At 36.6% G+C, this 241,579-nt stretch overlaps 34 protein-coding genes, 1 long non-coding RNA gene and 4 pseudogenes across 54 annotated transcripts; 10 read left to right on the top strand and 29 right to left on the bottom strand.

Moving 5' to 3' along the window:
- Positions 1–1,542: 1,542 nt before the first annotated feature.
- On the bottom strand, positions 1,543–4,155 carry LOC119987734 (putative disease resistance protein RGA3). Its single transcript, XM_038832655.1, has one exon. The coding sequence runs from the start codon at positions 4,153–4,155 to the stop codon at positions 1,543–1,545; it is 2,613 nt and encodes an 870-aa protein (XP_038688583.1).
- A 1,756-nt stretch (positions 4,156–5,911) lies between these two features.
- On the top strand, positions 5,912–18,138 carry LOC119987868. Of its 4 annotated transcripts, none has more exons than XM_038832771.1 (5): positions 5,912–5,987; positions 6,147–6,239; positions 6,364–6,410; positions 17,257–17,376; positions 17,510–18,138. In XM_038832771.1, exons 1-5 carry the CDS (start codon positions 5,977–5,979, stop codon positions 17,548–17,550), a joined length of 312 nt encoding a protein of 103 aa, XP_038688699.1. In that variant the 5' UTR covers positions 5,912–5,976; the 3' UTR covers positions 17,551–18,138. The 4 variants fall into 4 exon arrangements, 3 of the variants coding, with proteins under 3 accessions (XP_038688699.1, XP_038688698.1, XP_038688697.1); XM_038832770.1 differs by having other exon boundaries at positions 17,257–17,438; XM_038832769.1 differs by having other exon boundaries at positions 5,924–5,987; positions 17,257–18,138.
- LOC119987867 (replication protein A 70 kDa DNA-binding subunit-like) lies at positions 7,465–16,626 on the bottom strand. Its single transcript, XM_038832768.1, has 11 exons — positions 16,387–16,626; positions 11,498–11,658; positions 10,290–10,563; positions 10,108–10,204; positions 9,890–10,020; positions 9,738–9,819; positions 9,502–9,631; positions 9,256–9,413; positions 8,773–9,168; positions 8,632–8,700; positions 7,465–7,843 (listed from the first exon to the last, which is right to left on the bottom strand). Exons 2-11 carry the CDS (start codon positions 11,642–11,644, stop codon positions 7,750–7,752), a joined length of 1,578 nt encoding a protein of 525 aa, XP_038688696.1. The 5' UTR covers positions 11,645–11,658; positions 16,387–16,626; the 3' UTR covers positions 7,465–7,749.
- A 4,697-nt stretch (positions 18,139–22,835) lies between the features above and the next one.
- On the bottom strand, positions 22,836–26,061 carry LOC119987733 (disease resistance protein RGA2-like). Its single transcript, XM_038832654.1, has 4 exons — positions 23,484–26,061; positions 23,350–23,442; positions 23,087–23,157; positions 22,836–22,943 (listed from the first exon to the last, which is right to left on the bottom strand). The coding sequence occupies exons 1-4, from the start codon at positions 26,059–26,061 to the stop codon at positions 22,836–22,838; spliced, it is 2,850 nt and encodes a 949-aa protein (XP_038688582.1).
- Positions 26,062–27,052: 991 nt separating this feature from the next.
- On the top strand, positions 27,053–28,450 carry LOC119990031. Its single transcript, XR_005465933.1, has 3 exons — positions 27,053–27,193; positions 27,319–27,380; positions 27,777–28,450. It is a non-coding gene; the product is annotated as an uncharacterized LOC119990031 (long non-coding RNA).
- Positions 28,451–28,809: 359 nt separating this feature from the next.
- Positions 28,810–33,061, top strand: LOC119989169 (disease resistance protein RGA2-like). The gene is made up of 3 exons (XM_038834527.1): positions 28,810–32,223; positions 32,364–32,499; positions 32,626–33,061. Exons 1-2 carry the CDS (start codon positions 30,909–30,911, stop codon positions 32,408–32,410), a joined length of 1,362 nt encoding a protein of 453 aa, XP_038690455.1. The 5' UTR covers positions 28,810–30,908; the 3' UTR covers positions 32,411–32,499; positions 32,626–33,061.
- A 657-nt stretch (positions 33,062–33,718) lies between these two features.
- Positions 33,719–36,595, bottom strand: LOC119989170 (E3 ubiquitin-protein ligase RMA3-like). Its single transcript, XM_038834529.1, has 2 exons — positions 36,407–36,595; positions 33,719–34,802 (listed from the first exon to the last, which is right to left on the bottom strand). Exon 2 carries the CDS (start codon positions 34,795–34,797, stop codon positions 34,066–34,068), a length of 732 nt encoding a protein of 243 aa, XP_038690457.1. The 5' UTR covers positions 34,798–34,802; positions 36,407–36,595; the 3' UTR covers positions 33,719–34,065.
- A 4,155-nt stretch (positions 36,596–40,750) lies between these two features.
- On the bottom strand, positions 40,751–44,846 carry LOC119988345 (thioredoxin 1-like). Its single transcript, XM_038833346.1, has 2 exons — positions 44,490–44,846; positions 40,751–41,308 (listed from the first exon to the last, which is right to left on the bottom strand). Exons 1-2 carry the CDS (start codon positions 44,746–44,748, stop codon positions 40,995–40,997), a joined length of 573 nt encoding a protein of 190 aa, XP_038689274.1. The 5' UTR covers positions 44,749–44,846; the 3' UTR covers positions 40,751–40,994.
- Positions 44,847–45,774: 928 nt separating this feature from the next.
- LOC119989239 (3-deoxy-manno-octulosonate cytidylyltransferase, mitochondrial) lies at positions 45,775–49,784 on the bottom strand. The gene is made up of 8 exons (XM_038834639.1): positions 49,386–49,784; positions 48,268–48,313; positions 47,541–47,627; positions 47,325–47,449; positions 46,987–47,126; positions 46,831–46,882; positions 46,588–46,698; positions 45,775–46,219 (listed from the first exon to the last, which is right to left on the bottom strand). The coding sequence occupies exons 1-8, from the start codon at positions 49,626–49,628 to the stop codon at positions 46,127–46,129; spliced, it is 897 nt and encodes a 298-aa protein (XP_038690567.1). The 5' UTR covers positions 49,629–49,784; the 3' UTR covers positions 45,775–46,126.
- A 139-nt stretch (positions 49,785–49,923) lies between these two features.
- LOC119989238 (terminal nucleotidyltransferase 4B-like) lies at positions 49,924–57,961 on the bottom strand. The gene is made up of 13 exons (XM_038834637.1): positions 57,526–57,961; positions 55,866–55,978; positions 55,726–55,782; positions 54,814–54,909; positions 54,670–54,740; positions 54,443–54,485; positions 53,477–53,557; positions 53,305–53,364; positions 52,730–52,780; positions 51,510–51,607; positions 51,369–51,417; positions 50,918–50,962; positions 49,924–50,571 (listed from the first exon to the last, which is right to left on the bottom strand). The coding sequence occupies exons 1-13, from the start codon at positions 57,893–57,895 to the stop codon at positions 50,086–50,088; spliced, it is 1,620 nt and encodes a 539-aa protein (XP_038690565.1). The 5' UTR covers positions 57,896–57,961; the 3' UTR covers positions 49,924–50,085.
- Positions 57,962–58,964: 1,003 nt separating this feature from the next.
- On the bottom strand, positions 58,965–64,679 carry LOC119989587 (probable ubiquitin-conjugating enzyme E2 26). The gene is made up of 8 exons (XM_038835206.1): positions 64,524–64,679; positions 64,357–64,438; positions 62,650–62,787; positions 61,480–62,478; positions 61,324–61,387; positions 60,795–60,934; positions 60,397–60,708; positions 58,965–59,493 (listed from the first exon to the last, which is right to left on the bottom strand). Coding segments are annotated over exons 1-8 (2,007 nt in total). The 5' UTR covers positions 64,526–64,679; the 3' UTR covers positions 58,965–59,223.
- Positions 64,680–65,196: 517 nt separating this feature from the next.
- On the bottom strand, positions 65,197–71,130 carry LOC119990058 (probable ubiquitin-conjugating enzyme E2 26). The gene is made up of 9 exons (XM_038835876.1): positions 70,950–71,130; positions 70,774–70,870; positions 69,072–69,209; positions 68,310–68,901; positions 67,881–68,014; positions 67,729–67,792; positions 67,131–67,270; positions 66,730–67,041; positions 65,197–65,724 (listed from the first exon to the last, which is right to left on the bottom strand). The coding sequence occupies exons 1-9, from the start codon at positions 70,982–70,984 to the stop codon at positions 65,422–65,424; spliced, it is 1,815 nt and encodes a 604-aa protein (XP_038691804.1). The 5' UTR covers positions 70,985–71,130; the 3' UTR covers positions 65,197–65,421.
- A 685-nt stretch (positions 71,131–71,815) lies between these two features.
- Positions 71,816–83,334, bottom strand: LOC119988601 (protein ROS1A-like). Of its 5 annotated transcripts, none has more exons than XM_038833692.1 (21): positions 83,051–83,333; positions 81,280–81,544; positions 80,255–80,881; positions 79,692–80,072; positions 79,223–79,313; positions 78,796–79,133; positions 78,131–78,714; positions 77,973–78,052; positions 77,734–77,818; positions 77,557–77,648; positions 77,409–77,477; positions 77,255–77,291; positions 77,048–77,130; positions 76,211–76,675; positions 75,620–75,656; positions 75,480–75,537; positions 75,094–75,227; positions 74,926–74,991; positions 74,705–74,819; positions 74,586–74,624; positions 71,816–71,940 (listed from the first exon to the last, which is right to left on the bottom strand). In XM_038833692.1, exons 2-21 carry the CDS (start codon positions 81,521–81,523, stop codon positions 71,822–71,824), a joined length of 3,744 nt encoding a protein of 1,247 aa, XP_038689620.1. In that variant the 5' UTR covers positions 81,524–81,544; positions 83,051–83,333; the 3' UTR covers positions 71,816–71,821. The 5 variants fall into 5 exon arrangements, with proteins under 5 accessions (XP_038689620.1, XP_038689623.1, XP_038689621.1 ...); XM_038833694.1 differs by lacking the exon at positions 71,816–71,940 and adding an exon at positions 72,830–73,699 and having other exon boundaries at positions 83,051–83,334; XM_038833696.1 differs by lacking the exon at positions 71,816–71,940 and adding an exon at positions 74,162–74,184.
- A 1,011-nt stretch (positions 83,335–84,345) lies between these two features.
- Positions 84,346–85,074, top strand: LOC119989577 (metallothionein-like protein type 3). The gene is made up of 3 exons (XM_038835191.1): positions 84,346–84,503; positions 84,621–84,668; positions 84,778–85,074. Exons 1-3 carry the CDS (start codon positions 84,454–84,456, stop codon positions 84,878–84,880), a joined length of 201 nt encoding a protein of 66 aa, XP_038691119.1. The 5' UTR covers positions 84,346–84,453; the 3' UTR covers positions 84,881–85,074.
- A 2,218-nt stretch (positions 85,075–87,292) lies between these two features.
- On the bottom strand, positions 87,293–88,585 carry LOC119989576. The gene has a single exon (XM_038835190.1). The coding sequence runs from the start codon at positions 87,902–87,904 to the stop codon at positions 87,470–87,472; it is 435 nt and encodes a 144-aa protein (XP_038691118.1). The 5' UTR covers positions 87,905–88,585; the 3' UTR covers positions 87,293–87,469.
- Positions 88,586–89,512: 927 nt separating this feature from the next.
- On the bottom strand, positions 89,513–97,459 carry LOC119988308. 2 transcript variants are annotated; one of them, XM_038833296.1, is made up of 10 exons: positions 97,341–97,459; positions 96,804–97,085; positions 96,444–96,683; positions 95,777–95,990; positions 95,455–95,564; positions 95,172–95,371; positions 92,392–92,495; positions 91,585–91,772; positions 90,487–90,686; positions 89,513–89,952 (listed from the first exon to the last, which is right to left on the bottom strand). In XM_038833296.1, exons 2-10 carry the CDS (start codon positions 97,039–97,041, stop codon positions 89,749–89,751), a joined length of 1,698 nt encoding a protein of 565 aa, XP_038689224.1. In that variant the 5' UTR covers positions 97,042–97,085; positions 97,341–97,459; the 3' UTR covers positions 89,513–89,748. The 2 variants fall into 2 exon arrangements, with proteins under 2 accessions (XP_038689224.1, XP_038689223.1); XM_038833295.1 differs by having other exon boundaries at positions 96,804–97,451.
- Positions 97,460–100,241: 2,782 nt separating this feature from the next.
- On the top strand, positions 100,242–111,856 carry LOC119989201 (probable serine/threonine-protein kinase At1g54610). 2 transcript variants are annotated; one of them, XM_038834573.1, is made up of 9 exons: positions 100,242–100,768; positions 101,174–101,630; positions 103,668–103,952; positions 104,214–104,531; positions 105,650–105,877; positions 106,164–106,264; positions 107,296–107,407; positions 109,178–109,651; positions 111,285–111,856. In XM_038834573.1, exons 2-9 carry the CDS (start codon positions 101,211–101,213, stop codon positions 111,486–111,488), a joined length of 2,142 nt encoding a protein of 713 aa, XP_038690501.1. In that variant the 5' UTR covers positions 100,242–100,768; positions 101,174–101,210; the 3' UTR covers positions 111,489–111,856. The 2 variants fall into 2 exon arrangements, with proteins under 2 accessions (XP_038690501.1, XP_038690500.1); XM_038834572.1 differs by having other exon boundaries at positions 101,110–101,630.
- A 1,796-nt stretch (positions 111,857–113,652) lies between these two features.
- Positions 113,653–122,846, top strand: LOC119988620 (protein SPA1-RELATED 3). Of its 5 annotated transcripts, XR_005465652.1 has the most exons (9): positions 113,654–113,920; positions 114,206–115,212; positions 115,362–115,519; positions 117,738–118,710; positions 118,790–118,936; positions 119,067–119,378; positions 120,896–121,015; positions 121,348–121,407; positions 122,488–122,554. XR_005465652.1 is itself a non-coding variant. In XM_038833722.1 (8 exons), exons 2-8 carry the CDS (start codon positions 114,358–114,360, stop codon positions 122,674–122,676), a joined length of 2,694 nt encoding a protein of 897 aa, XP_038689650.1. In that variant the 5' UTR covers positions 113,657–113,914; positions 114,206–114,357; the 3' UTR covers positions 122,677–122,846. The 5 variants fall into 5 exon arrangements, 3 of the variants coding, with proteins under 3 accessions (XP_038689650.1, XP_038689649.1, XP_038689651.1); XR_005465653.1 differs by lacking the exon at positions 120,896–121,015 and having other exon boundaries at positions 113,653–113,920; positions 118,790–118,982; positions 122,488–122,846; XM_038833722.1 differs by lacking the exon at positions 120,896–121,015 and having other exon boundaries at positions 113,657–113,914; positions 122,488–122,846.
- A 487-nt stretch (positions 122,847–123,333) lies between these two features.
- LOC119988622 (beta-glucuronosyltransferase GlcAT14B) lies at positions 123,334–127,119 on the bottom strand. Its single transcript, XM_038833724.1, has 5 exons — positions 126,660–127,119; positions 125,286–125,985; positions 125,092–125,167; positions 124,888–125,003; positions 123,334–124,338 (listed from the first exon to the last, which is right to left on the bottom strand). The coding sequence occupies exons 2-5, from the start codon at positions 125,851–125,853 to the stop codon at positions 123,839–123,841; spliced, it is 1,260 nt and encodes a 419-aa protein (XP_038689652.1). The 5' UTR covers positions 125,854–125,985; positions 126,660–127,119; the 3' UTR covers positions 123,334–123,838.
- A 1,614-nt stretch (positions 127,120–128,733) lies between these two features.
- Positions 128,734–133,658, top strand: LOC119988623 (putative RNA-binding protein YlmH). Of its 6 annotated transcripts, XM_038833731.1 has the most exons (11): positions 128,868–129,006; positions 129,508–129,611; positions 129,721–129,830; positions 130,073–130,204; positions 130,289–130,362; positions 130,492–130,597; positions 131,167–131,235; positions 131,643–131,707; positions 131,812–131,910; positions 133,183–133,282; positions 133,389–133,658. In XM_038833731.1, the coding sequence occupies exons 2-11, from the start codon at positions 129,554–129,556 to the stop codon at positions 133,449–133,451; spliced, it is 876 nt and encodes a 291-aa protein (XP_038689659.1). In that variant the 5' UTR covers positions 128,868–129,006; positions 129,508–129,553; the 3' UTR covers positions 133,452–133,658. The 6 variants fall into 6 exon arrangements, with proteins under 6 accessions (XP_038689658.1, XP_038689655.1, XP_038689657.1 ...); XM_038833730.1 differs by lacking the exon at positions 129,508–129,611 and having other exon boundaries at positions 128,734–129,006; positions 133,187–133,282; positions 133,393–133,658; XM_038833727.1 differs by lacking the exon at positions 129,508–129,611 and having other exon boundaries at positions 128,737–129,006; positions 133,187–133,282.
- A 551-nt stretch (positions 133,659–134,209) lies between these two features.
- Positions 134,210–136,923, top strand: LOC119988143 (60S ribosomal protein L15-1-like). The gene is made up of 4 exons (XM_038833082.1): positions 134,210–134,369; positions 134,511–134,677; positions 136,160–136,357; positions 136,478–136,923. Exons 1-4 carry the CDS (start codon positions 134,366–134,368, stop codon positions 136,721–136,723), a joined length of 615 nt encoding a protein of 204 aa, XP_038689010.1. The 5' UTR covers positions 134,210–134,365; the 3' UTR covers positions 136,724–136,923.
- A 357-nt stretch (positions 136,924–137,280) lies between these two features.
- Positions 137,281–137,853, bottom strand: LOC119988109 (protein GRIM REAPER). The gene has a single exon (XM_038833031.1). It carries the CDS (start codon positions 137,851–137,853, stop codon positions 137,392–137,394), a length of 462 nt encoding a protein of 153 aa, XP_038688959.1. The 3' UTR covers positions 137,281–137,391.
- Positions 137,854–140,035: 2,182 nt separating this feature from the next.
- Positions 140,036–145,710, top strand: LOC119988507 (dynamin-related protein 5A). The gene is made up of 8 exons (XM_038833569.1): positions 140,036–140,505; positions 140,979–141,170; positions 141,276–141,482; positions 141,995–142,423; positions 142,745–142,972; positions 143,069–143,264; positions 143,750–144,443; positions 145,205–145,710. Exons 1-8 carry the CDS (start codon positions 140,161–140,163, stop codon positions 145,389–145,391), a joined length of 2,478 nt encoding a protein of 825 aa, XP_038689497.1. The 5' UTR covers positions 140,036–140,160; the 3' UTR covers positions 145,392–145,710.
- Positions 145,711–151,596: 5,886 nt separating this feature from the next.
- On the top strand, positions 151,597–152,891 carry LOC119987890 (VQ motif-containing protein 4-like). The gene has a single exon (XM_038832798.1). The coding sequence runs from the start codon at positions 151,939–151,941 to the stop codon at positions 152,638–152,640; it is 702 nt and encodes a 233-aa protein (XP_038688726.1). The 5' UTR covers positions 151,597–151,938; the 3' UTR covers positions 152,641–152,891.
- Positions 152,892–158,160: 5,269 nt separating this feature from the next.
- Positions 158,161–159,663, bottom strand: LOC119990237 (early nodulin-like protein 2). 2 transcript variants are annotated; one of them, XM_038836133.1, is made up of 3 exons: positions 159,371–159,662; positions 158,831–159,242; positions 158,161–158,680 (listed from the first exon to the last, which is right to left on the bottom strand). In XM_038836133.1, exons 1-3 carry the CDS (start codon positions 159,543–159,545, stop codon positions 158,347–158,349), a joined length of 921 nt encoding a protein of 306 aa, XP_038692061.1. In that variant the 5' UTR covers positions 159,546–159,662; the 3' UTR covers positions 158,161–158,346. The 2 variants fall into 2 exon arrangements, with proteins under 2 accessions (XP_038692061.1, XP_038692060.1); XM_038836132.1 differs by having other exon boundaries at positions 158,161–159,242; positions 159,371–159,663.
- Positions 159,664–160,621: 958 nt separating this feature from the next.
- Positions 160,622–161,973, bottom strand: LOC119989734 (early nodulin-like protein 2). The gene is made up of 2 exons (XM_038835412.1): positions 161,789–161,973; positions 160,622–161,648 (listed from the first exon to the last, which is right to left on the bottom strand). The coding sequence occupies exons 1-2, from the start codon at positions 161,967–161,969 to the stop codon at positions 160,711–160,713; spliced, it is 1,119 nt and encodes a 372-aa protein (XP_038691340.1). The 5' UTR covers positions 161,970–161,973; the 3' UTR covers positions 160,622–160,710.
- Positions 161,974–164,896: 2,923 nt separating this feature from the next.
- Positions 164,897–166,830, bottom strand: LOC119988705 (annotated as a pseudogene).
- Positions 166,831–169,891: 3,061 nt separating this feature from the next.
- On the bottom strand, positions 169,892–170,502 carry LOC119988202 (annotated as a pseudogene).
- A 17-nt stretch (positions 170,503–170,519) lies between these two features.
- On the bottom strand, positions 170,520–172,983 carry LOC119987728 (cytochrome P450 71D11-like). The gene is made up of 3 exons (XM_038832648.1): positions 172,639–172,983; positions 170,675–171,241; positions 170,520–170,627 (listed from the first exon to the last, which is right to left on the bottom strand). Exons 1-3 carry the CDS (start codon positions 172,981–172,983, stop codon positions 170,520–170,522), a joined length of 1,020 nt encoding a protein of 339 aa, XP_038688576.1.
- Positions 172,984–173,694: 711 nt separating this feature from the next.
- On the bottom strand, positions 173,695–175,360 carry LOC119987727 (cytochrome P450 71D10-like). Its single transcript, XM_038832647.1, has 2 exons — positions 174,450–175,360; positions 173,695–174,318 (listed from the first exon to the last, which is right to left on the bottom strand). The coding sequence occupies exons 1-2, from the start codon at positions 175,347–175,349 to the stop codon at positions 173,695–173,697; spliced, it is 1,524 nt and encodes a 507-aa protein (XP_038688575.1). The 5' UTR covers positions 175,350–175,360.
- A 2,260-nt stretch (positions 175,361–177,620) lies between these two features.
- LOC119988709 (cytochrome P450 71D9-like) lies at positions 177,621–179,701 on the bottom strand. The gene is made up of 2 exons (XM_038833859.1): positions 178,509–179,701; positions 177,621–178,293 (listed from the first exon to the last, which is right to left on the bottom strand). Exons 1-2 carry the CDS (start codon positions 179,424–179,426, stop codon positions 177,673–177,675), a joined length of 1,539 nt encoding a protein of 512 aa, XP_038689787.1. The 5' UTR covers positions 179,427–179,701; the 3' UTR covers positions 177,621–177,672.
- Positions 179,702–181,475: 1,774 nt separating this feature from the next.
- On the bottom strand, positions 181,476–183,237 carry LOC119988460 (annotated as a pseudogene).
- Positions 183,238–185,001: 1,764 nt separating this feature from the next.
- LOC119988459 (cytochrome P450 71D9-like) lies at positions 185,002–186,960 on the bottom strand. Its single transcript, XM_038833505.1, has 2 exons — positions 185,988–186,960; positions 185,002–185,789 (listed from the first exon to the last, which is right to left on the bottom strand). The coding sequence occupies exons 1-2, from the start codon at positions 186,891–186,893 to the stop codon at positions 185,169–185,171; spliced, it is 1,527 nt and encodes a 508-aa protein (XP_038689433.1). The 5' UTR covers positions 186,894–186,960; the 3' UTR covers positions 185,002–185,168.
- Positions 186,961–191,400: 4,440 nt separating this feature from the next.
- LOC119988437 (premnaspirodiene oxygenase-like) lies at positions 191,401–193,318 on the bottom strand. Its single transcript, XM_038833476.1, has 2 exons — positions 192,296–193,318; positions 191,401–192,204 (listed from the first exon to the last, which is right to left on the bottom strand). Exons 1-2 carry the CDS (start codon positions 193,199–193,201, stop codon positions 191,581–191,583), a joined length of 1,530 nt encoding a protein of 509 aa, XP_038689404.1. The 5' UTR covers positions 193,202–193,318; the 3' UTR covers positions 191,401–191,580.
- Positions 193,319–194,844: 1,526 nt separating this feature from the next.
- Positions 194,845–196,883, bottom strand: LOC119988375 (cytochrome P450 71D9-like). The gene is made up of 2 exons (XM_038833391.1): positions 195,849–196,883; positions 194,845–195,633 (listed from the first exon to the last, which is right to left on the bottom strand). Exons 1-2 carry the CDS (start codon positions 196,752–196,754, stop codon positions 195,013–195,015), a joined length of 1,527 nt encoding a protein of 508 aa, XP_038689319.1. The 5' UTR covers positions 196,755–196,883; the 3' UTR covers positions 194,845–195,012.
- Positions 196,884–200,811: 3,928 nt separating this feature from the next.
- Positions 200,812–203,513, bottom strand: LOC119987997 (S-adenosyl-L-methionine:benzoic acid/salicylic acid carboxyl methyltransferase 3-like). Its single transcript, XM_038832910.1, has 4 exons — positions 203,424–203,513; positions 201,686–202,090; positions 201,334–201,606; positions 200,812–201,242 (listed from the first exon to the last, which is right to left on the bottom strand). The coding sequence occupies exons 1-4, from the start codon at positions 203,511–203,513 to the stop codon at positions 200,895–200,897; spliced, it is 1,116 nt and encodes a 371-aa protein (XP_038688838.1). The 3' UTR covers positions 200,812–200,894.
- A 2,069-nt stretch (positions 203,514–205,582) lies between these two features.
- On the bottom strand, positions 205,583–206,847 carry LOC119987726 (annotated as a pseudogene).
- Positions 206,848–216,629: 9,782 nt separating this feature from the next.
- Positions 216,630–228,259, bottom strand: LOC119987725 (cytochrome P450 71D9-like). Its single transcript, XM_038832646.1, has 3 exons — positions 227,467–228,259; positions 217,546–217,589; positions 216,630–217,421 (listed from the first exon to the last, which is right to left on the bottom strand). The coding sequence occupies exons 1-3, from the start codon at positions 228,257–228,259 to the stop codon at positions 216,792–216,794; spliced, it is 1,467 nt and encodes a 488-aa protein (XP_038688574.1). The 3' UTR covers positions 216,630–216,791.
- Positions 228,260–238,708: 10,449 nt separating this feature from the next.
- On the bottom strand, positions 238,709–241,175 carry LOC119987724 (probable terpene synthase 6). Its single transcript, XM_038832645.1, has 6 exons — positions 241,089–241,175; positions 240,731–241,004; positions 240,258–240,630; positions 239,833–240,190; positions 239,265–239,513; positions 238,709–239,190 (listed from the first exon to the last, which is right to left on the bottom strand). Exons 1-6 carry the CDS (start codon positions 241,173–241,175, stop codon positions 238,873–238,875), a joined length of 1,659 nt encoding a protein of 552 aa, XP_038688573.1. The 3' UTR covers positions 238,709–238,872.
- Positions 241,176–241,579: the final 404 nt, after the last annotated feature.

Here is a 241,579-nt window from a genome sequence, read left to right as displayed (position 1 = left end):
GTATGTAGATTTTTGTTCCAATCCATTGATTTTTTCTCTTGATTTTTAGTAATATAGTCCCTTTCTATCTGTTATGTGGTGGTTACTACATGTCCCTTCTATCTGTTCCTCTGATGTTGCTGCAGTATCAACAACCCAATTTAAGTGTTTTCTTAGCCAACTTCTATACATAAATATTAGTAATTTATTCCATGAAAATTTTGATTAGTATCCTTATTAAGGAAACGGTAATGAAAAGTTGTGGAGGTGAATTTTGGATGGAAATTGAACTGGCTGTGATTGTTGGAAGCATACGAACTTTTGTCATATCATCGATCATTACCTGTCTTAACAACAACATTATCCCGCTACAATGTGCGGGTTGTCAGCTAGTAATACTTCAAAATAATAATGCATAAACAAAGACTACTGACCAAGAAAAGTCTTCAATATATATTACAGCTTGCTTTCAAAATTAAAGCACTAACATCAATAGTTGAGAAACTAGGGAACAAAGACTGGCTAAAGTCTTAGTCGATAAGTCATTGCTTTGGATCGTTAATTAGAACTAGCTAAAATTCTTAATATCATTGATTCTATTAAAAGAGGGTTTGATTGGTTCGACTACATGTTCTTAAACTGTCGAAGGCCAAAGTATTTTGTTATGGTTGATCAAGATCATGTTTTGAGTCATCTAAAAAGGTGCAGGATTTGGTCATGCCATATTAACTAAATATACTGAAAAAACATGTTCTCGGGTTTGAGAAAATATTGCTTAAATCCAAAAACAAAAAAAAGAAAAGAAAGAAAGAAAGAAAAGTCAATGAGTCAATGACCAAGTCCTTACTCCATCAAAAAGATATTCATTATTGTTTGGAGAAAACAGCATTTCTGTAATGCGTATTGAAGACTACGAAAGGTCTTAGCCCTTCCTCTAGTTGAAAAAGACCAAGACTAAAAATTAATGTGATCCATTCCTCGATCCCATTTGACCACCCTATAAGGAAGGCTCGGCAAATACGTAGTAAATCCATGCACTCTGGTACTTGAATCGGTCAATTCTCTTCAACTATAATTAGGCAAATCGGAATGTGTCAAACTACTCGACATATTTGCCACTCACTTGATAAACTTAACAAACAAGCTTGAACAAGATTTTTGAGTTGTTTTAATAAATGGCTCGAGATCAATAATTTTTTTCAACAAAGAAACCAGCTTGAACATGGTAAAGCTCGCTCTGCTAAATTCGTTGGCACCCTTAAGTTCAGGGTCTAGAGTTTAGGCTCAAGAGATGGAAGAATCCTACATGTTTTATTTTGAAGAAAGCACATTGTCACAATATCGGGCGTCCTTTGCTTGAGATATAATCAAAAGAACGCACTTAAAACTACAGAACTAGAAGAAGACATTTTTAGAGGAGATCGATCGGTAGAACACCATCAAAGCTAGCTTCTCTATTATACCAAACATCTTTGGCAGCGACGTGCCGACCTTTCTTGTCAGACTGCAAGAGTACGATCCTTGATCCTACGTGATGCTGCCTGAGCAACTGATCAACTAACCCTAACGAAGAAGATAAAAGTTAGTAGGGTTCTTACCAATATCTGGGTCTATATAGATGTGTGGGACATGGGCAATCTTTGGCCACTCCTGACCTATTTCTGGCTGGAATCTTTCACTTAGTTGTGGAGAATTTAGAATCTTCAATTCCTTAAGGTTTGTGAGACAACCAAAGGAGTCTGGTAGAGACAATAAGCTAGGACAGTCTGCGACTGCAATCGTTTTGAGTGATTTGAAGTTGTGCAGCCACTCAGGCAAGGATGAAAAATTGGGAGAAGATCCAACACACAAGTATTCCAAAGTCTCCGAAGACCCTTGAAGCCATCTTGGCAAGAAAGTCAATTGTGGCAAACCAGCTAGCACTAGCAACTGAAGTTTCAAATTTTGACCACCGTCTTCCACCTCATCCATTAAATCCATGTGCATACATTGCCGAATAATCAATGTATCTAATGCAGTTAGGTTCCTCAGAATGTGTGACAAAGACACCAAGTTAGGACAAGATTCGATGTACAATGTTCTCAAAGCAGGGAGGTGTACTGTTGGTTCAAAGACGGATTCAAGATTGGTGCATCTGAACAGGACCAGAGTTCTGAGAGATTTTAGGCACCCAATTCCATTCACTGTGAAACTCTTCTGTTTCGTGGTGATATTCAGATTTCTCAGGCTGATCATGTTCCGAATATCTTTTGGCAGATCCTTAAGTTCTATGCATCCATCTACGTCTAGAGTTTGTAGATTGTGGAGCTTGCAGATTGAGTTGGACATTTTCTTTAATCTACGATTGAAGCACAAGAGAAGAGATCTCAGATGTTTCAGGTCACCAATAGAGCTGGGCAACAACTCAAATGATGAATAACTTAGATCCAACGACCTTAGAAACCTGAACTTAGAGATGCATGCATCAATGGAGGATTCACTTGTAACTGTTGGTTCTCCAAATGGGAAAAGAATACTCCTCACATTTCTTGGATTTTGTGGAAGACATGGAACCCCTTCACCAAATAAAGCTTCTGCATCGGAGAATGAAAGATGGCGCACACCTTCAGGTATACTCTTGGTTTGAAAATTGACAGTTGAGCACACATTTTGAGCAACCAAGAGTGCAAGATCGTGTACCAAATCATGCATTGTAAACACGTAAAAATAACCATAATCCTCAAAATCCTGAAAGAATGATCTTGAGTATAACTCCTTAACATATTGTAAGCCAAGATATTCAGGTTCCTGGTTTCCATCTGGAGATTGAAGTAGACCCTGTGCCATCCAAAACTGAACCAATATAAAACTGTTGAACACATAACCTTTTGGAAAGACAGAACAAACAGCGAAACATTGCTTCAATTGAGATGGCATTTGATCATAAGTTAGTCTTAGTGCAGGTAAAATATCCCCTTCATCCTGTTTTAGTTTCCATATCTGATCATTTCTTATGGATTTCCAGTACCGTTCTTCATTTCTAGAGTAGAGCAGGGTCCCTAAGGTCCTCACTGCCAAAGGAAGCCCTCCACATTTCTTCACGATATCCTCTCCGATTTCCAGGAGGTACGGGTAGCGCTCCTCTTCTCCTTCTTTGAACGCCCATTTTTTCAATAAACACAAACAATCCTCTTGTGGAAGACCTTTCAACTTGTATCCTTCAATCGTACCCAGCATTTCAGACACTCTATCGTCACGTGTTGTTACAATCACTTTACTTCCAATGGCAGCTATTTCCAACAATTCTCTCAGCTCAACCCATTTACTGCGATTACGTTCAACCATCGACACATCGTCCAAGACAAGTAAAAATTTCTTTCCGTTGAGTTGATCTCGAATGCGAGCTTGCAACTGGTCAGTATCCAAGTTACTAAGATCTTGATAAGTTAAGGACTTGAGCATTTTTATTAGTATCTTCTTCTTCTCAAATTCATCCTCAGGGACACACGCCCACATTTTCAATTGAAAATGTGCATCTACTCTCTTATCATTGTATAACATCTTAGCTAGAGTAGTCTTTCCCAACCCTCCTATTCCAACAGTAGGGATAACAGAGATTATACCTGCAGCTTGATCATCTGATTTCAATAGAAACTCCATGAGTTTTTCCTTATCAGCATCTCTTCCAATAATATTTGATACTCGCACAAAGGAATCAGTCATCTCCCTTTCTCTGTGCCCCCCCATGCCATAAGTAACTAGCTCCGTGAGATGGAATTTAGACTTCTGAGCTGCTATATCATCTAGTCTCCCCTTAAGCTTCTTAATCTTATGACCTATTTTGAAACGGAATGCAAGTGGATTTGAGCTTGAAAAGAATAATCTGTGTACCTTGGTTTGTATGGTTCCATACTCTTTCACCACTTGCTTGCGAAGCCCTTGATAATTAAGCTCATCTATCACGTCTTCGGCATCATAGAGGAAATCCTTAAGCCTCCCAAGCCAGATACGCAGCTCGTGGTTATGTGCCTTCTTCTCCTCGGCATCCAGGAGAACAGCTTTGATGGATAATAAGTTCTCAACAAGCTTTTTCATATTGCTCTCTACACCCCGTGCCAAACATATTTCTTCATGGGCAAGAGAGCCTATCTTTCCCAAAACATTTTCTGCAATACAGAATAGAAATATTTCTGCCATGTGTTTTGATAAAAATGGAAGACACAAACTGGTTGGTTTAAGGAAGATTTGTTGAGCACGAAGAAATAAAATAAGTAAGATGAGAGGTAATTTTTTAGTTTTGCATCTCTATCGATTGTTTGTTGCTGGAGGCTGGAGTCCTACGACTTGGACCTTGATCATGGAAAATATATAAAAAAAAAGTTGATTCTGATCTTCCAGGAAATCACTCTGATGGAACATTAATGGAAGCATTCACATTGGTATCTGTAGAGCATCTGAAAATTTCTGATCATCTGGTCATAATGTCATGTGTAATAGAAGACAAAAATGGGTGGACTTGAAGGATCCGGGGAGATGTCAAAAAAACATTGGACACCTCCATTGTTAAACCAAGTGGTCACATTACATTGGACCCCTCTAGTGTTTAACCCAAACCGTCATGTAACTCTTATCCATGCACATCATCACTGTTTTTACAATCTTGAAAAGTTTGGAGTGATGATTCTACGAAGTCAAATAGGAGGATTTTTGGGGAGTAGTTGTTACATTTAAATCATAGACTCACTTGTACGTGTTCTTTTATTCAACTAATTTGGGCCCTACATATCATATGCTTTAAGGAAATTTGGTACGAAGACATAAATGAAGACTAAGACTAAAAATTATGTGAGATAGCCCAATCAAGAAATGCTTTTTAATTAGTTAATGAATGTAAATTGGAATGGTTCGCTCCTCCGCAATAGTAACATTTTGTTCGCTTTGGAACAATCTATATTGACCTGCACAGCTTTGTCTATCTAGGTCTAACACCAGTCTATAATAATTTGAGCCTAAGAAAAGCGTTTGATAATATTTAACAAATTTGACTTATTATATTCAACACTTCATATCTTAATGTGGGACAGGAAACTTAGCCCATTGTCACTTGGTAGCTCATCTAACACTGTCACACTCTACCCACTTGAGTTGGGTGTTACGGAAATAGTCATGTTTGTCTGTCCCATCTTACTCCGCTTTTTACATCTTGTAATTCTTCAATGTACGAATTCGATTATTCTGTTACATCAGAGGGAATACATAACAACATAAACTATGAGAAGGCAACACAGAGGAAGCTACTACTTCTACTGGTTTGTTGATTTTCAGAGATTTTGTAAGAGTTTGTAGTTTGTTTGTTTTTTTTTCAATTATGCATGGCATATGCAGCAAACCCTTGTAACCACCAAATTGTGCATGGCATATGACCACCAAATTCATTGCATTTTCAAGAAAAGCCTTTGTCATGAAAATTGGCCTCTACCTGTGAAACTATAGCCGAGGTTTTTTATAACCCAAAATCTTTTACCTACGGTTTAGCAAAACCGCAAGTAATTAACTTGAAATTGCCTGTCAAATTATACCTACGTTTACTAAAACCGCATGTGATTAACCTAAAATAACTTGTCAAACTATACATGCGATTTTTTATAGGCCAAAGTCTTTTACTTGCAGTTTACTAAAACGCAGGTGATTAACCTAAAATAGCCTTTTTATTGGCCACAGGGATAATAAGACTGGCAAATTTGTTTAAAAACTAAACGGCGTCGTTTCCCTTTAAGTGTGATCAAAAGTCAAACCAAAATGATATATGTTTATAATTTTGGTATCCATAATCTACTGCGGCAAATAAGACTAGCAAATTTGTTTAAAAACTAAACGGCGTCGTTTCCCTTCAAGTGTGATCAAAAGTCAAACATGTGGAGAAGTGTGGTAACCATTTATTTGCGCGTACATGCACAGATTCACTGCGCTCTCCTCCGCCGACTGTGGTTTCTCTGCTCTTAGCTGCATCTTCTATCCATGCTATCAACGTAAGGACCAACAGGTTCTCTGTTCTTCATTGATTTTTCTTTATGATTTTATTCAATTGATTATTGGAATGTCGAGTTAGATTGAATTTGTTTGGAAGAATCTGATATAGTAGTGAAACCGAGTTTGAATTTGTTGTACGAGTTCGCGAATTCTTACAGAAGATGCGAGGGCTTTGGTCGCAGAGTTTGTTCTTGGCGGAAGGAACGTACTCTCTTTCTGGTCACTGCGTTCCCTGTCTTTACATTGAGAAGGTTCTTAATTTCTTCCTCTTCTTGTTACAGTTGCTTGTGTTTTTTTTTTCTTCTTCGAATTCCTATTTATTTATGGAGTTTTTCTGGTCTTCTTTACTGTTCAAATTTGTGCTTATACTGCCAGAACTGCTTCCCAAAGAGAGTTGACTCCAGTCATAGATGTGGCACCAGGTATCATGTCTCACTGTATATGATTGGGTCCAATAAACTTAGTATCAGTTCGTCTTTCCCTTCCTATGCTGTTCTAAATGCGGCTATGGTTTACACAATTTCTATTAATTCGGTGACCATTAGCTAATTTTAAACCCCAGTTACTGCTGTTCCCAGTACCACACTAAAAGCAAAAAATTTATTGCTGTAAGAAATTTGTCTTTTGATCTGCATTTAGTTTTTTCATGAGATCATCATCACCATGGAGTCGCCTAGATCCTAAACAACCACTGTCATGTCTCTTACTAGTGTATTTCAATTTTTTGTTTCTTTTTGCAATGCACTTGTCTTCTGTAATCAGGGTAGTCTTCTTTTGGGGGTAAATAGAAATAACTCAATCGATTGTTACAATGATAGAATGCTATGGCTTAAGCATGGAGAGACTGTTTTCAGCCAAGAGTGCTATCAATTATAACATATATACTAGTTACGGTGCCCGCGCGTTGCAGCGGGTGCTTCCTTATTCCCGTATGTATTTGATGATGTAATCATATTGGGCATTATAGAGTGATGGTAGAGGGAGCCAGAGAAATGTAACGTATAGAGGGCTGCAGTAATATGATATGCTGCATGAGATTGTTAATATCATCTTTCATTGGGTGCCTGCAGTCATGAAAGTTGTCATCAGTGATATGAAAGGTGAATTTGACAACGAATAGGTGATTGTTCTACACCATTGTAGTTTGGAGTGAAATACGTACGTTGATGTTAAACGTTGGTGTGGCTGGTTAGGGGTACCTTTTGTTGTGGTCTTGGAAAAATAGTAAGTCCTAAGAGATAAGAAAGAATCACTAAACATTTGTGCCACACTATCATCTTTCTGAAACTCACAAAGAATCTAAAATTGAAGCCTTTAGATGTTGAAATTTGTGTCAATTATTGGAATAACTGCTAAGAAATAGCAAAGAAGTAGTAAACATTTGTGGCACACTATTATCTTCGTTCAACTCACAAAGAATCTAAATTTTAAGTCTTCAGATGTTGAAACCTGTGTGAATTATTGGAATAAAAAGCATTTACTCCTTTTTGATACACTATTTATATAAGCGGAAATTTTCATACAATATTTTAGTATGTTCCTAAGAAAAGGATCAATATCATCGATTGTTATGATCCATGCCCTCAAAATATGATATTTTACAAAGTGTTTTTCAGAGCATTGTTAGTGACAGGAGTTCTAAAGTCTTCCTTGAAGAACATAGAAGATTCTCATAGGTAGTTTCCTGTACATTTATGTACACAAAATATGGACATATTAAGGACAAAAGTTTGGTGCGGCACACGAATTGTTTGGAGTTTATCAAATCTTTGTCTTGCCCTTTGAAATTGCAGGTTTCTTGCGTAGATGTTTGTCCTTCGATTCTGATTCTTTGTCTTTTGTTGCCATTAACTCCCTGTGTAGTAGAAAATGTTGCAGGAAAAAATGAGAGACAGAAATAAATTGACAAAAACATTCTATCCACATGAGGTAATAAATGTTACATTATTTGAGAAGTAGTTGCTAACTCAGGAATATTAAACAATGAGGGTATAATTTTGTAGTTAGATATAAAAAAAATGACATGGACAAATGTTGAAGTCATTGACTCGTAATTGGGTTTGTAGAATATAAGGTTTTAAGTGAAAGGGAGATATGGATTTAAGGTTTCAATTGCTCCTCCAGGCAAGTCCCCCTATCAATTGAAGATCGAAATCCTCAAAGTAAGAGCTTAAATGTAAAAGATAAACTGAGACATTGAACAGGGAAAGCCTAAAATGTCAAAGGAAATGATAATTCAATTATGTGAGAGAAACCGATACGGACTTGATTCAATGAGAAGCTGCTGAGTTTGATGTTGCACCACAAAAGAAACAGCGAACAGAAAATGAAATCAAGGGTTCATGAGCATCAATATAGACCAATTGCTGTGTAATTTTATTTGTTGGGATCCTATCATAAATGAGCACATGTCCTGACCTATAAGTGCTACAATCCATCACCAGTATCAAGTGGCAGAAAATAAATAGGGAAAAATCACCCAGTTTAGTATTTTTAAAATTAACAACTTGAAAGGGAGATATGCATTATAATATTTTTTTTCAAAAGACGTAGGATAGTTTGTTGAGAGGAGCTGATAAGTAGGTAGGTAGCATGTATGTACATTGCAAAAGATTGGCTATGAAGAAAGATAAGTGCTTGTACCCTTGAGAATTGTTAGTGCTATTTTCTTCAACTCCTCCCTCTTTTTTCATGAGAAGAGTAGGTATATCCCTGCATAGGTAATTTTGATAAGTAGTGGCATTTAGTTTTGCTATAAGTTAGATAGTTTTTCCTTACTCTAACCTTTTTCTTTTGCCGTGTAAACTGCTGATGAGAATATCGTCTTCTGTAGCGTCAGGCTTTTTGTTTTTGTCAGCTGGTATAGTTGTATTCCCAGTGTTGATCTGTGCGGGCTGAGGCTGCATATTGTAATCCAGTAATTTTGGTTCCTCAGCCATATAAGATACATTAAAGGTTAGCACATGAGGATTGTTATCCCTGTCATTGATTGAGACAATGAATGTATATTTTTTGCCACATAAGAGCTGCTCAATGATTGGAGGTAGCACTGTTCTAGTTGAGCCTGGAAGATCACAGAGTTGGTCAGCAGAAATTTTTAGCAGTCGTTCAATGTGTTTTCCAAACACAAGGAACTTTGCCTCTGCTGTCCCATCAGCAACAGTCATATTAAGTTTGTACCTGTGTAGATATGTAAAGGCTTTAGATACCATTGAGATATGTGATTGACATTTTCGTGTGTGTTTTTTGTATAAAGTGTGTTGTTACCATGGTATTGGGATGTTGTGAATTGGTCCACATTTTCTGCATGAGAGTGTTCCTTCAGTTGTAGTCACACCGGCCTTGCACTTTGGGCACGCATTGTACCACCATCCTGTCGCAGCATCTATTCCTTCAATGGTTGCAACAGTTGTATATTTTTTGCCCTGCACAAATTGGTTAATCTCATTAATGTTCACCAATTCTGCTTTTGCAGAATCGTTTTTCTCGTATTTCATTGAGATACATCTTTACCATGTCAGTCAGACGATCTAAGTGCAATAGCTCCATAATGGTTTTACTCTTATTCTCCAACTGTTCATTTGCATTGTCAGTTGTTGATGTTGCTTGGGTTAAGGAAATAACTCCATGTGGGTACAGCAAGCTTCAGATATATGAGTGAGACAAAGAGAAAAATGATTAGTATGATGGACAGATGAATATGTTCTGCAATATATAATTTGGGATAAGTTTAATGTTGTTTCTCTGACCTGTTGCGAAAGCTTATGGTTTCTTCATTTTCCTGATTAACATATACCTTTGTTGCTGATGTACTTGATAGTGTTGGTTCCCCTGCAAGCTATGAACATTAGTAAATGCTATTTTATAGTGGTTTGTTCATTATCCTTGTTCAGTAGATTACCTTTGAATGATCTGACAGTCATGCTTGTTAGTATTGCTATGATAGATTCTGTATCGCCAATGGACAACACATTTTCTTCATTGAATGCCTCAGCAATTGATCCCCACAATGTGACAGGAAGTCTTGTGTACCTGCAGTTCAATATAATGTATCAATTAGGTTTCGAATGTATGTTTTTTTAAGTATATTTTCTATCAGGTGTAACGGTCAATATTTACCCGAAGGAGTGAAGAACCATGTTCTTCTTGCTGACATTTCTACCAATTGCGTAAGTGGTACTCAGTCTCTCTACTGATGTTATGTGGCCAATGACATCTGTACTTGGAAAGCACAGCATTTAGAGCACTTTTTTTTGTTCAAAGCTTCAAAGTCGCACAATAGATAGTAATAAGATACTTACCAGTTAAGATGGTGTCATTGTACAACCTTGCTTCAATGTCTTTGATCTGAGGTAGATGAAATGAGTTCATTGGTATTGTTGATTCGATATCCGGTTCCTCCTTTATGATTGTCCATGGGCCTATTTGTATCATTGTTTCATGCTGACAGACTCGATAGGTTTTCTTTGCCGCTGCAACAATGAAGTTTGCAAAAACATATATCTTGCTTTCCGTGAGTAAGTTCTTCAATTGAGGTGCGTCTTGTTTTCTGATGGACCCTTGAATTGTGGACCCCTGGATGCTAAGGAATCAATAGTTTTGAATCCTTAATTTATGAAAGATGCATTATCTATTTTAATACATACTAAATAATAGTGCAGTTGCTGGTACTTTATCAATATGATTTACATACATATATAAATAAACACTCTAAAATATTCTTTTGTCAAAGCAGTTGTCTACACAACCCAAAGGTTTGTTCGTTAATGTCTTTGAACAGAAATATTTTAAGGGACAGTAGAGAATTAATGCATCCAATCTATAGGTAGCTAATACAAACGCTGAGAAATAGCAATGTGTGGGAATATTAAGTGTGTTAAGGACATGTTGTGTTGCGATTTTCAGAGAGAATTAGCCAAAAAAGGAAAATATTTTCTGAAAATATATGTACTCCCTTTGCATTAGAACCCAATTAGCTAGCATTCCTGAAGTCGATCTATATAAGGTACGTAGGCTAAGTAATATCGCTTTTTATTGCATGTGTACATGAACATGTCAGCAGCAATATATATATATATATATATATATATATGTTAGTCTAGTTTTCCACATAACAGGCATTGATTGATAAGTTTCGAAAGACGTACCATTCCTTGCGAAAAAGGGGTATGTATATGTATATACCTTGTGTCTATTTACCTTGTCTTGCTCTATATGGGGTTAATATAATTACGGTCTTAAGCTGTTATATATCTATGGTTTGTTTTAAGCAGAACGTTTGATGCTATCGTATCTACCATAGCTTACCACTGCTGTTACTTTTGTTTTGAGAACCAAACCACCAATTAAAGCAGTAGAAGCATCAAGTTTGATATTGTTATCTGTTATAGCTTACCACTGGAGTTAGAGGTATAAAGGTAGGAAAAAAATAACAAAAGGAATAAGCAGAAAGTTATTTAGAATATGAGCTATATTGTTCAAATGTGGAAATAGTGCATATGTTGTGTACCTCATTGTCAATCAGAAGGAAATCAACACTCATTAATTCATCTTTCATTTTAGGATTTGTTGAATCCCACAACCTTGCAAGACGGCATTTAATTTTGCATCCTCTTTGGCCAAGTTGGAGCTCTTTCAATGGTGTGAAGTCCATCATTTATATGTCTTCTCCTGCAATTCAGCAGATGGAAAGAAATGAATACCATGCTATAGAATTTAATTCTTTGAAATTCTGAGTAACACAGAAAAAGAAAGGTGAGTAACACAGAAAAAGAAAGATGCAGCAGACCTTTTGGAAGATCGTCAAATATTTCATGATATACTATATTCTTCGTATACACTGTCTCTTGTTCATTATTTCTAGAGATGAGTATTCTAAGCCCTTGATGGTTATTTACGCGTGATGCAGCTACATAGAATTGGCCATGAGAGAACACAGGGTGGGGAAGGTATAAGCCAACTTTCTTCAATGTTTGTCCTTGGCTTTTATTTATAGTCATTGCATATGACAATCTCAGAGGAAATTGCCTACGTTTTAGAACAAATGGCCATTTTTTTTCTGAAGCTGACATTATTATTCGTGGTATATACACCTTCTGACCAACATGATTCCCTGTAATGATAATACCCTCTACAACTCGTTCACCTAATCTTGTCACCAATAACCTGGTGCCATTACATAATCCACTACTTTGGTTCAGATTCCGTAACAACATTACAGGTACATTAGTCTTCAGATGAAGCTCATGATCTGGCACACCATTAAATGTTAACGCATTTAGGAATTCAGTGGGGTATAATAGATCATCATCAGGTGACGCATCAACAGATTTAGTAATACAGTCAAAACTAAGATATTTTTTGACATCTGAAGGAATGAGGGACAACACATGTGCATTAACAATATCAACAGTTTCATTGGTTGCCGTTATTATCGCCCTTTCCTTCAAATACTCTGGATCTGTGTACATCAACATGAAATTCTCATAAATTTCAGAAGTAATGTCTTCTATGTCACCATTTTTTGAAGGCACCTGGAGATTAGGAGGTATTTTTATCCAAGTGGGAGTTTCCTCATCAGTGGTCAAAGTAATAGCCTCAGCTTTACCTTCTCCAATATCTAATAACCATTTAGCAAATGATTTCAATTCTGTCCTTTCCTCATCAGTTAGGCCTTCAGCACATAATCTCATATTTTCCCTCAAGATGAAAACCTTTGCAAACCTCCATAGGTATGATCTTGTGATACAGGCATCTATAGTATCATGTCTTGTACCCTTTACAATAACAGGTAAGATTTGTCGAAAATCACCACCCAGTAACATTGTTTTACCCCCAAAAGGTATGTATGGGGCTGGTTCATCATCAGGGGAAACAACATCATTTAATGATCGATCCAGTGCCTCAAAACAATTGCGATGTGTCATTGGTGCCTCGTCCCATACTATTAAACTTGTACTTTTAAGTAGATCGGCTAGCTGGGTGCCCTTCTTAATATGACATGTTGACTCATCATGGATATCAATTGGTATCTTAAATCGTGAATGAGCAGTTCGTCCCCCTGGGAGAAGTAATGATGCAATACCGGAGGAAGCCACAGCAAGTACTATTTTTCCTTCTGATCGCAGTTGATTAATAAGTGCTTGATATAGAAAAGTTTTGCCTGTGCCCCCATAACCATACACAAAGAATAGGGCCCCTTCATGTTGCTCAACAGCAGTTGAAACGGCATTGTAAATCTTCCTCTGGTCTTCATTGAGTTGATTGAATAGATATGGGGCACAAATCTGCAGGTCAAGAGTGTTGTACATCAATTCTTCTCTTAACATTGTGTTAGAAATGTCATAGGACTGGCCCAATGTTGGTGTGGGGAGGTTGTGTTCACTGAGTGACGTCCCATTTCTCTCAAAAAGTGTTTGCAATTCAATCAACACTTGGTTCTTCACATCTGTCTCAGAAAGTGATTCAGCTAGCATTCCAAATTTATTCATGAGTTTGTAGATAATATCATCTTTGAAATCAGCTACATGCTCTTCAAACAATCTTTTTGCATCAGCTACTTCTGAGTACAATATTATGGTAACAAATAAACAACGTAGCTGATATGATGTTCCCCAAAAAGAAGCTTCAGTGAGGGCATCATGCCATTCACGATCATTGCCTATCAAACCCATGGCATTGCATGCTTCTTTATAGGTATCGTAAACAACTCCATCAACTGTTCGTATTTCAGTAAAGTTTTTTGGCCCTCTAACATGACCAAGTAATATTCGCAAGTAGTAAAGATCTCCAGCTGAAGGATGCACGTATGATATCCGGCCAATGCAACATCCTCTTTGTCTTCGAAACCAAAATTTATTTGCATTATCCCACCTCCAACATCTAGGAAATTCTGCGTAAGTAAGTTCGCAAGCATCTTCATAAATATTGTTTGTCCATAACCACTCTGTCAACATTGTTTTTTCAGCTCCAGGTCGTTGTAATACTGCAGGGATGCTCTCGTCAGGTGTAAAAATTATATTGTTCATCAGCGGCATGTGGATCGTCAAATTTAGGACTGCTGGGGACTTACAATGTATATCAAACTCAAATATCCTCCATGCTGATTCATATGCAGTTAAGTATCTACAATCTATGTAAATTTTAACTTCGTCAACAACATTTGTAAATCCTACTGAAGAAGAAACGTTGCTGGACACATTTTCTTGCAATATTGCCCTTGTTTTGTCAACTCCTTTATTGATGTATTTGAACAAATACTTGATCGATCTTGTGCGATTGCACCATTCTACATTAATATGTGCTTGGTATTTCAATAAAAGTCCTCTATTATATGGAACAACATTTCGATTATCAAGCTGGATACCGACTTTATTTACAACCCTACCATCATTGCGTCTCCGATAGAGGGCGTAACCATCCTCTCCTATGACAGTTTCTGGTTGCTCTTTCTTTGGAAAATGTTTTGTACATTTCCCATGCTTCATACAGGGGGCTTTTGGATTTGCGTGGCCACAAGGCCCATGCATCATGAACTTTGACACAATATCATACAGAACAGGTTCACTTTTTTCGTCTGGAATTTCAGCAGAAATTATGCGATCTATATCACAAGGTCTACGTAACTTATCTTGTTCATTGAGCCACACAATAATATGCACGTGGGGAAGCCCTCTTTTTTGGAATTCTACAGTGTAGATAGAGCCAACAGCTTGCCCAAAATAGCCTGATTGCTTGATGTCCTTCACTAATTCTGTAAGTTTCATGTGAAAGACTCGACACACAATATCAGGCCTATCTTGTATTTTTTGACCAGGTATGAGGCTGAGTGCATTGCGAATTTCATTCCACTGCACATTACATGTGAATGTAATGAATAGATCAGGATTGCCCAATGATCGACATATAGCCATTGCATCATGGTAGTGTTGAATCATATAGCGTGGGCCACCAGTAAAACTTGCAGGTAGAATCACGCGTTTACCAATTGAATTTCCAGCTACATCGCCACGCAAAAACGCATCTTGCACGCCTTTATATATCTCAGATCTGAAATGTTCTTGCTGGTGTTGGAAACGTATGAAACGAAGCCTTTCGTCTTCAATACATGTGAATGCATCAACAATGTATTGCTGCCATAATTTTCCTCCCCTAATCAGCAAGCTGCCGTCATTGTTTCTTTGGTGTAGCATGTAGGCATAATATTCCCTCATTGTGACACATTTACGCTTCAGCTTTCCTGTTTGAGCAGAATTTTGATAAGGAATGTTCAGCCTATAGCCATCATCACCATATGGAAATAGAATAGGGTATTGCATAGCCATAAATGCTGGATGCAAATCGCTAATGCGTTTCAAAGTCTTGTTTTGGCATTCAACCACTATGTCGCGGCATTGATCTGCAACACCCAAGTCCCCAACTATTAAGCCAGCCATCTCAGAGCATGCAGGTTCATTGTATTGCAAACTGTCACCAGGTTTTCTCCCAGATAAAGTCAATGTCAATGAATGTGTTTCACCACTTCTAAAACGGTCCCTCGCCATACGGAAAGTTCTCACAAGCACGTTCACTCTATCAAACATGCCTATTAATTCTGCAACAACTGTTTCGTCTACTTGTGCATTACCAGCAGAGGCTTGGACGGCACCAATTCTGTTTGCAATTTCATTTTCGGTATCATAAATGTAAAGTTGGGCAAATTTTGGCTTCTCACCATCACATGGGAGTAGGGACCCGATCATATGATGGTTTTGGCCATTAATTTTGAACACATATGGTCCTTGGCCGTTGTTTATTTCCCTATCAATTTTCGCACCAATTGAGGTCAAAGCAAACATCGCATTATAAACCCTGATATTCTCATGAAATAGCTTCGCAACTTGCCCTCCATTGTAATCCAAGAGTGTATTCAGTGGTTCTGGAGGTGCTCTTTGCCGTGGAAGTTTTATACGACCTTGTCTACAACATAACGAATAGACTGGAAACTGAGAATTGAGGTTCTTCACTCGCTCAGCGTACCAAAAAATTGCCCCACAAAATTGGCAGCTGTATTCTGGAGAACCAAAATCCAAAGCAGCACGATGCTCTGAAGATGTATCTCTTTGATCTCTCATCATTTTCTTCCATTTGCATCTATTACTTTTGCTTGACTCGCCCCTTTCCATCCTATACACACACCCATCATGCAATTACCAAAATTTGGTAACTTACATATTATCAAAACGAACAAACAACAGAAATAAATGGGAAATGACACAGATAAATAATATGGAAACAAAATCATGGTTGATTTGCAGAGAGAAGTGCCAATTCGACAATTATATGAACAACACAAAGTGCGCATTCAAATATATCTGATGAGAAAAAGAGTAGAAAAAAAAATCTTGAAAGATGACCAACCTATGAATGGGCAGCGATTTCTGAAAAGGAAGTCTCGGACCAACAACAATGAGAGCTTGAGAGGTGATGTGAATAAACCGTAGTCGCAATCCCAGACAGCGCCGATTCTCCTCCAACAAACCTGTTTGAAATCGAGAAGAGGAAGGGCAGAGGAAATTGTGATCCGAATAAGACGAAAGCAAGTTCTCTAAAACAGCTGACGACAAATCACAAACAGTACACCAACATTTGGTTCATGAACTGAAGTAGTTTATCTCCTTTTATTATCGTACACTTATTTCAAGGCCTCTACAGCTGTTGCTGTGGTTGACTCACACGTATCACATATGAAAGACGCAACTGACCCCAAACCACTTATCAAAAGCCACCTCAAATACCACATAAAAACCACACACTTGAACAAAGACAAAAAACACACGCCATCAGAAAATGACAAAAAACACCACAACAACGGAAAACCACTCACACACGCAGCAGTAGAGAATTCTAATAGCTACTCGCCACCAAATCACGTCTACACTTACAATTTTAAAGAAAGTAATAGATACTTGCTAATTTCCTTTCCACGATTGTGTTTAGAGTTCGGTAGATTGAAATTCTGCTTTTTGGGAACCTTAGCTGGTAGAACATACTTTGGGCATCTTGCAAATGTGATGCTTTGTATTTTTTCTTCTTTTGTCCAGAGTCTTCTGTTTTCTCTTGCTGATGTTGTAACTAAAAGATAACTAGCTTGTTCAATCAAAACAACCCTAAACTCAATACTTTCAAAAAAACACAAAACCTGACATTGTTTCTTGGAATGCTAATTGCTGGTTGTGGTCATCAAGAGCGATATGAGTCGGCTCTAAAATTTTTTTGGCGAATGAATAGGTAAGGATTATGTATCAAGTACTCTTAAAGCTTGTGCTGGAATGGGTCTCAAGAAATTGGGTAGACAGTTGCAGGCTATCAGTGTTTGTCTGCAAGTTCATGCACTTGCTCAGAAATCAGGTTTTGAATTTCACAGCTATGTGGTAAATAGCCTCATCGATGCATATGGGAAATGTGGCCATGTAAGATGCATCAAAGATATTTATAGAAAGCCCAATCGTCGATTTTGTAACTCTCACATCTATGATTACAGGTTATGTTCAAGACAGGCAAAAGACAATATTCAAAACCTGATTTATTACGCCGAAAATGTGGTCAACTGCATTAAATCGCGAGTGAAATCAATTCCCCACAACTTCAGTTTCGAATTCACCGCGGTGTGATGATACCATAACGCATCGCTCAACCAAATAATTTTTTACTTCAACACGGCGTGTTTAAGTCAAAAGCGGTGCGTTTGGTAGGTGTAAACAAAAAACCAAACGCTCCCAATGCCTCTCGACATACTTTCTCCGAATCAAGTGTTCCAAATCCTGAACCCAACTTTTCGCGGCTCCTTCCATCCCAACGAAACCCATTTGCCAAGCAAAGCTGTGGGCGCAGAACATGAGCTATTCGGACATACCACAAGCTGCTCGGACATCAGTTGCAGATTTCAGGATTTTTTATTAATATAAAATATTTGTTTTGAGAGGGTTCTTTCTAGGGTTTTAAAGAGAGACGGAAAACATAGTGAGGAGAGTTTTGTGAGATCATTATTGAGTGAACAATGGTGTGATTTCTTGTGAGATTCTCAAGGGTTGTGATCAAGGCTTGTTATCATGCAACTATTCTTACAAGGGCTTGCGCTCTGTTGATTTATGTTATTTTGTTCCTAATGTTATGTGGGCATTTTCATTTTGCTTTGATGTTACTCCTGTCTTCAAACTATTTGGGGCACACTCTGCTATGTATTTTTTTTTCTCCCCACGCAGTTTTTATCTGCTCTCACAGTGATCTGTCGTTGGTGTTTCCGACTCAGAGGAGTGTGCTGGAGGTTTGTGGTATTTTTTCTTCATTATTGTCCCCTTTCTCGCTATGTAGATGTGTCTCTGACTTCTCATGCCATGCATCTATTTTTTATTCTGGACGATTTTGGTGAGGTTCCTCCACATAATTTGCTTAGATATTTTGGATGAGAATGATTATTGAATTTTAAAGTCTCTAGCGTCCATTTCATATGTTTCTCTGCTCTGTTTTTGATTTCTTACAATTCTTTGGATCTTCTCCAGTTGTTGTATTTGTTTGATTCGAACTCCGGTGATTATGCATGTTCATTGCATTTAACTTTGAAAAACTTTGAATTAAATCTTTGGTTTCCTGCAATTTTTCTGTCTCTTTTCTCTCCCTTTGAGTTGCTTATCTAGGTTATCACTTAATTCCGGGTCATCTATCTTTTCAGTGTGCTTTAGTTTTTATGGGTTTGCTCTTGACTATGTAAGTTGTGTCTCATATTCTTCATACGTGTCTAGCCAGGTTTTAATTGTGTTTTTTTAGGTTTTTTTTTACTCAAATCAGTGTTGTTTCCCTTCATACTTACATTGCTTTCATGATTTTTGATCATTTCGTATGTCCATTTTGATGGGGTGTTTTCTTTGACGGGCCATTGCCGTATGTAGATTTTTGTTGGTGATATTAAAGAAATCCAGAGGAGATTCCGTGTGTTCAGACCGGTGCTGAGTTTGTTGCCGGTTGAAATCGAGCTTTCACCAATAAAGAAAAATCTGCTGCCCATTTGAAGCTTCCAGTCCATTGATTTTTTTCCCTTGATTTTTAGTAATATAGTCCCTTCTATCTGTTATGTGATGGTTACTACGTGTCCCTTCTATCTGTTTCTTTGATGTTGCTGCAGTATATCAACAACCCAATTTAAGTGCTCTCTTAGCCAACTTCTATACATGAATATTAGTAATTTATTCCATGAAATTTTTGATTAGTATCCTTATTAAGGAAACTATAATGAAAAGTTGTGGAGGTGAATTTTGGATGGAAATTGAACTGGCTGTGATTTTTGAAAGCATACGAACTTTTGTCATATCATCGATCATTACCTGCCTTCACAACAACATGATCCCACTGCAATGCGTGGGCTGTCAACTAGTAATACTTCAAAATAATAAATGCATAAACAAAGACTATTGATCAGGAAAAGTCTTCAATATGTATTACAGTTTGCTTTCAAAATTAGCGTACTAACATCAATAATTGAGGAACTAGGGAACAAAGACCGGCTAAAGTCTTAGTCGATAAGTCATTGCTTTGGATCGTTAATTAGAACTAGCTACAATTCTTAATATCATTGATTCTATTAAAAGAGAGTTTGATTGGTTCAACTACATGTTCTTAAACTGTCGAAAACCAAAGTATTTTGTTATGGTTGATCTGATGGATCGTACTTAACACAAGAGGGGGGGTGAATTGTGTCCCCAAATTCCGATAGGAATCTCTTTTTATAATTTAAAAGGAAATCAATGTCAATTAACAATTAGCACACAAATTTGGACTCTAATGATTATCTTAATCAATATTCATTTCAATGCAAGATGTGATACAATATGGTGAATGATCAATTATCAAATAATCAAGGAATTGCAAAAACAGATTTTTTAAACAACACACTGCGCACAGATTTTACAACTCAAATTTCACCTAGCAAATCAAGTCAGAATTCAATGAAATTTGGTATGCAGTATCAAAACACCCTAATGAATACTATATCAAAAATTCAGATTAAAATTCAAAGTTTAGCTATGTGAACAGTGCACGGACAGACTAGTGGTTCAGAAAATTCTGCAATCAAAACACTTAATCAATCAACAAGCAAGCAATGCAATCAAGAAAGTCCACACAACAATTTATAGTAGTTCGGAGACTCTTCTCCTACATCTACTACCTAGGTTCACCAACCTAGGATTTTCCAACCTCCACTAAGGATGTGGTTTTCTCAAGAGCTCCACAAAACTCACAAGGGTTTTTAGGTCACCCTTAAAACTGAAGATTTCAAGATAATCTTCAAACTTTACAACCAAGGGTTTCAAGCACTCCCTTAAACTCAACCTCAACAAGGTTTTTGCCCAATGAAGGGACTTTTACAAGTGTTCGGTATAAATGGTTCACTCAAGGTTTGCACTAAGCAAATGGGGTTGAGGAACACTCAAGAATCACAATATCACCTCACGGGTTGGATAGAAAATGAAGAATAATGAGGATTTTCGAATCTGAAAATAAGAAGCCAAATGAGAAGCACTCCCTCTTTGCAAAAGCAAAATAGTGAGGAAGCCTTTAGAGTGACTTGGGTAGAAGCTTGGATTCAATGGCACAAACTAGCTTGGAAGCTTTGAGAACAAGAATTTCTTCAATGTAATTTTGGCTTCTCCAAGTTGGAATGAGGAAGAACCCCTCTTTATAATTTACCAAGCTCTTGTGATTTCCACCATTGGATCTTTTTCTATCTTCAAATCTCGACCTTCAATTACATGTGCAAATCTTGGCCATTGAATGAATAGATCATTAAATCTTGACCTTACAATATGTAGCCGTTGCACTTGCATTATTTTCCAAGTCTAGCTTTCCAAGATTTGAGTTGTCATGTGCACTTGCAGCCATCTTTGACAATTTGATCAAACTTGCACCAAATCTTGACCTTGGTATCTCCAACAATTTTGTCATCTTTGACCATTTGATCAAACTTACACCAAATCTTGGCCTTGGTATCTCCAATGATTTCCTACAAAATGTGTAGCAACTTGCAACAATCTTTGACTCCAAAAATCAAGTAAGATCTTCTTTTAAGTCAAAAATTGCAAGCAAGAATATGGTCTTATGCACAACCATTGGATTCACCTTTTAAATGGTCATCTTAACCCTTCAAGTCTTGTTGTAATCTGATCCATTCATAATTCAAAACAATTCAATCTCAGCCATAGATTAGTGTACCGTTGGAGCTTGTAGTCTTCAAGAATATCTTCATAATCTAAGTCTTGTCTAGTTGCAAAATATACTTTCTCATCTCTTACAAATTTCAACCATTGCATTTGTCCTTTAGCTTCATCAATTGTCTTCTCACAAAAATATGATCATTGACCTCAATAAAGGAAGCATGTGCAAGATCTTGTTTGATGAAGACAAGAGATCCTTCAAGTGACCAAACATGTCCCTCCAATCTTGACTTCAAACTCTGAATTTGGCAGCACCAATATATCCATATTATACAACCCTAAGGCTAGTTCCAATCATCAATCAAAATGTCTTAGTGGAAGGTTGATGAACATAGGTTTTTCTTGGTTTTCTAGAGATCCAAGCTCATACTTGAAAACCGGACTTCAATTCACTTGAGCAAACTGAATTCTGAGTGATATAACATCCTCATGATGATTAACCTACAAAGAAATAGGAGGTAGAACTCCCCAATTGCATGTAAGCTCAAAGAGCTTCATATAGAGCGCATAGGTTAATTACATTAGAAAAACAACCCAGAAAATTCATATTACTGCATGATAAATCATTTTATATATATTAAAATGTCCATATAAAATTTCATAACAATCGGAAATCGTTTGGTCACTCAACCAAGCAAATAAGTCACTAATAGTGAAACCGATAAATTCTAAGTGTAAATTCAATGTTATTTTGCAAACTCAGTGTAAATGACCTTTTCTCTTGAACTTTACTAAGTCAAATATGTTCATAGTGATGAAACTAAGATGCACACGAAATTTCATTTAAATCGGAGTTCATTTGGTTCACCACGTTCACAAAGAACACATATGCACAAAATTAGGTAAAAGCTAGTTTTGGCGGAATTTAAGCATATGACCAAATATATATGTGATGCACTTAATTTATCATGATTATAGTCCTAGAACATATATTAGACCTTTATGTGCATGTGGTTCAAGTTTCAAGTCATTTGGACCTAAGTTGGTTAAGATAAATTATGATCATTAGAAGATTAATGCCCTAACTTAGTCCATGTATGTTTGTTTTCAAAACTGAATTTCCAGCACTATCTCAAAAATATATAGATATCAAATTCACATAGAGATATGCATAAGCTTTCATTTAAGTGTATATGCACAATTAAGATATTAAACAATTAATCAAATAACCATTTAAGCATGTTTTCTAGCATTTTAGGATATGTTCAAATCAAGCATGCTCACACACATTTTAGTATACAATCATACACAATCATCAAAAACACAATGTTGATTCGACACTAAGTCTTGGTCCAACATGATCAAGATCATGTTTTGAGTCATCTAAAAAGGTTCAGGATTTGGTCATGCCATATTGACTAAATATCCTAAAAAACATGTTCTCGGGTTTGAGAAAATATTGCTTAAATCCAAAAACAAAAACAAAAAAAAAAGAAAGAAAAGTCAATGAGTCAATGACCAAGTCCTTACTCCATCAAAAAGATATTCATTGTTTGGAGAAAATAGCATTTCTATCCTGCGTATTGAAGACTACTACGAAAGGTCTTAGTCCTTGCTCTAGTTTGGTATAAAGACAAATGAAAAAGACCAAAGACTCAAAAATTAAGGTGATCCATTCCTCGATCCCATTTGACCACCGTATAAGGAAGACTTGACAAATACATAGTAAAACCATGCACTCTGGTACTTGATTCGGCCAATTCTCTTCAACTATAACTAGGCAAATCGGAATGTGTCAAACTACTCGACATATTTGCCACTCACTTGATAAGCTTAACAAACAAGCTCGAACAAGATTCTTGAGTTGTTTTAATAAATGGCTCGAGCTCAATAGTTTTTTTCAACAAACAAACCAGCTTGAACATGGTAAAGCTCGCTCCGCTAAACTCGTTTGCACCCTTAAGTTCACCCTTAAGTTCAGGGTCTAGAGTTTAGGCTCAAGAGATGGAAGAATCCAACATGTTTTATTTTGAAGAAAGCACGTTGTCACAATATAGGGCTTCCTTTGCTTGAGATATAATCAAAAGAAAGCACTTAAAACTACAGAACTAGAAGAAGACATTTTTAGAGGAGATCGATCGGTAGAACACCATCAAAGCTAGCTTCTCTATTATACCAAACATCTTAGGCAGCGACGTGCAGACCTTCTTGTGAGACTGCAAGACTACGATCCTTGATCCTACGTGATGCTGCCTGAGCAACTGATCAACTAACCGTAACGAAGAAGATAAAAGTCAGTAGGGTTCTTACCAATATCTGGGTCTATATAGATGTGTGGGACATGGGCAATCTTTGGCCACTCCTCACCTATTTCTGGCTGGAATCTTTCACTTAGTTGTGGAGAATTTAGAATCTTCAATTCCTTAAGGTTTGTGAGACAACCAAAGGAGTCTGGTAGAGACAATAAGCTAGGACAGTCTGCGACTGCAATCTTTTTGAGTGATTTGAAGTTGTGCAGCCACTCAGGCAAGGATGAAAAATTGGGAGAAGATCCAACACACAAGTATTCCAAAGTCTCCGAAGACCCTTGAAGCCATCTTGGCAAGATAATCAATTGTGGCAAACCAGCTAGCACTAGCAACCGAAGTTTCAACTTTTGACCACCGTCTTCCACCTCATCCATTAAATCCATGTGCATACATTTCCGAATTATCAATGTATCTAATGCAGTTAGGTTCCTCAGAATGTGTGACAAAGACACCAAGTTAGGACAAGAGTCGATGTACAATGCTCTCAAAGCAGGGAGGTGTACTGTTGGTTCAATGAGGGATTCAAGATTGGTGCATCTGCACAGAACCAGAGTTCTGAGAGATTTTAGGCATCCAATTCCATTCGCTGTTAAACTCTTCTGTTTCGTGGTGATATCCAGAGTTCTCAGGCTGATCATGTTCCGAATATCTCTTGGCAGATCCTCAAGTTCTACGCATCCATATACGTTTAGATTTTGTAGATTGTGGAGTTTGCAGATTGAGTTGGATATTTTATTTAATCTACGATTGAAGCACAAGAGAAGAGATCTCAGATGTTTCAGGTCACCAATAGAGCTGGGCAACAACTCAAATGATGAATACCTTAGATCCAACGACCTTAGAAACCTGAACTTAGAGATGCATGCATCAATGGAGGATTCACTTGTAACTGTTGGTTCTCCAAATGGGAAAAGAATACTCCTCACATTTCTTGGATTTTGTGGAAGACATGGAACCTCTTCACCAAATAAAGCTTCTGCATCGGAGATTGAAAGATGGCGCACACCTTCAGGTATACTCTTGGTTTGAAAATTGACAGTTGAGCACTCATTTTGAGCAACCAAGAGTGCAAGATCGTGTACCAAATCATGCATTGTAAACACGTAAAAATAACCATATTCCTCAAAATCCTGAAAGAATGATCTTGAGTATAACTCCTTAACATATTGGAAGCCAAGATATTCAGGTTCCTGGTTTCCATCTGGAGATTGAAGTAGACCGTGTGCCATCCAAAACTGAGCCAACATAGAACTGTTGAACAAATAATCTTTTGGAAAGACAGAACAAATAGCGAAACATTGCTTCAATTGAGATGGCATTTGATCATAAGTTAGTCTTAGTGCAGGTAAAATATCCCCTTCATCCTGCTTTAGTTTCCATATCTCATCATTTCTTATGGACTTCCAGTACCGTTCTTCATTTCTCGAGTAGAGCAGTGTCCCTAAGGTCCTCACCGCCAAAGGAAGCCCTCCACATTTCTTCACAATGTCCTCCCCAATTTCAAGGAGGTACGGGTAGCGCTCCTCTTCTCCTTCTTTGAACGCCCATTTTTTCAATAAACACAAACAATCCTCTTGTGGAAGACCTTTTAACTTGTATCCTTCAGTAGTACCCAGCATTTCGGACACTCTATGATTACGTGTTGTTACAATGACTTGACTTCCACTGGCAGCTACTTCCAACAATTCTTTCAGCTCAACCCATTTACTGCGAATACGTTCGACTATCGACACATCGTCCAAGACAAGTAAAAATTTCTTTCCGTTTAGTTGATCTCGAATGCGAGCTTGTAACTGGTCAGTATCCAAGTTATTAACATCTTGATCAGTTAAGGACTTGAGCATTTTTACTAGTATCTTCTTCTTGTCAAATTCATCCTCAGGGACACACGCCCACATTTTCAGTTGAAAATGTGCATCTACTCTCTTATCATTGTATAACATCTTAGCTAGAGTAGTCTTTCCCAACCCTCCTATTCCAACAATAGCGATAACAGAGATTATACCTGCAGCTTGATCATCTGATTTCAATAGAAACTCCATGAGTTTTTCCTTATCAGCATCTCTTCCAATAATATTTGATGCTCGCAAAAAGGAATCAGTCATCTCCCTTTCTCTGTGCCCCCCCATGCCATAAGTAACTAGCTCCGTAAGATGGAATTTAGACTTCTGAGCTGCTATATCATCTAGTCTCCCCTTAAGCTTCTTAATCTTATGACCTATTTTGAAACGGAATGCAAGTGGATTTGAGCTTGGAAAGAATAATCTGCGTACCTTGGTTTGTATGGTTCCATACTCTTTCACCACTTGCTTGCGAAGCCCTTGATAATTAAACTCATCCATCACGTCTTCGGCATCATAGAGGAAATCCTTAAGCCTCCCAAGCCAGATACGCAGCTCGTGGTTATGTGCCTTCTTCTCCTCGGCATCCAGGAGAACAGCTTTGATGGATAATAAGTTCTCAACAAGCTTTTTCATATTGCTCTCTACACCCCATGCCAAACATATTTCTTCATGGGCAAGAGAACCTATCTTTCCCAAAACATTTTCTGCAATACTGAATAGAAATGTTTCTGCCATGTGTTTTGATACAAATGAAAGACACAAACTGGTTGGTTTAAGATTTGTTGAGCACGAAGAAATAAAATAAGTAAGATGAGACGTAATTTTTTAGTTTTGCATCTCTATCTGTAGAGCATCTGAAAATTTCTGATCATCTGTTCATATGCAATAGAAGACAAAAATGGGTGGACATAAAGGATCCGGGGAGATCCACTGTCAACAAACATTGGACACCTCCATTGTTAAACCCAAGTGGTCACATTACATTGGATCTGTTGAAATGAGTCAAGTATAGAAACAGTTTTTTACTGTACTATGTTGACTAGTTTGGTTTGATTAGTTTAGTAAAATACTTTTCTAGTTGTGTCATGTGATGTAATCCTTGAAAGGCTGTGATATAGCCACATGTATGGCTTGATTATTGTATCTAGAAGTGTCTAGGTGTCTCAGTTCTCATTTTAAAAAACTATACTTGTACTGTCGTGTAAGACCTCTCTAGAAAAGAAAAAGAAGACCTTTTGTTGAGTTTCTCTGGTCTTGCAACAGAGAGTCTGCAAGTTTGAGTCCTTTACAGATTCTTATTCTACTTGATTGCTGGTTTGGAAGTTATTACAGTAGTGGAAGCTGTTACAGCAGGTTAGCTTGTAGTTTGTTCAACATTGGTAGTGTTTCTGGTCAGTAAACTCAAGTGCAGACCTTGCTATTTGTTGATCTCAGTTCTACTACTTGTCTTCATATTACAACAGGATCCCTTTAGTGTTAAACCCAAGCCGTCATGTAACTCTTATCCGTGCACATCATCACTGTTTTTGCAATCTTGAAAAGTTTGGAGTGATGATTCTACGAAGTCAAATAGGAGGATTTTTGGGGAGTAGTTGTTACATTTAAATCATAGACTTACTTGTACGTGTTCTTTTATTCAACTAATTTAGACCCTACATATCATATGCTTTAAGGACATTTGGTACGAGGACATAAATGAAGACTAGGACTAAAAATTAAGCGCGATAGTGAAACCGAGTTTGAACTTATTGTACGAGTTCGCGAATTCTTACAGAAGATGTGAGGGCTTTGGTCGCAGAGTTTGTTCTTGGAGGAAGGAGCGTACTCTCTTTCTGGTCACTGCGTTCCCTGTCTTTACATTGAGAAGGTTCTTAATTTCTTCCTCTTCTTGTTACAGTTGCTTGTGTTTTTTTTCTTCTTCTTCGAATTCCTATTTATTTATGGAATTCTTCTGGTCTTCTTTACTGTTCAAATGTGTGCTTATACTGCCAGAACTACTTCCCAAAGAGAGTTCACTCCAGTCATAGATGTGGCAGGGTTCCTCTGATGACCAGGTATCATGTCTCACTGTATATGATTGGGTCCAATGAACTCAGTATCATTTCGTCTTTCCCTTCTTATGCTGTTCTAAATGCGGCTATGGTTTACACAATTTCTATCCATTCGGTGGCCATTAGCTAATTTTAAACCCCAGTTATTGCTGTTCCCAGTACCACACTAAAAGCAAAAATTTTATTGTTGTAAGAAATTTGTCTTTTGATCTGCATTTAGTTTTGTCATGAGATCATCATCACCATGGAGTCTCCTAGATCCTAAACAACCACTGTCATGTCTCTTACTAGTGTATTTCAATTTTTTGTTTCTTTTTGCAATGCACTTGTCTTCTGTAATCAGGGTAGTCTTCTTTTGGGGGTAAATAGAAATAACTCAATCGATTGTTACAATGATAGAATGCTATGGCGTAAGCATGGAGAGACTGGTTTCAAATCCTGTGCAGCATGGGAAAACCAAGCACATTAAAGTCAAGTACCATGCTATTAGGGAAGCTGAACGTGATGGTGAGATTGAACCAATGCACTGCAGCTCAGATGATCAGATTGCTGATATTCTAACTAAAGCTCTTCCAAAGAAAAGATTTGAAGCTCTGAAAGTTAAACTGGAGGTGACCAAACTTAACCTCAAGGAGGAGTGTTAGTAGGGTGAGGTTAGTTGAGTCATTTGTGTCTTTGTTTTGTGTATTAAGTCAAATGTTGTTTACAGAGTTTGAAAAATCATCTTTCATCTTGTGTTTGTAGTGTGACAAGTGGATGGCTATGATGCTTCTTTTCTAGAAGCTTGTATTATACCTGTGTTTTGCTTTTAAGAAGTCTTGTAACTCGTTTTGTAAGAACTGTGAAATTACTAATGAAGTGTGTGTTTCCTGTGTACTGAAAACTTTGTAAGACTTGATCTCTGTGTGTCATCTAAGAGTGTTGCTGCTGTGAAGGAACTTGGTTGCAGGTTGTCAAGACTACAGTTTCTCATCAGCTCCTGAAATTACTTTTCAATTGAAAAGCCAACACGTTTGGCAGATATCATGTATTTAGTTTATGTCATATATCACAAGACCTTGATGAGGAGACTTGAACCATATTTTATAATGAACTCTTAATAGATCAGGGTCTCGAGTCAATATTTTTATAAACCATATTTTATAATGAACTCTTAATAGATCAGGGTCTCGAGTCAATATTTTTATAATTTTCGGGATCATCCCGATAACCCGGTTAACAAAATATAGTTAACAAAAGAATATATGTTTATTTGTGGGTTGATGTGTGCTTTAATGCTTTTATAGTTTGTTTGCTTGTGTTTCTCTCCAAGTTTTTATGATGTGGGATATGTGCAACATTAGCAAACATATATATTGAGCTCAATTTTCAAGTTTATATTAACAAAGAAAAAAGAAGTCATTAATACTTGAATCTTGAAGTTTTTTTTTTTTAATAATTAGAGGATGAGTTTTTGACATATAATGAATCAATCTAAGAGACTTATTCTTTCTGTGAAAGCAATCTGTTTGCTTTTTTGACTCTGTTTCTTTCAACTGGAGTGGAGGAGATGAGGTTGGTGACGTGGGTGGTAGTTGGCGTGAAAACTCCAGAGCAGCTAAAACAATCCTTCAAGTAAAATCCATGTTTGGATTTCAACAACCAATTCGAAACCTTTTGATAGTTTTAAGATATAATGTAAAATGGATAAGAAGATATGTTTGGAATGCATATCCTTATTGAGCTTTCGTTGTAGTTTCCATCCAAGAACTCAGTTCGGAAAACCCACTGACCCGAGACGCGAGACCCGGTACCCCTTAATAGGGTTATCAGGAGGGTCAACCCCTGTCAAAAATAACCGGGTTGAGTCAAACTCGGTCCAATAATCCGGCTTGGTGTACACCAAACTTAGGCAAGGGATATTCTTGGCTAAAAATACAGCAGAATATATTTGCTTTTCAAAATTAAGCCCATGCAAGAAAGGGAGAAACAATTTTTGGCATCAAAGTTTCAGATTATTCTTGGCTTAAAAGTACAGCAAAGCGGATTTGTTTATTAATGTTCCATCATTGTGATTTCCTAGAAGATCAGAATCAACTTTTTCATCTGCAACTTTTTATATATATTTTCCATGATCATGGTCCAAATTGTATGACTCCAGCAACAAACAATCAATAGAAATGCAAAACTAAAAAATTACCTCTCGACTCACTTATTTTATTTCTTCCTGCTCAACAAATCTTCCTTAAACCAACCAATTTGTGCCTTTCATTTGTATCAAAGAACATGGCAGATTTTCTATTCAGTATTGCAGAAAATGTTTTGGGAAAGATAGGCTCTCTTGCCCACGAAGAAATATGTTTGGCACTGGGTGTAGCGAGCAATATGAAAAAGCTTGATGAGAACTTATCAGACATCAAAGCTGTTCCTGTGATGCTGAGGAGAAGAAGGCAGGGAACCACGAGCTGCATATCTGAATTGGGAGGCTTAAGGATTTCCTCTATGATGCCGAAGACGTGTTGGATGAGTTTAATTATCAAGGGCTTCGCAATCAAGTGGTGAAAGAGTTTGGAAGCATAAAAACCAAGGTACGCAGATTCTTTTCAAGCTCAAATCCACCTGCATTCCGTTTCAAAATAGGTCATTAGATTGAGGAGCTTAAGGAGAGACTAGATGATATAGCAGCTCAGAAGTCTAAGTTCCATCTCACGGACACAGAGCTAGTTACTTATGGCATGGGGGGCACAGAGAAAGGGAGATGACTGACTCATTTGTGCATGCATCAAATATTACTGGAAGAGATGCCGATAAGGAAAAACTCATGGAGTTTCTGTTGAAATCAGATGATCTAGCTGCAGGTATAATCTCTGTTATCCCTATTGTCGGAATCGGGGGGTTGGGAAAGACTACTCTGGCTAAGATGTTATATAATGATAAAGAGTGTAGATGCACATTTTCAATTGAAAATGTGGGCGTTTGTCCCTGAGGATGAATTTGACAAGAAGAAGATAATAGTAAAAATGATGAAGTCCTTAACTGACCAAAATAGTAATCTGAGTGATTTGGATACTGGGCAATTACAAGCTCGCATTCGAGATCAATTAAATGGAAAGAAATTTTTACTCGTCTTGGATGATGTGTGGATGGTTGAACGTATTCGCATTATATGGTTTGTGTTGAAAAAATTGTTGGAGGTAGCTGCCATTGGAAGTAAAGTCATTGTAACAACACGTAATGATAAGAGTGTCCGAAATGCTGGGCACTATTGAAGGATACAAGTTAAAAGGTCTTCCACAAGAGGATTGTTTATCTTTATTGAAAAAATAGGCGTTCAGAGAAGGAGAAGAGGAGCGCTACCCGAACCTCCTGGCAATCGGAGAGGACATAGTGAAGAAATGTGGAGGGCTTCCTTTGGCGGTGAGGACATTAGGGAACCTTCTCTACTCGAGAAACGAAGAACCGCACTGGAAATCCTTAAGAAATGATGAGATATGGAAATTAAAACAGGAGGAAGGGGACATTTTACCTGCAATAAGACTAACTTATGATCAAATGCAATCTCCATTGAAGCAATGTTTCGCCATTTGTTCTGTCTTTCAAAAAGGTTATGTGTTCAGCAGCTTTATATTGTGTCAGTTTTGGATGGCACACGGTCTACTTCAATCCCCAGATGGAAACCAGGAACCTGAAAATCTTGGCTTACAATATATGAAGGAGCTATACTCAAGATCATTCTTTCAGGATTTCGAGGATTATGGTTATTTTTTCATGTTTAAAATGCATGATTTGGTACGCGATCTTGCACTCTTGGTTGCTCAAAATGAGTGCTCATCTGTCAATTTTCAAACCAAGAGTATACCTGAAGATGTGCGCCATCTTTCATTCTCCGATGCAGAAGCTTTATTTGGTGAGGAGGTTTCATGTCTTCCACAAAATTCAAGAAATGTGAGGACTATACTTTTCCCATTTGGACGACCAACACTTACAAGTGAATCCTCCCTTGATGCATGCGTCTCTAAGTTCAGGTTTCTAAGGGTGTTGGATCTAAGCAATTCGTCATTTGAGTTGTTGCCCAGCTCTATTGGTGACCTGAAACATCTGAGGTTTCTTTGCTTATACGGCAATCGTAGATTAAAGAAAATGTCCAATTCAATCTGCAAGCTCCACAATCTACAAACTCTACTCGAAGATGGATGCGTAGAACTTGAGGATCAGCCGAGAGATATTCGGAACATGATCAGCCTGAGATATCTGAATATCACCACGAAACAGAAGAGTTTAACAGTGAATGGAATTGGGTGCCTAAAATATCTCAGAACTCTGTTCTTGTTCAGATGCACCAATCTTGAGTCCCTCTTTGGACCAACAGTACACCTCCCTGCTTTGAGAACATTGCACATCGACTCTTGTCCTAAGTTGGTGTCTTTGTCACACATTCCGAGGAACCTAACTGCATTAGAGACATTGATGATTCGGCAATGTATGCAAATGGATTTAATGGATGAGGTGGAAGACGGTCAAAATTTGAAACTTCAGTTGCTAATGCTAGGTGGCTTGCCACAATTGACTATCTTGCCAAGATGGCTTCAAGGGTCTTCGGAGACTTTGGAATGCTTGTGTGTTGGATGTTCTCCCAATTTTTCATCCTTGCCTGAGTGGCTGCAGAACTTCAAATCACTCAAAAAGATTGCATTTGAAGACTGTCCTAGGTTATTGTCACTACCAGATTCCTTTGGTTGTCTCACAAACCTTAAGGAATTGAAGATTGTAAAATGTCCACAACTAAGTGAAAGATGCCAGCCAGAAATAGGTCAGGAGTGGCCAAAGATTGTCCATGTCCCACACATCAATCTAGACGAAGATATTGGTAAGACCCTTATTAACCTTTATCTTCTTTGGGTATTTCTACGTACAGAGCGAAACACACACAAGCCCACTCATGCTTATTCAGTGTTCTGTAAAGTACACTACTAAATTTCGAAAAAACTTCTGTGTCTTGAATGTCAGGCCTGCTGGCTGCTTATCTTGCAGTGTATGATATAGATAGACCCTAAAGCAGACGGTGAATTGACGTAAGGTTGCTTCACTCCAGCCTACAGCTCAAGGGTTCATGTCCTTGACACAGTCTCTCAAAATTGCAGGGGTAAGACACATACATCTTATCCTTCCCTAACCCCTGTCTCTACCACATGAGCCTTCTGCAGTGGAGTTGTTTTACCGTACTTGTCGTTATATTTGTGTGATATTATTTGCCTTTCAACTTTTGCAGCTCTAGTAGCAGTTCTTCATATTAGGACACAGCTGGTCAGATTGGTTCATATCTCAAGTAGCAGCTCATCATATATGGAAAAGGTTGATAAGAGGATAATGTCCCTTTTCATTCTGCATAATGATTTTCCTGCGGAAACTGTAGTAAACGAAGGGGTTAGACTTGCTTCTGCATTGGTTATTGTTAGGGCTTGTAAGGCCCTTCCAGTATTATGGTTTCTGGTTTCATTGATACTGAAATGCGACAGTTCTTTTTGTACTAAGTTATGTTTTATGTTTGTCTTGATCCAAGTTCATTATATTATGTATGGCTATAATTTAGTCGTGGACTCTTCTAAAAGGCTTAAAAGCCTATGATGGTATTTGTGATGGAGAACGTATGGTGTAATACAGAAGATTGAATGGTGAATCTCTTAAACGTCTTCTTCATAGCATCACTTCTACAGTGTGTTCAAGTGCTTTCTCTTGCTTCAACATCAAGTAAGAGAAGCCCTATTATTTGACAGTTGCTTACCCAATTAGTACATGTTCTGGTGTGGTGATCAATTTAGTTCCTGAACTATTTACATAAAATGGAGAAATGGTTGAAGGGTGGCTGATTCCGTGATCAATCTTCTTATTACCTCTTTCAGGACCCTCGATTTATATTTTGCAACAATGTGTCACTACACGAAGGCCAACGCGTCGCTACAAGAGATGTTTTTGTTTTTTAATTTGAGGTCCAAATATTTGAGTGTCTTTTGCTGGTGATCTCCTCAAGTCTTTGTTAGTTTGAAATATTCTCAACCTGTGTAAGACCCAAAATTGCAAAGATCATTGGAAAGGGCTTGCTTCATTGGATTCAAAACCTTGGTGGTTTGCTTCAAAAGAAGAGATGTTGGATTCTTCTCTCTCATAGCCTAAATTCTAGACCCTAAAGTTAGGAGTGTAGAACTTAGTGTGTGTGTGTGGATTCTTATCCTGGCACCAACATACCTATATAAATTTCCTACATTGGCGCAGTGCATATATCATTCTCACATCTCCCGATACACAACATGGCATGGAAGAGGCAATCATGATCTTGCTCAGATGAAATATACTAACAAGAATCCTTGCCAAAAGAAGATTTATGTATATTCTGAAATTTCAGAGATTGAAAGATCCCCAACAATGATCACTCACAAAAAATTTCTCACAATATGTTTGCAATCTACCTTTGTTTAGATTTAAGAGCTCCGCAATTCTCCAAAGTACAATTCCCATCAGCTACGCAATTCTCAAAAGTACAATTCACATCCGCGCCAAATGCAAGAGATGCTCAAAGTTCAACTCTCACGTCCAAGAACGTCCAGCAAATTTCTTTAGAACCACCCCGTCAGCCAAAGATCCAATAATTGCCTTGAATCGTGAATTCTTTTCTTTACAACTATAAATTGTAGACCTATAAGATATACTATGATCAAAACGAGAGGAGACATATGATAAGGCAACAAAAGAAGAAGATTGATACTCTGCTGAGAGACTTGTCAAGCTGCATTTCCTGCCTTCTCATCCTACGGTTTGTGTAAGAATTCGGATACGGAAACAACCTCATATCTGACATTCCAAACACCCTTTCAAACACCAGCTCTCCCAACATCACAATAGTTGGATTCAATAGACTTGTCATCGTTGAACCTCCATAAGGGTTGGGAAAATATTGATGGCCGTATAATGTCTGTGACTGGAAAAAGTGCGGATTCAATTGTTGACTTCTAAGGGAAGCAGGTGACGCTGAGGTAATCAAGGCATTCAAGGCAGGAGGAGGTGGGCGGGGTACATCAAGATCCAGTTGAGGCTTCTTGGTTTCAGACTCAGAAGGGGATGCACCACGGCCATAGAGAGGCACCAACGTATTGAGAGCGATATTAGACTTGCAGATCGGGCAGTCCTGTTTCTGATGGTTGGCATCAGGCGATGAACCTTGGACTCGGAGCCACTTGTAAATGCAAGGCCAGCAGTACAAATGGCCACAGAGTGTGATAACAGGGTTGTGTGCCGTTTCTAGGCATATGTTGCAATCAAAGCAGCCACCAATGTTACCTGAGACTTCCTTCGAGCTGTCGATGGCATCCCACTTCTGCTTGAATGAAACATCTCCATCATATTCAAATTGAGCTTCTGGTTGAAAGAAACCTTGTTCCACAGCCATGTGTTCTGTTTCAGACATTGAGTTCTATTAGTACATGCACTTATGTAACCTCAATATTCCCTATGAGAAAAAGATGTACATACACAATAACCATTCGCCACTAATCATGCCAATTTCAAAGTTCACAGGGACAGAACAATGCAAGTATATAAATACAACAATCAAGACTAATCATGCCATTTTCAACATTCAAGGAGCAAAGCATCTATAAAGCACAAATGAACAAGGACTAACGAATCAAAGCATTACACATATAAAGCTTTTTAAAACAATCACATAAGAAAAAAAAAAAATAAAGGAAGGTAGGTCTGCTTTACTGGTCTATCTAAATTAAAAAAAAAAAATTCCAACAAAAAAAGATTCATCAACCACCAATAGTAAAGAAGAAATATGATCATTTTATATGAATAGCATAACTTTAAATTCAGAATCCAAGGCTCTCCTCTTTCTGTGACAAGTCCAAGACAGGATTGTAAAAAACTTCAAGAGGCCATATACGTTTCAATATAGAAACATAGAATCTAATCCATTCCTTCAACATGTATGAAAAGTAAAATAATTCCATCAAAGTGCATCAATTTATTGGGTTTGTAACTACTTTATCTTTATTTGATATTATGAAATGGGTTACACTTTTCTTTTTGTATATGATTCAGATTTCCAATACTACTCAATCTCGTCCCACATTTCTTGTAGTCGATTTACAAGGAAAACCATTTAGAAGAAGAATACAATGAAAACGAATCAGGCTCACATTTGAGACGAACTTGTGGTGGATCTTGAAAGTTTAAACAGAAATTAACTTGAAAAATCCACCAAAACAATGAGAAACAAAATAAAATGAAACTATGACCCATATAGGGGGAAGAATTCAGGCAACAAAAAGGTACAATCCTAGAACCACACATATTTCCTATGAGAGATTTTAGATTTAGGAAGCAGTAATTTAAAAGATCAAGCCAGGACCCAAATGCCAAAAGGAAGAAAAAGATAAATATACATATGAGGGGACAAAAACAAAAGGAAAGAACAAGGTCGCTTCCTTGTGATGATGAGAATTACGAGATAAAGCCTTGAAACGAAATTCCATTAACCAACAGCGTGACTGATATAGAGGGCAAAACGCTGTAAACACAAAATATATTCTCACCCAAAAACCCACAAATTAAACCCATTTAAAACATTGACACCACAAGAAAACGCATCAAATTTGATCCCAAAAACAAGAACAGAGCAACCAGAAAAACCCATACAAAAATGAATCCCCAAAATCTTCAAATCCATAACAAGAACAGAGGAAACTGGAAGACTCCTAGGTTGAATCCCTGAATCCTTCGAAACCATAAACAGAACAGAGCAACCTTAAAGACTTCTAAATTGAATTTCTGAATCCTTTGAAACCATGAACAGAACAGAGAACCCTTGAAGACTCATAAACTAAACCTATTAATCCATTAAAGCCAGAACAAGAACAGAGCAACCTCAAAACGCCCCATAAAATTAAACCCATCAATCGATCAAAACATGAACAAAAACAAAACAACCAAACAAACTTTAATTTCCTTTTTGCAAACAATAATAAAACACAAACAGTACAAAGAAAACGTACCTAATCGTTAAGCAGCAACCAGAACAGATCGACACAAATGGAGTAATTGCTTTTTCTCAAAGCCTTCAATGGACAGAATCTGATCAAAAAAACACCGAAACTACTAGAGACAGACAGAGATAACGAGATGGGAAAACGTAATCTTCAATCTTTGATAGAAATGGTTGAGAGGGAACGATGCGAGTATGAATAATCAATATACACATATATAGAGACAGAGTCGATGCCCTGCTCCCACGGCCAGCTGTGGAACATCTAATCTGTGGGCCTTTTCGTAAATAGCCAAAAAGGAACAAAAATTCGGTGGGCGTGCGTTTAACGGCTTGATAAACTATCCGCCTCAAAGTCATCAACATCAACGGTTTTGGACCGGACCTTTTGGTTTTAGGAGTTTCCAATTCTTATACCAACAACATATCAAAGCTTGTTAGACTTTTTTTTTTTTCCTCATGAGAACCTGTACTTATTTCTCTAGTGCACTAAATAAAGTCCCGAGTCTCGAGTTTGTGTACTAACCCACAAACTACGTGTGTTAAATAAGTATAAAAAAATTCTATGTATATGGTTGTAAAAATCGAAAACATGATTGCACTCAATCCGTATAGTAATCCTAGAAATTATGAGAGTCAGACAAACACATGAAAATTTTACGTATGAGTGTTGCAAGAATCGAGCCCACGGCTTTTAAACAATGAAGATTATTAGGGACTAATTTATAATTTTCTTGATTCTTCAATAATTATTTTATTTTCTTGAATTTTTTTACCATAAAATTATGAGTATTAAGATATTTGAATAGGGTCATCTCTCAAAGTACTTTTGTAATTGGTAAGGTATTAGTGTAAAAAATTAAAATTAAACTGTTTATTTATCCTACCATTCTAAAAGATTTATTAGAAAAGGTGAAAATGTTCTTGCGAATCTTTTGAGATATCAAGATCAGAGTACGTCCTATAGAAAATGATGTGATATGATAAACGCATAGTAATGGCCAACAGAAATAAAGGATTCCTTGTACGTTTGATAAACAGTTTAGGATTAAATTATGACCACATATTTGGATAGGATAACCAATTTAGTTATAACATTAATAACAATTGTATAGTTTTTTACTCTTTTTTTTCCTATCACATTCAGTTTTGGTCAACTTTTTTTTTTAATATAAAAATTAAAAACTACACTATACAACCCTATCCTTTAGACATTTGTTATGATTCTAAACTCGAGCCTTCAGAACTTCATTTACAAAAATTTCATAGTTGACGACAGAATAAATTGGACAACATCGCAGTGCGTGACCACAAAGATATTGTTAAATATTATTTTTAACGAAAATCGAACTCAAAATCTTCCGAATTCATACGATTTAACTCCAAAAAGATTCATCAATTGAACTATCATTCGAGTGATTTTGGGTGGACTGCTCTCTAAATCTTAAAACCTTACAATACAATCTTAAAATAGTGTAACATGAAAAAATCAACATGAATATATATATATATATATGTTAGACCTTGACTGGGTGACCCATCCAGAAGATGGTCATGGTCCGTGGTATATGTATAAATCCACGAAGAATATCTGATATGATGGAGTCATCTTAACCCTTGACTAATCATCTCAAGACCGTTTCATATTAATCTAAGATCTATGATGACACCTACTGTGGCGACCACCTATCTTGCCATACAAGAAATTTATGATACCCCAATAGCAGATGACACGTGGCATAAACATATTGGAGGGACCTTTTCTAGCTTTATTAGAAGTTTCTGGACCATTCTAGAGTAATGATGTGGGTGTGTGAATTCATGGGGTTGACTCTGTATTACATGTCATGCCCCCAAAAAGAAAATTGAAGAAATCACAACATGAACAACTTGTAGAGTGACAGAGGCTGCTGCCAAAAAATATATATATATATATATATATTTGTATTTTGATCGCGTTCATCAATTCAACAATGTATTTTTTCAACATGAAAAAAGAAAAAAAAACAACACACTCTGAAAATTTTCCATGTCTAACTTATCCGGTTATCCTATTACTTTATGATAAGATCATAGATGGTTACTCTTCATAAAATAAAAAGTGAAGAAAGGATAAGACCAACCTATCACATTTCTCGAGGTTGTGGCTATCCTCAAAAGCTTACGTGTCTTTTGTACCATACTTATCCACTATGATACGGATGGACAAGTTTTTAGTACAACAATATGGCCTGGGATGGATAGAAACCCTCATACTTATCCACTCAGACATGGCTGGACAAGTTTCAGTACAGACTTTGGATAGAACCCTTTTTTGTTTACTCTTCATCCTCGTCAGTCATCATCTGCTCCCACACAATTTCAAGATAAACACTTTATCCATGTCTAAACAATCATCTGCTAAAGGAAATGAACACTTGATCCATTCTCCTGCATTCCACAATTTGTCAACAACAGCTACCACACAAGTACAAGATAATTCAAATCAAATAATAAGGAAATCCATAGTCACAATTAGCGGGCACTGTATTACAAGTATCACGCATTGATGGCATTAATCTGCTTTATATCTCCTGTTCAATATTGATTGCTGTATGCAATAAATGAATGCTAAACCAAAAGCAACCAAGTAATTATTATCTATTATCTAATCATGGCAACAGAACTTTCTGTGGTTACCATTCATCAAAGAGCATATAAAGAAGACAACAGAAATGGGGTTAAAGTGATGTACAATTGTCTCCCAAGTGCGAAAAGGATGTTTATCCTTGAAATAGAACCAAAAGAAACCCAAGAAGAATATCACTCCTTTTCTCTAGACTAAAATAAAGCAGTGGTCCTAACCACTTCTGCCTGGTCAACATCAATTATCCAGAGGGCAACAAAAAACATCCATGGATAATGTGTACAATTACACTTTTCACCAGAACAAATTTGGGAGTGGCATTTAGCTCACGACGTTTTTTTATTCGACAGTAAGACTCACACTTTCTAATAAGCTTCGACCATCAAAAAATCTGATGCAAGGAGAAAAAGCAAAACAAATGCTCCATTAATATGCCTTCTGCGCATAGGCAGCAAAAGTGAAAATTTGAGGTTTGCACAAGTTTTTTTTACTTGAGTGGAGGAGGGCTGAGAAATTCAAGTCAAGCAATAAGGAAGTTTGTTTTCATTTGAATAATATCCCACTTATCAATCTCTTCAGTATGCCCTCCCTTCATGGACCTTTGTTGAGGTGAATTTTCATTCATGAGCTCAACATGGAGGGAGGCCTCCGTGGCTCTCTGCCCACCTACATAGGGCATCTTTTTTAGTTGAGGTGTGTATTTATGTGCGCGACATTACCCAACCTAGGAGGCTGACCTCCGTGGCTCTGCACTCCAACCTATGTAGGTGGGTGATAAGAATCGAACCCTTAATCTCGTAGGAATAAGAGAGAGTCACAACCATTACACCAATGGTGTAATGGTAGAGGTTGAGGTGCGCGTTTAAGTGCGCGACATTTACCCTTACCTCGTGGGAGTGGGAGAGAGCCACTGTTGAGGTGAATTTTCATTCATAACCCCAACATGGAGGGAGGCCTCCGTGGCTCTCTGCCCACCTACTTAGATGGGTGATGATAATCAAACCCTTGACCTCGTAGGAGTGAGAGAGTCACTACCATTACACCATTAGTGTAATGATAGTGGCTATTGAGGTGAATTTTCATTCATGACCCCAACATAGAGGGAGGCCTCCGTGGCTCTCTGCCCACCTACGTAGGTGGGTGATGAGAATCGAACCCTTGACCTCGTAAGAGTGGGAGAGAGCTACTACCATTACACCAAAATTCACCTCAACATCCTTCTACAATCGCATAGTACAATATGCATTCCCCGTCCTAATCTTACCCTCATAGGCAAAAGTCAGTTCTCCAATCTGAGCAACCACTTCCCCTTTCCAAAGAAAAGCAAAAGAAATGAGATTACCCGAAAGACATTATGAAGAAACCTCTAAGTCAAATGTATGCCTTTATTACTAGCACGGAAACTCTAGAAACAAAATGCACTTTAATTATTGCACAAACTAAGTCCAATATTATCACATTGCTTAACCCCACAAACAGACTTTAACCCCATAGCATCAACCCCACAATGATAGAAGGGATAACGGTACTGTTTTTAACGGGCCAAATTCATATTTCGTCAAGACAACCAAATCCAAACCGAACACTAATCGGAATACCATCAAAGCTACAAGCACAACTGCACAAATATTACTCAACCAAGATCTTCCGACTTTCACACGTTATCTTGCATGTCTTCTCAACAAATAATTTGGTAAATTAAATATTCCGATTAAGCAAGATAGCCAATAATTTGCGAATTTGTCAACATATTCATTATAGAAACATCAAAAGCGATGTCTTATAAATAAGAAACATGTTGGCAACTAATATGTCTAAGGAGGCAGAAAATATGGCAGCTTTTTGAAGCTATACAGTAGCATTTAAGGGCTCATTGATGGTAGAGCATCTGACTTGGGCATTCAAAGACAAAGATTCAAACAACAGATACAGAAACAAGAACTTAGCCCAACAAAGGAATTCCTTACCATCACTAAAGAAATTTCTCAATACTAGCAGCTAGAGTGGTTTTCGGAACAGCGCCGATAATGGTATCTTTCTTTTCTCCATTCCTGAAGATTAAGACAGTAGGAATGCTTCTAATCCCGTAATCAGATGCGACTGATGGGCATTCATCAGTATTAATTTTGTAGACTCTGATCTTCTCAGCATATTGCTTTGCCAGTTCATCAATAATAGGGAGGAGCATACGGCAGGGCCCACACCATGGAGCCCAAAATTCAACAACAACAGGGGATTCAGATTCAAGAACATTTGATTTCCAAGTTTCAGCAGTAACAGATGGCACTGCAATTCCAAGGAAGAAGAAATGGTGTGTTATGGCATTTGAAGAACTTTTCTCAAATAGAAGTTACATTGTATCTTTGGAGGAAAAAACCTTGAAAAAACATGTAGGCCCATAATTATTATTGTGAAGAAACGAAGAAAAAAAATGATGATTCGGGTATTAAGCATCCTTAACCACCACACACTATCAACTCCTCAACAATAAAAAAAGGTAAACAAACTCCCGTGCAAAAGGCTCCCATAGTAGACGGGGTCGGGGACAAGGAAGATATATGCAGCCCTTACCCCCACATAGTATGTGAGGAGGCTGTTTTCAAGAATTAAACTTGTGACCTATAAGTAGCACCCGTGCACTCAACCATTGAGCCACATGTTCGCCTGTTAAATGGTAAACAACACACATGCATAAGATTCCCGTGGTGGGCGAGGTCAAGGATAAGCAAGATATACACAAACCTTACCCCTATATAATGTGGAGAGACTGTTTACAAGAATTGAACATGTGACATCTAAGTTGCACCTGCAACTCTATCACTAGGCCACATGTTCAGCAGCAACTTCTCAACAATAAATAAAATATTTACTGAAATTTAGATAATTCAAACAATTGGTTCCCAGAACATCATTACCTTTCTATACATTTTTTAGGAGCATTAAACCGTAGGGTGCAACTAGATATTTAAAGCTCCTACATACTGCATACATATGTTGTGTGTATATATACGTATCCATGCTGACCTAAGGGCAGCGGTTCAATACCCCATTCCCATTTAGCAAATAAAAGATAAAGGGAAAAAAATGTTCTGTATGTATATATGTATATCAATATGTAAATTCATGTATACATATTATATCAAGTTTTCTTGAATGGAACCAAGGGGTTTCCCTTTCCCACCATCTACAGGAAGTGACTAATAACTTAGATCAACATGAAAGCATCTAAATTCAATAGATCTAGTTTGACCACTGTATTAGAAAAAGAAAAAAGGAAGAAAGATGATATTACAAACATCTCAAAATTTGGACTTTTGTTTTGACTTTTGAGTAGTAAAAAAGCTGGATTGACAGAGGCAAGAGGTGTTGAAATCCAAATGCAGTCCAACTAAGTCGTCTACAATTCAACATTCCTACAAGAAATTGATCCTAATACATCAATAGAACAGATTTTAATCCACCTTGCAGCAATCATTAAAATAGGCACAAAAGTAGTAAAATCATGCACATTTGATGAGGTAAAAAAGGTTCTTCCTCTTAATGCTCTTCTACTCCTTTCCATCCATACAATCAAGAAAATGGCTAGTGGTATATAACAAGTCATCAAAAACTCCACTTCATCCATGCCTCAAAGCTTGTGTGCTCATGTACAACAAAGCCTAATATGTCTCACTTTGGAGGTCATCAATCATCAAAATTTTCTCCTAAATTGCCAAAGAGATAAGAAAGGTGAACTGCATGGAGAAGAGAGTACGATTGTATATGTTGGTAAGTTCCCACTGCCTAGCTCATTTTGCCTTCCAAGAAGGATTTTGCTGAAACCTCATGAATTGCTTCTAAAAATTTGTTTCTTTTAAAACTCACCAAATTAGAAGTTAAAACATAAATATTCCTCTCCTTGAAAGGCCCTCTTTTTTCTTTCCCTACCCACAGTCCAACGAATGGCAAAAGGGGTTCAAGCCTTGTGCCCATTCAATTCTCACTTGGCGTAGTTACAATCCCCTAGCTTCGCTTTATCTTCCCACAATACAAGTCATTGCCCAAGAAATACCCAAAACATGAAGTTTCCTACAGGAGCTTCTTTTCAAACTACAGTTCCATTCCTAAAAAAAGGAAGTGAAGAAGATATTTTCAGACTCTTTTCTTGCAAAGAAGCACCTAATTGCCAACTCCATTCATCCTTTTCATAAATTGTCCAGCATAAGTATTAATTCTCAGATAGCCTCCAACAAAAATTAAATATCAAAACTGGTGTCACTAGGGACTCTTGGTTTCCAAATTGCTCTCCATGGAAAATTCTTCCTTTTATTTTCCCCTCTTTTCATTGGAAAGAATTCTACTGGGCCTCCCTAACTTTAGATATCGCATGCAACCCTTCAAAATCAATTGATCTTCCATTCAATGGTTTGAGAAGATTTATCATCATTCCTTATCTTAAAAATTGATCAATAACTCCATTTCCCAATCCATGTTCTTCTTATAAAACCAAGTTTAATACCCCTTAAGAACGAACAAATTTACCCCGATGATGCCTTCTTATTCCTAAAAAGAAGATGGAAAATTCGACTTCAAAATTTCAGTTCCACCCAAGTATCATTCCAGAAGTTTATTGTATTATCATTTCACACCACATAAGTAGATAAAAGTTTGACATTCTCCCTACTCTTTCCATCACCTCTTCCATTCACCAAACCATGTGACTTAGCAGAAATGATCCTTCGCCACATGCACACTTTTTTTTCTGGTAAAATATAGTCACTCACCAAGGACTTGATTAAATGCATAAATAATTTGATCCCTGAACCTCCCATCTTGGTCGTTGAACAATATTCGACACATGAAACTTCCTTCCCTCATTAGAACATTCCCATGAACATCTTCTTCGAATTCATTCCATTTTTTATGACTGATATGCTAACTTTATGCTCATCTGATAAAGATAAAAATATGCAAAAGGCATCTGCTACTGGAAACATGTCAAAGATACACATTACACATGGTGTTTGGTCACGAAATAATCCTAAAGAACAAAATTTTACTACAATTTCACACTCTAAACCCAAGTAATAAAATGTGACAAGCATCAACAGGAAACCCAGATTCATCTGTTAAAATGCCGACATTTATCAATAACAAAAAAGCTAACTTGAAGCTCAATTATCTCCAGTCTACTCTGCTTTGGCGGGTCATCATTCATCTCCCCCCCTCACTATTCATTGTATAATGCATTTCTCACACTTCCTAGAGATTTCATGCTATTTATCATTAAACCGAAAGCTCCAATGGTCATATTTCAGTACTTTCTTCACTAAGCATGAATGTAAATTTGTCAGTTGCACTCACTTCAACAAAAGAAAAGTACGACAGTTTTCAATCTAACAAAACTTAGTTCCATTTATCCGTCATTCTTAACAGGAAAAAAAAAATTGAAGGACTGAATAATAGTGGTGAAAGGAGGATGCCTAACCATCAACGGCAACATCCTGAGCCTCGCACACAATTCGTCCGTTGCGACCTTGTCTTGAGCTCTGATTCCGACTCGCAGATCCAAAAGAGCGAGTTTCGGGCGTCAATTTCATCCTGAGGCCCTTGAACTCCGGTACCGCCCTCGATCTCCTGCGAGCAGAGACCGAAGATAAACACGATGAGGCAGTAACCGGCGAAACAGCCGGTCTAGAAAAGCCCGAGGCGCGAGGAACAGCTATCGATTCGAGCACAGTAGCCATTGAAGCAGTGGATGGCAGGTCTCCAATCCAGAAGAAGCTAAAGAGAGATTTGTGAGTCGAGACGAGAGAGATGTTTGGTTCAACTTGGTTTGGATTTTAGTTCTTACCATGGAATGGATACGAATGGTGGGGCCATCTGTTCTTAGGTGGATCATGGTGCTGCCGTTTATTCAGAATAGGAGTGCCTGCAATTCTTAGTTATTGTTGTAGCTCCAATTAGGGTTAGTTATATTTGTAACTACAATCATCCTTAGGATTTGTGGCTTAGGTTTTAGTGCGTAAGATTTAAAATTTATTTGTAGCTAAGATCCTCTTTTATAAGATTTAGGATTTAGGTTTTAATCAAAATTTACTATATTCTAACATTAACTTCTTTTTTTTCTAAGGTTTAGTTCATTAAAAAAAGGAATGCAATTGAGGTTGAGGTATGGTGTGGGACTAAAGAAAAGCAATAGATCCATAAGAAATCGATGCTCATATTCTTAGGGAGGAGGGTTTGCGGAGGAGGGTTTGCGGAGGACTACACTATACAAGTTTGTTCTTTGAACATCCGATATAGACCTAAACCTAGGGCTGTCAAGCTCGAGCACACTAAAGTTTTCCGACATAATGATAGGATAAATTGCGCCAAAGTAACATTTGCCACAAGGGTATTGCACCCAGCGAGACCCTCCTCCCTTCTAACCACTGCAAACCCTCCCCCAAGCATAGCCTTAATCCATAAGTGACCATAACCAATAGATGTTGCCTATATGAATCAATGGCTCCTGCAAAAATTGACTATCAAAAAATGTAGTAATTTTAAAGTGTTTGGCAATCTAAGGAGCAATAACTTGAACCTCGTGCAAGGTTTGATTCCCACCTCCCTCTAAAACTAATAGCAGGCAATTAGAATACCAAAGTTCAAATTCCAGAAGAACAATGAGGCAACCATCATCCATCAGCAGTAAATGAGCATCCAGTTGTTTTGGATCGCTTCAAATCAAAAGAAACTTAAAGCAACTTGCAAGATAACGCAAGGGAGGATGAAAGAAATTACACAACAGTTGATAATTGATTAAAAAATCCAATTTTCCGTCTTATTAAACTGATACAAGCAAAACAAGATACATAGATTATAAGAAAAACAAACCAACCAGACAACAAATTAGGATATAGCTATAAAAATTCTGTGTGTACTCTGTGTCACCTGTATGACTTTTTAACTATACTTGAAAAGAAAATGGACTCGTGAATCCTTACCCAGACACCATAACTTGATTTTTTTTTTTGGCTAGGAAAGTGCATATCGGACAGCATACCTCCAAATCCCACATAAGATCGGATAATGAGCAAAGGTAATTGCAGTAAAAATCCTTTTCTCAAGGTCTAAACTTCACTAGGTCAAGTTTCTCTCACGCATCAAAGCTTCAATCTTCTCCACATCTTCAGGAGTATCAACACCATGAGCCTCGTGGTCAACTTTTATCACCTATAATAATACAGTTTATAAACTTTTGGGTGATCAGATATTGACTAGCAAATATGTAACATTGTAAATTTTTTAACATTTTTAAACAAAATCGAAGCGTTTGAAATCCTTTAGATTGGCAACAAAGAAAAAATTGTAAAATCTCCAAAATCATTTTACGCATGTGGTTGTGTGTGTTAAGTATAAATTCTAGACCACAAAACGATGTAGATTGAATAGCCGATAGGAGGATGTTGGGTATCCTAAAAAACGTGATTTGCCCCATTTGCTTTTGATTTACAGAGTAATTTAGCCAATACAATAATAAAAAAAGTTGTATTCAAGGCAGCTAAACAAGAATTCCCAAAGATAAAGGAATTTAGCAAGACCTTCATCTTATAACCATTCTCCAGGACTTTAAGTTGCTCCAGATCCTCCTCTAGCTGTAGCGGTGTAGGTTGGAGATCAGGATATATTCGAAGAAACTTTGAATCATAGCTCTGACCAAATATAAATATGAAGCCATTAGTAAGAAGCCCCGAATGAGAAACAAGTTGGATACCATAAGCAAAAAATCATAAAATCCTGCTGAAAAGGCTAATCAAAGAATAATAACATTTTCATCTTGATACCTGAATCCCAAGATGAAGCAGATAAGGAAAATCTGGATTGACCTGTGCTGACCTGCGTAGGATAAACAAATTCATCAACCAGAACAAATCATTGAAGGATAAAAGGAGTGAGAGAGAAGAGAGGAGATATGGGTTCAAGTCCTTATACAAACTCACTTATTGTATGGAATCAATCCGCGTGAAAAATAAATAGCATAGCCACGATTGTCCACCACACATTTAACTCGATTTGGATCAAAGGCATCCTCAGGTTTCAAAGAAGTGACTGCCGTGCTAAACACTGCATCTGGAGCTGCCTGTGGGCCACAGCGTGTTCACAATAACAAACTGAATAATTGATATACAGGACACAATACATCAAATTGCAAGAACATGAAGATTAGAGATTAAATAGTGCCTCATGTTGCACATGAATTTATCTTAAGAAATGATAGAAACTTAAGAGGAACCAAGAACAACAAGATCATATTTCTTTAAAATAGTAGAAGAATCACCTGCAGCGCTTTAACCACCCCATCTATAATCTCAGGATCAATAAGAGGCTCATCCCCTTGAATATTAACAACAATATCATATTTCTTTTCTAATTTCTGGAGTGCTTCATTGCATCGTTCCGTGCCTAATGGTGATCAACATGTCATATAATGCAAAATATGAAGGAAAAAGTATTGACATCAAAGTATCTACTATAAGATAAACAAACAGGCCACCATTTCGGCAAGATTCTGATGTCATTATCACATCCGCGCCAAATCCTATGCAGCATTCCGCAATCTCTTCATCATCAGTTGCCACAACTGGATCAGAAAAAATGTCAGAAGAAATTAAAACCATGCACATAGAAAGGTATACAAGAGGATTCCTAAACATCAGGAACTTATGCTTTTCGCAGCTGCAACCCCAATAAAAGTCGAGAGTTATCTGACATCGAAATCATATGTGCCAGCATTGCACACAATCAACAGAGACGTAATTCTTTCTGAAACCTAAACAATTTTTTTGTATGGATAATTAAATAGCAAGGGAGATAAGATCAATTACCTCCACATTGGTGTAAAGTAATAGTTTTCATCAAACAAGACATTCACTAGGCCAATTACAAGAGGTAAATCATTTATCACTTAAAATCCAGGTGACATTTTCTCATCCTCACGTCACTCCTTTGAAACTACCCAAAACATGGTCAATGCTATGAAAACAATTCTCCCTTTTCCCTGCATCTTCCTCCCCATGTGTTTTTTTTTTTTCCAGTTACAAGAACAAAGCTCTTTCTCAATACATCAGATGACCAACCAATGCATGCCCAATATTTGTAAAGCTAGTTCCTAAATCTAGTCACCTACTTGGGATCAAGAGTGAAGTGTTTTGATTATTTTTTCCCCTGAGAGTGCCAAGTCACTGAAAAATAGTTTGTGGAGCTTAAATAAATAGACGTACCAACATGATCCAATGTAGTTGCCAATTTGCTCCTTTCCCAAGTTCTCTGAAGGAGACAAACTACAAAATCAGCAATATGGTCGTGTTTGAGAAAATACTATCACATATCATTTTAAATGGAAAAATGCTACCAAATACTACTCCAAAACGATGAAGAAAAAATGAAAAAATAAATAAAACAAAGAGAAATCACAAAACAGTTGGTGCGATTATCATATATTTCATTCCTGTCCTAAATTGTAAAAGACAAATACTGCATGTGTCCTGGTTCACAATCTCTTTTCAAAGCCACCTTAAGAAATCAATGACATTTCAGTAGTCATCAGCTAGCTCCACGCCTATGAAATTGAATCACTACCTATGATTTATAGAAATGTATGAAAACCTGCAAATGATGTAAAACAGACATATACAGAAGATTTTGGGAAAACCGACAAATCATGAACACACATATGCCAAATATTCAGCCCATCAACCCCAACTTCTTCAATGTGAAGTTTCCTAATTATTGCATTTCTAGTCTTTCTTACACATTTGAAAACCCCAAGATTTCAGATGCTAATGTCACTACCCCCATAGGCCTAGCTATTGTTATTGGGATCAGCTAAGCAATATTAAGTCAGAGAATAAAAGTTAAAGGATAGCTCTCACGTGAACATCTTTGAAAAAGGGGAGAAAAAAAAAAAAAAAAAAGGTGCAGTTCACGTGCTACCTTTGCAGAAGCTGGTTCTCAATGATGGCCCAAGAATCACCTAAATTTTGCAAAAACTTTCACTTGAACCAATTACAGTGGAGCTAAAAATTTCCACTTTTTTATTACTTCCTTCCCCAGAATTCTACTTCATTTCCTAAGTAATATAGCAGCATGCATGAATCCAAACCAACATATTGAAATTCAAGTTCTTGCAATTTGATCATAAGGTAAGCCACTAGATCTCCTTCCATGATTTTTTACTACGTGTCTTATTTATTTACTGTTGACAACAAATTAGGATATGTAGAAACATGAAGCGTGAAGATCTGGAAGATCCATAAGTTATTATTGAATTAACAAATATTGACACTGAAAAGCATAAGTAGATTCAAATTAGATGAAGTGGAATGAGTCAAATGAGTACCTGGATCATGGGTTTGCCAAGGATTTCGACTAGGGGCTTCCCCTGGAACCGAGAAGAGGCAAAACGGGCTGGTATGATTCCCACAACCCTGCTCCTAAACTTCCTAAATCGACCCAGATACGCTCCGGTACCGATGGCCACTGCTATGGCTGCTCCGGCAACAAGGCCATGAACGATCCAAGTCTTGCTCGATGAAGAAGACCCAGATGATGATGATGAAGAGCAGACTGAAGTAAGACTCATCTTCTTCACTTGGGTCTGGTATTTCGAGTGTCACTGATTAGCTTGCTATTAAAGTTTAAACCTTCTGCTGAATTTTCAATGAACTGCATGTCCAATCCAACTCCCCTTGATTTTGGTGACTACACTTGGGCCAGTGGGCCGTTTAAGTCAAATAAGTTGGGTCTGGCCCAATGGGCTATTAGATATGTGAGACTTCACCTTCTTTTTTTGAGACTCCACCTTCTTTTTTTGAGACTTCACCTTCTTGACAGAATATTGAAAAAGGATAGTTGATTTGTTAGCAAATAAGAATGAATTTGTTTGTGACAGGGATTTCCTTCCATTTCATCTGCAATTTGAACGAATGAAGCTTACTCTTTCAAAATTTTCGAGATAAATACAACCCAAAACTCATGGTGATCAAGCACCAAGCACGGTTGAGCGCGGTCATCAACCACCATTGAGCAGACCTGTATTTTCACCAACTTTGCGGAGATCGAGCATAATGACTACTACGATGATCAACACCATCTTTGTTATGCCTCCAATGTTTCTTCTTTGTACCCTTCTCTCTTCTTGAACTGCTGCTTTCTTCATGTCCGGCTTTCTGTTTTATCTTTTTCTTTCCAGACTTGTCTCGAGAGGAAGACTTCCTTTTCTTCTCTGAGGAAGGAGCACTAAAGTCTCCAACGATACTGTCTCCACGTGGAAGTGGTTCTTCTTCATCCTCATACTGCCAGTTGCAAAGAATTTCCTGCTTATCTTCATTGTGTAACTGTAATGGCTCCCCGGCTCCAGGCAGCAAGCTATCAAAAGTCATTTCTCCCATGGATCCTCCTCTGCGCTCCACCAAAACTGGGTCTGGTCTAATTATGGTACCAAGAATGCTTCTGTAAGGGCCTAGACTTAATATGGTCTTCGGATTTGTCAAGGTTGAAAATGCCATAGCAAAAGCTGATCGTATCTGAGCAACAAACAGACCAAAAGATTAAGCACTCTGCACTTAATGTACTTTTACTCATTTAATGTCGCAAGAAAAATAGTACTCAGTACGTGAAGCCTGGAATATCAAACACTGCCCTAACTAGGTCTCTGTGGCAAATAACACCTTTTCACTGAACCTTTCTAAAATAGAGGAACGCAGCATTTACGTATTTAATATGAAATCAAGCTCCATATGATCCAAAGAGAAAAAAAAAATAAAATAAAAATTCCTAGACTCTGTGCAGTAAAAGAAACTTGATGCAGAAACAGAAAATGCTTCAATAAAACAGACATGATGGGGAAAAACGATAAACTATTGAACAAACCTGGAAATAGTTAAAAGAGTTCTTCCCAATGTCATTCTCTGGTGCCTAGTTCATCATGTGAAGGGAAATCGTCAATAAACAAACAGTTGAAAAAACAGCAATGTCACCTAAGGTGAATAGGTTTTTATCAAATTGTTAATTTAGATGCGAAGCAAGGACAAATGGTGACAGGCTGCAGAAAAGCTGGCCTGTTATATTCTTAAAGCAGATCAAAGATGTGAAAAGTGTAAAATGATATTAATTAAGACAAAGGTCGGGGCAGCATTTCGTTTGGCCTGCTTGAGAAATAGTATCAGACTATCAGTGATAGAACTGCCCAGCCAACTGAACATACCAGTAAAAACTCAAATACCAAAAGACAAAAGACCATGTGAATTCTTGCTAAAACATTCTGTCATTTCCTAAGCAGACGCTACCAGAATCAAAAGAAATATCAAATATGTATGTCAACCTGTGGGTCCTCAATGGAGATCAGAGAGGGCCGCCCTTTATTCATAAACCTAAAAAGGAAGAAAGAAATATAGCAAATCAATAAAATTAGAACGTAGAAAGAAAATTGTCCCGTAATAAAGTTCAAGTCCATTCTTTTTACCCTCTGCTGCTCTTTGGAAAGAAGATTCCTGCTCCATTGCAAGATATGCCAACATCCGCCGTGTTCAATTGGCGTCCATAGAAATAAAAAAAGTGCACCTATGCATCAAAAGCAACATATTTATAAGAAATGATCAAATCTGTAACGTCATATTTTTCAATTCCTTCAATGGTCTAGATATCTCATCTAAAACTAAAAAAGAAATGCTTAAACAATTTAAAAAATTCATTTGATTTCTGCTTTAAAATGTAGTTCTATCCACTTGCTGTTTCTTTTTTATTGTAAAAGAATTTGTGGCGTTCAATTGATTGCAAGAAGTAACCATAAGAATGTTAGTTGAGCCCATGGTTGTCTAAAGCTAAAAGCGCACCGAAGCGAAAAGGTCTCCTATCACTTCAAAGTGCATGCGCATTTGAAGCAATCACTTGAACAAATCAAAGCGCAAAGATAAAGCAAATCCATGATAACTTATAGTAAGAACATCAAGATTCGAAGTTTCCAACCAAAATAAGAAAATTAACAAATAACAACTCACAAATCACAAGTACAGTATCACACAAAGAAACTTAACAAAGACAAAGTCAAGACTTAAGAACATAAAATGATGTTCACATCACAAAGTCAAGACTTAGTAACAAGGCTGTTCCGGCACTCCGGCTCCGCAACCAGATTTGAGGAGTGGAGCAAAAGGAGGCCGCAAATATGGTCTCAACATGATAGTTATAGCCAATGAGAGGAAATAGGCGATCAGCACCGGTGACCCATTACTCCTCTTCGGCAACTCAGATTGTGAAGTCATCCCTCATAACGGAGATAGCACTGCTGAATATGATCTTCACTTGTTTTGTTTTAGGGTTTTATTTTTTCATGGGCTTTTGGGTTTGGGCTAGGTTTTTTGTAGTTTTTTTTTCAGGCTTTTTTAGTTAACTCTCCATTGGGCTAGACTTTTTTAAACTTTTAAGTGAGGCCCATTTTTTGTTGTAATATTTAGGCCCAATTACACCACAAAAATTGCAAAAATTAAAAGGGCTCGTGCTTTGCGCTTTCGCGCGTACTTAAGCAGGGCTTCAGCAAAGCAGCTGCGCCTCAAGGCTGGCAAAGCCTTGGCCCTGTGCTTTGCCTGGCTTTCCAGTCAACTTGAGAATTCATGCCACGGATACAGAGTGAAGGACAAAAGGAGAACAATACCCAAAAAAAAAAAACATCTCATAGGGACATACCAGAAGAACTCCCAAGTTGTGTTCTGGAACAGGATGGGATTCACGGAGACACTGAACCATGAAACATGAATGGTTATTAGAACAAAATTAGTAGCACTAAAAGAAAAGGCAGGATTTATGGTTATGTAGCAGATAAATCTTCTAAGAGATGCTAAACTCAGAAATTTGCTCACAAGACAGGTACTAGATAGAGCAGAAATCCACAAAACTATAAGACACAAGTCTCTTTCATAACATATTCTAACACATCATTAAAACATATTAACAAAAAGGGCTTTGTTTTTAATCCTACAGACATATAATCAATTCAACATTTCAACTCTCAAAATACTGGGTAAATAATTTAAAATGATTAAAGTTACTAAATGTACTCTTCTTCATTATTTATATTTCTGTGGGCCATTGTTGGTTACCACTGCCAATAAGCCAGTAATAAAGTAAAACAAGCCATCAATAGAATCACATGCAATGGCTAAAGAGAGAACAAATCCACGAATCACTATATAGGATTTTGAGGAAAATAAAGGGTTTTTTTTTATATTCTTGATAAACAAGGAAAACAAAAAGTTTCTTACCTGCAACATTGCTATCAGCATGGCAAGAAGGGCATAAGATCCTATCCCACCAGAATATACCTGCATATTTAAAACCCGATTTTTGAGTCAGAAAGAACCGGAGGGAATAACATTTTAATTAAAGAGGAAAATAGTAGTATCTGAACCCTCATCTAACTATACGAACTCATACCTCATTAAGTTCTCTCTGCTGCAAGAATACTTTCAAAATCAAACACAGTGGTCGTAATGGAGGCCACTTGGATACTGCATCCTGGAAACTTACAAGCAACATACCATAACTTTGTGATTGTTTCTTCCCATAGTGTGTGCATGGTTACATGGCAAGAAATTTAGTTTGCAGCATCAGAAAAAACATAGATATAATGCCCTCAAACAAAAACATAGTTACAAAAGCATAAATCATCTTATGCTTGCTGATGTGGCAAGAGCACGAAGTTACAAAAAGTTCTAATTTGACATTTTGACTTAATCGCACAATCTTACAACATTGGGATGCCAATAAGCAGCTAGCAAGTATGACAGAACAAAAAGAGACTCATCTTAACCAGTTCTAATAGTTGATAGTTCACTTTTTTACTGTACACTTTTATATATACTGTATATTTTCAATGTGATTTGTGTGGTGCAATCAAATTGTCTTTTCCATTCGAAATAAAATAATAGTTAAAGGTGTTTCAATCTAACACATAAGGTAGGGGGTACTGAAAATATTTCACATCCCAATTTAGCAAAAATAAGTGCTGAAGACTTTTTGTGGAGTTGGCACACAAATGATAGTGCTCAAGGTGTACTACTAAGTAGTAACACACAAATTTAACCTACACAGCCATTTCTCAATAGAATGCTGGGTCCAAGTCTAAGTTCAACGAATGAAAACATTGTGCACCCTCCAAACGCAGTTAGTTCATAGATGTTAAGCCAATAATATATCCACCTAATAAACGCACTATCCTGCTAATAAAACTTAAACTGAGACAATATATTTTCCAGACAATTACGAGCATGAAGAATATTGATTTTAGACAGCAATATACTTTATCTGATCTAATCTATCAAAAAGTCGCCTCCAAATCTCCTCATAAAAAATTTTTAAAAAAAAAGAATGTAAGCAGTTTGGAGACATTAGTCAACAAACCTTGATAAAATCAGCAGCTACGGGTCCATTTTGCACATCAAAACTGTTCATTTGAGGAACAAGAGAGTTAAATCAGACGGTGATTCAAATATTAAATAAAAACTAAAAGCTAAAAACAAATTTCCCTTCAGTGTTATCTGTATTAACTTAGACCTCATAGATAACAAGGGGGAATGCCTTTAGCAATTAGTATGATCTACTCCAACACAGAGGGGATGGAAAACGACCTTACATCAAATGCAACACCACTCTTCTTTTCTACAAATTTGACGATGGGCACACGAGCCCTTGCAATCACCTAAGAAGTTAAAAGACAACAAAACCAGATTATGAGCGGAATAATAATGATATCTTAGTTGATTGGAACGCACCTGTATCTTTTTTGCAATTTCCCTTTGTGACAAAGCCCTAGAGAGAGCCTGCAAACCAGGTTGTGGGTTTCTGATACCTGACCCCAGAATCACAACCTACAATTAATAGCATAAGCCAAATTGCCCAATTTACTTCACTAATTATCATATTTTCTATCCATCATACAACATCTCACTATAGCAAGAACTCCAAAGATAATGATTAGTCTCCCAACAAAAATTAGTTTTAACAAACTTATAGGTATGAAGAACAACTAAACAGCATATATAAGCCTCTTTCCATAACAGAATGTCAATAAATCATGCTACAAGCATAAAATCAAGCTCGATGTGTTATGGAATGCTGAGCAGCAGGCATCTGCAAGAGGAGTTAGTGTTAGGCTATTAGCGGAACTTCTAAGTCCTAGGAATGCAATTCTTCATGCTTGACTGAGTGCATTCGGCAGGAGCCTCACTCAAGGACCATTCAAAGAAAGGAGAAGTATTCAACTACATCAAGGTGGAGACAAGATACCTTAACACTTTGATTGGTATTGCTTATCAAGAATATTGAATTTATAATTCAATTTAGAATTAGAATCCATAAGTCCATTCTTTTTCTTTGGAATGATAATTTGTAATGATAAATATTGATTTTTACCTTATCCAAATAAAGTTTAGATTCTAATATCCAGGTTATCCGGAGTCCCGGACCTTTAGGAATTGGCACCAAACATTCAGCTTGTAAGCAGGCAGGGACAGGGAAATTATTATGTATGCAAAGATTATTTTACAAATAAAGCAAAGATCAAGAGATTAAGTAAAGGTACAGATATCGTGAAGAAGCATGTAAACCTCGAAAACATGGAGAGAAGTTTAATAAGAGTGCACAATAATTAAAATAGTACAAGTAACAAAAAGCAGCACACTTACATCAATATCACTAGTAGGAAGATACAGGCCAGTTTTGAATGACCCAAAAACTTCCACCTGTAAAGCAACAGCAGTAACACAACTTCATCGCCTTTAGGCTTTCTAAAATTTAAATGAAAGGAGTAACGAAGATACAGTACCCTGCAGTTGGGCCAGATATATTTAATAACATCATAGACACATTCTACTGCCATGCTGCGGGAAGCTTGTTCTTCAGGAGTTGGAGACAGAAAATCACAAAAATCCACTATTTCTGCAGCACAGGCAAAAGAGGACAGGTCACATAACCATTTGATGCATAGACATGATAATTCTTCTGATTCACGACACTTCTCGGGAAGATAAGGCATTCATTCTGTTCATGAAAGATGGGTTGAATTTCAATTAAGTCCGCCAGTGTTACTTGCTTCAATTAATTCACTAACATCTTCAAGTTGAAATAATTAAGTGCTTCCATTTTTACTGGTGTCAACAAGCAATGACTGGTTGTACATTTGGCTGTTATTTATCTATGTGTAAGTCATTAATGTCATGTAGAGATGGCAATTCTTTTACTGACCCCTCGGATCCGCAAGTCACCTCACCACCACTAGCACGCCCCTCTTTCTCTCTCAAAAAATCACCAGGTATCCTCAGTGATGATGAAATTGTGGATGGCAGGCAATCCAATTCATGGAAGCCCTCATAAACTCCTCCAATCTTGTCACAACCCCACAAGCGCAACCCTCACCCACATTAACCACCATTGATGCCACCCCTCTTCCTTGCAAACTTCAAAATTTTAATCCCTAGCATACTCTAGTCCTCCATCGTCATGCCATTCCACCAACAAAACTTCAAGCAACACCTCCAGGTCCTCCATCAAATGGGCCAAATGGTTTTCGTAAGCCTCCTGTTACCAGATAGGTCCTCGTCCACTCTGGTCTGATGAGTGATGATAGTCTCTGTGAAGCTCGTACTTAGTTTAGATTCTTGGATTGCATTCTCTCTTCTTATGTCAAAAAAAAAAAAAGCAAAGAAAATGCTTTCTGAAGTACTTTCATAGACGAGATATTTATATAACCAAATAACTCGATTTGTGATCATTATTTAGGTAACTGATTGCAAAAAACATGAGTAGCTAAAATGGCCTTTTTCTTAACAAGATGCCCATAATTGTGAATGGGATCTATTTTGTAGGGATGAAATAATTCTCATAACTAAAATGGCCTGCCTTAATGTGTTACATGTTAGAACTACTGGAATGCATAAAAAATTTGATACATCTGCACTTTTGTTCGCAGCTCAGTAATGGCAGTTAACATTTGGACTTCATTGTTTTAAATTCAAAACTTCAGCGACTTAGTTGAAGCCGATCCCATATAATTGAATCTTTGATGAATGTAAGGTTAGTTCACCCTATTTTCAAAGCATGGTTGTTTCCAAGTCAAAAAGTCACAACCCAATATTTCACGTCTACCCAAAAAACTAGGCGGACACTGAACGATTGCTCATACGTCTACGACCTACCAGCGAAAGCATAATTTGCATGTGGATGGAGAAAGCCAACTACCTAATTAGCTATAAATTAGTATAATAAAATTCAAATTAAAAGACACAACACCACTGATGCCCAATTTCAACACAGAAGAGAACAGGGAAACAACAAAATTCAATTCCCTTTTAGAGCAATGAAGCCAACATATTATACTATGCATTAAATCACTTCAATTTCTCAGCCTTGCAATTCCCCTGACATAATAAAGCGAACAAGTGCACAAAATGAACAAGAATTCCTTGCTTAGCTTTTAAAGTTGATACCTTTATGTAGCTGAAGCATAGGGCTCTTAAACCTGCTATTCCCTCCAAACCACCATGAACTCTCGAGTCTAGGCTCAATTCCTCTAACAGGCGTTACCGGCTCAGCTGGTGCACTAGCCGGCGTCACCGGCTCAGGCTCTGGCTCTCCAACATTGAGAGAGAAGAAATCAGGCGCCGATGGATCCACGTCCACAGCACTGTCGAGCGTATACAGTGATATCTCATTGCGGAATACGCTGTAGGGCTCCAAGGCATCATCAGACACCGGGGATTGAACATTGGGAGTGGTGGGTTCTGTTCCGAGAGAGAGAGGAGTTAGGGTTTCGTATAGGTAGACTGGGGTTTGCGTTTCTGGTTCCCCGCCGTCCATCGGAGGTTTTGTGAGCGAAAAGCCTTGCAAACGGAGCTTTTGAATTGGGATTTAAATCGGGTTTTTTTTTTTTTTTTTGTGAACAAGATTTATATAGGTTAGGTTTTGTGTCAGGGTGGAAAAAAAAACGATCGTAGGTTGTACAATAGTTCTTTTTAGGAATGTTCGTACTTTTTGGATGTATTTAATTTAATTGATCAAACTTATATTAATTTAAATCTGAACAAGTAAATCGAAGAATAATATAATTCAGATTAAGCTCTGGACAAGTAAATAGAACAAAATTTATGTCTTTCGACTAGGAACCGATTTTAAATTGAATAAAAACGGATGTATTTAATTATCCAAATCCAAATTGGTTTAAATCCGAACAAATAAATTGGACAATAATGTAATCAAGATTAAGCTCCAGACAAGTAAATCAAACAAACTTTGTGTTTGGACCCATAACTGATTTTAAATTGAATAAAATTTTTGTGTTTGAATCCAAATTTCAGACAAATAATTTATATACAAACTTGATTTAATCTGAATTAGACAAATTAGATCATTCTAACATAATAAAGTTTTGTCACCCCATTTTATCCATTTTGTGTGTCATAAAATTTAAAAAGGTTTAGGGTCTTCACTGATTAAAAAAAGGGGTGTATTTTTTGAGTTTTTTTACCATAATGACATTATTTAAAAAATTAATCCCACTTTGCTTTGGTGGCCACAATCACTTCGAACAACTCACTCCAACAATGACTCATCTTACTTTGTGAAACCAGGCCTTCTGGGCTTCCTTGAGACGATAATTTTCCTTAGAAAAGGCAACAAAACTAGTGAGATGTGTGAAATGACATGCTGTCAAGTACTGGCATCAATATCCTGCGTTAAACCAGTCCAAACTCAGCAACTCCCCAATCATCCATGTTCACTAATTGAAGAATAATGCTATAGACCCAAAAAAATGACCTCGTTTTACCCCCAATCTATATTCATGATAAACACATATGTATGACACACTTAATAGTGAAATGAGAGTCATATTTTGAGGGTCTCAAGCATTATCTTTGTTGGAATCGGATAGTGTTAAAAGATCTTGTTACGCTCAAAATCACGTTCGTTATAACTCTAACCTATCTGCATACACACCCATTTACAGTATCCAAAACCCAAAATTATTTACTAAAGCAGAAATGTATTATTGACATTTAAACTCTATAAGCTTTTAAATCGGGATTAAAAAAACTAAGTTGCAAGCCTCTAGTAGAAGGCTTTAAGTCTCAAAACTGGGACCTAACTTGGGGGGAAAAAATCATTCGACAGTCGGAGATAGTACTCACTCAACTCTTCCTTCTTTCTTTTTCTGCTGGGGTTTGGAACTTATCCAAGTTCTTGGCTCCAGTTTTCTTGAACTCGCCCACGAGCATCTCTATAAAGCCAGGGAGAGAGCCCTTGAACTTATCTGAGCAGCTTTTATCTCCCTCATCAACATCTTGAACTCCACCTTTAACCAGACATCCAACTTGAGCACCATCCATGTATGCTTTACATGCAACTAGAATATCGTGAGCACACTTGTAGAAGTGGCCCCGGACAAAATCCTCAAAATGCTGCAACAGAAAAGAACTACCTCATATGATGGTATCCAAAAATATGTAACCGGGTACAAATAAATCGGATAAGAAAATCGATAAGCTATCACAACACATTTCCCTCGTAAATAAGGGCATGCTTTGGTGGCAAAACCAGAGGGAAGTATAATTATTATATGAGTAAAGCAATTCTTGATCCTAAATCATTGAAGATACTATTACTTTATGAATTATCTTCCACTAATAAAATAAGCCCATTCAATTCATGGTTTTGTTATGATCAGTGATAAGCTGCAAAACCCTGACCCAAAACTGTTTGGGCCAAAGGCATTGATGATGATAATGATGGTATGCCCTAAAGTCTGAAAAAACACCATATCCTTTCATCCCTCTTCTCTCAAAAGAAAAGCAATTGTAGTTCTGTAAACCTATTATGCTGCTAGAATACCAGAACATATACAGTAAAACTCTAATCAGAACATTAAGGGCCAGCTTAGGAAGGACTATGGGTAGTAAAACACTTCAAACAAGGGAAAGCCTGACAAACTGCATCCTTCTAGGCATCCATGTAATTTACTTGTCACTTTTTAGCAAGAAAAAAATTGGTGTAAAGAAAAACTTAAATTACAAGCTTTTTAAACAAGATAATTTCTTGGTTTCCCATCAGTCTTCCACATAACATTTGTGCTTGTACTTGTAATGCATTAAATCTGTGATATTGAAGAGGAATTCCCACAAATACTCACTAAGAGTTAACTATTACCATTTGCAAGTATAGGAAAGAAAGCGCAAAGAATACAGTACAGTACTTGGTAGAATGCATTACAAGTAACAAAGGGGAGAAAAACAAGTTCGTTGATACAACATTGGAAGAACTAAACAAAAAAAAAATAACGATGACAAAGAACTCGAGAAATTCACCTTGGGTGGCCTCCTCATTGTGTAAATCATTGTCCTCAGCGATAAGATGAATGTATCTTCATTGTATTGTTGAGACCTCATCTCGCCATTTTCTGAACCACTCAAAGGGGCCCATCCAGGCTCATTGAAAAAGGGCTTCTGATTCAATATTAGTGCCTGTATTGAGACGAGCACTTGTAGTATTGTTGACACGTTAGGGATCCACTTCTCATTTTCACCTCCAGCCCATGTGTTAAGAAGACTGAGACATACTTTCCCGGAATTATATAAATTTGGGTTGAGACGAAGGCCACCAGAGTGGTAGTAGACACGCTAACACATAGTTCCAAAGTTATGAGAATAAAGAAAACAAAAGATGAAAACATAATCCCACACACCCACAATACCCAAACACATACCGGCGGTACTCTAGGATAGCCACTAGGGAAGAAAATATCAAAGAAAAAAAGGCCATCATGGTAGGGAGTACCCTGTGCTCCTATGATTACAGCCCTCATGATATCCATTCGTGTCTCGTAAACCCTAACAAATATCATATCTGTTGAAGTGGAAAAAAGGGGGAAAACATTGACAAACAAAGAGTGAGTAATCATATAATGCAATCAATTGAACTTATGGAAGCAATGACTTACAGTTCAGTGCTTGGAAAATATATATTCTATAACTTAAGAGTTTAAAAACTCAATATCATAACAGAAATTTTATTTTCACTAGTGATCTATTTTTAGTAGTAATTGGTTACCCAAACTGGAAAAGAAGAAACCTATAATATCTGCCTGATCATGTCTTTATCTATTGTACACTGGAAAATAATACTTGGTGCCAAATTTCATTGGGTATTAGATCCTCAAACTAACTTGGGAAGGTGTGGCAAAAAAATGATGACTTTAAGATCATGTGCGAAATTTATACACTGATATAACTCACCAGGCAAATCCTTTTCCAGGATTCTCCATTCTTCTTGTATTCTCTTTGCCCAATTCTTAGGTGGCTGGTGGAAAGAGGATAAATGAAAACAAAATCCATAAGAATAAAATTTTCAAAAAATATCGAGGAGGACATATTACTACAAACAATAGCTACCTGCTTCACAGAAGAACCTTCTGCATTATAATGATGATCAGAATAATCTTCAACAGTATCAAATCGCTTAAAATGCTCGAATTTTCCTAGAATATCATTTCCATCAAGAACACTATGATTTTTGTCTACACCTTCTTCAGGAGGGATGTTTGCAGCATCAAAGGGATCATTAAAACTTGGAATACTTGTATAACTACTAAACGAATTCATTTGGGGTTTGAAACCCCCCGGCCACATGGTCATGGATGGATCAAGAGTGGGAGGATAGATTGAAGCATAAGTTTGTGTTGGATTTGCAGGAAAATTGGGATAATATAGACTACTGGGAACTCCATGATGCTTTACACTAGCAAAAGCATGTGTTCCCAAATAAGGCTTATTTCCAGCAGGATGCATCACTCTGTTCATTGTGTTAACAGAAGTGGAAATGGTTGAACTACTAGAAGCACCTGAATCAATGTCAAGAGGGAGTTTCAGAGAACTCCCACTATGTCTGGAAGAAGTTAGTTTTCCCTTTCTTTGGTTGGTCTGGGGTTGCAACATAGGTGAAAAGAAATCCACTCCGGAAGGGTGGCTCACAGAATCTATTGGGGTTGACAAACTTGACATATTGACTGGAGTCTCCATATTTAGTTGGGCAGGCTTGAATGAGTAAGAAGAGTGAGATGGCTCAATCCCTTTAAAAGGATTATATAAATTAGTTCCACTAGCTCTGTTGTTTTTCTCATATGCAGAGAACCAAGGAACAGATGCCTCCACTCCAGGAGGAACATCCATAAAATCAAAATAACCTTGCAAACTTGCATACTCGTCAATATCCATAAAATCATCCGACAAAAGACTAAGATAATCATCCTCAAATAATTTATCAACTGATAAATTAGAACTAAGATCATCTAGGTTGATTGCTTCATCCAAGCCTTGGATGGTACTTTTATTAACCTGATTGACCAATTCAACTGCTTCCACATCAGGACAGGGAACGAAATTGGCATTTTTCTGGAAAATGGAATATAAGATAGGTAAGAAATAATAAAAGACTATGCAGGTTCAAGGTATAATTCAGATAAGAGAATAAGAAGAAAAGGCAGATTTACAGTAACAAAATGTTATGCATCAGGGAGGATTAAAATAACACAGAAAGTAGCAAGTACAACAGAATTAAATTACCTTATTTTGATCATTAGCAGAAGCCCCAGTATCATTTTTCATGACTTTTCCTTTACTTTTCCTGTCGGCATCATCTTCAATGAAAATGATATCAACATCTTCATCTCTTTCAACATCAATTACGTCATGAAAAATAATCTACATTGAAAAAAGAATAAAATCGTTCTTAAAGTTACAAGTATCTGGATCACTGGATGAATAGAGACATTTTCATATTTTAAAAAATGAGGAGAGTGAAATAGAGGTTGAGACATCTAGCCGAATTTAAAAAGTAACCAGAATAGTAAGAATGCGAACAACAACAAAAATAACATCAATTACAATGGCAATAATGGAAAGAACCAAGGCGAACAAAAAAAGAGGAATCTAAAAGTATAAAAAAACTTAAAATCTAGTAAGTTTGGGTGTAACAATAAAAAAAAATTATCCCTACCCAAGCATGTTGCTGTTGACATCAACTTATCTTTTGATTATGCTTTAGTGACTAAAATATGAACTGCCCAACTCCTTCACAAGAATCATCCATTCATCCCCTTTAACCATTTGAATATCATTACTTTTTGAGCATTACTCCTGAAAATGAATGTATGTACTAAATCTAAAGCATAAACACCCAATAGCTTCACCCAAGCTCTCATAAAAATAAATTACTTCAATATCATTAAAGCTTCTGAGCATTACTCCTGAAACCAAACCCTATGTGCTAAACCATAAACCACAAACACACACTAGCTTCACCCAGGCTCTGGAAATTGCTTCCTGCTCCTAATCTCATGCCACGAAAAGACACGCAATTTAGCCGCCTCATCCTTAACTCAATTAGCATTTCTCTAGCATGATTAAAAAATCGTCCTATGAATAAAAAATTCATCATGGTACTGTGATTAGTGTAGCAGCTCCTCCTTTTAAAGGGAAGTATTGACAATGAAGCAAACCCAATTGTCTATAATTATAAATTTGATGTTGGAGATCAACTTCAAAGCTTTCCGGAAACCCAAAAGTGCAACTTGTTGCTAACTTAGGGATATCTGGCTTTTCCATTCTCTACTCTTACCTCCTATGAGGCCTTCGTTGGTCAAGTATGCATTCTCATTGTATGATTCTATGACCAAAAGCATTGCACAAATGGAAACACGTCTCATCCAACCCACCTAAGAATGAAATTTGGCTCAATTCTATTTTACTGTGAGAAATATGCAACTCTGATGTATCTAGTAGAAACTAAAATGACTAGCCTTATAAAGAATACTATATAATAATTCACTTGGTATTAAGTCACTACTATTACACTACCCTAACTTACCATTTCCATTGAATAATCCAATTTACAAACATCAATCATACAGAAATTAAACCATCATTAATAAAAATAATAATAATTTCCAAAAAAAATTCCAACAATTCTACAATAAGAACTTAAATTCCCAAGAATACCAAGCAACCAAAATCTTGTTCAAGTAACTCAAAAACCATTAGCAGTAAAAACAAACAAACAAACAACATGATTAGAAGTCTCAAAGAACACTACTCAAGCCAAACACTCAAACGATCATGTAGCTAGAAATTGATTAAATCGCAATAAATAGTATAAAATCACTTTCAGCCAAAAAAAAAAGTCGCAAACTTTACACGAATTCAAAACCAAAGAGACTCGAATCAATCAAAATGAATGACATGCAATCTGTCAGTGAAGCAATTAAACGAGACCTCTTTCGTCTTAGGCTGTTTCGGAGTCCGAGAAACTGGAGGCGGAATCTCAATTATTTCCGGCTCCATGACCGATCGCTTCCTGTTTGGACAGTGAGAAAGTCAAAAAGATGATGAGAGCAATACGACGAGAAAAATACCAAATTCAAAAAGATACTGGAAGAGACATGGAATTCTGCGGAAGAGGCGTGGCCGCACAAATGTGAAATTGTGTTTAGAGAAAGCTGCGCAGGTTTTCCCGGCTTCGCTCCTATTGACAGTGATCAGCTTCGGATACAGAGGACTTTTCTTAATACATACGTTTGCAGATATATTAGATAGGAGAGAGAGGGGGTTTGTCGCTATATATAGAGGTTTGACACCGTGTATCAGTAAATAAAATTATTTTTTTAGATTTTCTTTGTTGTACAATATTTAATGAGGATAAAAATAAATAAAAGTGAAATGTTTGACCAATTTTTTCGGTTCCAAAAAACTATTGACAGTGTCTCTCATTGGAGGTAACTATCGTGTTATTTTGAGAGATAAAATATTTTTGAGGTTCGGATCATCAGAGCATGATATAGCATAATAAAACACATTCGGTATAAATATGGGAAGGGTAAAATTATATTTAATTTTTATTTTAAGTAAGTTTGTACTTAATTAGATTGATAATTGATTTTAAATAAAATTATTTATTTTGTTAATACCAATAATAGTCCACATTCCTCTTTTTATACCAATTAATATTAATTGTGTAATATAGCAATAATATACCACTTTCAGTGATTTTATTGGACAGCAAAATGAGTCTTTGATTTGTCAAACTTGATTTAAAAGATTTCTACTCATTTCACATATGGATAATTTGAATGTCCTTAATCAGTAAATCAGACAATTATATATATCACTTCAACATATGGGAGAAACCACACCAAGAGTTAAAAACTTCTCTACAGCGGTTAAAACGACTCTGCTTTTCATTGAGGGATTGAGGATTAGAAACTATGTTGCAGGCATATGGATGTAAAAGATCGTTCAATCTCAAAAATTAGGACCTAAAGGCGAAAAAAATCGCTCGTGCTACGGCCCCAGGCATACTGGCTTAGAACTACTGCTATTCTTCTTTCTTTCTTTTGCTCCTAGCTTTTGGAACTTCTCCAAGTTCTTGACTCCGATTTTCTCGAAATCTCCCAGAAGCATATTGACATAGCTAGGAAGAGACTCCTTGAACATCTGCGAGCAGCTTTTATCACCCTCCTCAATATCTTGAACTCCACCTTTCACCAGACATCCAACTTGAGCGCCATCCATGTATGCCTCACAAGCAACCAGAATGTCGTGAGCACGTTTGTAGAAGTGGCCCCGAACAAAATCCTCAAAATGCTGCAGCAGAAAACAGTAGCTCAGATGGCAGACTCCAAAACTTGTGTACATGATAAATTGGATAAGAAAACTGATAAGCAAGCAATCACAATACGTTTCTCCTAGTCAATAAGGGCACGCTTTGCTGGCGAAGCCAGAGGGCCGTCTAATAATTAATTAATTATATGAGCACCTGCTAATAAAAGCAACCCTAGATGCTATATCATTGAAGATATTATACTTTATGAACCAAATCCTTCCATTAACAAGTAAAAAAGTGATGAAACACAAGTTCACCGATGAATCAATTGAAGAACTAAACCATAATTACAAAAACTCCATGCGCTCTATGGTTTCATAACATGGTTTTAGGTAGAACTGAACAATACAGGTAAAGATGATGGTAATGATACATAAATCCCTTTCAATACACATCTTAATCTGTTACATGGGAGACAAAAACACGCTCTATACTAACTCTGTATTACATGTTATATAATAAAATGTAAAAGAAGAACACATGCATAATGATATCTGGTATGTTAAGAGCCTTTGAGCTATATGTATCTGATAAATTGTTTTACCCATTAAGAAAACTGATACTGTTTTTTGTTCTACACAGTGTTCTCTTGATTATATCATGATTTTTACCAAAGAATTTACCTAATTTTTCTTTTAGAATGTGGGCTACATTGAACCAACCCCTTAAGAATAAACCCAACTAGCAGTCCACCAAAAAATACAGGTAAAATTTTAGTACAATATCATTATTCACCAGTTAAGACTTGAACCTAAGACCTTTAAGTTTATAGCTGGTCCCAAAGATTCATTCCCTTTCTCAGAAGCTATCTTGTTCAAGAAAAAACTAGACCTTGCCACTACTTAGTTTCCAGTCTTTCATTACTAGATGACTGAATATGAACCATAATACATATTATCCCACGTTAAAATCGAGGAAAAATATAAAAAAGTGAGAAAAAGAAGATTAAATAAAGGATATCTTAAAGACAACGAAAATTAATTTACCTTAGGTGGCCGCCTCATTATGTAAGTCATTGTCCTCAGCGACAAGATGAATGTATCTTCATTGTACTGTTGCGACTTCAACTCGCCATTTTCTGATCCACTCATGTGTGCATATCCCGGCTCATTAAAGAACGGCTTTTGATTTAATATTAGCGCCTGTATTGAGAACAATACTTGTAACATGGTTGACTTCTTAGGGATCCACTTCTCATTTTTGTTTCCAGACCATGTATTAAGAAGACTGAGGCATACTTTCCCACACTGATATAAATTTGGGTTGAGACGAAGGCCACCAGAGTGGTAGTAGACATGCTAACAAACATAGTTCCAAAGTTATGAGAATAAAAGAAAACAGTAGATGCAAAAATAATCCAACGCACCCAAAAAGTCCAAACACATACCGGTGGTACTTTAGGATAGCCACTTGGGAAGAAAACATCAAAGAAGAAAAGACCATCATGGTAGGGAGTACCCTGTGCTCCTATGATTACAGCCCTCATAAGATCCATTCGTGTTTCATAAACCCTAACAAATATCATATCTGTTGAAGTGGGAAATCAGGAAAAAGAAAGGACAAACAAAGAGTGAGTACTTATATAATGCAATGCATGGCACTTATGAAAGCAAGTATGCATAGTTTGGTGATCAGAAAACATGTTATTTCAAAACTTCAGAGTTTTACAACTCTACATCCTCGCAATATTATTTATTGTAGGTTGAAACCTCCTTTTGGAAAATAATAACTTGCTGAAATTGGAAAACAAAACTACAATTTCTGCCTGATTACATATGTAACGTCGTCCATTGGTCACTAGAAAATAATACGTGACGCCCAAATTTCTTGGGGTATTAGATGCTCAAACTAACTGTCAACTTTAATAGCTTATTGAGTTTATAGGTATCAACATACTCCCCCGAGGGCAGGGGGTGTTGTGTGAGAGAAGGATGACCCAGTAGTCATGTGTGGAATCTATTCACTGTAAAATGCATACAACTCACCGGTCAAATCCTTCTCCAGGATTCTCCAATCTTCTTGTATCCTCTTCGCCCATTCCTTAGGAGGCTGATGGAAAGTAGATAAATGAAAATAAAATCCATACGAACTAACGTTTTCAAAAAAATCAAGACATGTTTCCACCAACAATAGCTACCTGCTTCACAGAAGAACCTTCAGATTTATAGTGATGGTCAGAATAATCTTCAACAGTATCGAACCTCTTAAAATGCTCGAATTTTCTCAGAATATCATTTCCCTCAACACCACCATGGCTTCTAGCCACACCACCTTCCAGGAGGGATATTTGCAGCATCAAAAGGATCAATAAAAGTTGGAATACAAGTATGATTACTATAAGAATTCATTTTGGGATTGAAGACCCCAGCCACAAGGGCATGGATGGTTTTAGGTTTGATGCATAAGTTTGAGCAGGAAAATTGGAAAAATATAGACTACTTGGAGTTGCATGATCCTTTACACTGGTAGGATCATATTTCTCGAAACCAGGGTTTAACTCCAGCAGGGAGCACCACAGTGTCCAATGTATTTACAGAACTAGAAATGCTTGAACTACTGGAGGTACCTGATTTCTTTCCACATGGCAACGAGAGTGAAAGGGAAGTTTCTGGCTCAACTTCAAGAGGGAGATTCAGAGTGCTCTGCCTGGAAGCAGTTAATTTCGCCTGCCTTAGACTGATTTGTGGATGCAACGCAGGTGCAAAGAAATCCACATTAGAAGGGTGACTTGGCGCATCCATTGGGGTCAACAAACTTGAACTATTGACTCGAGTAGGCTTCATGTTGAGCTCGGCAGGTTTCAATGAGAAAGAAGCGAGAGATGGCTCCATCCCTTGAAGGGGATTAAATAAATTGGTTCCACTAGCACTTTTCTTTTTTTCATAAGCAGAGAACCAAGGATCGGACGCCTCCATTCCAGGAGGAACATTCACACAATCAAAATGGGTTTGCAAGATTGCATACTCATTAAAGTCAGCAAAATTACTAGATAAAAAACTATTATAACCATCATCAAATAATTTATCAACTAACAAATTAGAACTAACACCATCTAGGATGATTTCGTTATCCAAGCCTTGGATGGAACTTTTACCAACCCCATTGACAGATTTGCGCACTTCCACTTCAGGAGGACAAAGAAAGATATTGGCATCTTTCTGGAAAAAAAAAGAACATAGTAAGATAAGAAAAAAAACTAAATTTTGTGCAGGTTTGAAGTACAATACAGATAAGAGAATAAGAAGCAAAAGCGGATTTACAGTAAAAAAGATGTTATGCATCAGAAATACCTAAAAGAATACAGAATTAGCAAGACAGAATAAATTACCTTTATTTGATCATTGCCAGAAGTATCAGTGTAATTTTTTATGACTTTCCCTTTATTTTTCCCGCTGGCATTATCTTCAACAAAAATTACGTCATGATTGTCATCGCCATCAACATCAATTATTTCATGCAAAATAATCTACATTAAAAATAGAATGAAATAAATGTTAACATTAAGAATATCTATTGGATGAAAATATACATTTTCATATTTTAAAAAATGGTGGAAAGAAATAGAGGTTGAGACATTTAGCCAAATTTAAGTAGTAATAAGTGTAATAAAAATGAAAACAGCAAAAAAAACATCAACTACAATGGCAATAATAGTAAGGAACTCAGAAGGGGAACAAAATTGAGGAATCTATGAGTACATTAAGACTTAAAATTTAATAACTGTGGCAGAGGCAATAAACAAATCCTCCAGTCATTTAGCGAGTGAGAAATGCAATGCCATCAAACTTTATGACATCAATTCACAGCACATAAATGTCAAGCATCCAGATCATAGAACAGTATCTCTTATCACATAATGTTTATAGACATAGATGCTTTATTTACTATAATGAAAGAATACCTTTAACTTTCTACAATTTCCAGAGTAGGGTCCCTTTCTAGAGCAGATAGCGTGGTTAAACTAATGCAAAAAAGAATATCAGTTTTGCTGTTTTTATTTGCAGGACAATTGGGAAATATTTTTTAGGAATTTCATTTTTTTCCAAGTGTTCTTTGAGGAAATTTCAAACTCCATTTTCTTTCCCTGAGAATAAAGAAAAACAAAAGAACGTAAATCTCAGAGTTCATGGGATTTTTTTTTCCAAAAGTATATCTTAACAACCAAAATCCAATCACTAGTCATAAAATAGAAAAAATAGCTTAGATAGAATTCAACAAAAAAGAATCTACATTATGGACACAAAATAATTTTTTCAAAGGATTCATGTATTGGACCCCAGATATTTGAATGAAGGCCCTCATGATGAAAATGATGACAATCATGATGTAGATAATCCAAACACAACATTTTCCGTACATACTACATTTGTACATATGTAGATAGGTTTGTACATGTGTGTGCATGAATAACATTTTGGTGATGCCGTGATGGGTCACATTGGAAAGTAAACGAAAGGAAAAGTTGAATGGTTGGAAAAAAGTGTTTGGTAGGAGGGAAAAAAATGGAAATCTGGTTCCTCAAAACTTAGCATTCTACTCTTACTATTTTGGAAGGTACCACTTCCCTACAGAATGAGTAAGAAAGAGAATCATGAAACAAAAATGGTACAGCAATTTAGTCGTCATGAATAATAATACTAACAACAACAATAATTAATTAGATGATATTCAAAACTTCTACAAAATGCAATAATGAGAACTTAAAATCCTGAGAGGACAGCTCAACCAAATCTCCACAATTCAATTACCACAGATTCCCTTTGGGAAATAAAAGTAACTCAAAAACCATTAGCATCAAAATTAAGTGAACAAAAAACTTATCAGAGTACTTAAAGCACAGAAATTGATTAGAGCATTTCCAAGCCAAACACTCAAACAATCATATAGCTAGATATTTATTTAAACTGCAATAAATCATGCAAAACCCCTCCAACTAAAAAGCACGTACTTTTCATGAGTCCAAAATCCAAGACACACAAATCAGTAAAAACTCATGAATGTCACTAATCAATCGATACCAATCACAAGACCTGTTTCTGTTTCTGTTTCCGCCGAGGCCGTTTCGGGGTCCGAAAAACCGGAGGCGGAATCTCAATTAATTCCGGCTCAATGACCGTACTTCGCTTCCTGTTTGGACAGCAAAAAAAGTAAACGATGAGAGAAATAAGACAAGAAAATCATAATCCAAAAAGCGACCATAAGAGACCTGGAATTCTGCGTAAGAGGCGTGGCATGCGTCATCGATCGGCTCTGCGGGAACTGCGCAGAGAGGCTCGACGAGCAGAGACGGTGGCTCTAAGCCTCCCACTCAAAAAGAAGAAGAAGCGAATTCGGGTCTTTTACGGCTTCGCGCCTAGTGAAAGTGATCAACTTCACAGACTGCAATCCACAACACTCCGAATTTATTAATACACCCCTCTATAAGTAGAGAGAGGTTTGTATGGCGAATACGACATCGTAGTGATATAATTATTTTTAAATATTTCATATTTAGAAATAAATTTATTAACCATTATAATGCATTTTGTAATTTAAAAAAAAAAAAAAATTTCTAACCAGAAATAGTTAAATTATAATCTATAAAAATATAGAAAACTCATTAATATAGACTTATCACCCCTTAATTGATAAAATTTTTTTTGGTAACTGTCCTTCGAATATCCGATATGGGCCTAACTTCAAGTAGTCAAACCCGCGCACATAAACCTGACAACAATATAAATTAAACCAAAATCCAACGTGTGACCACAAAGATATTGCTTTCAATGAAAATCGAATTCAAAATCCCCCGATTTCATACAATTTGGCCTGAGAGATTAACAAACTAGTTGAGTTCCTTGTTAACTATTAAGCATTCCTATAACACTAACATGCTAAATTTCATTAAATTTAAACTACTTTGAGGATTATGCATGGCCTAAAGAAAATATAATTAACTTGCATTTTTTTCCATAATATTCAAAAACCATTCTTTACATGTTAACTTATATGTATTTTTCCCATAAGAGTCAAAAACCAGTTTTCCACGTATATATACAACATGGGAATATATATATATATATATATATATATCATCTTTCAGTTGTCCCTTTTCTTCTTCCTTTTTTCCCCCAAGTTTGGAGGTGAAAGATGAAATCTCTTTGTAAGAGGTCTAGGAGCCCTTGTTTGCCGTTCAATTGCTCTTATACATATAAATCCTGCAAAACAGCAAAACACAAACTAATTAATAGTTTTACACTTCATTAGTGTCATCTTAGTACATACCAAGTCTCTTATATTAAGGATTATTCTATGTTTTGAGCTTCAAGATGCAAATCCTACGCTTGAGTTGATGGTGTAGCGACAAAAATAGTGTATATTCTCCCGATAACCAGAGTTTGAATCTCATTCCCTTTGCCTTTTAACAATAAAGAACAAACTAATTGCACATTTTAAAGGCCTTTTTCATATTTCCTTTATTTTATTGAGAAAGTAAAAAAAAAAATGTATTTACAACATTATACTAGAAACAGATCCAATAGAGTATTGTCATCTAAAATGTAGATGACATTACTCATGCACAAAAGTACTGTCAATGGTCTTTTCCCTGTCCAGTTTCAATACCTTCAAATGCTCTCTTCTAATTGAGACGAATTTCCCGTCGGAAGATTTTTACCTATTCTAGCAACTTAATACTTTTGGTGAAAGGTGTTTCATATGGTATCGGAGACTCAACCTCAACCTCAGGTCATGACAATTACCGTAAACAAAAAAAAATAAAAAAGTTTCAAGTGTTGTACCTGTCTTGGAAAAGAATTTTATTCGTAAGGCACCAAGCAGGTGCACCGAAGTTACAAGGAGGCAATACATAGAGCCTCAAGAAGAAGATTGTTACAAGAGCGAGCGCCAAAGCTTTAAATTAGAACAAAAACAGAACATACTATATTGTCCAAGGTTCTCTTGTTAACTTAAGCACCAAAGAATAGCCACACGAACCCGCTGCAAATTCTTCTTTAGTAAGTTGCCAGTACATTTTGTCTGCTATTAGCTCTAAAGTTGTAAATCAAGTCCCATAAGTTTATCATCGCCTCTACTTCCCCAACTATAACCAGAGTCAGATAAGAGTATAAGATGATCGACTCCCTGAGGGTTGCTTCCTTGTTGGTTGCCAAGATGTAAATATCAGGGAAGAACAATTTTAAGGAAAAGTTGGCTATCCATCGATTCTCCCAGAAGCTAATAGAATCCCCATTTCTGGCAGGTGAGAGCAAACCAGTCAGACCAAACCTTCATTCCAAAGCCCAATGACATGAGAGCCTCTTGGCATATTAGTGATCCAACCCTTACTAGAGAGGTACTAAACCCTAGCTCACAAGTGAAGTGTTAGAATAATGTATAACTATTAAAATAGTCAACTTCCTAGTTTCCGTCAGCATAAGCTTTTGTACCACTCTCCGTACAGAAGCAAATGGCGGGTTTTTCCTCCTTTTCCTTGCAAAAGATAGCACCTATTCGCGGACCTCCATCCCATATGAAGGAAAGCAGATGAGGGCGAGCTTCCAGTTTCCCAAGTATGATTACATATTAAACATCCTTTGAAATCTCCGAAGCCATCTTTCAAGCAACACTAATAGGGTAAAGAATCCGGTGGTACTTCCTTTCCCTCTTGGAAATCACCCTGAAAAAATTGGTTTTAGATGTTCTTCAATCTAGTTGCAATCACCCTAGGAATAGGGAGGAGAGAAAAGCAATACGTCTACTTTGCTTTTTTTTAGTGATAGAGATTTTATTGAAGGGATGCACCAAGAAGGTGCAATCCACGAGAAAATGCTAAAGAGGAGCTAATGCTCTCATGAAAATTAGTACACATATCACATCCATTGACAAAAGCCAATTATCCATGATGCAATCTCAAAGCCCTCCAAAAAATTCCTTCCTTGATTCTCGCTGCTAGCATCTTACTCAAAGACATCCGTGCTATGATAAACAAGGTCCCCTTGGCAGGTACTGATATGACAAGGCTTCAAATTTCAAAAATCAGCATTAATCATCATGGTGATTGGAGGCTGATCTTGCAAAATATCTGATTGGAAATGATTAATGAGGTAGTTCATTTTAAGACTCGAACGAATCTAGAAAACACTTACAATGTCAAAAAAACTTGGCAAGGGGATGTAGCACGTCGAGTGAGGAATTTTGTCAGGGATGGATGATAATGCATTGAGAATAAACTTTGGCTTTTACTTTTTAGCAAGCAATTAGGAAGATGGGTGATGAAAATATTTATCTTGAAAGATTAAGAGGGAAACTGGACAAGATAGAAGGATACAAAGTACAGAACAACAAGAGAATATAGAAGGTTACAAAAACTCAAAAACAGTAGGAAACATCAAAGCGGAACACTGGAAAATACTATCTTAACCAACGTTAAATATAACTATACGAGAAACTTTAAAAGGTAACTGTCATGTCCAAACTTTCATAAATAAATGACAACCCTAACAGCTTAAATACAATATAAAATATTTTTAAACAGTGCAACTATCCTACCATCAGCCCTTAAGAGTGTAAAGAGAAATAATTCCAAGTTAAAAGAAACACAGCTGATATGATCGTAAATAAATGTAAGTGAAATGTAGTAGCATTATCTTAAAGGTATCAACAACCTTGGTGCCTTAGGTTCTCCACTATTTAGATTATTAGCTGTAATGTGATGATTATGTGCTTTGAGGACGTATGCTCTTTTTCATTCAATATGGGCAGATTCGTGAACTTTTAAAACGTATTGCTGTAATTATAAAGCAATTGATTCATGATCAACTAACAACTAATTTGACCAGCATTTTTAATATGATTCTCATACCTTTCCAAAAGCTGTACTGAATTTCTGATGATGATAAGCCTGTTTTACATGCAGTGTCTCATGAGCCAATTATTTAAAATTTGCATGACTCCATAATAAATCTGTAAAACTGAATTTACCTCTGGTCACTGATGATATTGAGGTTCCGAAGTACACAGTCCGCTTTTCTAAGTTCCAAATCCATTTCCTTGGAATAGTGATCGGGTTTAGACTTGTTTCATGGTCAGCAAATACCTGTATATGGATGGCTGTCACAGCCTAGACATAAAACTAAATGCTACAGGTTCTAAAGATTGAGCATGTTAATATGAAAGTAAACCAATTGATTAGAGTAATTCACCTCATTAACTTGAAAGTATGTTCCATTAAGTGGGAAACTTGCTCTCATTTCTGTACGACAAGGTATCTGTCAATGCATAGGTAGACGAGTCAATTTTAACAATCTAATGTATATATATAGTTTTAGCTCAGAAGGACAAGAGAATAACTCAATCATTTATTTGCCCACCAAAATTGTTCCACGAATGGTATTAGAGTTTTGTTCTCGTCTACAGCAACAAGAAAAACATGTATGATCATTGCAAAACCCTGACTTTTTCCTGCATCTTTTCTGTGGTGGTTCAACTGAATCTGCTGTTTCACCTGAAAGTGAATATAATATCGAAAAAATAAAGTAATTAGCAATCTTACAGATTTTCCTTAAGTCAAATGTCCCATTTAAAATGCTCAGATGAGAATGTAAGGTATAACAATGTGGGTCTTTCAATTAAGATGCTAGACATAAGTCACACAATCTTTTCTTTAGGAAGTTCAAATATCACGTGTTGTGCATGCTGCATTACTAAGGGTTAAGATAACCTCACTTACGAAATACTGGTTTCGATTATAATGTACCTGGTCTCCAGATAGCAAGAAGATATGGGCTTGGATCCTCGGGATCTCTCCTCTCTAGCTGAATGAGTACCGTAAGATATCAGTACACATGGACATATGCTATCACAAGTCATTGTATATCAAGTTGTCAGCCAACTTACCCCTTCTAGAAGAGGGTGCTCATCTGGAAGTTGGTAGCTTCATGAGAATAAGACATAGTTAGTACACAATGTAGGCCTACATCTGCTGATATCATACAGCAATAAATTTTGCAATATAAAAAGGTAAACACCACATGTCGCAAGGCTTCCGCAGTGGGCAGAGTCCTGGACATGCAAGATGACATAGGTTGCACCCCTGCAACCCTACCACAAGCAACATGCCGCACCCTGCCAACTGCGAGAGTCTTGTGCGCAAGAGTTGTTTATCAATTTTTCAATGTAACATATTATAATAACGAGTCTCGTACTCCAATTTTTACATATTTTCTCCCAAAACTTTGCAAACTGATTCATTGTCACTTACAATGTAGAAGAATGTAGTAATTTTTGCTAATTTTGTATACTGAGTAGTTTGTATACCCTCATCAATTTTCTGTCAGTCTGTCACATTGTATTGATTCTAGTAATATGTTAGTGTGATAAAAATTCTAGTGCATATATCTTGGATTTTCATAATACTAAATGAAATTTCACCAAGTTTTCCAACAATGATATGTTCATACTCATAAGAAGAAGGCATTCTCCACTTACACTTGATGCTCTGTTCTTAAGCGACTGACATTCTTTAGTTTGCGCACAGGAATGGAAGCTACTTCTGGACTTAGAGCAACTAAAGCTGTTGATGTATCACTGTCTCGAACAATTGTCTGGTGTTCATCGATGGAATATCTTAAATTTGTCACAGGCTCTTCAAAGTTGAGTTTGATAGAAGGAATTTCGTTATAGTCATCCTTGAAGAAATCTTCAATATCGCATTCCATTGATTTTGCACAAACAGATTCTGCTGTTGCAGGTGATTCATCACATCTTGGTTCTAATGGCTCTTGCACGATAGGTGAACAATTATAACATTGGTGTTCAAATTTTGGAATGTGCACAGCTTCTAGAAGGGATATCGGCGCCGGCTTGACAATAATAGCAGGGTTTTGAACAGCTACAACCATTGTTGAAGTCTCTATCCTTTTGTCTGATGGCTCTGGTAGGGCAAGCCTTGCGCTGCACTTCCAAGTTAAATGTAATTAGCATACATGGAATTCAGGTGTTCATGTACAGAAAAAAAAAGTAGGGAAAAAAAGGAAAAAAAAAATCATGAACATTTAGAATTTGAAGCTTTTTGATGGAAGTCCAAATAATGGTAACATATGGTAATCCCACATCGAGATTTCTTGTCCAGTTATGCAAGAAAAAATTGTTCTCTTCGAACTTGCAATAATACTTTCATCCTCAAATATAAACATCCTATTGTATCTCTGAGTTTTCTCATTGAACTACAATATATATGTTAACGTTCTTAGTTTTGGCCATCCACTTATCAATAACATCAATAACTGTACATTAAATAAAATTGTGCAGCAACATTATGCAAACCTTGCAAATGCACTGGCAAAGTGTTTACACTCTCCTCTCATTGGGCAAGAATTGCAATTTGGTTTTTTCTTAGTGCAAAATACCTGCCAGATAGAGAAGAACAGGGCAATCATTAAAGATTTTGTGTGTAGCAGAGCATAAATGAAGAAGACAAGAGATTTTAGCGAAAGCTCTAGTAGCATATCTAAATGAGTTTGTTAAACACACCTTTCCAAAGGTGATCATTTGATAATGAAGTTCATACCTGTATTTACACGAAAATATTGTTCAGCTAAAATATTTTTTGTGATGTGGTAAAATACTACCATCTTCTTAACAGTTTATTGAAGATAAATGATTTCCAGGATTCTTTCGAGTTTACAATGTTTGATGGTCAAGGTTGCATAGGCGTGGCCATAGGTACTTTTGCACAGAATTCATTGCAGGGTACCTGTTGAAAACCCATATAAGGTTTTCTTTTTGACGAAAAAAGTGGAGACTTTTGCTAATGAGATATAAGTAATGCTTACTGTTCTAGAAGATGTATAAGCAGTTCTTCTGGCAGTGGTTGTAACGGGACCCATCCTAACCGCACAGCAATCCTAGCGATATTTGTATCAACCTAGTAGAAGAAACATATTGATCTTTGATGGAATTGAGAAATGTCATGAGCAGATAAGTGGTTAATGTATTCAACCATATCATACCGGGAAAGCAATATGGTGAAGTGTCAAGAGCCTCACACACTCTACACTTTTCAATCCCAATCCATATATTTCCAACAGGTATCTCCTGTAATATAGATATCTCATCAGGATTCTGTCACACTAGTATACCATGTGTTATGCATATTAAAACATCTAGAGATAGGAATAGTCTAAGATTTTGTGGAGACTTTCTTTGAAGTTCTTATAGAATGTGTTTACAAATCTACTCTTGATCTTACTTTGCATCATCAGGTGGAACATTTCGCAACCATTCAAGGTCAATGCTTCCATGTAGTGCAACAACTCGGTCCAAGAAGTCCTGAAAACATGAGCAATATTCACTACAATGTTTCTTACATAAGAATTAGCTTTACCTTGAAAAAAAATTCTTTCTAACCTTAATTCGTTTTGCAATAACAGTTTGTTGGCCACGGCTTTTAATGGCTTCTGCCACCTCACTGAGTGCAGCACACCTTACTGCCTCCCAGTCAACAGAATCTGCTTGATCACTGCCTCTTGGTCTTCCAGTGTCATACATTCTCCTTAAACTATCCCAGTCGAATGGTTCAGCGTGTTTCTTTTTAACCTTTTTTTGGTTCCTTCTTGAATAAGTCTTGATTTTACCACATGCCATGTCAGAAAAATATTTCTGTCCCTTGGTTTTCACCTTTCTTGCTCCACATCTTTGCTTCTTCGTGTTGGCCACATCATAAGCTAGGTCCTTAGTCAGCATATTTTGAGAGTGGAAATTTATTGTTTTTCCTCCTTTTTCCCTGTTATAGGTCTGACAATTCTTTCCCATCACATCATCTGCTTGTGAGCTGTTCTCAGGGTTCAAACAGCATTTGCCTATCACCATCATTTCCTGCTCATCTTTTGGTGGCAATTCCTTTTCATTTGTAATAGCACTGTTAATACTATCAACAAGGAACGTTATCCTTTCATGGTCTACACGCTCTGACTTTGGCATCTTTGAGACCTCTGAGAAATCCAAAGGGGAAGAATACTTGAAGCTTATAAAGCGGTCATGAAAATCATGTAAAGCAAGGGATTTTTATGTACCTTTCAAGCTGTCAATCATGTTCAAGATTGATGCTTGATTTGAACCTTCCTTCTGTAAGACTGCTACGCAACAATGTTCTTTGCTTTCATCAGTTTTCCCTTCTGTCTTGAAAAGAGACACTGTTATGTTCTCCAAATGCCCGTTCACGTCTAATTTGGTCTCATCAGGTTCGCTGACAAAATATCGGTTGCCCTCTGAATCATATGTTGGTTCAGCTGAAGTGATTGTACTTCCAATTGAACATTGCCTCTCAGTGGTCCCAAAATTTTGGTAGCCTTTCTCATGGTCCACTTCTGACAGGACAGGAAACTTTGCACCAAGTGACATATAGGCAGAGCTGAGAAGGATAGAAATCATAATGTTTTCTAACTAAGTTATTTCAGATTAAATTTTGTATTTAGCATCACATGGAAATGTCTTAATTACCTCGATCTGTGGTCAAACACATTCTGGGTAAGGAAAACTCCAACAACTGAGTCCACAACTGAACCTTTCCATGGTTTGAAGCGCCGATCCCCTGTGAAGCTCATAAAATTTAGTGTTAGTATATTTACTAGTAATCACACATTTCTCATTAGACTCACTTCTTTATAATTTAAACATAAAACAATGGGTACAGATTTTAATGTAATATATGAATAGAACAATTGTTAGAAACAAGATCTGTTTCCTTCCCAAATGTCATCTCTTTTTGTATACTAAGTATTCAGATGCAAATGTTAATATAATACTGGCCAAAGGACATACTTCCTGTACAAGCGGTAGGGCAATTTTTTTTTATCTCATGAAATGACACCGAAAACAGTATCGAGGTCCATAAATCACCCATGCAAATTGTCAAGCGTGCATCGCATAGTTACTTACTTACTTGTAATGGAATTAAGTGAGAATGTACCTAGGATTTCATAAATCTGGCTTGTAAATGCCAATGCCCGTCCGCAGAAAACCTCCCTTTCTTCTTTCCACCAATTCTTCTTTTCTTCATCTGTTTTATCTTCACAAGCACTATTATCTTTTGTTATAAGTAGCTTCCAGGTTCTCAAAGTCTCGCTGTCGAGATCCACTTTTGGCTGGTTATGGTTTTTAGCGGTAGCTACTGACCCTGGGTAGAGAATGAGAGTCCCAGCTTTGCAGTGACGGCCATGTACATCACCATCGCTCTCTATGTCTTGGTTGACTGCATCATGGCTATCTAAATACGTAAGTTGCTTAACATTGTCATTGTTCTCTGTCCCAAAAGAATCCATCTCCTCTTCATTTAAGACAACCTTTGTACCTGCATCAAATACATAACAGAAGCTCTGTCAGATCGAGGTTCCATGGTTGTAACTGATTACATGCACCTCATAATAAACAAATAAAATGCAAATTGGCCATATTTCAACTTCATGTTCTGGTATAATCTCAACTCCTTGCATCTCAACGGCCAATGTTGAGGACCCATATGCAAATCCTTACATGATTTTGTTTTCCCAATTTCATGATTGCTGCAAGCTTCAAGCCGTTGGACATCGATCCTAGGTAAATCTTTGCGACCTTTAATGTCATGGTGATTTTCGATGGCTTGAGTTTCATTGAGCTGTGAAGCTTTAACTTGATGAGTATCCACTGTAGCCTGTTCATTACCCAGGTGATCTTCAATGTCAACTTCCAAAACCTGCATACTTGGCTTCTCAGCACTCTCACTCATTTCTGCAGTGGCTGATGCTTTTTGGCTACTTTTTCTAACATATTTTCTTTTCTTCCTTTGATCTGACTCAGGTTTTCGACTCCTTTTCCTTCCACACTTACTTTTCTCTATTTCCTCACACAAGTTTTTCTTCAAAGAAGCATGCTTGGGAGTTACAGGCTTTGGTGTCTTAGGTTCTGGAATTTGTATGGGTGTGCCTTCAACAACCACTTTGGGTCTATGTTTCCTCTTTCTAGGCTTCTTCTGTGCTCTTTCATTGAAGTCCATCACATCATTTTGACGCTTGTTCATATGGTTCTTCTGTGCCCTTTCAACATGATGCAGCAGGCAACTGTCATTCACCATATGAGAGATTGTTGGCTCCTGAACATCTTTTTCTTGATTTCTTTGATCATCTGCAGTCAAATTTACAATCTTAGTATATGTTTCCCTTCATCATTAAATCTAGTGTTACTAGTAAGAAGCGGAAGGAAGATAATGCCAACGGAAATCGGAAGAATTGTTAACATTGGAATTGAATTTATTTCCACACCAAATATCACAGCAGTAGAGATTCAGCTATTAGAACTCTCGTTCAGTTCCATCTACTGTAACCAAATTTTACAAAAGGATTTGTTTGTATTAATACAGTACCAAATTTCTCAAACAACAACAGAGCCGTCAATTGAAAATTGAAACTGAAATATTCGTGTTATATTGCTTTGCATGAGCTTAATTAAGCAAGTCTTCCACACGCAAATGCATTACTCAACTTCTCCACTTTCATGTCTGTTACAAGGTTTGGATAACGAACCTTTCTTTTCATACGAGGGAACCGTGGAGACCTTGAAATGAAAGTTTCCCTGCAAAACTCTTGACAGAAAACTCTCACTAGGATAGTTTCTTGACTGCCTTCTAATATAGACTTGTTGTGGCCTCAAAGGACTGGGCTTTGTGGGGGTCTCTGGAACCCAAGAATATTGTCTTAGAGACTCATGCCTTGCAATGTCTATTTTGATGCCTTCCGCTCTCCACTGACAATCCTTGTTTGATGGCATTCTTCTGCTAGACCTAAAATCCTATAAAATGTATGAGCCATCTCAGAATTAGCAATCAGAAGAAGCAACCAAATAAAAGAACAATCAGCCTGGCTGAATAATCAGTTTCTGTGGTTATAAGCAATCAAAAGAACTAAGCGTATAAGCAGAGATGCAATTTGCAACTTCATTCAGAGAATTGGGAAACAGAGCAATAAAATTACCGTAAAGGAAGCAAGGTTTTGCAGTAGAATCATTCATTCTACTACCCAGCAGAGAGATACGGGCTTTTATACACATAAATGTATTCATATAATGTCCAATGAGTAGAAAAATCTCTAACCAAGACAAAGTGACCAGACGACAACTAGTTAATTCATTCAAAATACAATAACCTTCATTTAACAATGAACAGTTAGTGCAATAGTACATTATTCTCTGTCTGTGCTTCTCTAAGCTGGTCGCTTGGTAAAAATATCACTCGCTGCTCTTAAGACCAGAAAAATCCCGAATGTACTCCACCCTCTTTGATTGCTTCACTCTAATGAAGTAACGCTTGGTCTTAACACTATGTCTACTAGACAATGACTTACAAGGTTCTTTGACATGGCAGTAGTTGATTCGTTATCACAATACAACAATGAGCTTTCTCACAAGTGTATTTCAAAGTCATACTTAGCAAAATTACTTGACACAACTCTCATATACTCATGCTCAACAAAAGATTAAGCAACGGTTAATTGCTTCTGGAGAGACAGCAAAACATTACAGAACAAGAGAAAAATAGTAACCTAAAGCCCACTTCACATAATTTTCAAGTCCATCAAAATCATTCACTCCATAATAATCAATAAACTACACCTCAGAACTCTCCCACCCTTACTGTCGAAATTTTAAGTGCCTGCAAGCAACAACATACCTTACCATTGCACAAGTTTGGTAGTAAAAAAAGGCTTTTCTGATTATTATACCTTTCTCGGAAGAATTAACTATAACAAAACCTACATTCCCCTTGTAAGAATAATATATATAAAAGGTGTGAAACGCCCCAAACTAACCAGTTAACTTATTGAGTTAACTTATTGGGTTGATGGTAAAGTAAATAATCTTAACACCCTTCACTTCCCTCAACACAATCAAACTTACAAGAACTAGTCTTAAGAGCATGGTGGAGGCTGGAAACAACTGGGGTTTCTTCAATTTCTCAATGAATTCAAAAACCCAAAAAAGTGCATCAAATTTTACAGTGATTTCCAAAAAACAAAACAGCATCAGAATTTTACATTTCAACTGCAACAAGTTCCCCTTATTAAATTCAAGTAATTATAAACCCATTAGCAATGCAGCAAAATAAAGTAAACAAAACCCTAATGTCAATCCAAACAAGAAATTCAGGCCAACTTTCGATCAATCAAATAAGCAGAATACAGAATACTACAATGCATGCAACGAATTATATGCTTTCACCATCAACAAAAAAGTACCCAGAAAAAAAAAAACACACAACCATTAGAAAGAAAAACAAAGAGAGAAACTTTTTAAGGAAACCTGTCTCTCGGCTTCAGCAGCTCTGATTTAGCAAAATGTTACTATATTTCTGTTTAGGAGGGAAGAAAAGATAGATTATAGTTAAGGTGAGAGAACCTAAAATTTCATAGAGACCCATGTGTCTTGTTTTTAGTAATTGATTCGCCACCTGGTTCATGCATTCAGGAGGTGTTGAGAATCGAGGTAATAATGTAAATTCACGCATCTTCCTCTTAATTTCAGCTGATATTTTTATCACATCAAGTAAAATTTCTCATTTATACAATAACACTTCATTGTACAATATGAATTTCTGTATGTTTCTGATAAATATGCTTTTGATAAAATCAATCAAATAAATAAAATAACGATAATATATATTAGACTAATCCTACACAAAACATTATTTTGAAAATTTTTTTGGGTGTCCATCCATTTTTGGGTAGAAAATTCAAAATTCGACCCATCATTTTAACAGCATAGGATGTGCATGATAAACCATTCCAAATCTGGGATTAAAACGAAATTAAGAAAAAAATACAATTATCTTGTTATAATAACAATGAAATAAACCATCGAATATTTTTATCAACTTGTTCGTCATTTTTCAACAATATTTATATACCTTTTTGGTAAAAATATATATAAATGTTTCAATCTTGAAGAAAGTTTTGAATGGAATATATTCAATCACTGATCATCAAAAACTGAGAAGAAAAAAGTTAGTAAATATTGTGAATTTGAAACCATACAATATATGTTTTATGGAATGTGATTCTATTTTTGTACTTCAAGAAAAAGACCGATTGAGATTAAAGATTCGGAGACAGAGAATCCCAAAACTTGCACCAATCCTCAACCCAACCCATCAATAATTTTTTTTGAGTGATCGAGAAATCACCTAACCCAAAGTCATATTGACGACAGATAAGACTAGAATAAAGCCTATTCGTAAGAAATAAGGCTTTTAACCCCTCTCCGAAAGTGAACAAACTCACAGAACCAAAAAAACCCAGAGAAATACTTCCACCTAGTTCAAATTCCCGACTTTAGCATCATCCACCGTAAACTCACATATAGTCAACTGAGCTATTGCAACTTCAATTCAAACTTGAAAAGTTTTCACAAGAGAAATATACATATAGATATCTTTAAAGTACATTTCCACAAAAAGAAGTGAGGTGACATGCGAGGAGGATAGCAGTCCTAGCCCCACCATTATCAAGATTCCATTGAAAAGTGTGTTTCTTCACACGTGCTTGGGTGGTCCACAAGTATGGCCCCAATTCAACCAGACAACCATTGCATTGCACATCTCCTCCTATAAATAGAGCCAATATGCAGGCTATGGAGATATAGCAAGCAAGTGATCATACCAGTAAACACAGAAGCCTTTCCATCTTACTCTTAATCTCAGATCAACCATGTCTTCCACCTGCGGAAACTGCGACTGCGCTGACCAGAGCCAGTGCACGTAAGTCTTTCCTGCATAAGCTATACAAGTAGTTAATGTTACTTTCTTCAGTCACAATAAGGTTGAGAATCTGATATCATGAAGTAGTTCATCAAGCTCTACTGTTTTTTTTTGCAGAAAGAAAGGAAGCAGCTATGCTCTCGACATTGTAGAGACTGAGAAGAGGTATAATATCTGCAATCAAGAAATATCTCTCATCTTCAATATTGAAAGATGGGATAACTAAACTTGCCTAATCGGCTAACATAATGGGTGATCTCTGTGTTCTTTGCAGCCGCTTTGACGACATTTTCATGGAGGTTCTGGTAGCCGAGAATGATGGCAAGTGCAAGTGTGGCACCAACTGCACTTGCACTAACTGCACTTGTGGGCATTAAGCAGAATACAAGGAAACATGATGCGCAAGCTATTTACAAATAACTAATGTAATGGTGTTGAATAATTCGTGTCCTCCATCATACTACCTGTGAGTGTGTGTGTGTGTGTCATGTTTGTGTTTCCTTCAGAGCTCTGTAATGGCCAAGACTTTGGCCTTGTGCGGTCAAATGAAGTGCTATTAATTTAGTATAAACTCTACAGTCTCCAACACTTGTTTTGACAACTAAAATGGTGTACAATAATACAAGATCCATACTACTAGTAACCTACTATGATGAACAATTAAATAAGGCACTACCTGAAATCCTAAAGTCTATAAACCCTAAACATCACACATGCAAAGTCCAGTAAGAAATCTTTTAGAGGTTTTCAATTGCAAATTAGAGTTTCAAAAAAAATATGGTAATAACCAACTTTTCATCACTGCGAGTGCTAAGTGGATAACGATTGTTCCTAACCCACTCCGTCCAGAAAGAAATTATAGAGCAACTTCATGATGACAAAAGAATTTAAGAGGTTAATCACAATCTCTTATCCTCAAAAGTATGTAGATTCACAGGATATAATAATACATAAAAACCGAAAGTTGAGAAAGAAGCCTGTAGACAACAGCAGAAAACTACTAAAACCCTGCTATAATAATCCCTCAAGTTCCAAAAAAGCATAGGAAATGACCGAAAGTTGGACCAGCTAAAATTTGGGATGTAGAAAAAATCTGCAATAGTATGCTTACGAGAGTTTCATATCAACCAACAGATAGTTCAACAATGTTCCACAACTTATTAAGTTGAAGATCATGAGTATTCCCAAATATGAATTAAGCGTAGGGATTATTAGACCTGTGTATTGAATATGGATGCAATCTCATTCTAACACATGTAGAACGATAACTTGCATCAAATTACAAGAAAAGGAGTTAATAATTTCAAGGGTTGAAAAAATATAAGCAACTAAATGAATACATTGTAATCAAACTCATTCTATCAACTAAACTGTTCTAGGACCTTATACGTTAAAACCCTCAGCACGAAGGCACTTACGATGAGCCTCAATCCACTTTTCACAAGCAGTTTCTCCATGCTCAACAATGCAATCATCTCTAAGCTTTTTAGTGTCAGGGCAAGCACAGCAAATCTTCTTCTTTGGCTTCGAATCTGAGCCAGGAGGAGACGTCACTGACGATTGGGTTTGAGGTGTCCCTGCCAACACTATGGGAGGAGTAGTTTGCAAAGGAAGTCCAGCCATCTCAAGGATCCTTGAGGAAAAAGGTACTAAAGTGATGATAGTCCTGTTACAGGGAGAGAAAAAAAGGAATAAAGAAATTAATTTAGAATGAACTTTTCATGTCACAATTGCAAGTGGTGAATTAATCATGATGCCAAGTCTCAAAATGAAAGTTTTTATTTCTTGTTCCCCCTTCAAACATAAGCAACATAGCAATAAAAAGTTTCAACTGCTAAGTGTACTCAGTACAAAAGATTGAACAGATATACAAAACTCAAAAAGATTACTGATTGAACCTTGTAAGTTAAGGAGATACAGGAGAAATTAGATTGGCTTGATGGTTACAAAATCAATCAATAACCATGTAATAAACTTACAAGAACATGACATAAGGACAATTTAAGCAAAGTGAGCCATTCAGTTCCACCATCAACTAGTTATGCATCAAGCCATTACCGTTTAAGCAATTAATAGATTCTTAATAGTCACTTTCCATTAACTTTAAGGTAAAAAGAGACTATATACAATTCAATATCATATTAAAACATAAAACCTTCAATGTTTTTTTCATAAAACATTTTGCGTGCGAAACTCAATTCTTCATACGACTTACACGAAAATCTATCAAACCCTAAATACCGCTGGCATAATCAGACAGATAAGAATGGAAACGAAAAACAATCAAAAGAAAATTCCAAAGCAAAACCGATTAAACCGTAACAATACACACCCAAAACTATCAACACAAAACAAGGTAGCCCGAAAGAAAGAAACCATAGAAAATAGAAAGAGAGGGAACGCACCAAAAGAGAATTGGGACTCAGCCGCCGCGTCCAAGTAACGCTGAATAGGGGTTTGGTAGCAGAGCATAGACAGAATAAGAAAAACCAGTCGCAGAAAGTTTTATACAGGGTCATATTTAATATGCTTTTAGACGGTGATTCTAATGGGCCGGGCTTTTGGTAGTAACATGAGCCATGTATAAGCTTAATGGGCCTGCAAAAGAGAACACAAACCATTGAACCAAACATACAAGAGTCGGACTAATGCACAACTTGGGCCGGGCTGGTGTCTGTTAGAAGCTTCTGTTATTAAAACTACATGACGTAAGCCTCATATTATCCTTAAACATAATTATTTCCCAATTAAATAAATAAATGGACAATAATGACGTCACAGCCGACACAACATAGCTTAGGATTCAAGCATCTTCAAGATTCAAGACCAGAGTTTTAAGCAAAGTAACCCAGAATCTGATCATGCTTGGTCTCCAATCCACTTGACAAGTTCATAGAAACCCAACTAGGAAGCCTGGGATTTCACAGTGATTGCAATCCACTGAACAGCAACTGCAATGATCTGAACTAATCATACTTCTCCCTCCATGAGTAGACAATAACGAATACCCAAGAAGCTGCCATTGCAATGTCCCCAACAACCTTCCTGGGCCAATCACTAGCAAGATCTCCAAGCCTTCTCTCAAAGTAAACCCTCCACAATGCCATTAAAACATGAAGGAAAACACACCCTTTTGCAAAGAAGCTCTGAAACTCTCTTTCCCTAACAAAAGCCATCATCAACAAGAGGAATCCAATGGCAAACAAAAGCAACCCAGAAAAGGAATCCGAGGTCTGGATCAAGAGTTGATCATGGGGTGTCGACCCTCTAAGCTTACTGGCAATCTCAGTTCCATGACCAAATGTAGAGATTTCATAGGTGTAAAAGATCATCATAACTCCACAGTATAAAGCTATTGTAGAGTGGAGGATACATATCAAGAAGAACCCAGGTGAACCCATTCGATCAAAAGCTTCAGTGGAATCTTTCTCTCCTTTTTGTAACTCAATTCAGCTTTAAATTGCAGCATACAAAAAACAAGCATATGAACCCAATTTTATCAAAAACACCCTGATTTCCAATTGATCAGGAACGAAGACTGATTCCCACTTCACTAATAGATAAACAGGGAACAAAAGAAAACCCACCAAACAAAACCTCAATTGATCTCCTCCACCAACACAAACACAAGATTCAAGCAATAATCAGAGCGTAAAGAACCTAATACTATCAACTAATGAACATTGCAATACAGAAAAAGTGAGAACAGCTGTCACAATCCTTCAAAGCCCTAAGATCTTAACAGGCAGAGAGAGAGAGAGAGACCCAATAAAGCGCTGGATCCAAAAGCTTTCACCTTACAGCCTAGCATATACGGAAGGACAAGACTGAAAGAAGATACTATTTAAAGGAGTTTCTTCAATTTGCAGCGATGGAATTACTACATCAATACTTAATAAGCTTTGTGGGAATAACTTTATTGAGGATAGACGGATTAGGAGACAAGTATATAATCGAGGAAAATGGGTTTCAGAATTTGGTTTTTTCACAAGCTTTGTCAATGGCAGAAGGATACTACCCTCCATACTCACCATAAAGAGAAGTAGAGAGCCATGATTTTGCTGCCTATTTTCTTGACTCTGCCAAGCAATTCAACATTAGTGGGTCCTGGGTTCATAAATATACATTATCTTCTTCTGTTTTGAGCTAATAAGATAAAAATTTTGAAACTTAGTTGAATCATGTAGGGCCAATTACTTCAGGAAAAGACATCAAAGTAATGAAGATGGTTGCTCAGAAGAAAAAATAAATAAAATAAAGATGGTGGTTCAATGTATTTTATTTCTATAATAATTTTTTACCATAAAGTTTTTTCATGTCTTGACTCTTGATTGTGGATAAAGAAAGTTCAGAAACTCATTAGTCACCAAACAAGAGTGACTCGATTGGCAATCGACTAAGTTAGGCATTCATTAGTCATTAGTCACAGCTAACTACACAATTAAAGAGACTCAGTGAGTCTATATGGTTTATACGAATGTCTATGGTATGGTAGAGTCTTCCTTTTATTTTCTTTATTAAGCTTATGACTCGTTGAACAGTTTTTTTATAATCGAGAATGATACCATACAAATTTATTCTATGAACACCCGATATGGGCAACCCTAGTCATCAAGCCCACGCGTACAGAAATTTTTCACTTGATGACAAGGTAAATTAGGTCAAAACTCAACATGTGATCATAAAGATATTGTTTCTAGTATGAATCGAACTCAGGATCTTCCGAGATTCACCACTAAGTTATTTTATCAATCCAAGTGGTTCATTCATCAAAATATAATCAAACAGGATTGCAACTTGCGATAAGTACAGGGACTCAGTCGCTCATTGTTTTTACAAAAATGTCATGGTATGATAGTCCCCTTTCATTTGATTTATCAAGCTTGATTTAACAAAAAGATAAGCAAACAGGCTTGCAACTTGCAATACAAAAATGTATAATGGTTAAAATTTGCTAGATCCAAGGTTGCTTATTGAGATCAGTGAGGAGCTTGGCAGTTCTAGGGTTCTTGAAAATATAAGAAACTTATTTTGATGCAAAAGGTATTTACAAGAATCAATGAATATACATTAACAATTCCCAAACAAAATTTTGAGCCAGATTTCTCTCGCATTCATCCTTTTAATGCTTCTAACAATTGTCCTACCCTGTGATATGTAAAAGAAAAAAGAAAAGAAAAGGAAAACAAGAAGAAGAAGAAGAAGAAGAAGAACAGGAGTTCCAGTTTCTTCCTTCCAGGAAGATTTAGAATGAACTACTGTCTCTATTACCAGCAGAAGCCTTACGGTGACGTCTAGAACCAGATCTCTTAACTTTTGTACGTCTAGCAGGATTCTTCCCGGAACTCCTTCCAGCTGAACTACTAGCAAGCGGAGGGGTATTGCGTAGACTGTGAACCTTTGGTGGTGGTGGTGGTGACATTTGCTCCAATAAATCTCTATGGTATGTCTGTGTCCAGTTCAGGTGCAGAGAATTAGTAAAGAACTAGAACAAATAGAGATAAAAAAACTTCCTCTTTGATTATGCAGTTCTTTTTGTCGAATATGCCGCACTGGTACTAATTAAAATTTCATGACATTTCAAAGAATCAGAATTCTTTAAACACATATTATGTGTTGACAAATGTTAATAACTTCTTACATTCACAATAAAGTTTTAGTTTCCTTGCAATTCTCTTAGCATTACCAGTGGCGGGGCCAATGGATCTCAGAAAGGGACATGACTCATGCAATGATTTTAGCTTCAAATTGCATTAAAATGAGATTTTTATTGACCAAAATGAAGCGATGAATGCAAAAGATGCTGATTGTGATGTTAGGGAGGAATGCAGAATTGTATGCAGGAACTTTGTGTTCTACACATTCATCGAAGAAAGATTGAATCTACAGTTCTACACATTGCTGTCGTAGAGACAGGAAGTCCATCCCTAATTGACCTTTCACATGCATGTTTTTGAAACTTGATGCTGCAATGAAAATATACCTGTATCACAAAATTCCGTCTTTCACAGTCCGCAAACATATAGACGCTCCAATTAGTCTTTGCCATTATTTTGTCCCTCACTGTGGAAAAGCTTAACTGATCCCTCGAAGTGAAGCGATCAACTTCATTAAACCATTGGCAGCTAAACAAGTTTGTAATTGGGGTGTGTTCCCTAATGAGAGTGCAACCTTCGGGAACATCTGCAAAAAATCAACATCGGTTACTTAGAGTGTGTTTGGATTGAGGTATTCGGAGAGAAGGGAAAGGAAGGGAAATCAAGTTTTCTTCCAATTCCCTTGTTTGGATAGTTTATTAAAAATTAAGGGGAGGGATTTGAGGAGATTTGGGAGGAAGATTTCATTAAATTTTTGTTAAAATTATTTCTCTCCAAAATGGAGTCATTTGGAGGGAAGGGATTACTAATTAAGTCATTTGTCAGTTAAATATCTATTTTACCCTTGTACATAATATTTTAACATAAAAATAAGGATAAATTAGTAAATTAAACAAATTTTCTTTCTTTCTTTTTTTTATCTATCCAAACATGGGAGAGGGAAAAATAATCTTCCTTCCCCTCCCTCCCTTCTCTCCCCCTCCCCTCCCTTCTCTTCCCTTCCCCCCAAATCCCTCCATCCAAATTGAGGGATTTAGAGGGAAGGGAAGAGAAGGGAAAGAGAGTTTCCTTCCAATTCTCTTGTTTGGATAGTTCATAAAAAATTGAGGGGAGGGATTTGGGAGGAAGATTTCATTAAATTTTTGTCAAAATTCTTTCCTCTCAAAACGGAGTCATTTGGAGAGAAGAGATTACTAATTAAGTTACTTAGAAGTTTAAAACCTATTTTACCCTTGAACATAACACTTAAACATAAAAAATAAGGATAAACTAGTAAATTAAACTAACTTTTTTTCCTTTCTTTTTTTTATCTATCCAAATATGAGAGAGGGAAATGTATTTTCCCTTTCATTCCCTTCCCTTCACTTCCTTCCCTTTCCCTTCTCTTCCCCCCAAATCCCTCAATCCAAACACACTCTTAATGTCAAAGCAGACAAAGGATTAAAAATGCAGATACTAATAAAATTTAATAATCATGCACCTACCACTAAGTATGGGACGCTTTGCTTCAGAATATGGTGTCAAACCCTCCTTCTTATAGAAATCAATCTGGTAATCAATGGAGGAATTCTCATATTTTCCTGCAGCTTTATTAGCCTCAGCCTCTTCAAACACATCATGGCGTATATAGTGATTAGATATGGCAAAGGTAGCATGTTGGCGCCATAAGAACCTGACGAGAAGGGGAGAAGGACATTCAAGGCATGATTGGAAAGTATATAGATGGAACATTGGAATATAAAGCAAATCCTTCAATGTCCCAACCTCTGGATATCTAGTTTATGCATAACCATCAATGTGGGATACTCTTAGAACAAAAGATCATTTCCCTCATGCTGTTATACAAAAATCAGGTGTTGCCAACAAGTGCTGTCAAACAATTAGACAAGACTCGAACTAACATCCAACTAACAAAACTAAAGATAATTCCAGCAAAATTTAATAGAAAAGTACTGCTAACCCAATAAGACAGATAAAAGAAAAAGAAAACAACTACAGCTGTAGATCAAATAAAACACCAATTAATTCTGGACTAAAACATCTTCTTAGAAAGAAAATATTGAAATAAAATAGCAATTAACTTCTGTAATTTGAATGTCCAAATATTAGTTGGAGCCAAACTTAAAACTCTTTATTTAGGCTTCCATAAAGGATGTTTATTGTCTAACCAACGAATATATATGGCCAGGCCCCATTTCTTGTTCACCTCATGAAAGTAATACTTTTCAGTAAAGCACATTGAACTTCATAATGCTAAAAGACACTAAGCAGAAACAGAAATCGATGTATACCTCTCAAGAACTTGATATGGATCAACAGCAAGCTGCAGCTTTCCATCAATCCATATAGAAAACCGAACATTAGGGAAGATCCTGTGCAGTAGAAGTTTTGGGACCTGCACACGCACAATCCAGTTCAATAACATTAAATTCCAAGAACAAGGAAATTTCTTCAACTAACAATAAGATCTGAACTCCAGTAAAAGTACATATTACACTGATGGGGTTGCGTCTAATTAATACAACATTACACCTGGTATTGTAAGAACCACTCAATATCTTTTTTTTCCTCACAAGAACCACTCAATACAATATTTGAAATCTGCAGCAACTAAACAAGCTGATTTTTTATATAAAAAAAATTATTGTAACCCCTGAAAAGCATTTGGATGCCTCTGAAGTTTAGATTCTCTTGTGCTATGACAAAAACAAAGAAAAAATGAGAAATGCAGACATTTTACAACAATTTATCAACCCTAGCAGCACAAAATCCCTCAAAGCATAATCAGTTCAGTAAAAATAAAATTATTGAAAGATGGCACCGAGAGCGTACATGTAATGCACAAACAGCATTAATTACATCATAAATATCATCTGGCCAGCATCAAACGCTCTTAATCCATCAATGTTTTATAACACCCAAAAGCATTTCTTCCACACTAAAGGCCCTCTTACTCCTAGCTTTCCATAAAACCAACTGACCAAGACAATGGTCGATGTAATGAAGCAGATTAGTCTATTGCCTCGAGCAGTGCTTCAACAGAAGCTCGAGGCCCTAAGTTCTTCGTCCACCAAATTAGCAACAACCCAACTAATCACCATGATGCTAAGAGCCGTTTCCCTAATTTGCAGTGGAGAATTAAGTGCCTTGCTGTTTCAAGGTTGGTTACAGAGAGGATCTGTTAATTAAAATGATCCCTCGCTCTTGAAGTTTGTAAGTTTGTCAATCATAAGATTTATTTCTGTCGCTTCCCAAGAGAAAAGGTCACTTTGCTTGGAACCTTGCATTTTAAATTAGCTTCCAAGGGAAGTCATTCTTACCTCTATCAGCGGATGGATGAGGGTGTAGTCTAAAATACTTCACCTGAAAGTTGCCCCCACCCCATTTCATTAAATCCTTCAAATGCAAAGAAGGTTGTACCCTATAGACTGTCAAAAAAGGAATTTAATAGATCCAACTCTCAATCCTCCTAATTTTGTGAGATATTAATAAAATTCCCAAAGATTCAGGAGGCTTATGCATTACTACACTACAATCTTCCAATAAAGCACTTATTGGGAAGTGGATCTGGAAATTTTGTGTTCGCAACCAGCAGTTTTGGAGGAAACTCCCATGGCAAAATATGCGGTGGATGAAAATAAGTTGATGTCAATCCAAAGAAAGGAAGTATATGGTACGGGATTATGGATGACCAATATCAGGAAAGAGTGGGATAATTGGAAGCACTTAAATAAGTTTAGAAAGCTGCTTCACAAGCAAGGATTATAAATGAGGAAGACAAGATATGCTGGAAAGTCTCCGAAAGGCAGAAATTGTTGTGAGAACATATTACAATGGGTAGCTTGAAAGCAAGTATCATCTATGAAATTGTTCCTTCCATCGGCAGATAATCCGGAAAGCTAAAGTCCCTGCAAAGGTGTCTAAGTCTTTTTTCCTATGGAAAGATCTGTGGAATAAAATCCTTACCATAGATAACTTGCAGAAGAGAAGTTTATAACTTACTAATAAGTGTCTACTTCGTCAAGAGAATGTTGAACCAGTCAATCATATTTTCCTCCGGCGGAGAGACCTGGGGCACTATTTGGAACTTGATTGAGCTTAAATGAGTGATGAGCAGGAACATGTCATAAGTAATTTTAGCCAGGAAGATTCTCTGGAAAGGAAGAGAAAACAGGAAGATCATTCAGAGCATCCCCACCATCACTCGCTGGCTCATCTGGTCAGAAACGAATAACAGCACTTTTGCAGATTAAGACACCAATTTAACTTGTTCTTAGATTAATATTATTGGCTTAGAACCACTAGATTCTGGTTTTCCGAGCTCAGTGGTAGCTTACTGGATGCCATAAGCCTTTTAGTAAAGTTTTTTGCCTTTTGGTTCCTTTTCTATTTGTTAGATACATCTACCCTTTGGTCTTCTTCTTTTGGCTGAGCACCTGCATGGTGCCTGTCCTTAATTAAAAATTTCTGCTTTCATGTATATAGTTCATAACAAGATGTTCAGACTCCTAAAGGTTATTTTCCTTCCACGCCATAGTCTTAAAGCACAAACTTCCAAGAAAACATGTGCAGGAAGAAGATGATTGATAAAAATGAAGCAACCTGTGTATGATCCTCTCAGCTATGTGTTGCATGATTGCATCAGTAAACGGCAAACCAAACACAAATGTTTTTTTTTTCCCGAATGGAAAATGCAAACCAGAGAATAATGTTGACAGTATAACTACAGCCTTCGTCGTGATATTGATGGTGGCAGAAGATTAGTTTTGTCCATGGTACGAATAGTACACAAATGATCATATGCATATAAACATGAAAGCTAATTACCTGCATTCTATACTGTGCCTAGCATTTAGATGATTTAGTCAATCCAACCAAAATTTCATTCTCGACATCTCCAATTCTTATTAAAATGTGATGCTCTTTATAACATTGACAACAGAAAGATACATAACAAGAAAATTTTTCGAAAACTTGAAAAAATAACCCCCAATTATGGAAAATAACCAGTAACATCTTATGCTATGAAGTAAAATAAAGAAGGAAATCAAGCAAACCAAACCAAACTAACCTTTCCATTGCGTCTTGCATCCGCGTAAGGAAGGTTACGAACAACAATGATTCTCCATAACCCAACCCTCATACTGTTATCCAGGGCACTAGAATTCTTCATATCTGCTTCTGTCTCTTCGTCAATAAACATATAAAAAGGAATATTTTTCCTTACTGCCTTGCTAATGTTCTTGGGTTGTTGGATTATGTCATAATTACCTGGAACAATTAATAAATAATTGAGGAGCAAACCAAATGCTTAAATCAATGAGGATATCCAATATTGTTATACTCAACAATACCAAATATGGCTGATGCAACAATGACCTCATGAAACTGTTCCAGCTCTACAAGTTTAGCTTCATCAATATCAAATCCAGTTTTATGACCAGGTTTGCTTCCTTTGACAAATCTGGTAAAAGGAATATGCCAGTTGAGAAAGGACAACAAGCAAAATTAGACATATTTATCAAGAACAAACAACTTTAAAAATTTGTTACTGGCAACCAAAACAAATGGATAATAAAGATGATACAAAAAATAGTTGAGGAAACTAATTTCCGAAAATGTAAAAAATGATATAAGTTAAAAAAGAAAAGGTCTGATAAGTAGATTAATACTCACCCACAGTGCAAGGTCATAGACTCTTTTATATCAAAAGAATCATTCCTCTGCTTTAAGGAAGGATATCCACCGAAATTAGAGCCTCCATGTGATTCAGGTTTGAGTGGCTTCTCATCAACAATATAAGTCAAATTGCGAAGCACTGGAGACACAGATGGAGAGCTTGGCTTACTAGCTATGGCCTGCTCCACAGGGAGGTAACAAACCTCACATGCTGAAGAAAAGTTGACAAGGATGATGTTACTTTTGCAACAATAAGAATCAGATTTGAAGATTTTTTTCATCAAAGGAAATGAAGAACTATGCTTGACAATGTGTTGAGCAGTTACACAAAAAGCAACTGCAAGACAGAAATTTTCTGTGCAAAGAACAAAACAACACATCGCCATTACGTACATTGATAATTTAGTAAGCGAATTATTTCCATGACCAAAAGCGTACATAGATTTTGGCGTAGTCATATATATTTCTTCTGTCATCGAAACACATTTAGGCCAGCTTTCTTGTGGCCCCAATCAATAAAAATAATAAAATTCACATTCATGGTGGCTATTAACAGTGAAATCAAACAAAAGAGTTAGAAAATTGACACGCACACATACATCCATATAGATCAATTAGCGTATGTAGATAGATAGATGGATGCAAGCTATAGCTCAAAACTTACGGCGTGGACCAGGCCGTCTTGCACCATTTGGAGGGGGTGGAGGCTTTGCAAAATTATCACAGTAATGACTCAAGGAAGGAGCAACAATTGCAGTACTAGGAGTAGCATGGAAACTGTTTTCAACGCGCTTGTGCCGCTGTATGGAAGGCTTTATCTCCGCGCCGTGGCTTATTAAAGATGAAGGGTTACTCAATGGTACCTTGTCACCAAAAGTTAAACCTCCAATACTCTGGCTGCTTTCTAGTGTAACATTGACATACATAACACAAACCAAAATGCACATATTAAATTTTCCAATCAAATCAAAATTATAAACTATTATTTACTTTATCAAAGCATATATAACAAATAGAGACAAACCTTTACTGACTGTATAGGAACCAAAAACGAATAACAAGAGAGCAAGGGAAACCAAAAGCAGCATTGCAACCCTCTTATGGCATAAATACCGAAACATACGAGGAAGAGATCGTTCCTTCTCTCTAGTACCCGAAAGAGATGTCTTGGAATAAGACTTTCGCACAAGACTGGCGGATTTTTTAAACTGTGACAGTGATCCATAGCTTCCTGTGCGTGAACCGAATGACCCTCCATTCATTGTATCTCTAAGCCTAGCACTTCAATTCTCATTGCATTATAGGCCTACAATTTCTCTGTTAGTTCCCAATCAAAAAACGTAAGCACTATCTGCTGCTACACAGAAATTCTGTCTCTCATCAGAAATTCAGTACCCACCAAAAATAGATCGAATTACATGACAGAAATCGATTCTACTTCAATCTTCATACCCAAAAAAAAAAAAAAAATCCAACAGACGCAGAGCGAAAACGATCAATCTCAGAAACAAAACCAGACAACAGTTGTTTTGGCATCAAACAATGTGCTTCGAATTCAAACCTGATTCGAACTCAACTGGATTTTGGATTTCGATCCCGTTTTGCACGCTCCAGGGTCTCTCTATGACTCTCACCTCTCTCCCTATCGGCGTGGAAGTTATATTATAATGTATTTCAAACTCTTTTTCCTTTTCTTTTTTATTTCGTTTTTCATAGAACTGTAAATAGAAATATGAAAATTATTTTTTTTTTTTTGTTTTTGAATGAAGTCATATAATTTTTTATGAAGGTTTGGCTCATATAAACTTCCGGTATTCTAATTGTTCTACTCTCCTAATATTTCAACTAATCTTGCAAAGCCCCTCCCTACAAGTAAGATTTTTTTTTTTTTAGTTTGTCTATATTAGCTTGCACAACTTTGTCTTCTTAAGCTTAGCTTCAATCCATACTAGTTTATCGACGAGGAGACAGAAACATCTATGAAGAATTCTAGTGCCCTGGATAGCAGTATGAGGGTTGGTTTGTGGAGAATCATTGTTCTTCGTAACATTCGTAGCCAAAAATCCTGGTGATATTGAGTTTCACAATCCACATTGGTGGGTTACTTATGACTCTGACCCATCAGATTTAACTATCACTCTCTAAACATTGTGGGTTTGATTTCTACCCCGAGATGATACATAGAATTTTCATGTGTTTGCATGACAAACATGATGATTGGCCGATTATTTGTGCGAGTTCATGAATTTATCAATATTCGTTGAAGGTGTTTATTAATTAGTGGAGTGACATGCCTCTTGAAATTCTCAGTTCAGATACATTAAAGATATTGTTCGCTTCCAATCACGAGTTTGCACAAATTTATTCTTCATAGTCCGTCAAAATTGGTTATCAAACCCATGAAAGATGTGAAACGAGTTGTAATTTACTTATAATTATTTATAAACCATTCGGTGGGTTATAACTTTGATTTCTTAATTTGTAAAATATTAAAGTAGGTAATGAAAATATAGTAGTAAGACCATGGGCATGAAAAATTGAAAAGCCTTTCTTTTTTCACCAATTGTGTCAATGTCCATTATTAGTGACCAAATCCTCCTCTCTCTATATATAATAACTTGATTTCTCTACATTGTAAATTAAAGTTCCCAACTAAAATATTAAAGTTGAAGACAAAAAGTGGAAAACCAAAAGATCATATGTGTGTATATACATACAAACATATATATATATATATATATATATATATATATATCCATATAGAGTCATTACTTTAATCTAAAGTGTTGAAAACTTACATAAGGAGAATGACCTATGGGGTGTCATTATCCATATAGAGTCACTACTTTAATCTTGAAGTGTTGGAAACTTACATAAGGGCATCTCCAACAAGAGTTATAAAAATGGGTATGCATGATTGTTCTATGCATACTTGAATAGTGCTATACATACCCATATGCATATTTTGATTGTATTTCACTCCAACAATGAGTATGCAAAATGAATTTCCATTTCATGATGAAACAACAAGCTTAAGCCCATGTAAACAAGGCCCTTAAATAAAATGAGATAATAAAACCATAAGCCCAAATTAATGAGCCCAAAACTGATGTGATCAAGAGCCTAGTTCTTGCATTGGGGTATTCTCAAAATCTTCTAGCATTTGCACAAGCTTGACGGATGAAACGAGGAAATGAGCAACTCGACGTAGAAGCTTCAGAGGAGCTTCTATGATGTAATTTGACGAAGAACGGAACCAATAAAGTTGTACAATCTCAATTACACAAGCACAGAAGTAGACAGAGATCCACCGAGGTAGAGGAGGATGATTGCGCCTGGAATGGTAGTTGAAAACCTACGTCGGACCCAGGCGAACCCAGTTGGTGAGCAAGCTCTCTGGTTGTTTTGCTACTCCTATCTTTCCTTGTGCATAACCGTTGATCAACGGTTTGTCTCTCCTCTCTTGGTTCGTAAATTTGGGAACCAAGAACGAGGTCGCAAATTTGCGACCCCCTTTGCAGCCTCTGTTGGCTTCACGAAATCATGGAAATGGGTATGCATATCAACGGTTGTGATTTTGCATACCCATTTCCATGCTATGTTGGAGATGCCCAAAGGAGAATGACCAAAAAAAGGGACAAAGTCAGTTGTTTCATTGTCTTAGAGACAGTAGACAATGCCATGAATTTCAAATGTGAATTAATTGTCATATGCTTCAACTGCTCATATTATTAAATGAGAGGGTATGGACAGCTCTTGTTGTTTTCTAATGGTCATCATATGTATGCACAATTTTTTTTTTTTTTTTTAATTTCCTAGGGGGGCTTTATGCAAAAAATCATAATTTAGGGGTGTATTTGCAGGTTTTTTTTTCTTTTGAAACTGCAATCATTTATATCAGAAATTAATGCAAGTATGCAACAATCCAAAGAGTCCGGGCCCAGCAGGACAATTCTAGTGTGTGTGAAAACTTATACGGACGCCCCTTATAGGCACGTGATCGGCACGCCCAACTTTAGCTCTCATGAAATTCTTAATTTGTTTCTTATTTTATTTGCAAAAAAAAGTGAAATAAAAACAATAATGAATTGGAAAAATAAGGGAATTTTTTTAAATAAATAATTTCTTTCTTTTCAATGAGCATATAGTGATTGCAAATGACAAATTTCAAATTCAAAGATATAGAGTAGGATGACAATCAAGAGGGTTCAAATAGAATATCCACTCATCTTTCATGGATAATATGTTCTATTGACCCTAAACCACACCCTCTTACTCTCTAACTATGATGGTAGTTGTCATCAATAAATTACATGATTAATAGAAGTTTTTTTAGTTTTATCATTAATTGACTTGTAATTTACATTATTATTGTTTAAAGAAATAATTGTAAGGCAATGGTGGCCAAGGTTCCTTTCTTCCTAGCTAGAGACACCACGTCACAAACGTTCCCCTGAAGGGCGCTTGGGATAGAAAGAATGTTTTTTCAGAGTTTCCTCTCTGTCTCTGCTCTCTCGCTGAACTCAAAAAGCTGCTTATGGTGTATGTCACCACGCGCCGTGACTATTTTAACAACCAGACAATAAATATTTGTTTCTTTTCCTTGCCAAGAAAACCCAAATAATTTTTCCTTCCTTTCTATCAAGCAATACTTACTGCAGTTATGCTCTCTCACTCGGACAATAACAAATCTCCATGTCCCAGATCCACACCCTCTCTCTCCCTCTCTCGTGGATTTTAGGGATTTCGTGTTAGCACCATTCTTCTTTGCTGTTCCATTTCACCACAGGACCACAATGAACAAGCAGTTTCAGTGTGTTTTCTGTCAAGTACTGTGAGTTTTTGTATTTAGGTGATGTTGGTGCTTCTGGGTTCTTTCGGGATTATGGTTTAGTGCTATGAAAATTGTGGGTTCTTTCTGAAGTTTTTTGAATTGATGGGATTGAAGAAGTGCAGAGGCTTCACTGAACAAGAACAGGAACTTTGAAGGTACACCCTTTCTTCCCTTTTTTGGGTATTCTGGGTTTTACGGTGAAGTTTTTTTGTGGGTTTCAGTTTGGGGTTGTTATGGGGAAATCTTTTTAGTTTTGTGCTTTGCGAATCACTTTTAAAGAAGAGCCATATTAAGGCATTGTCACAAACTTAAGAGATTTTGGTAATTAGGGTTACATGATTTCAAGTTTATGCCTTTTTAAGTTGGAGAAAGAAGAGTGGGTTGGTCATTCTTTATTTGGTGATCGATGGTTCAGAAACTGGGCAGTTGAATCTTGAAGTTATAGTTGGACTTGTTATTAATTTTGGGAATTTTGGGGTGGATTATGATGAAGCAGGAATGCAAAAAAAGGATAATTTTGTGGAAAGCTGAAAAATGCTAAATTTACTTGGTAAACATAGATTCTGAAGGAAGATCGTGTTGGGGTTGGCTTTGGTTATGGGTTGCGTTTGTTGTAAACCCTCTGCCATTGAAGATAGTAAGGAAAGTCCCAGAGAAAGGCTATCGACCAAGGTTTCTTCGGACCTGCGGGTATCAAGGGCAACTTCTTCAAGAAGGGAGGAGATACATAGGGTGAAAGACCGCTATGACAGCAATGATGGAAGAGCCATGCTAATTGATAAGCAGGCAAATGGCTCCGTCTCCGTCGCCGTCGGGTTGCATGTGCCAAATTTTGATGGGAAGAGGGAGAGAATGGAGTATGTTGCTCCACAACATCCAGGAATGGGTACCATTCCAAAAGCTACTGAGGGAGAGCAGGTTGCAGCAGGGTGGCCTTCATGGCTAGCTGCTGTGGCTGGAGAAGCCATAAGAGGTTGGTTACCCCGGCGTGCGGATTCTTTTGAGAAACTCGATAAAGTATGCTCCTCTATTCTTCATATTGGAAGTACATTTAATTGTTCGTCAATCTAATAATTTATCGTGCAAATGATTTCTTTTATACTTATCCTTTAATGATTAGTTTATATCCATTCATCGACTGATTATTCAATTGAGAGAAACTCTTTCATTGATGTATTTATGAGTTCAGGGTATTTATTGATTCACTGTTCAGTTTGTGCAGGATAGTTTTGTTTAAATAGGATTCCCTTATTACTTCATTCCTTGGTTGTGGCAGTGTGTTATTTGAATTTTTATGGTTGGATGTATTCAAATTTTATGTATCTTGCTTAACTGCGATGCCCGTTGAATTGTTGGAACATTTATCTCCATATAACATGATTCGCTTTTTCTATTTTCCCCATAAAGCCACACATGTATATGGAATGCTGCAAAACTCACTTATCTTCCATATATTTTTCTTGTCAAAACCTTTTAATCTGTTGCTTCATTGTACACATTCATAACTGCAATTTTGAAGACCCATCCGGCCTTGTGCCTTCTGGGCAGCGGAAAATAGCATGGGGGCAGGTTTAAGTTATATCTATTATAGAACATTCTTCACTGAAGAGGCAGACACACTATGTAGTAAAGGAGGGAAAGATGGCTGTTGATTTTGATAGTCATTACATAACTCTGAATGATTTGGTTTAGTTAAAGCAGGTCTTGGGAGCAAGTTAAAGCCATAGGATATGCATATGATGCATGAGGTAGTGTGAGAACATTCGGTTTATCATTTTTTTTCAATTCAACATAAAAGACTTGTGGAAATCTCAATCTCGAAAGGTTAGGATATACTCATAGTGGATAATGTGGCTTGTCCTCTTATAATTTGATAATACAAAGGCCTAACTTATAGTCTTTTACCTAAACAAAGAAGGATATTTGTAAAAAGAAGTCACATGCATGCTATAAGTCTACTTATTCTTTTGCTTATCGTTGTATTTCTAATTAATGTGGAGTTATTTCCTGCTTTAAAGTTGTGGGTTTTATTAACATACCTCCAAAATTATTTATTGAATGAAACTGATAATCAAAATTTGGAAATGATGGGAAATGAAAAAGGAAAAATAATAAAAAAAATTAAGAAGGATTCCTTGGGAATGGCATTATGCTATGATGCAAAATGGATCTTGTTCTATCGTTGATCAGAGATTTCTTTAATTCAAGGAGTATCTAATAGATGTTAATTTTTATTGATACATGATAAATGTGCAACATGTTGTGCTACTCTTGCTACTTATTAGATTCCTATCAAAGGGATCAGTTTTTGCCACGTCGATGGAACCAGGGGCTTTAACACACGTTATGGACAAAAAATTTAAACGAACTTATATGGGCACTCAAAGAATCCAAATTTAACAACTAATTAACGACAAATATTGAATGTTAAGAAACTTACTTATGTTCCGATAGTTTCCTTGTTATTATATATTTCCCATTTTGTACTCCAATAATGAAAATTTGTCAAGAGGATTACATAGCTTGAGATATTTGGTTTACGCATTCAATAGTTACAACTTACAACTTCTACATCTCACCTGAACTCCTGCAGACTATTGTAAGCGTGAAAATATTAAATTTGGTGGACACTATATTTAGCTGCATCTACCATAGAGCATTCTTCCTGTGAGAGGTAGAGACTATGTAGCCTAGGAAGGAAAACCACTTAACTCCTTTGATTTTTAAGATTTTTTCATAATCTTAAGTTATTGTGTAACTTGATGGTAGTTCGTATAGAAGTATAAATAGTGGTGTAATTTCTCACCCACTTGTATATCATGTGGTCCCGGGCTTAAGTTACTGTTACCATTTTCTTGTTTCAGTGCTTTGGACTTCTCCATGTTTAAGATATCCTGATGTAGAATTTTTAAGTAAATTGCAGGAGATAGTTTTACTCTCATTTAAGAACTTTCGACTGTGCTTTATAGCTCTTGCAAATGGTTACCATGATACCTCTAGTTCTAATCTACTGCCAATTACCTCTCTTACTTGATTTACTGTGTGCTCATGCAGATTGGCCAGGGAACCTATAGCAATGTTTATAGAGCTCGCGATCTTGATCAAAAGAAAATTGTTGCGTTGAAGAAAGTAAGGTTTGATAACCTGGAGCCTCAAAGTGTTCGCTTTATGGCAAGGGAGATTAATATTTTGCGTAGGCTTGATCATCAGAATGTAATAAAACTGGAAGGTCTAGTTACTTCAAGGATGTCCTGCAGCTTGTATCTTGTCTTTGAGTATATGGAGCATGACTTGGCAGGGCTCGCATCACATCCTGGTCTGAAGTTTACAGAATCTCAGGTACTAGTGAAGCTTTTGAACCTTTCACCATAACTGCAATTTGATCATTTCTTCTTGAAATTTAGTTTTGGATTCTCTCTCACATACCACACACAAATTACTCTCATGTCTCTGCTCCACTCCTACAGATTTGCATCATGATATCATGTGGTGGTTTTAGATTTGGTTTAATATCTAGTGTGGCATGTACAACCTGCCTTCAACAGAATCAGATGCTACTAGTTTAAAAGGATAAGGTATAATATTATTGTTTGTTTGCAGGTAAAGTGTTACATGCAACAGCTTTTGCGAGGACTGGATCATTGTCATACCCGAGGTGTTTTGCATCGCGATATAAAGGGGTCTAACCTTTTAATAGACAATAACGGTGTTCTGAAAATTGCTGACTTTGGTCTTGCAAGTTTTTATGATCCCAATCAAAATCAGCCACTGACAAGCCGTGTTGTAACTCTGTGGTATCGTCCGCCGGAGCTTCTATTGGGTGCCACATATTATGGAACTGCAGTGGATCTATGGAGTACCGGTTGCATACTTGCTGAATTATATGCTGGCAAACCTATCATGCCAGGAAGAACTGAGGTACGTGTGTTCCTTTCATGGAAAAATTGTTTGTGCGCAAATTAAGTGAAGCTATGATTTTCATTTCCTAGACTTCCAAAACAAACGTTTCACCCCATTAGTTAGTAATAGTTTGTGATTTTGCCAAGATATTGGGAAAGCAGTATTACACAAGTTCCTAATTAAAGTTTACACAAATCTCTCTTGGCTCATCCGGGATTAAAACGATGCTACTGGTGTTGACTACTAGTATCCAGTCTGCTGGGGTGGCTGCAAGGTGGCCCAACCTGGGAGAGGTTCCACATTCTCAAAGAAAACAGGATTTGATAGAAAAATCCTTGAACTATTTCTGCTTTGGATGCCACAACTCAATGTGGTTGGAGGCATTTCAGCTAAATTCGGTGAAAAACTTGGATTTAGTTGTGCTTCTAAATATTATTTTCCTGATGTCAGGAAAGGTATGCAATGGGGCTTCTTTGATGTTTGAGTGGCACATTGTTGGTATTTTTGTGCTTTTCCCTATATTCTTGTGTAAAGGAATCTTTCATTTAGTCATTGTTTGATGCGTATAAGATCTTTGGATTTATTTTTTGTTTACTGGTGGTATTGTTTTTCTTACTGTTCCCTGCCACTAAAGAAAAAGTTTGAAGGGGAAAGATTCTTGTTAGTGCTATAGTTCCCACTTCTTGATATCCTTGTGAAGTATGTCATATGCATCTTCCGTTAAATATCGGATTCCTTATAGATGAAGTTAGAATGGGAGACAAGACAAGCTCGCAATTTGGGATATGTAGGACTGTGTCGCGTGATTTTACTTTTTGATATGCTTCCTGAAGTGTGTCTATAATTTTCTGATTTTCTCTCTCGCTTCATGGACTACATTTTCAGGTTCCTAGATCATGCTTTTAGTAAATAGGAATGTGTTAATTACTTACAAGTTGTCAAGATACTAAATTAAATAAGCAAGCTTTTCTCATATATGTTGTGGATTGTGAGATTGAAAGTGTACATTTTTCATGTGCCAGCTTCTTTTGTTTCTCTAAGAATGTGTATATATACATTTTTTTTTCTCTTTCTAGCTTATGTATATCCTCTGCCTTATTTTTTTTTGAAAAATGTTGCACTGTTCTACTTAATAGGTGGAGCAATTACATAAAATCTTCAAGCTTTGTGGCTCACCTTCTGAGGAATATTGGAAAAAGTCAAAGTTGCCTCATGCAACTATCTTTAAGCCTCAACATCCTTATAGACGCTGTGTTGCTGACACTTTTAAGGATTTTCCTGCGCCTGCTTTAAGCCTTATGGAGACCTTACTTTCCATTGATCCTGCAGACCGTGGAGCTGCAGCCTCTGCCATTGAGAGTGAGGTATAATTCTTTCGACAAATTAATCTGTGTTTGGGATACCTTCCCTGCGGGTGGTTCCGAAGTTCGGTAATTAAGCTCCATTGTTGTAATTATTGCTTGTAGATTATTTTAAATGCATAGATGATGTTTCCTTCCTTCAAACCCCGCTTTTCTTTTCTTCTTTTTTTCCCTGCAGATGTTTTTATCATAGTCTACTTGGTTACTCCTTGTGGGACTTTTATTATAGTTCTGATTTATCTTCCCTTTCATTGTCTTAACCTTGACATAGTTTTTGCCTATGTTTTAGTTCTTCACAACCAAACCACTTCCTTGTGATCCTTCAAGCTTGCCAAAGTATCCTCCCAGCAAAGAGTTTGATGCAAAAATGCGAGACGAAGAAGCTAGAAGGTGTGTGATGCAAAATAATTATAATTGTAGTACATGTTTTAAATCTTTATATTCTTGGTATTTTACTTTTCATATTATACCATTGTTAAAGTTTTGAAGTTGCTGTTCTTAGCGTGGGAAGTTCAGGTTTTTTTCATTTTTAAATGGGAAAGGGAGGTTTCGTTACTATATTGATGGCATTAGATGAAGTGCAAGAGGTTACTTGCTGTTATTTTTTCAGTAAACTATGTGAAAATTAATTTGATCAAGTCATGTCAGCCCGTCATATTAGCTCAGTTGTCTCTAGTTGAAAATGATGATTTCCGTCACTTACTCATACCACATGTATGTTATTTCTTGTCTGTATGAGTGCTGCTTGTGTGGGGAGAACTTGTGGGTGCTTGATTGGGACTACCCGCATAGAGTTTTCAGTTTAAGAGAAGCTGACCCAATATAACCATATGACTTTAACGGAATCAATTTCGAGAATTTAATGATGAAATTGAAACCAATCTCCTTTCAAAAAAAGAAATTGAAACCAATCTCCTTTCAAAAAAAGAAATTGAAACCAATCTAATATTTCAGTGATCGATTCGTAAAAAGATTATTGTTTTAAGTGACCGAATTGAAGTTAACCTAATCTTTTTGTGATCAAATTAAAAAATTTGTTTGTTCAATTTCCAAATTGAAACTAACCTGATCTTTCAGTGACCAAAAGTGTAGTTTGCCCTTATTTTTTCTTATTGCACCCAACTGTAGGCTGTGATGAACAACTTAATAGCCTGTTGATATGTGTTGCGGAAGTCATTTCAGACAGTTCTGTTTACATCTTCAATTCAAAAGAAATGTGTTTCAGTTTAATTCAGTTGAATTTACATGAATGACGTGACTGCTTATTGGTTTAGCTATCCAATTATGTTGATTCTATTGTTAAATTGGGCAATTGTTGTTTTCTTTCACGATTAATGTGTTCTTTTGTCTTTCTACCACTGGTAAACTTGTTCTCTGTTAAGTTGTGTTGGCACTAATGGCCCCTTTTCTATAATTATTAGACAAGGAGTGGCAGGAAGCAAGGGCATGAGGGATCTTGAAAGGAACAGAACGAGAGAGTCTCGAGCCATCCCAGCTCCTGATGCCAATGCTGAATTACTAGTATCAATGCAGGTAAGTTTCTGTTGCGTCAAATGTAATCCTCACGCGTATTCTTCCATCTCTCTCTTTCATCCTTTTGCTCTCATCTATGTGACTGTCTACTTGCTAATCAACGTCTTGTTTCCCTCGAGCTTTGCTTATTGCATACTGAAATTTGATGGGTTATTAACATTATTGATATTGAGTGTAGTTATCTTTATTATTATTTTTATTTTTATAAAATGGGAATGGTGAAAATATTATTTATATTTTGGTTAAAGAGATGGAACTGAGGAATATTTTATGGTGGGAAGAAAAAGCTGAATTGTGAGCGGTATTTTCTTCCTCCAATATTGTAGAGGGTGTGGGCAATGGGAGGGAAAAGAGCACCTACCATTACACTCTTGCTTTTCAGGAGATCAAGGGGTAAAAGCATAAAAAGTTAAAACAACACGAGTTGAAGTGGTCAAGCTCTTGACATGCCTGCCTAAGTGCACAGTTCAAGTCCTCATCACATTTTAACCTTTTTGCGACTTATATGACTTATTTTCTGTAATTGTCTCACCCACTGGGAATATTGGTTGTGGTGGGTCAGGGAGCAAGCTTCCTCTCCTTTTTTTTACTTTAATCAATGGGTGAAGGCACTTTCCAGTCTCCTCAGTTATTCATATCTTATTTTTCCCTTCTTATTCTTCACTCTTAGCAACTACAAGGTTTCTCAATTTTGAGACACCTGATTGAGTAGCTAAAATAGGGCATCCAATGGTAAAAAAAAAGGAGCTTTTGGCCTAGCGGTAGTCAACTCCTTACATTTGCTCAATGTGCAAGGTTAGATTTCCCTATCCCTCAAAAAATAAAGAACATAAGTGGTTATGGAACTCTTATCACATATATCCAGCCGATAAATTTACTGTAATGCTCCTAATATCACTCGAAAATATAAGAAAAAACTTTAGTTCTCTCAACCTTCTTACATGCCCTAGTGGTGACTGAAAGCATCTAAAATTTGAGTCATTGTAACAATCCAGAAGGTGAATTTGTTTTCATTTATATTATGGGAGTTTAACCGTTCCCTTCTTTACTGGAAAACCTTTTTTTGCAGTGGGAGATAAAAATTTCTTAACTTGGCTTTTCATGTTGACTGGCTTTTCATTGCTTATTGTCAAACCCTTTTTCCTTGCAGAGTTCATGCATTCCTTATTCTTCATTTACAACTTGCGCAGATCACAAACCCAACCTTATGATCCATCCATTAATCTTCTCTTTTCCTAGAAAATCTTAGAATGGTCGGTATTCTTTTTTTTTTGGCCGGTATTCACTTGGTTGATTGTGTGTATAGACATCTAAGAATAATAAAAATAGTACAAGTAACCATTTGTCCGAATGCCCCACTTTAACTTTTCTCACTCTGTAATACCCACATCATACCCAATGGTATGTCAGAACTCTGAACTGATCAATTTGTCCTCCATTTATGATTCCGCTATCTGGTGATGGCCATTTTGAGTGTTGGATGGGAACGTCTATCCTCTACACTGTAATTAGACACATACTTTCGCACGGAATGAAAAATGTTATTGTTTTGAGAGTTTAGTTTTGGATTATCCTGCTGCTTTAGATTGTGGTGTTGTTCTATGTGCTACTGCAATCAATAATGTTTTTGCTTGGTCTTGGTTACTCTTTTTCTTCAATTGAATTTTTTTTAAAACCTTGTTTGAGTCATATTTGACTAATACATTTCTTATACCCTATTTCCCTATCACTATGCTTTTTTCCCCTAATATGCCGGCTTTTCTGATACAGAAAAGACAAGGGCAATCCAATTCTAAGAGCCGGAGTGAGAAGTTTAATCCTCATCCGGAGGAAGTTGCTGCTGGCTTCCCTATGGAACCGCCTAGACCATCACAAGCTGTAGAGTCAAAAGCAGATTCCCAGGGGCATCAGCATAAGAGAGCCCATTCAGGGCCATTGTCTCAGCGGGCTGCATGGGCAAAAGCTGGGAAAAATCCAGATGATGCACCAAAGATTTCAAGTGGAACGGACTTGTCAGCCATGTCAGGTTTCGTGGCAGCAAGGAGGAGTTTATTGTCTGAAGATCGCAAAGAAAGGTCTGGCCCATCTCAGCCAGAGGTTCCAAAACTAATGGCAAGGTTTCCAGGATCCTTTAAGGAGGCTTCTGAATCCTTCATCCAACAGGATCAAAAACATCACGTACCGAGTGTTTCAGGTACTCATCAAAAAGAAGATGGAAGAATTAGCAACAAAGATCCAATCCTTGTAAGTAATCACCCTTATGTCATTTTTTTCCTTTTAGCAATGAATTGCCTTCATCCAACCATTAAGGGCCATTGTGTAGTTTGTGATTGGTCCATTATGCACTTGTTGAAGTCTTGGACATGTGGCCACGAGATTGCATACTCAATTCCTATGACTATGAGTAGTCATTTAGTGCAAAATGCTGTGGATATAAAACAGGATTGGGCCACCGGTTCAATTATTGATTGAAGAACCAGTTGCTCTTTGTTCTGGCTAAAAACTGATTGAACTAGGAAAATTCCAACTCCATAAGACTCTGGTTAAGCTGGTTTTAATTTATATTTTTTTTAAATTTCACACCTGTGTATATTTTATTTTTAGGTAGTTTTTTTTTTCCTTTTATTAAGTTGCACTAAGAAACTGCAACCCAAGAAGTCAAGGAAGAGTACAGGTCTAAGCTAAAACCAAATAACAACCGAGAACAGATAGAAAAGACAAAAAAAAAAAAAAAAAAAAAATGACAGCGTGTAAGACAAAAAAGAATTTATATAAATCTAGATTGAAGACGTCTCTACCCTTGTTAAAATGCATAGACAGCCAAAACTCAGGTAGAAAACCAAGGTCTATGTTCATTCCTTTCTCAGAAAATATTCTGGTATGCCTTTCCAGCCCTATTATTATTATTATTAACCAACAAGTGATCTTAGGGATAATCTGCAAGGTTTTCCTCTTTGTTAGTTTGTTTTGTTCTTGCGTAACCAGCCCCAAGCATTTAATTCTATGATCAAACTTCCGTTCATGACCCAACTGATATCCATTGTATTCCAGATGTTCAATGTATAGTTGCATAAAAAGTATGGCAACTTCGTCATCCCTCTTACACAAGTAGTATCTATTTGGAACAGAGATGTAGGGGTCTCATCTGTAAGTTTTCAAGTCCAAGCATCTTCTCCCAAGGAGCTTCCCACATGAAAAAAAGAGACCTCTGGTGGTTCCTCGTCTTTCTAGAAGTTATGCCAGGGAAAATTGGGATTACCCTAGTGATATTTATGCTTCACCAGTGTACTATGATAAATGTAGATTGTAGCTGTTATACTGACCACTGAATCTTATCTCCTCGGTTGGCGTCTATAGTCTGCTCACAAATTAGTCGCCAAAAGCTAGTGAACGAATTTACTTCCCAGTCTTGAGCATGCCTTGAGAAGCTGATATTCGAGGAAAGAGCAGAGTTGGAGATGTTTGAGTGGTCACTGATTAGGCATTTTTGTGAAGTGCCAAGTTGTATAGGAATGAAAATTGCAGTTTCAATGAGTTGTGTCTTAAGTCCTAGCCAGACATCATGCCACAACCCGAAACCTTGAAAATAATTTAAGTCTGCCAAGTCTCCCAGACTCTTCTAATCTGCTTCCATAATGGTCTGCCTTGAGCTTCTTGTCTTTGGTTTGTAATCCAGGCCATCCCATCTATATTTTATGTTTGTTTTTTTTGGTTTAATTCTGTTGAAATGGTTACAGAGAGAGAGAAAAATGCATGAAAGATTTCAATTGACTTATAATTTCATCGTCTGAAGATGCATCTTTTAAACAGTTGGATCACTTGCTTTCTTTCTTTCTTCTTTTTAGGAGCATCACTCATTATTGTTATTTGATTTCAGCTTGGTTATGGGTCAAAGGGCCCCAAGATTCACTACTCTGGCCCGTTGATGGTTCCATCCTCGAACATGGATCAGCTACTAAAGGATCATGATCGTCAGATCCAAGAAGCTGTTAGACGAGCACGACATGACAAGGCAAGGGGTAGAAAAGTTCAGGTTGAAGCAAACCTGTCAACCAATTCATTATTTGTTTCTGGTCGATAAGCTAGATCAAGTATAAACCAAAATGAGGGGAAAGCATTGCCGGTTGGGCTTAAATAAATGGGATGCCGACTTTCTCATGAAACATGAGTTAAACTATTAGATGGGGCATTTTGTACAGGCATTGTTGCCAGAAAGTTGTCTGGTGGCTATTCTTAGCAAGTTTAAAGTTCACCAGGCTCCCCCCCCCTCCCTCCCCCGAATCGGCACAGAGTACATCTCTCTCTACACTCTCTCTCTTTCTCTCTTCCCCTGAACCCAGTTCATTCTGTAGTCTGTAGAGATTATTTATCGGCTGTTGTTGTAGAATATTTTGAAATTCTGGCAATTGCTTTCTCTGTTCCTAAAGGTATCGTTTGTGACGTTCTCAAGTTCGGCTGTTCTGGTTGTGGTTTATCATAGCTTATTCTGATTGATTATGAAAAGCAATCAATCAAGACCATGTTATACTACTTACAACAAGCATACAAGTATAACATTTGACCTACACAAACAAATGAGAATTTGTTGATTTTCCAAATTTCAGTTTCCAATTTACCAGTTACCTCAAAAACAACATTGATTGAAAACATCATTCGGTTGAGTATCCATGCCAAAGCAAATCCTTAGTTTCTGTAAAAAAGATTCACACTCCAAACAACCAATCATATTGTTCGTTTTGAGGTTCTAGTTTTCGTTGATAAATCGGATTACTCTCATTGGTTTGTTCCTCTCAATCCTCAAAACTGAGTCAGGATCCTTCATTAAGACTAGGAGACTGGATCGAATTGCTCTGATCAGAAAATCCACACCCCAAATAATTAATCATATTGTTCGTTTTGAGTTTATCAATTCTCATACATCGGGTTCGCTCAACTTTGTTCCTCTATGAATCATCTCATTTAATGGTACTTGAGCACGAAGAAAAACCTGATTGCTAGTTTGAAAATGGTCTTTTGCCATATGTACCACTCGGCTTATCTGTATCTATTATATGTCTTAACAGGTTCTACAAGACAAAGACAAAGACAAAGAGACAAACAAAGTTTAGAGCAACTCGACCCCTCTCTATCTCTGCAAAACTTGGGATTATCAAAATTGTGGACTACGATTCTATGACCTCAAAATATATTTTCACATGTGCTTAGCATAAAAAAGAAACATACCCACGAGGCCACAACTCCAGATCCAGTCTCCAAGGTTAACTTTATTTATTGTCTCTGGTTCATGATTGCATTTTATTTTCGTTTTTTTATATTTCTCATCTATTCATTTTCAATCATGGGAGTACCAACTACCAACTGATCATTGGACTGATTAAGAGCATCCATAATGAGATAATTTTAGAGTACTTGAGATGATACTTTCTTGATAAATTAAGTGATAGATGTTCACACTGGGTACTTGAGATAATACTTTCTTGATAAGTTAAGCACTACATGCATATTTGTGATAAAAAATGATATTTGAAAAATTAGTTCATACTTGATCTTTGAAATTTATGGTAATTGGTGAATAGTGAAGAGAGATGATGAAAAAGAAAAAGAGATGTGATAAAAAGTAATAAAGAAATGATAGAAAGAACGAGAGAAAATGAAAAGGAAGATAGATGTGATGGAAAGTAAAGAGATGATAAAAAAGAAAAGAGAGAAAATAAAGAAAATGAGTATAGAGTGTTGAAATGTATGGAGTTTTATGAATAGTGCAGGTTGTGGGACCCACTTACCCAATTAAATTGTGTCACCTAAGAGAGAGGAAAAGAGAGAATATAATTTAGGGAAATTTGGAGTGGGTGAGCAAGTTTTATCACTGTGGACGCTCTAAATAATGATTCTAATACAAATCAGATTTATAGTTCAAACAATGATTAGTTAATATTTTAATCACAATTAAACTAATTTGATAATCAAGTTTTGGTCGTTGACACTTCTCACCCACCAAGGACTTTCCTTTTTAAGGCATTTGCATCATTTTTAATTAATGTGAAGATCCCAATTTTTGATTCTGTTTTTTCCAATTTCCACAGAGACCCAGAACTTTGTCCTTTAATTTACAAGCGCTGCCCCACTGATTCTTTAATATCTTCTTCTCTCTCTACTGAGTTTGACGCAATGGTGGTGCCACGTAGCCCATTTAGGATAAAGCAGGTAGATAACGAAGAGGAGCCAAGGAGTGAAAATGCCTCCAAAAGAAACAATAAAATAAAGTCCTAAAATATTTAAATGGGTGTTGTAGGCCTTCAGAGATGACGGTGAAAATACTGAGAATTTATGAGGCTGTGGTTTTTCTTTGAGAAATGTAAAACTAATAAAGCTTCTTCCTGAGTGTTTCTGTGGTGCTGCTTTCGGGCTGTTCTAACAAGTCTAGCAGGAACAGCGGATCCCTTAAATGGTGGTAATGGGAAGATATCCCTCAGTTTCTTACTAGCGCTGGAAATATAGGAACTTTCTGTAAGTGTACGTATCTGTTGTTTGTGGTGTTTTTGGGTGATGGGGGGTTAGGGGAAAGGTGGGGTTTTTTTGGTTGGTGCATTAGGTTTTGTTGTTTATATATAGTGTGGTGGACAAGTTGAATTTTTTTCATTTAATTGTGTATGCTATTGGATATCCTTTGATGGGTATGATGAATTTACTCCATTCTTCAGTGATATAATGAGGTTTTTCTGGATTCTTTCTATTACTGTTTGGGGTGCTGTAATGTTGTTGAGAATTTTTTGTGCTGAAAGCTCATTCCATTGGCAGGAAACTGTGTTCTGATCGTGGAATTAAGGTGTTAAGCCCATGGAAATGGATTTTCTTATGTTTCCATCATTATAAGGAGTTTTCATTTTAAAAGAGGCTATGGTAGAAGTGAGCAATTTCCGTAATAGACGGAGAATCACTTCACTGCGCGGATGTGTATTTTCTGGCCTTCCTTCAAGCCTAGAGGGATAACCATGGAGGGTTCGTCTGAGTCTGCTTGGCAGAACTCTGATAGTTCTAGGGGATTGAATACTTCTGGTGTATCAGATAGGAACCTGGTCCGTCCACCACAGGACAAGGAGTCTGATAGAGTCTTGCTGGCTCATAATGATCCCCTAAGGAATCAGATAGATTCGTCTAGGTTGTTTGAGGATGAGGCAGCAGCGGAACCTTTTGGCCATGACGTAGAATGGGGTGATGTTAGCTTGAGGCAGTGGTTAGACAGACCGGAAAGATCTGTTGATGTCTTTGAATGTAAACATATCTTCAGGCAAATAGTGGAAATTGTTAATGCGGCACATTCACAGGGAGTTGTTGTTCATAATGTCCGACCTTCCTGCTTTGTCATGTCTTCTTTTAGCCGTGTCTCCTTCATTGAGTCTGCCTCTTGTTCAGATTCAGGGTCAGATTCCCTGGAGGATGAATTAAACAACCAAACTATGGAGGTTAAAGAACCATTCTCACCCTCGCACATGCGCCAGCAGAGAAGCAGATTAGGAGTTGAAGATTTTACAGCCGAGCCTGATCGGACTGGTGCTTTTTCAGAAGCTAGTTGCATGCAGTCTAGTTCAGCTTATGCGATGAATGCTTCATTAGCGGAAGATGCTCTAGTAAATAGAATAAGAGATTGGAGGAATGTTGAACAAGTTGATGAGCAGAAGCAATCATTTCCAATGAAACAAATATTACTTTTGGAGACCAACTGGTATACTAGTCCAGAAGAGCTCACTGGTGCTCCGAGTTCTTGTGCGTCAGATATATATCGACTGGGAGTTCTTCTTTTTGAGGTCAGTGTTCTTGTTTGATAGTTAAAGTTGGATAAGATTCAGGTGCTTTTGTGAGAAATATTCAAACTATTGCACTTTGCTACTCAATGTAATTTGATCTTTTTGTGTTCCTTCTTATTATCTAATGTGACAGATGTTCTTCCTGGCAGTTATTCTGTCCATTTTGCTCGAGAGAAGAGAAAAGCAGAACTATGTCTAGTTTGAGACATAGGGTTCTTCCTCCTCAATTGCTGCTGAGATGGCCAAAAGAAGCATCATTTTGCTTATGGCTACTGCATCCTGAGCCAACCAGTCGACCAAAAATGAGGTGATCTCTCCTTTTCGAGTTCTTCTGTGCCTTTACTTCCATTTTATGATGTGTCCATGGTCTTTCTCTGAGGTAGTTTTCTTTTATCGCTGTCTTTTTTGAGGGGTATGGATATGAGATATTCTGGAAAGATTTTCTTTGCAGTTTACTGACTTGCTTTGCTCAATGTGCAAGATGTCATTTATATGCTATGGTTAAGATTAGTTTGTCTGTAAAGGTTAATGATTTTTATTATGGAACCATATGACGTTTGAAGCGAGAAATAATTGGATTGGGAATCTATTTATGCGTAGTAGTAGTATTCTGTCCTAAACATCATCTTTTGTCAAATAGGTCAGAATCTCATCTTAAATATAGTTAAGGAAATAAAGGAACGAATACTACTAAATAATTGTTATTTTGATGCCATCCCCTGTATGATTCTTAAAAAAGTTTGGTGCAACCAAAATGGACGTTTAATTTCCTGTCACTTTTCTGATATTTTTATTTAGCAATTGCTCTTGTACGAGACTCCATGGTTTTGTCTCCTCAACAAGTGGTGTCAACTATCATAGTGGTTAGTTTACCTGATGTAAATGTAGATGTGTATGTCTCATATTTATCATTGTGGTGATTCCCATGATTTGATCCTTCTCCGTGATGGAGTGGTTGCTTGGAGTTTTGTAATTCTATATAGACTGGTATGCGGTGGTTTTCAGAGCTCAAAATCCTCATGATGAAGTAAGTTCTATGGACTGTTTTTGGGTTATTGGCTGGTAGATAACAGAAGATAGTGATCATTGTATTTTTTTGTTCGTGAGGGAGTGAATTTGATGCGATAGAGACCTACATGTGGGGGAGATTGGGGTGCTACGTTTGTGACTTAGAACTGATGCGAAGAAAGTGATGGATTGTTGTAATTGGGTAGACCCATCATCCATTAGCTGAAGTTTTTGAATTCAAGAAGGTGCCATTAGGTTAGTGATTCCCATTTTTTTTATTCGTGTAGGAAACTTCTTGTTGTTCATCACCAACAGCAAAAAGATAAGCATTACATGCAGCCCTTTTGACAGGCCTCTATGCTTTGCTTGTTTGTAATTGTAGTAGACAGGGACTGCATGGTTAATTTTTTTAAAAACTGGGCACAAAGGGAAAATTTTGCTCTATTTGTAAAGTAGCTTCGCACACAACCTGGGATTACAGGTTCATTTCCTGGAGGTAACCCCCCAGCGGTGTGGAGGAAAGGATGGGCACATCTTGCCCTTCCTTGACTCAACTCCACTGCAGGTGCCTTGCACCCAAGAGTTGTTTGACCTTTTTTAAGTCCACAAAAAGCCAGATAAATAGGCTAGTTTATGTGCACATTTTTAAGTCATGGGTAATTGAAAACGAGATTGCATAAATATGATATTTGAGCATTGTAGAGTTTATAATATTCGAGCAATGAAGAGTTCATAACACTAGTCATTGGAAAATTTTGGCTGGTCTTTGACATAAGTGGTTTGGATACTACATAATGTCTTGAAGCGAGGGCTGGTCAGAAGCATTTTCTCTCCTAGTTCCTTAGCCTTAAAAGTTTAGTGATGAATTTTGCATGTCAGAAGATCTAACTAGTGTTGTCATGCATTCTGTTGCTCTAATTATCTTGCAGTAAATATTTATGTTTACCTAGCTTTCTTCCTTTTGAACTCGATATAAATGGGAAAATCTAACTAACATAATATTTTCCCATTTATATATTATTATTGTTATTTCTGTAAGCTTATATGCTTGTAAGAAGGCCAAAGGAGGCCTGTTTAATGTGCACAGCGCATTGAAAAAAAAGGGAACCAAATAGGAGCTATAATCTAAAGCTTAGAAAATGGAAGTCTGAATGAATGAGGACAACAGCCACTGTCTTGGACATGTGTACACTCTTCTACCTCATTAAATTGCTTTCTATGTATACCGCACCATTTTAACAAATTTTAAACTATCCTACATGAGTGAGGTGCAAGTCCAACTTTAGGAAAGAGATAGTTTTGTTCGAGAAGAATCATCTCCCATAGTATGGCTCGTTGGTGCCGATAAGTCCAAAATGAAAACTGCTGGTCAACATGTCCATTTATTTCTTTCCTTGAGAGACCATATTCTTTTATGCTGTATGAGTCTGATTTAATATACATTGTTGCATTAATATGTTATTTAAATTGACGACTTCTTTTTGTGTGTGTTAATTTTGTGTGCTTTTGCTTTACAGTGAATTGTTACAGAGTGAGTTTCTTAACGAACCTAGAGATAACTTGGAAGAACGTCAAGCAGCAATAGAGCTCAGAGAGACAATAGAGGAGCAGGAGTTGCTGTTGGAATTCCTTATGCTGATAAAGCAAAGAAAACAGGAAGCTGCTGATAAGTTGGAAGATACTGTTTCTTTTTTATGTTCCGATATTGAGGAAGTTATAGGCCTGCTTAAATTTCTCAAGAAAAAGAGAGGCTCGTGCACAGAACAGGGAAAGGATGATTATTTAATGTCAAAATTCCCTTCTTCAGAAACTGGTGATGATGGTGGTTTTGCTAGCCTGGGCTCCAGGAAACGTTTTAGAGCAGGAGTTAATATGGAAGTTATCGAAGATTGTGATGACAATTTAGAGGATGCCCAGAACTCAGATGCACTTGTTACCCAAGAACAGGAGAGCATTCTCCTTAAAAGTTCTCGATTGATGAAGAATTTTAAGAAACTCGAGGCAGCTTATTTTTTGACAAGGTGCAGACCGATCAAGGCATCGAGGAAACCACTGAATGTGCATTCACCAATGAGTAGTGATGGGAGAGGGTCAGTTGTTGTAACTGAAAGGAGTTCTGTCAGTAACTTAGCATCAAAAGAACAATATAGCAGTAAACAAAGTGGATGGATAACTCCATTTGTTGAGGGATTGTGCAAGTATCTATCTTTCAGTAAGCTAAGAGTTAAGGCAGACCTGAAGCAGGTTGATTTATTGAATTCCTCAAATCTAGTATGTTCTCTCAGTTTTGATCGTGATGGAGAATTTTTTGCTACAGCTGGTGTAAATAAGAAGATTAAAGTGTTTGAGTGTGATACAATAATGAATGAAACTCATGATATACACTATCCTGTAGTTGAAATGTCCAGTAGGTCTAAGCTTAGCAGTATTTGTTGGAATAGCTACATCAAAAGTCAGATTGCTTCAAGTAACTTTGAAGGTGTAGTGCAGGTATGTCAAGCAAAGTATTTGGTTCTACTTTCTTTTTTTTTTGTTGTGACGCTTGAAACTAGCCTCTCAACATATTCAGGTATGGGATGTTACAAGAAGTCAAGTACTTACGGAAATGAGAGAACACGAGAGGCGTGTATGGTCCATTGACTTTTCATCAGCAGATCCAACAATGTTAGCTAGCGGGAGTGATGATGGTTGTGTTAAGCTATGGAGTATCAATCAGGCAATTCTATTTTTGCACTTGGTGGCTGTCAGCTTTCAAACTAAATGTACTGTTGTCTTCTAGTTTTTGAATATATATTATATCCTCGATGTATGATAAGTTGTTCCTCTTACGTTGGTTACTACGGCAGGGCGTAAGCATTGGTACTATCAAGACAAAGGCCAATGTCTGCTGTGTTCAGTTTCCCATGGATTCCAGTCGCAATCTTGCATTTGGCTCAGCAGATCATAAAATTTATTACTACGATCTACGAAACTCAAGAGCTCCTCTATGCACATTGGTTGGACACAATAAAACTGTGAGTTATGTCAAGTTCGTTGATGTGGAAAATCTTGTTTCTGCATCTACGGATAACACACTGAAGCTCTGGGATCTGTCACTATCAACATCTCGAGTTATCGATACTCCCCTTCAATCGTTCACGGGTCACGTGAATGTGAAGGTACATTTACTTAATATGTCCTATGAAATAATGTTCACTTGATATGTCAATGAATAATTCTTTCGCAAGATGCTTGTACAAAAGTTATTGGATGATCATTAGTTTCAAGATCATGGCAGTCTTATTTGCATGCTTAGCCAATGTTTTGTTTGAGGAGATGAGGAAAGAGTTGGAGCATTGGAAATTGACAGATGATATTGTAAGTGGTAAATGGTAATATGGGTTCAGCCTAAACAGGGGTAGTCATGGTCACCACTTGTCATAAATAGGAACTCTGAGTCGTAACTGATTAACTGAAGATTTCTCTTGCTAGATGAGCAGTTACACAAGAAATATACCTTCTAGGTTAGCATGCCAAAACTCTTAGTTTGGTGGCAAAGTTTATACACCTTTTGTATGTTGACTGTTGTGAACGTTTTTGTGTTCTCTGATCACATTTCACAAAACAATAGATGTGGTTTTAGTTGTTGCAAAATAAAAAATGACAGAAAGTGGGCAGTTACTGAAAAAAGAAAGTGGACTATTTTGATACTGATTAGTCCTAAATTTAACTGAAGGTACTTGCTTGTTTAGTTTGGCGTCAGATATACCTAAGATTAACTTATGGCTACCCCATAATGTGATTAAGAAAATGGACCTAGAAAAATTGTGATTAGAAGTTATTTGTGTCGTTTTTTTTTTTTTTTTAATTTTATTTTTATATAAAAGTGGCAAAAATCTTTCTAAAAAAAAGTTCAACCCATCTGCATGGAAAGTGGACAAGAGAATATAGAAGTGGGAGCAAAAACAAAACAATCTTCTTGTCATCCTTCTACTTAAGGGGGAAAGAATTTTTGCTGCTGATAAGCAAAAATATGAAGGTGCGCAAAAATCATGCTATCATGCTGAACCAAGAGTGCTCCATATTCTCTATATAAGCAGTCAATTCAGTTCTGAATGAATTGACTCTCTTGTGATGGCTCGATCTACAGGTAAAAATCCCTGTAATGAGACAATACTATTTGATGGTTGAAGGGAGATGTGACTCATTTTATTATGGAGGGAGTGGATTCAAGCTTTTTCTATTTTTAATAGCCTGCAAGTGGCAAGAGATTGCGTTGTGTTTAAAAAGAGATGGGACCCCCCTTTTTATATTATGGAGAGCAGATACAAGCTTTTCTTCTTTTAATAGCTGTCAAATGGCTACAAGGTTACCAACCTATGCTACCTCACTTGACCACTTTGAACCTTGTACGGAATGTTTTCCCATACCAGCTTCTACCTTTCCCACAATTGAAGCTCATAGAGGAGAATTTGGTGTCTTTTTTATTAGAAATGGAACCGATGATAATGTTGTAATACAAGAACCTGGCTCTGTTTCCTTGCTTGAGTAGCACGCTGTGAAAATAGGACATCTATCATACTCAAGTGGGTCTTTTTCGCCTGCAAAGTCCTGAAACATTCAAATGGCTTGACTACAATACTTTTTGATTATTTAACTACCATCAGTAACTTAGTTTTTTCTCTATTTATGCAAGGTTGTCTGCGACAACGCCTACAGGGCATTTTTCTCAATGATGGTGTAACTCTTGTTTTATCTTTTGATTTAATGCTGTTTCTATATATCGGTGGATGAAGAATTATTACATGGTACTCAGGTGAATGCTATTGTTTACAAACAGAAATGAAAGGTTTACTATCATGTTTCTGCCATTGACGTTCATAATATTTCTTTTTTTGCAAGAAGTTGAGTGGTTGAAATTCGTGAAATGGCGTTTGACCCAAAAAAAAGAGAGTATAATGACCTTGTAGCATTTGTGATTTTGGATAATTTCTCCGAGCACGAGTGCAAATGATAATAAACTTGAAAAAATTTTATAATTGCCTTCAATTTATGAGCATTACCTTTCTTGTTATATGTCTTCTTCACTTGTTTGTTACGAACATGCTTGTAATTAGTTTACTTATGTGTGTGTTCTACCTGGTGCAGAACTTCGTGGGATTGTCAGTGTCCGATGGCTACATAGCAACTGGCTCTGAGACGAATGAGGTAATTATCATTTTGATTGCCAATTGACAAATATGGGATTTTCACATAGGTAATTAAATGGCATTGTTGAGTGGGTAAAGCCTAGTGTCTGTACTTCTCACCTTAGAATTGTGATTCATAGTGTCATTTACTTGTCTTGCATGAATGAAACATTATGACCGCAAAAAAAGTTACTGCTATTCTTAGGGTGAGTGCACAAAACTATGTTTTTCTTCTTGGGTGACTTGATATTGTCATTCCTACTGCCTGCTCTGCAGACAATGTGATATAGTTGACGCGTGCAATGATCTTTTTTTAGAAATTTCTATGTTATGATCTATTAAATCACTCAATCAGGTACGAAGCATGTGCAAAGTTGATTCTAAATATTATGTGAAAGATGATGTGAAAAGTTGATTCTAGCCCTTTTATCCCTCTCTTTTATGGTTAGCCCCCCTTCTATGTATCGCTAATTTAAAATTATTTCCGAATATTGAGTGAGTTAAATGGCATAGTTGGACCATGAGAAATTATTGCTCCTCTCCATGTGGTGAGATTGCAAATTTGTGGTGAGTTCATTTTCTCATTTTCTTATCCATTACAGTTGGACTAGATACCCATAATCGGCAGCGGTTATAACACTCATCGGAGTAAAAGATCTCCATCTAAGAAACTAACTTTTGCTAGTTCAACCTTTTTAATCTTTATACTTTTGCCTTTGTATGAGAAGATAGAAAGTTGCAGTGTGGAGGACCTAAGAGGCAGTTGCTTAGGATTTGTTAAGCCTGCATTTATAGTTACAATTATCTTCATCTTGACCCATTGAAGTTTGTAAAGTCGATGATTCTCGACTAGTTTCAGTGAAAACTGTTGGCTCATTTGGAGTGTAACATCCTTGGTTGATCTAATTCCCTTCTTATGCAACTCAAAGTCAAAGGGACTGGACTCTAAATGGGATTGGCTGCATAAAGTTTTACTCACTTTTAAGTTCATTTTATCTTCAAATAATTTCTGGACAGAGGGTTGCATCATTTTCAGCAATGACCACTTTTTTCAGATTCCATTTTATGCTATTTTTTCTTTTTTTTTGGGTGTTTACAGGTTTTCATCTACCACAAAGCTTTTCCTATGCCAGCATTGTCATTCAAATTTCAAAGTACAGACCCACTTTCTGGCCTCGAAACGGATGATGCTGCACAGTTTATCTCTTCTGTTTGCTGGCGCAACCACTCCTCGACCTTGGTTGCTGCAAATTCGACTGGGAATATCAAAGTTCTGGAGATGGTCTAATATACAATATGCAGATTGTTCATGAAATATAATAGCCATCAAGAAACTATTTTTGGCATTAGATCATACTGGATATGATTTACTTGAGATGAGAACGATTCGTAGAAAATATTGTAGATAAGAATACTTTTATGAAAAAAAAGGAAGGGTTAAAGAATTTTTATTGTAAATTCTTATAGTTGAAAGACTCTTGTTATTTTTGACACATTATAAATGGAGCTTATAGTGTATCATTCTCCACTTTGTTCTTGTTGCATTAGAGTATGCCTTTTGAGGCTTTGACCTATATTGGATGCCAAGATGAGTTGGGGCTTTAACTTCAGGCAAACATGTTCCTCCTTTGTCAAAGCATGCTCAACTACTCTGATTAGGGCTAGACTAATTCAAGGCCAACTGTGGCAGAAGTACTAGTAAGACAGCAGTCTTATGGATTCCACTGTTTTTTGTTAGTTTTTTGTCCAATTATCCTAAATGTTAAAGATGAACACACATGATTTCATATGGATCATATACGTTCATCTCATCATCTGAAATAGCTGGGACAAAAAACTTGGGACTAGTAGATCATTAACAAGACTAATGGAGGTTCACAACCTTTTTATCACCACTGTACCGATCATGCAGAAAAGAAGAAAGAAAACACTCATGCCCAGTAGATGCCACAAATTCAATAGTCTCATATCAACTGATAACCACAGTTCTTGCTTCAAATACACAAGCAATCCCAACACCGAATGCGTCTGGATTCTCAATCCATACCCAGAAAGAAATAAAGAAAATATCATAAGAGGTGGTGTATGTAGTTTCTATACCAACTTTGGACTCAACAAAACTAATGAAATAAGACAATCTTTCTCAGCCTCAAACCATTATCTTTGCATCCTTAGAACACCATCAATACACACGTAATTGTAAACCCGCTTCTACAACTTATTTCTATTACCAAACAATGTAATGTAAGTCAAAATTTAGTTCAAATAGAACCAACCAAGAGCCTTATGTGATTCTGGTCATGGCAATGAATCGAGATTCTTAAGATATTGTCGAAGCCAATAACAGTTCATTCTAACGAGGGCAGGGCAGCACAGAGCAAAAACTGCAATAATCTGTCGTTTGTCTAACTTGTAGAACTCTATCGGTTTCCTCAAACCTTTAATGAAATCTATTTACACTGATTTTGACCAAGTTTAGCTGCCGTTGCCAACCTAGCAATGAGGAGTCGAAGCCTTTGAGCTCCAGGACCTGGTTTGATATTGGATGGATCACCAATCTTAGAGCATTTGGGGCGATTGGCACACCAACCACCAGGTGTGAAGCTTCCATTCTTCCGGCCAAGTAAATCCCTGTCAATCCTATCCAAGACACGATCATTATGACGAAATTTCCTAGCAAAGGCAGCACCACTAGCAATCATCTTCTCCGTGTCATTAAGTGAGAGGACATGAGGGTGCTGCTTCGGGGGATTGTCCCACGAAATGTAATGCAAGTCATGATTGACAGCTGTCTGAGCATATTCTGGGACATTGCATATGACTGTGTGAAAGTAGCCTTCAGGGGAAGAGACGAAGTTTGCGTAGTACATTAGAAGAGTCCTAGGTAGATTGTCCCAACCCCAAATTAAGTACTCTACAAATGAACGCGTCAAAACCATCCATGCTGAACCTGAGCCACAAGCAGCAGTACACGTCAGTGCTGGGATGCATATTCAAAAATCCAGAAGGACAGACATGAAGTGCTAGAAGCAAATTCATCCTCTAAGTTGCTGGCGTTATCACGGATTTCCCAAATTCTTCAGATAATGGAATCATTGCTCTAAAACTTAAGGATTTAAGCAATCGTTTATATGGACAAAGAGTAAATGGACACCTAAATGTTTTGGAACTCTAAAGATTAACTCTGTGTGGTCCCTGCAGGCTTGTGCGAACGAAGGCAAACTATAGTCTATTGAAATTCCTCATTTTGTTTCAAAAGAAACCATGCAATAAAGCATTTAACTTCTTGTATCACAAGAGGAGACCATCAAAATCTCATCAGCATATTAGTACTGAAAAAAATAAAGCATAGTAGTAGCTTTCAAAATCAAAAGAAGTTGAACACTGAAAACACGGATTCAGAGAACATGGATCCTTGCTGATTCATTCTTTCTATAATAAGGATTGAGAATAATAAAGCATTAAAGAAAACAATATAAATTAAATAGTAACTGCTAACCAGTAAATAATTTGAATGATGTCGGCAAAGTTCTTCGAGGCATGGCCCAGAATATGTCTGTCTTTTTTGATGAGTAGAGCCCAGGGTCTATAATCAAGGGCATTGCTCTTTTATCCCTGCACATAGCAATTTAAAGTTGTATCATTAGCTAAATACACATACCTAACAAGTTAGCATATTGAGAGAGGAAGGAAAAGAACTCACTCCTTCCAGCCAAGATGACTTGAATGCTCGATAAAATTTAGATTTCGGTTTAAAGTTGAAAAGGTGTAAAGAAGATCTGCACGCATGTTTGTTAGTAAAATTGGTCAAACAGGTGCTAAGTACCAAATATGTGTAACTTGCGACGAAAAAAGGTACAAACAACTTAAATCTACACAATCACGAAAGAGTCTAACCATCTTGGGTCACAAGAGGATAATCAGAAGCACTGAGGTTGATGAACCAGTCCCAATCTTTACTCCTCTTCAAAAGAATGGCACAAGCATGAAGTGTATTAGCAACCATAGTGGGTCCTCGATAAGTGACCATGTTGGCTTTGGTGATCATGTACACATTCCCAACCTTTGAGAAAACTTGATTTTTTTCCACTCGAGAAGCAAGCTCCAATCTTTCTTCTGCTGGTGACTCGAGATCCAAATGAACAACATACTGATTCCGTGGATGATACAATGCCTTCAGAGTTCTCCAAAGCTTTTCCAAATCACCTTTCGACCCTGAAATCAAATAGGCGAAACGAGGAATCGTGGGACCAGGAGGAGGTGGTGGATTTTGCGAAATCCTTGTTTCTGCAAAAGCTAATTTGGTCTTGCTTGTGCGAGATGGGAATATGGAGAAGATTGAATTGATTGTGTGTAACGAAGAGATGAGACCCATGTTGAAGGACGTAGCTAAAAGGAATACACATATGAGAGAGCTTATGACAAGCGGAAAAATCCATTTCTTCTCCATGCTTAAAGTGCCCATTCCAAATCCTTATCATGGGTTCAAATTAACGTTCTTTGTACATTCCAGTTTCAATGGCCACAGGACACGTATTCTCGATACTTGTAGTTGATTACTTCTTCACAAATGAACCCAGATTTCCAACTGCATATACTGCCGTTGCATCAATAACAAACTTTAGAATCAATATACAAATAAATTGAAGCTTTCATAAAAATCAACAATCGAAACATTAAATTAGTTGCGCAAAAGAAAACATTAATAGTATATTAAAAACATTAACATGACTTCATAGTTCATAGAGATATTGTACAAAAAGACCAAAGAAGTAAAATACATAACTAATACATCAAGAAAATCGACCAAAGACAAAACCATAAATCAAACAAGCTGGAATCATTATTTTATAGGACAATTTCTTTCACATGACACCACCGATAACGACATGATTGCCAGCTCTTCTACGCCAAATCTTGGAATGATATCTACCATTCAAATCACACATGTAACAACAAATTCACAGTAAATTCTCAATGTAATCTACAGAACAAAACCCATATTAAGAATCCGGAAAGAACAAAAGATCAGGCAATAAAACACAAAACCCAGATGAGAAAATTCATAAATCATTCAATATAGAAACTGAAAAGAACCTAATAAAATTTTACACCAATTAAAGGACTGCATAACTCAAGAAACAAACAAAACCAGCTCAATCAGAAAGGCATAAAGAGATTAAACCATACACATTAAAAAGACATCAAAAACAAAATTAGTTATAACAGAGCAGCAGAAACATCGGAAGAAAACAGGACTAAAGAACAAACCTCTTTTTGGGACTTTGATGCAGAACCCAAGAGATGTGACTCTGTGGACGTTCAAGAAGAACCAGAGACAAAGCAACAGAACTAATGAAGAGAGAGAGAGAGAGACTAAACGAGTATATATAATAAATTCAATTAAATATCATAAAAGATCTCTATATACATAAAAAAAATCTCTCCAATAGACACACGCAGAGAAAGAGAGGAACTGTCTTAAAAAGGGCGATTCTTGAGCCGTTTATGGAAGAACTTCTCTCTTGTCTCTCCAAATCTCTGTATTGATTGAGTTGCTTTCACAGATGCATAGGAGTTTCTGTTATCTCACTGCTCAACAGTTTCCGAATACGCGTGGTTAAATACGATACATTGAAGATGGGATTAGTAAAAAGTAATCAACACCGACGGTCGGTGTTGGAGAGTGGATGATCAAACGGCTGATGTTGTGTTTGATCAGCTGGAAAGTCTAGCTGAGATATCCAAGATAGAGTGGAAGAATTGTTCTTCTTGTACGGCCGTCTACCTTGATTTTCTCAGGTGTGCCTATTAAAATAATAATCTAATTTAATATCCAAATTATTATACAATTTTCAAAATAATAAGGTCATGTTTTTTTTTTTTTGATTTTTAAAAAATAAAAAATACTCTTTGTTTATATAATTTTTTTTGATTTTTATAAAAATCTACAACGGTTTTTCAAAAATTTTAAAATACCGCACACACGACAACTCTCTTTTTCTCTCGCACGACATACGTACCGACAATTTCTCTCATTTTTTCTCATTCTAGGACTCATATTTAGGGTCGAAGCCCGGATTGACCATTCAAGGTTCATACTGGATTGGGTTGGGCTTGGGACAAAAATGGCAGCCCAAGCCCGACTTGGGTCAAGATAAATCAGGCTTATGAGACAAGTTTCGTGTCTGGGACGAGTTTCAAGCTTGAGTAGGGCTTGGGCTAGGATTAGGGTCAAAATCTGTACCAACACTAAACACACAGAGCAACAAACCCATGACTTGGAAAACAATCAACTCAGCAATGGCACATGGCTTATACAATCAATTATAGGTCCACGACCTCTACGATAGCCCAACAAGCTCGCAGTCTGGGAAGAAGTCAACTCAGCGAAGGCTCATGGCCTCAATTTACAGGCTCACGACCTCTACGATAGTCCAATTGGCCCACAGTCTGGAAGTAGCCAACTCGACAAAGGCCCATGGCCTTCACAATCATTCTACAGGCCACGACCTCTACGAAAGCCCAACAAGCCCATGGTCTGGGTAGCAATTGACTCGACAAAGGCCCATGGCCTTCACAATTGGTCTATAGGCCCACGACCTCTACGAAAGTCCAATAGACCCACGACATGGGAAACAATTGATTCAACAAAGGTCCATGGCCTTTACAATCGATCTAAAATAGTCTCTCCCACTAAAATCCTTCAATCATATCGTTGATTTGATCATTAGAGCTTCCACGGCCTACATCACACCGACGTCAACCCAATAATAGCATGTGGGTCCCAGGATCATGATTGGATCTGCTCTTTAAAGATTGTGTGAAATGTGGCACTGACATGTGTTTTTGTTTTTTGTTAGTGGGCCACTTTCTGTAGATCGTGTGAGTGTAGAAAACATACAAAAGTTGACCCACATTCTTCGTCTATATAAATATTAATTGTTTTAAGATAATACTTTGAATGACCATTATTTAAAAAAAAACACTTTTAATGGTTTAATGGTGATTACTTAATGTTTTCTTAATATTTATATTAAATTTATATATAAAGTAATAATATTATTGATGGTGATATAATAAAATAAAGGGATATAAAAACAAATAAAGTTGCCGTCTCTAGAAGAAAAAAATTTCATCATACACAATCAACAAAAATAAAATAATCTAGCTAACCATTTTATGATTATTTCCAATTCATGATTTTCATACTCATTAATAATTTTAGTACAAGAAAAGGTGTTATCCATTACACAAGTGAATGAGCTAACCATTTTACAGGGACCCTAGTGTAAGAAAATTACAGGGGTTCAATTGACATCTTCTAAAATACAGTGGCGCAGAAAGTACTTCACGAGAGTTGGAAGGAAGCAGGTGCAAATCAACAACATTAGTTCTTCGATTTTATCCCTCTCAATTTCCTGAAAGCCCATCCATCATTGTATTTGTGGGAGCAGCAGAGTCTCTATGACTGCTACGAGCTCCACTGCACCATGGATTCTAAAGAGAGCGTTTCAGGCTTTTGGACTCTCTCGTCCTCTCCACCCAACAAATTCGAATCTCTCTTTTTCACGAGCCCTTCGCTGTCTTCCTCCGAAACCCCCTCTGAGACACTCAGGTTTGTTTCATGTAAATGTTTTTTGCTGTATACATTCAATTGTTCGCATGTAATTAGGGAAACCCATTTAGCTAAAGTGGGAAAACCTGGGATTCATTGCAGTTCAATTTAGTGTGTAAACGATTAAGAAGTATAAATGAGAACAAAAAAGAAACAAGGAAATAAAAATTGTTCTTTGAAGTTTGAAGTTAGTTAGTCAATGACACAATGGGATTCTGAGGCTTGGGGAATCCAGGAACCTAAATTGGACCATGTTATGGTTGAAAGAGTTGTTCTAGTGTTTTAGTATTCCTTAAAACATGCAAGAACTTGATGCTTGGCTTGACTTGATGGGAATTGGGTGAAAAACTACAAATTTTTGCCATATATCATTAATGATATCTGCTTCCAGAGAGTAATTACTTGTAGGACATTTAGGAATAGCTAGACTAGTAATTCAAAGTTAGCTGATTAGCAAGCCCAATAAAATAATCAGAGAATTTTTTCCTTCTTAATCTGCAGTGATTAGCTAAAGACTGACACATCAGTTGACTCAGTTGTGAGATTGATGGGAGTGGTGACAAAAATAGGCAAAACACATGACTTGCTTGCCTTATTGAAGCATGGTAGATACTGCATTTCTGCTAGAGGGTCTATTGGTTTATGAACTGATTGAGCATTTGGTTTTATATTGAATGACAAATCAATCTATATTGTGAATGATCTTCGGTACAGCTTTAGGGATATGTCAGCTGGCGCAAGCTATAAAGGGGGATGTTGATGTTTTACTTAAGGGTGTGGGAGACAAAAGTGCGATTGAAGAAGTGAAGCATGTTCTTGAAATGGTAGTTTTTCACCTTTTTGCAAGCATTGCGATTGTTCATTTGTCTTGTGAGCCTTTCCCTTTATCTGGGATATATGATCTGCCTTACTGGAAACAAAGTGTCAAAGCAACATTAGACAGATTTAAATGACTTTAAGGACTTTCTGATTTTCTATACAAGTATTGGTTCCATATATTTCTCACTCTCAATCCCTCGCTTGGTCGCTTGATGGCTTTCTGTTTTGCTTCCATGGTTTGTTGCAGGCTAGACGGGCATCTTCAAGAAGACAAGTCCTCCACACTGATTTTCTTACCCCACCAGTACTTAAAGAGTCAATGCTAGTGCTGGAAAAAGTGGCTGATGTCAAAACAGTTGCCCAGGGGGGATACCCACAGGTCAAACTGAAAGTTGTGGTTTATTTGGCATTCATGCAGTGATAAATTATTTTTATTGTAAATTGATACATCAAAATCTGCAAGGCCGAGCGTTGCCGGATTTCGGTGGGACATCCAGAAGCATTGACAAGTGATCCGGACATAGTTGTTGCATTGAGGTAATTATACATTACAGGCTTATAGCCGTGTCCGCAAATGCCTTGTGGGGCGAAGGGAGAAACTAATTTAAAATTCTTTCTTACAGTCTACCATATGTAAATTGATTGGTTTTCTTTTCCTTTTTTCAGCATCACAGGAAACTTTGGGTTCCAGCCTTGTTCTCATGGTGACTTCCTTGGTGCAATTCTTGGTACAGGGATTGCCAGGGAAAAGGTTGGAGATATACTCTTGCAGGTATCATCTGCAATTTACTCCCGATACTGCTCTTATTTCTTAATTATTCTTAAGAAGAGATTGTTAGATGTTTGTTGCACTCTGAAAACTTTTAGAAGCTGCAGAGCAGCACAGTTTTATAACACGTTTTAAGGTTGACAGCGGTGAAGTATATATAAACATATAAGAGACGTTCTTGTGTCCTCAACATGTTAAGTTCCAATTTAGAGGACCTCTCATGTCTCATGATGACTCAACCTGCCCTGCGAAAGTTGGGTTCTTTTCTTCTTTTTTTTTCCATGATTCTACCTCCTTTTGTAATGTGAATTCTCTTGAAAATCATTAGCTTTGGGAAACACGTGCATGCAGCTTGTGTTTGATTTTTTAATCATTTATCTTGATTATTTAAATACATATGAGAATTTGATTTCTCTGCACCGGAGATATATTTGGTTGCATTCATCATGGGAAAATTCAGTTTAATCACATTATTTTAGTGGAGAATATCACACTCTTAGTTAATTGAAAGTGTCAAAAATTGGATAAAGTATTGTCAGATATCCGACTAATATTTTACCCCCCTTATCCAGGGAGAGAAGGGCGCTCAAATCCTAGTTGTTCCTGAACTTGTAGATTTCCTCACCTCGTCACTTGATAAGGTAGTTGCTAGTTTCTTGAAAAATGGCTTTTTATGCGAATCTCTATATTCTTGTCTGTAAAAGTAAACCATTCAGAATATAATACATTTATTGGTAGTCTTTTGTATGAACACCAATACCATACCATTATTCTGTTTTTGTATTCCTTGTTCTTATTTTGTTTTATGGTTCTACTATGATTGCGCAAACACAAATCATCGGTCATTGGTTTGTTGTCACTTGCCCTTGATATTCTCTTGGGCCTAAAAGGCAACTATTAACAGGAGGAATAAAAAAACCTTTAAAAGGAATTAGAAAATATGTAGCGTTCAAACAAGATATCTAGTACCTTTTGTTGAAATAAATTCCACCTTTATGATTCGGCATTTTTTCATCAGTTGTGTTTGCAATGCGTTTTCCTTTTGCAGGTTGGTAATGTTTCGGTCGCTTGTACAACAATTCCATTGCTTGCTCTTCAATATGAACCTCCGAGGTCATAGGCAATTAATCATATTGGTTGTTTTTCTGCTTGTTTACATCATATGATTAATCACTTAATTACTGTGAAGAAGTGTTTGAAGTTTTTGCACTTTTCAGGACTAAGTCATTCAAAACAGTTGAAGCATCGCTGAGAGTAGACGCTATCGCTAGTGCAGGATTTAAGATTTCACGGTCGAAGCTAGTTGATTTGATCAGGTAAGCGTATTCTATATTTATGCAATCTCTCTGTTATATCTCCAATGTTCTTTCACATTATTCAGATCTTGACATACCTTGTCGCCAATAGGTGGTGTCTTTGATATCTTTGCTCTAATCATTGTTGTTTGAAAAGATGGTAGGCTCGTGGCTGAAAAACTCCTGGCATTCCTTATACATGCATCCATAAATTTAGCGACTATACCAAAAATTGCAACCACTGATCCCTGGATCCTGTTTGTAGGCATTTTAACACTTTTATCCATCATTCTTTTTTTCGCCGGACCTCTTGGCTTATCAGATGGACCATTTGACCTGTCTTGGAAATATTACTGCTGAACTGTTCTATTTCTGGTAATACTTATCTTTAAACTTCCATTTGCCTTCAAAATGCTCTGTAGGATTATCAGTGATATAGACAAGTCAAAACACATTGTGGTTTGTATAATAGATAAATTCAAAGTTCAAAACGCCCAAGTCAAATGCCATCACTGAAAAACTTATCATGCAATTTAGGTTTGTTTTGCTAAAATATTGGGAATTTATTAAAACAGATTTTCAGCATTCTGCCTATGGCCCTGTACCAATCTCTCACATTTTTTACTAGCTTCACTCTTATTGTTTTTTGGATAAATACACATGGTCATCTAGTTCATGCCATCGGTTTGTTCATCTGTCCCTATTTCAAACTAAAATGGATATCTTTTCTGTACCGATTTTCTTTCAGCTTGTCTCTATGGAATACCTTTCTTTCAACTATTTCTGTTGAATGGAGACCATGATTTTTCATATAGCCAAAATCTAGGCATCATACTTCAGAAGCACAAAACTCAACCCCCATGAATTAAGTTTATAACATTCTTTTGATCTCTCCAAGGCTATGTATGGACCATTGGGCTATTTCTCGTGTCCTTGCCACGTCTTCAAGTTGTTCTAGTAAAAAAAGAGAGAAAATAGTATATGTTTGTGTGTGCGCATATATATTGATAGAGGGAGGTGCGCAGGGGGCGGGGTTCTGTATGGTTCACTTAAGAATGTTACAATTTGCTGTTGAAAAGTTTCAGATTTCTGCTGCTCTTGTCTAGATTTGAATGTCCTAATGTGGTTTATGGCCTCAACCAAAAACTACCATCTTGATGGCAACTTAGCTTGTAATCTGGCATGTACGGAGGCATGTGAATCCCATATGTGGCATCCAAATGTTACCTGTAGTATGAGAATTTGTGTTAAAATTGTTAGAAGTGAAAGTTAATCATATTCTTGACCTTGAAGCAAGGGGGATGTGCGTGTCAATTGGACCACTGTTACGAAAAATGGCATTACGCTCAAGACTGGGGATGTTGTGTCTGTCAGTGGGAAAGGAAGACTGAAGGTAAGCTTTTCAAATGAATTAGTAAACCGTTCAGTATATTCTTCTAGTCTGTATGGGCTTGGCTATACATTATGATGCCTTGATGGTTTACTAATTTTGGTCTTAGATAGGAGAAATAATCACCACAAGGAAGGGCAAGTTTGCTGTTGAGATCATTCAATACTTGTGAAGTTCTCCATCTGTTAGCATTTGAACATCCATCAGAAGCTGGCCGTATTTTCCTGAGAGCCAATTATTATCTTGAAGTTCTCTCTTATTCCTTGTAGAATGTGATTCACAAGCTTTTCAGTTATTCTGTATGATATTTGGATTATATCTTTGTTGAACTCTTGCAGGCTTCCTTAATAAAAAGACCACAAGTTTTGATTACTTTGAAGACTTTATTGTTTGTAAAATTCCAATCCATTATTTGATAGATTGTGTTTGTATAATTGTATTTAGACTTTTGTCTTTATAACGATAGAAGTATTGTATTCCTCTTCTGTCCCATGAATGCAATTTTATTGTTCATGTTTAATTTTTTTTTTTGTCTAGTTCTAGTATGCTATTCGAGAGAAGTTTCTTTTTTTTTTCTTTCTGATTTTTTGGAACACATTTCTCTTACACGGTTACACTACCTCTTGGCATAACCCCCGTGGGAGCATACCTATGTAGTAACGAAACTCAACTTATCATACCGTTAGTTGGGAAATTTTTGTGTGGACGGGCTTGACAGTCGAGTTTAAATCTATATCAGATATTCAAAATGCAAATTTGTATAGTATTGTTCTGGGTTATTAAAAAAAATCTAACCTAACCTTTGGCCCATCTAAACTTAAGTCTTATGCTAAACCTGACTTTGCATTGTGGGCTAATCAAATTGGCCCACGAAAACCGCTGCAATCAAACGGTGTCGTTTTGGAACGTGGAGGTTTGTGTGAGAATGGACGGCCCGGATCTAAACCTCTCTTCGCAACCCTAGACGGCAAACACTGTCGTCGTTATCCTTTATTTAAGCTGGTATAGGTTTTTCGAAACCCTCGACGCAGTGCGCTGCTTCTCAACCGTTCGAGTGAAGAAACTGCTACAGCTGAGGCCGATCTAATGGGTATCTTCTCTTTTTCTATTACTCTACGGCTCGGATCGTCCTTTTGGATTTCTTACATTTTTTTGTAAAATCTTAATGTCGATTTAAAGCATGGGTTGCGAGTTAAAGATGTTTTCTTTGATGCGTTTTTTATTCGGCTAGGGGCGTACAAGTACGTGTCGGAGCTATGGAGGAAAAAGCAATCCGATGTGATGAGTTTCTTGCAGCGGGTGAGGTGCTGGGAGTTCCGCCAGCATCCGTCCATTGTTCGTGTTACGAGGCCCACTCGCCCCGATAAGGCTCGCCGATTGGGTTACAAGGCCAAGCAGGTATGCAAGAGATTTCTAAGTCTCACTTGTTGATCTATGTTTTTATTGGTGTTGCATATGTATCTGTGATAGCTTATATAATTGTTGGTTGCTTCTGTGTCATGTTGGTTTCTATACTCTGTTTAGCTCGGGATACATATGACCTTGTAACATAAGCTTAGAATATCTGCTGAAATGAGCTTGGTTTGTTTTTTAAATATTTCATTTGCTTTTACCTGGTAGAGAATGGAGATTTGTATTTCATGGGAAATCTTTGGTAGAACTCGTGAAAGCTTAGTTATGTAAGTCGGGTGCGATTTTGCAAGCTATTTTTTTTTTTCATTTGTGGGATGGATTTACACCTGTGTTCGTTTTTTTATTTGAGTTATGTTTTTAGTCTTCTTAGTTACTTTTGTTGGCGATCTATGTAATTGTTTATTTGGGTGAGAGTGTGCAATTGCACATATATCTTATTAGTGAGTATGACACACAAATTCATTGTTGAATAAGCCTTTCTTTGTGATGCTTTTGTTGTGAATGGATTCCTTGCATTGTTACGTTCCATGAATATATGATTTGCTTATTGCCATGGAATTTCGCGTGCATAAGCATGTGTTGTATTAAGTTTCAAGTGTCTTGTATAGTACCTTTTCAACCAAGTATGTATTCTATGTTTTTCCAGGATTCTTGTTAAATAATATTTTGTGTTTTGTATTATCAAAAAATTGTTGAGGTGATCTGTTGAATGGTTGATACCTGCTATAACATTTATTGCTTTTTATTTTAGAGAACCTTCTTTTATTGCTGCATTTGTACAAGATGGCGCAAACACTTCTTTATGTCATATTGTCATCACGTTGTTTTTTTTTGGGAATCCATTGTATGTGTCACTTTTAATTTCATATCACTCATTTTTATTCATATGGAGGAAGTAGGGACTAGTGCAAGCAGTATAATATGAAAAGAATTTCTTCAGCATAGAATCTGATATTTTGGTAGTATTGGTTCTGCAGCGTCATGATGTACTATTCATTTTTCCTAAAGAGGTTTATTTGTGGTGATCCAATACTTTCTGAGAACAATAACGTGAAACCAAATAATCTTGTTGGTTATTGCATTTAGGTTGTGATGTGTTTCCTTCTTGGGACCAAAGTTTGGCTACTTTTGTTTGCTTATCATGTCAACCAGATGACAAGTTGATTATCCCTAACCCTCCCTTTCCTTTCTGGTTTTCATATGATCCAATAAATTCAAGTTGATTTTCCCTTTCCTTTCGGTTGCTTATCTTGTTAGTTTCAGATATTGTTTTTTGGTTATCTTTGGACCAATGCATTTGTGGTTACATATATTACAGTGTTGTTGCCGTATGTTGGGATATTTGTCCTGGTATCCCTATAGTTATTGTCAGCTGTATTCTATGAGCTTTTAGAAATAGGGTGCTTGAACATTTTGTACCTCAAATGTGATAATTTGGCAGATGATTACAGTATGATTGTTTTGCAGGGTTATGTGATTTATCGCGTCCGTGTTAGGCGTGGTGGTAGAAAGAGGCCTGTTTCGAAGGGTATTGTGTATGGAAAGCCCACAAACCAGGGTGTTACTCAACTGAAGTTTCAGCGCAGCAAGAGGTCAGTTGCAGAGGAGCGTGCTGGCAGAAAGTTGGGAGGTCTCAGGGTTCTCAACTCTTACTGGATCAATGAGGTTTGTAACCTAGTTGTAGTTTGGATACATTTCTTCTCCTTCTCCTTCTCCTTGTTATAAAGCATTTTTTATTGCTCTTTTAAAGAGAGAAACTAATTTGTGCTGTATCTCATTGTTTAGGATTCTACTTACAAGTATTATGAAGTAATACTTGTTGATGTTGCACACAATGCCATCCGCAATGATCCAAGGATCAATTGGCTCTGCAATCCTGTGCACAAACACAGGGAGCTCCGTGGCCTTACTTCTGCCGGGAAAAAGTACAGGGGTCTACGTGGAAAGGGGCACACACACCACAAGGCACGCCCTTCTCGCAGAGCAACCTGGAAAAGGAACAACACACTGTCACTTCGTCGCTATCGCTAGACTGTTCTTGGTGTTTTATTATTTGCTGGGTTTTGTTTGGAAGACTTTGTGGTTGGTATTTAGAGTCTGGAATTCTCGAAAGCGTATTAGTGTGTTCTGTCTTGAAACCTTGTGCTCTGAGTTGTTACTAGTTTTAATGGATTATGAATTGCATCAAGTATTTCGAGTTTTTAAGTAGCCTGAAGACTTGTTTTAAGACCTTTTCAGATGTGTCAAACTCTGTAGCTGGAAAATTTGTCACAATTTTGCAGTTTAATTTCTTCAACTTCTCTATGTATAGCACTCGTACCCAGTTTAGAAATGTTCACACTGGAATTGAAAAGAACATATGAGTTGGCTAATGTAGTTGAGACAGATGCTCAAATGTGCTTAAATTGGCATTTCCAAAGTGCTTATAGGAAAAAAGGAGAAGAAAAAGAACGAAGAAAAATGTAGAGCAAAAGAACTACACCCTATTGTGCGATAAGAAAAAACAAATGAATTCAGACCTTTCTCACTATTTTCTATAGTGATTTTATTGATTTATTGTAGGTTTATGCCAAAAAATACATCCAAGCTTCATTTGTTTTAAATATATTAACCAAAAAGATAAACTATAAATTGAAAGAGAAACAAAGAATTAAGAGGGGCTAATGTGGACCTTGTGTTTGTTTTTGCATAATCAAGTCTCAAGCATACCCACAATATCCATTCTCACATTTAATCCCAGGAGAGCATTTCTTATTGCACTTGCCACAATGACCAACATTTCTCAAAACCTTTGTACATTTTCCCTGGCAGCATCGCTCTCCAAATCCACACTTGTTCCGGCACCGGCCACAATTATTCCGATCCCCGAGAATGTTCCGGCAATGTTTCTTGCAACAATACAGTAGACTGGTTCCATTATTCGCGGAGATCCCATTACATATGTTTTTAGTAATAGGGTTACAATGTGTACCTTTCTTTATAATGCTGGCCAAAAACCTGCTTCTTGACCTAAACTGTGGAACTGGACTGTCAAGGATGTAGTAGTCGTCACCGTCTTCTTCTTCGATATCGGCCGAGATCGAGCTTTGAGAATGAAATATGATGATGATCAGAAGCACTAGAGAGAGAATGGTTGTGAGTTTGAGTACACACGTAGCCATTCTTTCTCAATTTTAAGCAAAGGAGGGATGCATGTCCTGAGTTAATATAGTAGCTAGTATGGAGTCTACATGCTTAATTGTCAACAAAGAATAATTAATAATTCAAGAAGGTTACTTGAATTCTTGCCAAAGAATTAACTTTATATTAAGTTAGTGTATTTGAATGCTGTTAATGAACGTTTTAGGGTGATTAATTCTAGGCGTAGTATTGCTATATATGAAGCACATGAACATCAATATTTAATGAAACTCACGAGTCTGTTCAATAGCCCGCAAACTACGAATATCAAGCAAACATATGAAAATTTTTATGAAGGGACTCGGTAGAAATGAAAACAAAGAAGCTGTAGAGAGAGAAAAACTCTTTCCTAACTTTTTTTTGATAACCGAGAATAACACCATAAAAGTTTATTCTTTTGACGATATAAGCCTAAATCTAGGTCGTCGGGTCCGTGCACATAGAAGTTAGAAGTTTCCCACTTGATAGTATGATAAGTTGGGTCAAATTAAGTGTTAGCGCGTGGTCACGAAGATTTGAACTCTTGACATCTTTAGTCCAAACGATTTAACCCTAGAGAAATTCATCAACTAGACAATCACCCAAGTGGTTAACTCTCTCCCAACCATTATTAGGCTAGGAAGTGATTCCTAGCTAATTTGGTGAATTGATTAATCAAACTTGTGTTGCCATACACCAATTGTCACAAAATGGTTTTACAAGATTTGGACCAATTAACTTGCTTGAAAGTGAAGTGAGGGGAGAGAAATCACTAGAGAACATGTAGGGCATCTATTTTCATGGCGGCAAATGTGGCTATTGTTGAACTAAGAACAAATCATGACCACACGATTTTCATTGGTTTGATGAATATGATTTTCTTAAGGTATACCACTACCACATACCTCTCTATGCCTAATTTTCAAAATCTAAAAACCGAGATTTCGGGTTTTGACTCCACCACCATCGTTTGATTATTGCATGCATGTCTTGCTTTTCAAGTCTTTTTTTTTCTTTCTTTCTTTTAAATGTAGGAAGATGATTTAATAACTATAGTGAGGCTAGGTACAAAATATATTTATTTATCTATTTTTGATGTTTATTGTAAAATATATATTCACAACATAGCCCCTGTCCCCCTCATTCTCATGAAATCTTGTTTCTTCTTTACCTAAATTGATTAAAAGTACATTTGATCAATGATTTTTTAAAATTGAGCATGGATAATCTATTACGTGGTTATATTTTTAAAATTTATGGAAAGAGAATGGAACAAAGACACTATTGGTTTGCGATTGAGGAATGCGTTGAATTATTGATTATGGTGTTAGCGAAAGAGAGTAGTGAGGATTCATGGGGTTACGAGGTTTTTTATGTGACCATGAGTTTATCAATCAGAGTCAATTATTCGATGGGTAGCTTGGTGAGTTTCATGTTACCAAAAAGGAAAGAAAAAGGGTAGTGAGGGTATATTGGAAAACTCCAAAATTTTAATATTTGAAGAGGCTTCACGTTTCTTGTTTTAGAGGGCATATAAACTCACCAAAACGTGAATCAAACACACCCTTAATTTTGTTACAATTTATAAAATTGTCTATATTAGTTCACTTATAAAATGTTTTTTTGTTGGTCGAGAACAACTCAACAAACATATTATGTTTAATAAATGTTATCTATTAATGATTTTAAATATGATGATTTATTTTATGTTTAATAAAAATAAAATACATTAAATAAAATACATGAAAAACGTTGGATGCAAAGTGTGTATCATGTTATCAATTTTTTTAACGATACAATAGTTGAATACATAATTCGACAGTCAAAATATTATGTATTTTCTATTTACTTTTTTTAAAAAATATATTTTATACCAAAAAAAAGAGGAAAATGAGGGGTTATTATTTTTTTAGAATATGAGGGTATCCCAATCCATAATCAAGGGCTTGCATATATCAATTTTCTTGATATTTTTAAGGATAATATTAAAGTAGATCCTCTCAATTTTGATTTGCTTACATGTTGTATTTAAGATATTTATAATAAAATAGGTTGAAGATAATATTTTTTTCTTCAATAAGGAACAAAAGTGTGTAATATTTATATTTGGGAAAATTGAATCATATATAATTTTTGAAAAAAAAATTAATTCAAATTTTCATTGGCTTGGCCCCTTCAACGGCTCTCTCTAGTCTACACCGAAAAATTCAAATCCAAAAACCTCGGTTCTCTCCCTCCCCATCTCTTTCTCTCTCTCGCTCTCGCTCGTTCTGTCTCTGTGCGTGTCTTTGAGTTTGTAGTCTTCAATAATGGCAGCCAAAAACACCTACCTAACCACGCCGACCAAGACGCCATCAGATAGATCCGGCTCCGTCTCCAGAAAGCAACAGAGTTCGAACTCACATGACCCGTCCTCAAGCTCCAGATTTGAGGCCTACAACCGCCTGCAAGCAGCGGCTGTGGCGTTCGGAGAGAAACTTCCCATTCCTGAGATTGTGGCTTTGGGTGGGCAATCCGATGGCAAGAGTTCCCTCCTTGAAGCTTTCTTGGGTTTCCGATTCAATGTACGCGAGGTCGAGATGGGTACACGACGGCCGTTGATTCTGCAGATGGTCCACGATCCCACTGCGCTCGAGCCCCGTTGCCGTTTCCAGGTGATTACTTGGTTTGTTTGTGGATTTTTTTTATGTTTATTTCATCAATCTAGGAGTAGAACATTGGAAATGTGGACTTTTAGGGTTTCACCTAGCTAATTTTCTTTTCTATTTAATTCTCACTCTTCGGTTTTCAAGAAAAAGAAGTAGGAAACAAAAAAAAGAGAAGATTTGTAAAATCGGGAACAAACAATGAAGAAGGATTCTGATTGGTAGCCGAAAAACTAAAGGAAGAGAAAAATGAACGAAAGGTATAATTTTATCAATGTTATGATTTGCGATTTGATTAAAAGAAATAACCTGGTTGCTGAATTTATTATATTTGAAAGAAAAGGCCAGATTACATGTTGATTATATTTCTCTCAGTGCCTCAGTTTTTTATTAATGAAGTTATGATTTCTCGAACAAATGAGAGTATTTCCATTTTTTCCTGTAACTTTTAAATTATATACTGAGATGTTTACTGCAAACAGGAAGAGGATTCAGAAGAATACGGAAGTCCTGTTGTTTTGGCTTCTGCAATAGCAGATATCATAAAGTCCAGGACTGAGGCGCTTTTGAAGAAAACGAAAACAGCTGTTTCTTCTAAGCCAATAGTGATGAGAGCAGAATATGCACACTGTCCTAACCTCAATATCATTGATACCCCGGGGTTTGTCCTTAAGGTGGGACTGCGAGTGGTATTGTTATAAATATATTGGGGAAGACAAGGTCATAATGTTCTTTATTATATATTTTTAATGGTTTGACTTTTAAGACATTTTTGGCAGGCAAAGAAGGGCGAACCAGAGAGCACACCTGATGAAATTCTTTCAATGGTCAAGTCCTTGGCTAGTCCTTCCAACCGTATTCTCCTTTTCCTTCAACAGAGTAGTGTGGAGTGGTGCTCATCACTGTGGCTGGATGCTGTTCGTGAGATTGATCCTACCTTCAGAAGGACAGTAATTGTTGTCTCAAAGTTCGACAATCGACTCAAGGTATGTGATGGAATATGGCATGCTATTCTCCATCGATTCCTTCTCTTGGTAATTTTTTTTAATTATTTTTTTGTCTATGAGCATCTGTTACCTCCCTCTATTATAGATATGGCCACCATATAATTTCCTTGCCACCTTGGTAACTTAGTTTCATGGTTCGACTAGCTTCTTGTAATAGAATGGAAATAATTTTCCATATTAGAAATTAATTCTATCATTCATGCTTGGCAATCATTGAGCCATATTATCAACTGACCGACGAAGCACTTGACAAATGAGACAAATTGTCCTAAATTATTATCATTTACTCGCTAATAAACTCCAAAACCTCCCATGTATTGTCTTAAGCCCTCAGCCAAGGGTTAAATTTGTTTAATAATGGAATGATCATAATCTACAATGAAATGTATTAAGTTGTATGACTTCATTAATAATTTTTTTGTATTAGTTCTCCTTCAATATCATAGTGGGTAAAATGTGATCTGATTCTAAGATCTTCTTACTCAATGTAGGAATTTAGTGACAGGTGGGAAGTAGATCGGTACTTGAGTGCGAGTGGATACCTTGGAGATAACATTCGCCCATATTTTGTAGCTCTACCAAAGGACAGGGGCACCATATCAAATGATGAGTTCCGCAGGCAAATATCGCAGGTGGATTCAGAAGTTCTATGCCATCTTCGTGAGGGTGTCAAGGGAGGATTTGATGAAGACAAGTTCAGGTGCCATATTGGTTTCAGCAGCTTGAGAGAACATTTGGAGTTGGAGCTTCAGAAGAGATACAAAGAATCTGCTCCAGCAACAATAGCTTTGCTTGAGCAGCGTTGTAATGAAGTGACTACAGAGCTGGCAAGGATGGACTCGAAAATACTGGCTACTTCTGATGTTGCTCATCTTCGGAGATCTGCAATGTTGCATACAGCCTCAATCAGTAATCATGTGGTGAGTTATCATTTCCTATTCTTTTGGTACTCTATGAGGATGCTAGTTCATATGAATATACTTTATCTTTTTGAGTTTTCTATCATTCACTTATCAGTGTTGAGTTTAAACATAATTTCAAAATAACCTCCCCACTAGTTTTGAACAAAAATTCTGAAGAAGGTTTGAAGCCTCCGAACTAGATTGTCCTTCCGTATTACCTTACGCTCCTCGGTCAACTAACTTGTGCTAACATACCGGTGAGCTTTTTGAGCAAACGGATCTTGAAAGCATGTGAATTAACCATAAACTCTCTCTGTTTTTTTTTTTCTTCTCTTGAAGGGGGCTTTGATTGATGGAGCCGCTGATCCTGCTCCAGAGCAGTGGGGTAAAACAACTACAGAAGAGCAAATAGAAAGTGGCATTGGGAGTTGGCCGGGTGTCAGTTTAGAGATAAAACCTCCAAATGCTACTCTTCGTCTTTATGGAGGTGCTGCTTTTGAAAGGGTTATGCATGAATTCCGTTGTGCTGCATTCTCTATCGAATGTCCCCCAGTGTCAAGGGAGAAGGTATCTAAATTAATAATAGAACCTAAGGAATATGAAGTTGGATAAATTGTTCTAGTCCTTGATGAATAATTACAATCTTTAGTGTTATCGAAACAGGTGGCTAATATATTACTTGCGCATGCTGGACGAGGTGGAAGTAGAGCAGTAGCGGAGGCTGCAGCGGAGATTGCGCGTGCTGCAGCTCGGTCATGGCTTGCTCCTCTTCTTGACACTGCTTGTGACCGATTAGCCTTTGTTTTGGGGAACCTCTTTGACCTTGCTGTGGAAAGAAATTGCAGCCATGACTCAGAATGTAAGGATCTTGTCAAGTCTCAATGTCTTGATGATTTTGACTTAAAATTTATTTATGCAGTTCCAGAAGATTTTAGGTGATCCTTGGAATGAGTGTTACATTTAAGCATGTGGTATTTTCTTGGATTTCTGGGGTAATTAAACAAGCATCTCCTAATAAGTATTGGTCAATTAAGAATGTCACTCAGCTTTCTCTACCTATATCTATATCGTAAGCATTCTGCTAATGTTTTTTATCATCAATTTATGGTCTGTATTATGGCATGGTCATGTATTATTTTTTTGCTTCCACTGTAGCCTTGAAAGTAAATTTAAGACTCCATAAGTCTATATTCTTTGTGAAAGGGGTGGGAGAATCTTTCATTCAAGATCTTTATTGGAATGTGTAGCTAAATACTTCAAATTGATTGGCAAATTTTAGCTCTTTCGGCATGGTCATTGTATTTTTTTTGGCTTCCAGTTTAACTCATTTTATTTACTGTGCAGACGGGAGGAAAACTGAAAGTATGGATGAGTACATTTGCTTTCATGCTGCTTTAAGGCGTGCTTACCTTTGTTTTATAAAGGATCTCTCCAAACAGTGCAAGCACCTGGTTCGACATTACCTTGATTCAGTTACAAGTCCATATTCTCAGGTCTGTTATGAGAATGACTTTCAAGGAAGATTATGCTCAAGCAAAATCTCATATAAATTTAATCAAGCTTCAGCTGCTTCATATTGTCTCGAACTATCAGATGGTGGGGTGGCATCTTGCGATGCAATAATGAGAGATCAAGAAAATATACCTCCAGAGAAGAATGCACAGCAAACAACTCCAGGAAAAGGTGCAGAAGCTAGAGAAGCTCTTAAAGAAAGCCAAATGACAGTGCCTGAGACCCCATCACCTGACCAGCCTTGTGACGTAGTTTACAAAGGAGTAAAAAAGGAGCTTGGGAACGGTGCTGAAATTGGTGCGAGAAAACGGATTGCAAGAATGGCAGGGAATAGTAGAAATGCCGAAAATTTAAGAGTTCAAGATGGCGGTGGTCTTCTATTTGGAAATGGGGACGGTGGTATGGGAACAGGCTCAGCATACTCAGAAATATGTTGGTCTGCTGCGCAACATTTTGCCCGGATACGTGAAGTTCTTGTTGAGCGAAGTGTGACGTCTACTTTGAACTCTGGTTTCTTAACGCCTTGGTAAGCTACCTGAACTCTATTTTATGTTTGCTTGCGACCGAATGGCTCTCAATTTCCATTTATGTTTTCAACCAAGGTTTTTTCACATTCATGCGTATTGGTGGTGCTAGTTTTCCTGGCATTCCTATGTTATAAGACCATTTACCATCACAAGCTATATTAATCCTTCCTAAACACTTTTGTTCATCTCCTTAGGAACTCCTAGTTTCTCTTATTCTGTATGCTTAGAGAATGAGGCTGGTATTGTTGGCATTTGAATAAGTTTTCTGCATATAAAGACACTTGTTTATCTCCTGCAGAAGCCCTAGCTTCTCTCTTATTCCGTATGCCGATAGAATGAAGCAGGTTTACTTGGCATTTTGATGAACTCTTTTTTTCTGCATTCTGTTGCCTCATGTTTGATGATGAATTCATTTCAACTATTTCCTGTAGTTCTAGGTTTTAACTAGCTTATGTCTTCTGGTGGACATGCAGATGCAGAATAGTTACATAAGAAAGAACATACAACCAAAAGGAGTAGCCTTCTGATTTAAATAGAAAGAAAAAGAGCCCTTTTGATGCATGAATTTTGTTCTTGGATGGTGTATTTTAACCCATGAATAATTGTGGTTTATGTTATTCCCTCTCTGTTTTGTTGTCATAAGTACGATTAGTATCTTTTGTAGGGAATCAGCATTTGAATAGCTACAATGTCTCTTTACTTGTGTCCATTCAGTGGTCAATAATATTCCTAACAATTCAAATTTTTTTCTGTTTAACAGTCGGGATCGTCTTGTACTGGCACTTGGATTAGATTTGTTTGCTGTAAATGATGAGAAATTTATGGATATGTTTGTTGCTCCTGGTGCCATTGATACACTACACAATGAACGGATGTCCCTTCAAAAGCGTCAGAAGATACTCCAATCATGCTTGAATGAGTTCAAAAACATTGCACGAGCACTTTGATCGTGACACTATATCCGAATGAAATTGCCAAAGGTTTCACAGCTAGTGAACAGAGAAAATACTGCATTCCGGGGCCCTGCTTATATTCTCTTAAACACGATTAACGGCTTTACGCGGTAATGTAACGGCCATGAACTCCTATAATTGTGTGATTTGAAGTTTGTTTCTTTTGCTTTTACATAATATGTTTATTATGTCCCTGAATTAATGATTTGATTGTGTTGATTATCGCTTGCATTTTGTGGGGCAGTGAAACAAAGATGGACCAGAGCAAAAAGTTAGACAACTTTTATAGATTGCATAACTTTGGGTAAGAGGTGCAAGAATTGTTATGCATCTTTTGCTTAGTGAGAATTAGGCTGGCACCTTTGAAAACTTTGGTAGATCAGATTCATTCATCTTTTGGTTTATCTGCAATTATATCAGCTTCACTTTTCTATGCTTTTGCGAATTGAATTTTTATGGTGAGGTTGTGGTGGTGAGTGTTGCATTTAGGTTTACAGTTTTGATGTTTAGGGTTTTGGAATTGATGTAGCGGATAGCTTCAAATCTTAAAGATTCCTACGGAACACCAAAGAGATAACGCTCTCTTAGGGTTTTGTCTTTGTTGCTTTTGAATACTATCAAAAAGCAAATAAATAAGCCCAACACGAAATAGGCCCAAATATTAAGAAAAACCTGATAACAAAATAAAAGCTAAAAGTTCAAAATAAGCTAAAACGTACAAATGTGAAATCGAAATTTAGGCCCTAAACGTCATAATTAGGCTAAAATCATGAGAATCAGTTGGTCTTGAAGTCCATGTTGAAACGAGTCAATCTGCCGATTTTCACATAAATATAAGTTCACATGTAGTCAGTTCTTTTTTTTTTTTTTAATACAAGTACAAATACAATATACGGCACACCACCAGATCAAGCCTATGAAAGTACAGGTGTCAATAGGCCCCACACAGTGCACAAATCAAAGATAAAGCCTATGAAAGTACAAGTGTCAACAGGTACCACACAGGAGGCACAAATCAAGCCCACGCAGGGACAGACTATCAAGCCCACGAAGGGGCAGACTAAGCCCACACACTTCCTTACAGGAGGCACAAATCAAGCCCACGCAGGGACAGACTATCAAGCCCACGAAGGGGCAGACTAAGCCCACACACTTCCTTATAAATATTCGGAGGAGGTGAGATTAGAACCCATGACCTCAGTCAGGGACATGCAACGTCATTGTCACTCAACCAATGGCTTATTTGCGTAGTCAGTTCATTGAATCACTCAAATTTGCATTAGTATATTGAATATATATATATATATATATATTTTTTTTTTATTTTTTATTTTTTTTAGTACCAGTCAATTGAAGATGCAATGAGACTTGGTAACTGGTATAGCCATTTTTAAAAGGGTTCTTTTTCCTCTGAATAATAAAGTATCCCAGGTAAGGGAAAGACTGGTATTGTTTCTTTTTTTTTTGTCTTTAGAAAGGTATTGTGTTTAGGGTTTGAGGCTTAATTTTCTATCTAAAACACAAAAACAGGTAAGAAAAGTGATCACCACTTGACCAACCTCACAAAGTGAAAGCCAAGAATTATTGAATTCGAACCAAAATTTTCCAAAATTGCAGGCGGACTGTCTTGAGTGGAATTCAAACAAAGATGATCATTCTGTCTGGAGTTGATGATTATACTATTATTTCTTTGACTTTAAACAGCATAATTATATTATAAAATAAATTAATTAATTAAGACAGCTACAGATTTAGGATTCTTGTGCACTATTCATGAACCTTGCAAGAACTTTTGGAGAATTAGTGGTCCCTTTATGAACCTCCATCTTCAATTCTCCATTGTCTCTATTACAAGGGACCTGGTCCAACAAGATCAAAATGTCTACAATTTCTTGAAGATATACTAATGGCAGATCCACTCTATATTCCTGCTACAATTATGCCACTTTTCTTTTTATAATTTGTCAATACACATTATTGAAAATCAAACCCTATTTACTACTAACCATTGAGATTTAGGCGAGTAGTCTGGAGATGAATCCTTTAGCTTGGGGGTTGTAATGGTCGTCTCTCTACATTTATACCCTGCGATTTGTCAAAGATAGATACTTAAAGAGAGTGTGACGATCTAGATATCCGGAATGGAGATGAACTTTTCTAGTAGGAGATTAAAGTTCTATTCATTACCAAGTGATTAACTAGATATGTGAATGTGTTTTTGCATTTAAAAGTATTATCCGCTCTGAGGTACTTCTACGGTCATTCCTATCCTCCCCTCACGGTTTTATTTTAGGAAATTATGGGTTCAAATGGGAGAGGTGAGATAATTTTCTGAAATAAAATGGTGAGGGGGAGGATATGAAATAAAACAGAGCGGGCAATACTTTTGAATACAAGAACGCATCTGCATATACCATTAGTTGGGCATTTTTAACTATTATTCGTTTCTCTTTATTTTCCAGATGGAGAGAACATTTATTCTAGTTCCAACTTCCAAATGTCAATAAAAAAAATTGGAAGTTAGTTGTGTTCAAATTGAGTTTTATTTAATGGGAGTTGTGTTAATTAATCATGTTGTTATAAAAAAAATTAATTAAATTGTTCTTCAGGACTCTTAGATAAGTCTCATTAATTACTTTGTCCAACATTTTAAAATAAATAGGAAAAAATTGTTAAATTTACACAATCATTTATGAGACAAACAACTTGCCAAATTCCAACTAATGACACCCTAATCACTTGACGATCACTTATCTTATTAAATAATGATATCTTAGTTACTGTTGAATGAGACCAAATTAATATTCACACCTCTTTAATCACATCAACATATCTATATATATGCAAGCTAGCTGATAGAAATGCCATGGGGCCACTTGCCCATCCATTTCTTCAAAATACTGATTATGGGATAGTATAAGAAATGAGATTATTATATTTATGGTAGGGGTAACATCAATTGAAGATAAATTGCAAGAAAATCGTTCAAATATGACATGAGCATGTGCAATATAGAGATGACGGTGTGGCGATGAAGATAATCGAGATAATTTATATAAGAGAGACTAGAAAGTGAAGAGTAAGAACTAAAAAAAAATGACTTGAAGTAGTACGAAAATATATGGTATTCAATAAGAATTGATGAAAGTACGATTCTCGATAGAGATGAATGGCGAAAAAAGAATACACATAGTGGAATCCCGTTACTTTCTCATAGACTCGTATAATCGGCCCTCAATTTTTGGAATAAAGACTCTGGTGATGACGATGAAATAGTAACATATGTTTCAAAGTCATGTAATACCTGATTAAGGAAAATAAATGAACAAACCTCAAATTTAGACGGAAACTTAGGTCTTGGAGATGGTCTTTGAGTGACAAGGACTTGTTACGTACTGAAGTTATTTAAGTCTACATATTGTTTCCACTTACTCAATTAATTAAGTCAAGGTCTTCTCTACTTTTGGATGCTTAGATCCAATCAATCACCCACCAAGAAACTTCCTACAAATTAGTCTTCTTTTTCAGTTTCAAACTCTCTTAATTTCCATTGTCATTATCCTTGTGACTCATACTCATATAAGAAACTTTCCCCTTGAGGAGTGCTTAAAACTCGACAAATCCATGGGGTCCGCGAAATAGTCCGCAACTATATATGAAATTGGTAGAAATCGAACGCACAACTTTCAAAGAGAGTTATTTCCTAATTGTTAGGCTAAAAGTTGATTACTTTGCTAATCCTTGTTTTAGCGAACAAGAAAAAATATATATTTAAAACCTAGCTAATTATAGTGATGCTCTTCTCTCTATCTTTAAAACCTAATAGATTTAAGTGAATATATTTAATATTTATTCTTCTTATAGGGATTGGTGACATGTTAATTAATATGTTTAATTACTTCTGTCCAAGGATTAAGTCAAGCCCAAGCCGGCCTAACCAAAGACTATAGTAATTATTACATGTGTATTTTATATATTTTGTTAAACTAATTCATATGCTTAATTTACGGTCATATAATCATAGTTAAAGTCCTATGCATGTGTGAGAGAGAGAGATATTGCTAGCTAGTTCGATAATTAATGTGTAAGTTTTCATCAATTTTTAAGAGCTTGTACTAATTTTCAGCTATACCAAATACATGCTGCGATGGACGCATATGATTCATGCAAAATTATGGGTCCCACATGTCCCACATGATTCGTATGAAATCATGTGCGTCAATCTCATCATTTGAGATAGTTGAGACAAAAAATACTGATATCCGTATATATACACACACATAATTGTGCTCTCATTTTCTTTGAAATTTCTTACTTTGTTAATTATATATATATATATATATCTGTGTGTGTGTGTGTGTAACAACTTAATAATACTTATTAAGCAATATGTTTGGAGGCTTCTTGCTTGTCCTTTAATCAAAATAGTTTGTTTGACCTAAAGAAACCATTGCTTTTGAGTTACAAATGGAGTTTGTTAGGGACTCCACAATGCAGACACAATGATTCAAGGTTATGAAGACTGTGATCCTAGCTTTTCCCTTTTCCTTTTCTTTTGTAGCAGCAGCTAGCACTGTTGTTTTAATGGATCTTTGGTCCCCCAATGCAATCTATCTTCAATTGTTTTCTTTATCTTTCCATTTATAAAACCAGAATTTGATTCTCTTTCCTTCAATTAATCTTTTCCCCATATATAGTATCATTCATTTTATTTTCAACTATGATCAAGAAGAAACCTAACCCTAATAATGATCAGAATATGAACATTGCTTTTGATTGTTCTGCACTAGTTTTTGCAACAGAACATATTCATATTCAAAGTTTTAAAAAATGACTAATTTTAATTAAAATAATATGTAAAGTGAGTAATTAAAACATAAACAAAATATTGTCACCAAGTTCAAATTTTATTAAAAGGAAAATAGAGATCATGAAGTTATAGTTGTTAAAATGTTTCAATATTAGATATTTGGTGGCTCAATTCACCTTTTCTTTTTGTTCATTTTCAGTGTAGGTGACTCGTCTTCTGATCGTCGTTATCATCATCCGAGTCATTATTTTTATATTTTGGGATCAGTTACATGAGTTTATGAGAATATTAATGGAAACCCACTATGTGTGTTTGTTTCCGCCATTCATGTTATCATCCGGAAATAACATGCATCAAGGTATTTTACAATGGATATATCGTGTGAATTCATACATCACTAACAAGTAGAAACGAGTTTAGTGTTGATCCCTAGCGTAAACCTATAATGATGAGAAATTTCCCTACACTTTCTCCATTAATTTCATACATATCATAGTAATATGACTAATCGAGACTCATCTTTTCTCTAAAATTCACCACATTACTACCCTTCTCCTTTATCCTTATCTTATCTTCTCATTTGATACAAAAATATTTCGTGTGGTCAAGAAATGAAGAAAATTAAAGCTACAATGTCACAACAAAAAGAGAGATTTTACAGCAAAATGATTTGAAAGCATCTTCTAACCTATATGATCTTTGTAGGGATTGTAGAAATGCATTGAATCATGAATATATAGAGATTAAAAGTTGCATTCTGTTTGGTAGGAGACAAAATTTAGAAGAAAGGAAAGGCTCGAGGTGAACATTAGAAATAAATGATTCCCAAGAAAATAAACAACAAAAAAGTGATACAAAGAGTGAAGCAATGGTGTTTTTTTGTAGTAATACAACTTTTGATCATTGAAAAAGTTGTCAATTTTTAACTCAGTCATCATTGAATATTCACACGTTTCAACTTGGAAATTCATAGTTGAAAATTATTCCAATATACGCACGCGGACATATTTCTTATTGTTCGACCAGATTTCTTATATTTATTTCTTATGCTAAATCAGCAATTTGACTGCCGAATATTCAAAAATCAATTTGAATGTGCATATTGGAACAATTTTCAACTTTGTATTATCAAATTGGAACGTTTAAACATTCGATGACCCAATTAAACCTAGTCAGTTATGACCAAAAATAACATTAACCCTAACTTTTTTTTTTCGCTCAGGAATTTATAGTGCATGCCTACCAAGTGTGGAATTTGATGCATTGTGAATCTTAAACTTCACATATGAATTAATTAAATATCGACATTGATGACTCAATTGAATTGATGAGACCTCACTTAAGACTAGAGATATGAGAGTAGCCAACCCAATAAAGCCATCAATACCAATTCCAATTCCAATTCCCATCACCACAAACAGTAGTCCTTCCAGTCAGGGCTCTGAAGTCAATGTCCACCATTTGTATCTATATATTTATGAAATCTATCTCTATTCCACTTTGATTCCAATGCCTCTCATGGCACAGATGCTGTTCCCCCAAAATTCCAAATCCAACCAATAATACTCTTCTTTCCTTCCAAGTATTTGCATATGTTCTTCATGTTTTCAGGGTCCAAACATAACCAAAATCAAACCCTCAAAGTCTTGTTTTCCACTATTTCCTTTCTCTGCAAACAAAACCAAACCCATCTTGGAGTTGGAGAGATCATAATTTGGAGAAGACCCATCAATGGAGAACACAATAGTTCAAGAAATTAACAGAAACCCATCTCCAGTAACCTCTCCAAACAGCAATGGCAGTAGTGGTGTTGGTCAACAAGTACAAATCCACACACCATCATTGCCTCCAATACCAATATCCAGATCTCATGAAACCAATCCATACCCAACCACTTTTGTTCAAGCAGACTCAACAAATTTCAAGCAAGTAGTCCAGCTCCTCACTGGCTCATCTGAAACAGCCAAACAAGCCTCAAAACCACCCCAAGATCCCTCACAACCACCACCACCACCACCACAAACAACCAAGAATTTCATACCACCCAAGAAGCAAAGTTTCAAACTTTATGAGAGAAGAAACAGCAACAACAACAGTTTCAAGAGCAATAGTCTCATGATCAACACTTTGAACTTTTTTTCCAACAATTCAATGAATAATTCTCCTGGGTTTTCTCCAAGGAAGCCAGAGATCTTGTCTCCAAGCATACTCGACTTTCCTAAGCTTACACTTAGCCCTGTTACGCCATTAACAGAGGACCCTTTCAATAAGTCCTCGTCTTCAGTCGGAAACTACTCTTCTCCAGAAGAAGAGAAGGCAATTGCAGAAAAAGGGTTTTACTTTCATCCATCTCCGATGTCCACGCCGCGAGACTATGAACCACAACTTCTGCCATTGTTTCCGGTGACCTCTCCGCGAGTTTCAGATGAATAAGACACAGAGAGAGAGAGAGAAAGGATTGAAGGGTTTAGAGACAGAGAGAAACAGAGGAGGATTGATGGGTTTGTGGAAAATGTTTTGAACGAGAAAGAGAGATCCTGGTTTCAATTGTACAATTTGATCTGACCTTCCCTTATATCATGGTATTGGTATTTCTTTCTTCCCTTTATTTGTTCCTATTATTGCTCTGTTTTTCTTTTCTTTGGTTGATTTAAAATTTCTCTTAACATAAATTTATCTTTGGTAATCATTGGAATATTAATTTATGAATATTGGTTTTGATAAAAATCCCTCAAGTAAATTTCATGGATCATATGACACACACAAAACAAAAAGTATCTTATGCTCTCCTGGAATGGACTGAATTTCAGTGGGAGTTACTGCTCTATCTGTCACTGTTTTGACTGATCAATTGCAATTGTGATGTGTTAGCATATGTCTCTTCATAATTAATGTGGAAGTCCTCAAATTGCATGCTGACTGTCTTGTGTGGACTGTGGACAATGAAGAAACGGAGAGCATGAGAGTGTGTGAAATCTTTTTTAGTAAGCTTTATAGCATGAGATTGTTTAGTGCACAGGGTCTGCAATCACTCTGTTTAAGCCATTACTGAAGAAATGATGTTTCCTAGTAATGTTGCCATTAAGCGTGTGAGCACCCGGCTTGTGTGGACGGGCCTAAGTTTTTGTAGTGTCAAGTTTTGTGATGCTGGATCACTTATCTAGTGATAATGAGGTTACGTCTTTAATTCTCTTATCTCACATTGGAAAGAGGTGAAATGTAAAATATACTAGGTCAAAATTCTAAAAAAAGTTGTGGGGTCAATATCGACTAACTCGAATCAGACAAAATATTACTAACGCGAAGGGGCAGATTATCATAAAGCAAGTTTAAAAAGAGTCCTACAAGGAAGGTTTTTCTATGTGGGGATGGCCCACGCATGCACCAAAGTTCAACAAGTTCATGACAACATTGGATCTCTCACTCTTAGCTCTTTTCTAGCCAATTATACCCACTAACGCCCTCAAAATTATTATAAAAAGCAATCCAAGACTTGAAAAAACTATTTCCTTTTCTTGTCTTTTTCTGTTCATCATCGGTATAACATAACAATTATCGATATCTAGTGTCCTGATTGGAGGACGTCTTCACTGCACTTGATGGGTATCCTTAGATTGTGGGAATATAACCCTAAATTCAGTGACGCATGTGAATAGCCCCTCTCAGACAACTAATGTATTTTCCAAGCTTAAGAATAAATGATGATGGCCTAAAAAAAAAATAAAGTCACGTGAGTCTTTGGTCTAAAACGAACAATATTGATTTATAAAGTTTGAGCTAAATTTTCAAACATGATTCAAGAAGAAAAAATGATCAGTAACAGTGTCTTTTATTAAGTTGTTTCAATGCGGTCATGAAGGTGGTTGTTTTCAGGTCTCTTTATTGTTTTCTTGTTTGGTTCAGAGATGCACTAATATAGTGTTCTTTTGACTTGGAGGAGACCTGTTGGTTATAGGAACCACAAGAAAGGTTAAAAAGAAAGAAAAAAGAGAGAGTATGATCCAAATAACACAAAAGGCTGAAAAAACTGTCAAGACTTGAGACTTTTTTCCTTTTCCCTTTCCCTTTCCCTTTCCCTTTTCATGTTTGCTTTGTCGAGTGTACCGTCTTATTGGGTGTATCTGGACCTTTACGCAATAGTTAGTGCATTTGACAAAAAAGAAACTGCCAACATCTTCTTTTTTCAATCATTTTAGCTGCAACTTTTAATTAAGGGTGGTGAAAAAAATCAATTTCGAATTAGACAACACCAAAATGTTAACGAAAATTTTGGACTTAGATCCAATTTTAAATCGGATAAAAATATTATGTTTAGACTTGGATTTTGGACATATAACTTATGTCTAAATTTAGTTTAATCCTAATCGGACATGATTTTGTCATCCCTACTCTTTCAATAGCTTTATGTGGCGATTGCAGGATAAGGGCAGTTTCTATAGTTAGGACACAGCTACTATCTAAAAAAGAAAAGAGGAATAAAGGAATTTTCTCTTGGGAGATACTTAATGGGCCGCAAATTATCATTGGGATTTGGCATGAATTGTGGAAGCTTACTGTCTAAAACAGAACTTCTGGGCCGATAAGATGGCCCAGTGGAGTGGGCTGTCTCCAGATCCAGATCAAGCCCAAACACTACTGTCAAATAGTGGGAACAATATATTTTCTTGGATTGATTTGCCTCAGAGAGAGGTATATATGGTTCTTTACAGGGTAGGTCAAAGACACCTAATATAAAACTATTACAATAATTAAGAAACCTAATAATAGTAGAACTTACAAACTTTCCTTCATAAAACTCACGCCAACACTCCCCTCAAGTTGGGGCATAGCGATCTCACATGCCAACTTGTCAAGTAATACAACACTAGAATCCGTTTTTGTCAAGATATAAGCTAATTGATCTTCAGATCCTATCCACTTCCACATGTCTTGTGCAATTATGTCCGACGGGGTATGAGCGACCAATTTCTCCAATACATATTTTTGTGCGTGCGGGTATGATGTTAGGGGGATTGAAATCGCTTTTTCCTGAAATTATTGAATTTTTTTTATTTTATTTCAACCATTAGATGAATCTAATGGTCATATTAATTGCCACGTTCTGATAGCTACTTTGCCCCGTGCATTTTCGTCTTCCTTTCTCTCCCTCTCCGTTTTCAGAACTCTCTCTCTCACAATAATCATAGTAGCTGTATGATCATCTCTTTGATCAATTGGTACTATTCACCGAATCGGATGGACCTTATTCGTTTTCGCTTTCTGAGAATGTAGCTTTGCTTCCGTCGAATCTCTTCTCGAGGTCTTCGATTGCCTAATTCTTGTTTTATTGTGGTTTTTGAGGTTGAACGGCTTGCGATTTTGGTGATTAGCTAGTGATTTCTTTGTGGTTTCCGTTTGCATGAGCTATTCGGATTTAAAGGTGGATTTTGACGATTGGGAAGAAGAAGAGCTGCAGATGGGTTTGGGTATTCTTCTTTTACGGGGGTGGGTGTGGAGATAGATATCAAAAAAGGTTTTGATTGTTGCAAAGTAGCTCGCAGACATTGATGGCATGGCAACAGTATGACCATTAGATGAGATTAATGGTTGAGACAAAAAAAGTTCAACAATTTCAAAAAAAAAAATGATTTCAGCCCCCATCCTGAGTTTATACTTATATTAAATATCTAAAAGATAAATTTATATCATATCATTTATCATTATTAAAAAAAAAAGAGTTTATATATTTGACTCAATTTCTCTTTTCTCATCATTCCCCAGGAAGATACACTAGTATTATGGCATCAAAGCCACAGTTTGCCGACACATTTCGTTTAGAGATTAGACTTCTACACAGTATCCTACACATCACAATCTTATTCTTTGAAAATGAAAGAAGCAGAATACATACAGTGCAGATGTGGTGTCGGTAAGAGTGAAAAGAACAGAAGCTTGCAAGATTTCAAAATCAAAGTGTCTCACTCTTCTTTGCAAAGACGTAACCAATACCCTTATCATCGTTGAATGACCAACAATCTCTCTTGATTGCCCTTGAGAAGAGGGGAAAAAGAAGAATGTTCATCAAAAAAACAAAACAAGTCGTCTATTGATCAATGGAGATGTGGGGCCCTTGTATAGCAGAATCGATCACTGCAGAGGAGGCTGAGTCAGCAGAAGTTGTTGTCCACATTCACTTCAAATGACTTGTCTTTTGTTCGACGTGGAGATAATGTAGTGAATTGACGAAGCTTCTTTAAATTTGCTTGTTTTGTCTTGAAGTACGTGTCATTTTGAATAGTCAAAGCTTCAAAGGCCATTTTCCTTTTTATATTTTGGGTTAATTATATTTCACAGCACCCATTCAATGACCAGATATTCATTTTAGGCAACACCTAATATTTAGAAACTCGACAATCACTTACTCAGGCAGATTTCTCAAGAAGTCTATTGATAAAAAATCAACAATTTTTACGTATGAATATTGAACGTTGACTCTATAACAAATGAACATTTGGTTACTGCTTAGCTAAACTCTTATCTTTCAATGCTAAAAAATATAATTAATCCACATATTTTAAGGAGTTATAATTAAACTTATCTTTCTGAAATTTTCAGGGAGGGACATCTATGGGGAGTTATATCTGACAATTATGCAAACAAAAAAAAAGAATAAATTATTTGAAAAAAATGATTTAAGATTTTGATAAGGAATGTTGGATGATGAAATCCTTGTGTTTATTGTGTGATTGACAAGATATCACACATGCTAGAACCCAAAAGGATCCCTAAGTAAATGAATAATTTTATCAATATATATATATATATCATATAGAAATTCTGTAGACAATGATGTTGATGAGTTTCAGTGTCAAATTTTGCTATGGCCTCCTATGGTACTAAACTACTTAAATACAAAACAATATCTTTAAATCGTTGAAAACCCATTTAGATTTGGATTCAAAAGATAAAAAAAAATGAATATTGAACCATATATATATATATATATATATATAAATCCCTAACTTATCTATTATTATATGGATTGTACAACTTTTATCAATATTCAATGCATACACGTATTGGGTGGCCTGGGTATGATAGTGATTAAAGGGGGTCTCACTTTATGCCAACACAACAAAATGTCTGTGGTGTTAAATTATGTCAAGTGTGAACTTAGAGGGACACCTAACCACTAAGTTTCTTGCAACTTTTGTAATCACAATTTGTGTTTTGATGAAACTTGTTCGTCAATCTCCATCTCCTTTTGTACCTTCTCTTCTTAACTAAGCAAAAGAAACCAGCTTGTACATGTGTCATGTTTTCTTTCCTTCTCAAATGGTTTCTCCTCTAAAACTAAGTAGTGTATACTCGCGGTGCGGGTGGGTCTCACGTTGGAATTTTTTAAATTCATATTAGATATTTAAAGGATAAATTTATATGATCTCATTTCTCGGTTAAAAAAAACACAAAATTAAACTTGTACCTCTCTTTAACATGTTTAGTATCTATCACCTTCTTTTATTTTATCAAGAAATTTGAGGTGGGTATGAATGATTTCATCGCTTTGTTCAAATTATGTGTCGGTGTGTGGCAAATGTGAATGAATCATTTTGTCCAGGAATGCCAAATGCCCATTTGCGTTTACTTGGTCAGGAAGACCATGCAATTTGGCATATCAACCATAAATTATGAGGGAAAAAAAACAAATGAAAACAAGAAATGCATGACATTGCTACCATCTACTTACTTTTAAACTGCATCTATAAATCCATTATGTAACTTACTTGGGCTTTATAAACTTGGATACCACCCAATTCGAATATATGCCTTAACTATCTCAGTTGAAGGATTATTGACACTATATATAACTTATTTAGGCTTTACTAATAGTCATATTCATAATCAGAGATCCTATAACTTTATATAGCTATTAAAACGGTGAGCATTGACTCTATATCACAGCATAAAAAAATATAAAAAGTTGAAAAGATCATAATATCATAAAATTTGACAAAATAACCCAAACAAAGAGTTAAGCCCATCAAATTTTATCCAACAAACAATAATTATCAGCTTCTCAAAAAAAAAAAACAATAATTATCAGTAAATTTAAAAAAAAAAAACAAACAACCGCTAATAAATTAAAAAACCATCAATTATTCAGACCATAAAACTAGACACAGCAGAGACTACAAACACCAACACAGTTGAGGGAGTTAACATAAATGAACTTGAGTTGGACGGTGCCGGTGGAGAAGTAACGTCAGCCGGAGTACTAGATCCCGGCGATGCGGTCGGACTTGAGCTATTCCCCTGCGATCCACCCGGTGGGCTGCTCGCAGGAGACAACGGTGGTGTTAAGGCCGACGGTGACGGAGCTAAAGTGGGAGTAATCTCTGCAGGTGTAGGAGTCATAGAAGATGGTGCAGTGGGAGACACTGCAGGCACTGGGGCCACTTCAGGGGAAGCGGTGCTCGGCACAGGCGTTACATATGTTGGTGAGAATGCAGGGCTTTCAGGGGAAGGCCCAAGAGGCGAAGGAGATGGTGTTGTGGTAGATGGTGGTAGGGCCGCCGGAGATGGTGTTGTGGGGGATGGAGGTAGGGCCAACGGAGATGGTGGTTGGACGGTGGTCGGCGGATATGTTGGTGTTGGTGAAAATGTTGGGCTTTCAGGGGAAGGCACAAGAGGCAATGGAGATGGTGTTGCGTGAGATGGTGGTTGGGCCACCGGAGATGGTGTTGTTGGGGATGGAGGTAGGGCCACGGGAGACGGTGGTTGGACGGTGGTCGGCGGCTGAGCAAACGGTGGTTGGGTTTTGGGTGGTGTTGGAAATGGCTTAGTTTTCCTCACTGCTAAGACAGTAACAATGAGTTTTTGGCCTTTGATGCAATGGTCTTTGTTTCCAGTGATGAAATAGAAAGGACCAGAGCGATCAAACTTGAACTCTGAATCTCCACCCTCCAATTTCAGTATTGGATTCTCAGTCTTGCACTTGAAGTAATCATCTTTGTTCACCACCAACACAGAATCTTCTCCTTTCTTGTACTTGAAATCTAACAAAACCACACAAAACAAAACAAAACAAAACCCATTAATAAAGACTTTTTTTTTCAAGATTTTAACAGTTTAAGATTTACGGTTCAGGTATTTTCTTTCTAAGAAGTAGTGTGGTGTGACTTACAGAGAGTGTCGTTGACCTGGAAGCGGTTTCTTCCCGTCCAGTGATCGTAGGGTTCTTTGGGGTTCAAGACCCAGCCATCCCTGCCACCAACATAGAGCTTGTGGGCTTGAGAGGAAGAGAGGAGAAAGGAAGCAAGAAAAGCAAAGAAAAGGAAGAGAAATTTTTGAAACTCCATTGTTTGCTTATGACTTATGAGAGTGGAAACTAATCACAATAAATAAGGCAACAAATAAATGAGCCTTGTGGATGTGTGTAGATATATAACATAAAAACAATAATGGATTTGTAAATGAAATGTTGAAAATGTGAGGGAGAAGAGCGTTGCATAGATAAAGGTGTGGAATGATGGGAACACCGTGTGACAACTAATGTATGTTACGTGTAACAAATCATGTCATCCATTGATATGTATATATAGGTATCTTTTTCAAAGCTATCATTTTCAGTACCCAAACAAAATTTTGAAAAAAAATCATAATTTCCTGCTTTTTTTTTCATCTTCGTAGAACTTCATGATTAGGATGATTAAACCCACTTTATTCTGTAATTATCATCATCCATGTTTTAGCATGCATGGTATGGAATCATATCTCTCGATATCATATATATGAATTTGCCAATTAGGTTTACTAAGACCATACAATTTTTTTTAACCGAAAACGACACTATAAAAACTTGTTTTTTGAACATTCGATATGGGCATAAAATCGAGATAAACTTAAATTAGAGCGGTTAGACCTATGGGCATAGAAGTTTTCGTGACGACGTAATAAGTTGGGATAAAACTCAACACGTGATCATAAAAATATTTCTCTGAATGCTAAGATAAGGGCCAATAATAGGTTGAATCGGTTGATTATCAATCCAACATCCTGAGCGCTAAGACTAGAGCTAAGAATGGGTCGGGTCGGCTGATTATCAGCCCACTAACTGACCGGACTTACTTTGACAACTCTACTTTTAAGAACCATAAAAAAAATATGGCATGCCATAGTTCTGCCATCTACCTATTTTTTTCACTGGATTTATGATCAACTTTACCGTGTCAGGCTTCCCTCATAGTCAGACACAGAGTGACTCTTTTTGGTGAAGTTCATATAAGTGTTGGACAAACATGGCAATTAAAACTAAAGGAAATATTGAGGTTTTACAATCAAATCAAATTCAAAATTTCATCATAATTATAAAGCCATAAAAGTTGACAAAATCAAAAACAATAATTAGCCAGAGGTGGAGGAAACATTAAAAAAATTTCAAACCAAAATAACCCTAATAATAAATTTAATTAAAACCAGAAATAAGAACGTTAAAACACCCCCCCACCAAATTATTCTAGAAGTCTAAGCAAGGCCAACAAAGACGCTACTAATCAAAGCTGTAACAGCAAACACCATTAGACTGGAAGGAGTTACAACAAATGAACTCGACGGGGCTGGGGCTGGTGATGGATCAGTACGGTTTGTTGGAGTCTCAGAGTCAGGTGATTCTGCTGAAGGATTGCTCACCGGAGCCAATGATGGTGAAATTATTGAAGGCGATGGCTCCAATGTGAGAGACCCGGCTGGAACAGGGGACAGAGCAGGGGTTGATGTGGGTGGCGATCCTGCAGGTGGGGATGTGATTGGTGGAAATGCAGGGCTTTTAGGAGAAGGAACCGGAGATGGTGATCCGGAGGATGGTGGTTTAGCCATTGGAGACGGTATCGGAACGGTGGTTGATGGCGGAAGACCAACAGGAGATGGGATTTTGGGTGCTGGTGCTAGAGCTGGTGAAAAGGAAGGGGTATTGGTGGAAGGCACAGGAGATGGTGATGAGTGGGATGGCGGTTTGGCAACCGGAGACGGTGTTGGCACGGTGGTTGATGGCGGCTGAGCAAGCGGAGACGGGGTTTTGGGTGTTGGTGCTGGTGAGAATCCGGAGCTATTGGGGGAAGGCACAGGAGCCCTTTGAGAATGTGGTGTAGGAGATGGTGGCATAGCGGTGGAAGAAGGAGGTTCCACGGTGGTTTTTGGAGGCTGAGCAACCGGTGGTAGGGTTTTGGGTGGTGGTGGTATTGGAAGTGGCTTAGTCCTCATTGCTAATACAATAACAATAATTTTTTGTCCCTTCTCGCAATGGTGTTTTTTACCGCTAATGAAAAAGAATGGACCAGATCGATCAAACTTGAACTCTGAATCTCCACCCTCCATTTTCATGATTGGCCTTTTAGTGTTGCAGTTGTAGTAATCATGTTTGTTCACCACCAACACCGAATCTTCTCCCTTCTTGTACGCAAAATCTGATAGAAAATAAAAAATAAAAAATAAAATGCACCATAGAGTTATATTTCATTTCACGGTTTTAGGGTTTAGATTTTAAAGCGTGTTGTTTCCAAACAAACTCGATACACAAAAAGAGTTCAAGCGTGGGGTGACTTACAGAGAGTGTCATTGACTCGGAATCGATTCCTTCTAGCCCAGTGATTGTAAGGATCATTTGGGTTCTTAACCCAGCCATCACTGCCACCAACAAAGAACTTGTAGGCTTGAGAGGAAGAGAGAACAAAGCAAGCAAGAAATGCAAAGAAAAGACACAGAGATTTGTGAAAGTAGTACTCCATTAGATGTTGATTAGAGTTGAAAATAACCACAAAAAAAGAAAAACAATATATATATATATATATATATATATATATATATATATATATATATATATATATATATATATATATAGACACACACACACATGTATATGTATGTACATTGTGCAAATGATAAAGGAAAGAGCATGTGACTAAATGATATGCAATCAAGTCGAGGATGGAATGTTGAAATTTAGAGCGCTAATGGACTGTCAACTGGTAATTTGATCCTCTGTGTCATTCCTTTGTGTGATTTGCACACGTGGCACAATCATAGAGGGTGATATCAGATCAATTGATATAGATGCATAATTATTTCCTACAAAAGAAATGTTTGACAGTTTGAGGCATAATTATTTTTCATTGGTGTTAGGGACGAAAATGATTTTGCATAATTATTAATTATGATGAGAGAGAGTCTCTCAATTATTTCTGGTTCAATATGAGACAGAGCCCATGCTAGCTGGATATGGTCTGTATGAGTTGGGCTCAGGCCGAAATTGAGGCCCAGACATGACTTGGGCCTGGGCCATAAATCTCAATTTTTTTATAAGGAATCTATCCATGAGGACCACGATCACATTGGATTTTGTCTTACATGATAAAGTGTGGGCATCGAGATGATCCAAGGTCTAGCGTGTGTAGGGTTAAATTTATACTTATTATTAGGGATGATTGTAGAATTTTAAAATTCAATGGAACAAAATGTGAGTTTTTTTTTATAAAACATTGGTACAATTTATTATAATATTAATATAATTTTCTTTTGGGTGGAGTCAACTACTTCTACTCAGCTATGCTTGGGTCCGCTCCTGTCGGGCACATACATTTCTTGTTGAATTCATGCACCAAACAAGTACAAGGTTTCGATCCATAAGAGCAATTCTAAAGAAATTTGTTACACGTGAGTTGAATCTCAATTCAGCTAAAGCATTGATATATATTTTAGAAAACAAGTCAAGTATTAGTCCTGATTAAAAGGCATAATTTAAGATTGATTTAGTACAATTTTTTTTTTGTTTTCTCCTCTTAATTGCAAACGTCTCTCACAAAGTTGTACAGATGTATGCCAACTGGTAATTAATTAATTTATTATTTCAAGATATACCAATGATGAACAATATCCCATTAAATCTGGGGCTATATGATTGAAAGAATAAAGCAATATTAATTAATTGATTCTGTCAATAAAGCAAATTTGTAGTATCATTGTTGAATTCATATCATGAGAGTTTTCTTTACTTTTCTTTAGAGTTGTTTCCAATTTTGGACAAATAAAAACAGAAAATATATAGAAAACAACCATACCAAACAAATTATATTGTTTATATTTTCTCTCGATACTTTTCCCCGACTATCCTATTGAGCACCAAAATATTTGTAGAATTTTGTTTTCTTCCTATTTTTCTTTAATTTAATTAATTCACTTATAATTTTCACTGCGCATCAGAAGTTGAAGAGCATTAGGGTTGGTTTGGCAATATTGTTTATTTCCGTATATCATATATGTGACACCGTAAATATTAGAACACTCAATAAAGTTTCATTCAATTTGGTAAACAGATAGAATGAAGCATTATATCCATGTATATGTATATATATATATCTAAGAACTAGGTATTGACATTATTAGTACAAAGTGGTTCACATTGAACCTTGCAACCCTCAGCGGTGGAGGTTGCGCCCATACCCATGCACTGGTCATAGCATCTCTTATAGCATGCTGGTAGCACTTCACCCCAAGCCTCTCCAACCTCCATGGACGTCGCGAACACCACGATCATCGCGATCAGAAGCGCGGCCCCAAATTTGCTGCTTGATGCCATTTATTCTAATTAATGTGTCCTTGTTTGTGTATTAATACAGGTATATATATATATATGTGTGTATGTATCACTAACAGGAACAAGGACACACAAAAGGTGCTATGGAACGAAGAACATAAGAAATAGAGATTGGTTTTTATAGGGTGATGTATGCTGTTTTTGGAAGTTTTGGTTGTTTAGAGAGTTTGTGATGTAGATATATGTTGGTTAAAATTAATGGTTACCCAAGTTCTATGGTCAATGGTCAATTCATTCTTACCCAATTTTTTCAAGTACCTAATTTTAGCATTCCTATAATTGGGACTGGTAATGGTTGACGGGGGTTCTTCTTGTTTGATGATGTTAGGGAGTTTCCAGTCGAAATGGTAAAGTAACTTTGCAAGTGTAAGCTCAACACTTGCTATTCCATATGACATGCCAGGGCAGATCTTCCTTCCATCACCAAATGGGATAAATTTATTGTTATTTCCCTTGTAATCAATGGATAACTATTGACGAATCTCTCGGGAATGAACTTCTTCGACATCAATTCAGTAATTAAATGAGTTTGGGGCTATTATAACACCACTAATTTTTAAAAAATATGGGACACTGAGGATTCGTGGGTCTTGGGCGGCGACCCATGTCGCCAGGCCTCAGGGACACCCCTGTCAGCAGCATCAAGAAGAAAACAGAAAAGGACAAGCTAGATAATTGGAAAAAGAATTTGGTTATCCATGCTGAAGTGGAGATGGAGGTAAAGCTGCTGTTTGTATCAAGATTTTAAACTAATTGTGGAGATAATAGAACCAAGATTATTGGCTGAGCTGGAGCTTTGTTTTCTAATTGCAGACTACGTAAACTATTCTATTGACATGCACATGTTAACCAACTCTTCTTCTATTAATTTTTTTTGTACTCAATCAAGTTGTAAGAATCATATTATAATTTTTTGTTCACAATGGGTTGGAGTTGGAGTTTATTTGTTCTTCTATTAATTTTTTTTTTTTTTGTGTTCAATGAGTTGGAGTTTTGTTTTTTAGTAACTTGAAAAAAAGAAAAAGAATGCTTTTATTAATACAAGTCACGACACAGGTGCAGTCAAGTACTAATATTTCTATTGTTTCATAGGACGATGCAGAACCAAGGAAATTTTGCCAATTTCTTTGCCGATCAGATGCAAGATAAATAACCATGGTCACATGGTGCTGGGAAAACAATTCAATGCTTACATAAGGAAATTGTAGCTTTATGTTTTTACTGAGCAATTGTGGCATGGTAAGGAATGGGGATTACATACAGATTATTTTTTCTTACAGCTGAAATACCAGAACTCTCCATCATGTCCAGTTCTTCTGGTTTGATGTTGTTAGGAAGCTTCCAGTCGAAATGGTAAAGTAACTTTGCAAGTGTAAGCTCAATGCTTGCTATTGCAAATGACATCCCAGGGCACATCCTCCTTCCAGCACCAAATGGGATAAATTCAAAGTTATTTCCCTTATAATCAATAGAACTATTGACGAATCTCTCGGGATAGAACTTCTCGGCATCAATCCAATAATTCGAATCCCTTCCAATAGCCCACGTGTTAACGATGACTTGGGCTTTGATGGGTATCTCATATCCAAGAATCTTACATCTCTCTCTGCAAAGTCTTGGGAGTGACAATGGAAAAGGAGGGTGTAACCTCAGAGTTTCCTTGATAACTAATTTCAAGAATTCTAGATCTTCGAGCCCAGCTTCATCTACATATCATTTTCTATCAAAGACCTGTCTCACCTCTGCTTGAGCCTTTTCCATAATTCTTGGAATCTTTATCAATTCTGACATAGCCCATTCTAAAGTTGTAGATGATGTTTCACTTCGAGCACCCAAAATGTCCTGAAACATAGATTGTGTTAAACCGGTTAAATTATTGTGCTTTTTTTCCCTGTATATTCATAAGGGAAATGAAAGGTAAATTGATTCTAATAGTAATTGCACAAAGGGGCATACTAAAAAGAGATGTGTTTACCAGTACAACTGCTTTAATGTTTTCTGCTGCCAAAGGGAACTGAAAATCCCCACATTTTTGAAGATTCAAGAGAACATCTACCACATCGTCAACAAATTCCTCACTAGAATCAATTGTTGCCTTCTTAACTTTATGTTCATTGATGATGTTTTCAAGTATCTTATCAACTTCACGATGCAGCTTGTCAAGCCGAGTCCTCATACCACTGATCATATGAAATAATTTTATAGAAGGGAACATATCAACCAAACTGAAACCTCCAAAAACCTCTACCATTTCTCTTACAAGTGGTACAAATGCTCCATGCGTATCGCCACTCTTACCAATTGCCGCCTTTGAAGTGATTGCATATGTTAAGCAAACTAACATCTCGCTGAGGTTGATTTTTGACCTGGCCTTCGAAGAAATGGATTTAATGAACTTCGATACCTCTTCCTCTCTGATGGATTGCATCGCTTGAACCTTTTTTCCGCTCAAAAGCTCTATTGTGCAGATTTTACGCATCTGTCTCCAGTAATCTCCATATGGTGCAAATGCAATATCTTTAAAGTTATAGAACATGATCTCTGCGGCAAGGGCATAAGGTCGATCGGAAAAAGCAATATCATGAATTTTCATTACTTCTTTGGAAACTTCCGGAGAAGAAACGACAATGGTTGACAATTCACCAAGCTGAAGAAGCATAAGAGGTCCATATTTGTTAGCTAAATCTCTTAGGCGGCGATGGGGCAGAGAGCCAATCATTTGATGTATGTTTCCTAAGAGTGGTAGCTTCCATGGGGAGGGAGGAGCAACAGCAGAATTCGACCTCTCGTTTTGTGATTTGCTCCATATTCTCAGCAGCATAAAAAAGAAAACAAGAAAGGTGAAGATAATAGGAAAAGGAATTTGATTATCCATGATGAAGTGCATATGCATGGAGATGAATGGACCAAGATTATTTGGGGAGATGGAGTTTTGCTTTCTAGTTGCAAGACAGCTGTATGCATTAATTGGAGTCGCCTTCCACTGACATGGATTGGACATTGGTAGTTGTTATGCATTATTGGACTCCAATTGTTGTACGTTTTTTCCTGTTCTTAGGACGGGTGGGGTCATGCCAATAATTTTATCAGGAGGGAGGATTCAAACTTGGCAACGTGTACAAGGAGCAGCCATCAACATGTCAACTATTACTCCTTGTTCAATTTTTAGCACCCTTTTATTAACCTGCAGGATCCGCTGTAGCCAATACTTTCTACAGATGGACATCAGTGCGATTGAAAGAACATGTCGAAACATCGTCCTTCACTTTCTGTTGGACAGTGTTGTTAATTCGAAGAGGAGAAGGAATTGCAGATCACCAACTTACAGGATTAGTGAAGTTTTTCTTCGAATAAATTGTAATACTATCTTTAATTTATGCTTAAAAAGCTTCCTGCAGGGGCTGTTTGAAGGAAGTTTGTTGAGTATCTATAAACTGTACGTTGCAAGTAGCTAAAATAGATAATAAAAATGTGAATATAAACTAAAATAATGGATACTTGCATGTTTGGTTCTGTACTTATGGAGACACGTAATATAATATTATAATTTACTCTATCATCTCTCTTCTGTTTTCTCTCCTCTCCTCTCTCTAAAAAGTGTAGTAGGCACGCCATTGTAAGAATTTTTAATGTAAACAAGTAATATTTTAATGTGTAGAGATCTAAGATAGAGATATTGATTGATGCAATTCTTATATAAAGATGCTGTAAATTATCAAAAAGTAGTGTTTGAGTATGTGAAATAGAGAATCTGTTAAGAGATTTTAATATAAACAAACAATGGAGCAAGTTAAAACATTCATGGTTACACTGGGTGCTGGAAAAACAACGTTGGAGCTCAAACTAATAATTCAATGCTTACATAAGAAAATTCATCCCAAGTATCCCTTAATTTCTTTGAACCATAGTTTTTAAAACCATACTGTGCATCAAACCGTCTAGATCAATGACCGTTCGGGTTACTTTTACAGCATAGCCCAGAGGAGGCTACCTAGCAGTTGGAGTTGAGCAAATGGAAGAAATATCTGACGCTCTTTGACATATCGGGGGAAGGTTTAAATTTGTATTACAAAATTTTCGTTAAGGGGTAGAATGTAAAACGCAAACTTTTTGAAGGAGGACATAACTGGAAAAAGAATCAAGTCAAGTGGAGGAAACTAATAAGCTAAGGAACTAGAGGGTTAAAATAAAATTTCCTAGAAAAACCCCAAATACCTAAATACAAGTACTTATACCTCTCATTCCTCACTATCTCATACACTCTCTATGCCAACTAAAACCTAGTAGCTAGCCGCACTTTCGTTTGAGAAAAACCAATGAGCAGTTGATCTGGGTTTCTCGGGACATCGAGAGGCATTGCCGGGGTTGTGAAGAACATGAGGTGTGGTCCGTGAAGCTTAACAAGCTCGTTATACTCTCTCTTCTAGGCCTGTTATGGTAATGGTAAATACCGATTTACCATACCCATACCAATACATTGGTTACCGATTTTTCTCATAGGTTGGTATACCGTTACCAATTATACGGTATGGTAAATTTATCGACATAATTGGTACCGGGAACGGGTATGAGCTTTCAACCCATCGGTATTTACCGTTACCGACATATATATGCAATATTTATTATTTATTATTTTAAATTTTGTTTAATGTTAACCATTAGATCTATTTGTCAATTAGATCAGGACCATTTGTGCTAGGTTATTTATCAAAAAAATATTCTCTCTGTTTCTCACTCTCTCTCGTCTCTACTCCGATCAAGGCCGTTTTCTCTTTTGTCCCTACTCATGCGACGATGTGTACGCAATAAGCCCGAGCGAGTAAGGCAGCTCGATTCATCTTTCACCCTTCATTTTCAACCTTCGTCGTCCATCACCCTTCTCGTCTCTATCTGGTATAGTGGTATTGCTTATCAGAGTCATGACCCAGATGAAATACACACACGACACACCCAATAAAAGATTTTAGCTTGATTTAATTTATTGACATAGAAAATTTGTTTTGTCCATCTAGTTCCTTTGTCTTACTTGTTAGACTTAGTCAAGCAGGGAAAGCAATACTTGAGTCTTGAGATACATTTATTCTGGATTACTGCTGTTGTGTTCTTCTGTTAAAAGGTGGAAATTTGAGGGTTTTCAAGTTTCAGGTTATAGCCAACGAATGTGCTTCATTTTTTGATTGGTAAATTTACCAATTACCGGCTACCAATACCGATTAAACAGTATACCGACCGACGATTTACCAATATTATCGGTAACGATAATGGATATGAATTACGTGATACCGATATGATCGATAACGATAATCCGTGTTTGGTAACGGTTACCGTTACCGTAACACCCTACAGTCTCTTCCGCCCTTTTCTTGTTCCTCTCTTCTATTTTTTACTCCTTGATTTATGATGAAGACCTAATATTTTTAAAGGTGGGGCCTTTTGATCAATGGGCTAATATTAATTGAGGGTTCAAGGGCCCAAACTTGGTTTGGGTCCTTTCAATTGATAACCGTTGCTTTCTAGCGCGGTGTCCACAGTGCTAACACATTCCATTCGCTCAATCAACTCACTTACCATTTCCCTATATCCGTAAACTATTCATTTTTGTGGTGGTCAATTGTACCCAAACAGTTGGTGGCGATTCTTGAACTCTTCCCATAAGAAGGATCCATTTCATTTTTTCATATTGCCTATCAACAAGAAAAAAAAAAACAGGAATCGTTTCGTGCACAAATTCTTCTAATCTCTAAATCTAACTTAATTAATAAGAAAAATTTGTCAATTCGCATTGTAAACCTAGCTGCGACACAATGCTAAACTGTCCATGCTTGGTTTGCAGCTATTGTTAATTGACCAGGCTACATGCTTGATTTTAGTGGATGCTTGATTTGTCTGACTTAGAAGGAATTTTTCTAGCATAAGTAAAAGAAACTACAGTAACTAAAGAAACAAGACATACTTGTAACATAATTAGTAAGGAAGACTGATGCCCATTTATTTTTTGCTTAGCAGATACAAGTCCACAAATTAGAACAATAGTACAAGATAACTCACCCTGGTAGTGGAAAAACAATACTGGAACTAAAGCAAACAATTCAATGCTTACATATGGAAATTGTAGCTTTATGTTTTTACTGAGCACTTGTAGCATGGTAAGGAATGGGGATTACATACAGATCATTTTTTCTTCCAACTGAAGAACCAAAATTCTCCTCCATGTCCAATTCTTCTTGTTTGATGTTGTTAGGGAGCTTCCAGTCGAAATGGTAAAGTAATTTCGCAAGTGTAAACTCAACGCTTGCTATTCCAAATGACACGCCTGGGCACATCCTCCTTCCAGTACCAAATGGGATAAATTCAAAGTTATTTCCCTTGTAATCAATGGAACTATTGATAAATCTCTCAGGATAGAACTTCTCTGCATCAATCCAATAATTCGGATCCCTTCCAATAGCCTATGCATTGACCATGACTTGCGCTTTGACGGGTATGTCATATCCAAGAATCTTGCTTCTCTCTGTGCAAAGTCTTGGGAGTAACAATGGAAGAGGGGGGTGTAACCTTAGAGTTTCTTTGATAACTAATTTCAAGAATTCTAGTTTTTCGAGTCCGGCTTCATCTACGTATCCTTTTCTATTAAAGACTTGCCTCACCTATGCCTGAGCCTTTGCCATAATTTTTGGGATCTTTATCAGTTCTGACATAGCCCATTGTAAAGTTGTGGACGATGTTTCAGTCCCAGCAAGGAAAATGTCCTAGAAGATAGATTGTATTTAATTGGTGAAAGTATTAGTGCAATCTATTTAAGATTTTCAAATCAACATTATTTGTATAAGATATTCTTACCAGTACAACTGCTTTTATGTTGTATGATGTCAAGGGGAACTGAAAGTCTCCACATTCCTGAAGATTCAAGAGAACATCTACAAAATCATCGGCAACTTCCTCACTAGAATCATTGGTTGCCTTCGTTACTTTATGTTCATTGATGATGTTTTCAAGTATCTTGTCAACTTCACCATGCAGCTTCTCAACCTGAGTCGTCATCCCGCTGATCATATGAAACAATTTTATAGAAGGGAACATATCAGCCAAACTAAAACCACCAAAAACTTCTGATACTTCTCTTACAAGTGGTACAAATGCTTTATGCGTCTCGCCACTCTTACCAATTGCATCCTTTGAAGTGATTCCATATGTTAAACAAATTAACATCTTGCTGAGGTTGATTTTCGACCTGGCCTTTGAAGAAACGGATTTAATGAACTCCGATACCTCTTCCTCTATGATGGTTTGCATGGCTTGAACCCTTTTTTGGCTCAATAGCTCCGTTGTGCAGATTTTACGCATCTGTCTCCTGTAATCTCCATATGGTGCAAGTGCAATATCTTTAGTTATATAACAAGATCTCTCCTGCAGGGATATGAGGTCGAGACGAAAAAGTAATGTCATGGGTTTTCATTACTTCTTTGGAAACTTCCGGAGAAGAAACGACAATGGTGGACAATTCACTAAGCTGAAGATGCATAAGAGGTCCATATTTGTTGGCTAAATCTCTTAGGTGGTGATGGGGCAAAGAGCAAATCATTTGATGAATGTTTCCCATCAGTGGTAGCTTCCATGGGGAGGGAGGAGCAAGAGCAACAATAGAATTTGACTTGAGGTTTTTGACTTCCTCCAATTATTTTTTAAAATATATATATATATATATATATATATATATTTTAAAAAATAATTAGATGTATATTATATATATATTAGTTATAAGTAATATTGTAATTCCCAAATACGTAATAACTAATAAGTTCTAAAGTTTTTCTTCTAAAAAAATAAGTTATAAAGTTAATATGTTATAACTTAAAAAATAAAAATAAAAGATTCTTCCAACTATTGATGATGACTCTGATATGGAGGAGGAGAAGATGGCAAATTGAAAGTGTTGTTTGTTTTTATTGTTGTGTTTGTTTTCTTACTAGTTCAATGGGTTTGTTTTAAACCAAAAATGATAACTTATTGGACTTTTGTATTTCTTTTAAATTATCAAAGGTATAATAATTTAATTTGACTGATTTTCTTGCTAGTTCACCGGGTCTACGGGTCGGGACGGGTCTACACGTGACCCGCCTGGTACAGTGTTGGGACAAAATATCCCTACCCGCCCCGGGTCTACGGGGCGGGTTGGGGCAGGATTTTAAGTAACCATGGCCGGGTTGGGGCTTCAAAAACCCTACCCAACCCGGCCCGTTGTCATCCCTAATTCGGGTTACTTTTACAGCATGGCCTAGAGGAGACTACCTAGTAGTTGGAGTTGAACAAACGGAATAAATATCTGATGCTCTTTGACATACCGAGGGAAGGTTTAGATTTCTACTACAAAATTTTCGTTAAGGGGTAGAATGTAAAACGGCAACTTTTTGAAGGAGGACATAATTGGAAAAACAATTAAGTCAAGTGGAGGAAACTAATAAGCTAAGGAACTAGAGGGTTAAAATAAAATTTCCTAGAAAACCCCAAATACCTAAATACAAGTACATATACCTCTCATTCTTCACTATCTCATACACGTTTTTTTTTAAGAAACTAGAAATTTTATATCATAAGGAGGAGAAGAAGAGTCATTTTCCGGTGGTTCACAATGGGGGACTAAACCTAACCCATAGATAAAAAGAACAAGAGAACAAACACCAAGACGGAAAAGAACACACCATAATAACAGCAAACCAAAAGGGTAGACAATAGCCCAAAAATAGAACATTAGCAGTTAATTTGTCTCATGGCAGGAACGCCCATCGAGTCAATGTGTATCATACCTTTAACTTGAGCTGGAAGGTCGTTGTACCTGCAGAAGTAGCTAGATTGCTTACTTTGGGAAGCCTTTGTGGCAAGAAAATCTGCACAACCATTGATTTCCTTGAAGATGTGCTTAAACTAGATATCCATAGATCCACAACTTTCTTCAATCTATCTTTTAATATAAATAATTTTTCAAGGACAATGATAGTTAGATAACAGAATGTTAATAGCAACCAAAGAGTTAGATATGACATGCCAAGGCATATCTTCCTTCCAGCACCAAATGGGATAAATTCATAGTTATTTCCCTTGTAATCAATGGAACTATTGACGAATCTCTCGGGATCGAACTTCTTCGGCATCAGTTCAGTAATTAAATGAGTTTGGGGCTATTATAACACCACTAATTTTTAAAAAATATGGGATCCTGAGGATTCGTGGGCCTTGGGCGGCGACCCATGTCGCCAGGCCTCAGGGACACCCCTGTCAGCAGCATCAAGAAGAAAACAGGAAAGGACGAGCTAGATAATTGAAAAAAGAATTTGGTTATCCATGATGAAGTGGAGATGGAGGTAAAGCTGCTGTTTGTATCAAGATTTTAAACTAATTGTGCAGATGATAGAACCAAGATTATTGGCCGAGCTGGAGTTTTGTTATCTAATTGCAGACTACGTAAACTATTCTATTGACATGCACATGTTAACCAACTCTTCTTCTATTAATTTTTTTTGTACTCAATCAAGTTGTAAGAATCATATTATAATTTTTTGTTCACAATGGGTTGGAGTTGGCGTTTGTTTGTTCTTCTATTAATTTTTTTTGTGTTCAATGAGTTGGAGTTTTGTTTTCTAGTAACTTGAAAAAAAGAAAAAGAAGGCTTTTATTAATACAAGTCACGACACAGGAGCAGTCAAGTACTAATATTTCTATTAATTGTTTCATAGGATTAAGATGCAGAACCAAGGAAATTTTGCCAATTTCTTTGCTGATCAGATACAAGATAAATAACCATGGTCACATGATGCTGGGAAAACAATTCAATGCTTACATAAGGAAATTGTAGCTTTATGTTTTTACTGAGCAATTGTGGCATGGTAAGGAATGGGGATTACATACAGATCATTTTTTCTTCCAACTGAAATACCAACACTCTCCATCATGTCTAGTTCTTCAGGTTTGATGCTGTTAGGAAGCTTCCAGTCGAAATGGTAAAGTAACTTTGCAAGTGTAAGCTCAATGCTTGCTATTGCAAATGATATGCCAGGGCATATCCTCCTTCCAGCACCAAATGGGATAAATTCAAAGTTATTTCCCTTATAATCAATAGAACTATTGACGAATCTCACGGGATAGAACTTCTCGGCATCAATCCAATAATTCGGATCCCTTCCAATAGCCCACGTGTTAACGATGACTTGGGCTTTGACGGGTATGTCATATCCAAGAATCTTACATCTCTGTCTACAAAGTCTTGGGACTGACAATGGAAAAGGAGGGTGTAACCTCAAAGTTTCCTTGATAACTAATTTCAAGAATTCTAGATCTTCGAGTCCGACTTCATCTACATATCCTTTTCTATCAAAGACTTGTCTCACCTCTGCTTGAGCATTTTTCATAATTCCTGGATTCTTTATCAATTCTGACATAGCCCATTCTAAAGTTGTAGATGATGTTTCACTTCCAGCACTCAAAATGTCCTGAAACATAGATTGCGTTAAATCGGTTAAATTATTGTGTTTTTTCCCTGTATATTCATAAGGGAAATGAAAGGTAAATTGATTCTAATAGTAATTGCACAAAGGGGCATACTAAAAAGATATGCGCTTACCAGTACAACTGCTTTAATGTTTTCTGCTGCCAAAGGGAATTGAAAATCCCCACATTTCTGAAGATTCAAGAGAACATCTACCACATCGTCAACAACTTCCTCACTAGAATCAATTGTTGCCTTCTTAACTTTATGTTCATTGATGATGTTTTCAAGTATCTTATCAACTTCACGATGCAACTTGTCAAGCCGAGTCCTCATACCACTGATCATATGAAATAATTTTATGGAAGGGAACATATCAGCCAAACTGAAACCTCCAAAAACCTCTACCATTTCTCTTACAAGTGGTACAAATGCTCCATGCATCTCGCCACTGTTACCAATTGCCGCCTTTGAAGTGATTGCATATGTTAAGCAAATTAACATCTCACTGAGGTTGATTTTCGACCTGGCCTTCGAAGAAATGGATTTAATGAACTCTGATACCTCTTCCTCTCTGATGGATCGCATTGCTTGAACCTTTTTTCCGCTCAAAAGCTCTATTGTACAGATTTTACGCATCTGTCTCCAGTAATCTCCATATGGCGCAAAGGCAATATCTTTAAAGTTATAGAATAGGATCTCTGCGGCAAGGGCATAAGGTCGACCGGAAAAAGCAATGTCATGGGTTTTCATTACTTCTTTGGAAACTTCCGGAGAAGAAACGACAATGGTGGACAATTCACCAAGCTGAAGATGCATAAGAGGTCCATATTTGTTGGCTAAAACTCTTAGGCGTTGATGGGGCAGAGAGCCAATCATTTGATGTATGTTTCCTATGAGTGGTAGCTTCCATGGCGAGGGAGGAGCAACGCCAGAATTTGACTTCTTGTTTTGTGATTTGCTCCATAGTCTCAGCAACATAAAGAAGAAAACAAGAAAGGTGAAGATAATTGGAAAAGGAATTTGATTATCCATGATCAAGTGGAGATGGAGGGTAAAGCTACTATTTGTATCGAGATTTTAAACTAATTGTGGAGATGATGGAACCAAGATTATTCGATGAGCTGGAGTTTTGTTTTCTAATTGCAGACTACTTAAACTATTCTATTGACATGCACATGTTAACCAACTCTTCTTCTATTAATTTTTTCTACTCAAATCAATTTGTAAGAATCATATTAGAAGCAAGATTCTTTCCTCACAATGAGTTGGAGTTTTGTTTTCTAGTAACTTCAAAAAAATAAAAAGGCTTTTATTAATTGTCGTTTCGTGTTTTTTTATTTTTTATTTTTTAATTTGATGTTTTCTCTTTTTTTCCTACTCGAGGAGAGTTATACAATTAATTAATTTAGGAGGGAGGAATCAAACATGGCACCTTGTACAAGGAGCAGGCCAACAATAAGTCAACTGTTGCTCCTTGTTCGATTTTTACCACCCTTTCATTAATGTTTCAAAGGCATTTCTAATCAAACCAGGATTGGCTGTCGCTAACACTTTCTATGGATAGATGTACGGGATAGGGGGAGCTCCAATTCATACTCTAATTTTTGGCTCCAATTCTCTATCAAAACTATGTTAAAACATGAATTAAAATGTGTGATTGACTATTTTGACGTTCATCGTGTTACAGTATAGTAGATTTTGAAATTTTTTTTTATAAATACTAAATTCTAAATTATAAACCTTAAATCCTAAACTCTAAACCTAAAAATCAAAAATTAAGCCCTTAACCCTAAATTATAAAACCTAAATTCTAAACCCTAAACAGTAATTCTTTAGCTCCTAAACTCTAATATGTTATTTTCAAAAAGAAATTCATGATTTAACATGAGTTTTAAGAGAGAATTAGAGTCAAAATTGGAGCCCCTCCCATTCCATAGATGTATGAAGTGAATTTTACAATCAAGAATTTGTTGATAGGGACCACCAACAATATTGCAAAATTCAAGGGAGGAAAGTGAGAGAACCTTAAGGTCGGCGGGGTGTCGACTGAAAGGGCTTGAGGATCAAGTTAGATGGTGTTTCCAAGTATTTTTAATAAGATAATGGTTACTAGGTTTTGCGTATATTTCTTAGTCTTCCTTTGTTGGGGGATCCCTCTTCATATGGAAGGGGAAGGCTTTATAATCTCGGTTGCATAGGAAGGTGACGTGGACCCTTCCTCCTTTATGATCATGTCCCATGAAGTGGATAGCATTTCCCTCAAGAGTAAATCTCGGTTGAGATATGGTGCAAGACTTGTGTTAGATTTCAAGCGCTAAATTGGAAATAAGACTTGGGGGTTATTACTGAAATGACGACTGTGTTAGTGACGAGATTGATGTGAGTCTCGAGGTTATTAGAGACGTATCCCAGTGAGGATCTCAGGAACTGCCTAGTATTAGGCAATCAGTCAGACGAACACATTCCTTTGATAGAGAGGATCTGGTTGAGTGAAGGATACTTGACATGACTATATGGATAGGGCGATGAGCTATCAAAGATTCATTGTCTTGGGCAGAAGGCTTACGTGTATAGATGATAGTGAAGATTTGAGTGAGATCTTAAGTTAATGTGTCCACGCTAGGCCATGGGCCTAGTCAATGGGCCATATTTTGATATTTGCATAATGAGCCTTTGAAGGCCTAATGTATAACTAAGGGTTCGTTTGGTATACCATTTATAAGTTATTGGTGTACCAAACAACAATATTCGAGCTCAAATACCAAAACAATTTCCCCAAATACTTGACTCCAATAAACAACCAATAATTGACACAAAATCTCGAGCACCAAGAAACCCAAACTCAGTTCAAAAGTTGCAGCTCAATTCCAAACCACAAAGTCAGGGGTTGGGGCCCTGCAGTAGAAAATCTGGTATTTCTTTCATGCCCAAATCTCATAAATGGAGGCAGACAGAAACATCATTGCAAGTGTGGAGACAATTGAATTATTTTTAAATTTATCTGCTGTCCATTGAGAAAGCTCAGACCACGGCAGCTGGTTAGCTTGGTCCTATGAGAGATATGTACCCATACGGCCTGTGCGTACGAGCACTGAAAAAACAAGTGATTATGGGACTCGTCTGCAACGTTACAAACTACACATGCAGCTGATGAGGGAAGACCATGTCTGGCTAGCAAACAATCAATGCTTACATAAGGAAATTGTAACATAAGGGACACTAATGCCAATTTATATCTGCTGAGCAGATACAAGAGAAGTAACCATGCATGGTCACATGGTGCTGGAAAAACAACTCGGGAACTAAACCAAACAATCAATGCTTACATAAGGAAAGTGTAGCTTTATGTTTTTTACTAAGCAATTGTAGCATGGTAAGGAATGGGGATTACATACAAATCATTTTTTCTACCAACTGAAGCAGCAAAACTCTCCGTCATGTCCAGTTCTTCTTGTTTGAGGTTGTTAGGGAGCTTCCAGTCGAAATGGTAAAGTAACTTTGCAAGTGTAAGCTCAACGCTCGCTATGCCAAAGGACACGCCAGGGCACATCCTCCTTCCAGCACCAAATGGGATAAATTCAAAGTTATTTCCCTTATAATCAATGGAACTATTGACAAATCTCTCGGGATAGAACTTCTCAGCATCAATCCAATAATTCGGATCCCTTCCAATAGCCCATACATTAACAATGACTTGGGCATTGATGGGTATATCATATCCAAGAATTTGACATCTCTCTCTGCAAAGTCTTGGAAGTCCTAGCGGACCAGGAGGGTGTAACCTTAGAGTTTCTTTGATAACTAATTTCAAGAATTTTAGTTCTTTGAGTCCAGCTTCATCTACATATCCTTTACTATCAAAGATTTGTCTCACCTCTGCTTGAGCCTTTGCCATAATTCTTGGAATCTTTATCAATTCCGACATAGCCCATTCTGAAATTGTAGATGATGTTCCACTCCCTGCAGCCAAAATGTCCTGAAAGTAGATTGTGTTTAACAGGTGAAAATAATGTTTCTCCCCATACATATTCATATTGGAAACGAAAGGTGAATTGATTCAAATAGTTATTGCACAAAGGAGCCTATTAAAAACGACAACAATTTGTTGAGTATATTAGTTAGGTCTTAAGGTCATTAGTAGAGTCTATTTAAGAGTTTCAAATCAACATGATTTGAATAAGATATGCTTACCAGTATAACTGCTTTGATGCTGTCTGCTGTCAAGGGGAACTGAAAGTCTTCACATTCCTGAAGATTCAAGAGAACATCTACAAAATCGTCAGCAAATTTTTCACTAGATTGAATTGTTGCCTTCTTAACTTTATGTTCATTGATGATGTTTTCAAGTATCTTATCAAGTTCATGATGCAGCTTCAAAAGCCGAGTTCTCATCCCGTTGATCATATGCAATAATTTTATGGAAGGGAACATATTAGCCAAACTGAAACCTCCTAAGGCGTCTGCTATTTCTCTTACAAGTGGTACAAATTCTCCATGCGTCTCGCCACTTTTACCAATGACCGCCTTTGAAGTGATTGCATATGTTAAACAAATTAACATCTCACTGAGGTTGATTTTTGACCTGGCCTTTGAAGAAATGGAACTAATGAACTCCGATACCTTCTCCTCTCTGATGGACTGCGTAGCTTGAACCCTTTTTCCGCTCAACAGCTCTATTGTGCAGATTTTACGCATCTGTCTCCAGTAATCTCCATATGGTGCAAATGCAATATTCTTAAAGTTATAGAACAGAATCTCTACAGCAGGGATATAAGGTCGACTGGAAAAAGTAATGTCAAGGGTTTTCATTATATCTTTGGCAACTTCTGGAGAAGAAACGACAATGGTGGACAATTCACCAAGCTGAAGGTGCATAAGAGGTCCATATTTGTTGGCTAAATCTCTTAGGCGGCAATGGGGCAGAGAGCCAATCATTTGATGCATGTTTCCTATCAGTGGTAGCTTCCATGGGGAGGGAGGAGCAACAGAAGAATTCGACCTCTCTTTTTGTGATCTGCTCCATGTTCTCAGCAGCATAAAAAAGAAAACAAGAAAGGTGAAGATAATCGGAAAAGGAATTTGATTATCCATGATGAAGTGGATATGCATGGAGATGAATGAACCAAGATTATTTGCGGAGATGGAGTTTTGCTTTCTGGTTGCAGACAGCTGTGTGTATTAATTGAGGTCGCCTTCCACTGACATGGATTGTACATTGGTAGATGTTATGCATTATTGGATTGATTTCTTCACCGTCTCCTATTCAATTACTCTCATCTTCATTATTGGACTCCAATTGTTGTACGTTTTTTCCCTTTTCTTAGGACGGGTGGGGTCATGCCAATAATTTTATTAGGAGGGAGGATTCAAACTTGGCTACTTGTACAAGGAGCAGCCATCAACAAGTCAACTATTACTCCTTGTTCGATTTTTAGCACCCCTTTTATTAACCTGAGAAAGTTTCTTTGTCCACAATGCTTTAGGTGGTGGGCCTTGAATAAGCCAAGGAAATCACTCCTCAAACTTCTTTACAGTCCTAACAACCCGATCCGGCTATCGTGATTTGTGTTAAGGCTTTGTTGGGTCATTGACTTCTAGTTGGGCTTTGTTAACTGGATGATTCGGCATTGCCCTTAAGGGTATACCCTCATGGTTGTACTAGTTTTTTGCTTTGGGTTACGCCACATTTTCCGTTACATCGGAGGTAATTAGAATTTTTGAACTCTTGTATTGATTGTTTCGTGGACTACGCATATTTGCTATTGTCATCCCTTTTTGTGTTTGTTTTGAGATTGAGCACTACCCCATCGGTGAATTTTTAAAGGTCGAGTCTCCGTATGGATAAAGCCTTCACGTAGTAGTAGTGTTTGTCGTGTCGTGTGAATCGCTACGGTGACAAGGAATTCCAAATCGATCTTGTAGTGATAGAGTTGCGTGTTTAGAAATCATCCTCGGGATGAACTAATTGTTCAAGGTTCGAACAGTGATGGAGTACCATGAGAGCACAGTCACTTTGATGACACCTTAGAGATTAATTATTCGAGTTAGATGATCGATGGCCATTCGGGTTACTTTTACAGCATAGCCCAGAGGAGACTACCTAGCAGTTAGAGTTGAACAAACGGAAGAAATATCTGAAGCTCTTTGACATACTTGGGGAAAGTTTAAATTTCGACTACAAAATTTTCGTTAAGGGGTAGAATGTAAAACACCAACTTTTTGAAGGAGGACATAACTGAAAAAACAATTAAGTCAAGTGGAGGAAACTAATAAGCTAAGGAACTAGAGGGTTAAAATAAAATTTCCTAGAAAAACCCCAAATACCTAAATACAACTATACAAGTACTTATACCTCGCATTCCTCACTATCTCATACATTCTCTATGCCAACTAAAACCTAGTAGCTAGCCACACTTTCGTTTGAGAAAAACGAATGAGTAGTTGATCTGGGTTTTCCCGGACATCGAGAGGCACTGCCAGAGTTGTGAAGAACAAGAGGTGTGGTCCGTGAAGCTTAACAAGCTCGCTATACTCTATCTCTCTTCAACCCCTTTTCTTGCCTCCTCGCTTCTATTTTTTTTTTCCCTTGATTTATGATGAAGAACTAGTATTTTTAAAGGGTGGGGCCTTTTGATCAATGGGCTAATATTAATTGAGTGTTCAAGGGCCAAAACTTGGTTTGGATTCTTTCAATTGATAACTGTTGTTTTCTAGCACGGTGTCCACAGTGTTAACACATTCCATACACTCAATCGACTCACTTACCGTTTCCCTATATCCGTAAACCATTCATTTTTGTGGTGGTCAATTGTACCCAGACAGTTGGTGGCGATTCCTGAACTCTTCCAATAAAAAGGAATCATTTCGTTTTTTGATACTGCCTATCAAAAAGAAAAAAAAAAGAAAAAAGAAAAAGGAATCGTTTCGTGCACAAATTCTTCTAATCTCTAAATCTAACTTAATTAATAAGAAAATTTTGCCAATTCGCATTGTAAACCTAGCTGCAACACAATGCTAAACTGTCCATGCTTGATTTGCAGCTGTTGTTAATTGACCATGCTACATGCTTGATTTTAGTGGATGCTTGATTTGTCTGACTTGAAGGAATTTTTCTAGCATAAGTAAAAGAAACTGCAGTAACTAAAGAAACAAGACATACTTGTAACATAATTAGTAAGGGAGACTGATTCCCATTTATTTTTTGCTTAACAGATACAAGTCTACAAATTAGAACAATAGTACAAGATAACTCACCATGGTCACATGGTACTGGAACAACAACACTGGAACTAAAGCAAACAATTCAATGCTTACATATGGAAATTGTAGCTGTATGTTTTTATTGAGCACTTGCAGCATGGTAAGGAATGGGGATTACATACAGATCATTTTTTCTTCCAACTGAAGAACCAAAATTCTCCTCCATGTCCAGTTCTTCTTGTTTGATGTTGTTAGGGAGCTTCCAGTCGAAATGGTAAAGTAATTTCGCAAGTGTAAGCTCAACGCTTGCTATTCCAAATGACATGCCTGGGCACATCCTCCTTCCAGCGCCAAATGGGATAAATTCAAAGTTATTTCCCTTGTAATCACTGGAACTATTGATAAATCTCTCAGGATAGAACTTTTCTGCTTCAATCCAGTAATTCGGATCCCTTCCAATAGCCCATGCATTGACTATGACTTGGGCTTTGATGAGTATGTCATATCCATTAATCTTGCTTCTCTCTGTGCAAAGTCTTGGGAGTAACAAGGGAAGAGGGGGGTGTAATCTTAGAGTTTCTTTGATAACTAATTTCAAGAATTCTAGTTCTTCGAGTCCGGCTTCATCTACGTATCCTTTTCTATCAAAGACTTGCCTCACCTCTGCCTGAGCCTTAGCCATAATTTTTGGAATCTTTATCAGTTCTGACATAGCCCATTGTAAAGTTGTGGACGATGTTTCAGTCCCAGCAAGGAAAATGTCCTAAAGGATAGATTGTATTTAATTGGTGAAAGTATTAGTGCAATCTATTTAAGATTTTCAAATCAACATTATTTGTATAAGATATGCTTACCAGTACAACTGCTTTGATATTGTCTGATGTCAAGGGGCACTGAAAGTCTCCACATTCCTGAAGATTCAAGAGAACATCTACAAAATCATCAGCATCTTCCTCACTAGAATCATTGGCTGCCTTCATTACTTTATGTTCATTGATGATGTTTTCAAGTATCTTGTCAACTTCACGATGCAGCTTCTCAACCCGAGTCCTCATCCCGCTCATCATATGAAACATTTTTATAGAAGGGAACATATCAGCCAAACTAAAACCACCAAAAACTTCTGATACTTCTCTTACAAGTGGTACAAATGCTTTATGCGTCTCGCCACTCTTACCAATTGCCGCCTTTGAAGTGATTCCATATGTTAAACAAATTAACATCTTGCTGAGGTTGATTTTCGACCTAGTCTTTGAAGAAACAGATTTAATGAACTCCGATACCTCTTCCTCTCTGATGGTTTGCATGGCTTGAACCCTTTTTTGGCTCAACAGCTCCATTGTGCATATTTTACGCATTTGTCTCTAGTAATCTCCATATGGTGCAAGTGCAACATCTTTAAAGTTATATAACAAGATCTCTCCTGCAGGGATATGAGGTCGAGATGAAAAAGTAATGTCATGGGTTTTCATAACTTGTTTGGCAACTTCTGGAGAAGAAACGACAATGGTGGACAATTCACCAAGCTGAAGGTGCATAAGAGGTCCATATTTGTTGGCTAAATCTCTTAGGCGGTGATGGGGCAGGGAGCAAATCATTTGATGAATGTTTCCTATCAGTGGTAGCTTCCATGGGGAGGGAGGGGCAAGAGCAACAACGGAATTTGACTTGAGGTTTTTTGACTTCCTCCAAATTCTCAGCAGCATCAATAAGAAAACAAGAAAGGTCAAGATAATTGGAAGAAGATTATGATTATCCATGGTGAAGTGGAGATGGAGGTAAAGCTGTTGATTGTATCAAGATTTTAAACTAATTGTGGAACAACAGAGATGATAGAATCAAGATTATTCGCAGATCTGGAGTTTTGTTTTGTAATGGCAGACTGCGTTGGGTATCTCGAAACTCTACTGATCACATGCACATGTTAGCCAACTGTTGTTGTATTTATTTTTATGTTATTCCTCTTTCCGTACGACACAGGGGTGGGGTTATGCCATTAATTTTATTAGGAGGGGGGGGGGGGGGGGGAACCAAACTTCGCACCTCGTACAAGGAGCGAGCCGACAATAAGTCATTTTTCGTTTTATGTTTTTTCAAGCTGTTTTTCAGTGATATCCTATTTCACATGTTTTTCTTTTAAAGGAGAATCAAACGCGTTTTAGGGGTGTTTTCTGTTTTCCGGGAAATGAAAAACAGAAAATGCAAAAAAAATAAAAAAATAAAAAAAAAAACAAGCATACCAAAAAGTTAATTAATTGTTTCTACATTTTCTCTTGATACTTATTCCCGACTATTCTATTGAGCACCAAATTATTTATAGAATTTTGTTTTCTTCCTCTATTTCTTTAATTTAATTAATTCACGTATAATTGTCATTGGGCATTAGAAGTTGAAGAGCATTAGGGTTTGATTTGGCTACGTTGTTTATTTCCATATATAAATGTTTGAACATTCAATAAGTTTCATTCAATTTGGTAAACAGAATGGAGCATTATATCGATGTTGTACATGTATATATATCTAAGAACTAGGTATTGAAATTATTAGTACAAAGTGGTTCACATTGAACCTTGCAACCCTCAGCGGTGGAGGTTGCGCCCATACCCATGCACTGGTCATAGCATCTCTTACAGCTGTTGGTAGCACTTCACCCCAAGCCTCTCCAACCTCCATGGACGTCGTGAACACCACGATCATCGCGATCAGAAGCGTGGCCCAAAATTTGCTGCTTGATGCCATGTATTCTATTTTTTTTTTTGAAACAGAGATTTTGGGAGGTGATAGGATTCGAACCTACGACCTAATGGATGGGTGATCCCTTACATGCAATGTGATTGTCGTTCAATCAATAGCTTGCCATTTATTCTAATTAATGTGTCTTTGTTTGTGTATTAATCGAGGTATATATATATATGTGTGTGTGTGTCTTTGTTTTACTAAGGAGTTCGTGATGTGGAGATATATTGGTTAAATTAATGGTTCCCAAGTTTGTTGTCAATTCATTCTTACCCAAGTTTTTGGGGGAGGTTTAGGATTTTGAGACTAGGTCAAAAGCATGAAAACCTATGTATAATTGTCGTAAATCTAACATCTCCATACAACCAAGTATAATGTCCGTTTTAGGTTGTACGGTTCTCGTAAATATATCGGGTCCGCACAACTTTATTTCTTCCTAGCTAAGAAGTGGGCCAAGACCCAACTCACTTAACTAGGAAAAAAAAAAATTGTCCATGCTTTTGCAGCTATTGTTAATTAGCCTATTTATATGAGGAGATCTTTATTTAGGGATTTTGGAGGGGATAGTGTGGATGGAAGTTTGGGTTTTGTGAATGGCTGGAGCCAACATTTTTTATTAAAATTTGTTTTTTTTGGGATCAACTACAATAAAAGCCATTATTGTCTCTTCTGGTGCTGCTTTGTCTGCACTTAAAGGAATTTTTCTAGCATAAGTAACAAAAACTATAGCAACTAAAGAAACAAGAGATTTACTTGTAACATAATAAGTAAGGGGAGACTAATGCCCATTTATTTTTGCTGAGCAGATACAAGAAAACTAATCATGGTCACATGGTGTTGGAAAAACAACATTGGAACAAAAGCATACAGTTCAATACTTACATAAGGAAATGGTAGCCAGCTTTATGTTTTTTACTAAGCAATTGTAGCATGGTAAGGAATGGGGATTACATACAAGTCATTTTTTCTACCAACTGAAGCCGCAAAACTCTCTGTCATGTCCAATTCTTCTTGTTTGATGTTGTTAGGGAGCTTCCAGTCGAAATGATAAAGTAACTTTGCAAGTGTAAGCTCAACGCTTGCCATTCCAAATGATATGCCAGGGCACATCCTCCTTCCAGCACCAAATGGGATAAATTCAAAGTTATTTCCCTTGTAATCAATGGAACTATTGGCAAATCTCTCGGGATAGAACTTCTCGGCATCAATCCAATAATTTGGATCCCTTCCAATAGCCCATGCATTAACAATGATTTGGGCTTTGACGGGTATGTCATATCCAAGAATCTGACATATCTCTCTGCATTCTCTTGGGAGTAATAATGGAAGAGGAGGGTGTAACCTTAGAGTTTCCTTGATAACTAATTTCAAGAATTTTAGTTCTTCGAGTCCGGCTTCATCTACATATCCTTTTCCATCAAAGACCTGCCTCACCTCCGCTTGAACCTTTTCCATAATTCTTGGAATCTTTATCAATTCTGACATAGCCCATTCTATAGTTGTAGACGATGTTTCAGTCCCAGCAGTGAACATGTCCTGAAAGATAGATTGTGTTTAAACGGTGAAAGTATTTTTTTTCTTTCCAACTACATATTATAAGGGAAACGAAAGGTACATTTATTTTCATACGAAAAATGATAGATATTTATTGAGTCCAAAAGTTAGCTCTGAAGGTCATTAGTGCAGTCTATTTAACATAGTCAAATCAACATGATTTGAACAAGATATGCTTACCAGTACAACTGCTTTGATGTTGTCTGTTGTCAAGGGGAATTGAAAGTCTCCACATTCCTGAAGATTCAAGAGAACATCTACAAAATTGTTGGCAACTTCCTCACTAGAATCAATTGTCGCCTTGTCAACTTTATGTTCATTGATGAGGTTTTCAAGTATCTTATCAAGTTCATGATGTAGCTTCTCAAGTCGAGTCGTCATGCCGCTGATCATGTGAATCAATTTTATGGAAGGGAACATATCAGCCAAACTGAAACCTCCAAAAACCTCTATGATTTCTCTTACAAGTGGTACAAATGCTCCATGCGCCTCGCCACTCTTACCAATTACCACCTTTGAAGTGATTGCATATGTTAAACAAATTACCATCTCACTGAGGTTTATTTCCGACCTGGCCTTTGAAGAAACTAATTTAATAAATTCCGATACCTCTTCCTCTCTGATGGATTGTGTCGCTTGAACCCTTTTTCCGCTCAACAGCTCTATAGTGCAGATTTTACGCATCTGTCTCCAGTAATCTCCATATGGTGCAAATATAAGATCTTTAAAGTTATATAGCAGGATCTCTCCGGCTGGGAGATAAGGTCGACTGGAAAAAGCAAGGTCATGGGTTTTCATAACTTGTTTGGCAACTTCTGGAGAAGAAACGACGATGGTGTACAATTCACCAAGCTGAAGGTGCATAAGATGTCCATATTTGTTGGCTAAATCTCTTAGGCGGTAATGGGGTAGAGAGCAAATCATTTGATGCATGTTTCCTATCAGTGGTAGCTTCCATGGGGAGGGAGGAGCAACAGCAACAACAGAATTTGACTTGAGGTGTTTTGACTTCCTCCAAATTCTCAGCAGCATCAATAAGAAAACAAGAAAGGTGAAGATAATCGGAAAAGGAATTTGATTATCCATGAGGAAGTGGAGATGGAGGTAAAGCTGCTGTTTGTATAAAGATTTTAAACAAATTGTGGAGATGATAGACCCACCCAGATGCATAATAAAATAAAAATCTGTGTCAGCTGAAGGTGACTTGTATTAATTAATAAAATCCTTTTGTTGGAATATGTGGGTTGCTGTTTTCTGATTGCAGGAGGCTGCGTAAAGTAAACTCTTCGATTGACATATAAACTGTCGTTTTGTTAGAAGCAAGATTCTTTCCTGACCTGGAATTGGAGTCTTGTTTTCAACTAACTTGAAAAAAAAAACAACAAAATATTATGCATTATTGGACTGATTTCTTCACTAGCTCCAATTCAATTTGTCATTCTCATCTTCATTATTGGACTTTAATTGTCGTTTAGTTTTTATGTGTTTTTTCTTCCCGACTGGTGGGGTCATGCCATTAATTTTATTTGGAGGGAGGAATCAAACTTAGCAACTTGTACAAGTAGCAGGCCAACAAGAAGACAAATATTGTTCCTTGTTCACCCTTTTATTAATGTTTCAAAACGCATCTCTAGTGTAATCTATCCAGGATCGGCTGTACTGCTGTAGTCATTGTACGAGCCAAAAACAGTATAGGTGATGCAAAGCAAGAACAGAGAAGTCAAGCTACACAGCGATTTTATAGCTTCAACAATCAATGATATCAATATAGAGCTGTAAACATCCAAAAGGGGAGGAGTCCATATCACAAGGAGTTTCAATACAAACACTAGACTGAGATTCACTCTCACAAGAACGAGAATCACTCTCAATACGTACACAACACTGTAGAATCACTCTCAAACTAGGAAGCTAAGGAAACTAGACAGTACTGAAAGAAAGTAAAGTTCTTCAATCACCAAAAGTGTCCCATTATCCAGCCAGCATACGGGTTGAATATATTTCTACTTGCTTGTAGCTTGGGCCGGGCAGGGCTGGGCTGGGCTGGGCTTGGCTTCCAGAGACAAGCTTCATGGGCTTCTAGCTTGGACCCATAACAACTCCTATTCCAACTCCTATTCTTCTGCATCAATAGACCCATTTTACAATGTATCTCTAAACCCAGTAAGCTATTTCTTGCTAACAGGCCCATGAACTTATTGATTGCACGTAGGGATACGGCTCAATACCCAGGCCTAAAGCCGATATCAGGTATTGCAGCTCAGTTCTGGCTCTTTTGATTGATATATATTGGTTCTCATATAGTGTTTAGCTCACTTGTAAAATTTGGAATCCATTGGATTGGATTTGCCCTTGTTTCTAGTCGTGCACTTAATTGGTGTTCTTGAGTGTTGAACCTGGTCTTGTTATCATCTTGTGCTATTGAATATATTGGCATAAATATCGTCAACAACTTGACGCCCATCACTGATGAATTCATTCATGTCAAATCTCATAAATGGTAATGGAGGCTAGACTAGAGTGGGTGTCAGAACTTGTGACCTCCCACACACATGCACTAAGTGATTCAAACAGCTAACTTAACGCATAATACTGAACTGTCGATGCTTGATTTTTGTGGACGCTAACCTGTCCATGGTTGATTTGCAGCTATTGTTAACTGGCATATTTATATCAGCTCTTTATTATCTTTTCCAGGGCTGCTTCGTCTGCACTTGAAGGAATTTTTCTGTATTACAAAATCGTCGGCATCTTCCTCACTATAATCACCGGTTGCCTTCTTAATTTTATGTTCATTGATGAGACACCACCTGTCTGATGATATAAGGTCGACTGGAAAAAGTAATTTCATGGGTTTTCATTATTTCTTTGGCAACTTCTGGAGAAGAAACGACTATAGTGGACAATTCACCAAGCTGAAGGTGCATAAGAAGTCCATATTTGTTGGCTAAATCTCTTAGGCGGCGATGGGGTAGAGAGCCAATCATTTGATGCATGTTTCCTATCAGTGGTAGCTTCCATGGGGAGGGAGGAGCAACAGCAGAATTCGACCTCTCGTTTTGTGATTTGCTCCATGTTCTCAGCAGCATAAAAAAGAAAACAAGAAAGGTCAAGATAATCGGAAAAAGAATTTGATTATCCATGTTGAAGTGGATATTCATGGAGATGAATGAACCAAGATTATTTGCGGAGCTGGAGTTTTGCTTTCTAATTGCAGACTACTGTATGCATTAATACAAGTCGCCTTCCACTGAACATGGATTGGACATTGGTAGATATTATGCATTATTGGATTGATTTCTTCACTATCTCCAATTCAATTATTCTCATCTTCATTATTGGACTCCAATTGTTATACGTTTTTTCCTGTTCTTAGGACGGGTGGGGTCATGCCAATAATTTTATTAGGAGGGAGGATTCAAACTTGGCAACTTGTACCGGGAGCAGCCATCAACAAGTCAACTATTACTCCTTGTTCGATTTTTAGCACCCTTTTATTAACCTGCACGATCCGCTGTAGCCAATACTTTCTACAGATGGACATCAGTGCGATTGAAAGAACATGTTGAAACATCGTCCTTCACTTTCTGTTAGACAGTGTTGTTAATTAGAAGAGGAGAAGGAATTGCAGATCACCAACTTACAGTATTAGTGAGGTTTTTCTTCGAATAAATTATACTACTATCTTTAATTTATGCTTAAAAAGCTTCCTGCAGGGGCTGTTTGACGGAAGTTTGTTGAGTATCTATAAACGACTGTACGTTGCAAGTAGCTAAAATAGATAATAAAAATGTAAATATAAACTAAAATAATAGATACTTGCATGTTTGGTTCTGTACGTTTGGAGACACGTAATATAATATTATAATTTACTCTATCATCTCTCTTCTGTTTTCTTTGTCCACAATGCTTTAGGTGGTGGGCTTTGAATAAGCCAAGGAAATCACTCCTGAAACTTCTTTACAGTCATAACAACCCGATCCGGCTATCGTGATTTGTGTTAAGGCTCTGTTGGGTCATTGACTTGTAGTTGGGCTTTGTTAACTGGTTGATTTGGCATTGCCCTTAAGGGTATACCCTCATGGTTGTACTAGTTTTTTGCTTTGGGTTACGCCACATTTTCCGTTACATCGGAGGTAATTAGAATTTTTGAACTCTTGTATTGATTGTTTCGTGGACTACGCATATTTGCTATTGTCATCCCTTTTTGTGTTTGTTTTGAGATTGAGCACTACCCCATTGGTGAATTTTTGAAGGTCCAGTCTCCGTATAGATAAAGCCTTCGCGTAGTAGTAGTGTTTGTCGTGTCGTGTCGTGTGAATCGCTACGGTGATAAGGAATTCCAAATCGATCTTGTAGTGATAGAGTTGCGTGTTTAGAAATCATCCTCGGGATGAACTAATTGTTCAAGGTTCGAACAGTGATGGAGTACTATGAGAGGACAGTCACTTTGATGACACCTTAGAGACTAATTATTCGAGTTAGAAGATCGATGGCCGTTCGGGTTACTTTTACAGCATAGCCAAGAGGAGACTACCTAGCAGTCGGAGTTGAACAAACGGAAGAAATATCTTACATTCTTTGACATACCGGGCGAAGGTTTAAATTTCTACTATAAAATTTTCGTTATGGGGTAGAATGTAAAACGCCAACTTTTTGAAGGACATAACTGGAAAAACAATTAAGTCAAGTGGAGGAAACTAATAAGCTAAGGAACTAGAGGGTTAAAATAAAATTTCTTAGAAAAACCCCAAATACCTAAATACAAGGACAGATACCTCTCATTCCTCACTACCTCATACACTCTCTATGCCAACTAAAACCTAGTAGCTAGCCGCACTTTCGTTTGAGAAAAACCAATGAGTACTTGATCTGGGTTTCCCGGGACATCGAGAGGCATTGCGAGAGGCATTGCCGGAGTTGTGAAGAACAAGAGGTGTGGTCTGTGAAACTTAACAAGCTCGCTATATTCACTCTTCCGCCCCTTTTCTTGCCTCCAATCTCCTATTTTTTTCCCCTTGATTTATGATGAAGAGCAAGTATTTTTAAAGGTGGGGCCTTTTGATCAATGGGCTAATATTAATTGAGGGTTCAAGAGCCCAAACTTGGTTTGGGTCATTTCAATTGGTAATTGGTATTTTCTAGCGCGGTGTACATGATGCTAACACCTTCTATACACTCAATCAACTCACTTACGGTTTCCCTATATCAGTAAATCATTCATTTTTGTGGTGGTCAATTGTACGCAAACAGTTGGTGGCAATTTCTGAAGTCTTCCCATAAAAAGGAATCATTTCGTTTTTTGATATTGCCCATCAAAAAGAAGGTAAAAAAAAAATAAAAAAAAAATCGTTTCGTGCACAAATTCTTCTAATCTCTAAATCTAACTTAATTAATAAGAAAATTTTGCCAATTCGCATTGTAAACCTAGCTAGCTGCGACACAATGCTAAACTGTCCATGCTTGATTTGCAGCTCTTGTTAATTGACCATGCTACATGCTTGATTTTAGTGGATGTTTGATTTGCCTGACTTGAAGGAATTTTTCTAGCATAAGTAAAAGAAACTACAGTAACTAAAGAAACAAGACATACTTGTAACATAATTACTAAGGGAGACTGATGCCCCTTTATTTTTTGCTTAGCAGATACAAGTCTACAAATTAGAACAGTAGTACAAGATAACTCACCATGGTCACATGGTACTGGAAAAACAATACTGGAACTAAAGCAAACAATTCAATGCTTACATATGGAAATTGTAGCTTTATGTTTTTATTGAGCACTTGTAGCATGGTAAGGAATGGGGATCACATACAAATCATTTTTTCTTCCAACTGCAGAACCAGAATTCTCCGCCATGTCCAGTTCTTCTTGTTTGATGTTGTTAGGGAGCTTCCAGTCGAAATGGTAAAGTAATTTCGCAAGTGTAAGCTCAACGCTTGCTATTCCAAATGACATGCCTGGGCACATCCTCCTTCCAGCGCCAAATGGGATAAATTCAAAGTTATTTCCCTTGTAATCAATGGAACTATCGATAAATCTCTCAGGATAGAACTTCTCTGCATCAATCCAATAATTCGGATCCCTTCCAATAGCCCATGCATTGACCATGACTTGGGCTTTGACGGGTATGTCATATCCAAGAATCTTGCTTCTCTCTGTGCAAAGTCTTGGGAGTAACAATGGAAAAGGGGGGTGTAACCTTAGAGTTTCTTTGATAACTAATTTCAAGAATTTTAGTTCTTCGAGTCCGGCTTCATCTACGTATCCTTTTCTATCAAATACTAGTCTCACCTCTGCCTGAGCCTTTGCCATAATTTTTGGAATCCTTATCAATTCTGACATAGCCCATTGTAAAGTTGTGGACGATGTTTCAGTCCCACCAAGGAAAATGTCCTGGAAGATAGATTGTATTTAATTGGTGAAAGTATTAGTGCAGTCTGTTTAACATAGTCAAATCAACATGATTTGAACAAGATATGCTTACCAGTACAACTGCTTTGATGTTGTTTGTTGTCAAGGGGAATTGAAAGTCTCCACATTCCTGAAGATTCAAGAGAACATCTACAAAATTGTTGGCAACTTCCTCACTAGAATCAATTGTCAGCTTGTTAACTTTATGTTCATTGATGAGGTTTTCAAGTATCTTATCAAGTTCATGATGTAGCTTCTGAAGCCGAGTCGTCATGCCGCTGATCATGTGAATCAACTTTATGGAAGGGAACATATCAGCCAAACTAAGACCACCAAAAATTTCTGATACTTCTCTTACAAGTGGTACAAATGCTTTATGCATCTCTCCAATATTACCAATTGCCGCCTTTGAAGTGATTCCATATGTTAAACAAATTAACATCTCGCTGAGGTTGATTTTCGACATGGCCTTTGAAAAAATTGATTTAATGAACTCTGACACCTCTTCCTCTCTGATGGTTTGCATAGCTTGAACCCTTTTTTGGCTCAACAACTCCATTGTGCAGATTTTACGCATCTGTCTCCAGTAATCTCCATATGGTGCAAATGCAATATCTTTAAAGTTATATAACAAGATCTCTCCTGCAGGGATATGAGGTCGAGATGAAAAAGTAATGTCATGGGTTTTCATTATTTCTTTGGCAACTTCTGGAGAAGAAACGACAATGATGGACAATTCACCAAGCTGAAGGTGCATAAGAGGTCCATATTTGTTGGCTAAATCTCTTAGGCGGTGATGGGGCAGAGAGCAAATCATTTGATGCATGTTTCCTATCAGTGGTAGCTTCCATGGGGAGGGAGGAGCAAGAGCAACAACAGAATTTGACTTGAGGTGTTTTAACTTCCTCCAAATTCTCAGCAGCATCAATAAGAAAACAAGAAAGGTGAAGATAATCGGAAAAGGAATTTGATTATCCATGAGGAAGTGGAGATGGAGGTAAAGCTGCTGTTTGTATAAAGATTTTAAACAAATTGTGGAGATGATAGAAACCAAGATGCATAATAAAATCAAAATCTGTGTCAGCTGAAGGTGACTTGTATTAATTAATAAAATCCTTTTGTTGGAACATGTGGGTTGCTGTTTTCTGATTGCAGGAGGCTGCGTAAAGTAAACTCTTCATTTGACATATAAACTGTCCTTTTGTTAGAAGCAAGATTCTTTCCTGACCTGGAATTGGAGTCTTGTTTTCAACTAACTTGCAAAAAAAAACAAAAAACAGCAGGATATTATGCATTATTGGACTGATTTCTTCACTAGCTCCAATTCAATTCGTCATTCTCATCTTCATTATTGGACTTTAATTGTCGTTTAGTTTTTATGTTTTTTTTTTCCCGACTGGTGGGTGGTCATGCCATTAATTTTATTAGGTGGGGAGGAATCAAACTTAGCAACTTGCACAAGTAGCAGGCCAACAAGAAGACAAATATTGTTCCTTGTTCACCCTTTTATTAATGTTTCAAAGGGCATCTCTAGTGTAATCTATCCAGGATCGGCTGTACTGCTGTAGTCATAGGTGATGCAAGCAAGAACAGAGAAGTCAAGCTACACAGGGATTTTATAGCTTCAACGACCACTGATATCAATATAGAGCTGTAAACATCCAAAAGGGGAGGAAACCATATCACAAGGAGTTCCAATGCAAACACTAGACTGAGATTCACTCTCACAAGAACGAGAATCACTCTCAATACGTACACAACACTGTAGAATCACCCTCAAACTAGGAAGCTAAGGAAACTAGACAGTACTGAAAGAAAGTAAAGTTCTTCAATCACCAAAAGTGTCCCATTATCCAGCATACGGGTCGAATATATTGCTACTTGCTTGTAGCTTGGGCCGGGCCGGGCTGGGCTTGGCTTCCAGAGACAAGCTTCATGGGCTTCTGACTTGGACCCATAACAACTCCTATTCCAACTGCTATTCTTCTGCATCAATAGACCCATTTTACAATGCATCTCTGAACCCAGTAAGCTATTTCTTGCTAACAGGCCCATGAACTTATTGATTGCACGTTGGGATACGGCTCAATACCCAGGCCTAAAGCCGATATCAGGTATTGCAGCTCAGTTCAAGCTCTTTTGATTGATATATATTGGTTCTCATATAGTGTTGAGCTCACTTGTAAACTTTGGAATCCATTGGATTGGATTTGCCCTTGTTTTTACTCGTACACTTCATTGGTGTTCTTGAGTGTTGAATCTGGTCTTGTTATCAGATTGTGCTATTGAATATATTGGCATAAATATCGTCAACAACTTGACGCCCATCACTGATGAATTCATTCATGTCAAATCTCATAAATGGTAATGGAGGCTAGAGTGGGTGTCAGAACTTGTGACCTCCCACGCACATGCACTAATTGATTCAAACAGCTAACTTAACGCAGAATACTGAACTGTCGATGCTTGACCTGTCCATGCTTGATTTGCAGCTATTGTTAACTGGCATATTTATATCAACTCTTTATTATCTTTTCCAGGGCTGCTTCGTCTGCACTAGAAGGAATTTTTGTGGCATAAACAGAAACTAAAGTATTTAAAGAAACAAGACATTTAGCGTTGTAACATAAGTAAGGAAGACTACTGCCCATTTATTTTTGCTGAGCAGATGCAAGCCCAGAAGGCTAGAAATTAGAACAATGGTACAAGATAACTGATCATGGTCCCATGGTGCTAGAAAAACAACACTGGAATTTAATGCTTACATAAGGAAATAGTAGCTTCATGTTTTTACTGATCAACTGTAGCATGGTAAGGAATGGGAATTACATACAAACTATTTTTTCTTGCAACTGAAGAACCAAAACTCTCCATCATGTCCAGCTCTTGTTTGCTGTTGTTAGGGAGCTTCCAGTCAAAATGGTAAAGTAATTTTGCAAGTGTAAGCTCAACGCTTGCTATTCCAAATGACATGCCAAGGCACATCCTCCTTCCAGCACCAAATGGGATAAATTCAAAGTTATTTCCCTTGTAATCAATGGAACTATTGTCGAATCTCTCGGGACAGAACTTCTCCGCATCAATCCAATAATTCGGATCCCTTCCAATAGCCCATGCATTAACGATGACTTTGGCTTTGACGGGTATGTCATATCCAAGAATCTGACATCTCTCTCTACAGAGTCTTGGGACTAACAATGGAAGAGGAGGGTGTAACCTAAGAGTTTCCTTAATAACTAATTTCAAGAATTCAAGATCTTCGAGACCAGCTTCGTCTACATATCCTTTTCTATCAAAAACCTGCCTAACCTCTGCTTGAGCCTTTGCCATAATTCTTGGAATCTTTATTAATTCTGACATAGCCCATTCTAAAGTTGTAGATGATGTTTCACTCCCAGCAAGGAAAATGTCCTGAAAGATATATTGTGTTCAACCAGTGAAAGTATTGCTTCCCCCCACATATTCATAAGGGAAACGAAAGGTAAATTGATTTTCACAGTAATTGGACAGAGGGGTGCAACAAGAAACAAAAGCAGCTTGTTGAGTCTAATGGTTAAATATGAAGGTCATTAGTGCAGTCTATTTAAGATTTTCAACTCAACATGATTTGAATAAGATATGCTTACCAATACAACTGCTTTGATGTTGTCTGCTGTCAAGGGGAATTGAAAGTCTCCACATTCCTGAAGATTCAAGAGAACATCTACAAAATCGTCGGCAACTTCCTCACTATAATCACTAGTTGCCTTCTTAATTTTATGTTCATTGATGACGTTTTCAAGTATCTTATCAACTTCATGATGCAGCTTCTCAAGCCGAGTCCTCATCCCGCTGATCATATGAAACAATTTTATGGAAGGGAACATATCAGCCAAACTGAAACCCCCAAAAACCTCTGCTATTTCTCTTACAAGTGGTACAAATGCTCCATGTTTCTTGCCACTCTTACCAATTGCTGCCTTTGAAGTGATTGCATATGTCAAACAAATTAACATCTCGCTGAGGTTGATTTTCGACCTGGCCTTGGAAGAAATGGATTTAATGAATTCCGATACCTCTTCCTCTCTGATGGATTGCATCGCTTGAACCCTTTTTCCGCTCAACAACTCTATTGTGCAGATTTTACGCATCTGTCTCCAGTAATCTCCATATGGCGCAAGTATAATATCTTTGAAGTTATATAACAGGATCTCTCCAGCAAGGGCATATGGTCGAGTGGAAAAAGTAATGTCATGGGTTTTCATTACTTGTTTGGCAACTTCTGGAGAAGAAACGATGATGGTGGACAATTCACCAAGCTGAAGGTGCATAAGAGGTCCGTATTTGTTGGCTAAATCTCTTAGGCGGTGATGGGGCAGAGAGCCAACCATTTGATGCATGTTTCCTATCAGTGGTAGCTTCCATGGGGAGGGAGGAGCAAGAGCAACAACAGAATTTGACTTGAGGTTTTTTGACTTCCTCCGTATTCTCAGCAGCATCACTAAGAAAACAAGAAAGGTGAAGATAACCGGAAAAGGAATTTGATTATCCATGAGGAAGTGGAGATGGAGGTAAAGCTGCTGTTTGTATAAAGATTTTAAACAAATTGTGGAGATGATAGAAACCAAGATGCATAATAAAATAAAAATCTGTGTCAGCTGAAGGTGACTTGTATTAATTAATAAAATCCTTTTGTTGGAATATGTGGATTGCTGTTTTCTGATTGCAGGAGGCTGCGTAAAGTAAACTCTTCGATTGACATATAAACTGTCCTTTTGTTAGAAGCAAGATTCTTTCCTGACCTGGAATTCGAGTCTTGTTTTCAACTAACTTGAAAAAAAAAAGACAGGATATTATGCATTATTGGACTGATTTCTTCACTAGCTCCAATTCAATTCGTCATTCTCATCTTCATTATTGGACTTTAATTGTCGTTTAGTTTTTATGTTTTCTTTTTTCCCGACTGGTGGGTGGTCATGCCATTAATTTTATTTGGAGGGGAGGAATCAAACTTAGCAACTTGTAAAAGTAGCAGGCCAACCAGAAGCCAAGTATTGCTCATTAATTAATTGTTTGATTTTTAGCACCCTTTTATTAATGTTTTAAAGGCCTTAATAATCTATTCTATTCAAACAGGCAGGATTAGTATAATTTTTCTTTGAATAAATTATAATATCATTAATGTTGATTTATGATTTTTATAATTCTTATACATGTTTTATAATTTTATTTATATATAACATCAGTAGAATTCGAGAAGCCGACACCATGATGATGTCAAAATTGATGCTTTTACTTTATTTTATTTTTGTTTCTATTATTTGGAGTTGACAAGTCATGCAGCCATGTTTTTACACAAGAACTTGGTAGGGAATGGTACAATTGCCACACTTGATTTAATCCTAATTAAAGTTTAACACGTATTAGAAGTCAGCAATTGCAATGGTGTAATTTTGTTAAGACCAACAAAAAATGTAGTAATTTTGTTAAGACCAACAAAAAATGTATTGGGGAACGTGTTTTGCTGATATGGCTGGGCCAACAAAATATGTTGGCATAATGGTGTAAATTTGCTGGCTGTGTAATAGGGGTTGGATCAAATATTGATTTTTGGTATAGTTGTGAGTATGGTATAAGTGGGCTCATGTGTCAATACAAAGAATTTTGATATGTGATTTGCTCCCCAACCTGAACTGTTGCCAAACAAGCTTTGTGCAGTTTGAGAACACAAAACTGTTTGTTCGAGGGTGTCTTCCTTAAAAGAAATTTATTTAGTGTCAAGTGAAAAAAACAAGATATAGAATACTTAGCATCTCCAATGCTAAAATAAATATCAAGTACTTCAAAACCATTCTCTCTGTTCTCTTCTATCCTGGGTGGCATAATTTAATTGGGTGAGTGGGTCCCACAATATACTTTATTCATCAACACTTCATACTTTCCAACACTTCAAACTCATTTCTCTATTTTCTCTTTCTTTCTTTCTATCATCTCTCTCTTACTTTTCATCACCTCTCTCTTCCTTTTCATCACCTCTCTCTTCCTTTTCATCATCTCTCTCTTCACTATTCATCAACTATATCCATACTTCATATTTCAAGTGTCATTTTCCACAACAACCTATAAAACAAGTGTCATTATCAAGAAAGTGTGTTTTCAAGTGTTAATTTTCATCCATTGTAGAACTCTAGCACTCTAAATTTTTCATAAAGTTCACTTTTGGACACTTGAAAAATAGTTTTCAAGTGTCCATTGGACATGCTCTAACACCGAAATGAGCATACTTCTATTAAAAAAATGAAATTAACATATCATTGGAATGCATTAGAATTGTTATCGGAAATACATTCTAGAAGTATGAAAGAAACATGATAGTCGCAGAAGCTACAACCACGGAGGCGTGAAAAAGAAGCAGAAGAAATGACTTTGACGATGAATCCCTTGTTTTAACTGTTTGGACAAAACTCCTTTAAACAATATGATTTTCAACAATAAAATTTTAGATTTTAGCTCGAATAAAATCAGATTTCTTACAAAATAAACGAACAATTAGTGCGAAATTGAAAAGGAAACAAAAGATGAAACATAAATCGTGAATCAAGTGTGTCGTATGGGGGCACTGTCTCCCTGCCTTCGCCATGTATCTCCTGATTATTAGATTTAGAACTAATTTGTTTTTCAACAATTTCAATTCATTCAATATGCATCACTTATTCGCTAATTCACATGCGTCTTCTCCCGTTGGTGTTCTTGGGCTCCATGCTTTGCTCCAATGGGACACCACCTGTTTGATGATATGCCTAAGTGAATTTTGGTAATTTATATGTGGGGTAATAGCATTTTTGGGTACTGAATAATATGACCCAGTTCAACTCGGAAACTCATTTTTCAAACGTTTCAAAATGGGAACCCAATTTTAAAATTTGTGTCAAACTACTCACACGGGCTGTTTGGGCAGTATAATTACTGATGTGGCATAAAAAAATTAAAATATTTTTATTTTTAACTGACAACTTGATGACTAGGATAATTCTTAAAAAATAACACAAAATAATAAACTTCTAAAAAATCAAAACACAAAAAGTCCAAATTTATTCTTCTCCCCTACTCCCAGCGCCCAGCAAAAAACTAAACCCTAAAAAGTTCAAAACCCAAATTCCTGTTTTTCTTCTTCCTTACACATCGTCCATCACAAGCATCATTTCAAGCTTACAGACCTAGATTTCGATGCCGTAACCTGAATTGAGCCAATCGGAACAGACCAATTACCAGATCCACCTATCATCTCTGGCCGAAGACTACACCCAGGGATGGATCTTTCTTCCATGGTCGAACCCATAGATCTTCATGGTATGCCGAGCTCTCTCTTAACCCAAAACTGACTTCACGATCAAAGATCCTTTTAGATCCCACAGCACAAGCAGGCAAGAGATGAGCATCAGCCACTAACCCTTCCCCACTGAGATTCCATCGCCAAGAATTTAGAACCTCATATCCACTACTGTTCTGGTAAAGTCCTTGGTGATTACAAGCAAACTCAAACAGCTGCAGGTACATATAATCTTCTACCTTTGAAGAGCCTTATGAATCTGTGGCAAAAATGCTGGTGAAAAGAGTGACTTGTTGTTTGGAGATGCAATTTTGAATGAGATTTACAGGAGATAAGAGTTGCTACAGTTAGGATTTCATTTTCGTTCATTTTTTAAAAATATATGTATATTAAAATGAAAATCCATGTATTTGGTAAATATCCATGTCATTTTTTTATAATATAACAGATATCCAGGTCACTAATTTGTCATGCCACCTCAGCAAAAATTAATTGAATTTGATTTTTTTAATGCCAGGTCACAGGTTTGACTGCCCGAAAGATAAAAAAGCTGCCCGTGTGGGTAGTTTGAAACAAACATAAAAATTGGGTTCCCATTTTGAAATGTTTGAAAAATGAGTTTCCGAGTTGAACTGGGTCAGATTATTCAGTACCCAAAAGTGCTATTACCCCATTTATATGTGCTGCTGAACCCCAGCTAGTTGTTCAAGGTCACTTTTTTGGGTTTTGTAGGTATCATGGACACAACAAATCACATGATAAGCCATCCAAAAGTGGTTCTTATATGATGTCGACCTTATAATATTAAAACACTTCCAACTCGTTTTTATGTTATACGGAGCACTTAATATAGGAAATAACATGTCAAATGACAAAAAATACCATCACTCTCACTTTAATTGGTGGTAATCCAGACATATTACTACAAATCTTATACTATAAGCTTAATATCATATTCTATCCAAACATTCGATCAGATTAAATTATACATCAACTTATACAATGATTAAATTATACATTAGATCGTAATATTAAACTATCTCATACGGAACCCCAAACGAAGCCTAAAGAAACAAGACATTTACTTGTAACATAAATAAGGGAGACTAATGCCCATTCATTTTTGCTGAGCAGATACAGCCCTAGAACTTAGAACAAGATAACTAACTAATAACCGTGGTCACATGGTGCTGGAAAAACAACTCTGGAACTAAAGCAAACAATTCAATGCTTACATAAGGAAAGTGTAGTTTATGTTTATTTGTGCATATAAATCAGCTCAGACCTTATTGATCATAAACCCAATTCTGATAGAACATACAAAATTACAAAGTACATGCTTCCATTCTGTACTATCACATTATCAGTATTTTCTGATCAAAGAAACAGCAAGAATTATATGCTCAACTTCCTTTGTATCAGCTGCCATTATTTCAATGAACCTTTCAAACAAAGGATCCAGAATTCCATCGCCAAAATGGTTAGTAATCATGGAATCATGGATTGCTTTCATCGTCTTTGCAGTTACTCGCGCTGTCGTCAGCCTGTTATACTTCTTTTCTCCAGTAAAAACATCCCATGGAATTGCAGTAATCTCCAGTTTATCCAGAGTAAATGATCCTTCATTCTCGACCTCAGCTCGAACATCCTCGATGTATGGTGCATAGTATGGTGCATTGTAGGTATCCAGCTTTTCTTCCTCTATGAGACCCTGAATCCAGAAACAGATGGTCTATACGTAATATTGTACTAATTAACAAATACTACAAAATTTATTTTTCATTTTTTACTCTAGCTCTTACTTGTGAAACCAAGTCCTGAAATGCCAGTCCAAGATAATCCCATAACAAACAGGTCTCATCTGGAGATGGGTCTGCAGTTCTTCTTCCCACGAATGTGAAAACCATACGTCCTCCGGAAACAACTTCTTCAGACCTTGCTTTCAGAAATGAAGAGAAATCTTTCAAGAACTGGTTTCTGTAAGCATTCATCATTGCGGGTGGACTAGTCTTTGAAATGAATATTTTTCCTTTATTTATCACTGGGTTTTCTTTGTCAGTCAGCTCTGGAGGTACCTGTGCGCATTTTACAGAGAAATAGTGATTTATGAAATCAATAGTCCAGAGAAAGAGTGATTTGGTTTGCGACTAAAACCTGGGAAAGCCAGTGAAGGCTATTGGAGGAATGCACAAAATTCAGGGTTTTTGATGGGAAAAGCCTCCCATGGAAAGAACCCGGAACGCCTGCAACATAACAAGCCCCAAAATCCTGCCCATTTTGTGCCTTCATTTTCTCTTGAAATGCAGTCAGAGACTTGAAAACAGTGTTGAAGTCATTCCCTGGAAGATCATTCAAAAATACCATATATTCCGACTGAGGCCGACACCTTTCAGAGCATCTCTTGTAGATTATACTTGTGATTTCAGAAACTGAAAGCAGACTATTAGGCCCTGAAGAACATCCGAGGTCAGCAATGACCACGCGATCAGGTAAATTGGCGTCGCAAAGATCAAGAACTGCTTGCTCTAGTACTGGCTTTGCCCTGGATATAGAGACAGCCTACAAAAATGTCACTTGCGATTGCATATCTTAGTTTCTTTCATGTTATAGATTCGAAACATATAAAAACCCATCAAGCAACAAAACAACTTGAAAATGCAAATCGATATATATAGAGGAAACGTAATCGATATATATAGAGGAAACATTAGGAGGCTGTTTGGTTTGAGCATTTTCCATTTCCTTTTCTGAAAATACAAAAATGTTGTTTGGTTTCTTATTTTCAATTTCATTTTTTTTAGAAAAGAAAGCCTCGTTCTCCGAAAATATAGAAAACTTCTTTTCAAAAACATGAAAACGCTAAGGAACGGGAAAGGGAACGGGAACGGGAACGGGAACAGGAATTCAATCAATTCCTACGTTTGGTTGCTCAATGAATTGTAACAGGAACTCTGTGTTTTAATGTTTGGTATGTAGGAATTCATAGAGCAATGGAATAAGAATAATTGACAAATGATTATATTACCCCTTTAATAAAAGGAAACATTTTGACAAATTTGCATAACATAAACTGAAATATATTTAACATAATTAAAAGACATCAAGGCCATAATATAAAATCCATAAATACAAGAGTAAAAGGCATCAAGGTCATAATATAAAATCCACAAATACAAGAGCTGTTAAAACATAAACATAAATATGTTCAACAAAGGAAAATTCATGGTTGAGATTCATTTATATGAACGGTTAAGATCTCTTATCTAAAGGTAATTTTGTAAATTCATTTATTAATATGATTCTGGACAGGAACGAAACTTGAAGTTCCTAAGGGAGAGCTAGGAATGTGAAGTTCCCGTGTGCAAAGAAACTTTGCAATTCAATTCCCATGAAAGCTAGCAACCAAACATCGGAATCACCACTAGGAATGGAATACATGGTTCCATTCCCGTCGGAACCATGCAACCAAACACGCTGTAAGTGATTGTGTGTCTTCTCCTTGAAGACTGATGGTGTTGGGCTACTTGTACTTCACTTTTGAATGAATACAATAATATGTTCAATGCTTGTACTTCACTTTTGAATGAATACAATAATATGCTTTCTTGATAACTATACTAACATAAACGCAAACAAAAAATAGAAAATACTTTCTCAGTATTTCAAACTAAACATGTTTTTCATTTTCTAAAAAAAGAAAATAGAAAATAGAAATGGAAACAGAAATAGAAAATGAAAAATAGAAAATAAAAAATAGAAAACAAACCAAACGGATCCTTAACATTACAGATTTTCTTTCTTGCTTTTTTTTTTCCCCTATGATTCGAATTATCAAATACATGGTTTTATATATTACCCAGAACTTTTTGTTATTTCTGATGGAGGAACTGACCTGTACTTTGGAGTTCTTGGCATAACTCGCATCTTCACTCCCTCCTTTCATGTGGAGGACTTGCTGCATTTCCTTGGATGCCTTCTCCATATAAGGAAATTTTGTTCTTTTACTTAATTTTAGCATCACTGGCTACTCTTTATTTATAACATGTTTGATAATCAATAGGGCAAATATATAATCAATCTTTGAAATTGATGGATTTGTCTTGAGCTTTGATGGCATCCTTCCTACTTTCCATAGATAATTGAAAATTATATTTATTTATTTGTGTTTAACAACTAATATATAATTAATCTGTGAAACTGATGGATTTGTCTTGATCTTTGATGCCATCCTTCCTACTTTGCATTGTTAATTGAAGATGGTATTAATTTATTAGTATGTCTAACGGAGTAATAATATATAGTTAATCTTCGAAATTGATGGATTTGTCTTGAACTTTGTAGGTTTCTTTCCTACTTTCCATTGTTAATTGAAGATGATATTAATTTATTAGTATATATATGTTTAACAACTAATATGCTACTAAGCAAACTATCAAAGATTCCCCCATAAACTTTCATGTCGTTGCATGAAAACTGAGTTGTTCGGAGCCGAAATGCTTGGGCTGTTATATTGATGTGATGCGGTGTGAAAGTGCGGATCGATTGACTAGTTCACGACTACACCAACATAACTTAAAATTCACCAAGAAAATTGAGAGAAACCTCAGAGATATTATTAATTCATTAATCGCCTCCTTTGTCAAATACTGCTACAACCCTATAAATACTAAAATTATCGAGCCCTAATAGACATAAAATTATCAAAAGTACTGATAATAAAATAAAAAATAATAATTTGACTATAATTCCTATTAAGAACGAAAAAATAAAAATTTTAATAACACAGTAACAAAAAATCCTAATAATTAAGTAAATAATTGGAGGTATTTAGATTTTTTGAACTCGTCTATTGATTGTTTCGTGGACAACGCATATCGCTATCCTCGTCTTTTTTGTTGTGTTTGTTTTGAGATGAAGCGCTACCCCATTGGTGAATTTTTGAAGGTCAAGTCTCCGTAAGGATAGAGCCTTCACATAGTAATGTTTGTTGTGTCGTGTGATTCGCTTCAGTGACGAGGAATTCCTAGTCAATCTAGTAGTGATAGAGTTGCGTGTTTCGACATCATCCCCGAGATGAACTAATTGTTCGAGGTTCGGACAGTAATGGAGTACTATAAGAGGAAAGTTACTTTGATGACACCTCAGAGACTAATTGTTCTAGTTCGAAGGTCCACGAAAGTTCGAGTTACTTTTACAGCATAGCTTAGAGGAGACTACCTAGGAGTTGGAGTCAAACCTACGAAAGAAATATCTGACGCTCTTTGACATACCAGGGAAGGTTTAAATTTCAAGTACCAAATTTTCGTTAAGGGGGTAGGTTGTGAAACCCCAACTTTTTGAAGGATGACATGAAACTAATAAGCTAAGGAACTAGAGGGTTAAAATAAAATTTCCTAGAAATACCTAAATACAAGTACTTATACCTCCGTTCCTTACTATCTCATACACTCTCTATACAAGATAAGGCAATTATTGCTCATTGTTCGATTTTTTTTATTAATGTTTTGAAGGCATTTCTAATCTAACCAGGATTAGACAGAAACATTGAGCTGGAGCCTGGAGTTTTGTTTTCTAATTGCAGACTAAGTAAACTATTCTATTGACATGCACATGTTAACCAACTGTTGTTGTATTTATTTTTATGTTTTCTCCTTCTTTACGAGACGTGGGGGGGTTATGCCATTAATTTTATTAGGAGGGAGGAATCAGACTTCGCACCTCCTATGAGGAGCAAGCCAACAATAAGTCAAATGTATATTTCCCAAGAGAGTTGCTTGTCTAGTCTCCCTGTGAGACCATATATTCTCTGTTGTATCCAAAATAAAGATACCAGCGCGGGATTTGATTCGACCTGCCACACAACATAGAATGATAGTGGTAGATATATGGTCTAAGAAATGTCCTAGAAGATGTAGAGTAATTAACACGAGAATAAAAAAATTAGGTGACCAAATTTAAAAGAATAAATATATAGTTTTAGGGAGAAATTAAAATTGGGATTTAGAAAACTAATGCCCATTTATTTTTGCTGAACAGATACAAGCCTAGGAATTACAACAACAGTACAAGATAAGGAATGGGAATTACATACAGAGCATATTTTCTTGCAACTGAAGCACCATAACTCTCCGTCATGTCGAGTTCTTCTTGTTTGATGTTATTAGGGAGCTTCCAATCGAAATGGTAAAGTAAATTTGCCAGTATAAGCTTAATGGTTGCTATTCCTAATGACATGCCAGGGCACATCCTCCTTCCAGCACCAAATGGGATAAATTCAAAGTTATTTCCCTTATAATCAATGGAACTATTCACGAATCTCTCGGGATAGAACTTCTCGGCATCAATCCAATAATTTGGATCCCTTCCAATGGCCCATGCATTAATGAAGACTTGGGCTTTGACGGGTATGTCATATCCAAGAATCTGACATCTCTCTCTACAAAGTCTTGGGACTAACAATGGAAAAGGAGGATGTAACCTCACAACTTCTTTGATAACTAAATTCAAGAATTCTAGATCTTCGAGTCCAGCATCGTCTACATATCATTTTCTATCAAAAACCTGCCTCACCTCTGCTTGAGCCTTTACCATAATTCTTGGAATCTTAATCAATTCTGACATAGCCCATTCTAAAGTAGTAGACGATGTATCACTCCCACCAAGCAAAATGTCCTGAAAGATATATTGTGTTTAACTTATGGAAGTTTTTTTTTTTCCAGCATATTCATAAGGGAAACAAAAGGTAAATTGATTTTCGTAGTAAATACTAAAAATGACGGCAGTGTGTTGAGTCTAATAGTTAGCTCTGAAAGTCATTAGTGCATTCTATTTAAGATGTTCAAATCAACAAGATTTGAATAAAATATTCTTACCAATACAATTGCTTTGATGTTGTTTGCTGTCAAGGGGAACTTAAAGTCTCCACATTCCTGGAGATTCAAGAGAACATCTACAAAATTGTCGTGAACTTCCTCACTGGAATCAATTGCTGCCTTATGTTCATTGATGATGATTTCGAGTATCTCATCAACTTCTTGATGTAGCTTCTCAAGCCGATTCCTCACCCTACTGATAAGACGAAACAATTTCATGGAAGGGAACATATCAGCCAAACTGAAACCTCCAAAAGCATCCATCATTTCTCTTACAAGTGGTACAAATGCTCCATGCGTCTCACAACTCTTACCAATTACCTCCTTTGAAGTGATTGCATATGTTAAATAAATTAACATCTCGCTAAGGTTTATTTTTGACCCGGCCTTGGAGGAAACGGATTTAATGAACTCTGATACCTCTTTCTCTCTGATGGTTCGCATTGCTTGAACCCTTTTTCCGCTCAACAGCTCTATTGTACAGATTTTACGCATCTAGCTCCAGTAATCTCCATATGGTGTGAATGCAATATCTTTAAAGTTATAAAACATGATCTCTCCGGCAAGGGTATAAGGTCGAGTGCAAAAAGTAACGTCATGGGTTTTCATAACTTCTTTGGCAACTTCTGGAGAAGAAACGACAATGGTGGACAATTCACCAAGTTGTAGGTGCATAAGAGGTCCATATTTGTTGGCTAAATCTCTTAGCCGTCGAGGGGGCTCAGAACAAATCATTTGATGCATGTTTCCTATCAGTGGTAGCTTCCATGGGGAGGGAGGAATAACAACAGAATTGGACTTCTGGTTTTGTGATTTGCTCCATATTCTCAGCAGCATAAATAAGAAAACAAGAAAGGTGAAGATAATTGGAAAAGCAATTTGATTATCCATGATGAAGTAGAGATGGAGGTGAAGCTGTTGTTCGTATCAAGATTTTAAACTAAATGTGGAGCAACGGAGAAGATATATAGAACCAAGATTTTGTTTTGTAATTCCCGACTACGTACGTAAACTATTCTTCTATTGGCATGCACATGTTAACCAACTGTTCTTCTATTAATTAAAATTTTTTTTTTTTTGTACTCAATCAAGTTCTAAGAATCAAAGCAGAAGCAAGATTCTTTCATCATCTGGAGTTGGGGTTTTATTTATCCTTTTTTTTTATCCTAGTTTAGTATTTGACATAATGAGTTTCGTTTCCTACAAGAATGCAGTTTTTTTAAATTACGAGGACAATAAACGGTTATCTAATATTGAATAGATGCATATATAACAATTTTCTTTATGTTATCAAATTGATAAAATTCTATGGAATTTTTGGTGGGGCAACGCTGCTCAAGCAAAGGAAGATGACATGGGTTTCTTGGGACTTGATGTGTGTACCCAAGCCTAAAGGGGGTTGGGTTTCTGCAAGATTTCAGCGTTTAATGGCGCGCTTCTTGCTAAGCAAGTTTGGAGGTCGATAACGGATCCTCAAGCATTGGTGAGCCGAGTGTTCAAAGCAAAGTACTTTCACCATACATATTGTTTTGGGGCTACAAAGGGGCATCCATCTAAAGTTTCATTTCTGTGAAAGGTTAGATGGTTGATGGCATACAATAGTTTGATAACTCATTTGATTTTTGGTAAAGTCGCAAACTCCATAACTGATTTTTGCATCTTCTCATTTTCGCTCTCCTTCGGATCAATTTTTTTGCATCCAAGAAAGTGGATCACCATTTTACATCTCCATTTGCATATCTCCCTTTGGAGACTTGATTGGTGATTTTGGGATGCAAAATAGTAGTTAGGCTATTTGCATATCTCATTAGAGATGCTCTAAGGTTTAGTGTGTTATGGGGTTACAAATGATTTGGAGCAAAAATGCTACATGTACCAATTATTTTTGTTCCAAGTCTTCCCAAATCTAGTTGGCATTACCACCTAGGCTGCTAACATGGACAATCATGCTTTACATGGATAACATTTGAAATTCAAATATTGCCTTTTTGCTCTTCCACATTTACTTTGTTAAAATTTGAAAATCAAACTCTCTCTTTTATCTCTCATTTATTTAACAAAACATAGTGCAACGTACAAAATTACATTGTTTGTCATCACCGTAACTCACAACAAAACAATCACGAATTACATTTAAAAGGAAACAATGTAACTCACGAATTACCCTGAAAATGAGTTACATTGCATGGGACGTTGCTCGAGATGTTGTTGGAGGTGGCTGGGGAGACAAATTATATTGTTTTTAAAAACAAAGTAATTTGTTCAAGTCGTCAGATTTTTGGAGCTATCTGGCCGAAAAATTGGTGGATAAGGTGCTCCTCGATACATGGAATCCAAATATGAGGTCGGTTGTCAGAGACATCACTGGAAGTGGTCGAACCGACGTGATTTTTGCCGCGGTGACCTCGTCCAGTGGGTGCTTTTTTCCTGATGACACGAGCGGCGATGGGTGGTGTGGATGGTCGAAAAATGATTGTGGTGCTTTTTTCCAACGATACAACCGTGTACATGATATGATATGATTTATGAATACAAATCTGACACTCTCAAATAAAAGCCATTAGCAATTCTCAGTTTTAGCCTCGATAACACAATCATCATTCCGGCATTTTCCTTTATCTACTCTGCAAATGACTTGAACCGAAAAAGTAATTGATAAAGTGTATTAATATCAATATCGATATAGATAAGCTCTTCAAGCACAGTCTCATCGCTAAGAGATTTTAGCGTAATCATGTAGTTTTGTTCAATACTAATTACTTCCGCCACATCCACAAGTGAACCGTTAGGAATATGAAAAATGAAGACTACAACGGTGCGTCATTCTTATTTCAAGAAATCCAACTCAATTGAGTATCTTGGGCTGCTCCTAGGTCGCCTTGAAGAATTATTGTTGCATTGTACGATAAAAACCAGAACGGATTAATGTTTTTGAAGCCCTAATGATGATGGAGAATTATAATACATTGTAGAGTTTGTAGTAAAAATTAAAATAGTGTAGTTAAGTGAATTATTTATAGCTGTCATGTGGACCAATATGTCCTCATAAACTAGTCGTTTATAGTTGTTATATATTAAGGTGTTTTAGTATTTTTAATGTTATTTAAATGAGTTACAAAATTTGTTGATGAAATCTAGTGAAACCCATGAATCAATCAATTTCTGGATGTCGATCCTGTCTGACGATAGAGTCTCGAAGACTGCTTCTTTTTTATTCTGCGCCGGAAAGTTCGTTGTACTCCCCAAGATCCTATGTAGCTTTAAATACATCCAACATTAATTCCTAACAAAAGATCAGTGCAAATTAAAACACAAAAGATTACGTAAATAATTCTTATTTGATCTACCGTCCATCTAAACATTCAGAGCAAAGTGAACTATTGTTAGACAGTTGAAAAAATAATGAAATTTTTGGGTATTAGAAGTAGTATAAACTCACTTGTATCCACTAGTTAGCCGGTGTAACAAGACCAACATAGCCACTTTTGCCAAATTCATTCCTGCGCATGTCCGAGGTCCTGATCCGAATGTTTCATGAAACAAGAAAAATTAAGATATGAGATCAAGGGTACTTATCATTACATCAAATCTCGACGGATTGAATTGTGTAGAATCTTTGTATAATTCTGGGCGTCGTTTATATATGAAGCAGCGATTTTAGGCGCACAACGTCGCACTTATAGACAGCACAATCTGAAGGAAAGTTCTGGCAGTAAGAAGAAAGGCTGGCGCCTAAACATCGATGCTTCATATATACACTAGGACCCAAACGACACCAAAGAAAGGTAATCGACCCAGTCGCCTTAATCTCAGTTGTTTTCAGACTAAAAGAAACACTTCTAAAGAAAACAACTCATTAAGAAGAAAAGCTCTTCCTTGCACAGATTCATCATGTCTATTTACTGTTTAAATGTTTGCAAGACCAAACAATACTCAAGAGGTTTGAAAGTTAAGGGCATCTTATATATACTACTTTATATATAGCACTAGTGTAATGACTAACGTGACAACATGAGCCGGGCATGACATTTTTTAAACAATAAGATGGCATCTTTAGGAGAGCATGCTTTGGCACAAACATCCAAGATCCATAATTGTAAAAGACAAGTTCCATATATGTTAATGTTTTTCATTTTATATTGACCATATGAGACAATCGTCCAGCGAATAATAAAGTAGCAGACGATTAGCTATTTTTTGGTTTTATTATGCAAATAATATATCAATTACTAGAATGATGTGCCCCTCCAAAAAACTGATGAGTTCATGCCTCGAGGTTGCATCTACCGGCTAATCAATCTTGGAGAGTGGGTAGCTGTCTTTTGGACAAGTTTTGTTGAGATCGGTAAAGTTTACGCACATTCAGATAAAAGAAATGGTATAGTAATCAATTCTGTTGTATTGATCTCATTGTTAAAGATACAATATATATGATTACAAAGACTTGGTGATCACGTACGATTAGCTTGATAGCACTGTGATCCCGTAAACTATGGTAACTAATAACAATGTTTATCAATTACAATAATTATAGAATATTCATAACCATATAAAGAACATTGACCTTGTTATAACACTCCCCTCATGTTGGTGCATGGATATCCTCAATGCGCAACTTGTCAAGTGAATCATAAAATACCTTCCCTGATACGGCATGAGTCAACATATCTGCAAGCTGATCCTCGGACTTAACAAAGGGTATATCAATCAACTTCCAATCTAACTTCTCCTTAATGAAATGTCTATCCACTTTCACATGTTTTGTTCGATCATATTGAATTGGGTTATCTGCTATTTCTCGAGCAGCTTGATTTTCACAATACAATCTCATATCACCCTTCGATCTAACTCAGGGTACAACATCTTTTAACTCAGGGTGCAATGCTTCTTCTTTTCTTTTTCCTTTCTTGCTTTTTTTCCCTGTGATTCAAATTATCAAATACATGGTTTTATATATTACCCAGAACTTTTTGTTATTTCTATGGAGGAACTGACCTGTACTTTGGACTTCCTGGCATAACTCGCATCTTCACTCCCTCCTTTCATGTGAAGGACTTGCTGCATTTCCTTGGATGCCTTCTCCATATCAGAAAATTTGTTCTTTTAGTAAATTTTAGCATCACTGGCCACTCTTTATTTATAACATGTTTGATAATCAATAGGGCAAATATATAATCAATCTTTGAAATTGATGGATTTTTCTTGAGCTTTGATGGTATCCTTCCTACTTAGTGCCTCAAATATACCTTTCCATGTTTTAATGTTACTGTTTAAAGTAAAATTATAATGTTACTGTTTAAAGTAAAATTATAATGTTACTGTTTCGAAACAGTAATATTAGACTAACATTTGTCAAACAATATCAATAAAAATAAAAATAAAATTAATATTAGCATTATACCCACATATGAGGCGAAGTTGTTTTGGCAAAAATATTATTTAACATGTCACATTGATTGTGTCAATGTCATTGTATAATATTTTACATGTATTAAAGTGTGAAGGATGAACGTAACATGATGTAGGAGACCTTTTGTATTATTTACTTAATTATTAGGAATTTTTATTATTATGTTATTAAGAGTTTTATTTTTAGTTGTTAATAGGAATTCTAGTAAAATTAGTATTTTTAATTTTATTATTCATAATTTTTGATAATTTCATATCTATTAGGGTTTTATAGTTTTAGTATTTATAGGGTACTTGTAGACGTTTTCGCCAATATTGTTCCAAAGAAAGTTTAATTATTCTGAAGTCATATCTCTTGAAGTACATTAACGAAAGAATCTCGCTTGTAGCTTATAATGGACTTAGATTTCAAGGTTTTGTTCATCACCATTCCTTGATTCTGCTGATTTAATCCAGTGGTAAGACCGAAAATAGCTTATATTAAAACCTAGGTCTACACTTACTTCCTGCAAAATTCATTTCACGACGAAATAAGGATCTCTTACACTGATAATAGAGATTATTCTCTGCAAATGCACTTGCAAAGAGACAACAGAAGAAACAAAGAGAGACTCTTGTGATGCAAAATTATAGTTTGTATAGTTTTCTTGTGATGAAAAATGTAATTTGTCATTCTATTGGTACTTAAATGGTCAATTACTTTTTTGTTGGACAACTAATATATAATTAATTTTTGAAATTGATGGATTTGTCTTGAGCTTTGATGGCATCCTTCCTACTTTCCCATTAATTTATTAGTATGTAGGACAACTAATATATAATTAATCTTTGAAATTGATGGATTTGTCTTGAGCTTTGATGGCATCCTTCCTACTTTCCATTGTTAATTGAAGATGATATTAATTTATTAGTATATATGTTTAACAACTAATATGCTACTAAGCAAACTATCAAAGATTCCCCCATAAACTTTCATGTCGTTTCATGAAAACTGAGTTGTCAAGAGCAGAAATGCTTGGGCCGTTTTAGTTTTAAGCCTGAACTTATTCTTAATGGGAAATTTTGTCTACACACCACATAAATATTATCTTTACACTACTATTTGAACATGATAAGTTTACACCAAAAACTTATAAGTCTACACACAAAATTATAGTGAAAAGATGACTATACCCTTGATTTGTAAAATATTAGAATTTTTATTTTTCTACACACACATTGATAGTTCTCACAACACCAAGGAGAAGGAGAGCTTAGACTTTCTCTCGGACGGAAAAACCGAGGCTGACATCGGCGCACATGAATCCATTGGAGCTCGCCCTCAAGGAGAAGGTGCATCAAATCTCCATAATGAACCCCCTTCATTTGCACTTTCAACCTTGGACCAAAGGAGAGAAGACCTTTTTTTTTAAGAAAAGGGCTTAGCCTGGAATTTTATTAATCAAGGAAGAGAAAAAACCTCTCTTCAATGGCTTACAAGAAACGAGAGGGCATGAACCTGACGTCGGCAACAAGAAGAAAAGAAAACACAACAAAAGCACAACCAACCACACAACAACGAGCAGAAAACCCGCAAGAAACCTATTTTCTGATACGAAAAGCTGGGATCCCCAACCCATTTCGAGCAAACCTTTAACAGTAGAAGGGAGATTACAGAAACTGTCATAGACTACAGAAACTTTACTATTGGAAGCTTTGGAAGCCAGGAAATCTGCAGCACCATTGAGCTCCCTGTATACATGTTTGAAGTTGATGTCCAACGACATACAATTTTTGGCTATAGCTCTCTTCAAGTAGATCAGATTCCAAAGGCAACTCATGCTCTTAGAAAGAATGTTAATAACAATTAATGAATCAGATTCAACAAGCAGGTTTGAGAGCTCTAAGGAAGCAGTAAGATTTATACCCTGCCATCATCTCAGCAAAGGTAATGGAATTAGAGCCATAAAAATTAGAGAAAGCATCCACAAAAATGCCAGAGCTACTTCTAATAACACCTCCACCCCCTAAATCTCCAAGATTATTCAAGGCACTGCCATCACAATTAATTATAGTAACATCGTGAGGAGGAGGGTTCCAGTAAAGAATAGAAACAGTACCTTTGCTGCTGGCTCTCATACGAATGTGGAAGAGCTTACTAACATTTGAATCTTTGAGATCCATATTCAAAGTCTTGGCTTTGCACTGGAATTGCACTCTGATTTGATCAATAATTGCCTCAATAATTTGCCCACCGGTAAGTTGAGTTTGTTCAAACCTGCATTTATTGTGAGCATACCACAAATTCTAACAAATAAAAGCATGCAGGAATCATGCAGGCCAAAGCCCCAATGACTGACGTCTTATTTTTGTGCTACCACCAAGTTGTAAGTCTCAATAAAAGAGCATTGCTACTAAAATTGAGACCAAAAAAATTACAGAAGGACCATACTTGACAAGCAATGGTCCCTTCCACTAGAACATGTTCCACAGTTTCAGCTTGAGAAAAATTAGTACAGCAATCGTATTTTGAAACAAGATTAATATCTTTTTTCTTAATATTTTCATCCACAGACAGCTTATTATTTAAGACTTTCCACATGAAGATGGAAATCTTGATTGGAATTAGGTCATGCCAAATATAGTCATAAACTAGATTGAAAATATTACTCTGCCTAGTGACTTGCCAAGCAGACTTAACCGTGAAGTTACCATTTTGATTAGACATCCAGATCATCTTATCAGAGCAATCATAGAAGGAAGGGATTTCAGTGAGGAAAAGGTGTTCTTGGAGATGGACAAGCAGTAACCAAGGTGCGTCAAGCCATCGAAGACGACTTTGATATAAAGACAAAAGGGCAAGAGTTCCAATTAATCCAACAAATGGAAAAGGAAGATGGAACACAAAAAATTGGTCTCTAATTAAATATATAAAACAATTTATTTTAAATTTATAGTTTTAAGTGTTAATATGTCATTGTATACAAAGATATTTGCACATAAACTTCGACTTAATTCACACACTTACTTAATACACCTCTGGGTATGAATTTTGGACCACTCACCCCTAGTTGTTAAACTTGCGGATCTACCAAAAGTGAAGATCCATTTAAGTTCTTTGATTTCTTGGTTCCTCACCAGGGTTTCTTTAATTTAGTAGCTTTCAAGCGAAAATCATATGAACAAGCCAAAAAAGTAGATAATGTAATTAAAGGAGATCTTGTTGAGCGCACTGAATCTATTGTGGATGATCTTGAACTAGTTATTTTTGTTTTTTGTTTATTTTGTCGTTTTTGAATTACTCTTGAGTAAACCCTTTATCAAAATCTATTTTATCCTTGTTAAGAAACATGCAGTTAAATAAGTTTGAAAATAAAAAAGACTAATTAGTTTTTTTATTTTTTAAAGGATGAACACCCTATAATTCATTAAGTTGGAATAAACCAAACAACTTGCCAAGTGAACACAATTGTTCACCAATATCACAGATCAGACTCTAGAGAGAGCCAAATACAAAAGCAAACCTAGCATCAATTTTTTTTTGGAAAACCAACTCCTATTGATGGTTACAACTCTCAAGGACCACAACTTCTTTTCCTAATATATTGGGTGAACGTGCAACTGCTAATGGATCAGGTTCGTCACCCTCCAACCGGTGATATGATCTGAAGAGACGAAACACCAGCCGAAGACTTCATAGACAGCCGAGTCTTTTTTTTTCTAATGAGACAAATAATTTGATATTGCGTAAAGGTACACCCCTATAGAAAATTAAGACTAATTAGGTGCAATGCAGGATCTTCGACGATAACTTCCAGTTACTTGTATCCTATACGCGTGGCAAGATACTTTACAATTTAGTCTGACGAGATATCCAAAAGGAACTTTGAATTGGATAGTAAATAGAGAATGAGGAATGCTGGAGTTGTTATTTCTTGAAGCACAAAATCGGATTAGCGAGATTTCACATGTTGTTTCTTGTAAGTTTTGTTGAGTGTATAAGTTCTTCTGATTTTTTTACATTTCTTGTAAATTCACAATGTATTCTCAGAATAATTAATTTTAATATATGATAGTTGAATATGCTATTCCTGGTTCTAACAATGTATTGGTGTAATGTTTAATTTCATTATATTTTGTTTCACTTTCAATAATTTTTTTGATCTTCTTTACATATATAAAAATAATAATTGAATAAATATGTGATATTAATAAAGCAAAAGAATAAATTAAACAAAAAATTAAAAAATCCAATAACAATGGTTAGAAATGCCTATTTTATGATTTAGGGTAAATTTTTACCAGTAACCTAAAATACTTTCATAAACGGTTTTATTAGTATTATCACGCTTAAAAAGCGTAGGTGCTGCGGAAATAAAACCGTAGCAATAGACAATAACAACTTCGCGATCGATGTTATTCTACCAACTGTTAAAATACCGCAATTAAATGTTAGTTCAGGTTTTGGAAACCATAGTTAAAGATATCAAAACAACTGCGGTCATATTTTCTTTATCCACGGTCAAAAAAACTGTAACTAAAGCTATTCTGACGCTTTCATAACCAGCGGATGCTCCACTGTATAAAAGTGTATTATATTGTAGTGGAAGTGATTTTTTTTTATTGTAAATGATTAATATTTATTTAATGAATTTTAAATAATATTTATTTTAATCAATTTTTTATGCGAATAACAATAATCTCGTGGTTTTGGAAATATCTCTTGGTTAAGTAAACCGGTAAAGAACCATATCGCTTCCCCAACGAGTAAAGATGCTTCCAGAACAGGGGAAAAAACCTTCACTTCATAGAGAGGCCGGTGGGCAACCCCCTAAAAACTTAGTACATTATTGAATTAAAAGTACTTGCAAACAAAGAAAGTAGCAAAAATATATAGCAACTAAAAAGGGAGGAGGGAGAGACGAAGACCTGCCCCTCCGCCCTCAAACGAAAGGCAGATGTGAGACTTTGTGGAGAGAGAAAAGGGAGACTTATGAAGTTCAATTAATGGCAGGTGGGGGACGACGAGGAGTAGGAATTAAGACCAAATCTTCACTCCTTCCAATTGTAACAGCATAGTGCTCTGCCATGTTGAGATCTTCTGGCATCAATCCGTCGGAAAGTTTCCAATCAAAATAATACAAAAATTGTGAAAGTGGAAGCTCGACGTTGGCGAGGCCGAAAGTCATTCCAGGACACATCCTCCTTCCAGCACCAAATGGGATAAACTCGAAGTTAGTTCCCTTGTAGTCAATGGGATTGTCTAGGAACCTCTCCGGGTAGAACGTTTCAGGTTCATGAGTCCAGTACTTGGGATCTCTTCCAATAGCCCATGCATTCACAATTACTCTGGTTTTAGCAGGAATTACATATTCGTTGATCATGCACTTTTCTGAATTTTCTCGTGGAATTAATAAAGGAGCGGCAGGATGTAATCTTAGTGTTTCTTTAATGACTAGCTTCAAATATTTTAGTTCAGGAATTCCTGTTTCATCGACACATCCTCTAGTATCAAAAACTTGTCTCACCTCAGCTTGTGCCTTCTCCATCACTCTTGGGTTTTTGATCATTTCTGCCATAGCCCAATCTACTGTTGTGGAAGATGTATCAGTTCCGCCAGTATAAATATCCTGAAAAAATTACAAATTTTTTCTAATAAAAAACAATACATGATGTTGAGAGAGAAAGTATCAAATATTAAGTTTGATGTTATTGTTCATATATTGGTTTTCACAATAACGAAAATATACTTACGCCGATTACTGCTTTGATTTCATCCATAGTTAAAGGATACTCTGATGGATCGTACTTAACACAAGAGGGGGGGTGAATTGTGTCCCCAAATTCCGATAGGAATCTCTTTTTATAATTTAAAAGGAAATCAATGTCAATTAACAATTATCACACAAATTTGAACTCTAATGATTATCCTAATCAATATTCATTTCAATGCAAGATGTGATACAATATGGTGAATGATCAATTATCAAATAATCAAGGAATTGCAAAAACAGATTTTTTTTTTTCAAACAACACACTGCACACAAATTTTACAACTCAAATTTCACCTAGCAAATCAAGTCAGAATTCAATGAAATTTGGTATGCAGTATCACAACATCCTAATGAATACTATATCAAAAATTCAGATTAAAATTCAAAGTTTAGCTATGTGAACAGTGCACGGACAGACTAGTGGTTCAGAAAATTCTGCAATCAAAACACTTAATCAATCAACAAGCAAGCAATGCAATCAAGAAAATCCACACAGCAATTTATAGTAGTTCGGAGACTCTTCTCCTACATCTACTACCTAGGTTCACCAACCTAGGATTTTTCAACCTCCACTAAGGATGTGGTTTTCTCAAGAGCTCCACAAAACTCACAAGGGTTTTTAGGTCACCCTTAAAACTGAAGATTTCAAGATAATCTTCAAACTTTACAACCAAGGGTTTCAAGCACTCCCTTAAACTCAACCTCAACAAGGTTTTTGCCCAATGAAGGGACTTTTACAAGTGTTTGGTATAAATGGTTCACTCAAGGTTTGCACTAAGCAAATGGGGTTGAGGAACACTCAAGAATCACAATATCACCTCACGGGTTGGATAGAAAATGAAGAATAATGAGGATTTTCGAATCTGAAAATAAGAAGCCAAATGAGAAGCACTCCCTCTTTGCAAAAGCAAAATAGTGAGGAAGCCTTTAGAGTGGCTTTGGGTAGAAGCTTGGATTCAATGGCACAAACTAGCTTGAAAGCTTTGAGAGCAAGAATTTCTTCAATATAATTTTTGGCTTCTCCAAGTTGGAATGAGGAAGAACCCCTCTTTATAATTTACCAAGCTCTTGTGATTTCCACCATTGGATCTTTTTCTATCTTCAAATCTCGACCTTCAATTACATGTGCAAATCTTGGCCATTGAATGAATAGATCATTAAATCTTGACCTTACAATATGTAGCCGTTGCACTTGCATTATTTTCCAAGTCTAGCTTTCCAAGATTTGAGTTGTCATGTGCACTTGCAGCCATCTTTGACAATTTGATCAAACTTGCACCAAATCTTGACCTTGGTATCTCCAACAATTTTGTCATCTTTGACCATTTGATCAAACTTACACCAAATCTTGGCCTTGGTATCTCCAATGATTTCCTACAAAATGTATAGCAACTTGCAACCATCTTTGACTCCAAAAATCAAGTAAGATCTTCTTTTAAGTCAAAAATTGCAAGCAAGAATATGGTCTTATGCACAACCATTGGATTCACCTTTTAAATGGTCATCTTAACCCTTCAAGTCTTGTTGTAATCTGATCCATTCATAATTCAAAACAATTCAATCTCGGCCATAGATTAGTGTACCGTTGGAGCTTGTAGTCTTCAAGAATATCTTCATAATCTAAGTCTTGTCTAGTTGCAAAATATACTTTCTCATCTCTTACAAATTTCAACCATTGCATTTGTCCTTTAGCTTCATCAATTTTCTTCTCACAAAAATCTTATCATTGACCTCAATAAAGGAAGCATGTGCAAGATCTTGTTTGATGAAGATAAGAGATCCTTCACATGACCAAACATGTCCCTCCAATCTTGACTTCAAACTCTGAATTTGGCAGCACCAATATATCCATATTATACAGCTCCAAGGCTAATTCCAAACATCAATCAAAATGCCTTAGTGGAAGGTTGATGAACATAGGTTTTTCTTGGTTTTCTAGAGATCCAAGCTCATACTTGAAAACCGGACTTCAATTCACTTGAGCAAACTGAATTCTGAGTGATATAACATCCTCATGATGATTAACCTACAAAGAAATAGGAGGTAGAACTCCCCAATTGCATGTAAGCTCAAAGAGCTTCATATAGAGCGCATAGGTTAATTACATTAGAAAAACAACCCAGAAAATTCGTATTACTGCATGATAAATCATTTTATATATATTAGAATGTCCACATAAAATTTCATAACAATCGGAAATCGTTTGGTCACTCAACCAAGCAATTTGATCACTAATAGTGAAACCGATAAATTCTAAGTGTAAATTCAAAGTCATTTTGCAAACTCAGTGTAAATGACCTTTTCTCTTGAACTTTACTAAATCAAATATGTTCATAGTGATGAAACTAAGATGCACACGAAATTTCATTTAAATCGGAGTTCATTTGGTTCACTACGTTCACAAAGAACATATATGCACAAAATTAGGTAAAACATAGTTTTGGCGGAATTTAAGCATATGACCAAATATATATGTGATGCACTTAATTTCTCATGATTATAGTCCTAGAACATATATTAAACCTTCATGTGCATGTGGTTCAAGTTTCAAGTAATTTGGACCTAAGTAAGATAAATTATGATCATTAGAAGATTAATACCCTAACTTAGTCCTTGTATATTTATTTTCAAAACTTAATTTCCAGCACTATCTCAAAAATATATAGATACCAAATTCACATAGAGATATGCATAAGCCTTCATTTGTATATGCACAATTGAGATATTAAACAATTAACCAAATAACTATTTAAGCATGTTTTCTAGCATTTTAGGATATGTTCAAGTAAAGCATGCTCACACACATTTTAGTATACAATCATACACAATCATCAAAAACACAATGTTGACCTAGACAGTAAGTCTTGCTCCAACACTTCCTTCATATTCCATTTGTATAAATATTCAAAAGTAAGAATCAGCAGAAACCAATATCTTTCTCAAGAAATCTTCAAGGATGGATACACCTAACTCTCCACCTGTAAAAAGGTCTAGAACTGATGAAGGTTCTACTTCTAAAGAAGATGAAGGTGGAAATGATCCCAGATTCAACCTCTCCCCTATAAGGGAAGACGTATACGAGGACGATCCCCAGAAAACCATCGAATCTCTACAAGAAGCTTTGAGGGAAACCAAAAGGAGACTTAAAGAAGCAACCGACAAAGTTCAAGACTACAAAAGGCAACTTATGGTTTCAAAGTATGCCATACAAGGTGTTCGATATATGTCATGGGGCAGACAAGCAAGTACTCATGACCCAGATAAATTGCACGAAGCAATCACTGAGATCACAGTACAACTTGGATCTGTTGTAAATGGAATAGATAGTGTTCTTTATACCCTAGAATAAAATTCCTGTCCAACAATCTCCCCCTTTTTGATGATTCCAAAATGTGCAATGTAGTTTTCTAAAGATGTACCATTTTTTTTTCTTTTTTTTTTTTTTTTTTTTAAGAACTACAATCTTTATCCAAAAACTATATTCTTTCTCCCCCCTTTTTGTAATTATCAAAAAGATCTTATGGTTTAATTGAAATTCTCATTTTATACTCAAATTCTTAATTGTTTCAAATCATGCAAATGAAGTGAGCTATATATCGAGTACAAAGTAATGTTCAGATTAGCTCCCCCTTACTTCAAGCATAGTAGCATACATACTTCTCACCAAAACATGGCAAATGCACTCCCCCTTAAACTTTGGTCTATAAACCATTTCATATGTCAGTTCAAGTACTAGTTTAAGGATGCACCATGCTTGATACAAGATAAGTATGTTTCGTCAATAAAAGCTCAAATACTAAATATCACATGAAAATATGCCAATTTAGAATATGTCATTTTAATGCATCTTTTCTAATCATTTTCTCTTCCCCATAATGTAATCAATCAAGAGGGAATAGGGAGAGAAGTTCACACCAACCAAATACATGCGTTCATGAATAGTAATAAAAGCACACTAGAAGTCATGTATTCCACATATTGCTTCCAAATTATAGAGATGCAACAAGTTCACTTAAGAAACTTAACATACGTTCTATCTTTTTCAATTAATGATAAAACATGAATTTCTAGACTTAGGGCATGCTCCCCCTTCAATTATGCATACCAATGAATATTTGAGAAAATATGCATACCACATATCATCAATGTATTTCAATCCAATTAAAAACAACAAGAGATACCAATTAAGCAAATATGCACCCATGATGCTTCATTCAAACTTAATGCACGTATCATCATCATTTAATCATGTCTAAAGCATATATCATCCAAAATCAAACATTCCAAATGCAATTGAGTTAAAGTTAAGCATCTAACAAAAATAATGCAAAGGAGTTTAAAGGTTTAAGAAATGACCGTCGAAACCCTCCTAGCTTTTTGTTTGAGCATCTTGATGATATTCCTTTAATATTTGTTCCTTCCTTAGAGTGTTTGTGCTTGTCCATGTTTTGAATATATTTTCCTTGATTTAAAGTTGCTCCCCCAAGGGTTGCACACTTTCCTCACCAATTGGTGTTGCTTCATCATTTGAGATCTTTATCTTCTTTTGAGCTCTTCACCAATGGTGCCTCCTCATCCAAGATAAGTACCCCACGGGTACCATTTGAGATTAACTCCTTGGGATGTCCAAGGTCCTTCAAATCTGAAAATTATTTCTCTACAAGCACATTGACCTCAAGTGTGGTTATATCATAAAAATTAACACAAACACTTTCCTTAACCATTCTAGGCTTAGCATCAAAAGCATTGTGTGCACTAGAAAGAGATAAGTAATAAAGAAGCATACCAATATCACTTTTATCATCAAACTTCTCCAGATTTTCTTTTGTATTCAAGAAAAATGATCTTTAAATTAAAACTCCTAAAGTGGATAACTTTAGGTTTTCTCGTTATACAAAAATTACAAAAATAATTTGTTCAATGATTTTCTCATATTCAACCTTTGTCATACATATCATGCATTTCATGCTTAATTTGCAATCTTTTTCAATAAAGATTAAAAATAGTATAAATGCATAACTCTCATACAACAACCAAGCTTCATATAACCTAATAAAATCGTTTTCAATGACAATCATTAAAAATCATATTTGGGCAGCCCCTTCATTTAGGTTCTAGCATTCAATTTTTTTTTTTTTTTTTAAAAGAAACAAATCAATAAAGCCTAGTATCTCAAACTAATGCATAGCACATCTAAATAAAGTGTGATCAAGACGCTTTAGGTATCCAAACCTTGGATCCTTTAGGGTTAGTGGCCACAATTGCATATGCATTAATATTAAAAGAATTCTTCACATATGCTTTCACATCAATATCACACAAACCCTTTGGCACCCACAACCTCCTTAGGTGAACTCTCCTTAGTCTAGGATGAGTTTCCCTAGAGGTACTAGTCTCACCCATGGGATAAGCTAGCTTGGCTTTGCCTTTTGAAGGCTTGGCAATGGTACCAACACTACTCAAGGTTTCTTTGAGTTTCGTAGGATCAAATCCAAGTCCACTCTTATCAAGGTAGTGTCTTTGAGAGACAAGCAACTCATCAAGCTTTGATGAACTCATAGAGAATTTAGAAAATTGAATTTCTAACATCCTATACTTTTCTTTCACATCATCAAGCTCAAGTTGCAAAGAAGTAGAGTTGTTCAAAATTATACATTCATGCTCATCCCATGTTCTCAACTCTTGTTCTAACTCATTCACTCTAGCATGCAAGGCATCCAAATCATGAATCTTTGAAGTATTACAATTTGTCATGTTACTACTAGAAGTGTGCATAGATAATTGCTTTCTAAGATTTTCATTTTCTTTCATCAAAGCATCAAGAGATAAATATATATTATCATGCTTTGCATTTAGATCAACATACTTATCATTCAAGTCATTAATCTCATCCACATGTGATTTCTCAATTTTCACAAGCCTAGATATTTCTTTTGTAGCATGCTTGTATTTAGAAATTAAGTCACCATGAGCATCACATAATTCATCATACACATCACTCAATTCATCATAAGTGGGTAGTGTAGAATCATTTACCATATCATCCGGAATGGATGATAACTCTTCTTCCTTTGCCACCAAGCAAAGGTTGACCTTGATTTCATCCTCTTTATCACTAGAGGTCTCCTCCACTTTGGTCACTAGACACACATCGCCATTTGACCTTTCATACTTTCTTTCCATCATTTCCCAAATTTGCTTTGCATTTGTACATCCGGAAATGAGGTCAAGTCCACACCTACTAAGAGAGATATGAAAGAGATTAATAGCATAAACATTTAAGCACATTAATTCAATGTCCTTATTTGTCCATTCATCTCCTCTACACCTACTAGGACAATGAGGACCATCCTTTACTACCCTCCATACGTCTATGCCTCTAGATTTAATAAATATTCTCATTCTATTCTTCCAAAATGGATAGTCACCATCAAAGATAGGTGGAATATCCATAGAAAGGCTTTCGGCCTCAACATGCAAATTTGTGTAAGTCATAAAAATGCTAATAAGGGTGTTAATCCTATGTTTTAGCAAACCTGCTCCGATACCAATTGATGGATCGTACTTAACACAAGAGGGGGGGTGAATTGTGTCCCCAAATTCCGATAGGAATCTCTTTTTATAATTTAAAAGGAAATCAATGTCAATTAACAATTATCACACAAATTTGAACTCTAATGATTATCCTAATCAATATTCATTTCAATGCAAGATGTGATACAATATGGTGAATGATCAATTATCAAATAATCAAGGAATTGCAAAAACAGATTTTTTTTTTTCAAACAACACACTGCACACAAATTTTACAACTCAAATTTCACCTAGCAAATCAAGTCAGAATTCAATGAAATTTGGTATGCAGTATCACAACATCCTAATGAATACTATATCAAAAATTCAGATTAAAATTCAAAGTTTAGCTATGTGAACAGTGCACGGACAGACTAGTGGTTCAGAAAATTCTGCAATCAAAACACTTAATCAATCAACAAGCAAGCAATGCAATCAAGAAAATCCACACAGCAATTTATAGTAGTTCGGAGACTCTTCTCCTACATCTACTACCTAGGTTCACCAACCTAGGATTTTTCAACCTCCACTAAGGATGTGGTTTTCTCAAGAGCTCCACAAAACTCACAAGGGTTTTTAGGTCACCCTTAAAACTGAAGATTTCAAGATAATCTTCAAACTTTACAACCAAGGGTTTCAAGCACTCCCTTAAACTCAACCTCAACAAGGTTTTTGCCCAATGAAGGGACTTTTACAAGTGTTTGGTATAAATGGTTCACTCAAGGTTTGCACTAAGCAAATGGGGTTGAGGAACACTCAAGAATCACAATATCACCTCACGGGTTGGATAGAAAATGAAGAATAATGAGGATTTTCGAATCTGAAAATAAGAAGCCAAATGAGAAGCACTCCCTCTTTGCAAAAGCAAAATAGTGAGGAAGCCTTTAGAGTGGCTTTGGGTAGAAGCTTGGATTCAATGGCACAAACTAGCTTGAAAGCTTTGAGAGCAAGAATTTCTTCAATATAATTTTTGGCTTCTCCAAGTTGGAATGAGGAAGAACCCCTCTTTATAATTTACCAAGCTCTTGTGATTTCCACCATTGGATCTTTTTCTATCTTCAAATCTCGACCTTCAATTACATGTGCAAATCTTGGCCATTGAATGAATAGATCATTAAATCTTGACCTTACAATATGTAGCCGTTGCACTTGCATTATTTTCCAAGTCTAGCTTTCCAAGATTTGAGTTGTCATGTGCACTTGCAGCCATCTTTGACAATTTGATCAAACTTGCACCAAATCTTGACCTTGGTATCTCCAACAATTTTGTCATCTTTGACCATTTGATCAAACTTACACCAAATCTTGGCCTTGGTATCTCCAATGATTTCCTACAAAATGTATAGCAACTTGCAACCATCTTTGACTCCAAAAATCAAGTAAGATCTTCTTTTAAGTCAAAAATTGCAAGCAAGAATATGGTCTTATGCACAACCATTGGATTCACCTTTTAAATGGTCATCTTAACCCTTCAAGTCTTGTTGTAATCTGATCCATTCATAATTCAAAACAATTCAATCTCGGCCATAGATTAGTGTACCGTTGGAGCTTGTAGTCTTCAAGAATATCTTCATAATCTAAGTCTTGTCTAGTTGCAAAATATACTTTCTCATCTCTTACAAATTTCAACCATTGCATTTGTCCTTTAGCTTCATCAATTTTCTTCTCACAAAAATCTTATCATTGACCTCAATAAAGGAAGCATGTGCAAGATCTTGTTTGATGAAGATAAGAGATCCTTCACATGACCAAACATGTCCCTCCAATCTTGACTTCAAACTCTGAATTTGGCAGCACCAATATATCCATATTATACAGCTCCAAGGCTAATTCCAAACATCAATCAAAATGCCTTAGTGGAAGGTTGATGAACATAGGTTTTTCTTGGTTTTCTAGAGATCCAAGCTCATACTTGAAAACCGGACTTCAATTCACTTGAGCAAACTGAATTCTGAGTGATATAACATCCTCATGATGATTAACCTACAAAGAAATAGGAGGTAGAACTCCCCAATTGCATGTAAGCTCAAAGAGCTTCATATAGAGCGCATAGGTTAATTACATTAGAAAAACAACCCAGAAAATTCGTATTACTGCATGATAAATCATTTTATATATATTAGAATGTCCACATAAAATTTCATAACAATCGGAAATCGTTTGGTCACTCAACCAAGCAATTTGATCACTAATAGTGAAACCGATAAATTCTAAGTGTAAATTCAAAGTCATTTTGCAAACTCAGTGTAAATGACCTTTTCTCTTGAACTTTACTAAATCAAATATGTTCATAGTGATGAAACTAAGATGCACACGAAATTTCATTTAAATCGGAGTTCATTTGGTTCACTACGTTCACAAAGAACATATATGCACAAAATTAGGTAAAACATAGTTTTGGCGGAATTTAAGCATATGACCAAATATATATGTGATGCACTTAATTTCTCATGATTATAGTCCTAGAACATATATTAAACCTTCATGTGCATGTGGTTCAAGTTTCAAGTAATTTGGACCTAAGTAAGATAAATTATGATCATTAGAAGATTAATACCCTAACTTAGTCCTTGTATATTTATTTTCAAAACTTAATTTCCAGCACTATCTCAAAAATATATAGATACCAAATTCACATAGAGATATGCATAAGCCTTCATTTGTATATGCACAATTGAGATATTAAACAATTAACCAAATAACTATTTAAGCATGTTTTCTAGCATTTTAGGATATGTTCAAGTAAAGCATGCTCACACACATTTTAGTATACAATCATACACAATCATCAAAAACACAATGTTGACCTAGACAGTAAGTCTTGCTCCAACACTTCCTTCATATTCCATTTGTATAAATATTCAAAAGTAAGAATCAGCAGAAACCAATATCTTTCTCAAGAAATCTTCAAGGATGGATACACCTAACTCTCCACCTGTAAAAAGGTCTAGAACTGATGAAGGTTCTACTTCTAAAGAAGATGAAGGTGGAAATGATCCCAGATTCAACCTCTCCCCTATAAGGGAAGACGTATACGAGGACGATCCCCAGAAAACCATCGAATCTCTACAAGAAGCTTTGAGGGAAACCAAAAGGAGACTTAAAGAAGCAACCGACAAAGTTCAAGACTACAAAAGGCAACTTATGGTTTCAAAGTATGCCATACAAGGTGTTCGATATATGTCATGGGGCAGACAAGCAAGTACTCATGACCCAGATAAATTGCACGAAGCAATCACTGAGATCACAGTACAACTTGGATCTGTTGTAAATGGAATAGATAGTGTTCTTTATACCCTAGAATAAAATTCCTGTCCAACATACTCATGGTCACCCTGCTCTTGATACTTCAAAAGGACATCAACCAGGTCTTCATTTTCTTCACATCTTCTTGTATTATGCTTTTGGTGTTCCTCGATAATGCTTCCAACAATCCTGTCAAGTTGTTTGTGCAGCTTTTCTATTTCAGAACTTCTCCCGCTAATCAGCTGAAGAAATTTCACAGAAGGAAAAAAATCTACTATACTGAATCCTGATGATATCTCCAATGACTCCTTCATAGCTGAAACGAATTCTTCCTGATACTTGGATTTATCACTGAAGGCCAACCTTGAAGTCAAATTAGAGGTGGATGAGTAAATCTTTTTAGTCATGTTGATTGGTGTTTCTGCTTCTGAGAAAATCCTTTGGATCAACTTGGACATCTCTTGTTCCCGTATAGATCGGTATGATTGGACCCGCTTAACGCTCAAAAGCTCCTGAGCACAAATTTTTCGTAGTTGCCTCCAATACCGACCATATGGTGAAAAAGATATGTTTTTGTAACCATAACTCATGACTCTTATATTATGTATTTGGGGCCTTGAAGCAAACAGAACATCATGAGTTTTCATTACCTCCTCAGCATATTCTGCAGAAGAAACAACAAGGGTGTGAAGTTCTCCAAGTTGTAGGTGCATCAAAGGTCCATGTTTTTTTGCCAAGTCTCGGAGAGTCCGATGGGGTGGATCAGAGCTAACCAACTGATGCAAGTTCCCTATAATAGGTAACTTCCAAAGGCCTGGAGGCCGATTTGAAGTTGATTCATTTGACTCAAATATCTTCCACACTTTCAGAACCATAAACGTAAAGTAAATGCAGCTAAGAAGGATCAAAAAGGTTGGGAACTGCAGGACATCCATGAGGAAATCGTGTAGCTGAATTTTGATGAGGATATTGAAGATAAATTATCTGCAACTTTGCATTCTTTTTACTTCTCATGGTGGGAAGAAACCTAATAAACTACTTCAGTTTTGTCGTCTACTCCATAGCATATTGAAATTCTTGACACGATAGAGACATTTTGATCCTTTCGTTTTGTTTTGTTTTCAAGGCTATTAGTCAACAGCATCTTCAAGGTGCCATGCCTGCATCAAAAAGTTTAAACCGAATAAACTACTCAACTCACACACAATGAGAATGCAACTCCTTAGGAGTGTGGGCCGTTGGCCTACAAAGAGTTCTACCCAAGATATGTCTATAATATCCTCATCTCTTCTGTTGCAGATTCCTCTCCTTTTGTTTTCCAAGAACATAATCATTTAATGTATATATTAGTTTATGTGGATGATCTTATTTTAACTAGTTCTAATCCTTGTCTTCTTCGCAAGATTACCACAGCTCTCTCTACTTCATTCTCCCTGAAAGAGCTTGGTGATCTCTCTTACTTTCTTGGCATTGAGGTTCATCCCAGTTCCACTGGTCTGTTTCTCTCCCAACAAAAGTACATTCCTCATCTCTTCTGTTGCAGTTCCACTTGCATTTTGTTCGTGCTCTTGTCAACAATGGTTCAGTTCAAGTTCAGAAAATTTCAACTCTTATTCAACTTGTTGATCTTCTCACCAAATCTTTATCTCATGCTCGCTTTGTTGATCTTCGTTCCAAGCTTGGAGTGGCTTTACCTCCCTCCAGCTTGCGGGGGTGTAAAGAGAGTATATTAGAATATGAAGAGCAGCCCAATAAGAATCAAGACTCAAGTCACAACAAGCCCAAATGCTAAGCCCATGTATTGTGTATCTTGTTTTTAAACATTACTTGTCTCACAATAGATAGTTGTGTACAACTGTTAGTCCTGTCACTATTCACTGTCATGTCTCCATTTATGACCGTTGAACATATCTTCTATTTAGGTTGTATTGTTCATTTGATTTCTTTAACGAAAATAACCTCTATCAATCCCGTTTAGCCACTACATAGAGTTCGAATTGCCTTCGCATGCTTCATACCTCTTGGATATTCTTGGATTAGCTTCGGTTTGACTAGGTAATATAATTCTCCCACCTTCTTCTCATTCACCACGGTAGGTAGCTAGCTGTCCCAAATGCATCACGAGTTTTTGGTTATTTATTGTTACAAAGGTTGTAACGGTTTTGGTTTAAAGATCAGTTACAAAATATGTAACTGAATTTTGTTTTAATGAAATTAAATTCCAGGTTTAATTTTTATTCCTTTAATATTGGTTTTAGAAGGGAGACGAGTTACTTTTGATTTAATTTTCTTTTGGAGCATGCTTGATGTTCTTGTGTTTTAGTGTTGCGATCCAGATTATACAAGCACCCGGTTCTAACAGAAGTTTTGGCTTGTAGTACGTGGCAATATTGTGTTGAAAAAATAATAAGTCAACTATTGCTCCTCGTTCTATTTTTACCACCCTTTTATTAATGTTTCAATGGCATTTCTAATATAATTTAACCAGGATAAGTCTCATTTGATCTACCGTCCATCTAAACAAGTATTCAGAGCAAAGGAGAGCTGAAAAAATAATGAAATTTTGGGTATTAGAGGACTAGTTAGCCGGTGTAAGAAGACTAACATAGCGACTTTTGCCAAATTCATTCCTGAATTTCTGATCCAAATGGTATTAAACTGTATGGTTTTTATATTTCCTGTATGCAAATGCAATGCTTGCATGAGTAGTTATGGACATGTTACTATATACTTACACTTGAGATAGAGGATGTCTTGTTGAGGCAAAACAACAATATATAGGACGACCCAGAATTATACAAGGATTACGTACACAAGTCTTATTTGATCAAAGATTTTTTTTTTCTTTTTTTTTTTAAACAAACCATAAATTTTATTTCATAAGGAGGAGAAGAATAGCCATTCTCCGGTGGCTCACAATGGGGGGACTAAACCTAACCCATGGACAAAAAGAACAAGAGAACAAGCACCAAGAAAGAAAAGAACAAACCATAACAATAGCAAACCCAAAGGGCAGACGATAACCCAAAAATAGAACATTAGCAGTTAATCTGTCTTACGGCAGGGAGCCCCTTCGAGTCAATGTATATCATACCTTTAACTTGAGCTGGAAGGTCGTTGTACTTGTAGAAGTAGCTAGCTTGATCAAAGATTATCATTACATCAAATCTCGATGGATTGAATTGTGTAGGATCTTTGTATAATTCTGAGTCGTCGTATATATATATATATATAAGAAGCCAACTTTTCACTTAATAGACTGCACAATCTGAAGGCAAGTTGCACTGAAATTTCTGCTCTTAGAACTTAGAAGCGTCACTGAAAAATTAAATTTTCAGGTTTTTCTTGTTTGCAAGTTCTGGCAGTAAGATTGTCGGAGAAGATAATCGCAGTCACCCGGGGACGGGCATGCTGTGTCTCTCTCCCTTAATCTCAGATATATTTTGAGATTAAAAGAAACAACTCCTAAAGAAGAAAAGCTCTTCCTTGCACAGATTCACAATGTCTGTTCACTGTCTAAACGTTTGCAAGACCAAATAATATTCAAGAGGTTCGAAAGTTAAGGTCAGCTTAAACTACTTTATATATAGCACTAGTGTAATGACTATTGTGACAAGATGAGCCGAGCATGACATTATAATATAACCAAGAAGATAGCATCTTTAGGAGAGGATGCTTTGACACAAACATCCAATATCCATAATGGTAAAAGACAAGTTCTATATATGTTAAGAGTAGTGCTAGGTGGCCCATATAGTGATAGCCTATGGGAGCCGAAGTATTTTAAATGAAATTTTAAAACGTTTTAACTCTCCAAATACATGTTAGATTTTTTAAAAAAAATTACATATTCAGAATCAGCACATCAAACTCATTCTAAAAAGATCATTGTCGATGAGTTTTATCGGGTAAATCTTAATTTAATTGTTTTTTTCAATGAAATTTCTTAATTCCATTATTTTTTTTCAATTGAATTTTCAAAAACAATAAATTCAGAACTAAAACAATCAATTATAGGCTGTGTTTTAAAAAATAATAGAATCTATGTTAAAACAATAAATTTTAGACAATGAATTATGTAAATAAGTGGAAATAAAACTATTCCATTGATTAAATCAATGAAATAAACATGGTGGACTCCCATGGGCTACCAAGTCTATGGGCTACATGTCATTTTTGTTTTATTAATACAAGTTAGCTTCAATTCAATCATTATCATCTTCATTATTATTAGACTTCCATTGTCGTTTGGTTTTTGTATATTCTCTCCTTTGATACGACTCGTGGGGTTATGCGAACTGTTAATTTTATTAGGAGCAGGCCAACAAGTAGTCAATTATTGCTCGTTGTTCGATTTTTAGCACCTTTTATAAATGTTTCAAATGCATTTTTAATCTAGAAATATCATCAAGTCCCTTCAACTGATTGAGTTTGTCATTTGTTTTTACATCTGCAATGTATGTCTCTTGTTGATACTCGAAAGTCATGCACATTTCTTCAAAGATAGATAGTATTGTCTACCTTTTGCTTGTTCGTTTAGGTTGTGGTAGTAGAGACCAAGGCAGCTGAGAGCATGGGCCGCTAGGCTAGAACAACCGAATGATATAAAATAGAGGAGATTTTCATTGTTTCATATATGTTGGGGTTGGGTATTGGAGGCCTCAAGCCTCAAGGTCTTTGGTCCTCTCTCTACCCTATGAAAACTGAAGTTTTTCTACATCATTATTAGCGTGGGTCAAAAGTAAGAGGGTTAGGAAGAGAAAACACAGTTTTCTCGATCTCTACAGAAATTTTGATTCTCTCTCTCAAGAATACATCATGGATCAAGCAGCTACCCTTCCCATATACTTCTTTAATTTCTTTGTTTGCTTTAATTGTGAAAATCATGAAGTTCTAAGATTTACTATGATTATGTTTTATTGTTTATTATCTAAAATCTAAAGAAATTCTTACAGATATTTCTTCCTTTTCCTGATCACTTTCCGCAGATAGTCGCTTCTCTGGTTTTGTTGTGAGATCATGTACCCAAATTGATAATATCTGGAGGTCAATGTTAGGTTTGGAAGAAATTGATTTGATTGTGTTCAATATCAAATGGATTTGATTTGTCATGAGTTATTAGACATAAAAAGAATTCGAAAGATACTATCTTTTATTCTGCTAATTGAAAGAAAAGGGAAAAAAAATCATAAGCCCACAGATTAACATTGGATAAAAACTTTATTCATTAGTAATTCAAATAACTTACATGAAGTTTGTTCTATAAAAGTAGACCTTAATCTTAACCTGATTCGTTCAAGTTATAGCAATTATCCCACAGACTGGCAGTCTTCTTCCAAATTTTGTACTCTTGATCTTCTCCTTGAAATTCAGAATTTTTTAGGGAAATACTCGTGAAAAACAGATGACAAGGTAGACCAAACTGCACAAGTTTTTGGCAGACCGTTACATTAGGACTCCCTTTATCGAGGAATGTATAGTCGTATAGAAGTGTCCCGTCGGTTACATCAAACTTCTTCTCACAATTTTTAAACTTCTTACCATGTCCAGGCAGGTATTGTGCAGTCGTGATCGATCCACCGATTACAAAGACTAAAACCAACATAACTGAGATTAAATTCATCCTTGCCATGGTGTTCAAAATGTAAAATACTTGATCTTTGAGTTTGGTTACTGAGATGTGAAACATGTACAACTATTTATAGGATGATAATAAAAGAATTAAAACGAGTTTATGCATTTAAAATTTTCTAACGTCCTCATTTATTTCCTTCAGATAAATTTATTACTTTTACTTCTCTTAATTATTCCATCGGTTCTTTAATTATATGGGTTTGTAGCCTCTTCTTTTTGAAGTCTTTAATTATGATATATATTTATGCATATTTTCACGTTTTTTTGATCTCATATAAACAATTATTACCATTATCATTCTCATTTTGATTCATGTTTATAATTTTGACAAAGTTTTACGCTTGTTTTGGAGATATAAATATATGAGTTTTATGATACAATTTAAGTTGCTGGTTATATTTTTATTTATTTGGTTGTTAAAATGATTATATTATATTTATTCGGTGGTTACAATTGACTAATGAATTGATTTTAAAACCTAAATTTATCTGAAATGTGTTGAAGCTTTGAGAAGAATGATTGAGTTGGTTTTCCTACCATTCCATGTTCTTGTAGTCTCTTATATTTTTTAGATATATGTGATATTACATGTTTTTCATATGCTATTGGGCTTGGTCATGCTTCAAGAACAAATTGGATTGCAGCCAATCTTGTTTTGTGTTAGGCATTGTGTTGAAGCAGTGTCAAGACTTATAAATTGTCAACACAACCAAGGTCTTTTCCTTGAGCCTAAGTACCATTAAGTGATACGGTTCAGGAAGAACAACTCCGTGTGAGTCTTAAGTATCCACGGGATTTGAAAAACCCAAAGTTGACAGTATTGATTTGTAATGAGCGGGGTGGACTTTTCAACATGGTATCAAGACAAGGTTATGTTAGACGGTGAGGGTCCTTATCTTTCGACATGTTTTCAGTGCTTGTAGATTTGTGACGACAGAAATATGGACTCTGATTTGAGTTGTTGTTCATTATGATAGCGGGCAGTTGGGGTTGTTTTGTTGCAAGGGTGACTTGAGTTTCTGTTAAATCAGTTGGGTTTCGAGAATTGTATGCACTTGACTCTTGGGCTGCTTTTCTTTTTGAGGTGCATATCCTGCTTGGTGATCTAAATTTTGGGATATGTATTTCTGGGCTGGGTCCTTATTTCCCTTTTGTTATCTTTTTTCAGTGTTTTTTGTGGGTCTTTCTTCGATTTGGTTGTGTTGGTGGGACTTTGCCCTTAGGGGTATGCCCTCATGGTTGTATCAATTTTTGTTTTGGGTTACAAAATAGTTTCCGCTGATAAGCAGAACACGGGAAGTATTTAATTATTTCGTTTTAGGTTTTGGTCTCGAGTATGGGCTAACCATTCTTTTGTGTGTTTGCTTTATGTATGATTGCTACCCCAATGGGGAAATTTTGTTAGTTAAGCCTCATTGGATAAACCTTCTTGTTAGTAGTGTTTTGTAGTTAATGGGCTTTTTAGTTAGGGGAGCATGAGTTTCAAGCTGACTTAGTAGTGATAGAGTTTGGTATTTTTGACGTCATCCTCGAGATGAACGGGATGTCCAAAAATCGAGTAGTATTAGAGTGCTACGAGAGGAGAGTAAATAATTAGATGACACCTCAACGATTGGTTGTTCGAGTTAGAGGATTGAGGGGAATTCCTGAAGGTCTCTCCTAAAAGAGGGATAAAATGACTCAATAACAAGTCGACTCAAGATTTAACGGACGCTTTGAGATTCTAGATAATTTGGGACTAGTAGCATATAGTTTGAGTTTGACATTTTGGGTATGGTTTGGATTTTGAGGACGAAATTATTTCAAGGGGGAAGAATGTAAAACCTAGGTTTTTGAGGGATCTAGTAGTACTAATTTTTAAAAATTGGTGTGATTGAAAATATTGTAAGGCTTAGTGAGTTGGGTGTGGCTCATTTGTTGGGCTTGGGAGAAACAAATCTATAATGGTAATTCAATATTATCTCTTTATTTTGTTCATTGAAATAAGCAAAGAAAAAATATCCTAAGTTTGAAAAATAATATCCAATAAAAACTTTATTCATTACTTCAAATAAATTACATGAAGTTTGTCCTATAGAAATGGAACTTAATCTTAAACTAATATTCTTTCATGTTAATTATAGCACTTATCCCACATGATGGCAGTCTTCTTCCAAATTTTGTACTCTTGATCTTCTCCTTGAAATTCAGAATGTTTTAAGGAAATACTTGTGAAAAATAGATGACAAGGCAGACCAAAATGCACAAGTTTTCTAACGCCTTCATTTATTTCTTTCAAATACATTTATAGGTTTTCCTTCTCTTTATTATTCCCTAACTCTTTAATTATGTGGGTTTGTGGCTTCTTTGTTTTGAAGTCTTTCATATATATTTATGAATATTTCCACCTTTTTATGATCTCATATAAACAATTATTATCATTATCATTCTCATTTTGATTCATGTGTATAGATTTGACAAAATTTTACCCTTATTTTGGAGATATAAATATATGAGTTTTGTGATACAATTTAAGTTGCTGGTTATATTGTTATTTTTTTTGGTGGTTAAATTTATTAGATTATATTTATTCGGTGATTACAATTGACTAATGAATTTATTTTAAAACCATAAAATTTATCTGAAATGTGTTTAAGGTCTGAGAAGAATGATTGAGTTGGTATTTCTACCATTCCGTGTTCTTATAGCCTCTCATATATTTTTGAGATATATGCAATATTACATGTTTTTCATATGCTATTGGGTTTGGTCATGCAGCTTGAAGAACAAATTTGAATGCAGCCAATCTTGTTCTGTGTTAGGCATTGTGTTTAATCAGTGTCAAGACTTATAAATTGTCAAGACTAGTATCACATCGAAAGGATAAACCCAAGGGATGTAGTTTATAAATAAAGATTCATACCCTCTCACATAACTCTTTTTCATTGAGCCTAAGTATCATTAAGTGAGACAGTCCATAAAGAACAAAGTTGTGCGGGCTCGATATATCCAAGGGATCTGGATGACCTTGACAATATTAATTTGTAATGAGCGGGGTGAATTTTTGACATGGTATCAGGGCGAGGTTGTGTGAGGGTCCTTATTTTTTGACATGTTTTCAATGCTTGTAAATTTGTGACGACAGAAAGATGCGCTCTCATTTGAGTTGTTGTTTATTATGACTACGGGCTGTTAGGGTTGTTTTGTTGCAGGTGTGACTTGAGTTTGTGTTAAATCAGTTGGGTTTCAGGCATTGTATGCCCTTAACTCTTAGGCTGCTTTTCTTTTTGAATTGCATATGTTGCTTGGTGATCTGGGCTTTGGGATATGTAGTTTTGGGTTGGTTCCTTATTGCCCTTTTGTTGTCCTTTCCAATTCTTTGTGAGTCTTTCTTCGATTGTGTTGGCGGGACTTTGCCACTTGGGGTATACCCTCATGGTTGTACCAATTTTCGCTCTGGGTTACAAAACAGTTCTCACTGATCAGTAGGATATTTTTTTTTTTGAAAGGCCCACAGGCCACACACACGCTAAGCCATGCCCGAGGGGCATGAAGGCCACCACAACTGATGGAAAACTACCCAAATCCCAAACCCCCCTGGTGAGAATAGAACCCTGCACCTCAAAGTCCTGGACAGATAACTAGACCAACTAGGCTATCTCCCATTCTCCTGATCAGTAGGATATCAAAAGTATTTAATGTTTCGTTTTAATTTTTGGTGTCATGTTTCGTTTGATTCGAGGGCTAACCAATTCTTTTGTTACCGCCCCTTTCTTGTTTGCTTTGCTTTTGAGTGCTACCCCATTGGGAGAAATTTGGTTAGTAAAGCCCCATTGGACAAACCCTTCATGTTTGTAGTGTTTGAGTGATTGGGTTTTTCACTTAGGGGAGCATGACTTCTGAGCGATTTAGTGGTGATAAGAGTTTTGTGTTTTTGACGTTATCATTGGGATGATTGGAATGTCCGAAAATCGAGCAGTATTAGAGTGCTACGAGATGGAGTCAATTATATGACACCTCAGAGACTAGTTGTTCGAGTTAGAGGATTGAGAGGCATTTTGGCTCGCGATTTAACGAGCCGTTTGAGAGTATGGATTGTGTGGGACCGGTAGCATATAGTTTGAATTCGACATTTTGGGTATGGTTTGAATTTTGAGGAAGAAATTTTTTTAAGAGTGAAGAATGTAAAACCCTAGATTTTGAAGGGCTCTAGTTGTAGTAATTTTTTTTTTTGAAAGGCTAGTTGTACTCATTTTTAAAAAATTGATGTGACTGAAAATCTGATAATAAGGATGAAAATGAAATCTCCAATTGAACTCTTAGTCACTTATGCGGATATGATTTTTATTTTTTTTGAAATACTGTTGAGAAATATACTTATCATTAGAATCGAATCTTAGACACATATGACTAACCTCGTCGATTGACAACTGAACCACCTCTCGTTGGTTATGCGGATATCTTCTTGTCCGTTAACGTTTGCACATGCACAAATTATTATTGGCACATGAGAAGCAGCCACTATATAAAGCATATCATACATAAAAAGAATTGGAAAGATGTTATCTTTTTTATTCTGTCAACTGAAATAAACAAAAAAAAAATCGTAAGTTTAGAGTATAGTATCCAATAAAGACTTTATTCATTACTTCAAGTAAATTACATGAAGTTTGTTCTATAAAAATAGAACTTGATCTTAAACTAAGATTATTTCATGTTAATTAGAGCAAGTATCCCACATTGTGGCAGTCTTGTTCCAAATATTATACTCTTGATCTTCTCCTTGAAATTTAGAATGTCTTAGGGAAATACTTGTGAAAAACATATGACAAGGGAGACCAAAATGCACAAGTTTTTTGCAGACCGTTTCGTTAAGACTCCCGTTCTCGAGGAATGTATAGTCGTATAGAAGTGTCCCGTCGGCTTCATCAAACTTCTCCTCACATTCTTTAAACTGCTTACCATGTCCAGGCAGGTATTGTGCAGTCGCGATCGATCCACCAATTACAACGACTAAAACCAACATGATTGAGATTAAATTCATCCTTGCCATGGCGTTCAAGATGTAAATACTTGATCTTTGAGTCTGGTTATTGAAGCATGAAACATGTACAACTATTTATAGGATGATAATAAAAGAATTAAAACGAGTTCATGCATTTAAAATTTTCTAACGTCTTCATTTATTTCTTTCTTTCAGATACATTTATAGCTTTTACTTCTCTTTATTATCCCATCGCTCTTTAATTATGTGCGTTTGTAGCATTTTTTAAAGTGTTTGATATATACTTATGCACATTTACAAGTTTATAATTATGACCTCATATAAACAGTTATTATCATCTTAATCCTCGTTTCGATTCATGTTCATAAATTTGACGAAGTTTTACATTTGCTGTCGACCTACCACAACCCTCATCCTTTATTCAAATCGTCATTGGTTTTTTTGACAGTTTCTTCTCATTAAATAAGCTCCGTTATAAATTCTCGATATTGTTTTCGACTGTGTTTCGCTTGGGTTTTTTTTTTCCTTTAAAGATTATGAGGTTCGTAATAAATTTTTGAAGGCGGGAGCAATCGAATCTTACCCTTCATGCAAAGTTCGACCGCCGCAAGACCAATTCTTCTTGCTTTTTAAGTCTTCCAATCGATAAATATTTCTCTTATAAGATACAAATAAATTATGAACACAACAAAACAACATGGGGGTATAAATAATATACACTCGCATACAAGGTTGTAGGCCAGGATTTGGAATGAGAGGGCATTGGCGGTTTGGGGACAACGACCCCGAGAATTTTTTGGGTAATAAGGAAAACACAATCATTTTACCGCAAAACAAACACAGAATGACTGTTTATAAGGAGTATTTCAACTAATATTGATCTATATAGTCTTGAATTGGAATGCCCTCGATGAACAAGGAGTTGATGTAATGTTTCAAGCTCTCACAATTTGTGTACCCATCTTTATGCTTGTAGAAAACATCCATTACGCGAGCAAGGTTAAGGAATGGGACTAATAGAGGCATCGATAGGGCAGTTGGTCCCATGCATTCCTCGTTTATATCCTTCCACGCATCCTTAATCTCCCTCTTAAGGTGTTCGATTGCTTCCTTCTCCGATGAAATCTTGTATTGCTTCATGTAGCACTCAACACTTGTGGAAACATGTTGGCTTCTCTTTTTCTCGTCCTGAAAATGTATATATATATCATCTTGGAAGATAACAAAGACGATATATCGATCATATACACATTATCTCATACCTTGGTTGACACTATGTCGTCCATCAAACGACACATTCTACGTGTGGCTCGATCGATCTTTGGGGAATTTTTGAACCATTCAAATGTCTCCATCCCTGCAATTTCTTCCATCCCAACAAAAGATAAGACCGAAACGGCATGATAACCACTTGAGATTGATGCATTTTCTATGTACTCTTCAAATGATGGTACATAATTGTTGTTGCACCACTCTGCTTCAAGGTGGTAGGCTTTCACCAATTGTTTCACCTAATAAGAAAACCAAAAAAAATTTCAATGTATTGATAGTGAAAATATATTAACAAATACATATGAGTTGACTAGGTAACGACGGGGTTAAAGAGCTCTTGACGTGGTGGTGACGGAGAACCCACCCAACTATATACCGAAGAGCCGTCCATCCCAGGATTCATCCCTGCATGGTAAATTCCGGACAAACCGGTATGATGTCCCAATACATGTCACAGTTCAGTCGTAGATATAAACCGGTTCCACTCCCACTTCTGCTAATAATAATAATTAAAAATAAAAATTTTAAGGTGAGACCAGCTTCAAAGGTAAACTGTACCGTATCCTTGGCGTAAGAGACCCAATAAGATCTTTCTTTATTCTTCAAGTTACTCTCAAGTTCATCGTAGACACCCATGATCATCTTATAAAGAGATTTCATGTAATCTGGCAGTCGATGAGTTGCAGTTATGTTCCACTTTTGAATTGCATCTGTGAATTGTTGAAGTTCTTCAATTGTACCAAATGCATCAAATGTGTCATCTAGGATCGATAGGCTAAGTATTACTTTCGCGGTGTTGATTCGAATTTCTACATATTGTGGCTCAAAACTAGTACCCATTGCCCACAAGTAGCATTCTGCAATTCTCTGTCTCGCGTAAGAAAATTCTGAATCAATTCGTTTATCCTTGTACCACCTGCAATAAGTACACACAGATTTGATCATATAATTAACAACTCCTTCTCTTTGTATTACATACGTACCTTGCAAGCTCGGCAAGTTCTCGCTGGTGCAACAATTGCACGCGAGTAAAATCCAATTTTGCGAACTTAATCAGTACTTCATTATGCAGCTCCTCTTCTTCGTAGAAGAAAATGTATCCCATCGACTCTAGCCTCCATATGCCCTTGTGAAAAGGTTGGTGCAAGGCATAAGCTATATGTTTTGCAAGATGAGAGCTACACTGGTTTACCATAAACTTGAGATTGGCGATTGTGTAATCAAGGGCTTCATCTAGTATATCATCCCCTTGCACGCTCAAATGAGCAGCTTCATACAGGCTTAGCATGCCTTGCACATCACTAGATAGCGCCTTCTTGAACTCACCATCTTCGTCCTTGAATTTGTTAAAAACCTCTGTTTCACAGTCAATATTCAAGAAAATCAATCAATTATACAAGGCGAACACCAGCTCAAATTCGCTTACTACGTTGATTTATATTGTTCTTTTACTCACCGCAAGACATTTTGTGACCATGTTGTCTGAATACTCGAAAAAGAAGTGCAACGGTGTATAGGTCGTACTCAAGTTCATCAGCATCGATGGATTTGGAATTGAAAATGGTAGCGAGTTGATTTGCAATCTCATTTTCAAAGTGATAGGATATGCCAAGGCGGCGTAGCAAGTCAATTAGTTTTACTTTCTCCACTGCATCATTTGCAGAACCATTTAGCATATTTTTAACTTGAAGTTTTAGCTCATCAACTCGTTCGGTGTACGTTTTGATTTCCTGCAACAATCAATGTTGTTAAGAATCGAAATAAGAAATTCTTTTCAAAACAACAATGTAAGAACTTTAGATGAAAAGTAATACCGAATCACTTGGGGATAAAGAAGCCAAGTATTCTGCACTCCATGGCGATGGTGGAAAATCTACCAAAGGACGCAATGCCTCTGCCATAGTTTAAAGAAAGATGTTTTTCACACACACAAAAACAGTCGACTGCTAATATATATATATACACACACTCATTGTGGGGATAATGTAACTTTTGGTCACTAAAAGAGTTTCAAGTTCCAACTTAGTCACGTTCGACCAGTACAATTTGAAAATCCAAAGTTGAAAATTTGTTTCAATATACACACGAGGACATATTTCTTAGTGTTCTGGATGATTTCTTAAATTGATTTTTTATACCACAACAGCGAGTTTTCTTTCCGAATAGTGAAAAATATGTTCGTATGTGCATATTCATTGGAATAAATTTCAGTTTTGGATTCCTAAATTTGAATGTCTGAACATTCAGTGACTGAGTTGGAACTTAACAACTTTTTCAGTTACCAAAAATTATATTAACCGCTCAT

This window comes from Tripterygium wilfordii, chromosome 21 (genome assembly GCF_013401445.1).
Source record: "Tripterygium wilfordii isolate XIE 37 chromosome 21, ASM1340144v1, whole genome shotgun sequence".
In the NCBI taxonomy this organism is placed as follows: domain Eukaryota; kingdom Viridiplantae; phylum Streptophyta; class Magnoliopsida; order Celastrales; family Celastraceae; genus Tripterygium; species Tripterygium wilfordii.
This window is presented reverse-complemented; position numbering and strand designations above follow the sequence as displayed.

Excerpts from the sequence above, each read along its gene's own strand:
- LOC119988308 (XM_038833296.1), bottom strand. The coding sequence starts at position 97,041 with ATGAATGGAGGGTCATTCGGTTCACGCACAGGAAGCTATGGATCACTG. Across the intron at positions 95,372-95,454 it reads TGTTGCATCAGCCATATTTG|GTAATTATGACATAATCCAA; the intron begins GTATTGTTGAGT and ends TAATTGTTCCAG. Across the intron at positions 91,773-92,391 it reads CCATATCAAGTTCTTGAGAG|GTTCTTATGGCGCCAACATG; the intron begins GTATACATCGAT and ends CCTTCTCGTCAG.
- LOC119988109 (XM_038833031.1), bottom strand. The coding sequence starts at position 137,853 with ATGGCTACGTGTGTACTCAAACTCACAACCATTCTCTCTCTAGTGCTT.
- LOC119987867 (XM_038832768.1), bottom strand. The coding sequence starts at position 11,644 with ATGATGGACTTCACACCATTGAAAGAGCTCCAACTTGGCCAAAGAGGA. Across the intron at positions 10,564-11,497 it reads TCCTTCTGATTGACAATGAG|GGGTCCACAATTCAAGGGTC; the intron begins GTACACAACATA and ends CTTAGCATCCAG. Across the intron at positions 8,701-8,772 it reads TTACACGGCAAAAGAAAAAG|GGATATACCTACTCTTCTCA; the intron begins GTTAGAGTAAGG and ends TTACCTATGCAG.
- LOC119988601 (XM_038833692.1), bottom strand. The coding sequence starts at position 81,523 with ATGCCATCAAACAAGGATTGTCAGTGGAGAGCGGAAGGCATCAAAATA. Across the intron at positions 79,314-79,691 it reads CCAGATTTATGAAATCCTAG|GGGATCGGCGCTTCAAACCA; the intron begins GTACATTCTCAC and ends TGAGCTTCACAG. Across the intron at positions 77,478-77,556 it reads CTTATACATCTTCTAGAACA|GTACCCTGCAATGAATTCTG; the intron begins GTAAGCATTACT and ends GGTTTTCAACAG.
- LOC119987725 (XM_038832646.1), bottom strand. The coding sequence starts at position 228,259 with ATGGTTCTGAAAGTGTGGAAGATATTTGAGTCAAATGAATCAACTTCA. Across the intron at positions 217,590-227,466 it reads GTATCAAGAGCAGGGTGACC|CAGAGTATCCTTTAACTATG; the intron begins ATGAGTATGTTG and ends AGTACGATCCAT. Across the intron at positions 217,422-217,545 it reads AAATCAAAGCAGTAATCGGC|GATATTTATACTGGCGGAAC; the intron begins GTAAGTATATTT and ends TAATTTTTTCAG.
- LOC119988375 (XM_038833391.1), bottom strand. The coding sequence starts at position 196,754 with ATGGATAATCAAATTCCTTTTCCGGTTATCTTCACCTTTCTTGTTTTC. Across the intron at positions 195,634-195,848 it reads ACATCAAAGCAGTTGTATTG|GACATTTTCCTTGCTGGGAG; the intron begins GTAAGCATATCT and ends TATATCTTTCAG.
- LOC119990237 (XM_038836132.1), bottom strand. The coding sequence starts at position 159,545 with ATGGAGTTTCAAAAATTTCTCTTCCTTTTCTTTGCTTTTCTTGCTTCC. Across the intron at positions 159,243-159,370 it reads CCAGGTCAACGACACTCTCT|ATTTCAAGTACAAGAAAGGA; the intron begins GTAAGTCACACC and ends TGGTTTTGTTAG.
- LOC119988507 (XM_038833569.1), top strand. The coding sequence starts at position 140,161 with ATGGCAGCCAAAAACACCTACCTAACCACGCCGACCAAGACGCCATCA. Across the intron at positions 141,171-141,275 it reads CCCCGGGGTTTGTCCTTAAG|GCAAAGAAGGGCGAACCAGA; the intron begins GTGGGACTGCGA and ends CATTTTTGGCAG. Across the intron at positions 142,424-142,744 it reads CCTCAATCAGTAATCATGTG|GGGGCTTTGATTGATGGAGC; the intron begins GTGAGTTATCAT and ends CTTCTCTTGAAG.
- LOC119988709 (XM_038833859.1), bottom strand. The coding sequence starts at position 179,426 with ATGCATATCCACTTCATCATGGATAATCAAATTCCTTTTCCGATTATC. Across the intron at positions 178,294-178,508 it reads GCATCAAAGCAGTTATACTG|GACATTTTGGCTGCAGGGAG; the intron begins GTAAGCATATCT and ends ATCTACTTTCAG.
- LOC119988345 (XM_038833346.1), bottom strand. The coding sequence starts at position 44,748 with ATGGCTACTGTGCTCGAATCGATAGCTGTTCCTCGCGCCTCGGGCTTT. Across the intron at positions 41,309-44,489 it reads TCAGGATGTTGCCGTTGATG|TGCCATCTGTTACTGCTGAA; the intron begins GTTAGGCATCCT and ends TTGGAATTGCAG.
- LOC119988623 (XM_038833725.1), top strand. The coding sequence starts at position 128,856 with ATGACTGCTACGAGCTCCACTGCACCATGGATTCTAAAGAGAGCGTTT. Across the intron at positions 130,598-131,166 it reads TTGGAGATATACTCTTGCAG|GGAGAGAAGGGCGCTCAAAT; the intron begins GTATCATCTGCA and ends CCCCTTATCCAG. Across the intron at positions 131,236-131,642 it reads TCACCTCGTCACTTGATAAG|GTTGGTAATGTTTCGGTCGC; the intron begins GTAGTTGCTAGT and ends TTCCTTTTGCAG.
- LOC119987997 (XM_038832910.1), bottom strand. The coding sequence starts at position 203,513 with ATGGAGAAGGCATCCAAGGAAATGCAGCAAGTCCTCCACATGAAAGGA. Across the intron at positions 202,091-203,423 it reads CCAAGAACTCCAAAGTACAG|GCTGTCTCTATATCCAGGGC; the intron begins GTCAGTTCCTCC and ends ACATTTTTGTAG. Across the intron at positions 201,607-201,685 it reads GCCTTCACTGGCTTTCCCAG|GTACCTCCAGAGCTGACTGA; the intron begins GTTTTAGTCGCA and ends AAATGCGCACAG.
- LOC119987868 (XM_038832769.1), top strand. Across the intron at positions 6,240-6,363 it reads CCTGTCTTTACATTGAGAAG|AACTGCTTCCCAAAGAGAGT; the intron begins GTTCTTAATTTC and ends TTATACTGCCAG. Across the intron at positions 6,411-17,256 it reads AGTCATAGATGTGGCACCAG|GTAAGGATTATGTATCAAGT; the intron begins GTATCATGTCTC and ends GCGAATGAATAG.
- LOC119987724 (XM_038832645.1), bottom strand. The coding sequence starts at position 241,175 with ATGGCAGAGGCATTGCGTCCTTTGGTAGATTTTCCACCATCGCCATGG. Across the intron at positions 240,631-240,730 it reads TGGTCACAAAATGTCTTGCG|AGGTTTTTAACAAATTCAAG; the intron begins GTGAGTAAAAGA and ends ACTGTGAAACAG. Across the intron at positions 239,514-239,832 it reads TCTCTTACGCCAAGGATACG|GTGAAACAATTGGTGAAAGC; the intron begins GTACAGTTTACC and ends TTTTCTTATTAG.
- LOC119987733 (XM_038832654.1), bottom strand. The coding sequence starts at position 26,061 with ATGGCAGAAACATTTCTATTCAGTATTGCAGAAAATGTTTTGGGAAAG. Across the intron at positions 23,443-23,483 it reads CTATATAGACCCAGATATTG|TTGATCAGTTGCTCAGGCAG; the intron begins GTAAGAACCCTA and ends CGTTACGGTTAG. Across the intron at positions 23,158-23,349 it reads GTCGCTGCCTAAGATGTTTG|ACCCTGAACTTAAGGGTGAA; the intron begins GTATAATAGAGA and ends CCTAAACTCTAG.
- LOC119989734 (XM_038835412.1), bottom strand. The coding sequence starts at position 161,969 with ATGGAGTACTACTTTCACAAATCTCTGTGTCTTTTCTTTGCATTTCTT. Across the intron at positions 161,649-161,788 it reads CCGAGTCAATGACACTCTCT|ATTTTGCGTACAAGAAGGGA; the intron begins GTAAGTCACCCC and ends ATTTTCTATCAG.
- LOC119989170 (XM_038834529.1), bottom strand. The coding sequence starts at position 34,797 with ATGGCTGTGGAACAAGGTTTCTTTCAACCAGAAGCTCAATTTGAATAT.
- LOC119988143 (XM_038833082.1), top strand. Across the intron at positions 134,678-136,159 it reads TGGGTTACAAGGCCAAGCAG|GGTTATGTGATTTATCGCGT; the intron begins GTATGCAAGAGA and ends ATTGTTTTGCAG. Across the intron at positions 136,358-136,477 it reads ACTCTTACTGGATCAATGAG|GATTCTACTTACAAGTATTA; the intron begins GTTTGTAACCTA and ends CTCATTGTTTAG.
- LOC119989587 (XM_038835206.1), bottom strand. Across the intron at positions 61,388-61,479 it reads AAGGTTCTTCTGTGAAGCAG|CCACCTAAGAATTGGGCAAA; the intron begins GTAGCTATTGTT and ends TCTTTCCACCAG. Across the intron at positions 60,935-61,323 it reads CCTGGAAAAGGATTTGCCTG|ATATGATATTTGTTAGGGTT; the intron begins GTGAGTTATATC and ends CCACTTCAACAG.
- LOC119988620 (XM_038833722.1), top strand. The coding sequence starts at position 114,358 with ATGTGTATTTTCTGGCCTTCCTTCAAGCCTAGAGGGATAACCATGGAG. Across the intron at positions 115,213-115,361 it reads TGGGAGTTCTTCTTTTTGAG|TTATTCTGTCCATTTTGCTC; the intron begins GTCAGTGTTCTT and ends TCTTCCTGGCAG. Across the intron at positions 119,379-121,347 it reads CGGGTCACGTGAATGTGAAG|AACTTCGTGGGATTGTCAGT; the intron begins GTACATTTACTT and ends TACCTGGTGCAG.
- LOC119988437 (XM_038833476.1), bottom strand. The coding sequence starts at position 193,201 with ATGGATAATCAAATTCCTTTTCCGATTATCTTCACCTTTCTTGTTTTC. Across the intron at positions 192,205-192,295 it reads ACATCAAAGCAGTTGTACTG|GACATTTTCCTTGGTGGGAC; the intron begins GTAAGCATATCT and ends TCTATCTTCCAG.
- LOC119989169 (XM_038834527.1), top strand. The coding sequence starts at position 30,909 with ATGCAATCTCCATTGAAGCAATGTTTCGCCATTTGTTCTGTCTTTCAA. Across the intron at positions 32,224-32,363 it reads CAATCTAGACGAAGATATTG|GCCTGCTGGCTGCTTATCTT; the intron begins GTAAGACCCTTA and ends CTTGAATGTCAG.
- LOC119989576 (XM_038835190.1), bottom strand. The coding sequence starts at position 87,904 with ATGGGTTCACCTGGGTTCTTCTTGATATGTATCCTCCACTCTACAATA.
- LOC119989239 (XM_038834639.1), bottom strand. The coding sequence starts at position 49,628 with ATGAGTCTTACTTCAGTCTGCTCTTCATCATCATCATCTGGGTCTTCT. Across the intron at positions 48,314-49,385 it reads TTGGCAAACCCATGATCCAG|AGAACTTGGGAAAGGAGCAA; the intron begins GTACTCATTTGA and ends TGTCTCCTTCAG. Across the intron at positions 47,450-47,540 it reads ATCAGAATCTTGCCGAAATG|GCACGGAACGATGCAATGAA; the intron begins GTGGCCTGTTTG and ends GATCACCATTAG.
- LOC119987727 (XM_038832647.1), bottom strand. The coding sequence starts at position 175,349 with ATGGATAATCAAATTCCTTTTCCAATTATCTTCACCTTTCTTGTTTTC. Across the intron at positions 174,319-174,449 it reads ACATTAAAGCAGTTGTACTG|GACATTTTGAGTGCTGGAAG; the intron begins GTAAGCGCATAT and ends TCTATGTTTCAG.
- LOC119987728 (XM_038832648.1), bottom strand. The coding sequence starts at position 172,983 with ATGCCGAAGAAGTTCGATCCCGAGAGATTCGTCAATAGTTCCATTGAT. Across the intron at positions 171,242-172,638 it reads CCTTCCAGCTCAAGTTAAAG|GAGAGATCTTGTTATATAAC; the intron begins GTATGATACACA and ends ATATCCCTGCAG. Across the intron at positions 170,628-170,674 it reads ACATAAAAGCAGTTGTACTG|ATTGCACTAATACTTTCACC; the intron begins GTAAGAATATCT and ends AATCTTAAATAG.
- LOC119989577 (XM_038835191.1), top strand. The coding sequence starts at position 84,454 with ATGTCTTCCACCTGCGGAAACTGCGACTGCGCTGACCAGAGCCAGTGC. Across the intron at positions 84,504-84,620 it reads GCTGACCAGAGCCAGTGCAC|AAAGAAAGGAAGCAGCTATG; the intron begins GTAAGTCTTTCC and ends TTTTTTTTGCAG. Across the intron at positions 84,669-84,777 it reads ATTGTAGAGACTGAGAAGAG|CCGCTTTGACGACATTTTCA; the intron begins GTATAATATCTG and ends TGTTCTTTGCAG.
- LOC119989238 (XM_038834637.1), bottom strand. The coding sequence starts at position 57,895 with ATGGACGGCGGGGAACCAGAAACGCAAACCCCAGTCTACCTATACGAA. Across the intron at positions 55,783-55,865 it reads ATATCTGGCCCAACTGCAGG|GTGGAAGTTTTTGGGTCATT; the intron begins GTACTGTATCTT and ends GTTGCTTTACAG. Across the intron at positions 51,418-51,509 it reads TTTCCAAAGAGCAGCAGAGG|GTTTATGAATAAAGGGCGGC; the intron begins GTAAAAAGAATG and ends CTTCCTTTTTAG.
- LOC119988622 (XM_038833724.1), bottom strand. The coding sequence starts at position 125,853 with ATGGGCACTTTAAGCATGGAGAAGAAATGGATTTTTCCGCTTGTCATA. Across the intron at positions 125,168-125,285 it reads TCCTCTTGTGACCCAAGATG|ATCTTCTTTACACCTTTTCA; the intron begins GTTAGACTCTTT and ends ACATGCGTGCAG. Across the intron at positions 124,339-124,887 it reads ATCATTCAAATTATTTACTG|GTTCAGCATGGATGGTTTTG; the intron begins GTTAGCAGTTAC and ends CTTGTGGCTCAG.
- LOC119989201 (XM_038834573.1), top strand. The coding sequence starts at position 101,211 with ATGGGTTGCGTTTGTTGTAAACCCTCTGCCATTGAAGATAGTAAGGAA. Across the intron at positions 104,532-105,649 it reads TCATGCCAGGAAGAACTGAG|GTGGAGCAATTACATAAAAT; the intron begins GTACGTGTGTTC and ends TCTACTTAATAG. Across the intron at positions 107,408-109,177 it reads AATTACTAGTATCAATGCAG|AAAAGACAAGGGCAATCCAA; the intron begins GTAAGTTTCTGT and ends TTTCTGATACAG.
- LOC119990058 (XM_038835876.1), bottom strand. The coding sequence starts at position 70,984 with ATGACGCATGCCACGCCTCTTACGCAGAATTCCAG. Across the intron at positions 67,793-67,880 it reads AAGGTTCTTCTGTGAAGCAG|CCTCCTAAGGAATGGGCGAA; the intron begins GTAGCTATTGTT and ends ACTTTCCATCAG. Across the intron at positions 65,725-66,729 it reads TAATGAGGCGGCCACCTAAG|CATTTTGAGGATTTTGTTCG; the intron begins GTAAATTAATTT and ends TTTCTGCTGCAG.
- LOC119987890 (XM_038832798.1), top strand. The coding sequence starts at position 151,939 with ATGGAGAACACAATAGTTCAAGAAATTAACAGAAACCCATCTCCAGTA.
- LOC119988459 (XM_038833505.1), bottom strand. The coding sequence starts at position 186,893 with ATGGATAATCAAATTCCTTTTCCGATTATCTTCACCTTTCTTGTTTTC. Across the intron at positions 185,790-185,987 it reads ACATCAAAGCAGTTGTACTG|GACATGTTCACTGCTGGGAC; the intron begins GTAAGCATATCT and ends TCTATCTTTCAG.
- LOC119987734 (XM_038832655.1), bottom strand. The coding sequence starts at position 4,155 with ATGGCAGAAATATTTCTATTCTGTATTGCAGAAAATGTTTTGGGAAAG.